Here is a 238,812-nt window from a genome sequence, read left to right as displayed (position 1 = left end):
TGCAGCCTCAGACTCCAGTGAGATCCAACTCATGCACACACATGGTCACGCTGCAAGAATTACACCCTCAAACTCCAACACAGCCACACTCAGCATCAAGCACACTAATACTCTGATGCAGTCTGACTCAGGCACATGCAAAAATCCAGACAAACACACATCAGACAAGCAATACTAAGCTTATAATGGAGAATTAAAAAGTAGCTTTATTATAGACAGTGGAACTAGTCCTGCTTTCACCTAAACCTTATGGAATTTGTTGTTCACAAACTTCACTGTTGGTAAATGCAGACCTTGAATCCTGATGACTGAGTTTGTGAATCCAGAAACACATTCCAAAGTCTGTCAGTTGCAGACTCCTACCTGCCACTTCCCTTGTGCCTGTTGCTGATGCCATTGTTGTCCTGGGAGCTTGATAGAGAATGCCATGCATTGCAAACATCTCCTTACTTGCCTTGGTATTCTTCCACTACATACATATTTCTTCCCTTACAACAGTGCAGCTTTTTCCCCTGAACTCTACAATATCTCTGCCCTCTCCCTGAAGATACAGGGCCAGAGAAAGCTTCTCTCCTGCATTTGCACAGGGCTTGCTACCCAAACCACAACGCAACTCTATTAAGGTGTAGTTTACCTACCAGATCTAGCTCTTGCCCCCATACACAGAACTGCACCGCACGCATAGCAGCTCCCCTGCTTCATGGCTTAGTGTGATATTTCCCTCAGAATACAGCCTAAACATATTTCATTTCCCCCTATTAGCTCATTGCAATCAATGTTCAGGTTCAACAGTAATTGAGTCCTATTAGCAGTCTATGCTTCTGTAATTACCTTTGAGTAAGTTTAACACCAATACCTCAGCACAGCCAAATCTACTGGCTGACTACTTATTAACACCTAAACCCGTGACTTTCATGGAACCTATCCACATCTACATTTACCTACACCTTGTCCAGGCTCCCTCCTACACCATGACAGCATTTACCTGATTATTTACAACAATTACTACAAGTACCTGTACACTCCAAATGAGAAATGTTCATGACACAACTACTTCTACCTCCCCCACCCCCGCTACCAGCTCTGTTTCCACATCAACACTGAAATTATCTGCTACCCTTGTAAATTCTTGTAACATATCACTATAAGACATCACCTCATCAAAATATATCACACCTTACTTCTTTCTTTTTTTCGTGCAACCAAACCAGAAGCATCCTAGCCTTCACATATTCCAAACACACCGCTCTCTCAACAACCACACAAAACACCCACCGCTCTCGGCTCCTGCCTGCCTCTGCCCACCTACTGCCAGATGCCATGCCCCTCCATGCAGGCTTCGCTCCTCGGGAGCACCGCTCGCGGGGGGCTCCTAAATGTCCCTGCCTGACAAAACCCCGCCCAGAGCCCTACCTCCGCCCCAAACTTTGGCGACAACTGTCGCCTCACAGAGGGGCCGGGACCGGGGGGAAAAAAAACCCAGCCGGGGGAAAAAAAAAAATCCCCCAGCTGGGGCTTTTTTATTCTTTCATCTGGCTCTCCACGCCTTTGGTAAGCAAGGCTCAACTCCACGTATGACCTGCAAGGCAACAACAAAACCAAAACACAAGCACCACACACACCGCTCTCTCAACAACCACACAAAACACCCACCGCTCTCGGCTCCTGCCTGCCTCTGCCCACCTACTGCCAGATGCCATGCCCCTCTCATGCAGGCTTCGCTCCTCGGGAGCACCGCTCGTGGGGGGCTCCTAAATGTCCCTGCCTGACAAAACCCCGCCCAGAGCCCTACCTCCGCCCAAACTTTGGCGACAACTGTCGCCTCGCGGAGGGGCCGGGACTGGGGGAAAAAAAAAACCCAGCCGGGGGGGAAAAAAAGAAAAAAAAATCCCCCAGCTGGAGCTTTTTTATTCTTTCATTTGGCTCTGCACACCTTTGGTAAGGCAAGACTCAACTCTACATATGACCTCAACATCAAAAGTATTAGGGAAAAGGGGACATCACATCACAACAGTGTCAAATAAGCAACAACCAACTAACAAATTCCAATATGGTGCAAGTACATTCACAGACAGGTTCCGCTGACAAGCAAGACAAAGACAGAGCAATGCGACACAAGACATAACACTGTACATGACACTACGCTGCTAAACACGGTCCAATGAAGAGTGGCCGATGAAAGATTTGATGACACTGGGACGTACGCTGGCAGAAGACATCAGATGTCAGTCAAGACAACAGCAGAGCAATACAATGCTAGGTGTAACATGATATGGGGCAGTACAAGGCAATACATGGTCTAATAAACAACAACCAATTAAAATAGCCATGATACGGTGCAGTCCTATGACAGAGTGCCTAAAATAGCAATCGATACAATGACAAGGCAATACAATGTGAGACGTAACACAATACAGGGCAGTACGAGGCGATAGGCAGCAAAATAAATTAGAGCCAATTAAAATGCCCACAAAACAGTGCAGGACAATGACACAATATTTATAGTTACAGTCAAGACCGTGACACTGAGATACAAAGCAAGGCCTACCAGTATACAAGGTAGTAAAAGCCATCACCGGGGCAAATAAAGAACAACTGTTTACGAATTTAACAGTACATTACAGTACAATCCCAGACGCTCTGAAAAGACAGTCAGGAAAATAACAGGGCAATACGATGCGAGACGTAACAGTATACAGGGCAGTAAAAGCCAACATGCAACCACATAAAGAATGGCATGCTAACAAATACACAACACTGTAGCACTAAGAGACGAGGTCAAAAAGGATGATCAAGACCGTGACACGGTGATACGATGCAAGACGTCACATTGTACGGGGCGGTACAGCACAATACACGGTCAAAAAAACAGCCACCAAATAAAATATTAACAATACAGTGCAGTCCTATGACACATTGTCTAAAATAACAATCGAGACAGTGACAAGGTGATACGATGCAAGATGTAACGGTATACCGGGCAGCACAAGGCAATACGCAGCCAAAGACCAGACAATTGAAATGCACAATACAGTGCAGTGCTATGACACAATCTCTAAAATTACAATTGAGACAGTGACAGGACAATACAATGCAAGGCATTACAGTACACTGGGTCGTGCAAAGCAATATGCAGACAAATAAATAACATGGGACTCAAAAATTGACAATACGCTCCAGTACAATCCCAGGAACTCGGAAATGACGGTCAAGAAAATGACAGGGCGATACAACAGAAGACATTACAGCCTACAGGGCAGTACAAGCCAATGCGTGGTCAAATAAAGAATAGCCAATTTGAAAACTGACGAGACGGTGCAGTACAATCCCAGGCAGTCTGAAATAAGCCAAGACAATGACAAAGAATTACAATGCAAGACGTGACAGTATAAGGGGCACTGCAAGGCAATACGTGGTCAAATAAAAAACAACCCGCTAAAAAATTCGCAATACATTGCAGTCCTATGACAAAACATCAAAAGTGACCGTCAAAACAATGACAGAGCAAGGAAAGGCAATTCATAAAAATACAGGGAAGTACAAGACAGGACACGTTCAAATAAATAACAGTCAATTACAATACCCACAATACAATTGAGTCCTATGACACAACATCTAAAATGACAATCAATACAATGACAGGACAATACAATGCAAGACATTGCATTATACAGGGCAACAGAAGGCAATAAACAGTGAAATAAATAACAGCCGATTCAAAATTTAACTGGATAGGGCAATACAGTTGCAGACGGTCTGAAATGACAGTCGACACAATGACAGGGCCATATGATACAAGACATGACATGACACAGGGCAGTACAAGGCAATACGCAGCTTAATGAAAAGCACCCCATTAAAATACCCACAATGCGACACAGTCCTATGACACAATGTCTAAAATGACAATCAATACAATGATGGGGCACTGCAATACAAGACATTGTGCTATACACAGTGGTACAAGGCAATACGCAGTCAAAAAACCAAGCACATACAATATTAACAATATGGTGTGGTCCTATGACAGATTGTCTAAAAAGACAGTCAAGATAATCACAGAGCAACACGATGCTATACGTACCACAATACAGGGCAGCACGAGGCAATATGCAGCCAAATGAAGAACAGCCGATACCCACAATAGAATGCAGCGCTATGACACAATGTCTAAAATGTCAGTCAAGTCAATGACAAAATGATAGAATGCAAGATATCACGGTATACAGGGTGCTACAAGGCAATACGCAGTCAAATAACTAACAGTCAATGTACTGCACTGTATTATGAATTTTGTTAATCGTAGCCGGTCTGAATTGACAGTCCACGCGATGACAGGGCGACACAATGCAAGACGTAAGGCTATACAGGGGCAGTACACAGCAATACATGGTCGTTTTAAAAAAAAAAAAAAACAGCCAATGAAAAAATTCACAATACGGTGCGGTCCTATGACACAATGTCTAAGACGACAGTAAAAACAATACCATAGCTATACAGTGCAAGACATAATGGTATAGCAGACAGGACAAGACAATATGCAGTCAAATCAAGAGTGGCCGGTTAAAATAACCGCAGTACAGTGCAACACTATGACACAATCTCTAAAATGACAATCGAGATGCTGATGGGGCAATACAAGGCAAGACGTAACAGTATACAGGGCAGTACAGGGTAATACCAAGTCACATAAAAAACAGCCGATGAAGAAATAAACTATACAGTGCGATATAATCCCAGACAGTCTAAAGTGACAGTCGATGAGCAGGCAATACAAAGCTAGACATAATAGCAGGCATAACACCGCAACACAGTCAAATAAATAACAGCCTGTTAAAATACCCACAATACATTCCAGTCCTAGGACACGATGTCTAAAATGACAGTTAAGACAATGACAGAGCAACGCGATGCAAGACGTAACATTATACAGGGCAGTTCAATGCCGATACGCAATCAAATAAGGACTGACCAAACACAAAACTGACATTATAGTGCAGTGCTATGACAGAATGTCACAGAAGACAATCAAAACTGCGACACGCTTATACAAAGGAATACGTAACACAATACTGAACGGTACAAGGAAATACACAATGCAATACAGCAGTAATTAAAAAAACCCCACAATACAGTGCATTACAATCAAATACAGTCTCAGGTGGCAGGAAAGGCAGTTACAGAGGAATAACACTCGAGACAGAACACCATCCAGGCCAGTCCATGGGCACATAAAGAAGCTCACGATATGGTGCCTGTCAATGCTAGAATGTATCAGATGGCTCTCGAGACAGTCACAGGGAAATACAATGCAACATATCAGAAAATAAAGGGCAGGACAAAGCAATAACAAGTTAAATATAGAGCAACGGATCAAATCCACCCACAATGCAGTGCTGTAAAATCCCAGAGAGTCTCAAATGACAGTCCAGACAATGACAGGGTAATAAAATGCAAGACATGACAGTATATAGGGAGGTACAACGCAATACAGAATAAAGTAAGGAATGACCAATCGAAACCCCACAATAAAGAACAGTACGATTCCAAATGGTCTTGGGTGGCAATCGAGACACTTACAGGGTGGCAGAATTGAAGACGCAACATTACACAGTGCCATACGATGCTGTATGCAATCAAATAAATACCAACCGATTAAAAACCCCACAACGCCATGGTGGGACAACACAAAAATAAATGAGACGTCAGTCCAGATTATGACAGTGCAATACAATGTGAGACATAACGCAATACAGGGCGGTACAGTACAATACACAGTCAAAAATAAACAACCCATTAAATAACCCGTAATGCAGTGCAGGACAATGCCATTATATGCAGGACAGCAGCCAGGAGGATGACAGAGCAGTACAAGACAAAATGTAACACAATACAGGGCACTGCAATGACAAAATATATCAGATAGCAGTCAGAACGACGACAGGGCGATGCAATGCAAGACAACACAGCACAAGGCGGTAACGAGGCAATGCACGCTCAAGAAGAGCAACCAATAAAACCCCCCAAATACATATGAGGACAATCCCAGAGTGTCTAAAATGCCAGTGAAGAGAATGACACGGCAATACAGGCCACTGCCATGCAGGGGAGCGGAAAAGGGCTGTTGGGCTGGCCGTTATTGATAGAGTAAGCTAATTAACTTATAGCCACATTAGCATTGGAAGAAAATATGTAGGTCCCCACTGGAGACAGACTGTGGCCTGTATTGCGAGCCATCCCCCAAAGTAGAAGTACCACTCATAACAGCTTCCACTGATGGTTATAGCTCAAACAGAAACCCGGGGAAGAAAGAGAAGGGGGAGGTGGGGGAAAAAGAGAAGTAAAAAGCAAAAGGGAGAAAAAAAGAGAAACAGGGTGGCGGGGGGAGGGGGGGGATGGGGGGAAGACGAAAAAAAAGGGGGCGGCAGGGGGGAAGACAAAAAAAAGGGGGCGGCAGGGGGGAAGACAAAAAAAAGGGGGCTGGGCAGGAAGAAAAAGAAAAAAGGGGAGCAGGGGGACAAAAAGAAGAAAAAGGGGAGCAGGGGAGGGAAAAAAGCAAAAAAAGGGGGCTGGCGGGGAAAGAGAAGAAGAAAAAGAGGGGTTCGGGAGGATGAGGAAAAGAAGAAAACCAGGAGCAAAGGGGGGAAAGAAGGAAAAAAGGGGGCAGCTGTGGGGAAGAGAAGAAAAAAGGGGGGGCAGAGAGGCAGAAGAGAAGGAAAAAAAGAGGGGAAGAGGAGGAGGATTAAAAAAAGGGGGCAGAGAGGCGGAAGAGAAGGAAAAAAAGGGGAAAAGGAGGAGGATTAAAAAAAGGGGGCAAAGAGGGGGGAAGACAATAGAAAGGGGGGGCAGAAGGAGGGAAGAGGAAAAAGGCAACTGGGCAGGAAAGAGAACAAGAAAAAGGGGGCGGCGGGGGGAAGACAAGGAAAAAACAGAGGGGCAGAGAAGGGAAGACAAAAAGGGGGGCAGAAGGGGCGAAGAGGAAAAAAGTGGACTGGGTGGGAAGAAAAGAATCAAAAGGGGGCAGCGGGAGGGGAAGACAAGGAAAAATATAGGGGGCTGGGCAGGAAGACAAAAAAAAATATAGGGGGCTGGGCAGGAAGACAAGAAAAACTAAGGAGCAGGGGGGAAAGAAGGAAAAACGGGGGTGGCGGGGAAAGAGGAAAAAGGAGGGGGCGGGTGGCGGGGGAAGAGGAAAAAGGAGGGGGCAGAAGGGCAGAGGAGGAAAATAAAAGGGAGGCAGAGGGGCAGAAGAGGAAAATAAAAGGGAGGCAGAGGGGGTAAGAGAAGTAAAAAGGGGGTGGCAGTGGAAAGAGAAGAAAAAAAAGGGGCAGCTGTAGGGAAGAGAAGAGAAAGAAGGGGGGCAGAGGGGTGGAGAGGATAAAAAAAGTGGGCGGCAGTAGTAAGACAAAAAAAGGGGGCTGGGGAGGAAGAGGAGGAAAAAAAAGATGGGCAGCGGGGGTAAGACAAAAAAGGGGGCGTCTGTGAGAAGAGAATAAAAAGAGGGGGTGGCTGTAGGAAGGAAAAAAGAAGGGGAGGCTGTGGGAAGGGAAGAGAAAAAAAGGGGGGCGGCTGGGAAGGAAGAGGAAAATAAAAGGGGGGCAGCAGAGGGAAGACAAGAAAAAAAATGGGGGCAGAAGGGCGGAAGAGGTAAATAAAGGGGGGCAGCAGAGGGAAGACAAGAAAAAAAAACGGGGGCAGAAGGGCGGAAGAGGTAAAAAAGGGACAGAGAAGCAGAAGAGAAAAATAAAAGGGGGACAGAGGGGGTAATAAGAAAAACGGGGGTCGGCAGTGGGGAAGACAATAAAGGGAGCCGCTGGGAAGAAAGAGGAAAAAAAAAGGGAGGCAGAAGGGCAGAAGAGGAAAAAAAAAGGGACAGAGGGGATAAGAAGAAAAAAGGTGGGTGTCAGTGGGAAGAGAAGAAAAAAGGGGAGCAGAGGAGCAGAAGAGGGAAAAAAAGGAGGTGGCTGTGGGGAAGGGAGGAGAAAAAAGGGGGTGAAAGGGGCAGAAGAGTAGAAAAAAGTGGGCGGCTGTGGGGAAGGGAGGAGAAAAAAGGGGGTGAAAGGGGCAGAAGAGTAGAAAAAAGTGGGCGGCTGTGGGGAAGGGAGGAGAAAAAAGGGGGTGAAAGGGGCAGAAGAGTAGAAAAAAGTGGGCGGCTGTGGGGAAGGGAGGAGAAAAAAGGGGGTGAAAGGGGCAGAAGAGTAGAAAAAAGTGGGCGGCTGTGGGGAAGGGAGGAGAAAAAAGGGGGTGAAAGGGGCAGAAGAGTAGAAAAAAGTGGGCGGCTGTGGGGAAGGGAAGAGAAAAAAGGGGGCAGCTGGGAAGGAAGAAGAAACAAAAAGGGGGGCGACAGTGGGAAGAAAAGAAAAAGGCTAGCAGGGGAGCAAAAAGGAGGCAAAAAGGGGGGCGGCGGGGGAAGAGGCAAAAAGGGGGGCGGCGGGGGAAGAGGCAAAAAGGGGGGCGGCGGGGGAAGAGGCAAAAAGGGGGGCGGCGGGGGAAGAGGCAAAAAGGGGGGCGGCGGGGGAAGAGAAGGGAAAAAAAGGGGGCTGGACGGGAATAAAAGAAAAAAGAGGGGACTGGACGGGAATAAAAGAAAAAAGAGGGGACTGGACGGGAATAAAAGAAAAAAGGGGAGCAGGGGGGTGAAAAGAAGGAAAAAAGGGGGGCGGCAGGGGAAGTAGAAGAAAAAGGGGGGTGGCATTGGGGAAGGGAAGAGAAAAAAGGGGGACAGAAGGGCGGAAGAGGAAAAGTAGGGTAGAGGAGATAAGAGGAAAAAAAAGGTGCGCGGTTGTAGGAAGAGAAAAAAAAAGGGGCACGGCCGTGAGGAAGAGAAGGGAAGAAAGGGGGTGGCTGGGAAGAAAGAAAAAAAACAAAGAGGGACAGAAGGGCAGAAGAGGAAAATAAAGTGGGGTAGAGGCAGTAAGAGAAAAAAGGGGGGGCAGCAGTGGGAAGACAAGAAAAGTATCTATTTACAAGTATCTAAAGGGTGGGTTTAAGGAGGACGGAGCCAGGCTCTTTTCAATGGTTCCCAGCGACAGGACAAGGGGCAATGGGCACAAGCTAGAACATAGGAAGTTCCGTTCAAATACATGGAAAAACTTCTTTACGGTGAAGGTGACAGAGCACTGGAACAGGCTGCCCAGGGAGGTTGTGGAGTCCCCTTCTCTGGAGATTTTCAAGACCCGCCTGGATGCAGCCCTGAGGGATGTGCTTTAGGCAATCGTGCTCTAGCAGGGGAGTTGGACTAGATGATCTCTAGAGGTCCCTTCCAACCCTGAAGATTCCGTGAAAAAAGGGGGCTGGGAAGGAAGAGGAAAAAAATAGGGGCGGCCATTCAGAAAAGAGGAAAAAAAAATAGGGGCGGCTGTGAGGAAGAGAAAAAAAAAAGGGGCTGGACTGGAAGAAAAAAAAAAAGGGGGAGCAGGGTGGCAGTTGTGGGAAAGGGAAGAGGAAAAAAAGGGGGGCAGCCGCGAGGGAAGAGGAAAAAAAGGGGGGCGGCCGTTCAGAAGAGAGGAAAAAAAGGGGGGCGGCCGTTCAGAAGAGAGGAAAAAAAGGAGGCTGGACGGGTAGAAAAGGTAAAAGAGCGGGGTTGGCAGGGAAGAGAAAAAGGGGGGAGAAGAGGGGCGGGAGAGGAAAAAAAGGGGGGAGAAGAGGGGCGGGAGAGGAAAAAAAGGGGCTGGGGAGGAAGAGGAAGAAAAAAAACAGCAGGCAGCTGTGGGAAGAGTAGAAAAAAAGACAGGCGGTTCTGGGGAAGGGAAGAGAAAAAAAAAAGAGAGCAGCTGGGAAGGAAGAAGAAACCAAAGGGGGACAGAAGGGCGGAAGAGGAAAAAAAAAAGGGGGGGTAGAGGGGGTAAGAGAAGAAAAAAGGGGCTGGGAAGGAAGAGGAAAAAAATAGGGGCGGCCGTTCAGAAGAGGAAAAAAATAGGGGCGGCTGTTCAGAAGAGAGGAAAAAAATAGGGGCGGCTGTTCAGAAGAGAGGAAAAAATAGGGGTGCCTGTGAGGAAGAGAGGAAAAAAATAGGGGTGCCTGTGAGGAAGAGAGGAAAAAAAGGGGCTGGATGGGAAAAAAAAAAAGGGGGAGCAGGGGGACATCTGTGGGGAAGGGAAGAGAAAAAGAAGGGGGGCAGCCATTCGGAAGAGAAGAAGAAAAGGGGGGGCGGCGGGGCAGAGCGGAAAAAAGGGGGGAAAAGAAGTAGAGGAGAAAAAAAGGGGGCGACTGTGGGGAAGGGAAGAAAAAGGGCTGCAGGGGGGCGGACGTAGGAAACAAGGGGGGGAAGGGGCGGACGTAGGAAACAAGGGGGGGAAGGGGCGGACGTAGGAAACAAGGGGGCAGCAGTGGGAAGAGAAGAAAAATGGGGGTGGGGAGGAATAGGAGGAAGAAAACGACGGGTGGCTGTGGGAAGAGTAGAAAAAAAGGGGGGCACAGGGGCGAAAGAGGAAAAAAGGGGGGGTGGCAGTCGGTAAGAGAAGAAAAAGGGGGCTTGGAAGGAAGAGGAAAAAAATAGGGGCGGCCATTTGGAAGAGAAGAAAAGAGGGGGCAGCGGGGGAAGAAAAGAAAAGAGGGGAGCAGGGGGGCAAAAAGAAGGAAAAAAGGGGGGCAGCGGTGGAAGAGAAAAAAAAGGAGGACAGAGGGCAGAAAAAATAAAAAGGGGGGAAAAGGGGTGGAAGAGGAAAAAAGGGGGCGGCTGTGGGGTGAGAAGAAACAAAAGGGGGCGGCTGTAGGGCAAAAGAGGAAAAACGGGGGGAAAAGGGGCGGAAGAGAAGAAAAATGGAGGTTAAGGAGGAAGAGGAGGAAAAAATATGACGGGCGGCTGTGGGGAAGAGAAGAGAAAAAAGGGGGCAGCTGGGAAGGAAGAAGAAACAAAAGGGGGACAGAAGGGCAGAAGAGGAAAATAACGTGGGGTAGAGGGGGTAAGAGAAAAAAGGGGGGGCAGCAATGAGAAGAGAAGAAAAAAGGGGCTGGGAGGAAGAGGAAAAAAATAGGGGCAGCCGTTTGGAAGAGTAGAAAAAAGGGGGTGGCTGTGAGGAAGAGAAGAAGAAAAGGGGGCAGCGGGGGAAGAAAAAAAAGGGGAGCAGGGGGGCAAAAAGAAGGAAAAAAGGAGGGCGTGGGGGAAGAGAAAAAAATGGGGGCAGTGGGAAGAGAAGAAAGAGGGGGGAAAGGGGCAGAAGAGAGGAAAAAAGACGGGCAGCTGTGCGGAAGGGAAGAGAAAAGACGGGCAGCTGGGAAGGAGGAAGAAACAAAAGGGGGACAGAAGGGTGGAAGAGGAAAAAAAGGAGGGTAGAGAGGGTAAGAGAAGAAAAAAGAGGGCTGGGGAGGAATAGGAGGAAAAAAAACAATCGGTGGCTGCGAGGAAGAGAAGAAAAGGGGGCGGCGGGGGAAGAAAAGAAAAAAGGGGAACAGGGGTCAAAAAGACGGAAAAAAGGGGGGCGGCGAGGGAAGAGAAAAAATAGGAGCGGTGGGAAGAGAAGGAAAAAGGGGGGAAAGGGGCAGAAGAGGAGAAAAAGGGGGCGCCTGTGGGGAGAAAAGGAAAAAAAGGGGGCAGAAGGCCGCAAGAGAAGAAAAAAGAGGGCTGGGGAAGAAGAGGAGAAAAAAAAACAACAGGCGGGTGTAGGAAGAGTAGAAAAAGGGGGCGCCTGTGCGGAGAGAAGAAAAAAAAGGGGGCGCCTGTGCGGAGAGAAGAAAAAAAAGGGGGCGCCTGTGCGGAGAGAAGAAAAAAAAGGGGGCGCCTGTGCGGAGAGAAGAAAAAAAAGGGGGCGCCTGTGCGGAGAGAAGAAAAAAAAGGGGGCGCCTGTGCGGAGAGAAGAAAAAAAAGGGGGCGCCTGTGCGGAGAGAAGAAAAAAAAGGGGGCGCCTGTGCGGAGAGAAGAAAAAAAAGGGGGCAGAGGGCCAGAAGGGGAGAAAAAAATAGGGGCGGCCGTTCAGAAGAGAGGAAAAAAATAGGGGCGGCCGTTCAGAAGAGAGGAAAAAAATAGGGGCGGCCGTTCAGAAGAGAGGAAAAAAATAGGGGCGGCCGTTCAGAAGAGAGGAAAAAAATAGGGGCGGCCGTTCAGAAGAGAGGAAAAAAATAGGGGCGGCCGTTCAGAAGAGAGGAAAAAAATAGGGGCGGCCGTTCAGAAGAGAGGAAAAAAATAGGGGCGGCCGTTCAGAAGAGAGGAAAAAAATAGGGGCGGCCGTTCAGAAGAGAGGAAAAAAATAGGGGCTGGACTGGAAGAAAAGAAAAAAAATAAAGGGGAGCAGGGGGGTGGCCGTGGGGAAGGGAAAAGAAAAAAAAGGGGGGTGGACAGGTAGAAAAGGTAAAAGAGCAGGTGGCTGTGGGGCAGGGAAAAAAAAAAGGGTGGCTGTGGGGCAGGGAAAAAAAAAAGGGTGGCTGTGGGGCAGGGAAAAAAAAAAGGGTGGCTGTGGGGCAGGGAAAAAAAAAAGGGTGGCTGTGGGGCAGGGAAAAAAAAAAGGGTGGCTGTGGGGCAGAAGAGGAAAAAAAGCAGGTGGCATTCGGAGAGAAGAAAGAGGGGGGTAAGAGGCGGAGAGGGAAAAGAGGGGGCTGGGAAGGGGCGGGAGAGGGAAAAGAGGGGACTGGGAAGGAAAAGGAAGAAAAAAACAAGGGGCGGCTGTGGGAAGAGTAGAAAAAAGGGGGTAGAGGGGCGAAAGAGGAAAAGAAAGGGGGTAGAGGAAGTAAGAGGAAAAGAAAGGGGGTAGAGGAAGTAAAAGAAAGGGGGTAGAGGAAGTAAGAGGAAAAGAAAGGGGGTAGAGGAAGTAAGAGGAAAAGAAAGGGGGTAGAGGAAGTAAGAGAAAAAAGGGGGGGCAGCAATGAGAGGAGAAGGAAAAGGGGGCTGGGAAGGAAGAGGAAAAATAGGGGCAGCTGTTCGGAAGATGAGAAAAAAGGGGTCAGCTGTGAGGAAGAGAAAAAAAGGGGGCGGCGGGGGAAGAAAAGAAAAAAGGGACCAAGGGGTCAAAAAGAAGGAAAAAAGGGGGGCAGCAGGGGAAGAGAAAAAAATGGGGGCGGTGGGAAGAGAAGAAAAAAGGGGGCAGAAGGGCAGAAGAGGAAAAATAAGGGGGGAACGGGGGTGGCTGTGGGGAGAGAAGAAAAAAAGGGGGCAGAGGAGCGGAAGGGGAAAAAAGGGTGGAAAAGGGGTGGAAGAAAAGAAAAAAGGGGCGGGCTGTGGGAAGGACAGAGAAAAAAGGGGCAGGCTGTGGGAAGGAAGAGGAAACAAATGGGGGACAGAGGGGCAGAAGAGGAAGAAGAGGGGGGAAAGGGGCGGAAGACAAGAAAAAAGGGGGGAAAAGGGGCAGAAGAGGAGGAAAAAACAACAGGCGGCTGTGGGAAGAGTAGAAAAAAGGGGCTGGTTGAAGGGAGAGAAGAAAAAAAGGGTGCAGAAGGGCGGAAGAAGAAAAAAAAAGGGGGGGAAAAGGGGCGGAAGAGGAAAAAAGGGGGCGCCTGTGGGGAGAGAAGAAAAAAAGGGAGGCAGAGGGCCGGAAGGGGAAAAACGGGGGGAAAAAGGGGGCAGAAGAGGAAAAAAAAAGACAGGCGGCTGTGGGGAGAGAACAGAAAAAGGTGGGGGGAAAGGGGCGGAAGAGAAGGAAAAAAACAACAGGCAGCTGTGGGAAGAGTAGAAAAAAGGGGCGGCCTGTGGGAAGGAAAAGGAAACAAAAGGGGGACAGGGGCGGACGAGGAAAATAAAGTGGAGTAGAGGGGGTAATGGGGAAAAAAGGGGGAGAGAGGGGAAAAAAGGGGGAGAAGAGAGGGGGAAGAGGGAAAAAAAGGGCGGAAAAAAGGGGGAGAAGAGAGGGGGAAGAGGGAAAAAAAGGGCGGAAAAAAGGGGAGAAGGGGCGGAGGAGGGGAAAAAGGGCGGGGAGAAGGGGCGGAGGAGGGGAAAGAGGGCGGGGAGAAGGGGCAGAGGAGGGGAAAAAGGGCGGGGAGAAGGGGCGGAGGAGGGGAAAAAGGGCGGGGAGAAGGGGCGGAGGAGGGGAAAAAGGGCGGGGAGAAGGGGCGGAGGAGGGGAAAAAGGGCGGGGAGAAGGGGCGGAGGAGGGGAAAAAGGGGGGGGAGAAGGGGCGGAGGAGGGGAAAAAGGGGGGGGAGAAGGGGCGGAGGAGGGGAAAAAGGGGGGGAGAAGGGGCGGAGGAGGGGAAAAAGGGGGGGGAGAAGGGGCGGAGGAGGGGAAAAAGGGGGGGGAGAAGGGGCGGAGGAGGGGAAAAAGGGGGGGGAGAAGGGGCGGAGGAGGGGAAAAAGGGGGGGGAGAAGGGGCAGAGGAGGGGAAAAAGGGGCAGCAGTGGGAAGAGAAGAAAAAAGGGGGGTGGGGAGGAATAGGAGGAAGAAAACGATGGGCGGCAGTGGGAAGAGTAGAAAAAGGGGGAGAGGGGCGAAAGAGGAAAAAAAGGGGGGCAGCATTGGGAGGAGAAAAAAAAGGAGGGGGCGGCGGGGTAGAAGGGGAAAAAAGCAGGTGGCATTGGGGAGAGAAGAAAGACGGGGAAGGGCGGGAGAGGGGAAAAAAGCGGGGGGAAAGGGGCGGGAGAGGGAAAAAAGCGGGGGGAAAGGGGCGGGAGAGGGAAAAAAGTGGGCTGGGGAGGAAGAGGAAGAAAAAAAACTATGGGCGGCTGCGAGAAAGAGTAGACAAAAAGGGGCGGGAGAGAGAAAAAAGCGGGGGGAAAGGGGCGGGAAAGAGAAAAAAGGGGGCTGGGGAGGAAGAGGAAGAAAAAAATGATGGGCGGCTGCGAGAAAGAGTAGACAAAAAGGGGGCGGCTGCGAGAAAGAGTAGACAAAAAGGGGGCGGCTGCGAGAAAGAGTAGACAAAAAGGGGGCGGCTGCGAGAAAGAGTAGACAAAAAGGGGGCGGCTGCGAGAAAGAGTAGACAAAAAAGGGGGGTAGAGGGGGTAAGAGAAGAAAAAAGGGGGGCGGCAGTGGGAAGAGAAGAAAAAGGGGGCTGGGAAGGAAGAGGAAAAAATAGGGGCGTCTGTTTAGAAGAGAAGAAGAAAAAGGGGGCTGGACGGGTAGAAAAAAAGAAAGGGGGAGCAGGGGAGTGAAAAGAAGGCAAAAAGGGGGGCGGCGGGGGAAGAGTAAAAAAAACGGGGGGTGGTAAGAGAAGAAAAGAGGGGGCAGAGGGACTGCAGAGGAGAAAAGGGGGGAAGGGGCGGAAGAGGAAAAAAGGGGGGGCAGGGGTGGAAGAGGAAAAAAGGGGGGGCAGTGGGAAGAGAAAACAAAAGGGGGCTGGGGAAGAATAGGAGGAAATAAACGACGGGTGGCTGTGGGAAGAGTAGAAAAAGGGGGCAGCTGTGAGGAAAATAAGAAAAGAGGGTGGCGGGGGAAGAAAAAAAAGGGGAGCAGGGGGCAAAAAGAAGAAAAAAAGGGGGGTGGCGGGGGAAGGAAAAAAAGGGGGCAGAAGGGCAGAAGAGGAAAAAAAAACGGGCAGAAGGGCGGAAGAGAAAAAAAAACAACAGGCGTCTGTGGGAAGAGTGGAAAAGAGGGGCAGAAGAGAAAAAAAACAACAGGCGTCTGTGGGAAGAGTGGAAAAGAGGGGCAGAAGGGTGGAAGAGGAAAAAAAGGGGGCGGCTGTGGGGAGAGAAGAAAAAAAAGGGGGCGGCTGTGGGGAGAGAAGAAAAAAAAGGGGGCGGCTGTGGGGAGAGAAGAAAAAAAAGGGGGCGGCTGTGGGGAGAGAAGAAAAAAAAGGGGGCGGCTGTGGGGAGAGAAGAAAAAAAAGGGGGCGGCTGTGGGGAGAGAAGAAAAAAAAGGGGGCGGCTGTGGGGAGAGAAGAAAAAAAAGGGGGCGGCTGTGGGGAGAGAAGAAAAAAAAGGGGGCGGCTGTGGGGAGAGAAGAAAAAAAAGGGGGCGGCTGTGGGGAGAGAAGAAAAAAAAGGGGAGCAGAGGGGCAGAAGGGGAAAAAAGGGGGGAGAAGAGGGGCGGGAGAGGGAAAAAGGAAGGGAAAAAGGGGTCAGCAGTGGGAAGAGAAAAAACAAGGGGGTGGCCGGGGAAGGGAAAAAAAAGGGGGGAAAAGGGGCAGAAGAGGAAAAAAAAAGGGGGCGGCTGTGGGGAAGGGAAGAAAAACGGGGGGGAAAAAGGGGCGGAAGAGGAAAAAATGGGGGGGAAAAAGGGGCGGAAGAGGAAAAAACGGGGGGAGCTCTGGGGAGAGAAGAAAAAAAGGGGCAGAGGGGCGGAAGAGGAAAAATAAGGGGGCAGAGGGGCGGAAGAGGAAAAATAAGGGGAGGGGAAAAAGGGGCGGAAGAGGAAAAATAAGGGGAGGGGAAAAAGGGGCGGAAGAGGAAAAATAAGGGGGGGAAAGGGGCGGAAGAGAAGAAAAAAACGGGAGGGAAAAGGGGCAGAAGAGAAGAAAAAAACGGGGGGGAAAAGGGGCGGAAGAGAAGAAAAAAACGGGGGGGAAAAGGGGCGGAAGAGGAAAAAAGGGGGTGACCGTGGGGAGAGAGAAAAAAAAGGGGGCAGCTGTAGGAAAAGGAAGAAAAAGAGGGGCATGGGGCCAGAAAGGGAAAAAACGGGGCAGGGGGGCGGAAGAGGAAAAAAGGGGGCAGAGGGCCAGAAAAGGTAAAAAAGGGGGCGGCTGTGGGGAAAGGAGAAAAAAAAGGGGGCGGCTATGGGGAAAGGAAGAAAAATGGGGGTGGTGGGAAGAGAAGAAAGAAGGGAGCAGAGAAGCAGAAGAGGAAAAAATGGGGGGAAAAGGAGCGGAAGAGAAAAAAAGAGGGAAAAAGGGGGGGAAAGGGGTGGAAAAGGAAAAAAGGGGATAGCAGTGGGAAGAGAAGAAAAAAGGGCTGAGGACGAAGAGGAAGAAAAAAAAACAATGGGCAGCTGTGAGAAGAGTAGAAGAAACAAATGGGGGACAGAGGGGCGGAAGAGGAAAAAAGGGGGGGAAGGGGCGGAAGAGGAAAAAAGGGGGCGGCTGTGAGGAGAGAAGAAAAAAGGGGGAAAAAGGGGCGGAAGACAAAAAAGGGAGGGGAAAAGGGGCAGAATAGGAAAAGAAGAGGCAGCAGTGGGAAGAGTAGAAAAAAAGGGGGGGCGGCAGGGGCGAAAGAGAAAAAAGGGGGGGCGGCAGGGGCGAAAGAGAAAAAAGGGGGGGCGGCAGGGGCGAAAGAGAAAAAAGGGGGGGCGGCAGGGGCGAAAGAGAAAAAAGGGGAAAAAAAGGGAGGGTAAAGGGGTGGAAGAGGAAAAAAGGGGGCGGCTGTTGGGAAGGGAAGAAGAAAAAGGGGGGCAGCTATGGGGAAAGGAAAAATAGGGGCAGGGGGGTGGAAGAGGTAAAAAAGGGGGCGGCCTCGGGGAGAGAAGTACAAAGTGGGGGCAAAGGGGCGGAAGAGGTAAAAAAGGGGGCGGCCTCGGGGAGAGAAGTACAAAGTGGGGGCAAAGGGGCAAAAGAGGAAAAAAGGGGCGGGTGTGGGAAAAGGAAGACAAAGAGGGCCACGGGGGCGGAAAGGGAAAAAAGGGGGCAGATGAGCAGAAGACGAAAAAAAAAAAGGGGGCAGATGAGCAGAAGACGAAAAAAAAAAAGGGGGCAGATGAGCAGAAGACGAAAAAAAAAAGGGGGCAGATGAGCAGAAGACGAAGAAAAAAAAGAGGGGGGAAAAGGGGCGGAAGACGAAAAAAAGAGGGGGGAAAAGGGGCAGAAGACGAAAAAAAGAGGGGGGAAAAGGGGCAGAAGACGAAAAAAAGAGGGGGTTGGGGAGGAAGAGGAGGGAAAAATATGGGCAGCTGCGGGAAGAGTAGAAAAAAGACAGATGGCTGTGGGGAAGGGAACAGAGAAAGAGTGGGTTGGGGAGGAAGAGGAGGAAAAAAAGACGGGCGGCTGTGGGCAGGGAAGAGAAAAAAGATGGGCGGCTGTGGGCAAGGGAAGAGGGGAGAAAAGGGGGACAGAAGGGCGGAAGAGGAAAAGAGGCGGGGAAAGGGGGGGAAGAGGAAAAGAGGCGGGGAAAGGGGGGGAAGAGGAAAAAGGGGAGGGCTATGGGGAAGGGAAGAAAAAGGGGGGCAGGGGGCAGAAGACGGAAAGAAGGGGGCAGCAGTGGGAAGAGAAGGAAAAAGGGGGGGGAAGGGGCAGAAGACGGAAAGAAGGGGGCAGCAGTGGGAAGAGAAGGAAAAAGGGGGGGGAAGGGGCAGAAGACGGAAAGAAGGGGGCAGCAGTGGGAAGAGAAGGAAAAAGGGGGGGGAAGGGGCAGAAGACGGAAAGAAGGGGGCTGGGGAGGAAGAGGAGGAAAAAGGGGGGGGAAGGGGCAGAAGACGGAAAGAAGGGGGCTGGGGAGGAAGAGGAGGAAAAAGGGGGGGGAAGGGGCAGAAGACGGAAAGAAGGGGGCTGGGGAGGAAGAGGAGGAAAAAGGGGGGGGAAGGGGCAGAAGACGGAAAGAAGGGGGCTGGGGAGGAAGAGGAGGAAAAAAACGACGGGCAGCTGTGGGAAGGCAGAAGAGGAAAATAAAGTGGGGTAGAGGGGGGAAGAGAGGAAAAAAGGGGGGAAAAGGGGCGGCAGTGGGGAGAGAAGGGGAAAAGGGGCGGCAGTGGGGAGAGAAGGGGAAAAGGGGCGGCAGTGGGGAGAGAAGGGGAAAAGGGGCGGCAGTGGGGAGAGAAGGGGAAAAGGGGCGGCAGTGGGGAGAGAAGGGGAAAAGGGGCGGCTGTGGGGAGAGAAGGGGAAAAGGGGCGGCTGTGGGGAGAGAAGGGGAAAAGGGGCGGCTGTGGGGAGAGAAGGGGAAAAGGGGCGGCTGTGGGGAGAGAAGGGGAAAAGGGGCGGCTGTGGGGAGAGAAGGGGAAAAGGGGCGGCTGTGGGGAGAGAAGGGGAAAAGGGGCGGCTGTGGGGAGAGAAGGGGAAAAGGGGGGGCAGAAGGGCGGAAGAGGAGAAAAGGGGACAGCAGTGGGAAGAGAAGAAAAAAGGGGGCTGGGGAGGAAAAGGAGGAAAAAACAATGGGCAGCTGTGGTAACAGTAGAAAAGGGGGGGCTGTGCGAAGGAAGAAGAAACAAAAGGGGGGGCTGTGCGAAGGAAGAAGAAACAAAAGGGGGGGCTGTGCGAAGGAAGAAGAAACAAAAGGGGGGGCTGTGCGAAGGAAGAAGAAACAAAAGGGGGACAGAGGGGTGGAAAAGGAACATGAAGTGGGGTAGAGGGGCTAAGAGAAGAAAAAGGGGGCTTGGAAAGAAGAGGAAAAAAATAGGGGCAGCCCTTTGGAAGAGAAGGAAAAAAGGGGGTGGCTGTGGGGAAGGGAAGAGGAGGACAAAAAAGACGGGCAGCTGTGGGGAAGGGAAGAGAAAAAAAGGGGGCAGCTGGGAAGGAAGAAGAAACAAAGGGGAGACAGAAGGGTGGAAGAGGAAAAAAAAATAGGGTGAAGGGGGTAAGAGGAAAAAAAGGGGGGCGGCTGTGGGAAAAGAAGAAAAGGGGGCTGGGAAGGAAGAGGAAGAAAGGGGCGGCCGTTCAGAAGAGAAGAAAAAAGGTGGTGGCAGGGAAGAAAAGAAAAAAAATGGGAGCAGGGGGGCGAAAAGAAGGAAAAAAGGGGGGCGGTGGGGCAAGAGAAAAAAGTGGGGGGCGAAAAGAAGGAAAAAAGGGGGCGGCCTTGGGGAGAGACAAAAAAAGACAGGCGGCTGTGGGGAAGGGAAGACAAAAAAGGGGGTTGGGGAGGAAGAGGAGGAAAAAAAGACGGGCGGCTGTGGGGAAGGGAAGAGGAAACAAAAGGGGGACAGAAGGGCGGAAGAGGAAAAAAACTGGGGTAAAGGGAGTAAGAGAAAGAGGGGGGCAGAGGAGCAAAAGAAGAAAAAAGGGGGGCAGAGGAGCAAAAGAAGAAAAGAGGGGGTGGCTGTGGGGAGAGAAAAAAGGGGTCGGCTGTAGGGCAAGGAAGAAAAAGGGGGGGAAGGGGCGGAAGAGGGGAAAAAAGGGGCAGCTGTGGGGAGAGAAGGAAAAAAGGGGGGAACGGGGCGGAAGAGGAGGAAAAAGAGACAGGCAGCTGTGGGGAAGGGAAGACAAAAAGGGGGTGGCCGTGGGGAGAGAAGAAAAAAAAGGGGTGCAGGGGGGCGGAAAGGAAGAAAAAGGGGGCGGCCTTGGGGAGAAAAGAAAAAGGGGGGGGAAACGGGTGGAAGAGGGAATAAAGGGGGCAGCAGTGGGAAGAGAAGGAAAAAGGCGGCTGGGGAGGAAGAGGAGGAAAAAAACGACGAGCAGCTGTGGGAAGAGTAGAAAAAAAGGGGTCGGCTGGGGGGAGAGAAGAAAAAAGGCGCCTGTGGGGAGGAAGGGGAGGCAAAAAAGACGGGCGGCTGTGGGGAGGAAGGGGAAGAGAAAAAAGACGGGCGGCTGTAGGGAAGGGAAGAGGAAAAAAGGGGGCAGCTGGGAAGGAAGAAGAAACAAAAGGGGGACAGAAGGGTGGAAGAGAAAAAAAATGGGGTAAAGGGGGTAAGAGGAAAAAAAAGGGGGGCAGCTGTGGGAAAAGAAGAAAAAGGGGGCTGGGAAGGAAGAGGAAAAAAGGGGCAGCCGTTCGGAAGAGAAGAAAAAAGGGGGTGGCGGGGGAAGAAAAGCAGAAAAAGGGGGCTGGACAGGTAGAAAAGTAAAAACATGGGAGCAGGGGGGCGAAAAGAAGGAAAAAAGGGGGGCGGTGGGGCAAGAGAAAAAAGAAGGGGGCGGAAGTGGAAAAAATGGGAGGAAGGGAGGGAAGACAAAAAAGACAGGCGGCTGTGGGGAAGGGAGGGAAGACAAAAAAGGCGGGCTGGGGAGGGGAAGAGGAGGAAAAAAAGATGGGCGGCTGTAGGGAGGGGAAGAGGAGGAAAAAAAGGCAGGCGGAAGTGGGGAAGGGAAGAGGAAAAAAGGGGGCAGCTGGGAAGGAAGAAGAAACAAAGGGGGGACAGAAGGGGGTAAGAGAAAAAAAATGGGGTAAAGGGGGTAAGAGGAAAAAAAAGGGGGGCAGCTGTGGGAAAAGAAGAAAAAGGGGGCTGGGAAGGAAGAGGAAAAAAGGGGCAGCCGTTCGGAAGAGAAGAAAAAAGTGGGTGGTGGGGGAAGAAAAGAAGAAAAAGGAGGCTGGACGGGTAGAAAAGAAATGAAATGGGAGCAGGGGGGCGGTGGGAAGAGAAGAAAAAAGGGGGGCAGAGGAGGAAAAAAGGGGGCGGCTGTGAGGAGAGAAGAAAAAAAAGGGGGCAGAGGGGCGGAAGAGGAAAAAAGCGGGCGGCTGTGAGGAGAGAAGAAAAAAAAGGGGGGCAGAGGGGCGGAAGAGGAAAAAAGCGGGCGGCTGTGAGGAGAGAAGAAAAAAAAGGGGGGCAGAGGGGCGGAAGAGGAAAAAAGCGGGCGGCTGTGAGGAGAGAAGAAAAAAAAGGGGGGCAGAGGGGCGGAAGAGGAAAAAAGTGGGTGGCTGTGAGAAGAAAAAAAAGGGGGGCAGGGCGGCGGAAAGGGAAAAAAAGGGGCAGGGGGCGGAAGAGGAAAAAAGGGGGTGGCCTTGGGGAGAGAAGAAAAAAGGCGGGGAAAGGGGCAGAAGAGAGGGGGTGGCCTTGGGGAGAGAAGAAAAAAGGCGGGGAAAGGGGCAGAAGAGAGGGGGCGGCTGTGGGGAAAGGAAAATAAATTGGGGTAAAGGGGCGGAAGAGGAAAATAAATTGGGGAAAAGGGCTAAGAAAAAAAAAGGGGGGCAGCAGTGGGAAGAGAAGAAAAGAGGGGGCTGGGAAGGAAGAGGAAAAAAATAGGGGCAGCCATTCCGAAGACAAGAAAAAAGGGGGCAGCTGTGAGGAAGAGAAGAAGGGGGCTGGATGGGAAGAAAAAAAAAAAAGGGGAGCAGGGTGGCAAAAAGAAGGAAAAAAAAGGGGGGCGGCTTTGGGGAAGGGAAGAGAAAAAAGGGAGGCAGAAGGGCAGAAGAGGAAAAAAGTGGGGTCCAGGGGGTAAGAGAAAAAAAAGGGGTGCGGCCATGAGGAAGAGAAGAAAAAAGGGGGTGGCTGGGAAGGAAGAAGAAAAAGAAAGAGGGCCAGAGGGGGTAAGAGAAGAAAAAAGGGGCTGGACAGGAAGAAAAGAAAAAAAAAGGGGAGCAGGGGGGTGGCTGTGGGGAAGGGAAGAAGAAAAAAAAAAAAAACAGACAGCTGGCTGTGGGGAAGGGAAGGAAAAAAAAACCAGACGGCCGGCTGGGAAGGAAGAAGAAACAAAAGGGGGACAGAAGGGCGGAAAAGGGAAAAAAAAGGGAGGTAGAGGGGGTAAGAGAAGAAAAAGGGGGCTGGGAAGGAAGAGTGGGAAAAAATAGGAGTGGCCGTTCAGAAGAGAAGAAGAAAAGAGGGCAGCTGCGGAGGGAGAGGAGGAAAAAAAAAAAAGGAAAAAGGGGGCGGCTGCGGAGGGAGAGGAGGAAAAAAAAAAAAGGAAAAAGGGGGCGGCTGCGGAGGGAGAGGAGGAAAAAAAAAAAAGGAAAAAGGGGGCGGCTGCGGAGGGAGAGGAGGAAAAAAAAAAGGAAAAAGGGGGCGGCTGCGGAGGGAGAGGAGGAAAAAAAAAAAGGAAAAAGGGGGCGGCTGCGGAGGGAGAGGAGGAAAAAAAAGGAAAAAGGGGGCGGCTGCGGAGGGAGAGGAGGAAAAAAAAGGAAAAAGGGGGCGGCTGCGGGGAAGGGAAGACAAAAAGGGGGGGCAGAGAGGGAGGAGAGGAAAAAAAGGGGGCAGCGGGAGGGAGGGAGGAGAGGAAAAAAGGGGGCGGCGGGAGGGAGGGAGGAGAGGAAAAAAAAGGGGGCGGCGGGAGGGAGGGAGGAGAGGAAAAAAAAGGGGGCGGCGGGAGGGAGGGAGGAGAGAAAAAAAAAGGGGGCGGCGGGAGGGAGGGAGGAGAGAAAAAAAAAGGGGGCGGCGGGAGGGAGGGAGGAGAGAAAAAAAAAGGGGGCGGCGGGAGGGAGGGAGGAGAGAAAAAAAAGGGGGCGGCGGGAGGGAGGGAGGAGAGAAAAAAAAAGGGGGCGGCGGGAGGGAGGGAGGAGAGAAAAAAAAGGGGGCGGCGGGAGGGAGGGAGGAGAGAAAAAAAAGGGGGCGGCGGGAGGGAGGGAGGAGAGAAAAAAAAAGGGGGCGGCGGGAGGGAGGGAGGAGAGAAAAAAAAGGGGGCGGCGGGAGGGAGGGAGGAGAGAAAAAAAAGGGGGCGGCTGGGAAGGAAGAAGAAAAAAAAAGGGGGCGGCTGGGAAGGAAGAAGAAAAAAAAAGGGGGCGGCTGGGAAGGAAGAAGAAAAAAAAAGGGGGCGGCTGGGAAGGAAGAAGAAAAAAAAGGGGGCGGCTGGGAAGGAAGAAGAAAAAAAAAGGGGGCGGCTGGGAAGGAAGAAGAAAAAAAAAGGGGGCGGCTGGGAAGGAAGAAGAAAAAAAAAGGGGGCGGCTGGGAAGGAAGAAGAAAAAAAAAGGGGGCGGCTGGGAAGGAAGAAGAAAAAAAAAGGGGGCGGCTGGGAAGGAAGAAGAAAAAAAAAGGGGGCGGCTGGGAAGGAAGAAGAAAAAAAAAGGGGGCGGCTGGGAAGGAAGAAGAAAAAAAAAGGGAGGGATCACACCACCACAGCGCTCCAATTTAGAAAAAAATTAAGAAACTCACAATTCAGTACAATACAATCCCAGACACTCTGAAGTAAATCAGGACAACAACAGGGCAATACAGTGCAAGAAATAACATTATACAGAGAGGTGCACGGCACTAGACACTCAAATAAAGAACAGCCAATGGAAAAATTGAAAATACATTGCCATCAAATGTTAGAAAACATCAGATGTCATTCAAGACAATGACAGAGCAACACAACGGAAGGCATAACACAATACTGGGCAGTACAAGGCAATATGCAGCTAAACAAATAACAACTGATGTAAAAATTCACAACAGAGTGCAGTCTTATGACAATCTCCAAAGCGACCGTTACGACAATGACAGGGCGATACAATGCCACATGTTACGGTATACAGGGCAGTACAACCCAATACGCAGACAAGTAAGCAACAGCCAATTACAAGACCCACAATACAGCACACTACAATGCCAGACAGTCTCAGATGTCGGTCAAGACAATGACAGGGCAATACAGTGCAAGACATAACATTATGCGGGTCAGTACAAGGCAATACACAGTCAAATAAAGACCAGTAAATTACAATACCCAAGACACACTGCGGTACAATGGCAAATCCCACGTGTCAGTCAAGACAATGTCAATGCAAAACGGAACACCACGCAGGGCAGTCCAAGGCAATACCCAGTCAAATAAAGAACAGCCAGTCAGAAAACCCACACTACGCTGCTGTACAATCTCAAAAAGTCTCAGATGGCAGTCAAGACAATTACAGGGCAATACAGTGCAAGATGTGACACAATACAGTCCGGTGCAAGGCAATACGTAGCCAAATAAAGAACAGACAGTTAAAAAATTCACAATGCAGTGCACTACTATGACACAATGGATCAGATGGCAATCGAGATGATGACGGGGCAATACAAGGCAAGACGCGACACCATACGGGGACAGACAAGGCAATATGCAGTTGTGGCGGGCAGAACCATTACCTTCACTCCTGAGAGAGAAGTCAAGAAACATTTAGAAACACACACGCAGGGATTCTCCAAAGGTAGCAGTGCACGTGACAGCGCTTCAGCAGATTGCACGGCCACGTATCCCGGGTTATTTACTGCCTAGGGGCCAGGGTCAGACGAGCTGTCAGGGAGACCCTCCCCTTGAGTCACGAGGCTCGGAAAGGACCCCCTTGCTTTCTAAACTCCTTCTCCGAGAGGAGCCTATGTGCGGCTGGATCCAACTCCTAGCCCCGGACTTGGGCAACAGTTTACCTCTAAAGGATTGTATCTGCGCCATTGACCCTTGATACCACTGAGCTAAGACTACAAGGTTTAGCGTGCTATTAGTCACTTACCAAGACTCTGTTGCAGCAAGGCACCTCTCAACCTCGAGGACTAGAACCTTAAGTGAGCTTTGCCGCTCAAGGGGAGATGCTGGTGAACAGGCTGCAGTTGTGTGGGAAAGTGCAAAATGCTCTTTGGCTGTCCACGATTCATAGAGGCAGCTAATTGATTTTTAGCCATAACAGCCCGGGAAAAAATATCTAGGTCCCCACTCCAGACTGCGTCTTGACTCTGTTGCCAGCCATCCCCTAAAGTATGGGTCGCTCATAAGAACTCCCACTGATGGTTAGGGCTTGAGCCGCAGCCCAGGGGAAAACAAGGCCGGGGGGGTGGGTGGGGCAGGAAACAGGAGATGACAACACAGCAGTCAAATATAGGACAGCCCATTACAGGACTGCACTGCATTGTGTATTTTTAACACAGTATCTTAAACAACAGTCAAGGCAATGACAGAGCAATGCAGCACAGGACATAACAGTATATGGAGCGGCACAAGGTAATTCACAGTCAAATAAACAGCCCATTACAGGACTACACTGTATGGTGATTTTTTTAACGCAATCTCTAAAATGACAATCAAGACAGTGACAGCGCAATACAATGCAAGACATTACAATCTACAGGGCAATACAATCCATAGTGCAGTCAAACAACAGCCAGTTACGGTACCCAGAATACGGTGCACTAAAAAGCCAGACAGTCTCAGATGTCGATCGAGACAACGACAGAGCAAGACAAAGCAATACATTACATTATACACGACAGTACACGGCAATTTAAAGTCAAATTAATAACAGGCAGTTAAAAAAATTCACAATATGGTGCGCTACGACACAATGGATCAAATGGCAATCAAAACAGTGATGGGGCAATACAACACAAAACATGACACAACAGACAGACGGACGAGGAAATACGCAGTTCTGGCTGGCAGAGCGACTAACTTCACTCCTAAGAGAGAAGAAGTGTAACATATAGTAACATAAACACAGTGATTCAACAAAGGTACTAGTGCACATGACTGCATTTTACCAGATTCCATGGCCACGTACCCCGGGTTATTTACTGCCTAGGGGCCAGGGTCAGACGAGCTGTCAGGGAGACCCTCCCCTTGAGTCACGAGGCTCGGAAAGGACCCCCTTGCTTTCTAAACTCCTTCTCCGAGAGGAGTCTAGGTGTGGCTGGATCCCATCCTTGCCTTGGACTTGGTCAATGGTTTACCTCTAAAGGATTAGATCTGCACCATCAACCCATTATACCACTCAGTTAAGATTGCTAAGTTTGGCATGTTGTTAGTCACTTACCAAGAATCTGTTGCGGCAAGGCATCTCTCAGCCTTAAGGAACAGAACCTTACATGAGCATCCCCGCTCAATGGGAGGTGCTGGCGAACGGACCGCTGCCTTGCAAGAGAGCTCCAAGGGCTCTTGTCCTGTCCACTATTTGTAGAGGCAGCTAATTGACTTGTAGTCATATCAGCCTGGGAAAAAAATATCTAGGTCCCCACTCCAGACAGCACATTGACTCTGTCGCCTGTGGGGAAGGGAGAAAGGGGGGAGGGGTGGAGGGAACCACACCACTACAACGGTCAAACAAAGAACAACCAATTCAATAATTCACAACACAGTGCAGTACAATCCCAGACAGTCTAAAACAACAGTCGAAACAATGACAGACCAATACAATGCAAGACATAACACAACACGGGGCAGCACGAGGCAATACGCAGCCAAATTAGGAACAACCCATCAACACACCCACGATACAGCGCAGTCCTACGACAGAAAGTTTCAAGTGACCGTCAAAAAAACGATGGGGCAATGCAACGCATAACACAGTACAGGACAGTACGATGGAACACACAACCAAAGACCTAATTCACAAACTCACAATACAGTGCAGTCCAATCCCAGACAAGCTAAAATAACAAGCAAGACAACATCGTCAGGGCAATACAATACAAGACAAAGTTATCCAGGGCAGTACAGCACCATACACCATCAAATAAAGAACTGACAATGAAAGAATTCACGGCACTTTAACACAGTGCCATACAATGGCAGACTATCTATCAGATGTCAGTCGAGACAATGACAGAGCAATACAACGCAAGGCGTAACACAATATAAGGCACTACAAGACACTGCACGGTCAAAGAAACGACAACCTATTAAAGAAGTCACAATACAGTGCAGTCCTAGGACAGAACATATAAGATGACTGTTGAAACAATGACAGGGCAATACAATGCAAGACGAAACACAATATGGGGCAGTACAAGGAAAAAACACAGGCATGTAAACAACCACCCCTTAAAAAAAACCCCACAGTACAGTGCAGTACCATGCCAGAATATATCACTCAGGACTATTATATGGCAATACAATGCCAAACGTAACACAACATGGGGCAGTACAATGCAAAACAGAATGAAAGAACAACCTGGCAAAACCCCAACACACAGGGCAGTACCATCCCACAGGGCGTCAGGTGGCGGTCGAGACAGTTACAGGACAACAGAGTCCGAGACGTAACATTACACAGCGCAGTACAGTGATATAGTCCGTCAAATAAATAACCCACGAAGGGACCCACAATACTGTGCCTTCCAATGCCAACAGAGGTCAGACAGCAGGCAAGATACCGACAGAGCAATACAACGCACAACGTAAGACAACAGAGGACGGTCTAATGCTCAGACGCATCAGATGGCAGTCAAAACAATGACGCGGCAATAAAATTCGAGACCCAACACAAAGGCGGTAGCACGGCAATACACGGTGGTCAAAGAAAGAGCACCCGGTAAAACCCCCACGATACAGATGGCTACTATCCCAGAGCGTCCACAATGACAGTGAAGAGAACGACGGGGCAACGCAATGGAAGATGCAGCATGATACAGGGCGCTACAAGGCAATACGCAGCCAAATCAAGAACAAACTTTTTAAAAAAATGGAATATGGAGCAGTACATACCAGAACCAATGAGATAGTCAGGGCGATAACAGGGCAATACAATGCAAGACAAAACACAACACGAGGCAGGACGAGGCAAGAGGTAGTCAAATAATGAACCGCCGATCGAAGACCCACAGACCGGCAGTCCCGGTCGCAGATGGCAGTTGATAAAACTGAGCAATAGAATCCAAGACTTAACATTATAGGGGGCAGTATAATGAAATAGGCAGTCACAGAGAACAAGCAATTATGAAACTGACAGTACAGTTCATTACCATGACAGAATATTTCAGATATCAATCAAGACGGTTCCAGACCAATACAATACAAGACCTAACAATATACCGGGCGCTACAATCTGATACACAGTGAAATAAAAGCAATTGATTATAGGACTGCACGGTACTGAGAATTTTTTTTAACACAATCTCTAAACTGACAATAAATACAGTGACAGGGCTATACAATGCGAGACGTAGCATCACACCGGACAGTACAATCCAATACACGGTCATATAAACAACAACCAATTATAGGACTGCACCACATTATGAATCTTTTAACACAGTCTGTAAAATGACAATCCAGACTACAACATGTCAATAGAATGCAAGACATAACAGTATAGTGGGCAAAACCAGGCAATATGCAGTAAAAGACCAGCAAATTATAGCACGGCACTGTATTGTGAATTTTTTAACGCAACATCTAAAATCACAAACGAAACAATGACAGGGCAATACAACGCAACACATAACACTGTACACGTCAGTACAACCCAATACCCGCTCAAATAAACAGCAAACAGTTCTAGGACTGCACGGGATTGGGAATTGTTTAATGAACACACAGTTCAATAAGCAACAACCAATTTGTGGACTGTAAAAGTTTTCAACACAAAGTCGAAAGTCACAAACCCGACAATGACAGGACAATACAATGCGAGATGTAACAGCGTACATGGCAGTACAATGCAATACACTGTCAAATAAAAAACAGCTGATGAAGGAAGTGACAATATGGTGGCATACAATGGCAGAATAGATCAGATGACAGTCAAGACAACAACAGAGCCATACAATGGAAGACGTACCACCACACGGGGCACTACGAGGCAATATACAGCCACATAAGAACCCATGAAAGACAGCACAATACAGTCCAGTCCTAGGACAGATTCTCTAACGTGACCGTCAAGACGACAGGGCAATACAATGCAAGACGTAACACAGGCAATATGCAGTTGTGGCGGGTGCAGTGATAAAATTCACTCCTAAGAGAGAGGTAGAGAAACATTTACAAACATAACAGTGATTCAACAAAGGTAGCAGCGCATGTGATGGCACTTTACCAGATTACATCGCCACATACCCCAGATTATTTACTGCCTAGGGGCCAGGGTCAGATGAGCTGTCAGGGAGACCCTCCCCATTGAGTCACGAGGCTCAGAAAGGACCCCCTCACTTTCTAAACTCCTTCTCCGAGATGAGTCTAGGTGCAGCTGGATCCCATCCTTGCCCCGGACTTGGGCAACAATTTACCTCTTAAAGGATCATATCTGCGTCAAACCCTTTATATCGCTCAGCTAAGATTGCAAAGTCTGGCATGCTAGTCACTTACCCAGAATCTGTTGCGGCAAGGCACCTCTCAGCCTCAAAGAGCGGAACCTTAAGTGAGTGTCCCCGGGAAATGATGGCGAACAGGCCACTTGTAGTGCCACTCATAGCGACTCCCAGTGGTCGTTTTAGCTTAGGCAGCAGCCTGGGCGAAAAAGGGTGATGACATCGCAACAGCGGTCAAATACAGAACAACCGGTTAAAAATTGCACGATACAGTGCCAGACAGTCTAAAATAACTGGCAAGACAATGACAGGGCGATACAATGCAAGATCGAACCTTACACAGGGCGGTACAAGGCAACATACAATCAAATGCAGAACAGACAATGAAAGAATTGACGGTACAGTGCTATACAATGGTAGAATATATCACATGTCAGTCAGCACAATGACAGAGCAATACAAGGCAAGACGTAACGTGATACGGGGCCCTACCAGGCAATACAGTCAAAGAAACAACAACCCATGAAAGAATTCACAATACGGTGCGGTCCTAGGACAGAACGTGTAAAGTGACCGTCGAGACAATGACAGGGCGATACGATGCAAGATGCAGCACCACACCAGGTGGTAACAAGGCACCATGCAGCCAAATGAAGAACAACCGATTAAAAAACCCAGCATACATTCAACTGTAATACCAGAAAAGATCAGAAGGCAGTCAAGACAATGACAGCACTATAATACGAGAAGTAACACAATACAGGGCAGTACAAGGCATTACACAGTCAAATAAAGAAGAACCGTTTAAAAAACACACAATACAGTGTGGTGCGATGCCACAGTAGATCAGAATGCAGTCGAGACTAAAATGGGGCAATATAATGCGAGATGCTACACAACACAGAGCGGTACGAGGCGTTAGAAAGCCAAATGAAGGAGAACCGATTAAAACCCCCGCAATACAGTGTGGTACGAGGCCCAAACAGATCAGAAGGCAGTCAAGGCTATGACGGGACAATATAATGCAAGACGTAACACAATAGAGGGCGGTACAAGGCATCACACAGTCAAAGAACAACTGATTAAAAAAAACACGCAATGCCGTGTGGTACAATGCCAGAATAGATCACATAGCAGTCAAGAGCGTGATGGGGCAACATGATGCAAAATCGATACTGAGCCAGGCGGAGCAATACTATTTCAAATATACAAGAATACAATACAGAACCGAATTCTTAAGCGTACGATGCAAGATCATCTCAAATAGTAGTTGAGGAAGTTACTGAGCGACGGAACGCAAAAACAACACGCTGCCTGGCAATGCAATATATGGTCAGATACAGAACAATCCGTTCCGGAAACAACGTATCGAACAGTACAACTCCACAGTCTCAGATGGCAGTCAAGACATACACAGAGCAATACCATGCGAGACGTAACACAATACAAGGCAATACAATAAATTACATAGGGTAACTTAAGAACAACGAATGAAAAAACCCACAATACAGTGCTTACAACATCATGCGGCCTCAGATGGCGGTCCAGATGATTAGAGGGCAATGCAACGCAAGACGAAACATGATACGGGGCGGTACCCTGCAAAATCATCCCAGACAGCCATCGGGGAAATTACAGAGCGATATAATGCAAAAACAATGCCCTGCCCGACAATGCGATATACGGTCACATAGAAAACAATCCGTTACAGAAACAACATATGGAACAACACCGTCCAAGACGGTTTCAGATGGCAGTTAAGGAAACTGCAGAGTGATGCGATGGAAAACCTAAATAGCGCCAAGCAATGCAATACAATTTCAAATACACAACCTTCAAATACAAAACAAAATACTTAAGGATACAATGCCAGAGTGTCTCACGTGACAGTCAAAACAGTGACAGACCGAAACGATTCAAGAGGTACCGCGATACAGGGCAGAACAAGAGAATACGCGGTCAAATGAAGAACAAACGATTAATAAATCCACAATACCATGCGGTACGATGACAGAATATATCGGATGGCTGTCAAGACAACAACAAAGCGATACACTGCAAAACCAAGACACGGCCAGGCGAGGCAACAAAATTTCAAATATGCAACGATGTGATTCAAAACAAAATATGGAAGGGTACCGTGCCTGATCATCTCAGACGGCAATCAAGACAATGACGGATCAATACGACGCAAAACTGAGATACAGGCAAGCAAAGTGATACAATTTAAAGTACAGACTGATGCAACGCCAAACAAAATACAGAACTATATGACGCAACACAGTCCGATGTGGCAGTCAAGACAATTACGGGGTGCTACAATGTCAAACCGATACAGAGACGGGCAATGCAATACTATTTCAAATACAGAATACAATGCAAAACAAAAAATACATAAGCATACAATGTGAGACAGTCTCAGACAGCAGTCAAGACAGTTACAGAGCAACGCAACTCAAAAACAACACAGAGCCTGGCAGTGCAATACAGTCAGATGCAGAACAATCCATCAAAGTAACAATGTAGTGAACGGTACAACATGACAGACTCAGATTGCACTCAAGACAATGACCGAGCAATGCAGTGCAAGATGTAACAGAACACAGGCGTTACTGTGCTACACCGCCCGAGACTGCAGACGAGAACACTACAGAGTGATCCAATTCCAGACAAAGCACAATACAAGGCAGTACCACGCAAGATAGTGTCACATACGGTCAGGACAATTACCGCGCCACTTGCGTGCCCAAAGGGCACCGCTCCTAGACAGCCTGGAGCGCTGTGCTCACTTTTAAATGCCTCGCTGCTATTTCCCACCCTGTCCCCTCCCCCGCCCCAGGAAGCTCCACTGCCGGTACCTCAACTTCCCTTTCTGAGGGCCGGGACTCTGGAGCCCTGCTCAACAAGAAAAAAAAATTACCATGTATCAAATCGATTCATCCCGGAGTCGCTGAGTTTCCTCTTCACCATCCGCAAAAACAAACAAGGGAACTCCAATTTCCACAAAACGGTGCCATGGGGCACCATCGCATCCGTCAACTCTAACTTGTACTGCAATATCCCCCACATCAGATACACCGTACCTTTCCGCTCACCTGCTCCGCACAGATTCCAGATTCAGACTTTGCAGCGCTCTCCGGTTCTGGCACATAAGACACCTAGACACACAATATTATTGTTGAGCTTACGGGAAACCACCACCCCCACTCGCTACCTCTCTATTACCCAGCACACCTCCAACGCTCGTCCGGCTCCAGAGGCGCGCAGCACCTGCAAAACCAAAGACAAACACTCCACTGAGCTGCAACGTAGTACTTTGCTATTAGACACCAACAGGTCCACGAGCGCCTCACTTGCTGGGACTACTCAGTGGGCGTGCAGCATCGCCCCTCTGACCCTGCGTGTCACGCCAACCAAAGAAACGCGTGCTGAGATACCGCCCAAAACCCTAACACGTGCGGACCCATTCCCATCTCCCGCTCCCTCGCCTCGCCCGCCCGTCCTCCCCTGAGGCATGCAACCTGAAGGCTCGCAAAGCGCCTGTAAAACCCAACCGACACGGGTTGCTTCAAACTTGAAAGTTGCTCCCTCTGAGGAAGATGTGATACTTCAGCCCACCCGCCGCTGCTGACCTTGACTGACTCATCCCCGTCCCCACATCCCATGTCATTCATTGCTTCAAAACTTCAAATCGGAAAGAACCAATACATACAGTACTCAAAGCCCCATCTTCTCTCTAACACCACGTGCTGACCCACCTTCTTACGTTGCTCCCCTCTCCTACGCTGCCCTGCCAAGCTTGTCCTGTTGCATCTGCAAGAATGACATTAGAGAAGTCACGTTGAGGCAGAGCAATAGAGTCATAACAACAGAAACTCCTGCACCTTTTTACAAATACCATTTAAGGTCCAAACACAACCGTACACAAAGAAAATAACAAAAAATAAACCGCACCAAAACCAGCTATACCCTCTTCCACAGGACCTCTTCTTCACTACTGCTGTATTGCCTTTCCAACATGCCTGTGCTCTTTGCAAACAAAACAGAAGAGGTATCTACACAGCCTCCCGAGGGCTACCCTGAGATGACTCTAACACCTTTGCCCCGATCTACATAGATTCATGTACTAGAGACTCTCCACACGACTCCGCCCACCCTGGACACTACGCACCCGGGCAGGGCAGCCCCGAGCCAAACACTCACAGTTGCAGACAGACGCTACACAGAACGCTACGAACGACGTGCCTCAAAGACGAGAGAAAACTCTCAGCAAGAACGATGACACGGGGACCAAAGTCACCATCATGCAAGAAAATCTGTGGGATTGTGATGATGTCGACGTGAAGACGCTCTACGGAACCCCCTGAAACAAGCTGTAGAACGTGATGGTACGTAATAAAAATGGACTGTTGAGCCCACTAAGATGGGCGTGCAGGAAGCCTGCCTTCAAGACCTAAGAACGTAACGACGCAGGGAAGAAATCCCAGTCGTGGAAGTGGGCCGTCTGAAAACTTCTGAGACAAGACCGATGCACGCTTTAAGATGCTGACACAAGAAGAGCGGCAGCCGAATGGTGCTACGCCCACAGGCCCGAGCGTTCGAGACCCTAAGGATGATGCCTGGGGCCCCACATCGTGCTCCTGGAGCTCAAAGATGACCTCGACACCCAAGAAAGGGCTAAGATACACAACACAGACCACATGAATGACATGACAACACGCACAGGCTGGAACTGCCCTGCCTGGGACGCGCTAGCGTCACACTGAACAGTAAGCAACATTCTTTGCCTTCCCAATTATGACTGTGCCCCAGGACAGCCCTCGCCACTACGCTAACATCGAAGACCCCATTTTGCAATAGTCCACCTCAGCCTCTCTCTGTCGCCTGACTGTCAACTTAGCTTTTGGAGGGCCAGGCATCTGGATCCTTCTTCGATGCGGTCCACAAAAACCAGCCACCCGATACATTTCCACAGTCACCAGGTCCCTCCTCTTCCCTCTGCAAAAGGAAAAGAAAAAATAATCCCGGAGGCAGCCACAGCACCAGCAATAAGCATCCTGAGAGGAGATGCCAACCTCTTCCACGACACCGTCAGCCTCACAAACACCGTGGCATTCTGCTTGCCCGCTCCACGCCTATTCTGGAGTCGGAGACTGCGGTGATAGTTATTCACAGCACCTTAAGAGACCAAGAAACACATTACCACTTCGCTTCTGCCAAACCGCCACACCATCAACTCCTATCTTCTGTCTTCCCACGGACTCCGGGCTCTGCTGCCCACCCAGAGAGTCAGCAAAGCCCTGACCCGACCTACACCGGGGGCCTGCTGCAAGCCACAAAGGCTCCAGGGACACGGCGGTACCCTGCGCAATGTGGGGGCAATTGAACAGGTGCCTCACAGCCTGAAAGAGGTTATACCTTATGGCCCTGCTGCTTTCCTGTAAAATGTGAAAACTCCATCTACGGCTGCAGACAAGATGCTCACCTGGTCCCTGCGTAGTCATCTCATCTGCCCAATTTAGAAAAATTCTATTGGTGTCTTACCCAGGATACGGCAAAGCTGGTGGAAAAAAAAAAACCTCCCCAAGAAAGGTCCATCTTCAATACACTCAGGGATTCCACGAAAATACGCCGTGCCTAGAAAAGAGAAAACTATACCCTTAAACCATCTCGCTGCCCCTGAAACACTCGCTACAATGTGACTGTCCTGAAAAACCACAAGGAAGAGAAGCAGCACACGAGGCCGCTCTCTACTCTACATGCTGCCAGACCTCACCTGGTCCTCAAGGTCTTACCACCTCCAGCTTCCTACCTGCTATTCTCTAAGTAGGATAACATCTCCGCCCCAGGAGCTGAGCCAGCTCTAAAGCTGCAATCGACTGAAGGACCGGCGGAGCTGCGACCCTGGAGACGCCCAGCAGCAGAATAAGCTGCCCCAGCAGAGGCTGTGGGTTATGTACCCCGGGCCCTGCCCACCGCCCTTCCCACCAGCACCTGGGAAAGGGGCCCGGCTGACCTCCAGAAGCCATAGAGCCTGCCAGAGAAGCGGCCTTTTCTCACAGGCCTGAAAAGTACAGCATGCAAAACACCAAAACGGAGAAAGCAACCCTTAGAGGAAATGACAACACGTCCTCTTTTATTACAGCTACATCAATTGCATCAGCAAGAGGGCCCGGTAAGTACGTAAACTTAAACAAACTTTTGCAGGGCGTAGACAGAAAGAGAAAGACATCATCCTAAACTCCATAGGCAAGTAGATCATTAGGCCCGATAACCACGTTTTTAAAAAAAAAACACCATGTCTTCCAATCCCTTGTAAAAGAAAACCCACAACGTTAGCGCGGCCACACGTCACTTCTATCGAGACCCCGTGTATTACCCAACTTCTGCCAGAACTACGTTCTGGCTAGGACCGACGGACAGAGTGCAAGCAGAGGCTCATGCGCCGCCTGTAATACAGCAGCTGAGAAAGAGCCGATGCTCTAGGCTGCCGCTCTCCTCAGCCGAGTCCGCTCCAGCACCCTAACCGTCGTTGCTGTCGCAGTTTATGCTGGGCATTAAACCAAGTGACAGATGCTCTCTGTTAACTTCTCTCCTAAGGAAGGAAAGAACGTGAGGGAGACTTAGGAACTGAAAGAGAAACTGAACTCTTTCATCATGAACCATAAACAGAAAACTAATACCCAGGAAAGACAACAATAACAGGAAAAAAATAAAATAGATAAAATATACATACAAGCCAGTATCAGGCTCCCAGGATGACCATCGATTCACCGGCAGGCACGGGCAAAGTCCGAGACTGGACACGGCAATGGATTGGAACCGGATTCTGGATCTGGTTGCATAAATGCATGGATCAGGATCAAACCCTGTTGGACAGAGGAGTCCTCGGACACCAGCCGCTGAAGCAAAGGTACCGACCCCTTCGATCCCTCTGCTTTTATGCTGAGCGTGATGACGATGGGATGCGATACCCCATCAGTCAGGTTCGGGTCACCGGTCCCGTCTACTCTTCACGATGGGTGCGACCCCTCTATGCTTTTCCACTTCCGACCCTCCAACAGGGCATACATAAAAGTGAGCTGAGCTACACTGTTACAGCAATAAGTATAAGCAAGAGCCTCTCCGCATGGCATCCCTTCGCATTAAGTGTAAATACGAGGTCTAGGCACTCTGAAGGCAGATACTACCTGAAAAATACATCATTATCTTCAGACAGTTCAGTTGGTTGGAAGAGACTTACCTGAAAAGTAAAATGACTGAGAAAAACACTGGTTCTATCGTACCTCAGACCTGCACATAGCTACGTAACCTCATATGCACATTAAAAAAGAAGTGGCCAAATGTATTTATGGAGCCACCGGTCACATCTTCGCTTTATTACCTCGTGCTGAGCCACCTTTGTACCGCACTCCTGTCAGTTCCCCTGCATCACCATGTCCATCTCATCTCTCTGCATCAGAAAAAACACACCAATATCAAACATTACCCTAATGCGGCGCAGTACCTTAATTCCAAAGGTCTTGTTTCTACTTAGGAACCCTGTTCACCTAAGTCCAACTAAATTCACCTAAGTCCAACTGCCATTCAAAAAAAAAAAAAAAAGTAAGCCCAGAAAATTAAACCCCACAGAAAGCAGCCTTACCATCTTTGAGATACTGTCTCCTTCACTAACCGTGAACACCCTCTCTAAATTAGCTCTGCTTATGCCAGCGCCCGCTAATGAAACACCTGTCCACACAGCCTCCAGAGACCTAATCGATTAGAGACGACTACGCAACCTTTGCCTGGGTCTAGGCAGATCCTCATATTCACTACAGACTCTCATAGTGATTCTGACTACCCTGGACACTACGCACCCGGGCAGGGCAGCCCCAAGCCAAACACACACAGTCATAGACCAGCACTATGAAGAAACACCATGAAAGACACACCTCAAAAGATGAGAGAAAACTCTCAGCAAGAAGAATGACGCCGGGACCACAGTCACCATCGGGGAAGAAGACCTGCCGGACTGCGGTGGCGATGATGTGAAGAGGCTCTTCAGAACCCCCAAAATAAGATGTAGGGCTTCACGGTCCCTGATGAGAAGGGATTGTTGAGCCCAACAAGATGTATGCGCAGGAAGCCTGGCTTCAAGACCTAAGAACATAACGATGCAGGGAAGAAATCCCAGTCACGGAAGTGGGTCGTCCAGAAACTTCCGAGACAGAAGACCGATGCATTCTTTAAGATGCTAACACAAGAAGAGCAACAGCCGAATAGTGCTATGCCCACAGATCCGAGCATTCGAGACCCTAAGGACGATGCTCGAGTCCTCACACCACGGTCGTTGAGCTTAAAGATGACTTCGAGACCCAAGAAAGGGCTAAGATGCAGAACACAGACCACACAAACGACACGACAACACACACAGGCTGGAACTGCCCTGCCCGGGACGCGCTAGCGTCACACTGAACAGCAAGCCACATCCTGTACCTTCCCAAATATGACTGTGCCCCGGGACAGCCCTCCTCACTACGCTAACGTCAAAGACCCCATTTTGCAATTGTCCACCTCAGCCCCTCTCCGGCGCCTGACTCTCTACTTAACTTTTGGATGCCCGGGCAGCATCCAAATCCTTCCTCGATGCAGTCCACAAAAACCAGCCATCCGATACATTCCTGCGGTCACCAGCTTCCTCCTCTCCCTCTCTAAAAGGAAAAAAAAAAAAATCCCACAAAAGCAGCCACAACACAAGCAGTAAGCATCCTGAGAGAAGACACCTCCTCCACAAGACCGTCAGCCTCCTGAATGCCGTACTCTGCATGCTGTGGGGGAAGGCGACAAGCGGTCCCACACCCTGAAAGACATTATACCTTACATCCCTCTTCCTTTCCTGAGAAATCCAAAAACTCCATCTACAGCTGCAGACAAGATGCTCACCCAGTCCCTGCAAAGCGATCTCATCATCTGCCTGATTGAGACAAGTGCTATCGTTATCTTACCTGGGATGCAGCAAAACCCATGGAAAAAAGAAACCAAATAAAATTCCATCTTCAATACAGTCAGGGCTTCCAGGAAAACACGCCGCATCTGGAATAAAGAAAACTGTACCGTTAAACCATCCCGCCACCTCTGAACGCTCACTACAACGTGACTGACCTGAAAAACCACAAGGAAGAGAAGCCGCATACGAGACCGCTCTCTACTCTACATGCTGCCAGACCTCACCTGGTCCTCAAGGTCTTACCACCTCCAGCTTCTTACCTGCAATTCTCTAAGTGGGATAACATCTCCGCCCCAGGAGCTGAGCCAGCTCCAAAGCTGCAATCGACTGAAGGACCGGCGGAGCTGCGACCCTGGAGACGCCTGGCAGCGGAATGAGCTGCCCCAGCAGAGGCCCTGGTTCCTGCACCCCGGGCCCAGCCCACCCCCCTTCCCACCCTCGCCGCGGAAAGGGGCCGGCCGACCAGCAGAAGGCATAAAGTCTGCCAGAGGAGCGGCTGCGCCTTTTCTCACATGCTTGAAGATTACAGCGTGCAAAACGACAAAACAGAGAAAGCAACCCTTACGGGAAATGACAATACATGCTCTTTTACTACAGCTACGTCACTTATGTCAGCAACGGGACCCAGTAGAGAAGTAAACTTAAACTTTTGCAGGGCGTAGACAGAAAGAGATACATGTCACGCTAACCTACAGAGGAAAGTAGATCATTAAGCGCAATAACAATATTTTTATCAAGACTCAACATGCTTTAGCTTCCTTGTAAAAGAAACCCCACAATGGGTCATACAGCACTTCTAGCGAGACCACTCATATTACCCGACTGCTGCCACAACTGTGTTCTGGCTAGGACCGACGGACAGAGTGCAAGCAGAGGCTCGTGCGCCGCCTGTAATACAGCGGCTGAGAAAGAGCCGATGCTCTAGGCTGCCGCTCTCCTCGGCCGAATCCGCTCCTGCGCCCTAACCGTCATTGCTGTTGCAGTTTAGGCCGGGCATTAAAACAAGCAACAGATGCTCCCTTTTAACTTTTTTCCGCACGGGAGAAAAGAATGAGAGGGATTTATCAATTGAAAAATAAAGTGTACTGTAATGGAATGTTAACAGAAAAATAATACCAACAAAAGACAACAGTAACAAGAAAACAAGGAAATATGTATAATATATACACAACACAGTATCAAGCTCCCAGGATGACCATCGCTTCACTGGCAGGCATGGGGAAAGTCCGATACTGGAGTCAGGAACGGATGGAAACTGGAGGCCAGATTGGTTGCACAAATGCATGAATCGCGATGCAAGGATGACAAAGAGACAGAGGAGTCCTCAGACGCTGGATGTTGAAGGAAAGGTACCGACCCCTTTGATCCCTCTAGCTTTTATACTGAGTGCGATGAGGATGGGATGGAATACCCCATCAGTTGGATTCGGGTCACCGGTCCTGACCGCTCTTCACTGCGGGTGCGACCCCTCTACGCTCTTCCGCTTCCGACCCTCCAACATGGCACACACAGTTACCTGACACAAGTTGTTACAGCAATAAGTATAAGCAAGAGCCTCTCCGCATGGCATCCCTTGGCATTAAATGTAAATATATGCTCTTAGCACCCTGGAAGCTGATACTACCTGAAAAAGACGTCATTATCTTCAGAGAGTTCGGTTAGTTAGAAGAGGCTTACCCGAACAGTAAAATTACTGAAAGGATAATTGGCTCTATTGTACCTCAGACCAGCACATTCGCACATGGCTACGCAACCTCACATTCACATGAAAAAAAAAAAAGTACCCAGTTGTATTCATAGAGGTGCCAGTCACATCTTCCCTCTAATACCACATGCCGAGCCACCTCCGTACAGCGCTCCTCTCGGCTCCCCTGCGTCACCCCGCACGTATCATCTCTCCACATCTACAAAGAGAGGAAAAATAAGTCAAACATTACGCTGATGCAGATCGATAGCTTAATTCCAAAGGTCTTGTTTCTACTTCAGAACACTGTTCAATTAGATCCAACTACAGCCTGCCACCAAAACAAAAGAAGTAGTAAGCCCACAAACATTACACCCCACACAAAGCAGCCTGAACATCTTTGAGATATTATCGCCTTTGCTAACCATGAACAGCCTCTCTGACTGAGCTCTGCTTATGCCAACACCCACTAATGAAAAACCCACGCACCCAACCTACTGAGAGCACGTCGATTCTAGATGACTACCCAACCTTTGCCTCAGTCTTGACAGATCCACATATTAACTATAGACTCTCATCACTATTCTGCCTGCCCTGGACTCTGCACACCCAGGCAGGGGGCCTCCGAGCCAGACACACACACACAATCACAGACCAAGACTACACAGAACGCTAAAAACAACGCGCCTCAAGGATGAGAGAAAACTCTCAGCAAGAAGGATGACACCCGGACGGAAGTCACCGTCAGGCAAGAAGACCTGGAGACGGTGGTGGTGCTGTGAAGAGGCTCTATGGAAGCCCCTGAAACAAAGCGTAGAACTTCATCACCGGTGATAAGGAGGGACTGTCAAGACTGATAAGATATACGCGCAGGAAGACTGGCTTCAAGACCTAAGAACGTAATGACATACGGAAGAAGTCCCAGTCATGGAAGTGGGCCGTCTGGAAGCTTCCGAGACGCAAGAACGATGCATGCTTTAAGATTCTAACGCAAGAAGAGCGGCAGCCGAATGGTGCTGTGCCCATGGGTGCGGGTGTTCGAGACCCAAGGGAGGGCACCTGAGGCACCATGCCGTGCTCCTGGAGCTTAAAGATGACCTTGAGACCCGAGAAAGGTCTAAGACACAGAACACAGACGACACGAAAGACACGACAACATGCACAGGCTGGAACCACCCTGCCCGGGAATGCCAAACAGTAAGCCACGTCCCTTACATGCCTAAAGGAGACTGCGCTCCCGGACAAACCTCTCCCCTATGCCAACTTCAAAAACACATTTTTTCAATTCTCAACCTCGTCCCCTCTCGGGTGCCAGTCTCTCAACTTAGCTTGTGGAGGGCCAGGGGTCCAAATCCATCCTCGAGGCAGTCCACAGAAAACAGACATCCAATACGTTCCTGTGGTCACCAGGTTCCTCCTGTGCCTCTGCAAAAGAAAAAGAAAAACCATAATCCTCAAAGCAGCCACAGTACCAGCAATAAGCACCCTGAGAGGAGATGCTAACCTCCTCCACAACACCCTCAGCCTCATGAATGCCAAGGCATTCTGCTTGCCTGCTCATTGTCGACTCTGGAGCCAGTGCTACACAGTGATTCACGGCACCTAAGAGACCAAGAAGCACAACATTAGCACTGCGCTTCTGCCAAAACACCAGTCCCGTACCCCAGCTCGATGATATCCAGCTCGCCTCAAATGCTAGAGACTAGAACAGACCAGGCTCCGTTGACACCCAAACCCAACTGCAGAACCTGTCCAAGAAAAAAATCGTGAAAGCACCTCCCTTTTCCTAGCCCTCCCCCAGTGCCAAAACTTGAGAAAGCCTCTCTCTTATCCCTGAGCTGTCAGGGGAGGAGCCCCACTTATTCCCCACAGCTCCCGCACTCTATTTGCTGGCCCGAACCCCCGGCATCAGACGCTCCTCAGGAGCCGCTCTTCCCAGCCCCTCCCTTAATTCTGCCATTATCTCCTATCTTCTGTCTTCCCACGGACTCCGGGCTCTGCTACAGACCCACAGAGTCAGCGAAGCCCTGACCCAACCTACACCAGGAGCCTGCCGCAAACCACAAAGGCTCCAGGGACACTGCGGAACACTGCGCACCGTGGGGGAAGGCAATGAGCTGCCCCACACCCTGAAAGACGTTATACCTTACGTCCCTGCTGCTTTCTTGAGACGAGATGCTCACCCAGTCCCTGCAAAGTAATCTCATGATCTGCCCAATTGAGACAAATGTTACTGCCATCTTACCTGGGATACAGCAAAACCAGTGAAAAAAAAACACACCAAGGAAGTTCTATCTTCAATACAGACAGGGATTCCAGAAAAATGGCCGTGCCTAAAGAGAGAAAACCATACCTTTAAACCATCTCACCACCCCGAAATGCTCATTACAACATGACTCACCTGAAAAACCACGAGGATGAAAAGTAGCATACAAGGCCACTCTCTACTGTATGTGCTGCCAAACCTCACCTGGTCCTCAAGGTCTTACCACCTCCACCTTCTTACCTGTGATTCTCTAAACGGGATAACATCTCCACCCAAGGAGCTGAGCGGCCTCCAAAGCTGCGGTCGACTGAAGGACTGGCGGAGCTCCGACCCTGGAGACGCCTGGCGGCAGAATGAGCTGCCCCAGCAGAGGCTGTGGGTTATATACCCTGGGCCCTGCCCACCATCCCCTGGGAAAGGGGCCAGGCTGACCTCCACAAGGCATAGAGTCTGCCAGAGGAGCGGCTGCTCCTTTTCTCACAGGCCTGAAAATTACAGTGTGCAAAACACCAAATCAGAGAAAGCGACCCTTAGAGGAAATGACAATACGTGCTCTTTTATTACAACTACATCGCTTGTGTAAGCAACAGGGCCTGGTAGGTAAGTAAACTTAAACTTTTGCAGGGCGTAGACAGAAAGAGAAAGACATCATCCTAACCTAAATAGGCAAGATGATCATTCAGCACAGTAACAATATGTTTATCAAGACTCAATGTGCTTTAGTTTCCTCTTTAAAGAAACCCCACGAATCATACAGCATTTCTAGCAAGACGATGCATATAACCCGACTTGTGCCAGAACTACGTTCTGGATCGGATCGACAGACCAAGCAGAGGCTTGTACTCTGCCTGTAATGCAGCGGCTGAGAAAGAACCAAGGCTCGGGGCCGCCGTTCTCCTTGGCCGAGTCTGCTCCGGGGCCCTGTCTGTCAGTCATTGCTGTTGTGCCTTAGGCCGTGCAGTAAAACAAGTGACACGTGCTCCCGTTTAACTTCTCTCCTGAGGCAGAAAAGAGCAAGAGAGAGACTTAGGGACTGAAAGATAAACTGAGCTATAATGAAATCTTAACAGCAAAATAATACCAAGAAAAGGCACAGTAACAAGAAAACATTAAATATATACAGGACATACACAACCCGATACGGAGCTCCCAGGATGACCGCTGCTTCACCCGCTGGCACAGGGAAAGTCCGGGACCAGACTCTGTGACAGACAGGAACCAGATTCCAGATCTGGTTGCATAAATGCATGGATCGGGGTCAAAGCACAATGAACAGACAGGAGTCCTCGAAGGCCAGACGACAGGTACCGACCCCTTCGATGCCTCCGCTTTTATACTGATCGTGATGAGGATGGGATGCGATACCCCATCAGTCAGATTCGGGTCACCGGTCCTGTCTTCTCTTCACTGTGGGTGCGACCACTCTATGCTTTTCTGCTTCCGACCCTCCGACAGGGCATATATAAAAGTTAGCTGCGCTGTGCTGTTATAGGAATAAGTATAAGCAAGAGCCTCTCTGCACAGCATGCCTTCGCATTCAGTGCAAATACCAGGTCTTGGCACTCTAAAGGTGGATACTACCTGAAAAATACGTCATTATTTTCAGACAGTTCAGTTAGTTGGAAGAGACTTACCTGAAAAGCAAAGTGACTGAAAACAACACTGGTTCTGTTGAACCTCAGTCCAGCACTTCTGCATATGGCTACGTAACGTCACATTCACATGAATGAGAGAAGTGGCCAAATGTATTCATGGAGCCGCTGGTCACATCTTCCCTTTAATACCTCGGGCCAAGCCACCTTTGTCCTGCGCTCCTGTCAGCACCCCTGCATATCCCTGGCCATCCCATCTCTCTGCACCTGAAAAAAAAGCAACACACCAACATCAAACATTACCATGATGCGGAGCGGTAGCTTAATTCTAAAGGTCTTCTTTCTAATTAGGAACCCTGTTCACATAAGTCCAACTACAGCCTGTCATCCAAAAAAGAGAAGCCAGCAAACATTACATTCCACAGAAAGCAGCCTTACCATCTTTGAGATACTGTCCCCTTCACTAGCCATGAACGCCCTCTCCAACTTGGCTCCGCTTATGCCAGCGCCCATGAATGAAACAACCATCCACGCAGCCTCTCGAGAGCTAATCAACTCAAGATGACTGAGCAACGTTTGCCTGGTTCTAGACAGATCCTCATATTCACTACAGACTCTCATCACGATTCCACCTAACCTGGACACTATGCACCCAGGCAGGGCAGCCCCGAGCCAAACACACACATACTGACGCTACACAGAACACTACGTTGAAACGTCTCAAGGATGAGAGACAACTCTCAGGAAGAAGGATGACACCAGGACCAAAGTCTTCGTCGGGCAAGATGACCTCCAGGACTGTGGTGGTGACGATGTGAAGAGGCTCTACGGAACCCCCTGAAACAAAGTGTAGAACTCCACAGTTCCTGATAAGAAGGTATTGTCGAGCCCAACAAGATGTATGCGCAGGAAGCATCGCTTCAAGACCTAAGAACGTAACGATGCAGGGAAGAAGTCCCAGTCGCGGAAGTGGGCTGTCCGGAAACTTCCGAGACACAAGACCGATGCACGCCTAAAGCTTCTAACGCAAGAGGAGCAGCAGCCGAATGGTGCTATGCCCACGGATCCGAGCATTCGAGACCTTAAGGATGATGCCCGAGTCCTCACGCCATGCTCGTTCAGCTTAAAGATGACCTCGAGTCCCGAGAAAGGGCCAAGATACACAACACAGACCACACAAATGACACGACAACACACACAGGCTGGAACTGCCCTGCCCAGGATGCGCTAGCATCACATCCTTTACCTTCCCAAATATGACTGTGCCCCGGGACAGCCCTCAACACTACGCTATCGTCAAAGACCCCATTTTCCAATTGTCCACCTCGGCCCCTCTCCAGCGCCTGACTATCTACTTAGCTTTTGGATGCCCGGGTGGCATCCAAGTCCATCCTTGATGCAGTCCATCCAGCAGACTTACCTGAGAAGTAAAATTACTGAAAGGAAAACTGGTTCTGTTGTACCTCAGACCAGCACATTCGCACATGGCTACGCAACCTCACATTCACGTGAAAAAAAAAAGTACCCAGTTGTATTCATAGAGGCACCAGTCACATCTTCCCTCTAATACCACATGCCAAGCCACCACCGTACAGCACTCCTCTCGGCTCTACCGCGTCACCCTGCACATCTTGTCTCTCCGCATCTAAAAAAAGAAAAGAAAATATCAAACATTACCTTGATGCAGAGCAATAGCTTAATTCCACAGGTCTTGTTTCTACTTCGGAACACTGTTCAATTAGATCCAACTACAGCCTGCCACCAAAACAAAAAAAATTAAGCCCACAAACATTACACCCCACACAAAGCAGCCTAAACACCTTTGAGGTAGTATCTCCTTCGCTAACTGTGAACAGCCTCTCTGACTTGGCTCTGCTTATGCCAACACCCACTAATGAAATACCCACGCACCCAACCTACTGAGAGCAAATCAATTCCAGATGACTACCCAACCTTTGCCTCAGTCTTGACAGATCCACATATTAACTATCGACTCTCATCACTGTTCTGCCTGCCCTGGACTCTACACACCCAGGCAGGGGGGCTCCAAGCCAGACACACACACAGACCAAGACTACGCAGAACACTAAAAACAACGCGCCTCAAGGATGAGAGAAAACTCTCAGCAAGAAGGATGACACCCGGACGGAAGTCCCCATCGGGCAAGAAAACCTGCAGACCGTGGTGGTGCTGTGAAGAGGCTCTATGGAAGGCCCTGAAACAAAGTTTACAACGTCATCATCTGTGATAAGGAGGGACTGTCAAGACTGCTAAGATGTACGTGCAGGAAGCCTGGCTTCAAGACCCAAGAACGTAATGACATAGCGAAGAAGCCCCAGTCGCAGAAGTGGGCTGTCCAGAAGCTTCTGAGATGCAAGACCGAAGCATGCTTTAAGATTCTAACGCAAGAAGACCAGCAGCCAATTGGTGCTATGCGCAGGGGTGCGAGCATTCGAGACCCTAGGGAGGGTGCCCGAGGCACCACACGGTGCTCCTGGAGCTTAAAGATGACCTCGAGACCTGAGAAAGGTCTAAGACACAGAACATGGACCACACGAACGACATGACAACAGACACAGGCTTGAAATGCCCTGCCTGAGATGCGCTAGTGTCACACTGAACAGTAAGCCACATCCTTTACCTGCCTAAAAGGATACTGTGCCCCGGGACAGTCCTCGCCACTACGCTAACTTCAGAGACCCCTTTTTACAACTATCAACTTCATCCTCTTGGCCCCTCATGGGCGCCAGTCTCTCAACTTAGCTTTTGGATAGCCAGGGGTCGGAAACCATCCTTGACGCAATCCACAAAAAATAGCCATCCGATGTCTTCCTGCAGTCACCAGCTTCCTCCTCTTCCTCTGCAAAAGGAAAAAAAAAATCTCAAAAACAACCACAGCATCAGCAATAAGCATCCTGAGAGGAGATGCCAACCTCTTCCACAACACCTGCATCCTCCCAAACACCGTGGCGTTACGCTCGCCCGCTCCACACTGATTCTGGAGGCCAAAGCTGCAGTGACAATTATTTATGGCAGCTAGGATACCAAGAAACACAGTGTTACCAATGCGCTTATGTGAAATCACCAGTTCTGTGCTCATCCTCGCTACTATCGGGCTCACCTCAAATGCAAGAGGCTAGAACAGACCAGACCCCATCAACACCCAAACCAAACTACAAAACCTGTCTAAGACAGAATCGTGAACCCACCTCCCTTTCCCAGCCATCCCCCAGCGCCAAAACTTTAGAAACCCCTTCTCTTCTCCTGAGCCATCAAAGAAAGAACCCCACTTCTTCCTGACAGCTCCCACCCTCTGTTGGCCCCTGCATCAGTCACTCCTTGGGTGCTGCTCTTCCAAGCCCTGCCCTGTGTTCAGCAGTCACCTCCTATCTTGTGTATTGCTACAGACTCCAGGCTCTGCTACAAATCCATGAAGACAGTGAAGCACTGATATGATCTACCAGGGGCCTGCCGCAAGCCACAACAGCTTTAGGGCCACTGTGATACTCTACATACCGCTGGGGAAGACAACGAGCTGTCCCATACCCTGAAAGGCAACATGCCTTACATCCCTGCTGCTTTCTCAAAGCGCTAAAGTCTAATGTATATACACATACAAAACATTCACCTTAACTCCTACTCTATAATATCGTAACTGGCCCAATTAAGGCTAATAAAAACAATTACTAAAAGTGTCATACAAAACTAGGAAAAAAACAGAATTCTATCTTCAACAAAGTGAGGAATTACAGTAAGACACACAGCACCCGGAATAACAAAAGAAAAGAGACATACTATTAAACCACCTAGCCACGCTAAACACTCACTGCAAAACCACTGTTCTGAAAAAAAAAAAAAAACACACACAAGAAAAGTAACATACAAGTCCATTTTCTACTATATATGGCATTAAGCCTTACATTAGTTGAAAAGTCTTACCTCTAATTTCTTACCTATACTAGTCTTAATATTAAAAAACAGCTACCCAAACAGCTGAAAAAGCTCCAAAGCTGCACTTTACTTAACAAACCACAGTGCTCTCACCCTGCAAAAGCCCAGCAGCACAATGAGCTGCCAAGCCGAGGCTGTGGCTCATATACCCCAGGCCCCGCCCACTGCCCTTCCCACAATCCTCTGGGTAAAGGGCGCGGCCAACCCCCCAAAAGCATAAAAGTGCCCAGAGGAGCAGCATGTTTTGTTATTTGCCTTAAGTTTACAGTGTGTGAGGTGGCAAAGAAGGAGAGTGACTTTTACTAGAAGAAGAGATACCTGCTGTTTTACTACAACTCTATGTATTGCATCAACAATATGACCAGGTAGGTAATTAGATTGGGTTTTTTGTCGAACATAGAAAAAAAACACCACAATTTACATACTGCAGTATCATTTAAAAAAAAAAAATCCCAATATACTGCTATGGGCTTAGTCTTTGTTTCTAGTAAGACTATGTGTGTTACTGAGCTTCTGCCAGAACTGTATTCTGGATGGGACCGAATAACAAAACAGAATCAGATTCCATGAGAAAACATTCTCAACAATATCTTCCTCTGCAAAATAAGTTATTTACTCTAAATTAGCAGCAATTTTGAGTCATATTGATGATCTCTTTTTGACTTATTTACTCAATAGTGCTACTTCAGTCACAAAAGACAGAAAGCAACAGAAAAGCATGGAAATATAAGTAATGTACCTGAAACTGCATAAAGTACACTAATTAACATCTAAGTAGCTAGAATAAAACTAAGTTGTAAAAGGCAACAAAAACAATCATGGCAGCTATATTGATAAAAGTAGATAAAGGCTAAGAAAAGATCTGAGCCTACAATAGACATCGTTAGGGTACCAGATACAAAATAGAAACATAATATAATGCAGAAACCAAACAGACTGCTCTAGAGCACAGAGATGATTTTGGAAAAGGCTCTGGCAGAATGAGAGGCCTTGTTAGAGAGATTAGAGAGGTCCTGAAGCGGCCAGAGTAACCAAAGATGTCTTGGGATACGACGAGCTCAAAAGGGAATCAAGCAAAATATGGTTGTCCTCAGGGGACAGACTGCAAGTGCACCAAAAAGATGAGAGGACCAAAAGGCTGATGGGGTTAATGGTTGCGGACTCTGGAAAGGTTCTGAGGGGGAAAGAGGGGTTCAAAGTGCCCTCCGGGACTAAAACAGGGCTCTGGGACGTAGGGGATGTCTCATGAGAGCTCGGCGATGGGAGTGGGAGAGTATCAGTAAGCCTCAGAGATAACAAGGCAGAACTCTGAAGGGGATTTTGACAAAGTACAGATGATGTTAGGGGGCCGGGACAGAATGAAGGCATCCTAAACAGCAAAGAGGAAGTTAAGGGCACTCTGAAGAGCACGAAAAAAAAACAAAATCAAAAGGGAGCTGAAGTTCTGACAGTGCTGTGGGGTATGAGAAAGGACTCGGAGGACACAGCTTTAGAAAGCAGGGGCATTATGAGGGGGCAGGGTAGGAAAAGAAGGCTCAGAGACGCAGTGAGGGCTTAGGAGTCTTGGGAGGGGGTCTGGGCAAACTACATGAATGAATGAGAGAGGAACTGAACGGAGATGCCCTCGATGGCAGAGAGAAACATGACGGGGCGCCATGTAGCAAAGAAAGACGAGAGGCTCTGATGGAACAAAAGACATAGGGAGGTAAAATGCTAGGAGAGGCTGTGGAGTTTGAGGAAGGTCTTGGGAAGCTTCGTGAGGGTGGAGAGGCGTCGAGTGGGGTGGGTAGACAAAAGAAGGCTGGGGAGGACAAGGAGGAACTCGGATGATCATCTGAGGGGAGTATGGATGTTCCCATGTGGCTAGGGACTGAACACAGGAATCCTAGGTAGCATAGAGAAACAAATGAGAGCTCTACAACTCAAAGATGGACCCACCTAAAATGCTACGAGATGGATGTGGAGGGCCAGGAAACTCCTGGGGGGCATCGTGACCAGGAGAAGAAAAGTCCCAATGGAGCCGGAGAGACATAAAAATGACAGGGAATGTGATGATTAAATCTGGAGGGGATCTAGACTGAGTAAATGTTGCCTTGGAGGCCAGGGAACTAATAGCTACACGGCTATAAGGAGGAGAGGACAGAAGAACAGGGTTGGGTGTCAAAGAACAGCCCAGAAGACCCTCCTGCCTACCAGTGACATTCAGACTGGAACCCCTTGCTTCCTAAACTCCTCCTCAGGGAGGAGTCTAGGTGTGGCTGGATCCAGTCTTAGCCTCCGACTGTAAAGAACGGTTCTGCAACAAGTTCTGTCACAGACTTGGTTTAATATGGCTCGAGCCGAGGGACCCCCTTGATACTTTTCCTGTGCTTTGTGAAGCCTCACAGTCTGTGACATAAGCTATTCGTGCCTGTCTTCATGTGAGAAGTGCATGTCTCTTCTCCGATTGAATTGTTCAGCCCTTACATGTCCTCTTCGATGACTGGAGTTTTGATGCAAGTGCTTTTACCCTCTTACTTGGTTTTCTGATCTCTTCGTCCCATCTCGCACCTGTATCTCATCCTTCTGCTGACTCAGGATAGAAAGGTCCCTTTCTTAGTTTCCAAGAATTAGAGTTCCCTTTCCTTTGATCATAACGGTCACTTAAATTTGTAATGTTAAGCATACGCTCTTCATTAATATTACTTATACAATTTCATTGTGTTAAGTTCCAATATATCAAATTCAAACACAACCACTATCCACCCTTCTTGGACTAAGGAGGAGTTCAGCCAAAGTTTGCTATGCTGCTAGGTTACATATTGCAGCCCAAGGCTCCACAGGTCTAAGCAAAACTTCGGTGTGTGACACTGTGTCACATATATGGACTTGGGAAGTCTTCTGAGGGAAGGAGAGGGGTGTGCGAAGTCCATGACAAAGCTGAATATGTGCTCATGGTAACCTCGGAGGCATCGATAGCTGTTGTGACATGATGAGAAGGGTCCTGAATGGGCCATAGGGACCGAAGAAGGTACGGGGACACGAGGAGGAAAGTGGAGGGAGGGCAGTGGAACGGAGTGCAGATGTTCTCAGGAGGCTGGGGACTAAACAGAAGCATCCTAGATGGCACCGAGGGTGATAACATGGCTCTGAGGCACAAACACAGCTGAGGATGGGTTTCTGAGAGAAAGAGCTCAGACATAAAATTTTATAAGTCACAGGAATTAAGAAAATTAAAAAAAAAAACTAGAGAATAGAAATGGTGAACTCGAAACACTTAGAAAGAAAATAAAAAAGACAGAAGGCACTAAGGAAAGACAAGAAACAATTAAAAATAAAGACAGCAAAGGAGATAAGCGTAAACAGAAAATCTTAAAAGCGTCCATGATTAAAGGAGCAAGGAAACAAATTACAGAATAACAATGGCAAACTAAATAGGAGACGTAGAAAAAAATTAAAAAGCAACAGCATTAAAGACAGACAATAAATAATTTTAAAATGACAGCAAAGAGAACAAAGGTATACATAGCAAGAACACTGAAAAAGCGGTAACCAGTAGAGTAAATAACGAGAAATATTCCAAAATAGGGACAGCAAACAAGGACAGATGTAGAAAGACCATTTTAAATGCAACAGCAGAAAGGAAAGATAAGCAATGATTCAATGAAAAGATAAGCCATAAAGACAACAAACAAGACAAAAAAACCACAAAAAATAAGAAGTGATGGGGATTGGGGAAACAAAACAAAATAATTAGGAAACACGGACGGCAAACTGCAATGGAGATGTAGAAAGAAAATTCTAAAAAGCCTCTGCATTAAAGAAATAAGAAAACAGTTAAAAATATACCCAGTGCACCAGATAAAAATGGGAAAAAAAAAAGCTTTTAAAAGCAAGGCTGATTGCAAAAAGAAAGGAAAAAAATTAAAAACATAGCAAGAACGAAATAAATAAAAAAGTGTAAACGCAAAGGAGTACAAGACCGATACAGAACAGGCAAAAATTGCTACTGGCAGCTTCATAGAAGTAGACAGAGAATTTTTAAAGCAAGGGGGTAAGAGAAAGACAGGAAAAATTAAAAGGTGAAAATGGCAAACTGGATAAAAGTTGATAGAAAGAAAACTTAGAAGACAAACAGATTAAGAAAACAGGGAGCAAAAAAAAATAGAGTCAAACTGAATAAAGACAAAGAAACAAAATTGGAAAAGTAACGAAGTAGAGGACAAGCAAGAAGAATTAAAAAACACAGACAGGGATCTGGGTAAACGGAGACACAGAAAAAGATTTGGAAAGCAACGGGGTACTGGCCATACAGGTAGGTAGCAAATTAAATAGCAGGAGGTGGAGTCGGACTGACAGCCACAGAGAAAGGACACTGGAAGAGGGATGAGGGGTGGAGCAGAGGGAGTCACTAGAAATAGAGACAGGTTGCTGGGTAGAGGGAGACCTACAAATGCAATTTTCACAAGCAATAGCGAAGAAGGCAGTGTGGGAAGAATGAAATAATAGCGAATGGGGAGCTGGAAATGCAGAGGCACAGAAAGGAAATGGAGAAGGGGACGGAGTACAGAGTGGCATTGGCAGAAGAGCAAAAACTTTTGGGGAGCCAGAGTCTAGGACAGGCAAGGACACAGGCAGAGATCACAAGAAACATGGCAGGGAAGGGCCTGGACACACATGAGAGGGCATGTGACTCACCACAGCTCCTGGCACAGGTGGGAGACCTTCATGGCCCAGAGGCTTCTCTCTCTGCTGCTTGCTCCTCGTTGGTGGTGGCAGCCTGACCCTTGCCTCCCTGGGAGCAGGCGGTGGGTGCCTCGATGCTCTTCTCCCATGAGGCATCCCAGAGGCACAGTGGCTCACACGTGCAGACAACAGAGGCAGCGAGCTCCTGGTGCTCTGTGCTGGTGGTGCGCTCTGTCAGGGATGGCTGGGAGGGATCCTTCCTTGCTGTGGGAACCGTCTGTGCCTTGCTGGAGGCACATGCCTGTGGAACCCCCTTTGTGTCTCTCTTCAGCCAGCTCCAGCAGGCAGCTGTACCCAGGCAGGCCCCTCAGCACAGCAGAGCCAGCTGGGACCTCAGCCTCACTGGCTGAACCGGAGCCTGGCCCAGCCCAGCCCATCCTCACCTCATGGGTCTCACCTGGGCTGCCTCAGCCCCAGCTGGAGCCCAGTGGGAAGAGGGGCCATTGCCAAAGCCCCACAGCACATCATCCCCTCCCCTGAGCCTGTCCCCAGCAATGAGCTCTGCACCCTGGGGGCAGCAAGTGCCTCCAGGGGCACAGAGGAGGTAGGAAGTGTTTATTCCTTAACATGCCCAAGAAAGCCCGGCAGTGAGTTGGCTACAAGGTTCAGCGCCCAAAGGCAGCAGGACAGAGGGACAAAAGGGAAGAAAAAAGTGAAAAAAACACAAGAGATAGAGAAATAAATGAGACAGACGGGGACCAGGGGAGAGAGGTGGAAGTAACCAGCAGGATAAGACGAGACAACACACAGGAGCAGGGGAAAAGAAACATGATCAAGAAATACAAAATAGAAACAGGGACCCAGGCAGAAGTACACATTGAAAGAAAATTTTGAGAAGCGACAGGGTACAAGCAACATAAGCAAAAAAATGTCAGGCAGATGCAGGAAAAAAATGAAAAAAGTGACAGTGTGCTGAAAAGAGAGGGAAGAATTGGGAATTATAGGCAGGGAGATGGCTAGGAGGAGATATAGACACAAAGTTTTGAAAGGCATAGGATATGAGAATCATACCGAAGCCTTAAAAGATAGGTACGCAGAACTGCATAGGAAGAGATTGAGGAAGAGAATTATGGAAAGTGACAGGGTACACGAACATGGGAAAGAAATTAAAATTAATTTGGGGAGACAGAGAGAAGGAAAAGTAGCAAGAAAATTTTAAAACAAACTGGGTTCAACAAACCTAAGCAAGAATTTAAGAAAGGGATGGAAACAGAGAAATAAAGTTTCAAAAGAGATTGGGTAAAAGAAACATAGTCAAGCATTAAAAGACAAGGACACAAAGCTTAATAGAAGTAATCTGTGGTGGATTGACCTTGGCTGGTCCCTGGGTACCCACCCATCCTCTCTATCATTGCCCTTCCTCAACGAGACAAGGGGAGAAGTTAAAATGAAAAAGCGTGTAGGTTGAGACAAGGACAAAGAGATCGTTCATAGTCACAAGAACAACAGACTCAACTTGGGGAAATTCACTTATTGTCAATCAAATAACAAGAAATAACTAATTTAAAAAAACACCTTCCCACCACCCCTCTCTTTTTCTGGGATCGTCTTCTCTACATCGTACCCCCAGACAATGCAGGTGTCAGGGAGTCAGGATTGTGGTCAGTTCATCTCACACTGTCTCTGCTGCTCCTTCCTCCTCACACTCTTTTTCCTCTCCAACAGCAGGGCTGCCACGTGTTGCAGGGACTCTCTGCTCCACTCCTGGCCAGTGTTGCTGATGGGCTCGGCTTTGACCAGCAGCAGGTCCCTCTCCGAGATGGCTGTGCCCAACATGGGGGGAGCTTCTGGTGTCTTCTCACAGAACCCACCCCTGCAGCCCCTGCCCCCCGCAACTCAGCCAACAAAACCTTGTCACTTAAACCCAATACAACAGCAATCTACTACAGGGCAGAGAAGGGGGGGGGGTGAAAAAACAGGGAAAGGGAGCCACAGGGGAAAGAGAACAGCTATGGGCTACAGATCAGACAGGAGGAAGCAACAGCGAGTGAGACAGAGAGAGAACCATGAAGGCAAAAATGGGCTATGGGACAGATCTTTTAATACAATAACATCCTTTATATAATATAGTAGATAAGGTTTTTATTTTGAACTCCTTTTTATATACATACTCATATTTTTCAATATGTATAAAAATGAGAAATTGCTCTTTATTTCAATGCCTCATATATACAGGTTTTATTATTTTTTTAAACACACATTCCCCACATGAATTTTCAGGCATTTTTTGGGCTGTGAACTGCCTCTTTTAGGGGGAACCTCATCTGACACACACACACCCTCAAAAAGGTCTTGTTTTACCTTAGAAATACCATCTGGAGTACAATTACAGCCTGACATTAAGAAAAAAGAAAAAAAACACACAACATACAAACATTACACCCCACACAAATCAGCCTTAACATCTTCGTGATGCAGTCTGCTTCACTACTGCTGAACAGCCCCTCCCACATAGCTCTGCTCATCCCAAAACAACCCCATTAAAGAGCTGCCCACACAACCTGCTGATGGCTACTTGATGGGAGTTGACTGTACCACCTTTGCCTCAACAGTCTAGGTAGATCAACAAACTAACCATGGACTCTGATTGATGTTCCACCTACCCCAGAGTTTACATGACCAGGCAGAGCAGCTCCGAGCCAAACACACACAAGCACAGACCGACATTACACAAAACCCTACAAACAATGCACCTCACAGATGAGGGAAAACTCTCAGCAAGAAGGATGACACCAACATAAGCGACTGTTGGGCAAGAAGACCTGCAAGACCACAATGGTGACACAAAAAGGCTCTAGGGAAACCCCAAGAAATGAGTACAATGTAATGGTCCGGGACAACAAGTGACTCAAACTGAGATGTACGTGCAGGAAGCCTGGCTTCAAGACCTAAGAACTTAAGGATGCAGGGAAGAAGTCCCAGTCACTGAAAATGGATGGCTAGAGAACAGAGCTGCTCACACAGCCAGGAACAATGCTGCAGTTGAGGACCACCCAGAAACTTCCGAGATGCAAGACTGATCCACTGTTTAAGCTTATAATGCAAGAAAAGCAGGGCCTGACTGGGGCAGTGCCGATGAGTACTGGCATTCAAGACTCTTGGGATGGTGCCTGAAGTACAGGCTGTGCTCCTCAAGTGTAAAGAGAACATCGAGACCCAAGGAAGGTTTAGGACACAGAAGACAGACCACACAAACAACACAACAGATGCAGGCTGGAACCGCCCTGCCCGGCTCATGCTAGCATTGTGCTGAAGACTAACCCCCTCCCTTTACCTGCCCAAAGGGGACGGCTCCAGGACAGCCCTCTGCCCTTCTCTAACTTTAAGATGCCTCCCTGCAAATCACAAACTTCTCCCCTCCCAGCCCTGGCCACTCAACTTAGCTTTCAGAGAGCTGGAGGTCTTAAATCCAATGTCAAAAAAAAAAAAAAAAACCACACACAAAAAAACCAGCACATCAACTATCTGGGACATTCCTGTAGTCACCAGGTTCCTCCTCATCATCTACAATTAAAGAAAACCAAACAGTGACAGCAAGAAGTTTCAGAGAGGCCACCGCCAACCTGTTCCACAATTTCCCCTTCCTCAAAAGCACAATGGGATTCCATTCACCTGCTCCTTCCAGAGTCAAATGCTGTGGCCATCATCACTTGAGATACCAAGAAACAAAATTACTGTTGCACATGTGAGAAATCACCAGCCACGAGCTCCTCCTCACTGCTGCCTCAGCTCACCTCTAATGCTCATCCACTTCCAACGGTGGCTCACAGGGCACCTGCAAAACCAGAAGATAAATAATTAACCAGGTTGCCATATAATACTTCACTATTAAGACACCCATGTGGCCCACAACCGCCTCCCCTTCTCAGCACGCTCATCAGCATGCGGCTTAGTCCCTCTAAGCCTGCGTCCTGCACCTGAAAAAAAAAAAAAAGCCAAGCAAAAGACATATGCTGACATACTGCCCGACACCACAGCCTGCCTAAAGCCATTCCTGTCTCCTACTCCTTTACCCTGGCCTCTCGCCCACCTGCCCTCCATGGTTTTGGGCTGCCGCTTTGAGGCTTACAGACTACCTGTAAAACAGACACAAAGGACACTAAAAACTTCACCCACAATATAACATCTGAGAAGAATTGCTGCTTCAGCCCACTATTCATTGACCACCTTGCCCGAGAATCACATCCAGTGCCAATATCCTGCTTTACTCATCACTTCATATCTTCAAAATGAAAAAAAACCCACACCCCACCACCAAGCCATAATATAATGGCATAACCACCAGTCACATCTTCCCTCCAGCACCGTGAACTGATCCACCTTCTTACAGGGTCCCGCTTGCCTTCTCCATGACTCTTTGGTGCACATCTTGTCCCTCTGCATCTGAAAAAATTAGTAAACAAGTCACCCAGATGCTGATCAGAAGCTGAACAATTCCAGGGGTCTTGTTTCCATTTAGGAATATCATCTAGGCTCCAACTACAGCCTGCCATTAAAAAAAATTGGACCCAACGTTAGTCCCCACACATACAAGCCTTAACACCTTCAATCTGCTTCACTACTGCCAAACAGGCCCTCCCAGGAGGCTCCAGTCATCCCCATAAAACACTATGGAAATGATTGTCCCTGCCAATGGCTGCTTGATCCCAGATGACTGTACAACCTTTGGCTAAACAGTCTTGGCAGATCAACATATTACCCATAGACTCTTATTGCTGTTCCACCTACCCCTGACTCTACACCCCCAGGCAGGGCAGCTCCGCGCCAAACACACCCACGTGCAGCCCCACACCACACAGCACTATAGACAACAACGTGACTCCAAGATGAGAGAAAACTCTCCACAAGAAGAATGACTTTCAGACAAGAGACACTGTTGGGCAACACGACCGATGGCCACAGCACGGACGTGAGGAGGCTCTGTGGCAAAGTCATAAAAATCATAAAAGAGTCCAATGTAACAGCCTATTCCAAGAAGTTCCTGTCAAAATGGAGATGACACATGTGCAGGAAGCCTGTCTTCAAGACCTGAGAATGTAAGGATGCAGGGAAGAAATCCCAGTTCATAAAAGCAGATGGCTAGAGCTGCTATAGCTCAGAGAACAGAGCTGCTCATGCAGCCACGAACGATGCTGCAGAAGAGGACCATCCAGAAACTTCTGAGAGGCAAGTCCGATCTGCACTTTAAAACTGTTATGCAAGAAGTGCCCATTGGGCGCTCTGCCAATTAGCACAGGCATTCGAGACTCTACAGGGGCTGCCCAAGGCACATGCTGTACCCCTTGAGTGCAAAGAGAAACAAGGACATTAAAACCTAAGGAAAGTCCAAGACACAGAAGACAGAGCACACAAACAACACAACAACAGACACAAGCCAGAACTGCCCTGCCCAGCACACACTAGCTTTGTGCTGAAGAGTAACCCACTCCCTTTACCTACTCAGAGGAGACTCCTCCTGGATAGCCCTCTGCTCTACCCTGACTTGAAAACTCCTCCCTGAAACTGTCAGCCTTGCCCCCCCTCCAGCACCCATGCCTCTACTTAGCTTTCAGACAGCCAGGAGTCTGAATTCATCCTTGACAAAAAACCCACAACAAACAGCTAACTGATGTGTTGCTGCAGTCACCAGGTTCCTCTTCATCTGTAAAAGAAAAAGAAACCATGGCTCCAGCAGTGACCAGCCTGATAGTAGAGGCCAACCTCTTCTACAGCACCTTCATCCTCAGAGGTGCCATGGCAATCCACTCACCTGTTTCACGCTGATTCCAGAGTCAGAGGCTGCAGCAACAATTATTTATGACACCTAAGATACCAACAAAAACAAAATTACCATTGCATTTCTGTGAAATCACCAGTCCTATGCTCCTCCTCAATACTATCCAGCTCACCTCAAATGCAAGAGACTAGAACAGAACAAACCCTGTTGACACCCAAATCCAAATGGAAAACCGATATGACAAAGACTGATGAACCTGCCTCCATTTCCTAGCCAACCCCCAGTGCCAAAATTTTAGAAAGCCCTTCTCTTCTCAACTGTCAGGGAAGGACCCCCACTTCTTCTTGACAGCTCCCATTCTATATTTGCAACCCTGAAACCCCTGTGTCAGCCACTCCTCAGGAGCTGCTCTTCTGAGCCATGCCCTGTCTTCAGCAGGCACCTCCTATCTTCTGTCTTCCCACAGACTCTGAGCTCTGCTATAGACCCACAAAATAAGTAATGCCCCGACACAATCTACGAGGGGCCTGCTTCAAGCTGCAAAAACTCTAGGGACACCACAGCACTCTTTGGGCAATGGGGAAAGGTGATGAGCCATACCATACCCTGAATGACACTATGCCTTGCATCCCTGCTGCTTTCTTGAGAAGTGCTAAAGTACAATATGCAGATACATACAAAATGCTCACCCTAACCCCTACAACATAATCTCATCATCAACCCAATTAAGAGAAACAAGATCAGCAACTCACACAGCATACTGTGAAACTGGTGGAAAAAAACATAGGCCCATCTTCAATAAAGTCAGGAATTCTAGGAAAATGCAGTACTCCTAGAATAAAGAAAAGCACACTATTAAACCATCTGGGCATCCCCTAAACACTCATCACAAAGTTACTGACCTGAAAAAAAGGAAACAAAAAAGCTGCATACCAGTCAACTTTCTACTATACAGGTAGCAGGATGTGTACTGGTCCTGAAGGTCTTAGCTCAGCCTTCTTAGCTCTGCCTCCCTAAATACCAAAACATGCCTGCCCCAAAGCTGCAGCCAAGTGAAGGACCAGCAGAGCACTGAGGCCAGAGGAGCCCAGCAGCAGAACAAGCTCCTGAGCCGAGCCTGTGGCTCATATGACCCGGGACTCGCCCACTGCCATCGGGCCCCGCCCACCGCCCTTCCCACAATCCCCTGGAGAAAGGGGCGGGGACAACGCCCCAGAAGACAAAAAGGTGGCCACAGGAGCAGCAGCTCCTTTTCTTATGCCTTAAGTTCCCAGCAGGCAAAGCAAGTCATTTTTATTTCCATTGGGCACTTGCCTCTGGTGATTCTCTTACCACTTTTGTTTGAGTTCTGTCTACTTGTTGCTGTAGAGAAGAGAGTTTTGCAGGCATCACTTTATTTTTGCGCTCTTCAGATATTTTCGTGGTTAATTGTTAATCGTGTTTTATGGTTTTAGAAGAGTGCTGGAAACAGGTGATTTCCAGAAGACTGATGAGCACTTCCTGGATCTTGGAGGACCAAAGTGCCATAGAGAGGCGCGTCGGCTGACTGCGCGGCGCCCGGGAGGACCAAAGTGCCATAGAGAGGCGCGTCGGCTGACTGCGCGGCGCCCGGGAGGACCAAAGTGCCATAGAGAGGCGCGTCGGCTGACTGCGCGGCGCCCCGGAGGACCAAAGTGCCATAGAGAGGCGCGTCGGCTGACTGCGCGGCGCCCCGGAGGACCAAAGTGCCATAGAGAGGCGCGTCGGCTGACTGCGCGGCGCCCCGGAGGACCAAAGTGCCATAGAGAGGCGCGTCGGCTGACTGCGCGGCGCCCGGGAGGACCAAAGTGCCATAGAGAGGCGCGTCGGCTGACTGCGCGGCGCCCCGGAGGACCAAAGTGCCATAGAGAGGCGCGTCGGCTGACTGCGCGGCGCCCGGGAGGACCAAAGTGCCATAGAGAGGCGCGTCGGCTGACTGCGCGGCGCCCCGGAGGACCAAAGTGCCATAGAGAGGCGCGTCGGCTGACTGCGCGGCGCCCCGGAGGACCAAAGTGCCATAGAGAGGCGCGTCGGCTGACTGCGCGGCGCCCCGGAGGACCAAAGTGCCATAGAGAGGCGCGTCGGCTGACTGCGCGGCACCCGGGAGGACCAAAGTGCCATAGAGAGGCGCGTCGGCTGACTGCGCGGCGCCCCGGAGGACCAAAGTGCCATAGAGAGGCGCGTCGGCTGACTGCGCGGCGCCCCGGAGGACCAAAGTGCCATAGAGAGGCGCGTCGGCTGACTGCGCGGCGCCCCGGAGGACCAAAGTGCCATAGAGAGGCGCGTCGGCTGACTGCGCGGCGCCCGGGAGGACCAAAGTGCCATAGAGAGGCGCGTCGGCTGACTGCGCGGCGCCCCGGAGGACCAAAGTGCCATAGAGAGGCGCGTCGGCTGACTGCGCGGCGCCCGGGAGGACCAAAGTGCCATAGAGAGGCGCGTCGGCTGACTGCGCGGCGCCCGGGAGGACCAAAGTGCCATAGAGAGGCGCGTCGGCTGACTGCGCGGCGCCCCGGAGGACCAAAGTGCCATAGAGAGGCGCGTCGGCTGACTGCGCGGCGCCCGGGAGGACCAAAGTGCCATAGAGAGGCGCGTCGGCTGACTGCGCGGCGCCCGGGAGGACCAAAGTGCCATAGAGAGGCGCGTCGGCTGACTGCGCGGCGCCCCGGAGGACCAAAGTGCCATAGAGAGGCGCGTCGGCGGACTGAGGGGCCATGGAAATGGACAACAGGAAAACTGCCGGGCACTGACGGCGGCGCGGTAACGCGTAAGAGCCGATACTGGAGCGCCGACGGCCGCTCTCGACGCCGGGCGGGCTGCACCGATCCCGCTCGAGGCGGCGGGCAGCTCGACGGAGTCCCGGCAGTCCTGGGTCGCCCTCCGGCCGCCGCGCTCTCGAGACCGGCCTCCGCGAAGCCGCGCATGCGCACGAGCTGCGGAATCAACGCACAGCGCCGCCGGGGGCTGGGCCACAGCGCACGGAGGAGCGCACACCTGCAGGACCAGCCTTCAGCCGCCGGGCGGCAGCACCCCCTTAATTATTTACACATTATCTATTTAGGGAATTTACATTTCCTGTTTGCACTCATATACAAAATCTACTTAGACTTATACATTAACATTTATGATACAGAATATCTATTTAGACTGTCTGCTTACACATCTATTTTGACACTAATATCTCTTTATAAATACATTTTTTTAAATGTTTGTATATTCTAGGATCTTTTGTATAACACAGAAGCACAGAATCATAGAATTCTTAGACATAGAGGTTTTTATTTTGAACTTATTTTACATGCATATTATTTCTCAATATATATATTTCTTATATATAAATGAGAGATTGTTCTCTATTTCAATGCCTCACGACCATAGTTACAGATTTTCACATTTTTTAATGCATCCCAAGATTTTCAGACGTTTTGGGGCTGTGAACGACCTCTTCTGGGACACCCTCACGTAACCCCACATCCCCCACTCACCTGCTCCTCCGCTGCATTATCGCTGCCCCAATGACGTCGAGGTATCCCCAAATGACATCCTCACAACCCTGAGACACACAGACATCCTTCTATTCACCCCAAAAAAATGCCCAAAACACCCAGACCCAGGGCTGGCCCCTTCCCCTCAGGGGGGCTCCGCCACCAGCTGCAAACCTGGGCTGGGGCATCTCTCGAGCAGCACGAGACGCCTACGACGAGGCACCTGGAAAACAAAAATCCCCAATTATAGCTCAGCATTTTAAAAAATAGCCCGGAAGGGAGTAGAGGAATTCCGTCAGAGGGACAGGACAGGAGCTGAGATACAGGAGGATTCTGGGGAAACAGCTCAGCTCCAAACACAGCACAGCCTGCAAAAGCCAGCGCCAGCTCAACTCTTAAAGTCAGGATTAAGTCTAATTGCTACCATTTTGAACATGTTCTTAGCCTAACAGTAAACCTTCTCACTGGTGTTGGGAAATGCCTTGTCCCTTCCCTTTCGGTGAAAAGGTGAGTGTTAGGTTTATATACACCAAATAAAAATACTTACGCTATAAAAGTATTTGACTTTGCTCTGGCACTAATTTCACTTGCACAGCTGCGAATTGATACCATAACACTCTCCCTCTCCAAAATACATAGTTATAATTGGACTACAAGGTTTTTTGTGTGCTACACAAGGAGGAGGGACATCTGGCCAGTGGCACTGCCCGAGAGAGATGCTACTGGGCTGCTGGGGAAACGCACCACTGAAAGCCAGACAGAAATATAGCACTTCAGAGCACGCCGTCTAAATATGGGGGTGGGGGGTGGGGGCTGGAGGGAGGGAAGCCTGTTACATTCAGTTGCCTCTTTTTAAAGCTTTAGAGCAAATACCTTCCTCCATCGCCAGGGCACCTTGTGGCACTTCATCTCCCTTCCCCTCTCTTGTCCCATCAAAGCCCCCATCGGTCTCTCCTCCGCAGCTCCTTTATCCTCCTCTCCACATCCAGGGGGTCCCCGCTCTCAGCATTTGGCAGAGCACAAAAACAGCACAAGCTGGGGCTGCAGGAATAAACCCAGCCAGGCTTAAAGCTGAGAGACTTTATTCCCTGTCATCGCCCCTCCCCAGCTCTAATTGAAATGCTTCCCCCAAGGGGGAGGTTGCAGCCCCTAGTGAGGGCAAGTGTCCTTGCTGCTTTACCTTCTCTTTCCTACACGAGCATGGGATGTAAAACCAGACTTAAGCACCCGCTCGGGGCTCTCAGCACAGTTAAATCCATCCTGTCAGTGCTGCAGGAGCACGAGTCGCCGTCTCTGCAGCAGTGAGGCCTCAGGACCACCAGCACCAGCCCCCCCTGTGCCCCCACGCCCACCCGAGCTGACCAGCAGCACAAGCCAAAGCAGCTCTCCCCAGCCTGGCATCAGTTAAGATTCAATTTATTCTCTATTAATCCTCACCTGCTGCTGGAGATCACCTGCACCTTGGTGCGAAACCGGGACAGTTCCTACAAGCTCTTCAGGTGCCCCGAGGTGGAGCTGCATTCTTCCTCCCTGCCTGGAATGGAGAAGGGGGGGGGCCAGGACCCCCCCCAGGAATTCTTCATTCTTCCTCCCTAACTGGGATGGGGAGGGGGGCACAGCAAGAAGTGTGTCCCCCCCCAAAAAAAACAGTCCCCAGGCACAAGGGACCCCCCCAGTGCTAAGGGGGTCCCCACTCCCCCCCTTCTTCCTACCCACACACAGGGGCCTCACTCATAAGGGGGACCCCCAGACCCCCACCCAGGGGGCCCCTGAAGCCTAAAGGCCCCCCCCCCTTACACCCCCACCCAGGGGAGCCCTGAAACCTAAAGGGGCTCCCCCAGACCCCCACCCAGGGGGGCCCTGAAGCCCAAAGGGCGCCCCCCCCCTTACACCCCCACCCAGGGGAGCATCCCACCCAAGGGTCCCTCCCACCCCCACACACACACAGCCACAGCTCGATGTTGGTGACCACCCTCCCACCCAAAAAAAAAAAAAAATCTCAAATACTTTCTCCAGCTTTCTCCAGCCCCCACTCAAGGGAAAAAGGCCAAAACAACCCCAAACACTCACCACACCAGTCACCCCTAGCTGCTCCTCCAGTCACCTGGAAAACAAAACAACAGTTCAACACCCCACAAGGATAGGGACCCCCCCAGATCACTAGGGCACCCAGGCCTGCCCACCCACCATGGCAAGGGGGGCAACATAGCCACACACGGGGCAGACTGGGAGGCATCTGGGGGGGCAAGGTGGGCCTGGAGGCACCCACAAGCCAGGGACCCTCCCCGCACCCAGCCAAGGACAACAACCACCACCACACCCAAACACTCCAAATAGAAACATTTTCCACAGGCTAACGCTCCATCATTCACTTTCTTAACAAGAAAAAAAAAACAGCATGGCGCCCCACACCAGTATCAAAGACACCAGCAAGAGTCAGACACAAACCCTGCCAGAGCAAGCAAAGGCCTCAGGGCTCTCGCATCGGGCCAACGACTTCCCAGGGGGGCAGCCGTCCCACAGAGAAAACGCCTCAGACTTCCTCAGTGCCAGGGAAACGGGGCCCTGCCTGGGACAAAATCATCCAGGGGCCAGGGCCCGGGTCTCCCTCCTCCTCCTCCCCGCACCTGCAGAGCTGGAAAACACCCACACCTTGAAACCCACCCCCCCCGCCCCAGAGCTGGCTGGAGAGGGAATAGTGGCACCACAAGGCCCCTTTCCCCAGGCACACCTTACTAGAAAATAACATTCCCCAGGGAATAATTAATCCTCTTTTTGTCGTTGTTGTCTACCCCCACCCCCCAGCAGGAAACACCTCCCCGACACAGAAGGCACCCACCCCCTTCATCATCCAGTGGATCCCCAACATCCCCCATCGCAGAACTGCACATCAAATTCCAGGACGGCCACCACAGCGCCAGCCCCACCACCAAGCCCCCACTTGAGCTCGCCTCACTGGCCACCATCCCCTTCCCCTGACCCCACCCCCACCCCGGGGGGTACCCCGGACTGCACCCGACGCACCTGCAGGGACAATGGTGCACCCGCTGCCACTGCTGCTCCGGCACAAACACTGGAAAATAAAAAGTGTGTCGTTCCCCCCCGCCCCCACTGGATGCCTGGAGTCTCCCTGCACCCAGCACGGCAGGGGGGGAACACCCTGGGGACCCCCCCCACCCTAGGCACTGGGGACTGTTGCGTTAAGGGGCAAAATGGTTTTGGCAGAAAATAAACCCCATTGCGTTCTAACACTCCTCACCCAGGTGGGAGGCCAGGTGCGGCTGGGTTTAAATTCTGAGGGATGCCCAATTCACCACGATCAGCCCAGTCGCGTTTAATACATTCAACTGTTACGATCTGGATACACTAATAGTGGACTGCACCTTCAGTCTAGTCGTGCTCATGAACTAGCACGGCCACTCTCTTTGGCCGTGTTCCACGAGAAACCGAAACAACCAGCTACTTAAACAGTGCGATTTATTTAAGCAACAGATATATAGGTTCTTACGGTTGCTGGTGATAAATACCCTGTCTGCAAAGCACGTGCAAATAAAACAAAACACGCGACAAGGTTATAAACAATACGGTCTGGCTACGAATATAGGGAAAAGACTCTCTAGAGAGATTTCTAAGTTTCCCGAGGAAGCACACGGTATAGTCCAAGTCTTACCCAAAGGCGTCCCTATGAGGGGGAAGAAAGGCTCAGCCCGTTGACCGGTCCCAGAAGTCAAAGGCAGTCTGTGATGGAGTCCTCCTTGACTTGTTCACGATGGTGTCTTCCCTGATATCCCCCCTTTCTTGGGCTATTTTTATACTATTTTTTACCTTCAAGGTGGAGTTTGAGTGACTCTAGTCATAAATACCTTTATTATGACTGATGTAAAATTCTCTCACTTCACATTTAAAGGTAGAGTTTACAAAAAATTCAGGGTGCAGACTCCAGGAGGAGTGGTCGCACCTTGGAGGTGGGTAGCCTTTGGGATGGAGGTGTGTTTTGGTATTATAACAACATCATAATGAGCAAAGTTCGCACAAAGGACAGCATTTCATCAAAATTCGACAGACTTTTGGCTCAGGGTACTAAGTATGCAGCTTGTCAGTTCCACAGGACCATCACGTTCCCATATCTGCTGGATTTTCACAGGGAGAGACCATGGGCTCTCCATTCCACTTTGCCCCCCATGTTGCTTTGCAAGCAACATTGTACAGGGAATCACAGATTCTTCGCATCCCAGCTGTGGCTGTATTCTACCCTAGAAGCTTTTTGATTTTATACCTTTCCTTAATGTGTGACAATGCTGTATTTTTGATCATTTTAGTAATTACTCCACAGGGGCTCACACCAAGGGTATTCCCCACAGCCCTGGGTTCAAAGGGGGGGGGCTTCATCCAGCCAGGGTTGGGGGGGTCCAGGGGGGACCCAGGGAGCAGCACCCAGCCCCCCCCGGGAGGGGAGGGGGTGGGAAAGGCCAACCCCCCACCCCAAAAGGGGCTCCGTGGGTCCCGACCCACCTCTCCCCACGCTCCAGGGCTCAGCTCCGTCTGAGAATTTACCTCCATGCATAATTAGAAGCACCATCATTAAAGTTAGCATTTAAAATTGCAGGCAGGAACGAGACACACAAAGTATTACTATAGGGCTACAATGCACTTTATAGACCACATAAGAAAACCTGTGCTTAAACCAAATCCCAGATCTGTCTGAAGAACAGTTTTACTGCTTCTCTCCAAAAGACCAAATTAAATCTAATCCACCTACTAACACAAGTGCATATAATAGAACTAGATGTAGTTCTTATCTAGTAGACAGGCAGTCTCTGCCTGAGAAACATTTATCTAAGTGGCTTTATCTACAATGTCTGACCAATCCCACCGAAAAGACCACACTTCCGGCAAACTACAAGCTGCAGAGTTAAAGGCCCAATCAAACAAATCAAGTATGAATGATGCAGAAAAGCTAGAATTGAAGAATATGGAATTGAAGGTACTTATAAACACAACACTGAACACAAGACAGAGGGTCAGGCTACATGACCAAAGTAATCCCTATCTATGACATGTACTCATTAAAAGTTTAAAGTAGCAGCTATATTAATTTCCCTTTACACCCTTCCCCTTCTCCCTAGGGGAGTTTTAAGAGGGGTTCTGAATTGCAATGCAGTATCAAATGGTTTTACATATCAGACCATGTATATTTTGGTAAAATGCAGTAAGTACAGCAACTGGAACCACGCAGAAGAATCTAACAGGCCTGCAGAGCATAAAATCTAGATGTTCCTTGTTATCCTCCTCTACACAAATTTTATTTTCACAAAATATGCTATTTTGGAGCAGATGCAGTTTCTAATTTTTATAATAAGTTTCTAATTTTTATAATATTGTCCAATTAAGGGCATATCAAATCCAGACCAAACTGGATTTTCTCTCCTGACAAAAAGGGTGCTTTGTCACCCTTTCTTTGGAAGACACAGAGAAGGCAGAGTTACCGAATGCCTTCTTTTCTTCGGTCTTCACTGATAAAGCCGTCCCTCACGCATCCCATACCCTGGAGGCAAGGGGGAAGGTCTGGAGAGAGGAAGATTTTCCCTTAGTTGAGGAGGACCGGGTCAGAGACCACTTGGCCAAGCTGGACATTCATAAATCCATGGGCCCTGACGGGATGCACCCGCGAGTGCTGAGAGAGCTGGCAGATGTTATCGCTAGACCGCTCTCCATTGTCTTTGCAAGGTCACGGGGAACAGGAGAGGTGCCTGAGGACTGGAGGAAGGCTGACATCACTCCAATCTTCAAAAAAGGCAAGAAGGAGGACCCAGGGAACTACAGGCCGGTTAGTCTCACCTCTGTCCCTGGGAAGGTAATGGAGCGACTCATTCTGGATGTCGTCTCCAAACACGTAGAGGAACAGGAAGTTATTGGAAGTGGTCAGCATGGATTTACCAAGGGCAAATCATGCCTGACCAATCTGATAGCTTTCTATGATGTTATAACGGGTTGGCTGGATGAGGGGAGAGCCGTAGATGTCATCTACCTTGACCTTAGCAAGGCTTTTGACACTGTCTCCCATAACATCCTCATTAGGAAGCTGAGGAAGTATGGGCTAGACGAGGTGACAGTGAGGTGGATCGAGAGCTGGCTGAGTGACAGAACCCAGAGGGTTGTGATCAGCGGCACAGAGTCCAGTTGGAGGCCTGTAACCAGTGGTGTCCCTCAGGGGTCAATACTTGGACCAATTTTGTTCAATATATTCATTAATGACCTAGATGAGGGGACAGAGTGTATCCTCAGCAAGTTTGCTGATGATACCAAGCTGGGAGGGGTGGCCGACACTCCAGAGGGCCGTGCTGCCATCCAGCGTGACCTGGACAGGCTGGAGAGCTGGGCAGAGAAGAACCTAATGAGGTTCAACAAAAGCAAGTGTAGGGTCCTGCACCTGGGAAGGAAGAATGCCAAACACCAGTATATGTTAGGGGCGGACATGCTGGGAAGCAGCTCTGAGGAGAAGGACCTGGGGGTCCTGGTAGACAGCAAATTATCCATGAGCCAGCAGTGTGCCCTTGTCGCCAAGAAGGCCAATGGCATCCTGGGCTGCATAGGGAAGACTGTGGCCAGCAGGTCGAGGGAGGTCATTCTCCCCCTCTACTCTGCACTGGTGAGGCCACAACTGGAGTACTGTGTCCAGTTTTGGGCTCCCCAGTTCAAGAGGGACAGGGAACTACTGGAGCGAGTCCAGCGAAGGGCAACCAAGATGATTATGGGACTGGAGCACCTCCCTTATGAGGAAAGGCTGAGAGAGCTGGGACTCTTTAGCCTGGAGAAGAGAAGGTTGAGGGGGGACCTGATTAATGTTTACAAGTATCTAAAGGGTGGGTTTAAGGAGGACGGAGCCAGGCTCTTTTCAATGGTTCCCAGCGACAGGACAAGGGGCAATGGGCACAAGCTAGAACATAGGAAGTTCCATTCAAATACACGGAAAAACTTCTTTACGGCGAGGGTGACAGAGCACTGGAACAGGCTGCCCAGGGAGGTTGTGGAGTCCCCTTCTCTGGAGATTTTCAAGACCCGCCTGGATGCAGCCCTGAGGGATGTGCTTTAGGCAATCCTGCTCTAGCAGGGGAGTTGGACTAGATGATCTCTAGAGGTCCCTTCCAGCTCTGAAGATTCCGTGATTCTGTGATTCCGTTCCTCTGGTCTTGCTGCTCCAATTCTACCACACTACTGCCACCAACACTGTGAAGACCTGCTCAGCTAAAATACTTTTTCTTTCTCTCTGGAACTGCAGTTACATAAAAGGAAGTTGTACTCTCTGCCATGGAGTATAGGTCCTGTTTAATCACACTGTCACACCTATTTACTCCCCCAGAAGCATTTGAGCATGTAACACGTACAGCGGGAGACGGAGTTACACAATTCCCAGATGACTGTACCCAGCCAGTTCTATATTGCAATGTTGAACGTTTACTCACAAACCCATAAGGTGTCTGGACAAAGACTACAGATGAAATGATATTACTTTATCTGTAATCAAATAATTAAAAAAACAACAAAATATTTTCTAGTATGTGTTAAGTAACTGAAGGAACTCCTCAGTAAGAACATGAAAGTTCTGGAGTAGTTCCTGAGGTAGAGATAGAAATACTAAATATATTGTTTAATGTCGGAACAAGAGTCCGCAATACCTACACTGATTAAAACTGCAAAGCAGCAGAATGAGAAGTTGGCATTCTCTGGTACCCTAGGTCTCACAGAAAATGTATTGCTCAATTTAAATTTTACTAAGGACCAATAGCTCAAAAAGAACTGAGCAGAATTAACTGGTACTTTCCCTTCAGGGAAATAAAACAAACTGAGACCTCCGGCTCATACACAAATACATACAACTTATGTATACAACTCAGTCTTAAATTCCTGCATCACAGAATGAAAAGATTTTCTAGGTCTAAATGCAGAAGTTGCAGGCAGACAGAAAAGGTTTGATTAAAATAACTCAGGCCAGAGAATCAAGACTTGTTGAATTACCAGAAGTTAACTTTCCTAGGCTGATTTCTGGTACATGTCCTGAAATTCGCTATCCTCAATGTGGAAAAAACCACACCCAAACCAAAACAACCTGCAAAGAAACAAAGGCAGACATTGACCCACATTCATGTTTTTTGCTCTGTGAAGGACAACAGAGTTACAATGAATGTAAAGAGAGCCCATTATATTAAGAAGTAAAATCCACAGCAATAATGAAACACTGAACGTGAGCTTTAGCTCAGAGATGACACAGGCATTGCATAGAGCTTCTGCTTGGGTAATGAGCTGCAACAGTTTATACCAGCTGAGGATCTATTCCAAACGCTTAAAGGAAGCAGTTTCTGTCACTAAAAACAGTTAGTAGGATTGTGTACTTTGCAGCTTTTTTCAGTAGGTTACAGTTTCTTCTGCCAAGCTAGGAAGCTATGCTAGGAAGCAGCTGGTGCTCTCAGGACTAACAACTCCACCACAATTTTATCCTCTAATACTCAAGCCTCCGATGACTACGTTTGCAATACAGAACCACAGCGAGTAACTATCAAAAGTTCCTTCTCCGTGCCTACAGAGACTTATCCACTAGCTTCACAAAATGACCTTTGTTACAATGGGATTTACACTGGTGTCCTTGGAAGCAGCAGATGGTCAGGATAAGCTGCTGCCATCAGCATTTTTCCTTTAGTCTGTGAAACTATTCACGTAGTTCCCTCAACACTGGAGACGTTTTCTCTGCTTAAAAGCGAATGCATGGTAGTTAAAAGGTGGGACAAAACAACAAGTCAAGCAGCAGTGTCTTTAAAAGACATTAAAAGGGGCTGGATTTTGTGGTTATATAAGAGCAAGAAACCCCTGTCTCAATCTGATGTATGAATTAAATGCTGTACCTTATCAACAGGAAATATGAACACATTTCCTTCAATTATTTCCTCTTGCAAATCATTCCCTGTAGGCCTCAAAGGAAACAACAGATGCACCCAAAGCAAGTTTTCATTTCTTTGCTGTCCTGTTCAAGGAAAATCCAAACTCTGTTTTGTGTTTGGCTTTGTTTTCTTTTTTTTTTTTTTTAAACAGCTCACTATTTAGACAAAATTTCTTGCTGAGAGAATTTGAAGTACTTTACGCACAGGCTGGTATCATTATCTCTACCTGTAAAACAGGGAAATGAGAAAAAAAGCAAGGGCAGCTTCAGAGTTGCACACAGGTCTCCTCCTGAGTCACCATATTATGCCACGCTACTAAACCTCCCCCCACAACATAAACCCAGCAAGATATTAACCTGCAGTAGAGCCTTCTGTCCTTTGAATGGTATCTTATACTGTTGATACAGAATGGGGAAATCTTGTTAGAGATGTATGCGCATTTAACTGAGAAATCTTTGACACTTGTAATAAATTTTCCAACTGATTTATCTACTGCTAATGTGTTGCTTGTGTACACATGATCTTGGTCCTGTAATGGGACTCTTTTCCCTCCAATAATTTGAGCAGGCTGAAGGGTTGACACTCTTGGCTTAAATTGTTGGCTCACGTGTTACCTTACGTTGCTTTTAATTGCAATGTATTCTTGTCTAGAATGACACACTTGTGTCAACACAAAACAGGCTCAGTGCAAGATTCCTAATGGAATTTGAAACACTCTGTAGTACAGAAACACTGGAATCCGTGAGCTTGGTTTCAAATTCTTCCAGGGAGATGCTTTCTGAGAAGTCTGCACCTGGTTTTCTAATCCCACTGATGTTTGAGAGCATTCAGATCAAGCTTTACATTAAGCCCCTTTCCTAACAAGCAGGGCCAAGACAAATGAAGTTACATTTGCCAACATATCCCTAGAGAGTGCAATTCATCTCTGCTGTAAAACCCTGATGCCATTTTTTCCAAAGGTGGTGGGGGCGGTGTCAGTTTTAACCTTAAAGGGGAACTAAAAACAAATCTTTTAAGTTTACAATCATTTAAAATACAATCAGCTTGGCAAGACAGGCATTCAAGACAATTTCTCCTCAAATATCAAGACAGTCAAGATAGACAAGGCTGACTGCAATTAAAGGTGCAGGCTGCAAAAACAAACTTGATTTACAGAGGGCACAGAAAATGGCTTGAAGACTACGGTACTGGTGGAATTTTGTAACCATACAGGAAGAAAGTAATCCTAATTGATGTTATAAAGACATTTTGGTTATCCTTTTAAAAAAAATCTGGAAAAGGCGGGTTTGCTTCCACAGAATTCTGTTAGTTTCATCTTTATTAAATACAGTGGGACAACTCCCACAGGCATAGTAAAAAAATATATTAAGCCCAAAGTCAAGTGACGTTCTTTTCTCAGCCATGGGAGAAATTTTTCAGTGCACTAAGTATAACTTTGGAGTGAAATTAAAAAAATGAGAAACTAATCAGGGCCATGAATCAGTCTCACTGGGGAACACAGATCTAAGTTGCTATCAACGTTAGAAATCCAGCCCGGGGATCTGACACTCGCTGATGAAACCTAGTGCCAGATGAAAATACGCTGAGCAGGGTAGACAATTTGTTGCTGCCCTCTGCAGGGTAGCGTTGAGCGTTGCCATCTACAGCTGAAGCCTGGGAAGCAATAAATGGGCTTACAAAATAGCCTGGGCTTTTTCAGAAGAACTTTTAAAATTTCCTGGTGTATTGTTATTTCAAAAGTAATCTGTACTCACTTTATATTGATTAATATCGCATTTATAAATGCAAATCAACAATTTTACTCCAGTTGATGAGCCAGTTATAGTTACGCTCAGAGTTTCATTCCTGTTTTCTCAGAGAAAGAAGTCACTATATATCCGAACCTGGTAAGCTGGGCATAGTCAATTCTCACTGCTATTCCAGAGAGTCAAGTGTATGTTCTAACTAATGCAGGACTCAAAGAGCGGCACTCTCTCTCATATACACAGCACTCCACAGAACAAAAAAACATCCCCAATGCCTTAGAGAGCACAACTAGTGCTTTCTTGCCATGCAGGGAAAGAACAAGTCTTTTAGACTGTGCTTTCTGATGTATGTATGTCAGGGGAGGTTTAGATTGGATATTAGGAAACATTTTTTCACTGAAAGGGTTACTAAACATTGGAATAGGCTGCCCAGGGAGGTGGTGGATTCACCATCCCTGGAGGTGTTTAAAAAAAGGGTAGATGGGGCACTTAGGGACATGGTTTAGAAGTGGCTTTTGTCAGGGTAGGTTAAAGGTTGGACTCGATGATCTTAAAGGTCCCTTCCAACCTCAGCAATTCTATGATTCTATGTATGTGTTCTGGAGGCAGGCCAAAGTAAGTTTTGGTGGAAACACTAACTCCTAGATCACTCCATCATTCAGGAATAAAAGAACAGACCTCTTTCTTGCAACCGCACTACAAGGCTTCCACTCCTTACTTTGATGGCTTGCTAGGTACTAAGAGGTAACCAGGAACTGCAAGGTACCAGAAGAAAAGACTCTTCCAAGCTCTCGTCCTCCTCTGCTCTCAAGGAAAAGATTAAGCAAATATCACTGTGTCATTCACCTCCTCCTTCCAAACTGATGCATAAATTATTTCAGTCTCCTACATTGGATGATTTATTAAAAAAAATATTTAAAAAAAGTCTTCCAGTAGTAACTGTTAACTCCTCGTCTGAGAATAAACAAACATCGGTCCTGTGCTCCAGCATCCATCAGTGTTAAAACACAAAGCCATCAAAATCTCTTGAGAGATAAGAGATTATGAAACATGAGCATTAGCAGAAGATTGTTACTCAAGTGATCAGCCATTCAATCCACTTATACGCTTCATTTGAGAACATTTCCTCTAACTCCAAAGCAAAGGCAAGAAGGATATGGTTCTAGTTCCAGCTATTCTCTTAGAGGCTTTATGGAGCTATTTTGTGTTCTCATCTCCTCATTTGCCACAACATAAATAACAAAAACCCAAATGTATCAGCGGTATCAGGAACCTTAATTCCCATGTTTGCAGGACACAGAGATTATACACTGCAAGACACTGTGTAAGCACAGATATTTTCTTCATGATCACACATCTGATATCACATGAGAACGTTACAAAGACAACCGTGAGACTGTAGGATAATATGCCCGAACACATGAAAGTCTGATGTGGAGGAACCTCTGCCGGGAGGCAGTCTTAAGCATTCAGCATTGCTACTGGATGCAGCAGGCCCTACTGTATGTCCACGTGTGTATTTGCAAAATGTATATCACGTATTTGTAACCCCTTTATACTGAAATACATAAAATAAAAACAAAACAACTCAGTCTGTATTTGTCATGGCTGATTTTGTTAAACACCAGAATTAGATATGGAATCACAAACTGCAACATAGAAATACAACAGAGAAGCTGGAAGGAAGAACAGTTTTTGAAGCTATGTGAACCAATTTGAAGCATCAAATTAAAAGGAAAGAAAACCACAAGTTACATAGACACACATGGATCAGCATGTCAAAACTGGCAAAGCTTGGCAAACAAGCTGAAGTTTAGAAATTAAATACTTCCTCTCAAGCAATTCGTTAGCAACAACATAGATCTATATAATAGAAACAAAAAGTCCAGAAATGTATTGACTCCTTACAGCTAGCACCCGCATTCTTGTTTCCAGAGGTTCAGCATGGTCAATTTATAAACAGCTCAGAAGCAGTCTAAGCAAAACTTCGGAGATGGTGTAGCATTTCTGGCCTTACACAGAACTCTGCAAGCAAGCCAAAGGACTTGACATGACTCAATCGGTGAAGGACATAATCCAACTCAGAAGCCAAACTTAGTTCTGACCAGGGTCAACCTCACTCATCAGCATCATCAAACTGGCCAGTCTCAGTCATTCTAACTGGTGACGTAAAAGCAAAGCAAGCTGCATGGTGACAGCTTGGGTTGTAAAACGAATCCTCTCGCCATGAGTATGAGGCCAAAAGATTATTCTCCTGAAAGCTTCCACAGTGGAGATCGCCAGCATCTAAAGAAGATCAAAGAAAAGATTTAAATCATGAGAGATGCTTAGAAAACTAGTGGTATAGTATAGCAGATTGTTTTGCAGGTCTACCACATCTTCCAGTTAGGTATTTCAATTTGATCTGCCAGCACTCATGAATTAGACCTACAAACAAAGGAAAAAGAAAGCTGAGTTTGGCAACATCTTCATTTTAAGGAAGGTTCTTGCCACAGAGACAAAACAGTTTACCAAAAAGCTCAATGATGTACCTGGATTCAGAATATCCAACACCAGCTCTTACAATACATGTAGTTCTACATTTTCTCCAGGCATAAAAGGCTCATGAAACCATTACTTTTATTTCTCCTCCCCCTTCCTGCTCTCTCCATAACCACATCCCAATAAGGGGCCCTCCAAACCCTTTAAGAACTGGGTCACTGGACAGAATGGAAGGGTGGGTCTGGTAAAAGCGAGCTCTGAACAACATTTACACAAGGCTAGAATTAAGCCTAATAAGTCTGTTATTTAACCAACCTAGCACAAAAATAGGGCAAAGTCCTTTAACAGAAGCAAAAGATTCGTAGCCAGCAGGCACTGAAAAGACTGAGCAAATGAAAAGCCCAGAGTATGGGGCAGCAGAAAACCCAACACAATATCAGCCTTCCAGTAGCACTGACAAACAGACCATTAAAGCAAGCATTTTTAAAAAGTTTTAAAAAAAGCCATAAAATGATGACCAAGCACATTTTTTATTTGTAGCAGTTAACAACTCGGACTCGGTATCCTTCACAAGCACCTGAACCCCATAATCACAGCTTCCTTAATTTGTGAGGATTTGAAGAGTGTAAGCTACAGGTAGGGATGAGTTAGTTAAATAAAGCAAAAGAACTTGTGACAGTTCCAGTAAAAAAAACATATAAAAAAAATCAAAACATTCCATAAACTTGAGCATATGAGAGATTAAAAGGGAAGGAAGGATGGAAGAGATAGAAACATCCAAAAAGGAAATGGTCTTTTTCTCAGATTACCCAGTGTGAAAAACCACTACTGTGTTTCCATTTTAAAATCAGAATGACTTTATAGGAAGGCTGCAAAAACTTTCCCACTTCCTTCTGTTATCAAACAACGGAACTTGAATACAACAGCCATTTATGGAATTAAAATTAACAGATAATTTATATTTTCTAAGGAAAGAAAGATGTGTTTGTATTAATTACAGAAGATATGCATTAATGACAAGAAAATGGAAATGGTACTACTCTGCTTCAGCAAAGACACAGCAGGTCACCACTGCTGGCTAACCTCCATCTACTTGTTCTATCCCAATGTACAGTTTGACAAATGAAGATTGAGACTCTCAGTTCAACATGAGTCACCACAAAACAGTTTACAAACTGGAGGGTTAATACAATTCTAAAAACGTGGATGAATCTGCTTCTATCCATCGCCACCTTTGTCCGTGGGACTGATCACATGCACAACCATTTACGACGATCAAGCTTAAAAAAACTCAAAGACCCCAAAAAATCCTACAACAACAACAAAAAAAAACCCAACAAAACAAAAGCAACAACAAGCCAGTACTCAGAGACTGAGTGCTTGTACTGCTCCCCTCCAAAGAACTCCACGCTCTAGAGGGACATTACAGTCTCAATTAATTTTCTTGGGGGAAAGGAAGAACTCCTTTTACACAAAAAAGTTACATTCCTGCACTCCATGTGCCTTCCTCTTCTGCTTCAGAATAACAAAGATATATTACTGAGACCTAGCTTCTCCAGAGAAACTCGATACACACATACAATTCTTCTCTTTACCGTTCCACTCCCTAAGAATTCAATTGCTCAAGCAAGAGTTTCATGTGAACTTTGTAACACTGCCTTTAAATCCCATATTTGACAACGGAATTATGCATTTTGACCATGAGGTCAACAAGAACAAAAAAACTGCTTCCCAAAATAGAATGTGGAGTTATTCAAACACATTCTCCTGCAAAGCACCTACCTCCAATCACATACTAACCAAAACTCAAATGAAGCACAAGTAAATTTGTACTTACCATAAGGATTACATTCAGAGTTCTCCAATTCTTTATCCCAGTCCTCCTCTGCTTCGTACAGCGAAGCAGTCTGCAGCTCTGGAAAAGTTACAGCCTCAGACATACTGGAGACTTCACCATCTAAGTCTTCCAGGTCAGAATGTGTATGAACACAGTCGACAGGAGAGCCACTGACATCATTTTCATTGTGAGAGGTATCAGAGAATTCACTTTCTTCAGACTCACTATCAAGAACATTTGGTATATTCTTCAGCAAACGTTCTAAAAACAATAGAAAAAGCCAACAGAGATACTTAGGAATTAAACAGGAACAATTAAATTCTTAGCGTGCAATAATTCAGCCAGGTATATGAATGCACTTTGTGACTACTATCTAATTATAACATATGTGGTTCCTTACATATTAGTATCACTACAGTGCTGCTTCAGATGCTTGGGAACACAGAACATAGGCTTGCATCACACCACTAGCCCAAGTCAGGATTTTCCACAGACTCTTGTTGTAAAATAAACTCTTTAAACTAGGGCATAGGACCAGCAGTCTTGTTTCACCACATTCACCTGTTGGTATTTTAAAAAACAGGTACGTTGAAAAACCACAGCTCTAGTTTACAAAATAAATAAATAAATAGTGTGGTAGTAATGATTAATTACTCTTGCATGTAGGCACACATAAATATCTACATGGAAATAATTCAGTGCAGTAACTCAAGAAACACTTCCCATGCATCACCAAAGAATTTTAAGTATATTTCCTCAAGCAGAGTGTAAGTTTCACTACTATCTGCTTTGGTTTTGCCCTAATAGTTTAGGCTTACCTTTTCTGGGCTTCCAGATCATCGTTTCTCTCTTATCAGAAAGCTGTTCCTCCTCAAAGCCTACAGACTCAATGGCAGCAGCCATTACCTACAAGACAGTTTTAAAGAATCCAGTAGCGCCTTTCATTGATTCTTCCAATGAGGCTCCTACAACTTCTACTGCATTTGGGTGTTTCTGAGCCCTTGAGCCTGACCTGTTTGTTTGTTTGTTCCCTTGATGAATCAGAGGTTTTAAACCAGACAGGCTTTCACTTCAGAAAGCAAATCTGATGAGGGATGGCTCATCCTGCTGCCGCCATCAGTCACCTCTGGCGGCAGCCAACACAGAACAGCCAGTCTCCTCCGCCACAGACCTAATCCTCCTCATGCCATTTTGGGAACAGGTCCCAAAACTGACCTAAAATGCACCTGTTTGGGAACAGCAGCAGACTGTGAAAGTTGCAGAGCGTGGAAGGAGTACAAGCACCAATAACTATGAACCAACCACCTCGGGGGGGAGGCAAGGGGACAGAAGAGGGCCAGGCCCTCCAGCAGCCCTGAGGAGCTGGGGAAAGACGGCAGATGCACAGCTGAAGGCAACACCTCAACTGGCTTCATGACCCCCAGAGAGTGAGGAACGGAAGGGCGAGTTATCCCCACCACTTACGCCACAACAAAGATGAATTCGCTGAAGGAACAGCCCCTGCCCAGGGCGGTGGGAGCGGGCAGCCAGGCTCCCAGGAGCTCGCAGAGCCGAGCCCGGCAGGCCCAAGGCCGCGGGAGGAGGCCTGAGGGGGTCGCGGCTGGCGGACAAGGGCACAGCGCCACGTACTTCGGCCGACCCCGCACTGGCGGGCCCTGCCGCCCGCCCCCCGCCCCGCAGGAGCCCACCACACCTGCCGAGGCGGCGGTGCCACCAGCCGCGCCACGCCGGCCGGCGCTGAGGGAGCGTCCGGGCGCGCAGCTGCGGGGCCAGGCGCGAGAAGACGTTCGTCCGTCCGTCGCCGCCCGTCTTTCCGCTTTGCCGGAGCCGAGCGTCCCCTCAGCGCCCGGCCCGGCCGGCGCCGGCAGCGGCGCCTGCGCCCGAGGCAGCCGCGGGCACCGTCAGGCGGACGGTCTCCTGGGAAGGGCGGCTGCTGCCGAACCCGCTGACCGTAATGGCTGTGCCCCGGCAGCCCCTGCCCGAGGAGCCACCAGCCGCGGGGCGAGCGGCGGCTTCTCCCGCCTCGGCCTCGGGCGGACAGCGCTGCGACCTCCACCCGCCTCGCCGCCCGCAGGGACTGGCGCCATTGGCACTTGTCGAATGCAGAACTTCTGTCATGGCTACTGGAAGTTGTCTCCAGAGAGAGGAAAACGTTCTGACATAAGGGCAGAAACAAGCTATCGTGGTTTAGCCCCATCAGAATCAGGACACAAGCAATTAAAACAACTTGGAGAAAAAACGTGGAGAAATACAAACATAAGAGCTGCAAGAAAACACCTTTACGCTCATAAAGTTGTAAATAAAACATCAATGCCGCCCCAGGCTCTCTGGCTTTTTAGTCTTGCCAAAAGGTACCAATGTCCGTTAGGCCTCGTGCTAGAAGCAGGCCCAGAGAAGGTGTCGAGGGGTGGGGAGCAGTGGGAATGAGCAGACCTGGCAGCTGCTCTATCGACCAAACCTGCTCTTGGGAAACGTGTATCACTCTCAGGGGCTGCAGGTGGTGAGGTGAGGGGCAAAGCTCTGTAAGGAACCAGAACATGTAATGAAAAAGAGCCCAACTTTCTGAAATGGTGGGGTTATAAACTTTGCTGGACTTAAAAAAAAGATCCCCAAAACCCGTACTTGACGCTTTTTGTTGTGTAACTGAAGAAGCAAGACAAGGGATTCCAAGGAGTGAGTAACACAATGAAGGGCAGACAGGATATGAGGAACGGTTACTGGGGTGAAGGGCGATGCCAGACACAAGACAGCAGAGAACTAGTGGGGAGACAGAAGATGGCCTGGCTAAAAGCAGGACATAGTTCAGATGCCACAGAAGGAGCAAGTTTAGCAGGCTGTTGCTCCAAACCTTGTTTTCAGCTAGTCAAAAGTTACTGGAATTCATTGCTTGAGAGGAGCTGCAGTTTTTCTCCTTGTGTCAAAAATCTTAATGACAATACAGAGAAATATTTCTTTAAGTCATCATTCACTCACTGGAAAATTAGATAAAGGAACTATTGCTGCATGGTCTTGTACTTCCCCTATGCATGCTTGATTGGTCCGAGGAGAGCGTTTATGCTGATTTAATGGGTTTGCAATGGAAAAACGTGGCTCTGCAAACAGCCAAGAAAAGCACTGTCTCAAATAAACATTACCCATTTTTCAGGCATTGTGGACAGGAAGTTTAGGCGTAGATCAGAACTTTCTGCTGTCACATCAGGGGCATTTGTAACAGATCTCAGCTCCCCTCTACTTTTCATAGTCACTCTCAGAATTACAGCTTAGGACGCAAATGCTAATGCAACGTGGTTGCAGAGATTGGTTTTGAAAAGAGGATTACAGATGACTTCAAAGCTAGGAAACAACAAATACCATAATTTTACAAATTGTTTCTCCAGTGTTCCACTTTTCATTACTCAACTTAGTAAGATACGAAGATCGCCCACAGGCAGAGTTTCCATGGGGTTTTTTTTTGCATTTATGAGCTATAATATTAGCTTTCCAGAGCGTGAAAGCTGATGCATTACGACTATTCCATCTGAATGTTTAGGCAGGAGGATGAGTTTGCTCTCACCAGTCTCAATGAAGAACGCACTCAGAGACGCCTTTGCTTTCTCCTCTAACTGTGCACTTGCCCCTGGCAGAAGCAACAGCAGAAACAACTGCAATGGGGCAGATGGCTTTTTTTTTTCTTTACACCAATACATGAATGTATTGAAGGTACACTTTAATATGATCTGGGCACATATTTACCTTTGTACAAAGTACAAAAAAATCCACACTGTCATGTTGCAACTATTTATAGCTTTTTCATAAGTGTCCAGTTTGCAATAAAGTGTATTTGGAAACAAAATCTTCCACCAGATCTCCCTGCAACATCTTCATGGCTCGCCAGTGAATGCTCCCGCAGTTTTCTGGTTTGCCTTGGGGATGACTTAGCTCCTCTTTTATATAATCCAGCCAGAGATCTTTAAAAGAAAAATAGAAGTTCTGATTAGATTTTGATTGGATATTACTTAACAAACATACCAAACCTAACCTAGAAACTCTCTTTTTGCAAGCGTCCTTGATGTTAACGCAATGAGACTTACTTTGTGAAACTACAAACCCCTGCCCCTTGAGGACCAAAAGCCTGGGTTCCATTCCCAGCTAGAACAGGAATGTCTTAAAAAATAATGCAGCAGTAATCGAGCTGCTTACTTCCTTAAAAGGAATACTGCAAATATCTTGAATACATAAAAAAAATAACACATAGAGCTCCACAGTGTTCACAAATCCAAATTAAAAGTGATGGGCATCTCCTATACCAGCCAGTGTCAAAACCTTATTTGCTAGTAGTTCTGCTGAAGCCGTCCCACTGTGACCAGCCACCCTGAACTGAAAGTGAAGGGTCGCTGCAGTGTCATGCACTTAATGGCACAGAAGAAATAAGCTCCACTCTGCATGACAGCAATCATGAGGGCAGAACAAACAGCTACCTTTGAAATGGATGAAAATAAGAGAGGCAGCACTGAATGAATAAATAAATAAATAAAATCTCCTTACCAGAATCTGTTGAACCAAACTCCCTCAAGGCACGTTCATAGTATTCTCTCAGATGAAGCATTTTGCAGGATTCCTAACAAAGGAAGGTATTAAAAGGCTATTTATTTTGTACAGAAGTGAATCTGCAGCTTGATTAGGTTCTCACAAAGAAAAAGAGCCATGGTAATTACACGCGCACACGCACACTGCCGAAGATTAGTTACCATGGAACTTGGTTTTGTATTACATGCTATGAATCAACTGTAGAAGACAAATATGAACCGATCATAAACTAATGACGCTACTCATAAGCCCTCTGTTTCCTTTTTAAATCTGAAGTTAGAAGTGTATTTTACGAATACAAGGCACTAATTGGATATTCAACAACTTACTTGTTCCTTTTCTATTTGGATCATCTTCCTGAAGAAGTCAAGTGAAAATGGACGATTTTCACACAGGCTGAAGTAAAAACATAAGTAACTTTAGACTTAAAGCCTTTTAACACATGCTCTAGAACAATTGCATTTGAAGGTTTGTCACCTGGTAAAGACTCTTCTAACTTTCTTATAACCACTATTTCTGTAGGTCCAGTCAAGATACTTTTCTTTCATAGTCACAGATTCAGCATGAGTCGTGGCGTGTAAGGATCTCTGCAAGTTTAAAAAGGAAAACAAAGCAAAAACCAAACCCACCACATAAGCTACAAATAAAAGGCAACAAGGGAGAGCAAACCAAACAGTACCTTCTCCCTTATTAGGCATCTGACACAAAGCAGATCTCCTAAGTGAGACAAAGTTCTGAACAAAAGCATCCCACATGATGTCTGAAATTTTCAAAGTTCAAATTTTTCAAATTAAAATATTACTTGTAACCTAAAATACATGTCTCGTCCAATATTCCATACAGCTGGCAATTGTCATTTCCCTAACATCCTTCATGCAGAGGGTTTCACAATGCTCTACAAATAACTGAATTCAAGCTTCCACCTGAAATACGTGTTTTATGTTGTAAATGGGAAGGGGGAACAACCAACATACCAGGCAAAAAGGAAATGTTTTGCCCTAAGCTATTTAGGGAATTTACAGTCAGATTAAAGTCACAGTTTTGTTCTTGAGTTTTCTGTAACAAGGTTGAATGTTTTCACAGATTGTAAAATTCTCCTCTGCATGTTCAGATTGACATCTGAAAACAGAGCAACTTCTAGACCACAAAGTAAAAGAGGTGGCTATGTGCTTACAAATATGTAAACGTCTTAGAAGCGTGGGGATGGCATTTATGCTTATAAGCCTATGTCCAACTGATTTTTGGTAACATTGTTTTACTTGAAATGCTTTGATATCAACACATGAAGGACCTAGAGTATAAAGCATTTGTGACATGTTCCATCCGCACACGCTCTTCCTGTTTGTTTACACACTGTCATAAAAAGTAGATTTCTATTAGCTAAGTACCTGGTAGACAGCTTCTGTGTCTTCCTTGCTCTTCGTGCCTTCACTCCATTCCACCCAGAGGGTCCATATTGGCAAAGTGCCCTACAAGGTAAGCAGATAAATCACATGATTGGAATACAGTGACTCTGACTTACAGAAACAGACAGCGACACATCCACCAGGTTCTGTATTTATAGCTGCTGTAAAAAGTGTCCTTTAGACATAGCTCTTAGACAACTTTGGACTGCACACTGGAATTACTTGTTTCCTTCCTCGCTTAGAGGATAAATGCTACTTAGCTGCACAGCTGCATGACATGTTGCCAGGGATGAGACACAAGTTCTGCATCACCAAACACTGCAGTACAAAGGTAACTTCTGAGAACAACAAGGAGGAAATAAACAATCACCTCCTTGTTTCCTCTCCTCACTCCTTGTGTCCAGGGTTTGAAATGGAACAGCAAGACAGCACACAGCTAATTCAAGCCTTGAAATACCATACATGCAAACAATTCATCAGTCAGTGAAGAAAAGGAAATGCATTTTCGAGTAGGACACAAAGAATACCATATGACTGCTAGAAGTGTATGTAAAATGTCACCTGTGAGCATTCAGACTTTAAAACGGTGAATAGTAAGTGAATTTGCAATTCCCTAATGCTCCTGAATGCAATGTGCGTGTGAAATGTCAAGTTCTTATTTTTGACCTTAAAAATGGTTAGGGACTTTGAATGCCTTGTAAAGGAAAAAAAAACACTCAAATAAATAGCAGAGGTTTCCTGTCTAAGATTAATGCATACAAGTCCATAAAACTAGCACAGACCTTAGATTTCACGTGCTTAACGGCTTCTTCAAAACACTGGGTCACATCATCACTCTTTAGTTGAATCAGCACCTGCAGCCTCATCTGCCACGTTTCCACTGACAGGCTGAAGCGCTTCGTTGCAGCTTCTGCCACCTCTGTAGCCTTCTCAAAGAGGGTAGACTCCAGTAATAGTTGAAGCTAAAACCAAGCAGATACAGCTAATCACCACAAGAGATTTGTAATACCTGGTTAAAAAGCAAGGCCTTGAACACATTATTGCCCGCCTTTCAATGTACTCAAAATGGCAAAGATAGGCACGTAAGCAATGCAGGACAGTCTCACAATCTATTTTTCTATGTCAGCTCTTACCCACTGCTTATAGAGAGCTTCTGGCAGCAAACTGGACTCATGGGCTTTGTTGAACACACTCAGTGTCCTCTCCAGCCTCTAAAACCAACAAAGAAGAAAAAGAAAACAAGGATTATTCCTGCATATACCAGATCCCAGCATTACAAGAAGCCCAGTGGATTAGCGTATCAACATGTCACTGAAATTCAGTAAGAGTTACGTATCTAATGCTTTAGGTACCTGCATAAATTCCAAGATAAAGGGGAAATTTGAGCACCCGAATTACTCTTTTCTTTAAGGAGGAAAAGAAAAACATCGCAATGTTCTTTTACTGTATTAAAAGGGAATTAACCTGCACAGGATGATTAGTTAATTCACCAAGTCATAGCCAAGCACAGATGCATAATTAAGTTCCCATGTGTCAGCACCAAAGTTTGCTCAGACTTATTTGCAAGAGTTGTTTTAATTTGTCCTTTTCTTTGAACAAGAACAGGTTTGCAGGACTGTCAGCGAACATTAACGAGTTTGCACTCTTAACTTGCATCCAGAGGTGACTGTACTTTACTGATAAGGCTGGTTTATGCCCAAGTAATTGATGTTCAGGCAGGCCATACATCAACCTAACAGTAAAAGTGATCCCCTCAATGGAGGCTAAATGATTTTTAATCATAGCCGCAGATAAGTATTTCTGATAAAATGTCAAAAGATATTTGCTTCTTGTCTGATGGGTTACAGAAATCAGTAAAAACAGAGATGATTTGTTACTTGTTACTTATTTGTTAATAAGCTTTTACCTTTTGTTTTAATTCTTCACTGTTGGTTTTCCTGTTGTATCTCTCTAAGCAAAAAGTGATGTAGTATTTCCACATGTCCTCTGTAGAATCAAAGGCATAATATCACACTTTATAGAACCACAAAACTGCACAAATATTTGTCTTTAAGGAATATAGAGAATCCAAGCAATAAATGTTAATGCCAACTTTGTTTTAACAGGTTGTATTATAAAAGAGGCCCCACATTTATAACATTAACATTTAAAAATGGCTTCCTGGTGTAAGCTGCAGCCAGTAACTCTTTCTAAAGAGCATTCCACTCTTAGTTCAGCTGAGGCTTCAGCACACGCTGTCACAATTAATGTTCACTGCACCCTTTGCCTGTAGTTTTCAATGGGCCTGCAAAAGTAAAGACACTCACGGGCAGTTGACAAAATCTTTCTTTGTCTGTCTGACTTCAAAGGCTATAGAAACAGCAAGTTTGAGTCCGCTCCACAGACGGCCCCTTGATAGCCTCCCTTAAGAGTTAAGGACAATGCCAGATGCTGAAGGTGGATATCCACTCCACTGGCAACTCAAAAACATTGCTTACTCACAGCTAACCACCAATATACTTCAGTTCTACAGGTTTCCTTTATTTAGGAAGTTTTCTCTATTTACAACTCCCAAGCCTCTATTCATCTGTGGGCTTCTATTCTCCTCATTGGTTAAGTCACATTAATAAAAGCAAACAAGCAACAAAAAGCACTTTCAGTCAAGCAGCTCCTTTGAGAGTATAAATTCATTGGAAAATAACCCCAATAACACATAAAATAGATCCCAAAACAGCAGCATCTAAAAACTACTTGCCTTCTCTTAGGTATGGCAGCGCCTGACAACACCTACTTCAAAACTTTCACAGTCTACAGAATGCTAAAGTACTAGAAAAAGAAAATGATGTTTAAATGCAGGCAGAACTTTTCACCTGTTGGGACTGCTTTCACAGCCTCTTCAAAGACTGCAGAGCACCGCTCCTCTCTCTGGGTCATTTCAGATACTTTCGTCTGTTTTGTGGTGTGTTCTGTGGACTGCAGGGACCCCAGCTCCAGCTCATGACGGGCCATGTAGTCCCATGTAAGAGGATCATCAGCAAATGTGGTCTGTAAACTAAACACACCATGTCTGTAATACCACTCAACCACCACTCCTCTTTTGCAAGTCTGTTTAGAAGGGTTGTTATATTAGCATAGCAATGTAGTTAATTTCTAAGTAACAAAATGCCAGAGCAAAAACATTTCCAGAATTGCCAGAAAAAAAACCCAACCAAACAAAAACCCAACAAAACCACAACACAAAGCCACACCTCACCTTTCAAGAATTTCTTTTTGCAAATCTTGGGTAAAATCAAAGAGCTTTGCAATAGAAAGCACAGCCAGATGGAATTCAACACCTACATTTCAAGGGGAGGAAAAAAACCTATCAAGCAGAGTATTACATACATTGCACACTTTGCATATCTGTATCTTTGCAAGCTTTTGTCCAGACCCAGGTAACATTTAAGCGCATCGACAGACACCCTCTTCTTTTCTATAAATCTTAAGTGTTCCACCCATATGATAAGCCACGTTAGGATGTTGATTCCCTGGCTATATTCTTCACAACTTCAGTTACAAAAAAAGGCCGGAGAAGCAGGACATTCCAGAATCCAAAGTGATAAACTGGCCCTGTCCTGACATGCTTACACATCCTTCCAGCTTGGTTCCCCTTGCAAATTTAATAAGCACCTCCTCTGCTCTTTCACTTGACTCTGACATGGAAACACAGAAGGCTCCACACTTGGGACAGACCTCTCCAAAGCTGCACACAGTATACGTCAATGAATTACCGCCTTCGATGTTATAACTCTAACATCTGCAAGAATACCAAGTGACATGACTTGACATAATTAGTGCATTGCAAATCCCTATCAGCCATTACTCCCCTCCTTATTTTTAGGTGCTTACAAATCATTTGTATGCCTATTTATTCCAGTATTTCTCCAGGAATTTAAATTAAGCCATCTCTTTTTGTCATTTTCTCTAACGCTCTTTTTCCCCCTCTACTTTTCAACGCTATTATTATATTTGGTCCATTGTCTTCCAAAATATCCCCATCTATTACCATTTCTCAAAGAGATCTGCTGCTACTTTGCAGTTATTTTACCCAATTCTCTCCATAAAATCGGTGAATTTTACCAAGCCTGGTGAACTTAAAATCATCTAACCTGTTTTATTATTAGTCTGAATTGTTACTTATTTGTCACTAGTGCTATCTCATTAGTTGTAATCTAATGTTCAGTAAACAACAAAGAAAAAAGGTATGTAATTCTGAACTGTTCTCCCTTTATTTTAAGCAAACAAACAAGTTTTGAGACTGTAAGCCTAGCACCTGTGCCACTGCAGTCCAAAAGCTGTTGTACCAGAAGAGAGCTGTCAGCCTGCAGAACAGCTATGAAATCAGAACTATCAGCACTATTAAATTATAATTCGTCATTATCTAAGTTCTACTGAAGTGTGCGCACGAGAGCTAAGTCTATCTTTGTTACCTACTGCATTAGCTAAATAAAGGTGAGAATTTTCTTATTGAGTAAATTCAAGAAATGTTACATCACCTTTAATTTTCTGAGCAGCATCCCTGTAGACTATGCGAGCCATTTCCCCATTGAGAATCTCTTCAGAATAACTGAATTTCCCCTGGAATATCAAGCATAGCATCATTGTAAAAACAGCTTTCCTTTCTCAGCTACCATTTTTGCAAACATGGAAAAAACCATCACAAGATATTAACAGGGTTTTTTTATCTCTTATCCAATTTGCGTACATCAGCTAGAAAGAAATAAGAAATGGTAAGTTTAACTACTCCTTTCCATAAATTACTATTAACTTTCAAACTTAGGGATATAACAAAAGACTTTACAAATGTAAACAAAAATTTATGTTTTAAGTATTTGAGCTGAGCATCAGCCAACACTTCAAAAGCTTAACGCAGGCACAGGACACGAACAAAAACTTTTTTCTCTAAGCTTTTCTCAAACAAACCACTAATACAGATCCCTTGAAACTATGCATTCAAATGTGTGATACGCAAGCAAACAACATCTCTTAAGTAATTTTAGCTGATGTACCAAGTCCATCTTTGCTCGTTCAAATTCCTTCTTTTCCTTCCTCTGTTTTTCAGCATTCATCAGCTCCATTCTGAAATACTGCAAGAGAGAATTGAGGATGTGGGGATAAATCATAAAACATCGAAGTCCACAAACGTAGTAACACAAGCTCTATCTGAGGAGCTACAAATCAGGACTTTGCCAATATCCCACATACGTCTACATGAGAGACTTGGTTTTTAGAGGTTTGTGCATATAGCTATCTGCCCTACATATTTACTCCAGAAGTTTTCACATGTAGAAATTACCACTTTTTAGTAATTCTTTAAACCTTAACTTGCCCTCAAAGAAAACCATGCTCCCTAGCAAAGGTTAGGGATGACAGATCTCATGCAAACTACGTCCTAGCAGAGCTTACAGTACTTTAGAAGGGAATTATGACACATTTATGTACAAACAGTATAAAACTCTCACATACATAAATACAGTATTTGCTAAACAACTGAAAAATGCTGTGAGTATAAAATATCTTTTTCTTTTTTAAAACCTTTTTGACAACATTTCCCCACTGATTGAGAAACAAGTTTTTTCCAGTTTTCTCCGAACGATATGAGAAATATGCTGGCCTGATTTGCTCTGATTGATCAATTAACTGGTCGTAGAAGAAAACCAGGAACTCACTTCTTGATAAAGTTTTGGGCACTCTGGATGGAAGCGCAAAGCACGAAGGAACAAGTGCCTCGCATTTTCTGCCGAAAGTCGTGTCTCCATTTCCCATTTTGCTGCCATAATCCACAGTGCTGCAATAGATGATATAAATGAATTTATTTTAAGGCAAAGCAAGTGGCTGTTGATGACAAGCCACTTTGAAGCTACTCTCCAGGATGCACAAGTTGTTTTTGTTCCATGTACCCATTCCAACACAATCCATGAGCTCAGTAATGGAATAAGACTGATTATTTCCCATGTAAAACCGAGTTAAAGGACAGATCTAAGCAGCTAAGCAGATCCAGGAAGTTTCATCTGGTATAGCTACAGATCCAATAACCTACAATGGTGTCTTCAAAAGACAAAAAGCAGCCATGAGTATTCAACATCTACCTCTGAAACATCTACCTAGTCCCCAGTCTACCTGGAAAATGGTCATTCAGACCATGGGGACTCCTGCTTCACATCACCTTTTGATTGCTCAGCACAATCCCTGACAGAGCCCTTCTCTCCGAAGTAGCCACAAGGCAAAGAAAAGAGTAAGAACTTTTACCCCAATAGCTTGAACTGAGATCTATAAGAACTTAAACCAACGCTATACAATCTATACTGAGTCATTTATGCAGCATTCGCCATTGTTTTATTTACCTGGTTTATTGGGATGAATGGCCAACATGGAAGAAAACACCCTACTAAGCTGATGTTTTGCATTCTGTAAAAGAAAAAAAGTTTTGTTTTACCCATTCTAGTACCAAATTGAACAACCAGCACCAAAGTTTCATTATGAAGGGTTACAAGTTGCAATGCAATTGTACTGGAAAAGACACTTCTCTGCTATTTTATCTTCAGTAGAAAGTTTCTCATATTTGTTCAATATTGTCCAACTTTCAGATGTTACCAGCCTAGATTAGCATAGTTAACTCAAACCCTTCTGCAGTATGCAGCTAACGCAAATCTGGCCTAAGTCACAAACCCATAGTCTCACTGACCATTCTGAGGTAAAAACTGCATTTTCCTTTTGCCACTTGCACTACTAAGACAAGATCACCTTCTTCAGTACAGCAGCGACGACAACAACTGAATGTTAATAATAATGTGAAGCCTTGCACAGGTAAGTTTACAAAGTACAGAGTTGCCAGAATTACACTTTTCGGCATAGTCGCTATAAGAAATGTTTGGAACAAAATCTCAGTTCACAGACAGGTGATCCATTCATTCCAGAGAAGGTATAACCAATATTATGATTCTCACAAACCAAATGGTACTTCATATAATCAGTGCAATCAGTCTCACCTTTGCCATGTGCAAGCACCAAATTTTATACTAATTCATTCTAAGGCAAATTCTGCACTTACCCACATCAGTGAAAATCTCAGGAAGTTCCACCAATGCTATAAAAATTATTTCAGTAATACAGCATGTGGCAGGGAAGTTTGTGCCCCTGTCTTGTAATTCAAGTACCAGGTGCCTGATTAAACACCAATCCAGTATCTCAACTCAGGAAAGATTAACATTTTGAAAACTCACCCACTGCTTGCAAAATGCAACATGTGAAAGCCAAAGCTGGACATCTTCCTATTGGAAATGCAAGGGAGAATCAACCTTACAACAAGGCAAGCACAAAAATCACTTGCACATTGACAAGCAAACAGTACACCCTCAGTACAATAACTTCGCACGCCGAGAGAAGGGCTTTTGAATCTCAGATTCCACCCCCCCTTAAATTCTTGTGAGACACACGAAAAAAAACAACGCTCCCATCTCAAGACACACCCTTCACAGACTCTCCAATCAAATCTGTGTTACACTGAACTCAGAGAGCTCGCTCTAACAGTTCCTCAGGCACCTCATTTAGGTTTTACCATTAAATTTATCAAGACGCTCTTTTCCTAAAGCATCTGAAAGTTCTTTTCATTCGGTTTCTAGTCCTTGCAAGCCTAAAGACCAAACTCACATGGCAATACTTGTTTCAAGACTGTTGAGGACTAATGACTCAGAAAGGACAGAATATTGTTTGTATACAAAAAACATCTATCTGACATGAACGATCTATTTCTAGGCTACTGCTAAATGCAAGAACAAACATTCACTTAGTTTTTCTATTACATTCTTCCACATGATTGCCAATATTTCGTAGCAGTGATATCTAGATAAATTTTACATAGCAAGAGGGCAATTTTCAACTTATCAGTACAAATAAACAAACTTACTTTCCATTTTCCTATAGCACGGTTGAACAGGCTATGGATTCTATGCAGGATAGAGATCTCAATTTCATCCTTCTTAAACGAATATCCAGTGCGCTAGGAGAAAAACAAAAACTATTAACTTTACCGTAACAAAAAATTTGGCATAAAGTATTCTGCACTCTAAATAATTGACAAACTTACTGCTCTTCTTTTCTTGATCAGTTCCAGCAAATTAATTTCATACTGAAATGTGGAAAAAAAAATTTAAAAGCAAATGAGGAGACATATAACAGTAAAGAAAAAAAAATACTGATCAAGTGGGTTTTTTTAGCTAATCAGGTGGATAATAAAAATTACATCCAGAAAAACATAAGCAGCAATTGTTTGTCCAGATGACTACATTTCTAAGGCTGACTGAAAGCAAGCTTGAGTAGTATTGCACATGATGTTTCAGACTTGAACTGTCAGCACTCTACATATTCCTAGAATTGTAATGCACAAGCCAAACTCCTAACACCACAGAAAACTAACTACACTTAACTAAACGAAAAACTACAGCAAAAAGACACCACAAGAAAGAAGACTCTCTCATCCCAAACTCGGGCACCAATTCCCGGCCGTGCTTTGTGTCCTGGTGTGCCGATAAACCACTCAGGAGTGGACACCACGGGGCACGTGAGGAGAGGCCTTAAGAAGATGCCGGTTTCCTACATGGGTCACTACAGAACCCCGTCACTTCTCACCGAACTGTCGCTACAACGTGAGGCAGCACGCTCTGCTAATCAGTACGGCCTACCTGAATATAATTAATAAAATCCTCCTTCCGAAGCGCTCTCCGCTGTATTTTGTACTCCAAAGCCGAAGCTCTCCTCAGGACGGCCCTACGGGAAGGCGAAATCAGCGAGCGGAGCCACCCCGGTCGCGCCGCCCGCCCCTGGCCAGGCACCCGGTCCCCCAGCCGCCGCCGCCGCCGCCGCCACCTCCCGCCTCACTTGATCTCCTTCCGCGTGAACAGCCCGACCCGCTCCAGCTGCTCCAGCTCCGGGACGCGGTCCTCCAGCCGCTGCTCGATGCGCTCCGCCATGGCGGCGGCGGCGCCGAGCTCTCACGCGTGCGCCCGGCCCTGCCCACCACCCCTTCCGGCCGCGCCGCAACGCTCCGCCCGCCGCCTTCCGGAGCGGGGCCGCGCCGCTCTGCCGCCCCCTGGCAGCCCCGCCGGCGAAAGGCAAAATGCCGGCCAGGGGAGGCCGGCGGCGAAGCCACCAAGTGCGAGCTCCAACGGGAAACCGGCTCCAAACGTAACGGGTTTTGGGAGTCCTGTGGTAAGGGCGCCTGGAGGAGAGATGGGCTCTAACAGCTCAGGAGCCGCCGGACCGCCGGGTGCTCTCCCAGGGTGTCTTCCCCAGCCAGAGCCATGAACGAGGCGAGGGGACGTCAGCCCAGAACATCACAAGGACATCGTCTTCTGGTGGGATTCCTCATGGGATAAACGGCTCAGCCCCTCTCACACGGCACCTTTCTTCTGAGAAAATTAACAATAAAAACAGGTGATGGTAAATTTCTGTTTCTTACACGAGGGAAGTGTAAAAAAAATGGCGGTGTAGGAGAATTTTTTTGAGAGTGGCTTTAAATACGTGTTACCCACAGCAGTATCTTCTAGTTATGCTTTGAGCTGCCACTGCCATCACCGAGCTGGAACCACACCTTCCGACTTGTGGTGATCATTACTCCCTCCTAGAGGACGAAGCAGGAGCCGTTTCTCTGGAAAAGCAGAGGATTTAGAGGCAGGAGACTAAGGGGAAGAGGGCTTCTGGCACAGCATTCTTCACATACAATAGTGCAAAAAAGGTGTGGGTGATCTTCCACTTTTATGATAGTAGAATGGCTTAAAAAGTGTTGCCGAGTAGAGTGAGAACCTGAGCAGTTAACTTCTGCTAAAAGCGCACATAAGACAAAACGCTTTACAAGAACTATCAAGAACAGTGGTCATTTTTTTCACCTGCTATGACTTGGATTCGTGGTGGTTTTTTTCCAATATCGGGCACCAATTAAAGAAAAAAACCTAATTCTCAGTGGGAGAGGTTTAGCAACTTTTCACTCTGACAGGAAATGGTGACACCATTTTCCAAGACATCATCAAATGGGAAAGCTGCCAGGAAACGAAGAGGCACCATCCAGTCACAAAACCAAGAACTCCAGAGTGCTGAGTTCCGAGCTCAGTGGCTGTGGCAGCTCTGCATCTCAGCCGTCTAGCACAAAGGGACACTTCCCTACCTCGTGAGGAGAAGAGCAGCTCCTGCTGTAGGGTGTCCACCCCGCATGCTCCCATGTCCTACGCCTACCTGCCACTAGCTGTGGTGGTGCACATCACAGTGCTATCAATTCACCTTTACATACTCACAATATACACAATACAACTGGCAAAATCCAGCAGCTGCCTCAGCACAGTTGAGCCATCCCTGCTGTGGAAGGAGGAACTTCCCACAGCACAGATGGCTGGTGGGGGATCAGCCACCCCACATGCGAGGAAAGCCTTCAATCTCTCGGGAACCAGAGTTCCACGAGTTCACCTCCCATGGAGTTCAGCTTTCAATAACGCAGCAAAACAGGTAATCCTTCTCACAGCGGTGGTGTAAGAATATTATTCATGATCATCAGTAACACATTAATTATATTGGGTTTGACTTCTTTTGAGATGCACCCGTTCAAACCGATTCTCATATAAGTCCACAGACTTTACTAAAATAGTACTCAAGGAGGACTACACTGGGCATGAAAAGTAACGTTAGCATACTGAATCACTAAACAAGAATGTGACTGGAATGACTAGATTTGATTATTTAACTTCATTTATTTTGATATTTCTGCATCCGATTGCATGATTTTATACTATAAAAGCATTCTGTATGGAGAGCTTATCTGTCGTGGTGCACTTGGATCACACCATGTAAATAAGAATACCACACGCAGTGCAGGAGTTCAAAGCTTAACAGGTAGATGTCAGTCATTACCTGGAAACCTCTGGGAAATTTTATCTTCTTGCTCTCTTCATTCTTTATTTGAGGTAAAACAGAAACAATTTTCTGATTTGTAATTTTACTTTTTAGCTGGGCCTCTTCTAACTGACTAAAGCCCGAAATTAACAGCATATTCTTTAGAAACTGCTCACTCTCAGAGTGGTAAAACCTGATTACACCAAGGAACTGTATGCACAGGGGCTCTTGCTTAGACTTATTGCTATAACAACCAAGGTCAGCTAACTTCGCTGCTTGCCCTGTTAGAGGGTCGGAAGCGTGGAAGCATAGAGGGGTCCCACCTGCAGGGAGGAGCAGACGCGACAGGGGACCCCAAACTGACCAACAGGGTATTCCATCCCATCTGCACCACGCTCAGTATAAAAGCTGAGGGATCAAAGGGGCAAGGGGGCTCTGGCTCGCTCTTTCTTCAATGGCCGACGTCTGAGGAGGACCCTGTCTGTTCGTCTGCCTTTGATCCCGATCCGAGCACTCCGGACTCTAGTTCCGGAATTCAGCTCCTGTCCATCGCTGACTCCAGTCTGGGACTTTCCCTGTGTCTGCTGGTGACGCGATCGTCATCCTGGGAGCTGGATACGGTTTTGTATATATTGTATACTTTTTTCTTTAATTTTTATTATTCTATTATTATTTACTATTTTCTTATTTATTATTATTTTCATTAAAGTAGTTTAGTTCTTTTTCTAAACTCGTAAATCTCCTTATCTCTTCCTCTCCTCTCTGAGGAGAGTGGGGGGGAGGGCCATCTGTTGTTCTGATGGGCCCATCCGGCCAAAACCACGACAGAGAGACACAAACATAAACAACAGGGTCTTCTCCTGAAACTTTATGGTTGATCATTCTGTCAGTCTGAAAATATTGTTTTGTGATCAACCTACAGTGTTCTGCCACCTGCAGTTGGTTAGGAACTCTGAAACTCAAACCCCACCACCAAACATCCATGACTGCTTTACCGTAGATGATAGAGAAGTGTGTGCATCCTAAGGGGCAACAGCGACCTCCACCTTGAATTGTGCCTCCAGAATTCAGTCATAGGCATGTATCTACCAACAGGTCTTGTACACATGTGAGAGTTATTCACATACTGTCCACATACTGATAACAATGTGAGTCCAACAATGCCTCTCAGGGCATTAAATCCCTTGTTAGCACTTGTCAAAGCACCACAATATCATGTGATAGAAGCACACAGGCACAGCAGAAACCACTCCGCAGGACCCATCACTGTGGGACTCAAAGGAAGAAAGAATGGTTTGCACCAAAACAATAGACTCCCCAAGTTTCTAGTTTAGGGGCCTGGTATTCCCCACTCAAAACACATGCACAGACTGAGTAACAATAAGATTTAAAATACTGAACTTGTTGATGACCTCGCAGGATTATTTACAAACAAAATAGATCACAAACCCATTGAAAGCATTTTCTGTTCCCTCAGATATCCCTCCTTTCCTGTAAATGGAAAAAGTAAAAAAAATAAAAATGCCTTTCCTTTTCTTCTCCCAGCAAAACAATCCTTAGAACAATTAACATAACGGACTGTCAGAAGTGTTCAAACCAAAGTGACAAATGCAGTGAGTGGCAGGCAAGCCCAGCCCGACCCACCAGAACACTGCATGCTGGATTTGTCATGCAAATCAAAATGGAACCTGACATGCTCTTTGTTCATTTTCCTTTCAAAAAGTCTACTTTAAATGCCTCCCATGTGCCTTGTTTTGGAAGCTGACATTCCAAATGCATCAGTGCAAATTAAGGGAGGGATCCATTACCAATAAAGATGTTGCGATACAGAGAATTTCAACAAATCTCATTGGGAAGACTGGAGGGACAACTGCTGCAGCTTGCACTTGTAGGGTCCCTCAATTTGCTGCTGCTGCTGCTTCTTTTATGAAGTCTCTTTAGAAAAACTCCATCAGTTGGTCCTTGCAGGAAAAGTTCCGGCAAGCTGTCACAGCTTAGTATTTTTAAATTATAGTCTGCAAGCAATGAATATATTGTGAATTAGGAATAATAGCAGTGGTTGTGCTTTAAGTCTTGTCTATATTAAAATGCATGATTGTTAATGTGCATAAGGCAAATATTTAATTTATAAATTGATTTAGATATATCTTATTTATTTCTGCTATTTTACTACCTGAGTGCATAAACAATTACAGCTTTTTAGAAGGTGCCACCATATGTACAGTATTTCACAGTTAACTTATATTATATTAAGATGCCTCTTCAACAACGAGCGCGATGTTCTGACCTCATGAAAATAATTGGGAAACTTCCACTCGCGTCAGCTGAGCCAGTGGTTCGTCCTTAGGGACACATTTTTAAGAAAGCCCTCAAAGCATTTACTGAGAATGTGAGGCTTTAGTTTAAAAATGTATGAACGCATCTTTTAATAAAGCAGCTTGGAATTTACTCTCAAAAATAAACTAACTCAAACTTTGGACTATATTAACTTACCTAGTTTTGTAATTAAAACAACTTACACGATGATTTGGTTTCTCCTCTGCCCAAACCAGCCGTCTATCTGCATAAACAGTGGTTTCATCACTGTAGTTCCACGCTGAGCCTCCAAAAGTTTATATTTGAGACTATGCAATCAGTCAGTTGGACTGCACCATGCCTACTTTCATGTACATGTACCTGTATTAACAGAAATGTTATTTTTCACATTCCAATAGACCAATGCTTGTCTTTGTCAATGCATTGCTTCACTCTTGGAGCTTGTTGGCTCTTACCCTGCAGCATGAGATCTGAACGCTTCCTAGAATTTCATTCACTCGCATATCTCTTCTTCAACTATTATTGGTTAAAAAAATAAGCATTTTAATTCAATGCCTTAACAGAACTATTATCCAACAACTTACTCTTACATATAGTCTCTTAAAAAAGGCAAGAACTTTACTTCTCTGCATTAGCTCTGAACTTGAATGTTTATGAATGAGATTTGTCCTCCTATGCATTTTGAGGCATTCTGTTTCTTCTCAGTTGCCCCAAGATCTGAACATCTACACGAAGAATTTTCAGTGAAGGGGAATGATGCCTTTGGAACTGTTTCCTTGCCAGTTCACATCTGGTACTCAGTACAAGATCCATCTGTTTATTCAGGGTCTCCAGGGGCTTGTACAGTAGTGGCTATAAGTACACCTTTTAATTCGATTTTGTCATTTGGCTGGTTAGTGAGTAGTTGACACTCTGTCGAAATGCAGCAGGGCAGTTATAACTAGTCAGTCATCATATTCTAGCTGCCAATTCATAATCCATTGAAATGCCAGTCACATTTCAACAGTTTAAAACTGTTATCAGTCATCTCCTACATACTCCCAAATTGTCAACACCATGAAATGTATTGCTTAATTGCCTTTAATTTGATATTAGTTCTTGCATGTACGTTTGTACTTAGGATTGTTGCCAGAGCTCTGTAGAGCAGAGTCGTGCTAATCTTAATTTACCTCACTAACCTGTCTAGGTCTGAAGAGTAGGTGAAATTGTGTCATGGCCTTGTATGACCCAGCTTTATCAGAAGTAGTAAGTCAGGTAAAAATAGAACTTCTCAGAGCAAAGCCTCGTATCTTTTAAACACAAAGATATCAGTACTAGCGTCAACTGAACTGGCATGCTGAAGAGCATAAATTATGCCACATACAGACTTATTTCTCCTTCCAAAAAGTGGGATTAGGATTGGTTGCAATTTGCTTCCTGCTGTTTCTCACCTCCTGTGGAGATGTGTTTAGCATGGCAAAAGTACTGTGACCACAGTCATGGCAACAATGAGTAAAACTACTTCTGGAGTATGGATAATTCAGATTATAATGTGCAGAATAATATATCGCAAGCAGCATTCCAAAACCAAGATAAACTCTTGTAAAAGCCTTCTGAAGCAACCTCTAGCATATATAACCACAGATAACATGTTAACTTTCATATGAAACACTTAGATAAGCTCTTCCGTGTGTGAATTTTGTATACCTGTGCTAACTGGAAAACATTGGGAAAACAGTTTCTGCCCTGATCTTATCATTTCAGTAATTGCTGATGATAAAATTCAAAATTCTCATCTTATTAACCTGTACTTGGTTTAGACAAAAAGGAAAGAATTTATCCCTGTTAAAACTTATCCCTTACTTAAAGCTGAAATGAATTTGTAACTAATTGAGGTTTCATTTTACTATCTATTGACATATTCTTTGATCCTCCTATATTCTTCTTTTCGATTGACTGAAGCTTTCATTCTTGCACTGGCAACAGACCTTTTGGTGAGAAACTTCTATTTACATCTGTAACTGACTTAATTCTCACATCTTCCCAGCAGTTTCTCTTTGATCTCTGCATTTCTGAGTTTAATCATTAAGTTTACATCACAAGTTTTTCAGTTGCCGTATCTTTCACAGTTTCCGGCACTCAATTAAGAGAACACAATTCCTGAAAGTTCACTTAGAACTATTTTTTGATAGTTTTGCAGTAAATACTACACATGCTGTATCTCTGAAATTATAATATGAACAAGCATGATTCCTATTCCATTTCCATGTATTAAGCATTTAATCGTTGAGATTTAGCATGGCTTTTTTCTGTGTATTTTGTTTGGAATCATACATTAAACATATTGTAGTGTGGACGGGCATTTTTATTTATCATATAGATCTTCTGTAAAATCAGATTTTCTGTAAAAAAGGCAAACAACTCTGGATTAAAATATTAAAAGCATACCATATTCTTTTCTGAAGCTCAAGTTTAAGAATGGGGCTCATGAAAAAGATCGACAGCTTCTCTGAGGACAAAAGGGACAAGAACTTTTATACAGCTCACCTCAAGCACTTTCAATTTTTCAAACAATTACAAATTTGATGAAGACATTAAGAATGAAGGGCACAGACCAACGAGTAAGCCAGATAAGGTCTGTTCTGAGTGCTGTGTAAGCTCAACTGAGCAACGACGGTACTTCTGCACAGAGACTCCACAAGTCCTTTTCTTACCTATGGAGGCTTCAGCGATACATGGAATTTATTCAGTTTTTAACAAAGGTGAGTAACACTAAGTTGTTTTTTTTCAGCAGGCACTTTCTTTTGATTTTGATCCAATCTTACATGAATAAAGATCTTGGTCTTTAAAACTAAGTGGATGTTATCCTGAACTTACTGGTTTTACATTATACATTATTTTTCTTTATTTCATTGTATGAGACGTAATTTTCTGTAATGAATGCTTTTACTGTTAGTACATTTCTGGACTTACAATTAAATCATCTTAAGAGATCTCCTACCTTTCTAGAGCAAATTAATATATTGGGCCTAGGCTTTTCATAATGCCTTTGAAGCAATTATGGTATTTTTAGTCCACTATCTAAATACTAGAGACAAACACTATTGCTAAAAAGCCACCAAGCAAAAATAAATCATTAACTGAAAATCAGGAAATAAATTTCACTGTAGGAGAGTCATGAAAAATATATTAAAACATCCAAGAGTCTAAGAAACAACTCCTGAGCGCACACTTCTACTAAGCAGTAATGACTAATAATTATCACTTTTTGTTCACCATGTGAATGCAGAAGATAGGTGCAAAACATACTGTGCATTCACTTTTCACTCTTTACAATAACTCAAGACATGTAAGCAACTTGCTTGCTGAAAGCTGTGCATTATGGGTGCATTAAGATTCCCTGAGGGCCAAGTTCCTTGAGTACTGTGCTCCTGGAATACATTTGAACAGCTCTGTACAAAAGCAGTCCCCGGACAAACACATGAATGAGAATCGCAAGTGGCTGCTCTGTCAATCTTCCACACATACTGCATTCATAGCTATAGATCAGAATACTTGGATTGCTACGTCAGATCTTAGCTCTTCCCTTTGCCGTGCTTCAGTACAGTTGTTCCCTTACAGTAAATTTTATTTTCTCTTTTCTTAGTTCCCTGGTTATAAAAACAGGGCAGCGCTAGACATTAACATGCAGAAAAGCAAACAGAAACCGAGAGCTACCACCCCAACGGCAATATGATCCTGCCATCCTAAATATACCATGTACTCCGCCTACCCGCTCTCACGCTGTTATCTAGAAAGCTGTAGCTACTCCCTTTCTCCAGTTGCAATATTATGTAGCCTCTGTTTACAAGAGAATGGGAAAACAAAAAGTGGGAGTTGACTTTTGCTTTCCAAGTAGGTAGGGAAGAATAGCTTATCTAATCATTTCCATTGCCTGTTACTGCTGATCAACAGTGAATCAGAATGAAAATAAAAAATATGAACTGAAAGATCAATTAATAACTATTGCAGATAAAATTAACTCATCATCTGGTGAAGTTTATTCATGTAAGTGAAAAAGGGATGCCACTGAAATGGATCTGTATTTGGAGTACAGTGATACAGCTGTGGGACCCGTACCTTCCCATCTCTGTATGAAGTATTTTTGTTTGTCTCGGTCCTGCAGCATTTGTGCATTCTCACTTCTCTCATGGAAAACCTGGGTTTGGTGGGCTGGCCAGAGTGGGAAGGGGAACCTGGAAGCATGAAAAGAGAAAGAAGTTTGGATGTAACCACAGAAGTGGAGTGTATAAGGTCTCTTCCATGCTGGACGCCCTTGAATCCCACTGAATGTGCTCATTAGCTCGAGGCCAAAATAAAGAAATGCAGAACATTCGCTGTGGATTTGTTATTCTCAGCAACACCCTGAAAAGCAAACTTCAGTTCCTTACCAATGTGATATAATAGCATTCCGTAATAAATACTGACACCGGCTTTCATGATGGCCTGAATCTGTAAGCAAGTTTTAAAAAAGATTGACCAAAAGTTTATATTCAGCTATTAAGCACTGCTCTTTTGTTCCAAAGTTATATTTAAAATTAAGTTCTCAGAAGATAAGCTAAATCTGTAGCATTAGTCAGTTACTAACAATCTATGCAGACAGGCCCACATTTAAAGATGTGAGGAAAACAGTATAATTATACCGACAGAACTTTCATTTAGACTGAGCCCCAAGTATACAGGTATTTATTTCTCCTTAAAAAAAGGATTTACTTTGTCAACATTCCCATGCTGAGATACAGTAATTTGGAGGACTGGAAGCTGGAAAGTTAAGTAGGTGGCCATAGGAGTACTACAGGCAACCAAGAAAAGCATGTAACTATGAAACAAAGAAAAAATTCATAAAGCAGTATAATATATGCATGCACGTTTTCATACATATCTGAAGAGGTAAAAATCGCTGCAGTTTAGCCTTTCAAGATGACAGAAATTCTGGGTACGCACAGGCTGCAAAAAACCTTAGGAAAAAGAGATTTAGAAGTAGCAGATGCTTTCAACCTGCAAGAAACAAATCTGATCTTTGGATATCAAATGCAAATCCCACTTTGATATCCACTTTGGATATCAAATGCAAATCAAACAGTACGTGAAAACAAGAATGGACGGGCCATCTCAAGACATAAAATCTAACATATCATAGAAGCACCCCTGCCAACTACTTCTGCTTTCACTATCAGACATTTGTTCCAACAGCAACCCTGGTTCACAAATGATTGTTTCTTCCATCTATCATATTAAACCTATTAAACCACCCTCTTTGGCATTATGTTAGGATATTTTCTGTATTTATAGCAAAAAAAATACACTACCTGTCATCATCTTTTACTTTTTTAAATTTTATGAGTTCATAACAATTTCAGTAAGGTACACTATATTTCACTACCTGTCTTTTTTAGGCTATTTTATTAGAAAATACATTTCCACTGGCTTTGGAGATACCCTGTCATTTGCTAAATATGGCCAACTTCTTTCTGTTACCTGGTGTATATAAATGATTTTTTTAAATTATTTCTTTATTTTATTTTTTAATTTTCTATTTATTATTTATTTAAACGCATCTGTAAAATCTAGAGGGGTCTATATTACCAGGCGAGTCAAGGACACAACAGTCTCATGACACAGGTCATTTCTTCTGAAGAAACCATAATGAGTTCCATCTTTCTAAAACGGAATATTTATTTTCATGCTTCTAACTGTGCTAAGTAAATAAAAGTTACTTGCTATGTCATGCCCTGCACTTTCTCTAGCTATCCATACTATGAAGCCAGAAATATGACATTTCAGAGTTGTTGAGGTTGTGTCAGTTGAACGTATCTCAACAGTACTCTAAGCTCTTCAAGTACATATGAACAGCCCAGGGCAGCAGATCTTAATAACATAAAAAATGAAGAGGAAAATAGGGTCAAGCTATCGAAGCTCTACTATTTGGTAGTCAGTCCTATGCTCCCAGAGGGCTCATATGCACGTATTTTGTGTTAGGCTGTCCTGTCCCACTCAAGGCTAGGGTCTCAGCTCCTCTGTTCACAAGCAGATCCAACTCCAATGTCAGAGAATAATTGCCTAATTATCTTTCTTACTCCGTCTTGGAAAGTTGCCCTCTGGCTCCTCCTCCTGGTTTTGAGATTTAGAAGGATGAGCCACCAGAAGCAGCAGAGGCTTGTAAACAGTTGGGAGGAAATGTGAATAGATTTTAGGTAATAAACAACTTCCAAGAACAAAACTGCAGCTACACAACATTTAGGAACCTTTCTCACACATACTGCACTAATTGTTACCTTTTGTCACTTAGCACATGGTATCACTGACCTCAAGATCAATCTCTGATCACCTAAAGATGCTCTTCATTTGGTGTACTGTTGCTATCTTAGTCTCTGACCTCAGAAGAGGGGCAAATACCCAATGCATCGGAAGGCTCATCTCACCAGGAAGCCCCTGGTATTAAGAGAGAAGTAGCTACATGTGAGGTCCTCAAGCATGATGTAAGGTCCTCAGGCATGATGTAAGGTCATCAAACATTGCTGCTGCCAGTAAGTAATTAAAGATATATTCAGCAACAACAAATAAGTGGCTGTAGAGAAACTGAGTAGGAAATAGAAGATCAAGAAACTGGAATACTAAGCAAAGACAATTATGATAAGTAGGATAAAATGTGCGAGAGAGTATTTTAGAAATATCACTTTTTGTTTGAAGGGAAGAAGAATAGAAAATGGTGACAAAGACAAATTTCTAAAAATGTATAAAAATTAAGGTTGAAACAAATTACAGAAAAAACTGCATGGAAAACATCAATGTCTGATAAAAATGGAAGGAAGGAAGGAAGGAAAGAAGAGTAATTAAAAAAGCATCAGGGAAGAAAAGATTAAAAGATAAAAGGTAAATGGTGCAGCAGAAAAGAGGAGAGGTAATTGAAAAATAAATGAACATTTCAGATATTAAATAACTATTAAGGAACTGTGGAAAAAGACAGAACCAAAATCAAACGGTGAGGAGGGAACAGTAGCCAATAAAGACGTATTTATCCAAACGTGTGTAGGGTGTACATACACACATTTTCTTAAAACATAGTAAGATTAATAACAGACAATTAAGACATCACATTAGAATCCCCCTGTTGATTGATAATGTAAGGCACATTTACAGCACAGATGAGTTTCATATAAGGTTTTCCTCTTAATGTTTATCATTAATTTCCATAACACTAGGAATTAGAAGATAAACCGAGACAGTATAGTGCCAGCATCACAGATGTATCTGGTATCAAAATTCAAGGCTGTATTTCACACATAGACCATTTTTACCCTACCTTGTACAATTACTCTTGAAAAGTTTCGCTAAAGAAAGCAAATAGAATGGGGTGGCTGTCATAGCCTTTTATGTATTGTGCTTGCCGCACCGCTGATAAGGGCTTGATTAAATAAAGCCAGTGCAGAATTTTCCCACTGCACAGCTGGACTGCATTGCGCTGCACCACATGCGTGAGGCGGGCAGGGAGCTTGCCCCGAAGGCCGGATCCTGACCGTGTGCCGGGCCGTACGCGGCCCATCAGCACGCTGGAGGCAGCCACAGTGGCACTTTTATTTCCCCCAGGACTCCGTGGGTCCTCATTAAGCAAAGAAAGGCAGGAATAAAACCAGAGCGCAACGTTTTACCTCACACCTCAAGTCTCCCTGCACCTATGGGTGATTTCTGGTGCCATCCGCTGAGGAAACCTCATGGTTAATTAAGATTAAAGCTATGTGATACCAGCAGGATCTCGTGTCCGACCCAGCATAACCATTTTTATCACAAAAATGGTACCGATTTATACCCAAGATTCTACTTCGACTCATCTGGCTTTTTAAACGATCGAGCCTCAGCTCCTGCGGGCAGCGGAGCGGCCCCTCAGCGGCCGTGTTCCCTCAGGCGAGAGAGGGGCACCAGCTACCTCTGTGCGGCCGCGGAGGCAGCGGAACTTGCCGCCGGGAAGGGGCCGGGAAATCCCGGGGCTCCGGGCCCGGCGGCGGGGGGAGGCCGGGGCCGGGGAGCGGCGGGCGGAGGCGGCGCGCTGTCCCGGCATGCCCCGCGCTGGAGAGCGAGCGGCCCTTTCCCGCGAATTCAGTTCAAAGGCGGGGGAGGGGAGAAGCGCCAAGCGGCGGAGCGCACCGACCAACCAAACTCTTCCAGAACCATCCGTGCGTCACGCGGGGGCGGGTCCCACCCCGTCCAATGCGACGCCGCGGCGCCATCTTTGGAGCCAATGGGCGAGTGGAGGAGGCGGGCGCGTCGTGGTCGTCGGGTTCGGCTGGTCCTAGCGCTGAGGAGAGCGGAGCGGAGGAGACTTAGAGGAGTTGGAGCTCGGCGCTTCCCCTCCCCCGCCTCACCCCACCCGCCCCGGCCGCCCCCTCCCTCTCCGCTCGGTCTCCGTCCTGCCGGGGCCCTCTCGGGGGCCAGGCCCATGGCTCCTCAGAAGCACGGTGGAGGTGCGGGGCCCAGCTCGGGCTCCGCTGGCGGCGCCGCCGGAGGAGGAGGTGGCGGAGGCGGCGGCGGCGGGGGGTTCGGGGGCTCCGCCGCGGCGGCGGCGGCGGCTCCTGGTGGCAAATCCGGTGGTGCCGCGGGCGGTGGCGGCGGCGGCGGCGGAGGAAGCGGTTACTCGGGCGGTTCCTCGGCCTCCTCGGCGGCGGCGGCAGCGGCGGCGGCGCTGCCCCCCGTGAAGAAGCCGAAGATGGAGCAGATCCAGGCCGACCACGAGCTCTTTCTTCAGGCCTTCGAGAGTGAGTACCGGGCCGGGGGAGGAAGTGGGGGCCCGAGCCGGCGGGACCGGCCGGGGCCGCCGCAGAAAGGGCGGGAGGAGGAGGAGGGGAGGGCTGTGGAGAGTAGGGGCTTCCGGGGGTAAACACGGTCGGGGGAGGGAGGGAGCTGGGACCGGAGAGGGGGGAGAAGGGGCGCGGGGCCGGGGGAGGCGGGGGCCCGGCGGGGCTGGGGCGGAAGCGCGGGGCTGGGGGCCGGTGTGCGGGCAGGGTGGCGAGCGCCAGCCGGTGCCCGTGGGCGTGTGTCTGCGCCCGGCCGGCGAACTTGGTTCCTCGGTAACAGCGCCCGTCAGGCTTTCGGGGCGGCCGGTTCCCTGCCCTCCTCCAGCAGCCCTCAGAGACATCGGGGAGTTAGGGACGGGCAGGCTTTTCCTCTCCGGCGGCTGCCTTCCGAGCCCCTTTCAGGGGCGGGATGTGATCAAGACTTCACTGTACTTGGTTTTTCTTTGTCTGGCAATATTTGTCCCTTAGTTGAGATTTCGTATTGGAAACTGACCTCTGCGACCCACACATCACCCTGTGGCAGTTCCAGGCAGGAGAAGAATCCCCTTGGATGCCCTAGAAAGTAGTTTATGGAATTCTGATTCAAAAGCACGGGGCAGCAGTAAACTTAGGTTCTACAAAAAAGATTTCTGTGCAGTTGCTAGGATTTGAAGGGTATTTTTAATGCCCTACTACATACATGATCTGATTCTGGGATTGGTGCTGTCACTGCACGCACTCGCTATGGATGGTGACAGTGTTTGAGAAAGCATTGGACTTTTGGGTGATGTCTAAAATCCTTAATAACGCGGGGTCCTTTGAACCTTAGCCCTGTTCATAAAGCTATGTGTTCAATACATGCTGTACAGCAGACAGGTCAAGTGGCAAACCAGTTTTAAAAGGTTTGCTCAGTGTCAGTGTTCAGCCCAAGATGGGGGAAGAAAATTCTCTTGCCCATGCCTCAGTCTGTCAGACAAGGGGAGCGTTAGAGCTGTGCAGGTAGTGATCAGGAGTAAGTTACCGTATAAATGTATCATAAACTCTGTAGTGTGAATATTATGGGAAAAGTGCAATAAGTAAATATTGGATTAAAAAAGTCCTATCACACGTAGTGTTGAATCACATTCTTCCTGAATGTTTTTGTCCCTTTTCAAGGTCATATGCTAGAAAAAGATAAAAAAATATTTTAAGCTTTTGCTGAGTAACACGGACTTGTGAAACGTATGCCTGTCTGCAGGTTGAAAAGTGTGTTTCAGAATTTTTCTACTTGGGGAAAACTAAAGTTGAAGCAGCAGTGCACTGTCTTTAAATTAAATTACAACCTTGGGAAGGATTTTAATGTTTTCATACCTTTCTAAATTATGTCACTTTTTTTGGAGATTAAAAAACACAGTCTGTTTCTTTAAAAGTTGTGACTACTCTGTATTTTCACTTTCTAGCAAAATGCACGTTTCTTAATTTCTTTCTTTTTCTGTCTTTTATCTTGATTTGAAAAATACGGGTTTTATTATGATAATTTGCATTAAGCAGAATTTTACTGTTTTTCATCAGTCTTCTAAAAGGAAATATTAGGATCACTTTAATGTTTCCTTCTCTGGTAACAATACGTCTCACTAGTAGTAGGCTCTTTGAGGTCTTACATTCTTAAGTGTAGAAATAAGGCTGAATCATATCTTTAAAAAAAGGATAAAGGATATAAAATGCTGCCCTCTTTCACATCTAATCACAGAATTCCTTAAATTACGATAAGGTTTCCAGCTATTTGTAATAAACGTTTTGCAGTCATATGAAAACAAAGTTTTATGTTTCTTAAACAGTAATAGTTGTCTGTTTTCTTTATGTGGGAAATGGAGGCAGTGTTAGCAGCCTTAGCATGGGCATCAGGGCATTCTCCACTCTCTGTCTTTTTTTTTTTTTCCACTTTATGTATGTTATCAAGTCATTTCCAAGTTTCTTGATGACATTACCTACAGAGGCTGGCTTTTATTTCAGTTTAAAAAGGGTGTATTTCAGTTTATATTGGAATTCTTGTTTGATATAACCCGATCTATACAAAACCCTTTTTTGTCCTCATTTATCTGAATTAGTTAAAACTACACTAAAGGTCCTCTTTTCTGTAGGCAAGTCTTGATCTTTGGAACTGGGTTAGTATAACTGTTTCAAGTGATGCTACCCTCTCATGTCAGTATTGCACACGGCTGTATTGTCCTCCCTCTGTTTGCACTTTGAAACAGTAGTTGCTTTACCAGAATAAACGTTTTTCTGATCCTTTGAATGTAAAAGGTTTAGGAAATGAATTTCCAAGTTTAGAATGATGCCTGATGCGTCAGAGTCAACTGACAGGCCCTCTTCTTGTTTTGGTACCTTGTGCAAGTGACCTTGGTACTTTCCAGAAGGGAAAATCAGCTATCAAACTGTCTGACTATGTAAATTTAGTATACTATTTTTGGTATCATATCAGATATGATCATTAACTTAATGAAGAAAAATTACCTATTTGATAATAGGTTGTAGTATGTTGAGATATTTTTTTTCTATCCTTTTATGATAGAAAGCCTGTAAGAAACGTAGTTAGTGGAAAGCAGAGCAGTCATAGTTGAATTGTGACTGCTGATTTATGGTAGCTTAAACAAGAAGTTGCTTTGTGTTATACAGTGGTTGGAGTAACCTTTGACTTGTTGATTTGAAATTATCTGGACATTGTGATGTTTCACTTAAACGATGACTTCTGTGATAATTGTCTAAAAAAAACCCCCAACATCCTAAATTAGATACTCTTTTATCATTATAAGGCTGTCTGTCTGGAGCTATAAGGTATGTTGGATAACACGTGTTTCTTTTTCTTAGAACCAACACAGATATACAGATTTCTACGTACCCGGAATCTAATAGCAGTGAGTAACTGGTCTTTATCACTGTTTTACTTTGGATTTGTAGGAAATTTTAATTAAAGCATAACCTTGTTGTTTGTTTTCTTTTTTTCCTGCAGCCAATATTTTTGCACAGAACTCTCACTTACATGTCCCACAGAAACTCCCGAACAAATATGAAAAGGTAAAATTGTTTTTTGAAAAGTAATCCTAAAATGTTAACCAAGTAGCAGAAGTCCAAAAAAATAGTGGAGGATGACCTTCTTTTTTCGTGTGATGTGTAAAACATCACCTTTTCTTCTTGAAGAACTTAAAAAAAGCATACATCACTTTGTGGTTGATTTCTGAGACCTAAGAACTCTGCAGCGTTGTGTGTGTGACTTTATGCTTGTGACTTCTGTTGATACTGGGAGTACTCCAATGTGGATAACTATCTGCAGAATCCTAACTAATTCTCTGATGTTTGTTTTCTGTTTTGGGGGAGAACTTCTTAAAATACGAAGAAAACTGTAAGATGTGAGCTCTTGTAATCAATGGTGCTTGTTCATAATCATATGAAACATTTTAGTTAAACTGTAACCTAACTGCTTATTTAAAGAAACAAACAAACACAAAAACATGTGTTTTGTTAATTATTCTTAGAAGGATCTAGTAATTATTTCTGTAATTAATCAAAAAGCTGAAAAATTAAGGAGGTCAGTTTATAGCATTTTGCAAAAAGTCCAGGAGACACTTTAAAAAGGTTCCTTTGAACTGGCTACATCTGAGAAATGGGCTTCAGTTTTGACTTTGCAAAATAGTCATTCCCATCATGTGAGCTGCTACAGCTGCATGTCAGTAGACTTCAACATACATAAATGCTGCAGAGTGAAAAGTGCAGTGTACATTATTTAGCAGCAGAATTGCAGAGTCCTTTCAGTGAGGGGGAAGTAGTTGAAAGTCATTTGTTACACTTTGGATTTTTGTGTAGCCTGGACACTTATTTTAAAATATTTTAACACTAAAGTTCTTACTGCTTTGAAACAGTTGCTGTGGGACTGAAATACTTAATCATGAATGCTTAAGGAATAGCAATAAAATCTGATTATGCAGACAGTTCTAATTTAAGCTATATTTGTATCTAAGGAAGGTAATATTTGAATGATCTGTTGAGCAATAAAATTTGCATGTTTTTATTTAAAGAAGCTATATTTGGCATTCTCAGATCTCTTGGATATTCTTTAATGTTCTTGCCATTAGCTTTAATGCTGCAATATAACTTTTTCTTAAAACTGAATCCATAACCTACAACTTCAGGTATTTAAGACAGGTAATGATCAGATTCTTTTTTTTTTAAACTTCAAGTTGCTGCTTACTTTTTCTTAGAAAAGTTACAGAAGTTAATTGTTTGCTATTTTAAAATAGGGTAGAGGCAAATATTAAGAAATAATGGTCAGAGTGCTTTGTGGGTTTTTTGGTTTGTTTGTTTGGTTTTTTTTTAACTAGAATTGTGCAACATGCAAGTTCTTGCTTATAACTTATATTAACTTATAGTTGATTGAAATGTGTATCTTCTTTTACCTGAATGTGTTTCTTTGCATGTCTGCTGTAGTTGCTCGGAAATGAGAAATGGTACTTTGCACGTACATTGTGTTGACCGCTGTGATCAATCTAAGTGATGCTTAGATTCTCTTTGAAACATACTGATACTTACGAGCTCCGCTTTGTTTTAGAACTCTGATTTTTAGGTAGGTAGTGTTCTAGCAACAGATTAATAGCCTTTTCACTCACTAGTTTTCTGACAATACTGACTTATTGAAGTCATTCTGGTTATTAGTTCTAGGAAGATAAAGCAAAACAAACAATTTGTTTTCTTTATAAAAAAGACAATAATGCAACAGAAGTGACCTAGCATAATCGAGGGGGGAAAAAAACCAAAATAATTGCGAAGTGGTGCGTTATTCTCCCCTGAGTCCCCCTCTCCCACTTTTCCATGTTCTGTCAGTACCATGGTTCTTCTCTTTCAGCCTAGTTAAACCTTCAAAAGGTGTAGTTTTAAGGGTAGTTGTTTGCTGATCTGTGCTGGTAAACACTTTGAAATGTGCACAAGACCTTAATTGCTATTCTTCATTCAATATAAATAGTTAAGGTATATGATCTTGTTATTCTGGTGGAAAGGGGGCTTTAGAAGAGGAAAAATATTCAAACTAGAGTAGAAGATCTTCCTGAGCCTTATGTTAGGAAAACTGTACATACCTAGCTTCAGTATAGTAAAAATGTTAGTAGAGTTCCCTTTGCAAAGAAGTGTCTTTTGGAACAGCATCATTGTTAGCCTGCTTATGTGGACCATGACTGTACATGTATATTTATTTATTTATTCCCATAGGACTTCTTAATTCTGCCTTTTTTAAATTGCTCATCATTGTTTTGATTGCCATTTCAGTTAACAGTATCATATGTAAAATATAAAGAAGATATCTCCAAACTATATAGAACTTATCACAATAATAATTATGGCTCCACATCTTTTATCTCTAGCTCTACGATAGTCTGAGAAAAATGCCAGACAAATTTATCACTTGGAGGTAGGGAAGTAAAACTGTATTTTTACCAAGGAATTATCAATTGATGTTGGTCCGTATGTTTAATACTGAGAAAGTCTTTATAAAGACCAGAATGCTTAGAGTACAGAGAAACGTTGATAGGGAATATGTTAATGGGCGTTTGTCAACTTGGGCTAAAAAAAGTGTTGAAAGTTGCTGCTTCTCATTGGAGAGATAATATGCTTGGGTCAGGTGATACTTGGTGGAGAACTGAAATGAGCTTTCTGCCTGTGGGTCTGTCTTCAGGTGTCGCTATGTTATTAGACAAAACTATGGTGTTGCAAAAAAGTTACTAACTTAGTAGAAGTTGCTTCCTGTATAGTATTTGGATAAAAGAATTTTTTTATTTATTGGCAAAGTAATGACATGCTATGATGTGACTTTTAGTACTTTGTTAATTATGAGTGTGCTTGACTGGAGTAAGAGTGGGTGGAGAAAGGAATGCGCAAGATGCGCATACTTGTAGCACAAGTAAATGCTGTCTTAAATCCTGGGTGTTAGGGATGGTTATTGCAGAAACTTAATTTTGTCTGTTATGTATGGGAACATGGTAACATAAGATAGTAATTCAGTTTGAAGGAATTTCTGAATTTTTAAAACGTTCTTATAAGTTAATGTCAAAGGCAACAATTTTGATTTAATAGATTTTTTGAACGATTTTTAGGAGGACTTTTTTCTTGTTTTAACTAACCTGTGTTTGAGATTAGGAAAGATTGTGTCACTTATCTTTCTGGATCAGTAACGCTCACAAATGTTAAATGCAAGCTGTGTCAGATAATAGTGTATTTTATGAAAGATAGTTAAACGTTCTCCCATTCATGAAACACGTTTGTCTCTTAGGTGGTTTCTGGCTTGTATTCCAATCATGACATAGCTTTGCTCTAGAGCTCTTCTAAGCAATTCTTTAGCCTGAAGAAAACCCTCTAAAGAGAAGTGTACGGCTTGCTGTCCTTCAGAGCAGTGCCTGATTTTCATGAGCTTGGGCAAAGTACACACAGACTTTTTTACCTAAGAATCTGAAACTTTCAACAAATTTCTCTGTTTTTAACATCTCTTGCTTTAAAGCTGAGCATTGCAATGTTCATTTTAATAATCCCACATTTTAGTGTAGGTGAGTCAGTTCTTGAATCTGTCATCTGTGTGAACCTTAGGCTGAGTAGAGCTTTGAATCAGTGGTTGTTTATTACACAAACCATAATTATTTTTGTCCTTGTTATCTGACGGCAGCCCTGTACTTGTGTAGTGTTTCTTGCCCAACGTTGCTATTTAGCCACCATGTGGTTTGTAACTAAATCGTTGGGATGCATTATATGCTGAATGTAGACAACGTGTGACATCAGTGTTTCTTCAGTCAGGATATTTCTGTAGATGATGCTTCCCACTTCCCCAGAGCATGTTGTCATTGTTTCCGCAAGAAATCCAGTATTTGACAACAGCTTGTGTTGTTCTTATTTCATTTTTCTAAGGTATAAATGTAAAGGAAGGGTGTCCTCACAGCTCTTGCATTGTCACCCTAGCCTAGTGCAATTTTATTGGCATTTAGGTCCAAGCATTAATTTTCCTTTAAAGAAAAACTGAAAAACTATTCTGGAAAGTACTGAACAACGTCAGTTCATGAGTGAACTTTATTTAGCAATGAACGTTAAATTGTATGTATGGTAGAACAGGCTGAACATATGAGCATGAACAGGCTGATGTCAGAATTACGGAGAGAAATGATTTGAAGTGATTATTCTCCATGACATTGTTGTCATTGGTTGTCATCGTCCTCCTCATTTCCTGTGAGTGTGCTCTAGAAGCAGGGGCAGAATTCATTGTTCTTTGTATGTGTCCGCTCAATGTAACTTTGCGGAGAAAGAAAGGGGGTTTTATAATTAGGTTTTTAACTGTTTGTCAGATAAGGTTTTAAGTGTTTTTCATTATTATGACCAAGATTAAAATAGTAATGGCTGCAGAGCTGACGCAGAAGTTCCTAGTAGGTATATGTGTCATTAAAGTGCGCAGATTTTCTTTGACCAGAGCTGAAATGTGGTTAGATATGTTCATTGCAACATTTGAATATGGTGCCGTTAAATGGCACTTATTAGGACCAGTAGGATTACTTCTGAAAGGGCTGGTTTTAATGCTTTGTATAATTTTGATACTGCTTGAGAAGCTGTATTGTGCTTTTGTCCCTACAACTCAGGTGTGCTACTAGGCCTAAAAAGGTATCGGAAGGGTGCTTCCTGAATAGAAGGCAAAAACTGTATATAGACAGTTTTAGCTTTAAAAACAAGTTAAAGTTTAGACTGAATAAATTTTCTTGTTATGTACTATGGGAATAGTGGCTATGTGAAACTGTTCTTTCTGCTTTTTCTTCACAGGAAAACATTCAAAGTAGATGACATGTTATCAAAAGTAGAGAAAATGAAGGGAGAACAAGAATCTCACAGGTACTGTCCTACGATATATTTGTCTACAAATAAGCACATGCATGTGCTAAATCCAAAGTCTTTTTGATTGATAAAATGGAAGTGATAAAGAGTAATTGTTAGAAACAAGGTACTTACCGTTTGAAACGTTGCTTCCAAAATTTTGAAGTGTGTGTATATGTGCTGGTCACTTAAAAACTTGGAGAAGAGCAGTGTCAGAATAAACTTTCAATATTTGTCGTGCTGTTTCTTGAACTGTGTATAGAAGCCTCAACTAGGTATTTGCCTTAACTTTTTCTTTTTAACTGTCACTTGTGTCAGTAACTAATCTGTGTGTACTGGAATAAAAAAAAAAAGACAGATTTGGGAAAATACCATGAGGTTAGACTGTTTGGGGTTTTTATGGTTGAATACTTGCTGTTCTTAATCTTATGTTCATAGTTATGTAAAAAAAAAAAAAAAAAAAAAAAACCAAAAAAAAAACAAAACCAAAAAAACCCCAAACTCAAACCACCAAAACAAAAGACCCTGAAACTTTCAAGAGTATTTAAAAGACCTTACTGATCTCAAGCTGTAATTGAGTAACTAGTTATAAAAAGTTTTCATTACAGGCTGCAAAACTTAGATTTCCACTTGTAATTTTTTCGTGAGAAATATTGCTTAGTTGGAGATTTTTCTTGTGGTTCATGTTGAACCTTTGTATAGTTCTGTCTGAATAACAGCGCTCCCTCTTTAACAAATAGATAATTTCAAGCCTTAGTTCCATATGAACTTGTCACTTGGAGGGGGCGGGGACTTACTCTGTGAATTCTAATGGTGAAATAGTAATTATCTTTATACTGCTGGACCTGTTGGTTTCAACGTGTTAATTTTGTTTCTGCAAGAGTTTACTTTAAATTATTTAGCACACTTAAATGTTGGCTAAAACTCCTATTTTATTAGGTCTTACTGTGCTTCAGAGAAGAATACTGAATGCTTGCTGAACTTGCCATATTGTATTTGTCAAAAGTCAGAGTTCAGCAGAAATGTGAAACTTGGAACTGGTGCGTTTCAGTTCATTTTCATCCTAGCCTGTCTGCAATCATGGCAGAAAGAAGGCAAAGCAAATAAGCCTGGTCTGTTGTTTCTTGACAAGTTTCCTAGTGCTGGAATAAAATGGTATAAAAAAAACTATTCACTGAGAAGTGATAGAGCATACAATGTGTTTGTGATATTTGAGTGTGATAGATGATGACCGTAACTTTAAGTTATATTCTTTATGTATGAATTACACACCTAAGCTTTTTGTGAAAGTATACATGATGGAAATCATAGAATCATAGAATGTGTTGGGTTGGAAGGGACCTTTAAAGGTCATCTAGTCCACCCTCCTGCAGTAATTAACCAATCTCTTGTAAGACTTCCAGAATAATTTTGTTTTAATCTATACGATTCAGTCAGGGATCTGTTTTAGTCCTGCAGGTTGGTTTTGTGATCTTTTTTTGGTAGAAAGGCTGTAGGTAATTTGGCAAAACTTTTCTATTTACTGTGCGGATTGATCATGAAATGCAAAGCATTCTGGAAATTTTAAAACAAAACCAAATATTTTAAAGACTAACCTAAATTGCTGGAATGTGCGAAGACCTGTTGAGATGACTTTTTTGTGGTGTTAGTTTGCTTGGTTTTTAACCAGCAGTTCTTTTTCCATAGTATTTACAAATAACTAGCCTGCTTCAGAGGCAACCGTGCTAGATAGAATTTAGTCTGAAACAAATTTATAAATTTTGTTTTCTAAGAGGTTTTATAGAGTTACGGTCTATTTTTCTTAATTATCTTTTGCTCCATATATTGTGGATACTTGCTAGGTAAATATTCTCTTTTTAAGGATAAGGATCACGTTGAAACAAAATAGTCAAAATACTGATTTGTGTGCATTTTTTGTGCTTTCAAAGCTATTGAAAAATGTACTGTAGTCTAGAATTGGTCTGTAAAAGTAACATGGATGCATGATTCAACTTGGTATAGATCAGTCTTTTGAAAGCTCAGGCTCTCAGGAACATTTGTGTTTAAAAATAGGTGTTGAATGTCAGGTTGTACCTTCCTGAGAAGTCAGTGAAGGTGCTCAAAACTGGATGTGGTGTTCTAGTGTAATAGATGATGTTTTGCTCAATACTGTGGACTTCAGAAATACTAAATGGTTTTGAGATCCATTTTAATGTAGGCTTATGAATACTTGCTTTAAGCTGAGATGTATTCTGAATATAACAATTGGAAGTAACATAGTTCTACAGTCAGCAGAATAGTCTCTGAGCTGCAGTGCTGTGAAACAAAAAAGATGCAATTGTTACTTGGATTGCATATGTTATGGATGATATGGACTTGATGTGACTGATAATCTTGATTTCTAAGGCTGTAGCTTCCCCATTGTAAATTGACTCAACATCCCTGCAGGCGTTTAAAAGATGGGTAGACTTGGTGCTCAGGGATATGGTTTAGTGGTGGACTAAGTGCATGGTTCAAGGTTCTAGTTGTTCTAGTCTGGTCTAGAAGTTCTAGAAAACTTCCACCAAAACTCATCTCTGTTGCTGATAAATGTCTAGGAAACGTGTTGCTTGCTTGTGAAAGACAGATCTCACGTCTTCAGATAACACCCCTCTCCTGCAGTGTTTAAAGCTCTACTTAAAGTCATAGAATACATAGAGAGAATCAGTATGTGAAGACTGGTGCACAACTTTGCATCAATTGCAACTGCTGTACCCAGGTGGTTTGCAGGTTAGAAAGATGGACCTGTTCATTGTAGTTCTGCCTCTTGTGTTGGCCTGTCCTGAACATCGGGGAATGGAGGGGAGCGGCCGCTGGGAGGAGAAAATACTTACTTGTTGTAACATCTCCTTTCTTTTCTTCTGTTTAGCTTGTCTGCTCATTTGCAACTTACGTTTACTGGGTTCTTCCATAAAAATGGTATGTTTGCTAATTTATTCATTACATTGTTAATTTCTATAGCACTTTTTAAAGTAGTATAGATCTGAGGAGAATATTTGAATATTTTTAATTTCTGATGGGTTCTTCCATAAAATGTTATGTTAGCTAATTTATTAATTGTACTGTTAATTTGTATATAACCTTTGAAATTAGTATAGATCTGTGAGAATATTTTGGATCTCTTGCTGTTTGGAGGCAATTTTTAACTTATTTAGTCCCATTAGTTACAGTACTTTCAATAGCACTTAAAATATGTTGTAGCGTAATTGTAATGTTAAGCAAATAAGCCTTCCTGGGCTTTAGTCAAAACAGTGATATTGAGAAATACTTCAAGTCGTCATCCACTCAAATTGAAATAGACCTTGAGGAGTCCTGAAGAAACTGATTTTATGGAAATGTGTCTTTGGGATATTTGAAGTAGCTTTACAAAAAGCCTCAGCCTTCAAATAGTTAGAAGATTCAGTGTTTTTTAATTTAAAATAGAAGTGTGAGAATAAATTTTATCAAGTAGAATCCAAAAATGAGGCAAAGGCCATGTCAGCGATTACAAGAGCAATGGAAATCATGTTTTAGTGACTTGCAGTCATTCTATGGTATCTTTTATGCACACAAGGCTTTACTTCTCAAAATTGGAATATTGGACTTCCCAAACCAGAATGAAGGGTTCTATTCCTTTAAAGAAAGCAGAAGTGACATGCTTCGTGCCATATAGGCATGGGTAAATTCACTGTCTTTTTACTTCCCTGAAAAAAACCTAGCTGTTTATCTACTAAAATGAAGTGGTGTTTCTAATTTTTCAGTTAAAAATATTCTGAATGGCATCTTAGTCTTTGGATGTAAAAGGTAATGCAGTTCATGTAAGAGGTTTTGTACTTTTTTCTGGAAGTTGTTATGTTCCCTCAAAGTATCTTGTGCTTAACCAGATCTATTTGGTAAGGTGTTTGAAAGTTAAAGTTGCAAATGTCTAGATTTCAGAAGCACTTCTTTATTAAACTGTAATATTACTCTGAGAAAGTTCTTAAAATCTGTAGATTAGGAACATTCTGCTTCTGGAACTTCAAAATAGTGCTGGTCTCAATGGGTAGTATTCATCTTGTTTCTCCTCTCGGTAACTTCATGTTATATGTTGCGTTCAGTATTAAAGCTGGGAAACCGCAAGAGCGAAGGCCTTTTGGGGCAGCCAGTGATAAGAATAGAGAAGTATAGAATGAAAGTGGAGGAAAGGGTATACTGATGTGTCTTAAATTCAAATATGGAATTTAAAATGCCTAGTGGATAGGATAGTTGTTCCATAGATTTTGCTGACAGACCTTCCTTTTCTTACTGCTTTTCTATTACAGTGTGGTCTTATGCAGACAAGTAGATTTTTCAAGATGTTAATATATTTGATTACTTTCTGTGTGTTTTTGAACGTTTGGGTTATGCAGCTCTACTGTTAACTATAAAAACCTTTCACTTCAAGAGGGAACTACATATAGTGAGAGACTGGCGGTCATTTGTACCATGGAAAAGGATATCACTAACATAAGTAATTTTCCTGTAGAAAATATTTAAGTTAATGACACTGGCACAATTAATATGGTTATTTGTCTGGATAGAAATTGTGTTAGAAACTCTTGAAACTGAGTGTGGTGGAGTTTTGGTTGGGTTCCCCCCTGCCCCAAGTTTCTGTATTTGCTAAGCAGATTTCTATTATGTCCCGTGTTTAAAATTTTAAAAAAAACCCATATTTGTTTACTAAAACTGCAAGTGTCTCTAGATGAGTGTCCAGCACTCCCTGTCATCTGAAACGTGTTAAGCTTATCAAATGTAGATATAGTGTCAGGAGGAAAGCAAGTGAAGAGACATGGGTTATGTCATCTTTACTATGCTAAAGTTTGCTTTTTATATCTGATGGGCATAACAAAGTATTTCATTGAATGTCAGATTCTTTGTGACATGGACCAATGTGAAGCCGTTGTCCTTTTCTAACTTAAGCCCATAATGATATTTGTAAAATTTTTAAAGGAGCATAAATAAGTTCATTCAGTTTTTGCTGATAATTGTTTTTCAGAATTTCTTCCGTGAACTGTTTTTTAACTAGATATATAATCAAAATTATCTTGCTATTCTTTTTCTATATGAGGGCATGTTTCTAGATTTAATATAAATTCAAATGATTAAAGGTTCTCCTACCATATGGTGAAATTTATTTTGTAAGGCAGTTTTCGATTGGCGTTGCTGATCATACTGCTGGTAGTAGTAGCCGTCTTGAAGATTCCAGGCTCTAGAAGACTGATCGTGCAGAGGCTGTCAAGCCAGGTCTTCTTTTCTAAAGGCGACTTTTTTCACGTTCTTTAAAGAGTCCTTTAACAGCTATTCTGCATGTACGTAACCTTGCATAATCTTTAAGGTTTCTTTGTTTTCTTTTGTTTTCCTATCTGAATCTGCATCTGGATCTTAAGTTTCAGTGCAAACCAAATTCTACGTTTGCAAGCTGTAAAGAAAAAAAATTATAGGAAATAATTGGACTCATCTGTAATTAGGGTATTCTGATGTTCCTTAGGTCTATCTATATCCTTTTTCTCTGCTGTAAAGAGGTTTTGGCAATGCCAAAGGTAGCAAGCTTACTCTTTGAAACATTGGAGATTGACTACGCTTTTTAATCTGCTAATATTAGAATAGTTAGGTAGTATATGTGCTCAAGTGGGAATTTGCAGTAAGTTTGGGGAGAATTGAAACTTACAATTTGACTAGAGGTCTTTGTGCCTGGAGGTACCTATGTTTAAAAAGTAATTACGTGTGGATTTACACTGTTGAATAGATCTTCATTTTTTCAGAACTTTGAATATTTTTCTGTTTAGATAAGCCATCACAAAACTCAGAGAATGAACAAAATTCTGTAACCCTGGAAGTACTGCTTGTGAAAGTTTGCCACAAGAAACGAAAGGTAAAAATGATTTGACAAAGTATTAATATATAGTAAAGCAAAATGTCTACCTGATTCTGGAACATCTATTTATCATTGCCATGTTACAGGGTAATGTTGAAATGATGAAATGATGCTTCTTTTAAGATTAATTTAGTCTTTAAATTTAAGAACTAATCTGTTCAAGCTGTTTTCTGTTAACTGGGTAAGGGATTATTCAGAAGCAAGTATGTATAGATATATGGATTTCGCTTTGCTTTGCGAGAAATAACTGGAAGTTTTAAAAAAACATTCTGCTTTGTTCATTGAATTTAGCTTGCTTGTAAGTTATTGTGAAATTCACTCATTGTGAATTTTGGCCATCTCTGTTTTTACTTCAATTTTTTTGTATCGCATCATTAAACTATTAATTCTGTTGTGATGTTCAGAGGCTTAAGTAAACCAGGCGATCACAAAGTCATAAAATAGTCTCTGCCTTTTAGAGTTTAGAAATAAAAAGGAACAAGTTGTAATTGTTTTGAATTCTCCAGTCATCTGCCAAGTCTTGTCTCTTTCCTTGCTTTTTCTGTGTCTGTGTTTTTTACATTGATCATCTCTATTATTGCAGATTTTAGCTACTATGAATCATAAACAATTACAATTTTCATCTTTTTTTTTTTTTTTCCCCAAAGTGTCTTTGAATTTGCTTGCTGGTTTAGCTATGTTTGTTTCACAGCAGTTAGCAAATTATTTTCACAGCTCTGGGAATATGGGAAGCTTAGTAATACATGCAGTAATTTTTAACCAAAAAGGGAAAGATTTGCAGTCAGAACTTTGTATATATTCCCTAAGAATGTTAAGCTATTTTGACATGTTCGTAAGAGTTAATATTGTTTCTAGTCAATTTTTTACTTGCTGTAGCATGGATAAATATGGTAAAAGCAGGAGGTGCTGATGGTTATTGGAAATGTTTTGCTGCAAGTTTCATGCTTAGGCCGTCTTGCCTTGTTTTTCCACTACTACACAGTGCTCAGTGATCTGTTTGAGAGATAATGAATGTAATTAATCCTAGGTAAGTGGTTCTTTATCTCCCAGATAGCACAAAGTGCACCTTGTAATATTGGAGTCACAGAATCACAGAATGGTAGGGGTTGGAAGGGACCTCTGGAGATCATCAAGTCCAACCCCCTACCAGAGCAGGTTCACTTAGAGCAGGTTGCGCAGGAATGCGTCCAGGCGGGTTTTGAATGTCTCCAGAGACTCCGCCACCTCTCTGGGCAGCCTGTGCCAGTGCTCTGCCACCCTCAGGGTAAAGAAGTTCCTCCTCATGTTTAGATGGAACTTCCTATGTTCAAGTTTGTGCCCGTTACCTCTTGTCCTGTCACTGGGCACCACTGAAAAAAGACTGGCCCCATCCTCCTGACACCCACCCTTTCAGTATTTATAAGCATTGATAAGATCCCCGCTCAGTCGTCTTTTTTTCCAGATTGAAGAGACCAAAGTCCGTCAGCCTTCCTTTATAACAGAGATGTTCTAGTCCCCTGATCATCTTTGCAGCCCTTTGCTGCACCCTCTTCAGCAGTTCCCTGTCCTTCTGGAACCAGGGAGCCCAGAGCTGGACACAGTACTCCAGATGTGGCCTCATCAATGCAGAGTAGAGGGGGAGGATGACCTCCCTCGACCTGCTGGCCACCCTCTTCTTGATGCACCCCAGGATGCCACTGGCCTTCTTGGCCGCAAGGGCACATTGCTGGCTCATGGTCATCCTGTTGTCCACCAGGACTCCCAGGTCTCTTTCTGCTCTCCAGTAGGTCAGCTCCCAACCTGTACCAGTGCATGGGGTTATTCCTCCCCAGGTGCAGCACCCTACACTTGCCCTTGTTGAATTTCTCTCTGCCCAGCTCTCCAGCCTGTCCCGGTCTTCCTGTATGGTGACACAGCCTTCTGCTGTGTCAGCCACCCCCCCGCAGCTTTGTGTCATCAGCAAACTTGCTGAGGGTACACTCTCAGGAGAAGGTAGGAAGCCCTTCAAATATATATGTAACCAAACCATGTAATTCCTTTAGGTAAACAGAATTAAATTAGTATTAATGACTGTTCTACAGTTTTCTGGATGCTTCATGTTAGTGTTAATTTAATCACTTGGAGAAAGATGGATGCTGCCAGGAATGGTTATAAAATGCCAGTTTTATTTACAGTTTCAAATATCTGTTTTACATTTAAAACCTGGGATCGTTATTCCAGATTGTTTTTATTTGTGTCTATTAGAAGGCTTATTTTCAAAAAGATGGCAGGACAAGTACAATTCATAAATGATACAAGTTTTAACACTTAATGTCTTTAGTTTGTTTTCTAAAAACCTAAACCTAGGCTTTCTTGTTTTCCTGCAGGATGTCAGTTGTCCGATAAGACAGGTTCCTACAGGTAAAAAGCAGGTGCCTTTAAACCCAGACCTCAGCCAAATAAAACCGGGCAACTTCCCATCGCTTGCAGTTTCCAGCAATGAGTTTGAACCAAGCAACAGCCATATGGTGAAGTCTTACTCATTGTTATTCAGAGTAACTCGCCCAGGAAGAAGAGAGTTTAATGGACTGATCAATGGCGAAACCAATGAAAACATTGGTAACTTCAGTCTTTAAATATGCTTTTACAAAATTTATCTTGTAGGCTCGTATACAGTTGTCTTGATCTGCAGCGTAGGTCGTACTCTGAGAAGGGCCAGTAATAGATGAGTGACTGAACTGGCTTTCATTTGTTTTCAGCCTTTTTCGAGATAGGGCTAAAATACAGTTGGTAGCTAGAAACTGTACTTCTATTTCTGTGTAAGTTTAACATCATTTTTTACTAATGTGTGATGGTAAAGGTGAGGCAACGCTGTTGGGGGGTGAGTAATGTAGGAGAGCCCTGTGGTCGCTGTGACTATCATTAAACCTCCTGCAACGCTGGTCACTGCTGACTCAGCTGTAGGTGCTATCACGGTCTCTCACCAAAACTAAGTGACTAGCCAATAAAGAAAATACCTTAATAACAGAATTTTAAAAGCTATTTTCTTAATCTTATCAAGACGTGTTGTGTTACATCACAGATGTTGCAGCTTTGAAGAGTGCATGTAGAGTGAAAAACTTTTTCTCACTATTTTATAGCTACGAGAGGAGGAAGCTCAAATCCCAAATTCTTTATGCTGACAGAGTAATACGACTAAACTATAAATATATGTGAACATATCTAAAGTATGATTACTGTTAAGCTAAGTACTCTTTCCTTTGCCATCAAGCTGTTCATTAAATACTGTGTTCTTTTCTATTGTATGACACATCTGACATAATCAACAGCCAGTTGTATTTTACAATTGCATAAAGCCGTTTGGTCTTCTTAGTTTGTGCTTCTATAATAACTGAATGCTGTATTTCTTACGTACAGATGTCAATGAGGAACTTCCAGCTAGAAGAAAAAGAAACTCTTCAAATCGTGAAGATGGGGAAAAGACATTTGTAGCACAAATGACTGTATTTGATAAAAACAGGTAATACTGTCCAAAATAAATATTATTTCTGTTAATTGTTAGGAATTTGTTTAATATTAAGCTTAAGTATATTCTTTATTTTCAGTGTTGGCTGTCTTTGGCTACATTTTTAGTTGGTAGTTCAATAAGAGCTTAGGCTGCTTGTCTTCTTTTTTTTTTTTTTTTTAAAAATCTACAGGTTTCATAATGCACATCTTATACTGAGTCCTGTTCTGTGACAACTGTAAATTATTCCCTTTATGAACTTGAGTATTGTCCTGTTAATATGCATCAGTTTCTGTTCCTTGTCAGTTTTCTGACAGATGTAATTTCTGTGGTTCTGTTAAAGATCACTGACAGCTTAATTGAAAAGTAAATCAAACAAACAAAAAGTCTCTGAAATATGCTTAGTGCATACATTCTATTTGGTGGCATAATTTTCTCCATGCCCAGACTCTTGCTGATGCGGTCACAGATCCTATTCTGCTGCTGCCTGAAGACGACAGTAGTTCTCCATTACTACAGTGAAATCAAACAAGTAGTTAAAATTGTAATAGGCTTACTCTGTCATGTAGTTTAAGTGTGGTGAAATATTTTAACATTTGTTATCTTGACACTACTTAATGCATTTTAAAGAAGGTGGAGTGGGGTGAACTTACATGTAGCTATAGCTTTGAGCAATCCAGATAGTTCAGAAGATAAGTAGCATTCCAGTTACTGGTAAGTGGACATTGCAGTTGTTTATCCTGCAGATGATGTCCTGCAGATATTGTCCTTGCAGTGTTGCAAGTTTAAAGGGCGGGGAACATAGCCAGTCTGGATGAATAAGGAACTTCTGATGTGACTTAGGAATAAAAGGAGGGTTTACCACCTTTGGAAGAAGGGACAGGCAACTCAGGAGGAGTACACAGATCTCGTTTATACAGAGAGAAAATTAGGAAGGCAAAAGCCCATCTGGAGCTCAACTTGGCCACTAACGTAAAGGACAACAAAAAAGTTTTTATAAATACATCAACAAAAAGAAAGCCAAGGAGAATCTCCATCCCTTACTGGACGTGGGGGGGAAGTTGCAACCAAGGACAAGGAGAAGGCTGAGATCCTTAATGCCTTCTTTGCCTCCGTCTTCAATAGTCAGACCAGCTATCCCCAGGGTGTTCAGCCTCCTGAGCTGGAAGATAAGGATGGAGAGTGGAACAACCCACCCGTAATCCAGGAGGAAGTAGTCAATGATCTGTTTCTGCACCTAGACGCACATAAGTCTATGGGGCCGGATGGGATTCACCCAAGAGTACTCAGGGGGCTGGCGGGAGAGCTCAGCAAGCCTCTCTCCATCATTTTTGATAATCTTGGTCAACAGGGGAGGTACCAGATGACTGGATGGTGGCCAATGTGACGCCCATCTACGAGAGGGGTCGGAAGGAGAATCCGGGGAACTACAGGCCTGTCAGCCTGACCTTGGTACCAGGAAAGATCATGGAGAGGATCATCTTGAGTGAGCTCTCATGGCAAGGGCAGGGCAGCCAAGGGATCAGGGCCAGCCAGCATGAGTTTAGGAAAGGGAGGTCCTGCTTAACCAACCTGATCTCTTTCTATGACCATGTGACCTGCCTTCTGGATGCGGGGAAGGCTGTGGATGTTGTCTGTCTGGACTTTGTTAAGGCCTTTGACACTGTCCCCTGCAGCGTTCTCCTGGAGAAGCTGGCGAATCATGGCATAGACAAGTGTACTCTTCACTGGGTAAAAATTTGGCTGGATGGCCGTGCCCAGAGAGTTGTGATTAATGGGGTGAAATCCTCTTGGCAGCCAGTCACCAGTGGTGTCCCTCAGGACTCAGTTTTGGGGCCAGTTCTGTTTAATATCTTTATTGATGATCTGGATGAGGGGATTGAGTGCACCCTCAGTAAGTTTGCAGATGACACCAAACTAGGTGGGAGTGTTGATCTGCTGGAGGGTAGGAAGGCTCTACAGAGGGACCTGGACAGGCTGGATTGATGGGCCAAGGCCAACTGTATGAGGTTTAATAAGGCCAAGTGCCGGGTCCTGCATTTCGGTCACAACAATCCCAAGCAACGCTACAGGCTTGGGGAAGAGTGGCTGGAAAGCTGCCCGGCAGAAAAGGACCCGGGGGTGCTGGTGGATGGCCAGCTTAACATGAGCCAGCAGTGTGACCAGGTGGCCGAGAAGGCCAGCAGCATTCTGGCTTGTATCAGGAATAGTGTGGCCAGCAGGAGCAGGGAAGGGATCGTGCCTCTGTACTCAGCACTGGTGAGGCCTCACCTCGAGTACTGTGTTCAGTTCTGGGCCCCTCTGTACAAGAGGGACATTGAGGTGCTGGAGCGTGTCCAGAGGAGAGCCACCAGGCTGGTGAGGGGTCTGGAGACCAGGTCATATGAGGAGAGGCTGAGGGAGCTGGGCATGTTTAGCTTGGAGAAGAGGAGGCTGAGGGGAGACCTCACTGTCCTCTACAACTACCTGAAAGGGGGTTGGAGAGAGGTGGGGGTTGGCCTCTTCTCCCAGGTGAATAATGACAGGACCAGAGGAAATGGTCTGAAGCTGCGGCAGGGGAGGTTTAGGTTAGATATTAGGAAGAATTACCTTACTGAAAGAGTGGTCAGGCACTGGAACAGCCTGCCCAGGGAGGTGGTTGAGTCACCATCCCTAGAGGTATTTAAGAGATGTCTAGATGTGGCACTTCAGGGCATGCTCTAGTGACAGAGATTGTAGGGGTTTTTTTTGTGTGTGTATGGTTGGACTCGATGACCTCAAAGGTCCTTCCCAACCATGAAGATTCTATGATGATAATACCAGCAACAGCCAAAATTCTGTATATGAAAATAAGAGTTCTATCCATGGCAAATGTGGACCCCAGGTGAAGGTCTCTAGATAACTTCTTCATTAGTAAAAATATAAATGCAGCTTCAAGAAAAAGCTGCGTAAAACATAGCTCCAAGTCATTCTGACAAAATGGTTGTTTATCCAAATGCGATTTTAGAAGTCTTATATTTTGAGTAGGGTTTTTTAAGAAATGTCTTTAATCTGTATCTTCTTAGCAGTCTTGACAATATTTTGTTCTTTTCTGTTATTTAATCCTCTGGAGAACTTTAATATGCTAAACGTGATATGAACTATTTGGGGGTTTCGTAGTGATGATACATAAGCTAGGACACTTTCAGCCTTGCTGCTGTATAAGTGACGCTGTCTGATTTGCAGTAAATCACATAAAAATTGTTTGGGTTTTTCTTTTTTAAATCTTTAAATTATACTTATGTGGAAAGCCATGTTCAAAATATAAGTTATTACCTTGATTGATTATTTGTGGATTTTTGTAAAGTATAAGCTATTCATTTTTGTTAACCTCTTGAAGTTAGAGTCTTCTGTTTGATGGAGAAATTGAGAAATAAGTTATTTTACCCAGACTCCGGCCCTGGACAAGGATTATGCATATCATGCAGATCTAGGAAAAGTATTGCCTTAAGGCCATTGTCTTCTCTATCTATATATGTGGGTTTTTTTTACCTTTTGAAGCTGTTACTCTTTTAAATAGAGTACATGATGGAGTTAGTGGTTAGCAACATGCTGTCAAGAAATAGAACAAAAGGTCTCTGATAGCTTATTTGGTGTATCTATAACTATTCTGCTGGGATACTTCTGCTGTAATATAGTTTACATGTAACAGAAAAAGATAGGCTGTAGTTTACGTGTTCCAATATCTGAGTGTAGAATATTGAAGGGTCTAGAAACAGGAACAGCCTTTTTCTGCAAGACATAATTCCCAAGTTCAAACTGTGTGACCGTTTGCCTACATTCACATGGAATTTACCTGCTTGGCAACAACTCGTTTATTTTGAATGATGCTTCTGTAGTTTATGATCTATTGTCAGAAATTCAGTGCCATTGCTTCGGAACGTAATGTCTCAAAAGGAAAAATACAAAATCTTGGGTAAGTGAGCTGGTATTGTAAATTGATTTGCACTGATATCTTTAAAACATGGGCATGTATCCATGGGACATTTTCCTGAGGCTATACCTTTGGTTCAAGGCTTTTTCTTTTTTGCTTCTCCTGTGCTGTTCAGCAAGTGGCAACAAAATAAAACTATTTCAGTAGAAATCAGAATTTCTCAAGCCTCCCTGAACAGACTGCTATATAGGAGGAAACAGGGTGAGATAAGGAGGAAAGTGAAAATGTGGCATGTTGGTTAACGTGTCCAAATTACCCATTCTAGTCTATGTAAAGCATTTTTGTTTGCTTTTTGAGAATGTCATACTTTAAATTTACTATGTTGCAGTCCTCTTAAGGTTACATCTGACATGGCTGTCATATGAAGACAGGATTCTTTAGTTTTGAAGGCCTTATTAAAGGTCATGTTGGTTTTCCAGAACAGAATAATTACTAATAAAGAAGGAATAAATAAGAGATGACTTGGAGGTGATGTCATTCAGTTCGGGGGTTTTTTTCTTCACAGGAAGATTTCTATCATGGTATTCATTTTGTATTAACAGTAGCTTTCCTCCATCTCTTGGAATTACTTGGATGGAGGCTTTTACATTAATGTTTGGCATTAGGCAGCATTTTCGTTATGGATGATGTTTGCTTGAGTTTCACACTTGGTTGCCAAATAAATCTGCCTGAAAATCTGCCTTTAGTTTCATGGAAACTTAGTTACTGTGAAATATATTCTACATTTTAATAGGCAAACAATAAAAATGAGCTGCTTTACTCATAATACGTACTTTGTCTTGACAGGCGCTTGCAACTTCTGGATGGAGAATACGAAGTGGCCATGCAGGAAATGGAAGAGTGTCCCATTAGCAAGAAAAGAGCAACATGGGAAACAATACTTGATGGGAAGGTATGGATTGTTTTAGTGGCTGAAAGACCTGTCTTCACTTAAAATGCTCTGCATAAAGGTGGAACACATTTCGAAGTGCAGTCAGTTGGCTGTTCCTCTGAAAATTGATTAAATTGAACAGGAAATGGTACTTCTCTTTCAGGATGTATGGACATTAATTTAGCTGTTGGTTTAGGAAAGCTTTGGCTGCACTAAATCGTTAATACAGGCAGATGCTATCTACTGTAGGTACGGCCGCTGTCTCTTTCCATGACTTCTAAATTTCTGTCTTAGAAAATCAGGCAAATTAAATGTTTTTTATTGTAATAAATTCAAGTTGGACAAATCAGAAGGAACAAACTGCAGAAGTAGAATGTTTTGGGGAAAGGAAGAGGAACCCCAAGCTTTCGTAGGTGTGATCTTACATACCTTAAGAGAATGCTGGTGAATTTAGTGATGAAAGGAAGAGGGTGCGTCAGGGTAGGAGAAAGTGTTGTGCAGAGAGAAACTGTTGGCTGAGGCGAATCAACACTGGGTGATACAGTGAATGCACTTACAGAGTCAGGGGCTCCTCCATCAGTATCAGTCCTAAGTGACTAAGGAGAACAATATGAAAATTCTAGATGGTTGCAAAGTAGTTGTGTATCAACATGATTATATAATTATGAAAAAAGCTGAGATGATCCAAAGTATATAGTAAAAATACAGTTATAAGCTCTGTTACCCTGTTCAGCCTCTACCTGGAACACTGCTTCTGATTCTGTTAACCTGTGTTCAAGAAATTAAAATTGAAAAAGCTAGAAACTTCTTTTAGGAAGATTATAGGACATCCTCCATGTGTAAATGTACTTAAAAAGATAGATAGATAGATAGATAGATAGATAGATAGATAGATAAAAAATTGCTGTAACTTTGTTAAACTGAGACAGAGATATGGTTGATTTCTGTTGTTGGGAGAATATGAGAGAGGTTTTCCACGCTGGAGGTGCTACCCCAAAGAGAAGAAAAAATAGGCACGGCCAGGATGTTTATTGTCCAGATCTGATAAGCACATTGTCATTGGTTTTCCATTTTGCAGTAGCATTTCTGTAAAACAACAATGCTTAAATTTAATAAAGAGCTTTTAAGATGGAATTCTGTAATGTTATGATAAATTTAGGGTATGATACTTGATTGTAAGAGTTTGGACTTGACTCAGGTCTCTTCTATTACTTTATTACTATTAACTTGAGTGGAATATGAGAACGTATCCACAGGAGAATATTACAATAGCCTTTCTACAGCAGACAATGTGATGGGTTTTAAAGCTTGTGTATTAATATATAATACTGGACTGCAGAATTAGGAGTAGATATGAATAGAAAAAGAAGTACAGTGGCAGCAGGCTCCTGGGTAAGTGCTGTTCTCTTTCTAGTCAGGGACCATGCTGTTTACTGTTTAATGTTTCACAAAGATCAATTTGTGTGCCACAGTGTGTGCGTGAAGTGGTTGCTCAGTAAGGTGCCAGAAACTGCATAGTAATCTCTTCCAGCTTTTTTTTTTTAGTATATTTAAATGCATATGCTTATGTTGAAAATACAAGGACTTTGGGTGATTAAAAAAATTACATCTATCCCTATTCTGGGAATATTTTCTCATAATTGTTTTTCTATATGGGAAAACACTAATTCTGCTGTTATATTTTTTTATTTCCCCCAGAGATTGCCTCCATTTGAAACATTTTCTCAGGGACCTACACTTCAGTTTACTCTTCGTTGGACAGGAGACACAAATGATAAGTCCACAGCTCCTATAGCTAAGCCTCTTGCAACACGGAATTCTGAAAGCCTCCCTCAAGAAAACAAGCCCAATTCTGTTAAACCTACTCAGACTATAGGTAAGCAAACTTTGGCTTCGCTGCTGAATAATCATCTGCTTAGCACATATGTACCTCAGGGTTCCTGACTCGCTGGTGCAACTGCTTCAGGTAATCTTAAACATGAAAAAGCAAAAATGAATGGGCTTTGTTGTATCCCACATCTTGTACAGTTTTTAAGGTAATTTTAAAAACTAAAAATAATGGGGTCTTTGAGGTCATGACAACACTGAAGTGATTTATAGACCATGCTCATATGTCCTGATGCGAAATAAATTGGGGGGGAAATCTGTGAATAGGACTTTTAGGATTGTCTGATTTGCTCTACTCGTTTTAATTACTGTTCTGTTGGTATTTAGATTTATAGTTCCTTTTTTATGCTTTGTAGTGAAAATAGTTATAAAATTTGTCTATCAAATTATATCAGAGCTCTTAGAAAACATAGCTGCTGCTATGAAATGTTACAAACTGTCTAAAATATTGTATGTTACATTGCACATTGGTGTAAAGGTAACACGGGTTCTTTCAGAACGCTTATGAATGGACACTAATTTCCTTGATAAATAGTTCGATGTCTAGGCATGATCCCATGATGGAAGCACAATAAATAAATATTTTTATTACTTAGCTGCATTTTCTTCATATTCACACAAGTTAACAAAGATTTTGGTTTGGGACTAAAGGTTTTTCTCTGCTTTTATTCATTTTGGGCAGTCTGAGGGTGTCTGGATAGAACGCAGGCTTACAGTTAATACTGTCTAAAAAGAATTCTGTGTAGGTAAGAGAACACATAGCAAGTCTGCAAACTATTACTACAGCGTGAGGTAATTCTGTATTAGTTATATGTAAATTAATCTGTATGTATCATTGAACTAGTTTCTCCCCAGTCATTAATTAATGTTTAAAGCATTGTAATTTCAAACTAAATGCTTTTTAAGGTCAGAATTTTTCGGTGATCTGAAATGTAACTGGTTTGGTTTTCTTCTACAAGTTAGTTCCTATACATTCTTTCCAGAAGAGTTTACATATTGTCAGACTTCGTAATCAGCCTTTGAACTGTTTTATCATCACTTTTAAATATATAGCCCATTAAAAGCAGTAGTGGATAGACTACTTAATATTGCTTAACCTTGCTTTATGGAAACATTTTTAAATACTGTACAACTATTTTCATTTTACTACTTTGCTTGGTTTGTACTTAATATAGTAGTGATACTTCTGCGGAGGCTACAGTGTCATTGAAAATTTAATGTAATTACTATTATAATCTGATCTGCTACTTGGGAGATGACATAATGTCAAAAATATTAATGCAGTCTGCTAATACTCAATGCAAACCTAAAATTATAGGTTTTGTTACCTTATATATCCCCCATTATATATTTAAACACATTAGTTAAAGAGCTATTGAAATGTCTAGAAACTGCTTATTCTGCTGCTGCTTGTTTTGTGAAGCTACTGAATATAAAATTGTATTTAAGTTTACATAGGCGATTTTAAGCAATATTTTAGAAAAACTTTGTAAAATGTCCTTTGATATTTCTGTAGGTATATGTTAAAAAACAGGTATGTGTTCCAGATGAGTTTCTTTATGGAAAGTCTTTGGGTAATATTATTTCCCTTTGCATAAGGTTAGCTAATTAGTATCAGTACTGGGTTTTTCTTTGACAATTTCAATGAACTTACAAAGTTTGACCCTTAATAATTTTCAAGGAGTGTGTGATAACACACTTTTTTTAATTCATACGTGATGTAAAAACATTGACAGACACATACTTGCTGGGAGATGTTTTGCAAAAGATTGTAATATTAAATTAGGCTTTTAGATATAAAAAATAACCCCACGATTTTTTTCTCTCCTTCAAGAGTCGTTTAGATTTTCTTGCAAAACACTGGGATAGCTGCTAGGGTGGGTGTAACTGATTGTATGCTGCACTCCGGTTAACTGAACACTTCACAAAGTGACGTAGCTGTACGGCAGGTAGCAGGATATTTCATTATAATTATCTCAGGAAATTAAGCTTAATGTAGTTTTTATATTTTTAATACAAATTTGTGAGTAATTTAGTTCAGTCGCTTAACTGTAATTTTGTTCATATGTTTATAAAACCCTGTTTCTTCCTTGCTGTCTGAGAGCTTAGCTCAAAAAAGCTACTACTAAAATACTTGTTTGATGCTAGATAGAAAAGACACCTTTGAATGACCATTATCCTCCCCCTCAACCCCTTTTTTTAATACCAGTTTCCTGTCTCAGGTTCATATTTAATCTGAAACTCCCCTTTGATCCCTAAGTGGCAGTGGGGGCTGGCCTGGGGACTGTATTTCTTTTGTGTCCCTCAGAGTTGTTAGTAACGTTGGCTTGGGATACTGTGTTGGCAGGTAAGGCTCAAGGACAGCTGGAAAACTTCAGTTTTTCGGAAGGCAACAGGCTGCTTCTGTTGTTCAGACACCTGTGAACGTACCTAGACTCGCACCCGGCACCCAGTTCACTTCAGAGTGATCAGTGTTTCCAAGCTTGTAACTGGATTGGGACTCTGGGATTAAGGAAGTTTCTAGGTCCCTGTTATAGAAGTAATTGGCGTGTAGTGGTTCTGTCTCCAGACTTAAGCTCTGGGGAGTGTAGCCAGGCACGGTTTGTAAAGAGTTGCTGTGCTTGGAGTTTTGGGGTTCGTCTGTGGTAGCGCATTGGAGAATTTCTGCAAAATTTGGTTTTGTGTTGGATATAGAAGTATGTTTTGGAGCTGCAGTAGTGATAGCAAGGGAATAATTATTATGGAAAAAAATGCTGCTTTTCCAAATTCGTGTTTTGTGCCGTTGTGTGTTTTGTGCCGTTGTGTGTTTTGTGCCGTTGTGTGTTTTGTGCCGTTGTGTGTTTTGTGCCGTTGTGTGTTTTGTGCCGTTGTGTGTTTTGTGCCGTTGTGTGTTTTGTGCCGTTGTGTGTTTTGTGCCGTTGTGTGTTTTGTGCCGTTGTGTGTTTTGTGCCGTTGTGTGTTTTGTGCCGTTGTGTGTTTTGTGCCGTTGTGTGTTTTGTGCCGTTGTAGATGTTGAGAAACTTGATGGGTCAACAATAGCTCATCTCTGGTGAGACTAAGAGCAGCAATTCTTTTCAGTAGTTTTACACCTTTACAAAATGTCTTTTTAAAAAAAAAAAAAAAAAGTTAGAGCAAATAGAATTTCACCCCTACCTGTGCAGAAGCCACTGTTTAAAATGATCCCTAACATCCTCATCCAAGCTACAGACATCTTTGTCTTTGGAAAGAGTACAGTAATATTTAAATAAAACCAATTCCTGTTCTCTCAAGTGAATATTTCACCTGAGCTGGGGATTTGTAGTCACTTTGGTTTCTTAAATCGGGATGAATGGCTGACACTTAATGTACACAAACATGAAGTAATTTCCAATAGAAGGAAGGCAACAGAAGCGGAGAAGTACTTGAACTTACGCTGTAAAAGTTGTTCTGCTTTCTCTTTACTTCCTCATACCAGGCTTCCTTGCACTTTAGAGTTTCTTGGAGACCTATATTGTAATTTGTTAGGCAGGTTTTGTGCTCAGACTTGCAAAAGAAATGACGGTATGTTGACTAACTCTAGGAGGTGTGTACTAGTTTACTACATAATAAATATAGAGGTGTAGGGAGGTGGCAGGGCTGCATTGCTGATGTACTGATAGAACCCCCTTTTCTTGCATCAGACAAGCTAAGTGTTACAGTAAACTGGTAAAGTTACAGCAAGAGCCACCTTCCAAAACAGTACAGCAGACTCTTAATACAGCAATATATCATAGCGCAATGTGCAGCATCATAGGGTCTTTGTGATGGTTATGCTTTTTTTGATCTCCAGATACCAAGAAAGGAGGAGAGTGAAAACAGTAGGAAACTCCTACCAGTTAGAGGTTCTGATAGTAAAAGAAAAAGATTGTTTTGCCATCTTTTTCACGATTCAAAAGCAAGTAGGTGTCATTATTTGGATTGTCCTGAGGGTAGATTTAAAACCTGCTTCGGTATGTGGGGTTTCCTGTTAATCATATGGAATCAAATAATCTGACTGAGATTAAAATATATGGAAGAGACTCAGAGGCAACTGAGCAGTGCCATCACACACACAAACAGTGAGTGTTTGAGGGATAAGGGTGAAAGTTTCAGTTAAATATTTTGTGTGTTACTTGCATTTCACACTGTTGTCTGGTGTGTGACTTGGGAAACTTCTGAAATTGAATGTAAGCAATGTGTTTGCAATGCAGCCAGCTGAAAGCAATGTTTCTTTTTTATTTCCAGACACACCTGCTTTTAGCTATATCTAAAGAATTCTCTGTTTTCTTAAATGGAGTAAGAAAAATGTTGCTTTTTACCTGACTGTTTTTAAGTTCTCTGAGTGGTTCTCGAAAACTGGAGATACGTCTGGTATTTAAAAATGGTGGATTTGCCTGCAGATTTGTGAAGGAGGCTGAGCGTCGAAACTTCCTTGTTGCTGATGGGAGCTACTTATGGCAAAGTACACTAGAGCAGCCTGTTTCCTTCAGCAGCAGTGTGCCCTTCTCAGTACTTCCATACTTGCCTAAGAAACAATGTCTTTTTTTCCTCTTCACCAAAGAAATGTATATCTATACGTGGTTTTTTTTTTTTTTCAGCTGTGAAAGAATCCTTGCCGACAGACCTTCAAACAAGAAAAGAGAGGGATGTTTTAAATGAACCTCGACAAAAGCTGCGAATATTTTACCAGGTATTAAAAAATAAGTGTTAGAGGGGGAAAAAGAGACTGTAAATATTGTATTGAATTAAAATGTTCACTTTTGAGTTGGGTGGAAATTTCCATTTGCCTTTTTAGAGGATGCCTTAAAGGGTCTCAGATTCACATATTGGAGCCATTCCACATATTTCTTTTTACAGGAAGTATTTTAGAAAACTGATCTTCCTGGGGGCATGTCTGATGTTCCAAAATACAAAGGACATCTCTCGTTAGACATCTGGAGGGGGACAGGTGGTCTCCTGATGGGGAAAAAGTTCTTGAAATACCAGTGTTTCAGAAGGCTGAGCTGCTGTAGTGTTCCCAAGAACTTAATGTTACTGTAGAGGTTTCCTGAAATGATGGTCAGTTTTGGTTTGGGACATTAATGAATGAAATGCATTTGATGCTAACGCTACCAGTTGCTTTGTTTGCATCAGTTCCTGTATAACAACAACACGAGACAGCAAACCGAAGCCCGAGATGACTTGCATTGCCCATGGTGCACACTCAACTGTCGGAAACTGTATAGTTTACTCAAACATCTTAAACTGTGCCACAGCAGATTTATCTTTAATTATGTTGTAAGTAATCTTTTTGTATTTTAGCACTATGAAACACAGTCCAGTCTGTGACAGATATTACACATGCAGTGACTCCATTGCTAGTTGTAGGACTGTATCTACAGGTTACGTGCAGCTTACTGTGAGTGTTCTGTGAATGTTTGTGTGTTACATGAGGAAAAAAATGTGTGGGTCTCATTTAGGTTTTTTTTTTGTAAGACACATTTTAAATAATGCTAATTGCTGGAGGATGAATTCTGACTATTGCTGCTGCTTTTGTATTAATATATTATTTTTATGTGATGTAGAAAGCAATAATCTACACTTTGTAGAAGTCTCTTGAAGATTTAGGAAACTTAGAAATGTTCTAATTTCTAAGGGTTTTTGTTAATAATTTTTTGCTGATATTTTCCTTAATTTTATAATTAGTTCTATTCTGAGTGGTTTTATGTAAAACAGTAAAATGTTACAGAGCAAGGAAGCTTTAGTATAATCTGTTTCTAGAGGTTAAAAATTATTTGGGTGTTGTAGAAGTAAACTAGAGCTAGGTCAGGTTATTGATAGGGTGATATTTAAGGTATTCAGGATTGAAAAGGTTACTTGTTTAGACCTCCTGCTGTATTGTCATTACTGTTTGCTAACTATGTTTGCTATTACCTGTTTCAGTATCATCCAAAAGGTGCTAGGATAGACGTGTCTATCAATGAGTGCTACGATGGCTCCTATGCAGGAAATCCCCAGGACATCCATCGCCAACCTGGATTTGCCTTCAGTCGCAATGGGCCGGTCAAAAGAACTCCTATCACACACATCCTCGTTTGCAGGTAGGGAGATGGAAATCAAGGTCTATCTGTATTTGCGTAATACAGCATAGAGACTGGATTTGTGAAACCTAGGGGTTTGTAAATCTGTAGGTGCACATAAACAGTGTTAAATTTCACTGTCATTAAAGTACACTGGTTTATGACTAAACAAAGTGTTATTGGAGGGTGATAACTTCATCTGTGATTTTTCTACATCTTTTCAGTTGAAGCATCTGTTCGTAATGATGTAACTTCTAAATGCCTTATCCTAAAACTTTTTTTCCCCAAAAGGTGGAGCGTGGGTTGGAGCAGAGTGTTGGGGTTTTGATGGGGTTTATTTGGTTTATTTCACTGCTGACTATTTCCTCCTCCCTGACCCCGCCCCCCCCCGCCCCCCCCCCCCCCCCCCCCCCCCGCTTTTTGCACGCTAGAGCTTAAAAGAATAACTTGTATTAATTATAGTATTTGCATATTTTGATGGTTGAAAACAGTAACTTTTTTTTTCTCCCTTCTGCTAGGCCAAAACGTACGAAAGCCAGCATGTCAGAATTTCTTGAATCTGAAGATGGAGAAGTAGAACAGCAGCGAACATACAGCAGCGGGCACAATCGGCTGTATTTCCACAGTGACACGTGTTTACCTCTCCGTCCACAAGAAATGGAAGTAGACAGTGAGGATGAAAAGGACCCTGAATGGCTACGGGAGAAAACCATTACTGTAATTATTCCATGTATACAAAATTATTTTAAATGGGTTGTGGTTTTTAAAAGGCAGTCTGCAGTTGTTGTAGGGAACAAACAGGACATATATTGTGAAAATGATGCATTTACTTTTAGAGGAAGTAGAAAATTTTGTGATGGTGAGATGCTACTGACAGAAATTCGCGGAATCAATGTTTGTATTTTCAAGTATGTCTTTAGTTGCAAAGCTAGCTCAGTCCACGTGCGTCCTAACAAGTTTCCATTGTTTGTGGCTGGTTTTCTCTTTCAAAGAGGAGATGCTGGTGTTACAGGAGTACACAGTGGTGTGTGTGTATATAATGTGGAAGTAATTTATCATCGCAAGTCTCCACATGATACAACTTTTTTCTGACCTTGTTGACTGCAGTGCCTGAATCTTCAGCAGTAGTTATTTCTGTGATGTGTGGGTGGCATAGGTTGAACTTCGGATGTGCTGTCACTACTTGTCAGCAGACGTGCAGTTCTGATGTTTCTTCTCCTGTCCTTTCTCCCAATCCTTTATCTCTCCAGCAAATTGAAGAATTTTCTGATGTTAACGAAGGAGAGAAAGAAGTGATGAAATTGTGGAATCTTCATGTTATGAAGCACGGGTATGTTACTATAAACTTAGGTTTGATACAAATCAATTATGGTATAGATTTGGTTGTCATTGCAATTCACTAAGCACGTCAAATTCAGTTAGCTCAGTTAAAGGATAATTTGGTAACAAGCTTTTGACTGTTTAAGTTTTTAAAAAATGTTTTTGTGCTTAGTAGCCTAAGGCTTTGAAAATAAAAAGCATTGCTGATGTTGACATTCTGTAATAGGTGGTCTACGCAGTTATTTAGGTTGATAAACCATGTTGTAGGGGTATCTTTTTGTTTTTGAAAATGTTCTACTTGCATAATGATGGCTTTCTAATTTGACAGGTTTATTGCTGACAATCAAATGAATCATGCCTGTATGCTGTTTGTTGAAAATTACGGACAAAAAATAATTAAGAAGAACTTGTGTCGAAACTTTATGCTACATCTGGTCAGCATGCATGACTTTAACCTCATCAGCATAATGTCAATAGACAAAGCTGTTGCCAGGCTCCGAGAGATGCAGCAGAAGTTAGAAAAAGGAGAATCGGCCTCCCCAACGGATGAGGAATCTTCTGAGGAACAAAGCGGGACAACAAATGGATATAGTGAAAATAATACGAGAATTTCAGAAATGGATAGCATCTCAGGTGTCACAAAACAGAGCAAGAAACAAAAGCTCTGAAGTCAAAAGTCAAACGCCATTCAACGGACAAGCATTGAAGTGACATTCTAGGGTGCATGAGCTCTATAAAGAATTACACACAAAAATACAGAGTTTCCAAACAGGCACTGCTGGATGGAAATAAATGATTTCAACAAGGATATTGTTTTAACAGGGTTTCTATTCAGTTAATTATGCAAGTACTACATGTATATTGGTTTTGGTGATGTAATGACAATATTCTAAGAGTTTGAGCATGAAGAGCAATATGAAAATCTTTTTGTAACTTTAGTAATTAGTGTCTTAAGAACTTTATGGAATTTACATAATTTAAGTATATGTAAAACCGTTTTTATATTAAGGTTTTTGCATCTGTATCTGGCTGTTTTTCCTACCATGAAGTTGTGAAACATTGGGGAAAGGGGATTGGGATACAGTTTCTGCTTTTCTTATTTAGAAATTCTCCAGTTAGCTTTTGTGAAAATAACGTCTCACTATTTAAAGTTTAACCTTGATCCTTGTATTTGAAATCATTTATCAATTGATCATAAATTACAAATTAATTTTTTTACACTAAAAGTATCAAAGTCAGTAAACTTAGCACTTCCTTTGTCTTGTGCCTGTTTGGAAAGATCTTGGCTTTTCACGTTACAGACACAGTGAAGTACCACCTTGGCTTTTTGAGGATACCAGCAGTTTGGGTTTTCGTGGATAATTCTGATGTATTGATCACCCAGTGTACCATTTTAAACTTGAACATTAGCTCCTTTATATTTTTATTACACATTTACACAGCTACACAAACTATTCGATGCCAACCCTTTTTATTGGGGTTCCGCATCGTTAGCGTGCCATGCTAAAGCCGAGAGTCGATCATCAGTATGTAGGCATTGCGTCGATTAACTTCTGAAGTTGATGCCTGCTGTTCTGCCTGAGCACAGACTGCAAGTCCAGGCCATAGGTTTAGCTTTGGCTTTCGAGATGCCACTCTTGAGGGAAAAATGCACTGTAAAATTGGACCAGAAAATGTGTTGCACTTCTTATGCAAGTATTCTGTGATGTATTGTATTCAATACAGATACTAAGATGCTGACTAAACTATATTTGAGCAGTTTTGCACTGCTGTTAACACATTTTATGCATACGTTTACAGATTTTTTCCAATGGAAAGTGGTTTCACTACTGGTACAGTATCAGCACCGAAGGGTTTATTCCAGCAAGCACTGTGGTTGAGTGACATCACCTCAATTTTTTATTATCCTTAAAATATTGCATTTTTCATATTCTTTATTTATAAAGGAACAATGCTGCTGTAAATACAGGTATTTTTAATTTTTTATTTCATTCCATCACCATGAGATGCAGTTCCCTATTTGTTTAAGGGGTATATAAGCTTTCTAATGGTGTCTTCAGAAATTTATAAAATGTAAATACTGATTTTGATGGTCCTTAAGATGTGTTTAACTGTGAGACTATTTAACTAATGGTGTGGATGTGATTTGTCATCCAGTATTAAGTTCTTAGTCACTGATTTTGTGTACAAAATAGGAAAGAGGGAAACTGCAGCTTTCATTACAACCTTCTTGAATTTGCCAGCTCTCTGAGTTTTAGCAAACTCTAATTATGCCTCTGGATAGTACATCAAGCATTTCTCTCTGGCTTTAATTTGCTAAAGCTGTGCACATATGTAAAAAAATAGATTATTTTAGGGGAGATGTAGTTCTAGAATTATTGCTTATGTCATTTCTTAAGCAGTTATGCTCTTAATGCTTAAAAGAAGGCTAGCATTGTTTGCACAAAAAGTTGGTGATTCCCCCCAAAAATAGTAATGAAATTACTTCTGTCCAGTAAACTTTGTATGTCATGTCAATTTATAATAAAAGCTGAAAAAAGCCCTTTGTTTTCTATTTATAAAGATGCCTTTTCTATATGTACCTTTGATAGCTTTTGAAGATATCATGTAAGCTGGTTAAAAAGAATCTGAATGGTACAGTAGATGTAAAAACAAAACCGAACCCCAAACAAAAACAAAAAGCAAAACAAGTTCAGTTGTTTAAATGAACCGTTGTTTTTACATTAAATGTTTTATTTGAAATCCGCTTTTGTACATAAAGTTCAGTAATATAAAATCTGCCATGATGGTTGTCTGGTCATTTTGTGTGCATGCAGAAAGGCCACAAGCAGTACCTTGTATGAACTCTTCTCTTCTGCATGCCTTTTAAAATTTGGATACGTGCTCTTCCTCTGCCAGATTGTTACAAAGGCAGCTGAGTTTCTCTCCAGTCTCTTTGTTATATTTAAGGTTTCTCCATAAATTACCAGGTTTTTAGCTGGCTTACAACACCTTTGATTCTCCATGCTTGGGGGCAGAACTGAGTACCTGAGCTATATCTGTAAGTTGTGTATGACTCTTTAGAACTGTAATTTATATAACTGAAAATGAAACATACCACTTGTGATGTGTCAGTTATAAACATAAGACTTGTGAGTTTGTTTACATGCAAGTGGTTAATGTTTCAAACAGATTTTACGAAGTACTTAGTTTATTTGGAGCAAAGACTAAATTGGTATCAGTTAAAAATAATGCCTCTCTGGGACTGTAGAGGATGGATACTGCAGGTTCTACAGAACGAGTAAGGAACTGCTTGGCTGAATAGTGACTATTGAATAGCAGACACTGAAAACCTTTTTCCATGTTAAAAATAATTCGGATACTGAAATACAGGCTATGACAGCTAAATTCTGTAAACTTGACCTCAGGCTGCAGTTGTTCAGTGTGCTTTTGTCTCTAAAATTCGCGAAGTTCTTCTAATGTAGCCTTTACTATGGTCATGGCAGATTTTTATGATGTTTTGTATTTGGTGAACCCCAAGTTGGAACCTAACATGACTTGAATATTTAATTCAGTGCATTAAATACTATATTCAAAATTGTTAGATGCATTTAAGTTGTTAACCTTAATTGTACGTTGCTTTGACTGTGTCATGGATGTAGTCCTTGAGCTTTTGGGTGGGGTAAAGATTCGCTGCCTGCAATGAAGCAGTTGCAAATAATTTGAATTGTTCTGATAACTTCTCTAATCACCAACACACACACACACACACACACGCTCCCACCAACCCAATTTGATTTTACCTTGGAGAATGCAAGAGCCACTCTGTCAGGACAGTTTTGACAATACTGTTCCAAGTTAAGCATTTCTTAATTCACAGAACAGTTTGGTGCCATCATCAACCAGTGCTCGAATGACGGTCTTCCTGTTGGACCAGATCCTGGTTATAAACCTGATACTTCATGGGCTCACACCTGAGAGACAAGAGCTTTGCATCAAGTAGGTAAGTGCCTTCCGTGCCTCTCCTGTCTGCTGTTACCTTGCTTGATTTGAGCCTGAAGATGGGCTCCTCAGGGGCAACACTCGGCTTCTTATCAGGAAGAAGGGTCTTTATGAGCAAAAGCCACCCCATCAGCAACCTTATTTACTGGTTTCACAAATTATTTTCCCTTTAAAAGAGATCAAGGAAATAGAACAGGCTGCAGGTAAAGCAGAACTAAGGGAGTAAAGTAAAACTCTCTCAGTTCACAGAGACTTCATTTTAAGGGGATTAAATACCTCTGCTGCTTGCTCAGTAGTTTTTGGCCACTACTACTACGTGTAAGAGTTGCACCCCTTCAGGCAACTGTAAGGAGCTGGGAACAGTAAAACTGAGACAAATTAATTGTGATGGAAAACTGAGGAAAGTACTTTCCAGATGCTGTAACTAATTTTCAGAAAGAAGGAAAATTACTATTTTTGCAAGAGACACCAGTTAAGATCTGAACTTCACGAGGAAGTAAGTGAACAAGTGAGAAACCTGAAAAAAAATTTGGGACTTCTGAGGGACAGAAGATGAAAATAATAATAATTTAAAAAAGAGGCAGATGCTCTTAAGGATGGCTGCAGTGCTACACAATACATTTTTATGTTCTTGTTAAAGAATGCCATGGTGCCCAGCTTTATGCCCCAAAAAATAATTTACTAGACCATACGCAGTTAAGGGATAAAACTTTATTTAAAAAGAAAATTCAAATTTCACTTGACACATAAGTCTTAGTTGAGGTAAGTGAATGTACTAGTTGAAGAAAACTTTCAGGGTTGGATTTCATAAGCAGGTACCACTTGTTCTTGCAAGGCTCCGATACCCAGAGGTGAAAAATTGTGTCAAGTTTTCTGCCTACCTGAACTTGGCTGTGGAAGAACAGAATTTCAACCTTTTTAATTCAAGCCTTTTCTGATTCTTTGCATACTTTGTTACTTAATTACTCAGGGCAAGAGACCAGAGACTCTTCACCCCTCCCAGGTTTAAAAGGTGCAGCTCTAGAGGTGTCTGAACAGTACCTAATTTGCGATCTGGACAGCTAGGCTTATGCTAAGTTAAAAAAACCCAAAACCAACACAATAAAAGACCAAAACACCAGCCCAACATTGGCGAGCTGCCCTTGTTCAATATACAGCTAAAGCCCAAAGTCAGAAAAAACCAATTTCTTCTATGGCCAGGCTCTGTTCTCAAGGGGAGCAGCAGGGGCCCTCGCAGCCCTTCAGAGTCATCCCAAGCTGCTCGCTGTGAGCATTCGGAACAAACTGACAGGGCATCACCATCTCTGGAAGTACCTGAATAAAGGCTTAAGCTTAATTTCTAATACGTAAGTAAATATCCTGCAGAATCAATAGTCTGAGAAGTCCCTCCAAGAGCAGATGAGAAGGTACCTGACCCGTCGGTACCTCACCAAGTGTAGATATTCACAAGTTTCGTTTCCATTTGGTAAAAGTACTAAGTTACAAGTAGTACCGTGTAGTTACCTCACAAGTAGTTACCTCACACCTGAAGTGTGAAAGTAAAATTACCAGCACTAGGCAATGGAGCAGGATTTCAGTCTGCTGCTGCTGGAGCAGCAGCCGGGCACGCTCCCATCAGGGCTGGCACTGCTCTGTCAGCAGACAGGAAAAGAACATTTAAAGATTATTGAAAATACTCTTCACAGGATAATTCAAAGGAACACTGAAAGTACAAGATAAGCTAGTATTCTCTTACTCCCTAACAGTGAAATAGTTTAGCTTGAAAAACTGAGAATACTGCAGGCTTTTTGTTGCTAACACTGGATAATCTCACCTGCAGGTGTCCCGTCTTCCTCACTTCCCCTCTTAACCTCCTTCTACCATGTGCAAGTTCTTTGTGTCCCTCTGAATCTACTCACAATTTTTTTTCTTGTAAATGGTATAAATATCAACTGTCATTCTCTTCTGAAATTCCTGTCCCCCTATTACAGATGCTTGGGGAAAAAATGCATGCTAATCTTTTTGTTCTGACAACGTGAGTATGGGCAATATTAACCTAATGTAAATTAAGCTTTTGAGGCCAGCATAGAGGGCTAATGTAGCATGTTGACACTGAAGAAAAAAGGGAAGAATGATTGTCAAGGTTTTATAAAAATATTGATATTCTAACGTGCTAAAATATATTTAATTTTAATTGAACTTGAGGTAAGAAGGTCCCTTTTAAGGCCCTCATTGAGCATTACTTTAAAATACTCTTTAAATCCAGTAGTATTGCAATCTTTTGACCGGGAATAGGCTCTTTCATAAGGTCATTCTAAGTCTTAGTTGTTCCTTAGGGGAAATAGTGGAAACTTTTTACGTAACTTCCGAATTCATTCATCAATTGATTTATAGGAATCAATTGATTCATAATGCTATCTTATCCCATCCTACCGCACGGAGGAGAGGGCTAAATTACCATCATTGCTCCATTTTGACTGCCACAGGTTACATCTGCTGGTGGCGTCTGGCCATGCCGCTGTCTCCCAAGGTGGGTCCCCAGCAGCGCTCCCCGCCTGCATCGGTGCCCTCGACCACAAACCTGCGCCACTGCAGGTGAACGCAACACGTTCCCGGGCCCATCTCTGGGACTTTCAGGAATCCCACACAGCGGAACAGCCCTTCCCTTGCCTCTGCCGCAGAACAGAAAGAAGGTTGTCTCTGGGCCTTACAAGGGCTCTGTGAGGAGTCACGGCTGCCATCTGCACGTCATGCCGAAGTACGAAATGCTACGACTTGGTCTGACACAGGCTAAACTGTAACCAGGGAGGACATTCAGAGCAGATATGGGTAACTGTCCTACTCTGGGTATTGCTCTAGTCTGAGACAAGCATGGATGTGAAGCCGGTGTAAGCATCACCATGCAGCTACTCTGGGAAATATATTCCAAGTGACAACACAGAAAACACTTAAAGAAATATCTGGAAATAAGGCACTTCATTGAGACATTAACAGACTGGCTACATCCTAAAACAGACATTCTGGCTCAGACATCCTTGCTCCGGAGGAATGAACAGTACCGTGCATGGAAGAAATGGCTGTTGCATGCGGAACCACTCTCCATTCATACTATTAAGGCAGCATTGTGTACAAGGAAGTGTTGCAGGACGTCACTGCTCTAAATACTTTGCTCATTTTTGAGTGGTATAAATGAAACTTTGGTCCGTTACCACCCCTCCAGCCCCCTAAATGTTTTCAGGCTTATTTCACAGAACAGCAGCATTAAGCAAAGTTAATTCTACACAACACGCGTACCCTGAGACTAGAGTACAATGAAATACTGACAAAAATCAAGTCTGGAGGAAAAAGGGAAAGGTCCTACGGACTGCTTAAATTAATCTGCCTACGCAAATGCCTGTTTCTAACTTTTTCCAGAGTAACAGATCCAATGTTTCACAATTATTTTTTGAAATGAATCCAGTAGGAAGTACAATATAGTGGAGTTCAAGTAGCATAAAGACAAGTTTTTGTTAACAGACTGTTGATGTCAAACAGCTGGAAACCCACGTTTAACATTACACTTTGTAGCAAGAACAAAAGTCCCTTCACTCACTGCTAAAACACCAAAACTTTCCAGCCTGGGTATGAAAATGAACATCCAAAATACAAAGAGCCACAGCACTGATCAAGTACCCAGTCAAAGACGACTTCCCTGTTGTTAGAGCTAATGGTGACTCGAAGCTTGAAGTTTCCTCCCTCGTTGCTGCAAGGGCCCAACTGCACAACTTCCATGTCAAACGTCACAGTCGAGCCAGAAGTTACAGCAGGCAGTTGGTTTGTCATCTCTTTTCCATTTACAAATACTGCCCCTGAAACAGTCAAGAAAACAAACATTATTTCTCACTTTCTGTACACGCTAACATGGAATCACGGAATCTTCAGAGCTGGAAGGGACCTCTAGAGATCATCTAGTCCAACTCCCTTGCTAGAGCACGATTGCCTAAAGCACATCCCTCAGGGCTGCATCCAGGCGGGTCTTGAAAATCTCCAGAGAAGGGGACTCCACAACCTCCCTGGGCAGCCTGTTCCAGTGCTCTGTCACCCTCGCCGTAAAGAAGTTTTTCCGTGTATTTGAACGGAACTTCCTATGTTCTAGCTTGTGCCCGTTGCCCCTTGTCCTGTCGCTGGGAACCATTGAAAAGAGCCTGGCTCCGTCCTCCTTAAACCCACCCTTTAGATACTTGTAAACATTAATCAGGTCCCCCCTCAACCTTCTCTTCTCCAGGCTAAAGAGTCCCAGCTCTTTCAGCCTTTCCTCATAAGGGAGGTGCTCCAGTCCCATAATCATCTTGGTTGCCCTTCGCTGGACTCGCTCCAGTAGTTCCCTGTCCCAATACTACATCTATTTTTTTTGCAGGCAAATAGAAGTGGAAAGCAATGCTGCCACGGTCCTTTCTGTCACATCAATCAGGTTGCAGTAACTGCAAGCAGCAAAAGGTGACCTGCGATCTCACCAAAGATTTTAACTACACAATCGGTGTGTATGTAAAAGGTAGATGAAGTTGCTCATACGTGATCCAGGGATATAAAGAACCAGGGGCTATAGTGTTGGTGGGGGGGAAGTCACATTGTTCAATTCTGTGATTCAGACTCACCGTTTGTGCTAATGCACACAGCTTTATCCCGCTGCAAAGAATCATAGCCGTTCTGCTGCTCCACACACACTCCGAGGCTGTCTCGCCTGTCTGGCTGTCCCACGGTTTCAATCCTGCCAAGCAAAAAGTTAAGTCAAACCCTGAGGCTTTAAATCAAACCATACAATGAAATCCAGGCAGCAACACCCTGCCATTCCAGACCTCTCTGCTGTGCTCCGGGGCTTTCAACAAATCATCCAACCTCTTGGGGAGATCGCTGCAGAATGACCAGAAGTCCAACCAGCTTTTCCAACAGCTCCACTGACCAATGCGCTAACTATTAATCTGTACAAAACATCAATCTGCTTCCAGCGAACTTTCATTGTTATTTAATAGAATTCTCCACTGCCACGGCTTAGAGTCTTTTGAAGTGATTTCCAGTTCTCTGAAACAACCAATATGTGCAAAACTACAATCTACAATCATCTATACCAGATTACTGGTCAACATCATGTATTACGGCAAGACGGCTGTAGTGTCAGCAAGTATTTCATAAGCATAACTAAACCAGGGTTTTTTTGAGCCCCACTATATTCTGCCATAAAGGGGTGGGGGGGAAGGGTTATGTGTTTTGGTGGTGGTGGGTTGCTGGGTGTGGAGGAGCGTGTGGGTTTGTTTTGTTTTTTCACTAAATCAGCTTGGTGCAAATGGCCACTAAAAACAACATCTAGAAGGGCATTTACAATCTGGCTTCTGCTCAGCTGCGTTCAGGATTTTGGTCCTGGGAAAGAACCTCTGAAGAAAAAGCAAATAAGTTGTGCAAATGCCCTGGGATGCAGTTCCCTTTGGGCCCAGCAGCTGAGCGAGGCTGTACAGTTTGTATGCTGAGGGGCTCCTCTGTATTTATAATCCTTCCTCTCGTACTGCTATCTCTCAAAGCCTCAGGAAACTGAGATGGTCTTTTCTAGAAAGTAAACCAGTGGTTATTTTCATTACAGCTTGAGAGAAAGAGCAGCATGGATACATGGCTGTTGCCAAAAACCAGAAAAACTTCAGCGGAAGCTTTTAAGAACTGGAAATTAAACTGGGCAGTAGACTGGTGCACAATGGGTTAACTCTTTCTAGACAAACAGGGAAGATAAAATTGGAACCATGTTTTACTTTTGCACTCCATTAGGTTTCTCAGTCCCCTGGGAACATCACTAAGATAGCAAAAGCTTTGTACTGTAAAGCAAAACAACAACAAAAAATTTAATATTTAAATATCTAAGAAGCTTTTAACTTGTAAGTGATCCACCATGTTTTCCCAAAACAACTTTAAATGAGATTTCAAGTTCATTTTGGTACTCTACTTTAGATTTTAAACTCTGTCTGTGTTACCAGTGAAGCTTTATAAACAAGTATTTATCTGTAAACTTGGGAGGTAAAGCCTTTGTGCTTCGGTAACATTAATTCATTCCATGCCTAGTTAAGGGAGCCCTTCTTGAGTTTTGCATTGGAAATAAGTGTACAGTCACAAAAATTACCAAAAATGCATAATTAAAAACCCATTAAAAAGTAGGAATTCTATCACGTCACACTTGCTGGCTCATTTATACAGGTCAAGGTCACCTGGACCAACAGCAGCAGGAAGAAAAAGCCCACCACACAAGTACCAGGGCAGGGACTACCCAGAGGGAGGAGTGATGGAGCCTTCACACCGGAGTTAGACTGGGACCAGCTGAACGTTTGAGGTCCAGCGCTCCCAGCGGCATCCATGCTAAATCCAGGCCGAGGCCGCGTTTTTCATGGCGCACCCCTGTATCCATCACAGCCAGCACCAGGGCTGCCCTCCTGCACCGCTGCCCTTAGGTGGGGGAGCGGGCTGGGCTGCACCCTGGCACACACGAGGGAAGAGCCAAACCCTCCTCGCACCGTAACGAGGAAGCACAACCCGAGTGCCCAAGACAACAGCCAACCTGTGACTCTGCAGTGGCCTTCCTCCTCTCTGCTGCATGGGGAAGAAGGCCAGGATCTGGTATAGATCACCATTCCTTTCCTTCCTGGGGTTTCATTTTTCAGCAATTAATAACCAGCCCAAGTACAGCACAGAGCATCACTGCACAATCTCCTAAGCTTCGCTTTACTAGGCTGATTTTTCCTATCACATTAACAAAGTTTTCTCCAGCTCCTATCATCCCTGGGACTTAAAATTTTAAAAAGGGCACAGAATACATGGTAGGAAGAATGCTCAGTGGGACACTGTTTGAATCCCTTCTCGCCACTTCCAATGCAGCAGAGGCAAAAACCTGCCCCTGCAGCCTACAGACACCGAACCAGTTCAACCACTGCCAGTTTCCATCTGTCTCAGAGCAGAGAGAATCAGATCTGTGGGCGATCACATGCGCTTCCTCTGTATGAGCTGTCAGGAGCATTGTGGTGGGCTCCTGACGGAGTCAGGATGAGCTTCACAGGGCGTCTGCTGGATGATCCCAACCCACCAGCCTGGCTGGACTGCCTGTGGCCTCCCACGGCAAGCAAAAGCTTTAGAGACAGCCGCAGAGCAGGGTGTGCAGGGAAACCTTCCCTTTCCCAATGGGCGGCTCCCTGAAGGCTGCAAAGAAACAGGAGGAGTCCTGACTTAAAGCAGCGATGTTCTCCTACAACTTGTCCAAACGCCTCACCTTAGAGGTAACTAAAGCAGTCCATCGTTAAAAAGCAAATATAAAGCATTGTATTTACCCCAGCTTCACTTTTCACTGATGAGGTAGGTATTCCTGTGTCCTGAACACAAAAGAATACGAAGCTGCTTCACAAACATCTGTAATGTGAACCTTGCTTATTTGTCTTGCTCTGCAAAGCCACTTATCCCCTTGTGAATATACTTTTGTTTCAACAGATGGAGAAAGCCAGGAGCCAAGTGCTACGTCTCCCTGCTCAGAAAAATCTCACACACTTTCAAACAGGAAGCAACTCTTGGACCTTGGAAGAGGAACAAAATGATTTTTGAGGTTGTCTTCAATCTTAAGATTTGTGCCATTATAGTTCTTGTGGACACATGCTTGTTAGTGCTCTGCCATCCTGAAACAATCTCCTCTTGGAGAGGAGTCCACATTACCAAGATGTCGAGCAAAAGCTTTTCATGTGTTACCAATAAAAAAAGATAAAAGGCATTGGTCTGAAAGAGAACCAAGGGAAACCTCAAAGTTCTGCCTTTAATTTCACGGGCATTTCTGAGCCAAGAGACGTTAAATCTAGCAACAGATTTCAAATGAAAGCTTGAGATCTTTTTATCTCATCTCAGACAGGGCAACTGAATACATCCTCAGACTACAACCATCTGAAGTTAAGATAATTCATTATCAGGAAGGGAGAAATGAAACACCATGGAATGAGTTACAAAAATGACATGAAAAACTCCCTTAAATTGCCTCTGGGGATTGCCTACTGTTCAGCAAGTAGTTTTATTTAACCAAGGAAAGATGGAATAAAGCTTCAGAGCCTCTGAGGTCTGTAATTACAACTGACATATCCATAAGGAAGCTCCTTATACTCCGTTAAACAGCATCATCGCAGGGACATGACTACAGGCAGCAAAGCTGCCAAGGTTTTTAATCACATTCTGTGTCAAATGAAAAGCTTGAATTTCACAAGATCCCTTCTCCACTTGAGCGTTTCTAATGCCTGTTTCAAGTAGTAGCCTGATCACCACTAATTATCTCAGCTGTTCAAGACATCAGTGCCAGACTGCCATTCTTACCTGTCCCAGCAGCACATACAGTGTTTTTGTGTACAAAGTAATCAAAGCGTGTGGGTAGTCTGGGAGGGAAAGCACCCCCTGGCCCAAGGTTGAAAAAAATAGGTAGCGAGCCTCCGCTGGCGTCTGACCAGCCATTAACAGCTGCTACAAAACTCCAGGAAGTTCCAATTTCCACAGGTTTGCTCAGCACAGGCTATATTTCACCACCCCCTAGGAGTTCGCTCTTGTCTCTGTTTCAGATGGCTGCAGGTCCTACAAAAACATCAGGTGTTTTCCTAAAGAGCCAGCAAGTAGAAGTAAAGAGAAGGAAGTTCAGACTTCACACAGACATGCTACCTTGACTGGGGCTGAGCTGATGTAAAACTCAGACACGCATCCTGACCCAGGTTTACATGCCAATAAGGGACTAGAGAAAGAAGCTTGGTTTGCAGGAGAGGGATCAGAGAACAGCTGCCCAGAAAGTACTTGCCTGAATGTTAATGTTTGCCCACAGAAATATGTAGGAGCTTTGGAGTAGAGCACACCGCATGACTGAGAATCATTTCGAAGTGCTATGTTTCTTCGACTGCTCAAGCTGTAACCCTCCAAACCCGTTGTCCATTCTTCAAAGAAAGAAAAAATAAAAAAGCAGCATGAACCTCAACTTCACCAGCTCTCTGTGCAAAGTAAAGTCAGTCACAACGTCCACTCACTTTCCCTTATATGAAGCTTAAGCTCTGTAAAGAACAGGGGCTGGCTTTGCCGCCTTCTGCTGGAGAGATTTCTTTTTCATATCGTTTGCAATTACAAAAAATACTTCCCAGCTCGCAGGGTTCACCAGAATTTCACTCTTTGCTATGATCCCTGCAAAGTCATTTTGTAGGCAAAGCAAAACCTTCATGACCCACTGCCCTTAAAAATTTGCAAGTGCAGCAAAAATTTCGTTTTTTCTTTCTCCAGTATAAGAGCTTGTTACGTGACTGTAGGTGATTAAACAATGCTTAGGTAGGGGTGAGGGAAAAAATGCCTCACTTCTGAGTCACGGATGCTTTCAAGGCTAAGCAGTGAGTACCTGCGGGAAAGGATCACTAACTACCACTCACACCATGAAGCAAAGAATAAATTCTAGGCTGAAAGGCTAGTTCATCACACATTACACACATACAGCACAGCTAAGGACGCCCCATCATCATACAAAAAGCAGCTCCGTAAGTCATTCAGCCATAGACCTTCAGGAGTGCACTGAGGACACAGGCTGAAGATGAACAGCAACACAACAGTACCATGGGGAACGAGCGTGGTACAGCCAAACTGAGGAACACTCCATGGACTCCATTCTTGCCGTCCATCTCCTCGGGCACAGACTCTGAACTGGTAATCAACGTTAGGATCAATGTGCAGCACAATGAACTCTGTCTCAGAGCCGACATACACATCTTCAAAGTGACTAGCAGTACTCTTACGATATTGTAGTCTGTAATCCTGTGGTATGAAGTCATCATCCACCTAGAGAAACAGTCACTGCATTAATAAAGGACCCCCTCTTTTTTTCCCTTCACCTCTGAAGCAGCACATACTAGGGTAGTACTGCAGGCTGCCATCAAAGGCGATTCAGAGTCTCAAGGTAAAGAGCAGAAAGCATACCTTATAGAAAATAATATCAGTGTCTGAAGCAACCAATACAAAAGTAGTGTAAGAATGGCTCGATCACAGTTTAAAAGTATCTATAGAAGAAGAAATATTTAACAGAAGGCTCTTCAATCTAGCAGAGGTATAACAAGATTCTTCAGCCAAAAGCTAAAAACAGATCTGCAGAAGAAATTCAGTGCCAATTTTTAACAGCAAGGGAAAGTCACTATTACCCATCATAAACTGCTCCAGGGAATGATTTCCAATTCTTTGACCTCTCTAAGTCAAAAGAGTTCCCCTCCTACACCCCCCAAAAACTTCACTATCCCTCAAGCATGACCAAATTCAGGGAACTCCTCTATAGCCCAGAAAATCAGGCCACAGGTGACAATAGCGCCTATAGTTTTATAATCTGAATCCACACCCAGAAGGTCAGGACGGCTGATCAATGGCTGGCTGTTGCTAGAACAACAAAAGTTTGTTTAAATCTGGCAAGGAGCGTAGAACTGTCTAACAACAACTAAACCACATCAGAGCACAGCGGTGGTTTACTCAAAAACAGGTTTTGTGTATTGAAGAGAAAGGCTGCTTGACTAGCTAATGCCAATACCAGAATATTTTCTCGTTCTATCCACTGCATCTCCCTAAGAACACAGACATGTTTAGCAGCGTAACAGAACAGGTTCAGCCTCAGCCTGCATCCGCTAAACATCTTCAAAGGGAACAGCAGCATCACCCCAGCAATGAAGTTCAGTCTCACTGAGAGCGTTCGGCTGTCATTGCCACACAAACAAACCACAAATGGCTACGTGCAAATCATCTCTGTCAGAAACACACACCCCAGGATTTCTTGGTCTTGTTTGACCAACAGCATTGCAGATGGACTTCTCTCTGCTATTCATTTGTTTAGTGGGAAGGGTATGTGAAGGAGGTGTTTCCTGCTGGCGCAGGACCTGGCCCGTGCTGAAGCAGGGGTAGCAGTGTTTCCAGCTGAGCCCCCGACGCTCCCACACCCCAGGAAGGAGACTGCGAGGCAAAGGTGCATTAGCGTGTCGGCCCTTTCTACCTGCAGATGGGAGCAGCAGAGTCCCACAGCAAGAGTCTAACACACAAGTGCCACTGCCAGGCAGACACAAACCCCAGCGCCAACCACAACATCACTAGATGAAGCCATTGCCGTAAAAATCTCTTCTAACGATACACTGGAGTGGACTATTCCTTTGGTGGCTGTCGAGAATCCAGAATGGAAGTGGCTTTTTCAGTTTCTTTCAAGAAAACTGAAGTCTGAATGATTTTCACCCAGGATGTTTTACCCACCTTACACCATCGGACTAAAATACCTCCAGGCTTTTCAACGAACTCCTCTAGCTGTACAGGTGGGCGAGATGCCACAGTTCCATGGCTGAATATTTGATTTTTCAATATAGTAAGAAGGCAGTCATCCAACTGGGCAGATAAACAAGGCACGTCAACCAAGGAGGGCACTTCTGGTAAGCTGAGAAAGGAAAGTTTGCTGTAATGAAAAGGGCCAGCTTCTACAGATCCATATTTTGTCCACACACTTGAATGTGTGCAGATTTGCAAAGAGAGAACAGATGCAGAAATTGGCATGTGCATTTCAAACTTAAAAGACTCAGAAAACATTGTATTTCAGCCCTAACCAGACTGTTTCTCAGTAAATACTCTCAAATACAGGCTGTTCCACAAGGAGTGGTTCCATCATTCACAAATAAACAGCCTATAACTCTACCGAACATATGGAGGTTGAAAATGACTCCATTCTGCGACTGCCAGCACCAGTGAAAGTCTGTGAAACAAACAGGACAGCAACACCTCAAATGAATCTTTTAAGGCAACAGAGCGGAAGGCTTTTGTTTCAAAGAGAAAAGATGTCCTATAAAGAAAAGCACACGTGCCACTGCCTCAGATCTCCTCAGCGTGTCAGTGTCTTACCTATCCAGCTGAATGTGTAAAGCTTTTTTTGTAAAGCTGCACAGTTTCTCGTTCCGTTGTCCCACTTCTCCACGGACTGCACTCTCTCCTGGAATCAAACGGTAAAAATATTCCTCATGAGAAAACGTCCAAGAAAGGCATTCCTTGCTTGAAAGAAGAACCAGTTCTGACACGAACAACCAATTAAATACGAAGCATTCTCAGCACTTTTACTAGACTCTTACATAGAAAATACAATTATAGTTAACAATATAAAGCTTATCTGGCAGCTTTTGAAACTCTCAAAGCTTCCTGTAGGCACACCCATAACAGATGTAATAATCTGCCTCAGGTCTCAGACAGTAGCAGAACTGGGGTCAGATGCCAGAAGTCAGGATCATTAATCCCTTCCTCCACCTGCTTTAAAGGAAGAAAAAAGCAACGCACCTTCACTGAGCAGAAAATTAAAAAGCAGGAGCTTAAAAGCAAACAGTAATTTCAACCATTGTTCTGTTTGCTACAATCTAAATGGTAACTATTGTCATAATGAAGGAAATAATCCATGCATTAAAGCATGGAGATAAATAGAAATCTTTTCATAAGCTTTCCATATAAAGTAGCGTCCCACACTTCAGCTTACACAGATGTATGCTCCATTCTCTTATCTGATGACTTGATGGTAATTTACAACATAAGCAAGCTCAGTCTTTCTCCAAATGGAGGATTACAAACGTTAGAAATCTCTAAAGAAAAGCACACGTCACAATTGGCAGCAGGAGATTTAATAACCATGGAAGCTTAACTCCTTTCTGACTCAGAGGCAACGTCTGCTCATTTTGACGACATGACTTGGCAATGCTCATACTGCTGCAGAGGGAATGGTGACTCAGGGGAGAGGATGCACACAGCTAGTCAGGTTCTCATGGGATCTGATAGAAACTCGTATAAAACACCGGCAACCTTTGCCACCATCCTGTGATCCAGTAACTTGAGAGGTAAAATCAAAACAGGGTGACTACCAACCACTACCAGAGGTTGTGGCGCTAGAAAAAAATCCCAACAAATTAATTCTTAAATATTGCCATTCTTCCTGTGAGCAGGAGCCATAGAGCTCCCAAGCCAGCATGGTTCCTTAAGCGCAAAGCTCAGGCCTGAGTGGAAGCTGGTACGTCTCCTGCCCGTGGGAGGCTGCTCAAGCACTTTAGTTCACAAAACTGAGATCACGTTGAAAGAAAGTTAAAGTTGAGACATGAGAACAATGCAAGGAAACTGCCAACATACTCATGGCTCAGACACGCTCCCCGTAGGTTCTCCAGTGTGGGGAAAACAGTCAAGAGTGACATTCCTTTCTGGCTAGATGTTTAGCATCAGTAGGGTGCAAACTGGCCCTTACAGTAATATTCCACATTTCTATTTTTGTCTGCCCCACCCTCAAAGTTTATGGAGCAATTTTTCCAATACAGTGGCCATTCCATCAATATTGAGCATAATCACACTTAACAGGAACGATAATTTGTTTACTTCAGCGGCTATCCCATTAAGACGCAAATAACTTTCTTCAACCAACGGAGAGATTTTATTATTATGGTACCCAACATGGTACTCAACATTTGGTTTGAGAGAAGTCCAAAACAAGCCAAACATGCTGATTGTAACAGGAACGTTTCAGTCTTCCAGAGAAGACATGCTGGTAGGTAGAGCTAAGTCTTAAGATCAGGTCCTGCCTTACCGTCCCGGAGCAGATCATCGGCTGTACTGACTCCGTGCTCTATTAGCTTCTGGCATTCATCCAAGGGTTTGATGCTCTCTTGCTCTATGGCATCCACTTCCTGTAGCAGTGACATCAGTCGCTCATCCAACAGCTTCTTCAGGGTCCCTTTCAAATCATTAAAATGTTGCTCAAGCACATCTCTGGTCAATGTTGCACTTTCTCTGATCTAAATTCAGGTAACAGGAAAGAAGGAGTCAGGATAAAGGCAAAGGCCACGCGCATCTTTTATTTTTCTGAACCACCTCATCTGCATCTGCTGGAGAAAAGCTGTCTGTAAAGTCACCTTTAAATAAAAGGACCATTGGCAGGTAACAAACTAGTGGTTTTAGCACACATACAGCAGGGAAGGAGGCAAAGAAACTAGCCTGGACAAGGGGAAGAGCATTTTAACTAGGCAAATCTAGATAACCTCTGAGGCTGGAGCTAAATACAAACTGGGTTACATGTACTTCAATCATGGAATTTTTCTTGTCAGAAAAGACCAAATGCTCTGTAGGTCTTCTCCCTGCCACCCCTCAAAACTGCTGCAATCCTGTTCAAACACAACTCTGTCATCCTATACAGTAATCCTCACTGGAAAGAAGAAGGTATCGGACTTTTAGAAGACTATCTAGAAGCACTTTTGCCAGGCCCTACCACTTCACTGAATTTTTTAAATCCTTGTAAAGCTGCTTTCTTTTATTATTTTTTTTTTCAAATAGCCACCTTTGATTTGTCTGTGCTGCAGGGTTACAGGGCGAACAGCAACTCTGTTTTGATTCTGGAAGAACTAGACCACAGAAGGTTCTACAAGTGCTTATTAAAATGCTTGCAAACTTGCTGAATCTGACTTTTAGGGAAGAAACCACATTTGAACATCCCTGAGCTAAAGATGCAGAAGTCAGAACTAAACATCTCCCTATGGACAACTTTTCTAAGTCACACAAACAAGGAAACGCTGCAACATGCACATGGGGCCTTACACGTAATTTCTAGATCTTTATAAGTACAGACAACCAACACAGGAAGTTCTCTGGTTAGGTAAAATAAATTTCCTCTTTAAGTAATATTCATGAACCTCTGCAGCTGCTGCACAGCTCGGTTTCCCTTCTCTTGTTATTTCATCGCTTGAGAAAAAAAAAGGAAGTATTTAGCTTTGTGAAGGGGTGGGGCGGAGGAAGACAGAACAGTCACTTCTCGAAGCCCATTACCTCCATTACACGCAGATACAAACCCAACAATTCGGCCTCAGAACTGCAGGTGCTACCAGCTACGCAGAAGAGGAAATGCAAGTCCCTGAACATACGGAGCTGCGTGAAGCTTGTCGAAAATCGTGTCCCACTGGTCCAAAAAAAAAAAAAGACGCAACGCAAGCGATCTAAAGCGCTTTTCCTACCACATCGGCCCACCAGTCTCCAAATAATAAAGCTTCCGCAATCTGGACCCCAGTCTAAGACACTCAGCACTTCTGGACACAGGGAATCCTTGGATGTGTGTGGTGTGCCTGATTCTCTGTGGACAAAATAGCATATGGTACTAAAGATGGAAAGAGAGAAAACAGAAACAAGCACACAAGCAAAGAAATTCCCCCAGAGGGGAAAAGGAAAGGTAGGTAAGCTAACGAAACACTCAGAAAGACAAACCAGCTCCCCCTCCATGCATTTTGAGATACGAGGCAACACTCTGAGATGACAAGGTTTGGATTAAAGACAGTCATGAACAATTCATTTTCATAAGTAGCTTGCGGTTCTGAAGATGACTAATTTAATGCCCAGTGATCGCCTACATTTGCTCAGTAGCAGGACACTAACCTAGCAGATTTATAGCAGGTTTCTATGCTAATGGAATCTGCTTCAGAGACTCGATCAGGTCACCATGGAAACAGTTTCTGAGTTTGGTGTTTACTTTATTTACGCCTTGCAGAGCTGAATCAAAGATAGTAAGGCATTGGTTCTAGGCTGCAAAAGCTAAAATGCTTAGAAGATGTCTTAGCAGAGAAGCCAATCCTTCGTTGGCTCTCCACAATCACCCTGCCCGCATTTGCATACGTTATCATGCATCTTCAGCACAGAGTGGGTGGGTTATTAGTCCCAATGAAAACTCTCCTCTGGCTTCAGCGCACAGCTGCAGAAAAACCAGCTAACCTGGAACGCTGGCAACACTTCTACGTGACCCACAGAGTACGTGACCCACAGAGGTTGGTGCATGGGCACAGCAGAGTTCAGGACAGCAACCAAAGAGCAACTTGCGTAGGCAGGAATCTTTTAGATGCGATGGCATGGAGACAGGCACAATGCTTCCTATAAAATAAGACTTAGCATCCCAACTGCTTTAGAAAATGTAGTTCCTTTAGACATAGAATCATGCTAGAATCATAGAATACCGGGTTGGAAGTGACCTCAAGGAACTTCTAGTCCAACCTTTCTTAGCAAAAGCACAGTCTGGACAAGGCGGCCTAGCACCCTGTCCAGACAAGTCTTTATTCTTGCCTACGAAACCTTCCTATCATCCCAGAAAAAACAGGTTCAGTTCAGTAACAGACTTCAACTCACACCCCTTCCTTCCTTCCTGATACTTCTATATCCATCCATTCCCAAATCCTCCATCTGCAGCACTTACAGAGGCAGCACACAGACGTCCCTGAAGATGCAGACAACCACAAGGGTCACCACCACCATCACCCAACTCCAGGTCTAGCAGGATTCCTTCTCCACCCTCCTCTTTCCCTTCACAGAATCGCAGAATGGTTTGGGTTGGAAGGGACCTTTAAAGATCATCTAGTCCAACCCCCCTGCGGTGAGCAGGGACATCTTCAACTAGATGTTGCTCAGAACCTCATCCAACCTGACCTGTAATGTTTCCAGAGATGGGGCATCTCTCGCTTCTCTGGGCAACTGTGTCTCATCACCCTCAGCATGAAAAATTTCTTCCTTATATCTAGCCTAAATCTTCCCTCTTTTAGGTTAAGGCCGTTGCCCCTTATCCTTACGTGTCCCACCCGAGACAGGGCGCTACCCGGGTTAGGAGGGTACAAAGAAGCTGTGACACAGAAGGACAGGGCTGCGGACCGAGCACCGCCGCTGCCCCGGGGGAGGCTCGCTGAGGGCCGCCTCCCGCGCCCGGAGCCCCGTGCGGCCGCCTCCCGCCCGCTGGCCCCCTCCGGGGCACCTCCGGAGCGCCCGGTCCGCTCCCCACCTGCTCCCGCGCCTGCTGCAGCCCCCGCAGCCGCTGCTCCAGCTCCCGCCGGTAGCTCCGCGCCGCCTCGATGCTCTCCTGAGCCTCCTGCAAGAGGAGCCGCGCCTCGGCCTCGGCCTCCATGGGCAGCCGCGGCGGCGGGCGGGCCTCGCCCCCGGAAGGGCCGCACGTCCGGGCTCGGCGCCCGGCGGGGAGGGGCGGGAAGGGCGGCGGGGACTGGCCCCGCGCCCGCGCCCACGGCCCCGCCCCGTGACGTCACGCGTCCCACCCCTCTCTGCGCCGCGGCGCGAAAACCCGACCGGCAGCGGCGAAGCGGGGGCGGCGGGGAGTGGCTCCTCCCGGCACGTGACCTGGCCCGCGGGGGGTGGCCCGCATCACGTGAGGGCGGAACGCGGCCGGCCGTTGGCAGGGCCGGTGGGTCACGTGGGGCACGGCGGCACCGCCCCCTTCCGCGCGGAGGTCCGAATCTCGTCCCGCGCGCGCCTTTCTGCCCCTCGCGCCTGTCAGGCGGCGGCCATCGGGCGGGCGGCCGGGCCGCTCCATGGCCACAGCGCCCGCCTCCCCCCGCGGCTGAGGGCTCCGCTCCCTGCCAGCGCCCGGGGCATGGTGGGCAGGGTCGCCGTGGCCGCGGCGGCCGCCTCCCTCCCCGGGAAAGACGGCGAGGCTCAGGTGGGGAGGCGGCGGCGGCGGCGGCGGCGGCGGCGGGCCGGGGCCGCGCTGTGAGGGCGGGCGGAGGGAGGCGGTTTGTCGGGCGGTGTAATGGGGGAGGCCTCAAATGCTGCCCCGGCACTGTGAGGTCCCGGCCCGGCCGGGGCTGGCGCTAGGGAGCCCCCGGCCGGGCTGTCATCGAATGGGAGCACCTCGGCGGAGTCCCCGGTGGGTTCGGGAAGGAGCGTGTTCAGTTTCAGTTGGTGTGACTTCAGAAGAGCTCGGTTTTTAATAAACTAGGAGAGTTATAAAGCTCTTGGTGAGCAGTCTTTCTTGGAATTTTACAGATAAATTCTCTTTTATGGTTTGACTTATGAGATACGAATTCCCCTGTATTCATTTTCTTGAAGTATTTTAAAAGGTATAGTTTTTTCTTAAGATATGCGAGATATTTCCTTTATGGTAGGATCACACATCTTTAAGTGATGTTGCAACTCACTGCTCTACAAATGCTCTGGCGACGGTCTCAATGTAACTAATAGGTAGATCATCTGAACTGAAGTAGACTTTCTAAACTTCAGTATTATGAAATCTCTGCAGAGCTGTTCTGAGGACCTTGTTGTCACTTTACGTTTTGGTGGTCTCACCAGAAAAAATTATTAAACCTGCAGAATCTTTATCTCAAACTTTAAATGGCTTTTGGAAACATGGAGGTGAAGTTGATGTGCACACAGTCTTAGCACATTGACATGAGTTTTTTTATCCTCTGAAAAAGTCCTAGTGTCACTAGTACATACTGCAGATACTGTAGTGCTTTATATTGCCATGCTAAGTCATCTTAAGTTTTTAGAAACTAATATTAATGTTGAACTTTTTTATAGCCATGCAAGAAACGGCGAGAGGAAGATACTTCTGTAAAAACAATCACAAGGTATTTTTCACCATTAGCAAAACCAGTGGATAAAGTGTTGTCACCACCAAAACCCAACAATATATTGGATTATTTTAAGAAGACATCCATACCTGAGAAAGCTACGTTACCAGTTGTAGCTGGAGAAAATAAAACACCGTTGGATGTTGATGACAAAGACTGTAAGTCACCTTTTAAACCATCTTTAAAGCGGAAGAGGAAAGGGAAGAGAGTTAATCTAAATAATAAGCTGAGAGAGATGAAAGAATCTGAGAATGAACATGAAATAGAAATTAGAAGTGATGACAGCAGAGAAACAGGACTGAAACAGGACAATAATGATTTTATTGCTACTTGTACTTTAGTTGACCAAAAATGTGCAAGAGATTTGGGAGAAGATAAAGTGCAAAGAGACAACTTCTCAAATGCTGTCATCTATGGGAAAAATGTGAAGAAAGTTGTTTCTGAAATAAATGGTACAAAAAATAGGATAAGAAAATCAAGGAAAAGGAAACACAAAGTAAATACAGATTTGTCTGAAAGTTGTTCATCTGAAAACCAGGTAAATGAAAAGTGCAAAAAGGAAACTGAAGATAAGGAAAAGGTGGTATCTCCTATGGTAGCAGCGGGCGGTGCTACTATTAGCGATTCCAGTTCTGAAGTTCATAAGGATGATAAGACATCACAGGTAAATAATAGTATAATAACCGTGTCCTTTGAGGACTTTTTGAAGAGTCAGGGAGAAAATAATGTAGATTATGTTGAAGAAGACACAAAGCCAACAGTGGACAATTCTGCTACAGCAAACGAAATGAACAAAAGCGATAGTGACCCAGAAAAGTGTGAGGAATCTCAACAGCTGCCACTTAGAACAGTAACTGTCCTCGCACAAGTTCATTCCATTCCCCCCAGATTAGCTCCTTTACATAAGGAGCGAAAAGGCTCTAGGAAAATAGCTTCAATTTTTTTGAAGCAGAAAGGATGTGTAGGGGAAAAGGAGAGCAGCCCACCCCTCTTGGACAATGAACAAACTGAACAGGTTACTCAGAAAAGAAAATCTAATGTAGTTATTGAGGAAGAAGAACTGGAGTTAGCTGTACTAGAGACTGCAGGGTCAGATTCTTTGAAGCCAAAATGTACTCTGGAAGAAAGGAATCAGTTTATGAAGGCATTTAGACAACCAACATCTGATGTGATAAAAAGTGGAGTTAAAAAGGCACCTGGAAAACAAAAGCAAGCCATTGGAAAGTCTTCAAAAGAAAAAGAAGGACCCGAAGATGACATTACTTCAAATAAAGGATTAGAAAGTGGAGTATCAGTAGATTATGTGGACAAATATACACATTCTAGTCTTGAAAACAATAAAACTAAGACCAAAAGACCTAAAAAGTTTCAGAAAAAAGGAAGCAGACAAAGGAAGGCTTCAGAAACTAAGGAAACAAATGTCTCAAATACTAGCAATTTTAATGAACATCCAGGAGCTAATGCTCTTTCTAAGGAAAACACCTTAGATGTAAGAATTTCGTCAAGTCCAAAAGTGAATGATTTAAGGAGGAGTTTAAGGCAGAGGAAAATCAAAACATCCAAAAATATTACACCTAAAAAAAGCAGGATTAGAAATACCTTTTCTGAAGATGAATTAAGTGGCTCTCCTTTCCAGACTTCTACACCAAAAGCAAGCAAACGATCCTTGCAGAAAAGTAATGTGTATAAAGCCGAGGTGATTACCGTGCCCTTGGATGGAAACAGCCCAATAAGGTAAACATTTTAGAGTGTATTCTACCTTTCTGAACCTTGTTTTACTGCAAGTATTTTAAGAGTACGACATGATTATAAATTAGTTGGAATGCATACCAAAGCTGCATGAATACTGATTGTGTTGGGTCATAATACAGAAGAACGAAAGTTGACTCTATAAATGTGCTTGCACTAGAGATAATAAAAAAACCCAAACCAAACACACATCACCACCACCAACTGGGGGATTGCTTCTGTTTGCAGCACTGTATTTTTAAAGGCTTTTGAAAATGAGATTGAGAGTAACATTTTCCTTTATTTAAAAAGTAGTAATTTTGTAATACTTTTTTCCCTAATTAGAATGAGGTTTACACGTATCAATGCAACTACAAAATCAAATAAAGCTGAAGCAATGAAAAATGAAGAGTTTAACTCCAAAAATATGAAGGTAATTTATAGAATAGTTTGTGTTTCAGTATTTTGTCATTTACTATATGCATATGGTTGTGTTAATAATCAGTATTGTGTGTAATAGTGTAACATAATAAATATGACACTTCTCAGATACCCTACAAAAAGATATTACTGTGATTTATGATAGAATTTGAGATAGCTTCTTGTACAGTTGTACCTTAGATTTTGAAGTATGTTTTATTAGTGTAAATCTACTTTTCATAACATAACAGAAAACACAATAAAATGGTATGCTCATGCTCTGCAGGTTCTCAGGATGGGACATGGTGTTTGGGTTTAGCAGAACAGCTTATGCTAAAGAACGTCACTGCCCACATTTCATTTGTTCTGGGCACAAATTGGAGGATCCCCTTGTAGGGCTCTCACTCCCTTTTGAAAAGTATTTATATCACCTTGGTTTACTCCTTCTTTCCATTCTTTCATTTTTTCTGATGCAAACAAAGTTTTATAAAAATCATATGGTTTTATGAATGTGAAAAATTATATTAATATGTGAATGTATTGCTATTAATTGCTAGGTACTTTTGTACTTTGTTAACAGATAAGCTCTACTTCTAAAAACATGTCCAAAGCGAAACAGCTGATTGAGAAAGCAAAGGCTATACGGCATAATAGATCAAAGGTTAATGAAGACTTACCAACTCCTGTGCGGCGCTCGTCTCGACAGAGAGCTCTTGCTGAAAAGAAAAAAATACAAGAAAATGAAGTAAGCCTGTATACTTTTGGGGGAGGAATTATTTTGATGGTTTTGTAATTAATTTAAGCAACATAAATGTTTCTACCTTGCAAACATTTCTTTAAAAGGATCAAATAAGGTAGATATCTATGCAATGGTATGGTAATGTCAAATAGCACAGTAACTGCCACGCATAGACTGGAAGGCTCATCCTCGTGCAGATCTAGAACACGCAGCAAGATGGTCACACTGTAGAAGTGACTGTTTTTCTTTCCTAATGGCTAGTAAGACATCTGTTTCAAATGTGTACGTTTTAGACATTTAAATTTAGATGAGAGTAATTCTGGCCTTTTTTTAGATATTGGAGATGTTATTCTATATACTATTTCTGTGTAGACAACAGTAATAAAAATATTGTATAATCTTCAAATTATATTTGCTAACTTCTAAGCACTCTAGCATTTTCTTCAGTTTTCTCAGTACTGATCTAAATTGTATTGGTAATAAATGAGGAAAAGTTGTATTCCTTTCTTATTTTATTTGCTTTCCCTCTAGGACTTGGTAGTCATTTTAGATTCAAGCCTGAGTAATGCCACTACTACAGTGCAGAATGTGAAGCAAAAGAAACTTCGGAGCTTAAATGATGTTTTGGGGAAAAAGCCTAGAAACCTGAAGGTTGTGAAGAAGAGGTCAAATGGTAATTGGGTTTTACTGAATGCATTTATTTCTTAATCCAGTTATTGACTATTATAACATTATTTTATAAAGCTGCTTTTGCAGTACATTAATCTTTTCTTCTAATTTTTTATATAATATTACAATATATACCTTTTTATAATATGAGTTAATACTGCAGAGGTTGTTTACGCATGCTGCTTTGATTTTACTTCATTCAGAGAAAACTATTTTTCAAAAACTGCCAATAGTGTACCATGTTTTGTTGTGTTCTAATATAAGGATTTTTTTTAATGTTACAGAAAATAATGTCTATGGTGATGAAGTAACTAGAAATAAAGGTATAATGAATTTTGTAATAATAGTCAGCTTTCCCTTAAGAAAACGAGATTCCCAATGTTATTAAATGGAACATATAGATAGTGATCAGAGAAGCAACGTTAGAATCCTACATCAGTGCTAATCCAATCATGATATTTTTTTTTCTTTCTAAAGGAAAACCTTCCTTCCTAAGCAGAAATGCTCGAAACTCTGCAGGTGAACCAATTGTGATCTTTGATGAAAGCAGGTCAGTTTTCAAGGTTGTGGTTGCTCAAGAATCAAAATATATTTCAAGGTTAATTTAACATTCTCTTACTTTACAAATTTAAATACACTTACTGAAATATGATTTAAATGTTCATAGTTTTTTTACACTGATCAATATGTTAATCTGCTTGCAAAATTTTGGGGATTTTTGGAGAGCTGCTCCTCAACCATTGTTGAGCCATTTTAGATGGTTAAAAATATAGTTGATGACGGATTAAAAAGAAATCCTAAATTGCATATAAAAATACAAAACCAAAGAGGATTATTTTTTAAATTAAATTCTCTAACCCCAAAATTGAAGTTAAATGTAAACTTCTTACATTTAAATTAATTTTAGCAGTTCTCCCAGACTAATTCTAACTTGTGTGTAGAAGTGAACGTGATTAAATTCTGTTGTAAGCCTTACATAGCTGGTAGTTCTAATGATTTTTTTTTTTTTTTTCATTGAAGCCAAGATGCATCTGAAAATTCTCAAGATGATGATCAGTTCAGAGCAAAACGTGAATTCTTGATGAGTGGATTGCCAGAGTCACTGAAAAGACAGATTGCAAAGAAAGCAGCAGCAATGGAAGCATACTCTCTTGCAAGTTCATGTTTTAAGACCGTTGTCCATGTACAGCAGAAGGATGACTGTAAGCTTTGTTCAACCATTGTGCAAATATATATAATAATTTCTAGTACATCTGTGCAGAAGAAGAAAAAAATTTCAACAACAGAACTTACTATTATGACTGGAATAACTGGTAGTTCCCTCTTGTTTTGTGTTGCAGTAAGAAAAAAAAACTTACAAGCTTCCAGTGAGATAGTTTTGAAGACGCAATTTACAAGTTAAATTATGCTAAAGTAATGTATACATTTATGTGTGACGATGCAAAATTCTTAATATCTAGTCAAAAAAGTTAGTCTTTCAAGTTCCAATTTGGAGAATAAAGATCATGTTGGACTGATGGGGGCAGAAACCATTTCCTTCTGACAAAGGCAAAATATTTCTCAAAAGAGAAAAAACAGCCCATTTCTTTCCTCTGAGGGAGTGTGCTACAGTGTGTTATGCAGGGCCACAACAGAAAAGCAGAAGGTAGAATAGCACTTTAACAGAGTTTATATTGCAAACCAATAAACAAACAAACTCCTTGATGAGCATTTGTCCAACAGAGACTTGGCGAGGGCACAGGTTATTTGGAGCAAACATTGCCAAGAAGAACTTACTGGAAAAACGTTGTATCCAAAAAGGTCCAAATTTGTTCTGCTTGTGGGAGGTGGAATTACTAAAGGTAAAACGTTGATGCAGTGTAGGTTAAATAAGCTTGGCTTTGACATGATAAAGCTGTAGTTAAAAAAGCATTTACTCTTATTTGCTGTAGGATGTTTTTGTTTGTGAGTATCTCTGTTTTGTTAACAAAGGTCTCCTCTTGTTGCGTTTTTGGTGGGGGTTCTTTTGTAGGTTATCCAATGTGGAAACTGAAATCACCATCGTGTCCTCTATTAACTAAGCTAAGGAAACTGAATACTGAAGTCATTAACGTCACAAAAATCACTCTCTCGCTTGGTGAATTTTCTACTGTGAATTCAAAACTAACTGGAAACTGTTCTGCGCCTGTGGTTAGTACTTTAAAATAGAGGCTTGTGTTACAAGGAAAATGAAAAGAGCATTGAAATTGTTTTGTTACTTATTAGGACTTCTGTTGTTTTAAAAAAATCTTGGAGTTTGAATCTGTGTCAGTCCTGGATTATTTTTTTTCTTGTGTGTGATTTACTCATTCTGCATCATTATATTAGACAGTTCTCAAGGCTTTCTGTTAATTTCTGTGTTTAACAAGATAGCTACCCGTTTAAATGATGCAAAACTGTCGTTATTCTCTGTAATATTTTTGAGTAATAATTTTTTTGTGTGTGTATGTATGTATTACAGTTTTCTGGCCACCGACCAGTTTTTCCTGAAACATTCAGGGAAGATTTACTAGATGAGATCATGTCTTCTAATTCTGAATTTCCAGTGAGAAAATATTTCTACAAGCTTCTGAAAAAGCAAACTGAACGTTTGGTTTTTGAAAACAGTATACAAGGTTAGTAATCTACGTAGGGAAAAATAAACTCACACTCTGTCTGGCATAAAAACGCAACTTGGAATTTCTAGGAGTGTTTCAGTGAAGGAATACTGTTGTTGGAACTAAATTGTTCCTTGCATTTTAGGTAATTTTGACCAAATTCTTCAAATATGGCTTAAACAAACATATAGTTGTAATGGACATAGCTTGACATTTTAGAAGGATGTAATTTTTTTTTTTTTCTTAGAAAGCAGAGATGGCACTGCAAATTCTGAGGTAAATCAGAAACATTCTGACAACTGGAAGGAAACTAAGAGGAAAAGGAAAGAAACAGAAGACCACAAATCAAAAAGAAGAAAACAAATTGAAGGTACAGAGACTGAAATAAAATCCAGAGTTTCCAGGAACCTATCTGGAGAAACACAAGCAGAGACAGGACATGCAAAGCATTTGGGAAAAAACAAGACCCAGAAACCAGATGTTATGACAGAAGACACTGAATATTTATCAGAGCCAAATGCACTTTCAGGTAACTGCATTTCCTGTATGATTTTAATTCTCTTTGCATTGGGGGAATGTATGTATGATGTATGTCAGCTTTGCCCTGTGATGCAAAAATCATATCTAGTCTTAATGTTCTACTAGACTTGATGAACTCTTTTGCATGAAGAACCATTCAAAAATGGATAATTTTTTTTTTTCTGTAGGTGTTGAAAAGGAAGACATGCTCTGGACAGAAAAATACCAGCCTCAAGATTCCAGTGAACTTGTAGGGAACAAGAAAGAAATTGAAAGGCTACACAGGTCAGAAGTGGGAGTATGGATCCACTCTTAAAATAACTCAAAACATCAAGATTATGCTCAAAGAAGCAAAGTCAGTTATTTTACACTGTGCTTGAATAACACTTCCAGAGTGTATGTTTGCAGCCTTTGCTTTGGTTTACTTCCAGAAAGTTGCAAAAACCAATTGTCAGTTGGTGTAAATGATCTTTTGGTCATAGTTTCTTTTACAGTAGTACCTCAGTAGCTTGTATGGTACAAAACAAAAACACACCTGAAATGCTACATTAGGCTGTGGGATAGGATGAAATACTTACTTAACTAATACCCTTAAAATTTTAGTAAAAATTATTTTTGTCAGGTTATTTAAGCTTGCACACTATGAATGAGGGGTAGCAACTTATTAGTACTTGGCTATACTTCCCTACAAGCATTCCTGATCCTGATGTTACCTGAAATAAAAGCCCTCGAAATCAAAAGTAGTTTAGAGAGGAGATATTGCTTTATTCGACATCAGAGGCTAGGGGGAAAAAAACCCACAATCTGGCACACCTTTCCGGGGATATTCACCCATTATTTATACACAAAATATTCTCATTATTCTGCCTACCTAATACATAACTCCACCTAGGCTTACATATTCAGTAGGATGACCTAATAGTCTTTTTGCCCATGTGTATCAAATTCTGCTGCATCAGCAAAACACTTCTGCACAAGCGTGAGTGTCTTGGTCGTTTGGGTAAGGAGACCCTTCCTCACATTATCCTTTTAAGGTATTGAGTCATCTCAGGACAGTAAAAGTTTGCTGTAAGTTTGCCAACTTCTTGAAGATAATAAGGATGGTCTTTGAAGTAGCCATAACTCTGTCCTAATTGGTATAGGAGTACATACTTGACGTATAGAAGAACCTTGGAGTGATTAACTACTTCTTGTTATTCCATCCTTGGTGATTAACTACTTCTGGTTGTCTCCTCATTATCGCTATCTGTAACATCAACTCAGTGAATAACTATTTCTACACAGTAAGAAGGTCAGTAATTAGCTATTTTCTCACACAGTAAGAAGGTTAGTAAGAAACAATTATTTTAGAAACAAAGCAGACGCCTGCCTTCGGTAACACTGATGCACTGCCTCTGCTTTTGACAGTAATTTAGCACTCAAGTCCATCTAATATATTGTTCTTTCAGTTAAATTTTCTGTATAAGTTAAGCAGAATTTAAAGCTCCATCTGACAAAGAATGGTAAACTATGAATGACAAAGCATTTTCCATAGTTTGGGAAGTAGTTCACCAAGTGACTTGTTTTTATACTGATCAACTAATAGAACGGAGAATGAAGAAGGAATCCTTTTTTACAAGAGAATCAAACAAATCCTGAACAATTTAATTATTTTTTTTAATCTGAAAGGACTTGATAAGTTTCTGAGAGGGATAACACATGGCTTATGTCCCCTAGTATTATGTTCTGTTTCATCTGAATTTGGTTCGCTTTATTCAGCCGTAACTTTTATTTTTTGTTCCATTCTTTCCTTTTATAGTTGGTTAAAAGAATGGAAAAAAAGAGCTGATTGGGAAGAAAAAAGAAATCAGAAAGGGGAAAAGGAGGACAAAGAGCATGAAGGTGCTGATAGAATTAAAAATAATATACATAGCTTCTCTTTGTTAAACTTGGCATAAAAATGACATGAATCCTCTCTTTTAAATAATTCTACAGATTCTTTGGACAGCTTTGACTTTAAAGATAATAAATCTGATATGGAGGAAGAGACTAGCCTTTGCAATACAGTTCTGATAACGGGCCCACCAGGAGTGGGGAAAACTGCTGCAGTATATGCCTGTGCTCAGGAGCTGGGGTTTAAGGTTTGTGGAGTCCTCTCCTCAGTGCCATTTTTCTTATTTGTAACTCGTGATATGAAAGCATTTGTAATACAAGATGTCTACAACTTTTTTAATGAAAATTAAATACCATTGCAGATATTTGAAGTCAATGCCTCTTGCCAGCGCAGTGGTAGACAGATACTGTCTCAACTAAAAGAAGCTACTCAGTCTCATCAAGTGGACAAAAAAGGCATTAATGCACATAAGCCTTGCTTTTTTAACAGTTGTAGCAGTGCCAAGTCACCAAGTAAGTTTCACGGTTATATCTGGGGTTTTTGTTTGGTTGGGGGTCTTTTTAGGTTGGTGCTTTGTCTGGTGTTTTGTTTTGTGGTTGTTTTGGTTTTTTAAAGAACTGAGTTACCAAAGCAATTTTTAGACATCAGTTGTTTAAAAAAAGATAACAAATCTCAGTTTATCTGGCCATATTAATAAGAAATGCTCTGTTGGTTAACACAACTATGTACCAAATTAATGATTTTATCAAAATGACAGACTCTTGATTATCTTAAGTTATTTCTGTAGTGGTGGAGTAAGTGCTATGGTACTTGAATAGAAAGTTGAACAGAAAGCATTCCCTGTAACAGGAGAAAAGTAAAATAAGTAGAAATCAGCACAGTAAACCTGTCCTGTACTAGACAGAAAACTGGGATTTGATCTAACTTTGCCTGATAAATGTCAGTTTGACCTTACGTTTCCAACTTAAGTTTAATATAAAGCATATCTTGCAGAAAAAATGTATTCTCCAAAGAAAGTTGTTTCACCAAGAAAACCTCCACTGTCACCAAAAGGAGCAGGATTAAAACGAAACTTACCCCCTAAAACACTTGCAAACTATTTCAAAATTTCTTCCAAACATAAAGGTAATGATGGAGCAGTAGCGTCTCAAGAAAAAAATAAAGGTAGGTTATTGCTATTTAATAATTTGTTACCTTCGGAGATGGAAATGCTACTCTGTACTACGGTATATGTGGAGCTGCGTGAAGAAAAGAGTAGAGCACACTTACTACACTCTAAGTGCTGCCAAGGGTTACTTTGTGCATCTCAGATACCCTTAACTACATAGGAAGTAGTCATTACTCTGTATTACAGGAGAGTTAACAAGGGTACAGACTACTTGAAGTTCAGTAAGCTTTCCTTAGTTGTTTGGTTTTGTTGTGGGTTTGTTTGGGGTTTCTTCAGAGCATTTAGACAAGAGAAGATAAATTAAAAACTATCTCTAGAAAAATACACCTTTATATTACCTCAGTGCCTGTTTCAGGTTGGTGTGGAATGGTCATTGTGTTAAGTGGGGTGTATATACATATGTATCGAAATTACTGCCACGGAATTAAGAGGTGCTGTAAAGCAAATAAATGTTTGAGGAATGCATGAGCAAAGTGCTGGGCTGAATGGGGGTAATCGAGTCTAGTCCTTTTCACGCAATCATATTGCATTGTCTTGAAGGACTTGCATCGTCTCTGTGCCCTGGAAATACAGATTACAAACAGGTTAGGTGCAGAATTAATTTTACAAATAGTCATCCCTTCACCAAACACAGCTGAATTCACAGCAAATTTCTTGCAATTTTTTTAAATGAGACATCAGAAAAGGATGTGGGTCAGATTTCTAAGTTTTTGTGTCAGTGTAGATTTTCTTAAGCTGTTTGTGCATGGGGTGTTTTTGAAACCAGTGTCTAGAATGCATATTTAACGGTTTCAGTCCTCCTTTACTTCCTGCTCAATTCTGCGCCCATCTGCAGGAAATACTCAGAATTCAGGTGAAGAAAAGAAAGACGCTCAGATTAAGTCGATAAACAAAGAAGTAGAAGGAGGAGAACACAACAGAAAAAGTGCAACATCTCTCATTCTTTTTGAAGAGGTAAAATTAATGTGACGTACATTGATGTGTCCTTTCATTATGTTTAAGGAGTTTAACTTTTTTTTCCCTTCCTCCTTGAGACTTCTAGGTAGATTCAAGTGTAAGGATTATCACCTACTTAAAAATTAATTCAATGTTTAATGATTTTATCCTTGTGAGTATTTTTTTTAATCACAGATTGTTATTTTTCAAAGTTATTTCAAAAGATAAATAAACTATCGTCTATCAGCAGTTGTTCACTGTTGGAACAGTTTGCAGGATTCTGCTAATTTAATTCCTTTGATTATGCCAAAAGTCTTGGTTTATAATTTTACCCTACTTGTATACACTGAGGCACTTTAAAAGTCACCATTAACACCCCAGTAATTACAGTATCTAAGCCCACATTAAATTCTTTTTTTTAACCTCTTGCCCAAAAATGTCTTTGAGTCTTAAACTAAGAATACAAAATTGCAGCCAATAATGTAATTTTAAGTAAATAAGAGGTATAGCAGTGTTGCCAAATGTGGGTTGATCCTACAGATCACTGGTGCAATTCTATTAAAAAGAAAAAAAAAACAACCCAAACTTCAAAAGCCACCTGGACATGGTCCTGGGCAGCCTGCTCTAGGTGACCCAGCTTGAGCAGGGGGGCTGGACATGTTGGCCTCCAGTGGTCCCTTCCAGCCTCAACCAGCCTGTGGTTTTATAAGCTGCAGCACAGAAGACTATGACCGAAGTGTTGTGTGACCTTTACCTGAAGCGTTTATACTGTCACTGCCCGCTTATGGTGAAGAAATCTGTATTTGTGTTGTCTTACTCAGTTGTTAACAGTGTGACTCCATTCACAGCCTGTAGCTATTGTTAAGCTATTGATATTTTGCACTTCATTTGTTTTCTATAGGTAGATATAATATTTGATGAAGATGCAGGATTTCTAAATGCAATAAAGACATTCATGGCAACTGCAAAGAGACCTGTAATTCTTACTACCAATGGTGAGTAGTATTTTAGGCTTTAAAGATGGTTGAAATGGTGATGGCTGAATACAGCTCATAAAGGTAAAATTAAATGAGTTGAGGCTATAAAGCGAGCATTTTAGTATTTGAATAAAGATACCGGCTGCTCTAACGGATAAAGAAAACAATTAGTTTAGAACATAATGTTGTGACAGTTCACTGATATCTCTTTATATAGATCCAACATTCAGCTTAATGTTTGATGGCTATTTTGAAGAGATCAACTTCAGAACCCCTTCCTTGGTAAGTCTGTGTTTGGAAATGCAGATAAATACTAAGCAAGTTACTGTCAGTTAAGTTTGAAATTTAAATGTTGGTGTAGGTTTATATTTATCTGATGTAATATATCTGTTTCATCAGAAAACTTTTGGGGGGGTTTATGCAAGGATGTATAGGATGTATTTATCTTTACATGTAGAACTTTTTTTACTAGCGTGGAAGGTTTATTTTCTTAACTGTTTAGTATTTCAGAGAATTACAGTAAGAACATCACTTCATTGCTTAATTTAGTTTTTAGAATGTAGTAAATAATTTCATAGTGATATATCTAATAGTTCTGATCTGAGGGCTGACTATGCCAGTATTGGTTCACTTATTAAAAAATATAGGAACTATTCTAGAAATATTATGAGTCATTCCTTTAATGTAAACACTAGTATTCTGTATAGCAAATTGTTTTGTTTGCAGCTGTGTATTATACAGAAAATCTAAATAAATGAAAATCAGAAGGCTGAGAAGGGGAATTTTTTTAATGTGAAATTGAAAGTCTTCTGGACTACCAGACAATTGCAGGGTTAAAAGAAAGAAAGCAAAACATTTCAAGTGAATGTAGCTCACTAAAACCTCTTCACTGGCGATGAGAAGCAAAGCGTACATGGTTTCAGGAACACAAGCAGAATGTGTTTGTTTGGTTTTAATGAGTTGAATTTCTAAGTTTAACTTAATTCTTTGACGTGGACTGTTCAGATTTGGTAAAGTATTCTGCTTTTTTATAGAGGCTTTAATGTAACTGTAATCTAATTTAATAAACTAATTTTCTGTATTAAAAGGAACGATGTATTGCAAGCATAAATAGAATAATTTGCTTCTGTGTGACTTATTGCAGTCTGATTGGTAAGAGTTGTTTTCAGTGGTCTTTGTCTAACTTTTGTTTAGATAAATGCTGCCAGCTATCTTCAGGTGCTGTGTCTGGCTGAGAATCTACGGACAGATGTAAAAGACTTAGCTGCTCTGTTAACCACAAATAACTGTGATATCAGACGAAGTGTTCTCTACTTACAATTTTGGGTTAGAAGTGGAGGTGGATGCTTGAAAGACAGATGTTTGGCACATCACGGTAGGTTGATTTAATTTAATTTAAAGAATAATTCTTCATCTTAACATGAATTTGATTAAATCAAACCATTCTTAGACATGTATGATAGATGGTAACTTTCTGTAAGACTCCTAGGGTTTGGGTTGGGGTTTTTTTTTTTGGCTACTTCAAAGCTTTGTATATATGCATAAGAAACTAAAAGTTTGATTATTTTTTTTTTTTATTGCATTTGGTTATTATCCATCATTATGGTAATTAATTCTCCCTTTCCTCTTCTTAGTAGCAAAATTGGGCAAAGCAGGGAGCCAGTGGTAGTTTCCCTTCAACCCAGAGATTGCAGTTCTTTATCCATTTCGTTGAGTTGTAGGTAATTCACCTAGAAGAAGCAGAACTGAAAAAATGAGAAGAATGGGACAGCTAGCAAGCAGGCAGCAAGGGCACGAACCTGGTCCCAAAGGACACAGGAAGAGTATTCTCAGCAGGAGCGGGTGTGTGAGACGGCGTGTGAGCGAGCGACAGAGAGAGACTAGTAGGGCATAAAAGGAAGAATGGGCTTTTCAAATGGTTACTGGCAAAGAAGGGAGAGCGGGCAGATTGGTAACACTTTAAGAAATGAAATGGGGATGAGGATGACTAATTTCAGTTATGACATTAATTCAGAACTGTGGCAAGAGGCAACAGTTACAGTACCCTTTATAAAAAGAATTGAGGCAAAGAGGGGAAAAATCAATTTTGTGATGCAATTTGTTTCTTTTCAAGTAAAGCATGTGTTATCTTTGTGCAGGAGGAGATGAGATAAATGAAGCAGATCATGTAATTTGTTCTGAAAAGACTACTGATTCCAAGATTGATTTTTCTCAAGCGGATGCACATCTTCAGGAGTTTCCAAAATGTGATACAGGCTGTGTGGAGACATTGCTTGGCCTTAAGAATATCCTGTTGCCTTCAGAAGATTTGTTTACATTTCTTAAGGTACTTTTGTAGTTGACTAGCTAATACTTTGAATGATTGTCAGGTAATTGAGTGTAGGATCACTATGAATAGCATCTTCTTAGAAGCTAATCTCTTTGAAAAGATTTGTTGTAGAAATTAGGGGATTCTGTCGTTATGAAGCAAAATCTGAACTGGGGCAGTCTCCTGCAAGCAAAACAGCCCCTCACCTTGTACACACAAAGCCAGGAATATGAGATTTTCTGTAATAACACTTTTACTTCAAAAAAAAAAAAATCCTTTAATGTATTGATAAATTTTTCACAATTACTATTTTACAGCACAAAATCACAACCATGGAGAAATGGAATAAATTGGTGCAGCTCCTCACAGAATTCCAGATGAAGAAAGTGGATTTTATATATAGTAATCTTGAACTTATTCTTCCCTTACCAGTGCAAGTTCTTTCAAACCAATCTGAAGCCTCTAACTCAATACTTGAAAGGACTACCATAGTTTCTTCGAAAAACAGATCTACTAACAACTATCGCTCTGGAAAAAAGTCTAAAAAGATAAAGAACCAGAAAAGGCTTGATGTATTGGATGATAGTGACTTATTTGATACTGGACTGAACTATTCAGCTGAATTCATAACTTTGCCATCGGATAGTCCTACATCGTGTGCTGAAGTGCATAAAGAGGAATCAAAATTGTTGATGAACAAAGAAGAAAAAGAAATGAAAATTAAAACCTCAGCAAACGAGAAAAGTTATGCTCTTGTTTTTCAGTGTCTGAATTCACTGACTGAATTTGTGGAGAACATGTCTTTCTTGGATTGCTGTGTAAACGCGAACACCAAGGAACCACTGGAGTTTTCTAAAGAGGAAGGATTTAACTGGATGAATGGCAAAATCAAAAATGGCCTTTGTGATGAATTCAGTATAGAAAATACTGATTGGTGGAGTTCCCAGAGCTGTAGTGAAATAAAGGCAGCTATTGAAGCACTCAGTTTTAACAAATGTTTTGTTAGTATTTCACAAAACTTGGAATCCTCTTTGAGTACCAGTAAAACACCTGAAAGTGATCAGCTGGAGGGACTGACTTTGCACATTTCAAACACAAGAAATTGTGTATCCTTCAGTCAGTCGGCTGATTCAAGGTAAGACTTTGCTAATATGTCTGGAATATAATGTATTTGTCAAGAAAAGCATTTCAGAGGGTGTAGGACTGTTTCAGATACTATATACACACATTCATACCAACATGAATGTTGTCAGTATGTCTCAAAACACTGGAATACGTTGTTCACTTTGCTTGCATAAGCTTAAGTTAGCTTCCTGGCAATGTGCAAAAAGTGACTTTTCTTGTTTGAATAGGGTCACTATAATGTTGTTCAGGAATGGTAGCCTTTATTAGTCTATTTACTTTAAAAACGAACAGACAAATGCCACTACCACACCCAAAAGAATAACAAAAGCCTAAAGGAATGGCTTTTTCAAGACAGATGGACTGAAATAGATTCTGCAAGTACTAGACGTGAAATTTTTCATCCAGTGCCTGGTCATATTGACCCTGTATTAAATGCATAGGTGTTGCTCAATGAAGACCTAACAAAATTCAGAGCAAAGTTATTGCATTTTTTGGCAGTAACTTATGGTAACAAAGAATAACAAAACCAATAACCTTTAATATATTATAAAAGATCAAAGAATACATTGCTGCTAGCAAGTGTGGATATGAAAGACTGTTTTTAACTTAAGCAAGCTGTCGTACCTGATACGGGCATAATAGGTGAATAAAACCTATTCAAGTGTCTGAATAGGAAAATAGGTTAGACTCTCATTTATGTAAGTCACTACCCACAGGAGCAAAGTCAAAATGGATCTATCTATCTAACCTGTGACAAAGTTTGGCCAATATATATGAGTTACACAATGGATCTGATACTGACATTCTGGTGAATACCAATCACACAACACTTTTTATTTTTGAAGACCACAGATGCTTTAGGTTATACTGTCTGGCAGATGTACTAAACTTCACATACATAATTAGATTGTGAAGACCTCGCCAGATTAGACTCCATAGTTAAGCTAAGAGTATTGGCCAAACAAACTACTGTCCCTCATGCTTTTGTCTGAGTGCAGCTTTGTGATGCTGTGTAAGCAACACACAATCAGAAGTTGCAGGAGTCCAGTCCATTGGAATGTGGTTTTGGACATCAGTATGTTTAACAGAGTTTTAAACATGTGGATTTGATCTTAAAGCAACAAAAAAGGGACTGCACATTCTTGAACAAGAAACAATAAAGCTTCATTCTCCATTTTAGTATTCACAAAAAAGCACAGAAGAGGCTGGCGGTCATCAGAACTGTATTTTCCAGAAGTCCTTCAAACCTGGGTAATAAGCAAGCTAGCATACTTGAATACCTCCCCACTCTTCGCAGTATCTGTAGGTCTCAGAAGCTTAAAGAGCAAGGGAAGACTAAAAGAAGGTAAGTTTGGGTTTTCCTAAATCTTGCTACACTTCAATATACTAGGTAGTTAAGAATTTTAATAAAATATTTTGTCAAATAATTCTGGACGAGAAGGGTGAACATTTGCTTCTCTAAACAATAAAAGTGTTGCCTCGTATTTGGAAATAACTTTGTCTCCTTATGTCACTTTTACTTTTCTTTTTACAGGTTCTTGCATTATCTTGAAGGGATTCATCTCGAAATACCCATACAAATGATAAACAGTATGTCTTTGGACTTCCCTTAAAACTGCTAACACCAGAAATACTTTGTGCCTAATGGTGGTATTCTCACCTTATTTTGATTTTTATATTTTTTTACCACATTATTTTATTGTATATTCAGAGCCATTTGTATATTAAATTTCTATAAGTATTTAAGATAATGTATATATCTATTGTCATGATATTTTGCTCTCCACAACTGAAATGTGGGTTGGTTTGGTGCTTGTCCAGGAAGTGCATTTATAGTACTAAATGCACAAACTAATCAATGGGGATGACTACATACTGTCTTTCTCTGTAGTTTGTGTATCACATAGCAAGAAGTCCTTCTGTAATGAGCAACTGTCACAACTTAAACAGCAAAGTTGCTTTTTTTTGAGGAGACTGTTTTATTAAAATGAGATTGTTTCTTTCTGAATGTGAAGTGTTAAATAACGGGGGGTGGGAGGGGGCACAGAGAGGATGTAACAAGTCTTCTAAAATGGAAATGACTAAAAACCAGCTCTTCCCAATAACGACTGGGTGGCAAAGTCTTTACAAAGCACTATGCCTCGATGTACATATATTTGTTTACATTGGTTTAATTTCATTATTTACAGCTGTCAGATCTGCATGTTAATCTCCTAAAAAGGTAGAGAAATGATTACCATAGTTCAAGATAGACTCAGAGATTAGGCAAGATTCTGTAAATAACAATTATTCCAGTGTTACTTTGGTTTTAGTAATATTTAACTATTTCTAGTCTTGTATATTGTGTTCTATTTTTGTACTTCACTTTGTATTTGACAAGACTTCAGCCTGATTATTTGTGATTGAATCTGGTTTTATACGACAATAAATTTGTGAGATTTTGCTACAATTCTGAATACTTCTGTTGTATGAAAAGTAAGACTCTTAAAACTTAATGGTTTTCAGTCCATAAAGATTACGTTTAAGGGTGTTTTAACTGGAAATATTTCAACCATGTACTCTTCCACCTTTATATTGCAGTTGGACTGTTTCTCTTCCTCAGACTGACTCAGATTGGTGCCATGCAGTGGTATTCCACTTACCTCAGTGTTTCTGTAATAATAAGGAAGGGCATTTTTTTAGTACGTTATATTCTCATTTTGTATTGTTCACATTTTAAATATGTTCAGGAATGAGAAATATTTATGAAAACAGTAAATTATTTTAAGCTCTGCATTGTAGATAGTAATCTTTTATACTTTACTCTTTCAGAAGCCCAGAATTATCAAATAAGAATTAAATAAAGTGGTGGCTGTTAAAATCTAAATGGGTTGTATTGTTGTGTCAATGGTCTAAGCAACTCCCGTACATTTTTGTAAGAACAAATAAATTTTTAAAATTTTAAAATTTTTAAATAAGAAAGTAAAAGGATGTCTGTGCACTGCTTTATAAAAGCAATCTCAATCTAACTCGATTACAGGGAAACAGGCCCTATAAAGTATTATTATTTTAGGGAATTCATGGGTAATTAAAAAGACATAAAGTAGGTACCAATGGGAGTCAACTTCCATCCTTTTAAAGTCAAATCTCTGGTTCTAATAATTGCCTTAAGAATTTTTTTATACAATCTCCAGGCTATGTTGTCCAAACAGTAAGGTGGAATTCAAGTATTTCACTTCTTGATAAGACAACTTGTGTGCAATTAGGACATAAAAATAGTTTGAATGCAAGATAATCTACTTAAGATTTATTTGAACTCTGATGAGCTCGAGTATGACCATCTTTTGTATGCTACAAGAAAGCACATGTTTCTATGAGGGATGGGCTCATCTTGAGGAAAAGAGATCTGGGGCTGGTTGTGATTAACTCAGCTTAAAAGGAAGTGCTCCACAAGATCCATGCCAGTACTGCGGAAGTCTCCTACCTTTGATTCAAAATGCGTTCCTGCAATAGTTTGGGCACTGTTTAGCAGAAAACGCCTTTTCTTCTAAAACATGAACATCAGCTTCTGGCAGCTTGGAAAGGAAAAAGGCAAAACCCGTGCCTGAATTCAGTGAAACCAGAAGTAAAAAAGCCCTGGAGTTTCACAATGACTCTACACCCTGTTTAAGCAGTAGTTATTGCTAAGTGTACAATAATTTAAATACAAAAAAACCCCAACAAACATGTTATTCTTGTTGAAATCTCAGTCAAGTTTCAAACTTTTCTTTCTTTCTACTGTCATTCCAGTATTACTTTCTAGAATGCAAATGAAGTTGACATTGTTCTTCAGTCTCATGAGTAATATAGAAAAAAGCAGTTAAGCCTTCGTGTGTTCTTGCAAGCAGGCACTGTGTTAATACTAATGCCGAGTGGAAGTAGGAGGATGGAAGGATCCCTTTACAAGCAGGACTGTCCTCAGTCTTTGTAAAAGCCCTGAAACAGGGTAAGATGTATCTTGAGGACTGGGAAGGACGTGTCCCTTGCAAATCGCAGGGAGACCCTGAAGCTCAGCCATCCGAGTATGAAAAATGTAAGAAAAATCATGGGGCTACTCACCAATGCCGGGTTTCTCTTTTGGTGGTGGGCTTATAGGTTGTCTTGAACATAAATAACCATTTTGCAAATGGTCATACAGATTCTCTTTTATATTTTACAGGATTTGTAAGAACACCACAAAAATTAAGCTAGCAAAAGAGCTTCAGTGTGTGGCTTGTAAGAAAATTATCTCTGGGGAAAATTAAATCCATGTTTACAGTCTAGTATACAACAGTTCTCAAAGGGTAAGTGCTGAAAAGAGAGCTTTTACGTAGCTGGTTGAACAACTCAACTTTTCAGATATTCTGCTGTGGTTTATTTTATGATGTCCCAATATTTAAAAATAAATAAAAGGTATAATGCTATTTAGTGCCTGAAAAGCTGGAAAAAATGTGTTAGTACTTTCAGCTGATAATACATCTCTAGTACAGTATTTCATCATCTGCAAAATAAGTAACTACACTGTTTTGGCAAGATTATACGTAAACTTTACTAAAGAAGAATGGCCATGTTATAGTGCACTACAGTAATGCAAGTTAACTATGCAAATTAAGTTTAGCTTGAAACTACTAAAATGCAAAATATTTGAATATCTCTTAATCTATTTCTGATTTAATTAACCTTCTTGAAAATCTTTCCCTCAACTGAATTTTTTCTCTTGCCTTTTTCTTTCCTTAGATAAACTGAATATTAAGTCACAGACTTTTTGACCTTGGCTTTATCTTGAAAGAGGGACATTTTCAATTAGGCTTTCGACATCCTATATGCTCCGTTTTCCCTAGGTTGAGTGGTGCTTACGCGATTTCCCCTTGCAGGGCTGTGGTGGCACACGGCTCCTCAGAGGCTGCGCTGAGCCCTCGCAGGGTGGAGGAGCTCCCCTGCCCTCCGGGGTACCTGTGCCATGAGCCATCTCTGGTGAACGGATGCCGTTCTGTTACACAGCAGGCTTTTTAAAATTAGTTTTTTCGAGACAAACCTGAGGTGGAGTTGAGACAAACCTGTGGGTGAGCCCTCCTCCTGGAAGCAAGACCCTTAGTAATGAATTTCATAGAATCCTAGAATGGTTTGGGTTGGAAGGGACCTTAAAGAGCATCTACTTGCCTGGGCAGGGACACCTCCCACCAGCCCAGGTTGCTCCAAGACCCGGCCAACCTGGCCTTGAACCCCTCCAGGGATGGGGCAGCCACAGCTTCTCTGAGCAACCTGGGCCAGGGGCTCACGGCTCTCACAGTGAAGAATTTCTTCCCCATACCTAATCTAACTCTTCCCTCTTTCGGTTTAAAACCGTTACCCCTCGTCCTATCGCTGCACTGCCTGATCAAGAGTCCCCTTCCCACCTTTTCCACAGCAGATGCTTGCAGCTCCTCAGGAGAGGCCTCTCCTACCTCGACTCGGTGCCCAAGACGAAGGCTGGCCTCGTTGTGACGGGCGGGGACGCCGTGCTGCGCGGCCCTCCCCGACTCGCCTCACGCCGTACCGGGGGCCGGGGCGGGCTTTCCCTCCCCCGGGCCGGCGCCGCCCGCCGCGGGCCTTGGCGCGGGGCCGCCCCGCCGGGGGAGCCACCACCAGGAGGCGGCTGAGGGGCGGCCCGGCAGCGCCCGCCCCGGGGGCGCGGGAAGGGACGGGGCGACCGGCTGCGCCGGGGCTGCGCTCCAGTTCCTCATTTCCCTCCTGGGGCCGAGCCTCCCTCAGAGCTCCGCGCCCGGCACCGGTGATGGACCGCGACCGCAACAAGTCACTGCTGCTGGAGCTGCAGAGGGCCACCGACACCGGCAACGGCCGCTGCGCCGACTGCGGGGAGCCAGGTAAGGGGGCTCCGACCGGCAGCACCCTCAGCCCCGCTCCCCTCGCCCCCCGGCCCGGGCCCGCCGGGCGTGTTTCTGACAGGAGGGTGCGGGTGAGCGAGGGACCGGCCGGGCCCCTGGGGCTGTGCCGCCTTCTGTCCATCCCGTGTCAGCCTCCCGGGCTCTTCCCCTCGGTTCTTGAGAGCGGGGCCCGTCGTCGTCTTTCACTTCACGTACCGCAGAGGCGGGAGCAGGTGGTTTCCCCGCCGTCCCGCTCTCGGAGGCGGCCGTTGAGGGGCTGCTGGGCTCCGGGCTGTCCCGACGGGGCTGCCCTCCGCCGGGCAGGGCCGAGGGCGGCGGCGGAGCCCCGCGGGGCGAGGGGAGGCCGGCGTGAGAGAGGAAGTGGCCTCGGCGCCACAGCGGCTTCCCCGGAGTTATTTGTAGACAGTGCGGTGCACAAGGCCGGGGGACAGGGCGCGTGGGGTGGCTTTCTAGCTCTGAGGGGATGTGATGAGTGTCACAAAGATCAGCAGAGGGCTGGAGCAGCTCTGCCTTGGGGACAGGCTGAGAGAGCTGGGGTTGTTCAGCCTGAAGAAGAGAAGGCTCCATGGAGACCAGATAGCCCCTTCCAGTACCTGACGGGGACCTACAGAAAATATGGGGAGGGACTTTTTACAAGAGCATGTAGTGATAGGATGAGGGGTAATGGCTTCAAACTGGAAGAAGCTAGATTTAGATGAGATCTGAGGAAGAAATTCTTTCCTGTGAGAGTGGTGAGCCCTGGCCCAGATTGCCCAGAGAAGCTGTGGCTGCCCCATCCCTGGAGGTGTTCAAGGCCAGCTTGGAGTAACCTGGTCTGCTGGGAGGTGTCCCTGCCCAGGGCAGGGGAGTGGAACTAGATGCTCTTTAAGGTCCCTTCCAACCTAAACCGTTCCACGATAGTGTCTCTGCACTGGGGTTGGCGCAGAGAAAGGCACCAAAGAGCCTGCTGGAAAGCCCACATCAGGCTGGCACCCTGCATTCATTTGAGGTGGCAGTCACCCTCACCGAACCAAGCAGTCAACCGGTAGCCTATAGCAGCTGGAAGAAGATGACAAGTAGCTTCTGTTTGCTGTGATAAGGGAGAAGTGGAGGGCAACATGGTGAAAGTGGTGCTCTAAGGAAATGGTCATGCTAGTGCACTCAGAACGCCTCTAAGCATCGACCTTTCAAGGCTTCTTCAGCGGATGCAGCAGCAGGCAAGAGCAGGAGCTTTCGTGGGCAGCGGACTCGAGCCCTCACTCTGGGTGGTTGTACTCCATTGTCCTCTTAGTAGTGCACACTGTCTGCAACTTCCTTAGATTGTTAATTCAGCAACAGCGGTTTTCAATGCAGAACTAATAATTAGCTGAGCTTTTACATTGCCACTCAGCTGCCTGTACGGTCACATTAATTTTTAAACAAGTAGTCGGTGAAAGAGCCTACAAAGGCAAGGGATGCATTCTTCGTTGGGGAAAGCAGGTGCTGTTCCTCTGAATACAGCAAAGCGACAGCCATAAACAATGGGGAGGGATTTGATGTATTATGTGTGAAGCTTGGCTGTACATCAGATGTGCTTTTTTTGCCCTTGCCAGTGGCTGTGCCTTTTCCCATGTATCACTTCATTCTTTGTGTTTGTATCTAGATCCAGAGTGGGCTTCTTACAAACTTGGAATATTCATTTGTTTAAATTGCTCTGGAATCCACCGCAATCTTCCTCAAATCAGCAGGGTCAAATCTCTTCGGCTTGACTTCTGGGAGAATGATCTTATAGAGGTACAGGGGAAAAAGCAGTAATTCTCTTACTTTTCTCCGCATTTCATCATAACTTACTCTGCCTCATAATTCCTATGTCATCCACCATGGACAGAGGAACAAAGCCACACAGAACCAAGTTAACTCCATGGGTAACTTTAGGGGTTTTTTTTGTGACCTACTTAATCAAATTACACTGATAAGTGACCGCGTTTCTAACAGCCTGCAGTGTATTTTTTTATAGCACACAGTAACTCCTCACTGTGGTTTAGAAGCCCACAGATATTTCCAGATAGTATGTTCTATTCTGTAATCAACATACCCTTCTTAAATATTGGTTCAGCATCTCATTTTCGATTCGATTGTGCTAATAATATAATCACAGTTAATGTCTAGGATGAGATTAAGGTATAGGGAGATCATAAATAGTTTTTCTCCTCATCTTCCTTTGTTATTTTAATCAACAACACAATCCTGTGTTCCTTCCCATCTGGTTCAGAACTGTAAATACTAAAAGGCTCAACCACCTAAAAAGTGCAAACTATAGTGCCGAGGGGAATTTATAAACGTATGTAGAGATGCACTGAGAGTATGCTGAGACTGAGCAGAAAGTGCAGTGCTCCTTTTGATACAAGTTTCATTTTATGTTCATGACATGGTATTGATTTTGTAGTTGCACACCTAACTGTAATTTCTTTTATATTTCAGTTTATGAAGAAGCACGGGAATCTATGTGCCAAAGCTAAATATGAGGCAAAAGTCCCTCCCTACTATTACATCCCCCGTTCCTGTGATTGCTTGTAAGTTGATGGTGTATTCACTGCTGCAGACCTTTACAGCTATTGAACTACTGCTTTCCTCTACAGGTCTCCGGTTGGTTGGTGAAAATAGAGTAGAGGCAGATCAGCTTTATCCATGTTTTCCTCTTTCAGGGTTTTAAGAGAGCAATGGATTAGAGCTAAATATGAGCGTGAGGAATTTGTTGCCACCCGAATCTGCCAAGATCCTTGTTCTGCAGGTAAAAGTTAGGGTTGTCAGGGAAAAGGTGTTAGCCTTAAGGCCAACAGCACAGTATTCTGTTGGCAACTTTGAAGATGTTTAAGGTTGGCTTGTCATATTTGAACTGTTGGATGTGCAGGCCTTGCTTTGAGTCTAAGTTTGAGAAGAAACTCCTAAGAAAAGGCACTCAGACAAGCGCAAGGGTGTATTCAGATCTTACAGTTCTCTAGTTCTCCACTGATTTTTTCATATGAGATAAAAATTCTCAGATGGAGAAGAGACTTGAAACTCACCATTTAGATAAACAGTCCTGCAATTGTGCTGCCCTTCTGCGATGCTTATCTTGGTCCGATCTGCAGGTACCCGTGAAGGATTCCTCTGGAAGCGTGGGCGGGAAAGCAGACAGTTCCAGAAGAGGCGGTTTCTCCTGTCTGCAAGGGAAGGGGTGATGAAGTACTACACCAAAGAAGTGAGTTCCTCAGCCAGAGTTGACCGTAGGTAGCTGGTCAACATCCATCCTCAGACCCTGCTCTTCACTGGCAAAATCCAGCATAAATAGCTTTGTCTCTAGTTTTGCAGCCAGGCCAGTCTGTGTTTGGAGCAGCCCAAATGTTTCCCCATTAACATACGTGATATCTTAGGCAATTGCTCTTTTGGATTTAGCCCTTATCCTCATCCCTTATCTTAACCCTGCAGCCTCTTTTTGCATAGTGAACAAAGGAAATGGATACTGGCAGTAGACTAGGAAGATGAAGAAGAGATCTGTTAGCAGCAGCTGTTACCTCTTATGTTACCAACATATTCTCTCATCAGCTGCTGCAGCATCATTGTCAACATGTCTCACTTCTGTTGGAGAGTGTGGCTAATTGTTCTCCGACTATGAGGCTGGAGATAGAACCCAACCCTTTCAAGTCAGACACATCCCTCTCAAAGAGTGACCCAGTATTTGTCAAGTAAAGGGAGTCACTCTTTGTAAGTGATTTTATGTAGCACGTAATTAAGGCTTTATATTTTAGGTGTATCTGATATTCACATATTTTAGGATGCCTGCTTTCTCTTCAGTACGGATCTAGTTCTCATACAGCTAATCTGTCCTCCATTACCTTCCCTGAGAGCCCTTTAATACGGTGATGCTTTTCATTTCACAGTCCAGAGGTCCAAAAGCCATTATCAGCATTGAGAATCTGAATGCGATGTTCCAGACAGAGAAAATCCAACATGCTCATGGGCTGCAGATCACATACCACACAGATGGTCAAACAAGGAACCTTTTTGTCTATCATCAAAGTGGAAAGGTGAATAGCACTGAGATTTTGGAATAAGCAAGGTGCTTAGACGTTGGATCTATATTTTGGAACAGACACCCTGTTTCCGCAGGATCTGGTTTTATTTGAAGTCAATATGACTTGTAGAATACAGGAAGTTTCAGAATTTGACACTAATTAAACTATGACATCTTGCTCCTGTGATCTATTGGGGTATATACTCAACTTCACACCCTGAATTTTTGATCTTTAAGGTCCCTTCTAACCCAAACCATTCTATGATTCTATGAATAGTTTTAAGCCTTCAGTGGGGCACATACGTAAATATCTGTAAAGTAACCGGGTAATGATTTTATACAATTCTGTGGTTATATTCTTTGAAGCCTTCTTGACATGCATAGAAAATATTGTTGTTCTGCATTATTTCCAAGCAAACAATGATAATTTTAAGAAGTAAGTCTACGGGTTTTGTTAAATTTGTTTCTTCCCTTGCCATAGTTCTCAAGTCTTTCTAGGTACAAAGGTTTTTAAACAATCCGTAACTGAATCCACTGAAAAAGCCTGTGTATGCAGACTTGGGTGACTGTCCATGCTCAGAATGTCTGGGACCTCCCAGGAGAGGGGCATTTTTAAATTATTTTGAAGGCTTAATGTTTTTCATGTGTCTGGGACAGGTCACTGACTCTCTCTGTCCCATGGGGAGAAAGCACATCTTTGCAAAGAGGTCACAAGAAAGGAGAAGGGCATTTTGGAGAGGCAGCACTCTTACTCCTTCTTGTTATTCTTGTCTTTATGTTTGTATTTGCTGTTTTTCCTAGGAGATTGTTGATTGGTTCAATGCCATTCGGGCAGCACGTTACCATTATCTCAGAACAACCTTCCCAACTGTCCCTGAGCCTGAGGTGAGAACTGAACCAGGGCTTGAAGCAGTAATCTGTGCAAACATAGCATGGGAAAACATTTTCGCACTTCTTCTGCCAGAGCCAGGTGCTCAAACAGCAGCATGTGGGTCTTGGGAATGGACAGAAGAGGTAGAAGGAAAGGCCACACTGGAAAACATGCAAAAAGGTAGTCAACATTTAAGGCCAAAAGTCTCCATATGGTCCTTTTAAACTGTAATCTTTCAAAAATCTTACGTTCCTTCTTATTTCAGACTTCCCCTTACTGAGCAGCCAAAAAAAAAACCCAGACCCTAAAAGCCAAAATTGGTGGTGATTAGCTTTGACAGAAACAGAACAGGAAGGCAAGCTTAAATGAAACACCTTTTTTTTTTTTGTGTATGTGTGTTTGTGTTCTCCTAGCTCATACCCAGGATCACAAGAAATTATGTCAAAGAAGGATATATGGAGAAAACAGGACCAAAAGTAAGTGCATACTTGCCAGTACACAAACAGGCTTATTCCAGATGGAGAATATTTGCTAATTCTGTTTACTTCTAAACAATTTGTTGAGTGACTATATGCTTCCTGGGTTGATAAAAGACACTATATTCCAGCCTGTTGTGTTCTCTGGGGTCATGTTTTATTTTGTGTGGAAAATAAGACCTGGGAAGAAGAATTCTCCTTGAAGAGTAAGCAAGATGGATTAGCTGGCAGTGGACGTGCAAAGTCCTGTTACGCAACACTAAATGGATTGCTGTATCTGCTAACTGCAGCTCCTGCTAGAACATCACATCACATGCTGGCTCCCCTACTTCCCTGTTTCTCTTAAAGTCAGTAGCACATAAGTTGCATCTGTTTATAGCAGCAAAGTATGATTGAGCAAATTCTCTGCAGTGAAGCCTATGGTTTGGTTTGTTTTTTGGGAAAGTATTTGGGTCGCAACTCCTTGGAACAGGAGAAGGAGATTTCAGGCTCTGCTGAAGGAGGAGATAAAGATCTGAGGTCTTGTTTGAACATTCCCACTTCTTTGTCTTGCTCTCCTCCGAGTGAACCACGAGGCAAAGTCCCATTAAAAAGTTAATTGGTGAAATGCTGATATTGAGTATGCTGGGGGTTTGGCCATGCTAGTGCTCCAAAACATCTTCCTACAGGTACTTGCGCACAATACTCGCAGCTTCAAGCATGGAAGATTATGTGTTTTTTCTCCCGAGGCCTAAATTCTGGTCAAACTGAAGTGAGCCCTAGAAGAGGACCCTTTAGTTCAGCACAGAGGAATGAATAGCTCAGGGAATGGTCAGATGAGTGTAGTTGATGGAATTAGCACTTTTTAAAAAAACTACCATTTGTCCCTACCCACAATGCTAGGGACAACCCTCCAAACCAAAATGCTGAAATTCTTTGCACACTCTCCATTATCGCTACTGGCCCAGGGATCATTCTCTGCAATGCTTTCAATTAATCCGTTTGATGCAACTTTCTTAATCCTGGTAATTTCATCACTGGTAGAACCAAACTTCCTTGCCTTCCCCAAAGGATTGTCACTGAATACAAATCTCTAGCGTGAACCCAAGGAGAGGGGAGCTGAGGGCCACACACAGCAGTGACTCGCCCCTTACCAGTTATGGGGATGAATGAAACTGAACTCAAGCTCTGAGTCGTTTAAGCAGTCCAGGGATCTGCCTTGAACAGGCCAAACTCCCCTTTGGGACTTTGATCTTTAAAAAACTTCTACCATCTCCTTGCAGCAGAAGGAGGCCTTTAAGGAGCGCTGGTTCTGCCTGGATTCTCAAGAAAGGAACCTGATGTACTTTAAAAATCCACTGGTAAGAGGAGTGTTCTTCACTATTCCACAAGCCCCTTCATGAAGTTGGGTGGGGAGGAAGGGTCTCTTCTTATCTGGCTCTTCCAGTGGCTGCACAAGAGTAAAGCAGGCTCAGTCTCAAGAGCTCATCTCCCTTGTCAGTGGATCTCCTTGAAGCTGAGCTGGTTGGGAACTCTGGCCCTTACACTGGCTGTGGGGAAGATCTAAGTCTTTTAAAAGTAGCTGCTGCTGCCTGTAGTGTTTATAGCCCACTCTCTCCCAGCCCAGTTGCCATTGTGCCTGTAACCTTAGGCAAGATGAGCAATATGCCAATAACGGAGGGTTGGGGGCCCCAAGATCCTGCTTCCTAGTACTGCTCTAGCCATGAGAATATCCTTCCTTGCTCCTTCTGAACACCCACCAGTCCCTACCTCCTCCTCCTCAGAACGCCCGTGAGTGTAAACAAAAAAAAAGCCCCAATGTTTCCTGTTGCCTGTCACCAAATCGGCGTCCCCTTCGCACGTCCCCAGTTCCTCCTCCATGTCAAAGGATAGAACAGTGTCTGATGGAGCTGTGCTGTCCACTGGCTAATGGCTGTCTTCTGCATCCTTCTTTCTAGGACGCATTTGCACAGGGCCAGGTTTTTATTGGAAGGACGGATGAGGGATATGAAGTACGAGCTGGCTTGCCCCAGGGAGTCCGGGTGAAGAAGAGGAAACCAGCGATCACTGTGGCCACGCCAATGAGAGAGTTTGTGTTTATATGTGAGAACGACAGGGAGCAGCGGGAGTGGATAGACGCCTTAAATGGAGTCATTGCCCAGCCTTTGACTGGTTAAGACTAGTGCTGAGTTCTGGTGAACTGCACTTCTTGGGCTCTGTTCAGCACTGCTCTGTGGCCTCTTTCTGTTGGCAAGGATGGTGCTCGAGGCTCTGCAGTGACTCTAGTGCAAAGGGCTTCCTTCAACAGCCACGGGCACAGGAAGGGGGGCAACAGAGAAATGAGTAAGAGAGAGCGCAGATATTCACAAATTGTCTGTGCTCCTGTAGAACTCTGCTTGAAGTGCCTCTCTCTCCTGCCCTTCTCTGCTTTTGAGCAGAGGAGGCCTTGCCAGCCTGACATAGGGATGAATCATCCAGTGTTGTCTTATGGGAAAAAAACAAGGTCAGTGGAGAAAGTCTGACCCCAGAAGGGCTGGCATGCATTGCCTTGAGGACTCCTGCAGGTGCTCTGAGATCAGGTCCTCCTTTTCTTGCCTTGGTCTGATGTCGGAAGGACAACCCAGCCAGTGGCATGTATCCTGCCAGTGAATGGGGTCATCTGTTACATGAGTACATAGGGACAGCGACCAAGAGGCAAAGGTATCATCACCTGTCAGGAAGATACAGGGTATTCTGTTGGAGAGATCTAAGATACCCGTTCATGCTGGAGTCGCTGGATGTCCTTCTCAGGGAGGAGCAGAGTCAGGCAGCTACACTCCACCTGGCTGCAGCTCCTGTCCAGAAGGGGACATGGTGGTTTTCAACAGAGTGGGCTTGATGTCTATTACAGTGTTACATTTCTGGCACAGTAAAAAATAAAAGTCAAGTGTGAATTGTGGAGAATACTGTAAAGGAATCACTCTAATGACAAACACTCTAGCTCCTTGCTTTCAGCAGCCCCTGCTTCCTGACTTTTATCAGTGGCAAATCTAACATGTGAAGATCAAATTTTTCCAAAGCAACCCCACGTGGTGCCCCAGCAAACACATCATGAGTTCAGGATAAACAGACAGTTATCTGTCTCCCCTCCTAAAAAACAGATGAAGCTTAATGAGCTTGATTAGTCTGAGCATTGAAAGGCAGAAAGTAGTTTTTAAGTGTTCTCTTTGGTGACTTGCTTGAAGACACTCAATGAACGAGGACCAGCGCTGGCAGTAGAGGGTGTGCCTCCTGATCAGGTCCCACTCGCATCCCTTCTGGGCAGGAACTGGTGCAGATTTTCATTGGGCTGATCCAGTGCAATGAGCGTTTTCTTGCCTCAAGAACAAATCTGAGATTTTGTTCTACCAAGCAGCTAGACATTCAGATCTTTAATTCTTCTTTTCAGATAGCATTAGTTTGCAAATCAAGAGGAAGTCTTGCAAACTAAGTTTCTGCTGAGGCTTCCACCTTTTGCTGGCAGTTGCCAGCCAGTCGGAGATCGCTGGAATAGTTCTCCTCTTCTGCAGAAATGAGGAAGTGCCAATATTTGCAGGGATTAGTGAGATTAACTCTTCCCCACCCCAAAGAGCATGGAAGAATTGTTTGAGTTGGATCATCATTCTACCTGTCTTGGCCAGCTCATCACCATCCATCTCTGAGCGACCTGTAGCAGTTTTCTTGATGACCTGGTCCCATGAACTTTGCTGTGCTCCCACCCTCTCTCCCCATGTGACCTTATTCATTCTAGCTCTGTGCTAGTTCAGCAAATCTTTGTAACAACTTAATTCTGCAGCCCTTGAAATCGATAGCCAAGCACCTTCTGACTTGTGTGGGGCACAACATCAGCCTTCGTTTGTTTTGTTGGCATATGTTAATTGTTATTTTGAGATGAGCAGAGTAACCCAGGATGACCTCAGAGGAGATCGGTCCGTCCTGTAGCCTGATCTTTGTCGGGACAGAGCTCTGCTCACCGCACTGAGCTGTGTCCGTGCTCTCCGGGACGGGTCAGTGGACCAGCCATGTCAGCAGCTCTGCCATGACTCGTTACAAACCCGGGAAATCCCCTCTGAAAATGAAATCGGGCAGAGAGCAGCAACTTTTTTGGCGAGTCAGTCAAAGTCAAGGCCAGGCCACGGCGAGCTCTGTGTCCCGGCTCTTTTTCCCAGTCGCCCCAAGTTCCCGGCCCAAGTCGCCAGCGGAGGCAGAGCCGGGCCGACGCCGGGCTCTCTGGCGGGCCGGCAGCCGCCCGGGGAGGGGGGGGGGCCCCGAGGCCTCCGGCAGAGCCAGGGCCGAGCGCAGCCGCCCGGCCCCCGGCGCTCCTTCGGCTCCGGCGGGAGGAGGCGCCCGGGGGAAACGAAACCGGGCGGAGTCGGGGCGCGCCATGGCGGCCGCTGTCGGGCTGGAGCGGCTGCTGGGCGCCGTGGAGCTGAGGTGCACTTGCTGCCTGCAGTTCTTCAGGGACCCGGTGCGGCTCTCGGGCTGCACCCACAGCTTCTGCCGGCCCTGCATCCTCCAGTACCGCGCGGGCAAGCAGCGCGCGGCCTGCCCGCTCTGCCGGGAGGGCTTCGAGCTGAAGGACCTGCGGCCCAACCGGGAGCTGGCCGCTTTGGTGAGCCTCATCCCGCAGGAGGTAAAGGACGAAGAGCTGGAAACCGGGGATGAACTGAAACCCTCCGGAGCCGTTCCCTGCAGCGACCGGAGCTCGGCAGGGCCGCGGCCTGGGCAGAAGGTACGGCCGGAGTCACCCCGTGGCACCCCCGGGACAGCCCGGGGCTCCTTCCCGCAGAACCCTTGGGACAGCCCGGGGCTCCTTCCCGCAGAACCCCCCGGGGCAGCCCGGGGCTCCTTCCGGTGGCACCCCTGGGACAAGTCTTGCCACAATTCTAAATACTTCGCCAGGGTCATGAATGTGGGACATGGCTGGGACTGAGTGAACTTTATCTTTCTTTTTGCCCCCTTTGCATTTCACACACTGATACTGGCATTGTCATAACAATCTCGAGGATGTTGAGCAGATCAGTTCAGGCAAAGCTGTGTTTGGGCTTCATCGGTGGTGTCTGATACATTGAGAACTGCGTAGCTGAATTAGAAGAACGGATAGCTGTACCATTCAGCTGATTATGATGGTAATAACCAAGTGTTCTTTGTGCTGGGTGTTATTTATTGCACCAGCATTGCATTGGAAACTCCTGAAAGGACACATAACATTATTATACAGTGCTGCAGCTCCACCCAGCTGAATGGACAAAATGGGACTGCTTCCTTACCTAGATCTTGCTTGAAATAACTCCCAAACTTGGAGGAGAGGAGAAAAATCTCTTGACCCTCATTATTTTAGCACATACGTATCTAAAAAGTCTTCTTCAGCCTCTGCAGTCGAGCAAAGGGCTGAAGCTCACAATTATATTTGGACATGTAATTGATGACTGTTGCACGTTGACTTCCTTGTGACTATTCCCACTCAGAATTAATTCTGAGGGGTCTTCCATACCCCTCCTCAACCAGCCCACTGCTTAATGAATGTCAGTGATGTAGGGATTTTTACTAGCCTGCTGCTCAACCTAGTCATGCTTTCTTTGAGTGTTCTATAGATAAATGGTCCAATGTGTCTCTTGAAAGGAGGAGGAGATATGGGACATCTCCAAGTAAGAGACCACCCAGCTCTTGAGGAAAGATCTGAGTAAAGCAAAGGTTCACGTTGTACATTCACCGCCTGCAGTTGGCTTCTGTTCCCACTGCCACCTGGGGACGTGACTGACTCCAGCAGAGCCTTCCAGCCCAGAGCAGGGATCTGCCTTTTTGTTTCCTTCTGTTGCTGTCACAACTCTGTTTTTATTGATGAGAAGGAACTATGGCAGCAGCTGTACTAACTCCTGTCTTGGCTGGCACAAAGGCCACCGGAGTTGTGCATTGTTGCCTTTTTCTGCCCACCCCAGGAGTAGCCTGAATGTTTGTAGAGCTCTTGGGTGCAAAATGCAGGTCATCATGAGGGAATACTGATCTTCCTAAGAATTTTGGGGCAGGAGTTAGCAAGGCTCATTGACAGGGCTTTAAACTAGATATGAGTGGAGAAGGGGAGATAACTGGGCCCGTCAGGAATAAACCCAAGGGAGGCATGCCAGGGCTTGAAGGATGGTTGACTAGCGAGGACTCTCACTCTGCCATTTCATTTGAGAGAAGGGACAGACATTTAGAAATCATGGAAGCACCTGAGAGGGGTCTGGTGGGAAATGGGGCCCACACTCACAAAAAGGTGCTGGAGTCATTAGCACATCTGAAGTGCATCTATACCAATGCACGCAGTATGCGCAACAAACAGGGGGAGCTTGAAGCCATGATGCACCAGGGAAACTATGACATAGTGGCTATCACAGAAACGTGGTGGGATGCCTCACATGACTGGAGTGCCACAATCGATGGCTACAAGCTCTTCAGGAGGGACAGACAGGAAAGGAGAGGCGGAGGAGTGGCCCTGTATGGTAGAGAATGCTATGAGAGCTCAGAAATCGAGTATACTGATGATGGGGTGGAGAGTGTTTGGATTAGGTTAAGGGCTGATAAAGCTGATATCGCTGTGGGAGTCTGCTATAGACCCCCCAACCAAAGCAGTGAGGTGGATGAAGCTTTCTATAAGCAGCTGGGGGAAATCTCATGGTCACTTGCCATTGTTCTTGTGGGGGACTTTAACCTCCCGGATATCTGCTGGGAATACAACACAGCTGAGAGGGAACAATCCAGAAGGCTCATGGAATGTGTGGAAGATAACTTCCTCACACAGCTGGTAAGTGAGCCGACCAGGGAAGGTGCCCTCCTGGACCTGCTTCTTGTGAACAGGGAAGAACTTGTAGGGGAAGTAAAGGTTGGTGGCCGTCTAGGGCACAGTGATCATGAGATGATCGAATTTCTGATTCTTGGGGAAACAAGGAGAGGGGTTAGTAAAACTGCCACCTTAGACTTCCGGAGGCCAAACTTTGAACTGTTCAGAAGACTGCTGGACAAAATCCCTTGGGAGGCTGCCCTGAAGGATACAGGAGCCCAGGAAGGCTGGACATACTTCAGGAGAGAAGTCTTAAAGGCACAGGAGGAGGCTGTCCCTGTGTGCCGAAAAACAAGTAGGCAGGGAAGGAGACCGGCCTGGCTAAATAGGGACCTTTGGCTGGACCTCAAGAACAAAAGGAGAGTCTATGACCTCTGGAAGAGGGGGCAGGTCTCTCATGAAGACTATAAGGATATAGTGAAGCTATGCAGGGAGAAAATTAGGAGAGCCAAAGCGCAGCTAGAGCTCAACCTAGCTACAGCTGTTAAGGATAACAAAAAATGTTTCTATAAATTCATTAACAATGAAAGGAGGATTAGGAAAAAATCTCCCTCCCTTATTGGATGCAGAGGGACATAGTCACAAAGGCTGAGGAAAACGCTGAGGTGCTCAGTGCCTTCTTTGCCTCAGTCTTTAGCAGTGGAACGAGCTGTTCCCTGGGCACCCAGCCTCGTGAGCTAGGAGACAGGGAGGGGAAGCTGAACGAGGTCATCGCAATTAAAGAGGAAGTGGTCAGTGACCTGCTACGCCCCTTGGATGCGCACAAGTCTATGGGACCGGATGGGTTACATCCAAGAGTGCTGAAAGAGTCGGCAGACGGGCTCGCCAAGCCACTTTCCATGATCTACCTGAAGTCATGACTAACGGCGGAGGTCCCAATGGACTGGAGGGTAGCAAATGTAGCAGCCATCTACAAAAAAGGCAGAAAGGAGGATCCAGGAAACTATAGACCTGTCAGTCTGACCTCGGTCGCAGGGAAGGTCATGGAGCAGATCATCTTGAGTGCCATTACAAGTCATCTAATGGACAAGCAGGGGATCAGGCCTAGTCAGCATGGGTTTAGGAAAGGCAGTTCCCGCCTGACGGACCTGATCTCCTTCTATGACAAGATGACCGATTATTGGATGAGGGAAAGGCTGTGGACATTGTCTACCTAGACTTTCGAAAAGCATTTGACACTGTCCCCCATAGAATTCTCATGGAAAAACTGGCGGCTCATGGCCTGGATGAGCATACGATCTGCTGGATCAAGCACTGGCTGGATGGGCAGTCCCAAAGAGTGGTGGTCAATGGAGTTAAATCTATCTGGTGGCTGGTCACAAGTGGTGTCCCTCAAGGCTCAGTGTTGGGACCATTTCTGTTTAACGTCTTTATTGATGACCTTGATAAGGACATGGAGTGTATCATCAGCAAGTTTGCAGATGACGTGAAGCTAAGTGGGAGTGTTGATCTGCATGAGGATAGGGAGGATCTACAGAGAGACTTGGATAGATTGGACTGATGGGCCAATGCTAACGGTATGAGCTTCAACAAAGCCAAGTGTCGGGTCCTGCACTTGGGCCACAACAACCCCATGCATCGCTACAGGCTTGGGGAAGTGTGGCTGGAGAGCTGCCTGGCAGAAAAGGACCTGGGGGTTCTAATTGACAAGCGGCTGAACATGAGCCAGCAGTGTGCCCAGGTGGCCAAGAGGGCCAGTGGCATCCTGGCTTGTATTAGAAATAGTGTGACCAGCAGAAGTAGGGAGGTGATTGTCCCCCTGTACTCAGCACTGGTGAGGCCACCCCTGGAGTATTGTGTCCGGTTCTGGGCACCTCAATATGAGAGAGATCTCGAGGTGCTGGAGCGAGTGCAGAGGAGGGCAACGAAGCTGGTGAAGGGCCTGGAGAATAAATCTGATGAGGAGCGATTGAAGGAGCTGGGACTGTTTAGTTTGAGGAAGAGGAGGCTGAGGGGAGACCTCATCACTCTCTACAACTACTTGAAAGGACATTGTAGAGAGGTTGGTGCTGGTCTCTTCTCACAGGTAATTAGCGATAGAACAACAGGGAATGGGTTCAAGCTGCAGCAGGGTAGTAGGTTTAGGCTGGACACTAGGAAGAAATTCTTCACAGAAAGAGTGGTCAGACACTGGAATAGGCTGCCCAGGGAGGTGGTGGAGTCACCATCCCTGGATGTGTTTAAGACTCGTTTAGATGTGGTGTTGGGGGATATGGTGTAAGGGAGAACTTTGTAGAGTGGAGTTGATGGTTGGACTCGATGATCCCAAGGGTCTTTTCCAACCTAAATGATTCTATGATTCTAAGTTGTCAAGGAGAGACTGCTGGCCATAAAATAGTCAAAATCCTTAATATGTCCAAAATCTCATTGCAGGTAATGCAGGAGAGTGTCAAATATATTTTATTCCTTTGATTCGAGGTAGCTGTTTCTGGTCTGCAGGGGTCAGGCAAAGAGCACGTTAGATGGGGCAGTAGGTTCTCATATTCCACACACCTTTTCAACCAACACAGTGAACTCCGTGTTCTCTGCCTTTCAGGAATACACATCTCAGATCAGAAGCCAGATTACTAAAGATTTCTGTTGCATGAAGGAGTATGTTGAAAGACAGGAGAGAAACACACTGATGTTCATTGAACAAGAGCAAAAAGCAGCTCAAGAGAAAACTGAAGAGACTATTCACCAGCTCCGTGGTGAAGCGAACATGCTCACAGACATCAAAGCCCAAACGGTAAGCTATGAAATGAAGCGGCAGAATATGAGTAGAAACTCTTAGGCTCGATGTCTTGGAGAGCTGAAAATGTACAGGGCACTTTTGGGTCCCCACTGCACTCTTCTCTCTAGAGACGATGCTCCAATCCACAGCCATTGCTGTTACCAGGGGAAGCCTGGAGGGAGAAATTCAGAGGGAACAAGTCTTAGCAAAGGCACAGGCTGGGGATGCAAGTCAGAACTGGGTTTGTTCCAAGGTGGTTGGTGAGCTGAAGTGGGGACTGCATTGCTTAAATCCAGTCCTGAGTCAAATCTAAGGTTAAGATAAGATCCTTTATTATCTTTTTATTTTCCAGTATATGTATATACAGATACGTCTGCAAGTTAAAGAACTCACAAAGTTATTAATTATTTTCAAACAACTTCCTTGGGGACAATATGTCAAGGGGTCTCCAATTCTGCAGAGCCTGTTTTGATGTTGAAAACAGCAATGCCAATGATGCAAATTAGCTAGCAGAAATTTGGAGTGGGGCTCCCTGGGTGTGACGGTGCCAGGCGGCAGAAGTGCGCTTCCAGGGCAGGGCACGGGGGCCTGCGTTGGAATTCCCCTGGTGTGACTACGTTCATCTGTCTGATCCAGAGTCCCGTCACAGGCAGTCAAGAGAAACAGGCACTTTTAGAGCACGTCAGTCACCTGGCCTACTTGAGACGCCTACCTGCAAGTGAGATTAATGGCACCTTCAGAACGCCTGCTTCTTTCCACAGACTCTAAAGGCAGACTGAGAGAAAAGTGCAGATGTAGATGTCCACAATTTCTAAATTGAGGCAGATGAGGCTTATCCCTTTGTGGGTATTTTATGCTAGATCTCATACTAATACACTTTAAAACTTCAGTTTTGGGTTCTAAAACAAGAAAAAAGTTTAAAAAGATAAAGTTTGTGTATACATATGGATACATTAACCTGAAGGCTCACAGAAAACTGTCCTCCAAAGGAAGCTCTCAATAGAAAGAATAACATTTTAGAGATCACTGCTGTTTTTCCACTCTGGCTTTATAATGTAATCTATCATGCTAGATGTTTATATCTGCTATTGTTTATATCTTCCCCTTGATTCTCTTACGTCATTATTAGAGTAATTTACCTGAGAGACAGAGGTACAAAGGCTCACCTTCAGCAATGACTAAAATGACACTTGATGAGAAGCTTAACGTTGCCAAAACTGCTGTAGAAGATCTTAAGAGAAAGTTGGAAATTTTACTTCTGGAGTACGCTCAGCAGTTCCCACCAGGTGAGTTTTCCTTGTTTTGAAATCTTTTTCTCAGAGAGAGTGGATCCATCAGGGCCCTGTGTGTGTCCCCCAACTCCCTCCCTTGCATGGGGGGGGGTGGGCTGCTGTGCTTTGGCACTGCTTTGACCCCACAGTAAAGATTTGTATGGAAAAGCCATTCTTAGAAAAGGATGGGTCTGCAGCTTTGGAAAACAACCCAAAAATTTCAGAGAAAATAGGTGTGATTATTATAAAGCCCCTTGCAGTTTTGGAGACAATACGGTTACTTTATACTCCTTGCATGGGAGCCCAAAAGAAAAGAACTGACTGACAAGCAGATCACTAATGGAGAATGAAATATAACCCATTAAATTTTTTTTTTCTAAATAGAGAGTAACGTAACAGCAAAGTCTTTGCTAAGAGCAGACATAAAATTCCCTCCCACCAAAAGCTGTGTTGAAGCAAAGCTTTAGACCTGGTGTGGCCCTTGCTATGGAGTTCTCCTCCTCCCAGCACTGTCCCTCCCCTTTAGAAAGACCTCTGAGAGTTTTTGAGAGAAACTTCAGACTGACCTAAAACCCCACTGCTGCTGAGGGGCAATTCTCCCTTTCCGACCCTTTCCAGTACTACCTGCACCGCTTCTTAAAAACCCCAGATACTTCACCATATTTTTCCTTCAGGTTTTTTCTTGTCTCGATCGTTTCAGCAATTGAGTTTACAGCTTTGCTCTGCCATCGTTTTTACTAGCAAAACTGAGGATTCAGTGGGCAGAGGTGTGGGGCAGGAACTTTTAAGGACGGCCTTCAAGATGAAGCCAACATACTGCGCAACTACACCAGAAAGTGCCTGCAAGTGAGTCTTGCAAATATGCACTACAGTGTCATAGAAAGTTAGAAACAGCCCTTAAAGCTGTAGGGCTGAATGTCAGGCATTTGGTCAGCAATTAGAATAAAAAATTACTTTGTGCTTATGCAATGCACGTGCAAGAAACAGAAGAAACACATGATACTCAGGAAAAAAAAACAAGAACACCAGATAAAAATGGATAAAATGTTTGCCTACACATCTGTTGATAATTTATACAACCAGTAAAGCAACTCTTTGTTTTGTACTTTAACCACTAGCTAGGTTTATTTTGTGTGTGTTTTCCTTTAGAAGCATAACTACTTCCTATTTACACTTTGAAGAAGTGCCTTAAGGCTTTAATTTTTTCACCTTTAGTGCAACCTCCAGACTTGCCTCAGGAGACAAGTGTCTGCTCATTACCTCCGGCATCTGCAGCTAAAAATCCAGAAGCCATGATTTCAAGCCAGCTTTCCCAGTGTAAGTATGCAAGCCAGCGGGACTCTTCAGTCACAATATTCAAGGGACTACGAGACACGGGATTTGCTGAAGAAAACTCTACTTACAAACATCAGCAGGAGATCTGGCTGTTTACCCGAAGTGGAGAAACACAGTGAAGTCACCATGAATTCATCAGTTATTGCAGCATAATGCGATACTATACCTGACTGCACATGCGAGAGAAAAAGGATCAGAAACCTGTTGGGTGGAGGGATAGGAGCCACGCTGTGGCTTGAGCTGGCTGCAGCGTCTGCCTTGGTGTACGGGCAGTTACTGCACCTCACTGACCTTTGCTGTGTGAAGCCGTAATGACTCCATGTATTGTCTGAATTCTGTATCATTTTTACAGAACTATTTTTACAGTCAACACAGAGCACTACAGCTGTAGCTGAAAACATAAAACAAATGTTTTTGCTGATCAAATGTGCAAGAACATGTCCCAGTGAACAGATGACTATGTCAGTTCTATTGAGGGAAGCGTCCCATTTATTATTGGCAAATTTTTTAGTAAGATTGTGGTTAGGAATAAGATCCGTCCTGTAAGGCAGCAAGTACCTTCCCCTTCGCACCGGAGTGCGTGAGTCTGTCATGGCTGTTTCCTCAGTTGTGCCTGTTAAATGTTTCCGTGTGCTCAGGATGCAGTCATTGGTGCTTGGTTGAGGATTTCTGCTGATGTGCAGGATTGAACTTTGGTGAAAGCTTATTGTGTGACTGTTGGTTTTATTTCTGTTTTGAGTAGGGATGCACATCCACTGTTATTTAGGATGCATGTAAATACTGAGGGATCTGTCTTCACGTTGCCTGCAGGTGAGAATGTTTTCCTTTCTCTCTTCTAGGGGCAGCTGATGTGACTTTTGATGTCAGAAGAGTATATGAGCGCTTAGCGATCGCAGCCCAGAACAGGACAGTAACGGTTTCCAGCTCCCCGACTGATTACAAGCCATCGCCCAACAGATTCTGCATCAGCCAAGTGACGTGTTCCCAGAGCTTCTCTGCGGGGTGCCACTACTGGGAAGTAATCACCAACGCCAGCGATGGGTGGGCTGTTGGAGTTGCTCATGAAATTATTGGAAAAAGGGACAAATTAGGAAGAACGGAGCATTCCTGGTGTGTAGAATGGCTAGGTTCCAAAAAGCAGCTGTCAGCATGGCATAGAGATCAAGAAACATTATTATGCAAGGATAAACCCTTGAAGGTTGGAGTTTTGCTGGAGCTACAAAAGAAGACCGTGTCCTTTTATTCCATCACTGACAAAGAAATGCTTTTGCATACCTTTGAAATCAATACCTCACATCCTCTTTACCCTGCTTTCTGGCTATATAGTCTAGAAAGAAATGGATCTTTAACTCTAAGTCACACAAACAGGAGGTAAGGTCTTTTCAGAAAAGTGACAATTTTGGCTGTGACTGCAGAGCTTCTGTACGAGCTTCAGTGTCTCGCACAGGAATTTACCCAGGAGTGTGTAGCAACCCAGGCCTTCCTGGGAATCAGCAGCTGATACTTGGCTCTGCTTTTCTTCCCGCTCTGCTCTGATGTAGCTGAACACTGAACTGCTGTCCCCGAACACCCTGGAAGCACTCTGGACTAGACACGCGTCTGTAAGATGCCAGCGGTGCGTGTGTCAGCTTCTACAAGAGTGGGGGTGGCTCTCTCAACGTTGCCCACAGTTAATGCACAGCTGGTGGCTGCTGCCTCTTGTTAGGGCTGAGGCGTCCCTTCCTGGTGCATCTGGAGCAAGAACAGGGCCAGCACGATGAGCTGCCTGGGCACCTCTAGGTTTGCACGTACAAACTGTGCTGCAGTGCTCAGGAGCAGCAATTGGTTGCGCTTTGATCATAAATCACTGTGCCATGTAAAAGGGAGTGTGTTGTGTCGCTCCTGGTGTTCCTGTGCGTCGGAGGCGCTCACTTGGCAGGCGCAGCACTGCAGCCAGCGCCGTTCCATTACAGCGCTTGAAATCTGCATCGTGGCTCCCAATGGCAGAAAGCTGCGTCACCATCCCGGGGAAGCCCAGAGCAGAACTCCCGCGCAGAGGCGACAGGAGCCCACAAGCCCACTGCCTGCTGTATTTCCCACTGGGCTCTGAGGGGGGAGAGCGGAACTGGGGGCTGTGATTTATCAAGGGGATGCCCCCTCTGTCCCCGTGACTGCTGTTCATGGCCCAGAAAAAAGGGAAAAAAAGCCCCAACAAAAAATAAGGTCAAAGACTTTTTATTAATTAAATAAAAAATCACTTTCTGGAGAGCAGCTGTCCCTGCCCAGCTGCCCGGCTCCTGGGTCTGTCCCGCGGGGGCCTTGGTGTGTGAGGGAGGTGGCAGTCGGACGAGTCGCTCTTGCTCTCCGCTGCCTTGTGCAGCCCGGGCTGGTGCTGTGCTGGCCCTGTCAGGCAGCAGGGGTGGCAGGAGAGAGCAGCGTGAGCTGGGGTGGGGGCAGTGGGGGGGACACGGGTGGGGAAAACCCAGCACCTCGTGGGTGCCCTGCCCTCCCCGCTGCCCCTTCACACCCATGGGATCCTCTCCCCAAGCCAGCCCCGGCCGTACCCTCTTTGTCTGTGAGCACGGGACTGCCCAGCTGCTCCCTGGACATGCAGCCGTCCTTTGCCAACAGGTCCACCACGTTGCACTGGGAATGAGAGAGCGGGCTGGCTGAGCCACAGGGCCGAACTCGGCATCCCTTGGCAACCCTCCCACGGCCAGCTCTCCCTGGGGAAAGTGAGGCACAGATGCCCCCCCCGCCCCCGCAGAGGCTCAGCCTCAGTCACCCCCGCCATATCGCTACCTTTGTCATCCCTACCTTGTTGGGGAGCAGGAGCGGCCGGAGGCGCCGGGGGAGCTGGAGGTCCTGGCGGCGCTGCAGCGGGGTGGTGACAGTGTGGCGGCCCCCGCAGCTCCGCGGCACGGTGGGGTACTTGACCTCGTGGGGCGGCTGCCTGTGGGACAGGGTATGCGGATGCTCAGTGGCTGGCACCATGGTACCCCGTGCTTCAGCCTGCTATGCCAGGGAGGGGGCCAGGGGCTGCTCCCCAGTGGGGTCTGTCCCTCCCGGCTCCCCTCCGCCTGCTGCAGGAGACCCCCCAGCCGTCCTGCTGGATCTGTTCTTTCCTCACAGCCCCCGGGAGCTGGCCGTGGCAGTGTCAGGTCCCTGCACCCCACGCCAAGGACACCAGGAGGCAGGAGCTGGGCTGTCCCGGCTGCAGCACTTGACTTCGGCAACTTGTTTCAGAGAAGGAACTTGACCTCCCTAAGCCCGAGGTCAGGCTGAGACCAGACAACTCATCCCATGTGGCTTCAGCGCCCTTGAGACAGAGACTTGGGCCAGATGGGCAGCGAGGGGGGCTGTAAAACCCCACAGAGGTGGGGTAAGCACAGCTGACCCTCTGCAGCACATCTCTGCTCCCCTGCCCTGCCCAGGTCCGCCCGGACCCCTCCGCCCCCACCTGGGGAAGAGCTCTCCCTCGCCAGGGCCAGGCCACCCTGCACCCCAGTGGGACAGGGATGGGTCCCCGTGTCCCCTGCCTGTGGTCGTGCTGCTGTTCCTGCTCTGGCTTGAGAATGGTACCGGGGTGCTGGGGGAGGCGGGGGGACAGCGGCAGCAGGGATGGGATGGTCACGATGTGCCTGGGGAGGGCAGGAGCCATAGATGGGTGACAGGGCAGTGCCCTGAAGCCCATGGGCTTGTAGCCCACGGCACCCCCCTGCTCCCCGGGGAGGGCTCTGCGTCCCCCTGCTCCCAGGCAGGGCTGCGAGGGGGCTGGGCAGGGTCAGACCCCCAGGCAGACCCCCGAACCCCTGTGCCTGGCACAGCGGGCACTGCCAGCACCCATCGCCCCCCCCTCCCGCCCACAGTGCCGGGTGCTACTCACGGGCCAGGCACCGACATGTGGAGGGGCCGGTCGCAGGAGAGGTAGTGGAAATGGGTCAGCAGCGGGCTGGAGTGGGGAGAAAAGGGCTGGGTGAGCTCCTGGGGGGCACACAGGCAGGCAGCTCGCAGGCAGCAGCGAGGTGTCCCTGAAGCCGCCGCTGTCCCCATTGTACTCACTTCTTAATCCCAGCTGCATCATCAGCCTCTGCCTGTGAGCCCTTCTGGAGCTGCTTCAGGTTGCTCTCCCAGTGCCATCCAGCTGCTTCTGCAGAGCCCCCAGCCCCTGGCGGTCCAGCTGTGGACAGGTGCCCACCCTCAGCCAGCTGCCCCGGGATGGGACATCAGTCCGCGGCTGGGACAGCTGGGAGAGGGATCCTTGGAGGGATGCCAAGCCCTGAAGACGCAAGTTTTGCATGGCAGAGATGAGACACCCCTCACCTTGGAGGCCACCTCTTCACTATGCTGTTGCTGGACCTTCTCCTGGCCCATCTGCCAGCTCAGCATCTCCTCGAGCATCTCAGTCAGCCGCTCCATCCTTGTGTCAAACTCGCTGCGGTTGACTTTGCCAGCCAGGCTGGTTTTGTCTGCTTTCTAGCAAGAGGGAAAGGCAGGAGAGTGGTGAGGAAAGGACGAAGGTAGCCTAGGCAGGGCCAGCTTGTGTTGGGAGGAGAGGGAGAAGTGGCTACGTGGCCCTGCTCGCCCCGTCACCCCCATGGGGCTGGTGCCAGCAGCCAAAGCGACCCGTGGGGAGACAGAGGGACCTGGCAATGGACCTGCAGCCAGTCTGGAAATCTTCCCTCCCCCCGGCAGGTTCTGCCACCAAGCACCCAAGGGACAAGGGGTGATTGTCACCCTGCCTGGGACCCCCTTGGCTGGTGCTGGGGACCCTCGAGGCCATACCACATCGTGTCCCAGCATCAGGTCATTCTTGTCCGCTTTCCCCTTCACCAGCTTCTCCAGGGACTGGAACAGAGCCTTCCAACACAGAAAGCACCCCATGATGCCACGGCACCATCGGAGCTGCCTCCCGGCCAGCTCAGCACCCCCCATCTCCCACCCCTCTTAAAAACCTCCGGGAAAGGGACAAATCCCTTGTGGTGCCCAGGCTCTGCCTGGAGGATGCTCTGACCCCGTGGGGCTTTCAGCCACCTACCTCGGTATCTTGCTGCTGCCGCTGACTGTCACGCAGGAGGTTCCCCATGACGGAGCTGAGCTTTTCGTAGCTCCCTTGCACCTGCACACCTCCCTCTCTTCCTGCTGCAGGGAGGAAGATGACAAGGCGGTGCTGTGCAAGGGGGGACTGGCTGCCCCGTGGGGATAGACCCAGGTTACTTGGCCGGTGGCCAAAGGCTCTCAGTGCCAGCAGGACATTTGCACCAAGGCGTTCATTTCCTTCCGTGCTGCTGACTTGTACAAGCCAGTCTGGGGAGCAGTGAGGGGCTCCCCCATGTTACAGCAAAGCACAACCAGACAGGGGAGTCCCGGCAGCCCCCTCCCAAGCCCCCCATGCTGGCATCTCCCTACCTGGCTCTGCCTCGGCAGCTGCCTCACCACCTTGCCCACCGCCTGCCGGGACATTAGGGAGTCCACCACCTCCTGGAGCTTCTCGTAGCGCTGCAGGAGCTGCCCCACCTGCGCTCCGGTGTCCCCACAGCAGGCAGGGCGTGCTGCCTGCGCCTCTGCCTGCTCCTGTCCTGCATTCTCCATCACCTTGAGCTTGTCCTGCTGCAGGAAGGGGAGAAGGAATCGGCTCTGAGGTGGAATGGATGCAGCCAACAAGCCAAGGCAGCCAGCCAGGGGATGTGGCCAGGAACCCTGCCAGGACTCCCCCACCCAGCTGGCGGGCAGTGGGAGCACTCCCCCTAGACCTCACCTGAGCTTGCATCTGCTCGGCCACCTCTGTCACCAGCTGCTTCAGCGTGGCCTTGGTCATGTCCTGGTGTTCTCCCAGCTCCTTCAGCTCACGCTTTATCTTCTGTAATTCCAGCTCCTTCAGCTCCAACACCTCTTGCTTTAACTCCTGCAGTCCCAGGTCCTTCAGCTCCAGCACCTCTTGCTTTAACTCCTGCAGTCCCAGGTCCTTCAGCTCCAACACCTCTCGCTTTATCTCCTGCAGCATGGACCTGACCAGCAAGATGGGCGCACAGGCAGGCTTAGCCTCATCGGGGCCACTCAGGGGGGAGTCCCTCGCCCCCCAAACTGGGATGGTCCCAGCCACTGGGCTCCCTTGCAGCCCCATGGGGTAGCAAACCCTCTCCCGTCCTTTTACCCCAATTGCAGGGCAATCTGGTCGCTGCCATCTGCTCTCCAGTCCGCTCCAGCCACCCACAACTTTCCAAGGGCATCCTCCAGCTGCCTGATCTGGGAACAGCAGTGGTGGCAGAGTCAGGGCATGACACCCCGTGCTCTCCCTTTGTTGGGGGGCCCTTTGCCTGCCCCCTCCCTCTCCAAATCCCCCCTGGCATCCCTGCAGCCCCCTCAGGCACTGCCCCCGGCTCACCTTCTCCTTCACTTCCTGCAGCTCGCTGGCGAGGCTTTGCTGGGAGGACACCTGACCCCGGAAGGCAATGCCGTTGTCATCTAGAGGGACATGGTCCAAGGGGACATGCTGTCAGTGAGGGGGTCTTGGCCTTGGGGCCAGGCTCTGAGCACGATGAGCACCCAGCCCAGGGTGTTCCCATGCTAAACATCCCCCACCAGCCCCCTCAGGGTTCCTACCTCCCTCTGGGAAGAGCAGGTGCGTCTGCTCATGCTCGGCGTGGTCTGACTTGGTGGCTTCCAGGTGGACCACCTGCTCCTTCGGGTGGCCAAGCTGCCCAGACTGGCGGAGAGCCTCCACCGTCTTCATGCCATGGCCAGAGGCACCGCTGGAGGCTGAGGACCCCCAGGGCATTGCTGGCTCTTGCAAACGGGACATGCCGGAGGATCCTAGCTGCGCCCCTGGGCTGGCAGTCCAGGTGCCAGGGGACCCTGGCTGTTCCTCTTTGGTGGTGGTCTTAATGCCAGGGAATGCTGGCTGCATCCCTGGAGTGGTGATTTGTGCGCTGGGGGACCCTGGCTGCATCCCTGGGGTGGTGCTCTGAGCGCCAGGGGACCCTGGCTGCATCCTGGGGGTTGTGGCGCTGGCTTCATAAATGCTCTTCCCATCTGAAGGAGCACCTGCCGCCTTCTCAGGGCTCACTGGTGCTCTGTGTGTCCCTGCTTGCATCTCCTCGGAGCCAGGCTGCGTCCCTGCAGCCCCGTTGCTTGTGCTGGGCACAGGTTGCGCCCATGGTTCCTCCATCCCCGGCATGAAGCTTGCCCCGTGCTGGGTGTCCACATCCGCCTGGGGGGACTCGGTGGGGGAAGAAAGGCTCCCACTGCCCTCCTGGGAAGAGGAGGCAAAGGGGAGCAGGTTTACAGGCAGCCATGCAGCGGCAAGGACAGACCCCAGGCCCCCCCGCCATGTCCCACTGCCTGTCTCCAAGGCACCGCCTCACGGGGCCAAACTCAAGGACACCACGAGAGCCCCAAGGCAAAGGCTGCCCCCCCCACACAGAGCCCCGGGGCCCACGGCCACAGCCTCCCGGAACCTCCCCAGCTCCCTTAGTGCTTTGCTGGCCTCTGGGCCGGCAGCGTCTGAGCAGTCGAGCCTGGGGAGCGGCAAACCCTCCCTGACTCCCTGGGCCACAGCAGCGAGGCCTTTTGCTCTCCAGCAAGGGCATTCGGTGCTCCAGGCCTGCTGCCCAGACCCGCTTCCCAGCCCAATGGGCTGCGCTGGTGTTTCAGGAGCAGCAGCCCCCGGCGGGATTTGGAAACCATCTCACAGTGCCAAATGCTGGGATCTGCCCCCTCCTCCTCCCCCTTCTGCTTCGCTGCCCACCAGGCGAGCCACCCCCCAGCACCTCCCAGCCCACCATGCTGCACACCTCCGCCGGGACTGGGCTGAGGCTCCGCATTTCCTTCAGGCTTTTCTGGGGAAGGAAAGGATCAAGGGGCAGCCCGGCCATGTAGCTGGGAGGGACGGCACCCTCGGGGACAGGACCCCCCAGCATCACTGCCCAGCACCCACCACCCATGGACCATGCCCCAGCACAGGAGGGATGGTCCCCCCAGGGGAGCTGGGGACACAGCTACCTCCTGTCTCAGTGCAGGATCAAGGACCACCCGCGGCCATACTTCACCATGACACTTCTTGTGATGGAGGCCTGGCAGCTGGCTGGCGGCGTCCTGGAGTTTCCCCTGGAGCAGGGAGAGGACAGGGACACCAGTCTGGCTGTGGGAGCGGATTTAAAAGGAGCATCCCCACATTGCCTTGGGCACAAGAGAGAGGGACACTGGGAACGGCTGTGCCTGGGGGCTGTGGCTGTGTTGCCCAGGGCAGAGCTTTATCTCCCTCCTTCCCAGCTCCCACGTGTCTTTTTTTATGGCTCTTTGGTTCCAAAGTGCCTGAGCATCCCTTTGGTTGATGCCCACAGTTCCTCCTAGACCCAGCCTGACCTGCAGGCAGCGGTGCCTGTTTCTACCCTCCCTGGGGCCGTGCTGGCAGGCAGAGGGTGGGGAGCTCTGGGTGGGGGTGGCTGAGCTGCTCTGCTCCCCTCCTTGGGACATCCTTCCCACTCTGCCCTCCTGGTGCCCTTCCTGCTGGGGGACAGGGAGGGCTGATGGCCACAGGGCAGGAGCTGGGGTGGTGATGGGGAGAGGGGCAGGGAGGGGGCAAGGGCCCAGCTCCCCCTCGGGGCACTGGTGGCAGCTCACCAAGCCGAGTGCCTCCTGCATCGCCCGGAGCTCCTCTTCCAGGTGGGACTGCGCCTCCTTCATTGCACCGATCTCCTCAAGGAGCTCCTCGGAGAGAGCTGTGGCCTGGCAGAAAGGGGTGGTGGGGGTGAGCCCCAGGAGAGGGTCCCTGGGGACCAGGACCATTGCTGCCGCTGTGGCCTGCCCAGAGCCGGGGGACAGTGCCAGGCTGGCAGGGCAGCGCGGGCAGCACGTCCCATCCATCACATCTTCAAGAGCTGAGATGGGGCAGCAGCTCCCCAGAGACCCCCACCCCTGCCCCAGGGGGGCCCATTGCACGGCCCAGCTCAGCAGGGACGCCCCCAGCCCTGCCGCCCCTGCCAGGCTCCCAGTGAGATCACTGCAGCCCATCCAAAGGGCAAAGAGCTGCTGCAGCCCCCTTGAGCACAGCCTGGCCAGGGCAGCAGCACCCACTGCTAACAAAGTGGCCACCATCATCTCCAGCTGCCGGGGAACCCTCCCTGCCGCCATCTCCCGTGGTGTCCCAGCCCTGGCAGGACCTGGCCTGGCAGTGCTGACAGTGGCTCTTTCCTGCACCCTGAGCTTATTTCTCCCCACAGGGGATGCTCTGGCAATGCATGGTCACCAGTGGCTCAGCACCATGCAGGGTGAGGCCCCTCTCCGGTCTCCACCAGTGCTGGCTTTAGCCCGTCGGCAAGCCCAGGGGATTTGCGGTGGGAGATGAGGCCCATGAGGTGCTGATGGAGCCTCTCAGCTGCCCCAGGAGTGGATATGGTACTGGCTGGAGGTCAGGAGCAAGGAAAAGATGGGTTGAAAGGGTGGTGGGGCCGGACCTCCAGGGTGCCGAGCCTCCACACAAGGGAGCCAAGGGCACCAGGGACTCACTGGGTATCGGCCCCACCACGACCAGCTGACAGCAACGTGGGGAAGACCCAGAGCAACCGGAGCAGCATTTCAGCCCCAGCTTTTCCTCCCCAAAACTTCACCCCTTTCCTTCACTGAAGCCCCATGTGCCACCCTCAGCTCAAGCTTACACCAGACCTTGGTCTAAGGGCAGCACAACGGTGGCGTGGACCCCAGAGGATGGGGTGTCTTGCAGGGGAGCACCCCGGGGATCAGCAAGAGCCTCTACCTTGCAGATGCCGCTCTCGTTCGCTTTGATCTTGTCCTTCATCCACCCTACATCGGTGGCCACAGAGGCCAGCTGGGGGCTGCTCGTGCTCTCCTGGAGCAAGTCCTTCCCAGGCAGCCACTCCCCCAGTTCCTGGGGCTGCTGCCCCCTGTCCTGGGCCCTGTCGCCCTCCTTCTCCAGCACAGGGGGTGCCTCTGCAGGCTGGTCCCCCTCCCAGAGCAGGGTCAGGCTGTCCCCCTGCTTCTGGGCAGGCAGGTCCCGCAGGCCCAGGTGCCCGAGCATGGCGAGCAGCAGGCTGCGCAACGCCATGAAGTTGACTGCCCCGAGCTCGGGCGTCCCAATGGCCTCGTCCAGCAGCTGGTACAGGCTGAGCTGGGCCATCGCTGCTGCCCTGCCCAAAGCCATGGAGGCACCTGAGGGGGATGGGAACCTTTCTGCCTGAGGGGGCACCCGGGATGGGTGGAAGGGATGGGCAGTTGAAGCCTTTGTCTTCCTCTTCCTCCTCTTCTTCCTCCTCCTCCTTTGCTGGCTCCTCGAAGCAGAGTGGTCGCACCAGTGGGACGGGTGACAAGGGACAATGCAGCGTCCCCTGTTGCTAGGCGATGCCCCACCCCCCGGAGCCACCTACCAACAGGGACGCTGCATTGTCCATTGTCACCCGTCCCACCTCGGAGTGGACTCCCTAACGGCGAAGGTGGAAGCAGACAAGAACAACCTGATGCTGGGACTCGATGTGGTGGGACCAACCCCATGGGGGTGATGGGGCGAGCAGGGCCACGTAGCCACTTCTCCCTCTCCTCCCAACACGATAATGTTTCTTGATCTCTATGCCATGCTGACAGCTGCTTTTTGGAACCTAGCCATTCTACACACCAGGAATGCTCCGTTCTTCCTAATTTGTCCCTTTTTCCAATAATTTCATGAGCAACTCCAACAGCCCACCCATCGCTGGCGTTGGTGATTACTTCCCAGTAGTGGCACCCCGCAGAGAAGCTCTGGGAACACGTCACTTGGCTGATGCAGAATCTGTTGGGCGATGGCTTGTAATCAGTCGGGGAGCTGGAAACCGTTACTGTCCTGTTCTGGGCTGCGATCGCTAAGCGCTCATATACTCTTCTGACATCAAAAGTCACATCAGCTGCCCCTAGAAGAGAGAAAGGAAAACATTCTCACCTGCAGGCAACGTGAAGACAGATCCCTCAGTATTTACATGCATCCTAAATAACAGTGGATGTGCATCCCTACTCAAAACAGAAATAAAACCAACAGTCACACAATAAGCTTTCACCAAAGTTCAATCCTGCACATCAGCAGAAATCCTCAACCAAGCACCAATGACTGCATCCTGAGCACACGGAAACATTTAACAGGCACAACTGAGGAAACAGCCATGACAGACTCACGCACTCCGGTGCGAAGGGGAAGGTACTTGCTGCCTTACAGGACGGATCTTATTCCTAACCACAATCTTACTAAAAAATTTGCCAATAATAAATGGGACGCTTCCCTCAATAGAACTGACATAGTCATCTGTTCACTGGGACATGTTCTTGCACATTTGATCAGCAAAAACATTTGTTTTATGTTTTCAGCTACAGCTGTAGTGCTCTGTGTTGACTGTAAAAATAGTTCTGTAAAAATGATACAGAATTCAGACAATACATGGAGTCATTACGGCTTCACACAGCAAAGGTCAGCGAGGTGCAGTAACTGCCCGTACACCAAGGCAGACGCTGCAGCCAGCTCAAGCCACAGCGTGGCTCCTATCCCTCCACCCAACAGGTTTCTGATCCTTTTTCTCTCGCATGTGCAGTCAGGTATAGTATCGCATTATGCTGCAATAACTGATGAATTCATGGTGACTTCACTGTGTTTCTCCACTTCGGGTAAACAGCCAGATCTCCTGCTGATGTTTGTAAGTAGAGTTTTCTTCAGCAAATCCCGTGTCTCGTAGTCCCTTGAATATTGTGACTGAAGAGTCCCGCTGGCTTGCATACTTACACTGGGAAAGCTGGCTTGAAATCATGGCTTCTGGATTTTTAGCTGCAGATGCCGGAGGTAATGAGCAGACACTTGTCTCCTGAGGCAAGTCTGGAGGTTGCACTAAAGGTGAAAAAATTAAAGCCTTAAGGCACTTCTTCAAAGTGTAAATAGGAAGTCATAGCTATTAGCGTCAAATTCTGCAACTTTCTATGTTCTGCAAGTCATAAAACCAGATCCTGCAAACCGGGTATCTGTTACAAAATATAGATCCAACATCTAGCACCTCGCTTATTGCAAAATCTCTGGTATTCACCTTTCCACTTTTGTAATAGACACGGGGGGGCGGGAGGGTGGGGAGGAATTGGGGGGCTCTGGACCAGGGCCTTGGGAGTGGAGACTCCCCTAGAAATGCACTGCAGCCATTTTCTACGTTTTATTCTTATTTCTAGGGGGGGGACACACACCCTGCTGGGGAGGGCATCAGCCCATGAGAGCTTCTAGCCAGTCTTTTCTCCCCCCTTTTTGTTTTTTTTTTTAATATGTAACTATCATATATAAATGTATCTAACGTATATAAACCCGGAGAGAAGGAAGGACCAGCTGCAGGCACTGCCGGGCGACGGAGCTCCCCCCAGCATCCCTGCAGCCGGGCAGGGGAGGGACCGGGGGAGAAATGACGAAAAACAAACGGATGGCGGCGGCGGCGGTCGGCACCCCGGATCAGGGCCGCGGGGGCACGGACCTGCTGCAGTGCCCCTTGGCTCTGGGTTTCTTCCCGCACAGCCCGCCACGGCCACCCCTCACCCCGCTCTCTCCCTCCGCGCCCCGGCGGCAGGACTCGCCTCAGGGCGGCGCGCGGCCCGCACCGTCCCGCGCAGGCGCGCGCCGCCGCCGCCGCTTCCGCGCTTGTCCCTCGCGAGCCGCCGTAGGAGGAAGCAGAGCGCGCGGGGGGGCTGCGGCGTGAGGGGCCCGTAGGCCGCGGCGGCTCCGCTTCCCCCTCCGAGCCCAATGTGAGCCGCCCCGCGGCGGGGCCTGCGAGCGCGGCCATGAAGAAGGACGTGAGGATCCTGCTGGTGGGAGAACGTGAGTGCCGGAAGGGCCGGGCCGGCTGCGGGACAGGGCGGGGACCTAGGCTGCGGGGCAGGGCGAGGGGCCCTGGGGTGAGGGAGAGCCGCTGCCGCCGTGCTACTGGCTGTCACATCGCCCTCCTCCCTGCCCGGGCTCCGTCGCCTCGGGGCAGGGAGGCCGGCCCAGAGCGGCCGGGCGAGGAGCGGAGCTCCGGCCCTGCATGGCTGGCGGCAGTCGGGGCCGGGTGCTCCGTGGCCGCTCCGTGCGCGGTGACAGCGGCGAGCGGGAGGCGCTGGTGGGTGCTCGGCCGGGAGCTGGGAGCTCCCTGCTTCTCGCCGTCCCTTGGCGGGATGCTGAGTATGGAAGTGCGTTTGCGGAGTTGGTGTTCTGCTTGGACCTCCCAAGCATGACCGGCATGAAATTCTTGCCCTGTGTTGCCCTGTTTAAACTTTTTTTTTTTTTTGAAGCCTAATTTATATCTTTTCTTACTGGATTTGGAAATCAGTGGCCAGATGTGTTCTGAGTGGTTGTCAGTCAGGTATTATGGACTTGTGGCTAGGACAGGGCCAGGGAGCCAGGTCCCTGCTTCTGCCACTAACTTGCTGTATGACCTTGAATAAACAGCACATACTTATGTGCATGCCAAAGTTACAGTGAGTCTGTGGTTTTTTTATATGTTCCTAAAATCATGTCCTTAAAATACCCAAGTAAGTGACTAGGCTTTCAAAGATACAGCTTCTTACTGATGTAAATAGCAGCAGGGAGGTTCTGTTTTGTTAGTTTGTAAAGTGCACTGAAGTTCCTCACAGGAAAAGAATACAGAGTAATTACCAAGTGTTATTAGTAAAATTACCTAATTATACCAAGAATGTAATGTAGTACTACTGACGAAGCTTTCTGAGACTTGAATGCCTCATACGTATTTATAGTACAGTTTATGCATTATTTTATAGTGTGGCTTGGCTCTGTCTATACTGCCTGGAAAGATGTCTGTGACTTCTTTATCGAGGAATCTTCAGGGTGATGGTACTGTGCAGAAAGAGTTAACTCATTAAGCTTGTATTTGTCTAGTTTTACAAGACTGTGTCTTGTAAATACAACATATTTGTGCATTTAAATACACAGGTGAATTCCTCTTCAGAATGTATGCCTAATTTACCTTACTTTCTTTAGCAATGGTGGGTTCTCAATGGGCTCTGTTACAGTGGTTTAAGTACAGGTGTAACAGGTGCTTTGATTTGGCAGTTAGGTTCACAGTGTGTCCAACTGAAAATTTCAAAGATACAGGTCTCTTAAATATAGCAACGTATGGTACATGGCACACGTCGGAGGCTGTGAGCATCTTTATATTACATTTTTGATGGAATTGTAACAAATAGAAGGGAGAAATTTGTTTTACAAATCAATAAAACTTGTCAGTTATACAGTACTGTTTTGTATACATGTGTTTTATATATGTCAGTCTGAAACCACAAGTTATTCTAGACCATGTTAATACTTGTTAGATGATAACAGCAGACTGTCAGGTTCAGACTCTGAAATACCACGTAAAGGCCTTTTGTTGTAAGCCTCTTCTAAAACACAGCCTTTTTCATCCCCAGTGGTCTACATTTTAGATTTAAGGTTGTTTTAGTCCTAGTATTCACAGTGCAAACATAGATTTTTAATAGCCGATAACTTTCAGAATATATTCGGTGTGTTATTTTATGCAGCATGACCTAAAATACTTACATAGGAGAAAAAGACAAGTTAATTATCACAAAGTGCTGTGCTGTTTTCTTCATGCTAGTCACCCGATATTGTTTAGGCTGTTGTTTCTAAGACTATAAAAAGAATTGGAAAGGCAAATGGTTGACCTAGATTCAAGCAAAATAAACCAAATCTCTATACTTGAACCTATGTATTTTCATAAAAACCACTCTAGAACACTAGGAGGTGTATCAGAAGCTTTTCACTACTAAGCATTTTTACTAACCAGCAGTTCATAATATTCTATTTTCAGTCATAGAAAATTAATGAAATGAATTTCTATACCTGCAAAGCCAACGTGTTTTGCCACTGTTTCAAATTAAAGCTGACTTGGGTCAGATGCAAAACACATAGCACCATTTTCAGTAATTATCTAATATTTTTTCTTGACTATTAGGAAAGTATCTTTTTTCCTATGGATATAGGAGAGCTTTTAAAGTTCTTCCGATTCTGTCAGGATAAAACTTAAAATGTAGTTTATGCAGGACGACACCTAGCAGTGTAAATTATGGTTTTAGCTCATATGAGTATCTTTGATGAAAACACAACTATATTGTTGTTCCAAAACCTGCATCTTACTGCTCTCCAGCTAATGCCACTGGGGAAAACTTACAACTGTTCTCCCTAAGGAAAACAAAAGTCTTCCTCCCTAGGGTAACTTTTTCTTTGCTTTTCATAATTGTGTAATAACAACTCTTTAACTTACCATGATGAAGAGAAGCTTTTATTTCTGGATGTTAGAAGGCCCTTTGTTACTATGCCAAAAATAGACTTGGATAAACTGAATGTACTTTGACTAGATCATCAGTTCAGTAATACCAGTTGTACAGTTTCATCTCTTCTTCCTCCCGTATACAGAATTATATACAACTAAATAGACAAATGTAAATGAAGTAGTATCAGCAAAACAATTTCTGTCAATTGTTGACATATTGTTTTCAGTAGGAATAGTGCTGCAGGCTCTGACTGCGAGCCCTGTCGTGGTTGGTAAAACATGCGTGGTAGTGAAGATACTATACGTCCAGGGTGAAAGAGTTTTTTGCTTGAATTGAGGCCTGTCAGAAATGTACAATCCCAGGTAATATTTGAATCTGAACGTTTTGTTTTTTAAGAAACGTCTCGAAAACAAATAACGCAGGAATAGGCTTTCAAGGCTTTCAAAGGAACGGGAAGTTGACAGATGAAGATTTTTAGAGAGAAGGGAACCCTGAGAAAAGTTACCAACTCTTAATTTTAAGTGGTCACATTAAAGATTCTCAAAACCAAGCAATCCAACTGTGATATCAGAAGTATGAACTTTGCAGGTAAATGGAGCCATTTATTTGATTGAATAGAGTTGAATATTGAAAGGAGATGATCACCTTTTTGGATTAAGAAAACTGTTACTTTAGAAGGGTTGGTGATTTGCTTGAATTTTTTTTTTTTCATTTTTTTGTGAGGGTTAGCTTGTCTAAATCAAGGAGATTTTGCTCTTGCACTTTCAAAGTAGTCAGACTAGTTTGTGGGGATTTGTCTATTGATGATAGAGCCATGTCTTCTTGTCCAGCCCTTATCCTTGGTAGTTTAGGTCTGAAGCGCAATCATCATGTGAAGAACACTATAAAAATAGTTAATCCCTAAATTTCTTTCTCTATGCCACGTTTGTTTCTATTTATTAAGTTGTATTAATGCATTTCTAGATTGTTTTGAATTTTTGTTTGTTTGCTTAAATTTTCTATACTAATGTTAAAACCTGCTAATGAAGGTTAACACCTGTTTTTGTGTAGGAGCAGGATTTGAGTCCCTTATGGATTAAATGCAGAAGTGTAAAATGGATCCTAAGATTTTACAATAAAAGAATTAGGAGAGAATTGCTGTCATCCATATTTAGTATGTTCAAACAACAGATAAAAAGCCTTTAAGTCAGTTGGAAAATGTTTTGAAAATACTTCCCATTTTAAGATGGGATACAACTATCGGGTGTAACAAAACCAAATTATCTAATCTCTGTTTTTAATGCTTTTGCAGCCAGAGTTGGGAAGACATCACTAATTATGTCTCTTGTCAGTGAAGAATTTCCAGAAGAGGTAGAGCATCCTTATTTGTTTTCTATGTTTTGTTTCTATCCTGTTGTATATTTTTTTTGAAAGAGTAAGTTAATAGGCTCTACTTTAAAATGTTTCCTATTTACAAAAAAAATAAAGCCTAAAAGTACAATGATGGCTTCTGGAAGAGTGATGCAGGTTAATTTAAATATATCTCTGTGTGAAGATGAGGAATGTAAATTTTGTCTAAGTTCCTTTCTTGTTTTTCACATAGTTAATTAAACTAATTTTTGAAGAATGTTAGGGTTTTTTTAAGCAGTTGAAGCTGGTCATAGCTGGCAGCATATTTCAACATTAGAGATTCGTATATGGGAAGGTGTTGAAAGAAGACAACAGTCAGGTTTTTTGGAGTGTTTTATTTAAAGAGCAAGTAGATTGAAGAATGAATGAGAATGAGGAATTAAAAAGTCACATTGTATAACTTAACCATTTTTTGCATTAAGCAAGACGTTATTTCTATTTTTGAAGAACGTTTTCCTGATTCTTTTGAAGTAAAAATTTCCAAAAACTCTTACTGCTTTCTTCCAGGATAAAAATGAAGCTACTTCTATGTTTTATTCCTTTAAAAAAGCAGCACATAGTTCTCCTTATGCCATAAAAAGAACCGCAGCTGCTGCAAATAGTTAAGCTTTTTACATATAAACATGAGTGTTTATTTCTTCTGATCACAAGTCTTAAAATAGACATCACGTGCTGCTCTTTGAATCTACACTGCACTGTGTTTAATGCAAATCAGTAGGTTACTGCAGTTCATGAGTCAAGATTAGATTGTTAACATAATTGAATTTAGTTCCCATGCTTGCAGGGAAAAAGGAGCTCCCGTTTCTGTTTGTTCTTAAACTGCTCAGGGACCCATTCCTTTGACAGGTTTTTTGTTGATGTATTTAATGAATTGTAGGCCTCTGTTCACTTCTCAGCTTCTTCCTGCTGTATAATTAGAATATGATCTAAATTCATGTTGAGAGAAAAAGCATAATTTATACGTAACACAAAATCTGCCTGAAATTACAGAAATAACTTTTAAAAAAATACTGCATCCTATATAAAGTGCTGAAAGAGACATGGACAATCCTGCAGGTCAGTCATGCAGTTCAGAGCTATTGGGTATATGCAAGACGTTTTGGACTTTGAAATAGTGTTTAATATAGTGGGTGTTATCAGTAATCATTCTTGATGAAGATATAAGTAGAGCCCAAAGCTTTACAAAGAGCCGTTCTTCTGATAATTAGCTTTTCTTTTTTCCTTTTTTTATTGAAAGAGAACAAAAGCATCATGAAAGTTCAGTGTCAGCAGGTAAAAGGCAATAAATAGCTGTGCAGGAAGTTTTCATTAAAATTAGGTTTCAATTGATTCTTCCTGAATATGGATTAGTGTTCTCTGGAAAAAATGGCCAGCAATCAGAGCTATCTTACAGTATTTTGCAGAACTCACTTTTTATTAGTATCATGTTTTGCTTTGCAGGCTTTTCTGAACTTAATGTTTAGCACTGTGTCAGAAGCAAGGAAGTTGTCAGGTTATGATTATGTAAAAATTGAGATTTGTATTTTGTTTGTCATGCTTGTTTGATGTATCTTGAATATTTTATTTTTTGTTTAACAACTCATGCGCTGTTTGCAGGGGTAGTTCTTGTACTGATTTCAGCGGGAGTAGGATCAGGATATCTTGTGCAAAAATTAATAAAACTTTTAAACATAGATTAAACAGTATTTAGTTTGTCAATAACGGCATGCTAACTCTGATGTTACTCTGCTGATGAAGAATGTGGAGCCATTTGAATTTGATAACCCCCCAAATTTTAGAACTTTTATTTATATGAAATTTTTGTTTAAAGTAAATTGCAATTCAGGTTTTGTTTATGGTTTTCACTATTATTCAGTGAATCCTTTAACAACATTGCTTTCCTGCAAAGCATGTGGGAAGTTCCTTATTCAGTAAGTAGATCAATAAAGATGAGAAAGTAGCAGTGACTTTCAGTACATTGCAAAAAAAAATAATCCCAAAAGTACTTGAACTACTAAAAAGCTGTGCTATTTAAAGCTGACTAATTGACACGTGTATTACAGTATATGACTTTTTTTGACCATCTGGATTTTCTGGATTATCTTTAAAGGCTTTTTCTTGCTGTTTCTTTACAACCCAAGGTTCCACCACGAGCTGAAGAAATCACTATTCCAGCTGACGTCACCCCTGAAAGAGTGCCAACCCACATAGTAGATTATTCAGGTAAGGACTACACAATACCATTACTGTTTGACTGATTTGGTATGGAATTGTTTGTCTAACTCAATGGCCAACAGTCATACTGGTACGGGACCACAGCTACCTGTAGGAAAAGACTAGATTAAAGTAGAAAATCATGGGATAAAACTAAATCAGATGGTGATGGCTGGTCCTACTAATTCAAAGCCTAACATGAACTGCTGTTGGTTCCTCCCTGAAAGACATTCATAGCGATGTTCCAGTGAAGTTACTATTCTTTGTGTGATGGACATATTTACAGGTTCAGACAAAGGTGGGTACTTTCATAGAATTAAAATTATTTTTTTTTTCAGTGAAGAATTCATTAAGGTGCAGGAGACTTTACATACCTTATATTCTATCTCTTTCTAAATTTCTAAGTTTGGACACCTTATCCTTTTATGTCAGTTTCATATTTTGTTTTTTTTTTTTTTGGTATATTTTAATCTCCTTGACCTTACTGAATAGATAAATAGGCTCAGTATCAGGGTTCATATGCTATCATAAATATATGCAACTGACACACAGCTAGAAAAATCCTTCCACCACTTATAGTGGCAGCCAAGAATTAGGCCATGTTAGCAGATTCCTTCCTGTCTTCTCTCTCCAACCCCTGCTGAGGAAATATCTTTGGTGTGTTTATCTATTTGGAACAAAGACATAATGCGTATTTTTTTTTCCTTGGACTTGAGCTTAAATTTATGTGGAGTGAGTTTTTCTTTCTATTAGATTAAGTGTTTCATAGATTCAGTTAACAGAAGCTTGGTCTCACTAAAAAAAATAAATCATTGACATGGGAATAAAATTAACATGAGGTATTCTGTTGTAAAAGTTTAGAACTAGTAGAACTATGTTCCTACTTATAATCCCAGGAAGGGGCAAAAATGTTTAGTATTAATGAATGTCTTATTCTATTGAATGCAGAAGCAGAGCAAAGTGATGAGCAGCTTTACCATGAAATATCACAGGTAAGTGTAATTTAGTGTTTATTAGAAAATAGTTTCTGCTTTTGGAGAAATTGGGTCGAGGAGGATTGAGTGAGGGATCAATTAGGTCAATTAGATATTCACGAGTACATGGTCCCCAATGGGATGCACCCGAGAGTGCTGAGGGAGCTGGCGGAAGTCATTGCTGGGCTGCTCTCCATCATCTTTGAAAGGTCCTGGAGAACAGGCGAGGTGCCTGAGGACTGCAGGAAAGCCAATGTCATTCCAGTCTTCAAAAAGGGCAAGAAGGAGGAGCCGGGGAGCTACAGGCTGGTCAGCCTCACCTCCATCCCTGGAAAGATGATGGAACAGCTCGTTCTGGGTATCATCTCAAGGCAAGTGGAGGAAAAGAAAGCTATCAGGAGTACTCAGCATGGACTCACCAAGGGGAAATCATGTCTGACTAATCTGATAGCCTTCTACGATGGCATGACTGGATGGATAGATGAGGGGAGGGCAGTAGATGTGGTCTACCTTGACTTAAGCAAGGTGTTCAACACAGTCTCCCACAGCATATAGGGAATCTTAGGAAGAGTGGGCTAGATGAATGGACGGTAAGGTGGATAGATAACTGGTTGAAAGACAGAGCTCAGAGGGTTGTGATCAGGGGCACAGAGTCTAGTTGGAAGTCAGTGACGAGTGGTGTTCCCCAGGGGTCAGTACTGGGTCCAGTCCTCTTCAATATATTCATCAATGACCTGGATGAGGGGATAGAGTGCACCCTCAGCAAGTTTGCTGATGACACAAAGCTGCGGGGGGGTGGCGACTGACACACCGGAAGGCTGTGCTGTCATACAGAGAGACCTGGACAGGTTGGAGATTTGGGCAAAGAGGAACCTTATGAAATTCAACAAGGGAAAGTGTAGGGTGCTGCACCTGGGGAGGAATAACCCCATGCACCGGTACAGGTTGGGAGCTGACCTACTGGAGAGCAGAAAGAGACCTGGGAGTCCTGGTGGACAACAGGATGACCATGAGCCAGCAATGTGCCCTTGTGGCCAAGAAGGCCAGTGGCATCCTGGGGTGCATCAAGAAGAGTGTGGCCAGCAGGTGGAGGGAGGTCATCCTCCCCCTCTACTCTGCCTTGGTGAGGCCGCATCTGGAGTACTGTGCCTAGTTCTGGGCTCCCTGGTTCCAGAAGGACAGGGAACTGCTGGAGAGGGTACAGCAAAGGGCTACAAAGATGATTAGGGGACTGGAACACCTCGCTTATGAAGAAAGGCTGAGGGATTTGGGTCTCTTCAGTCTGAAAAAAAGACAGCTGAAGGGGGACCTTATCAACATTTATAAATACTGAAAGGGTGGGTGACAGGAGGATGGGGCCAGGCTCTTTTCAGTGGTGTCCAGTGACAGGAGAAGAGGTAACAGGCACAAACTTGAGCATCGGAAGTTCCACCTAAACATGAGGAGGAACTTCTTTCCTCTGAGGGTGGCAGAGCCCTGGCACAGGCTGCCCAGAGAGGTGGGGGAGTCTCCATCAAAACCCGCCTGGACGCGTTCCTGTGCAGCCTGCTCTAAGGTGACCCTGCTCTGGCAGGGGGGTTGGACTAGATGATCTCCAGAGGTCCCTTCCAACCCTATGGTTCTATGATTCTAGGAAATCTTTCCTTTTAAATTCTCTACATTAGATGGACTTCAGTTTGAATTGAAGTAAAAAAACCTCTTGTTTTTTCTTGCTTGGCATTTCATTTTGGTTTGTTTTGTGCCTTCTGCTATAGTAGACATCGCTCTATTTAAAAAAAGTAGGTACTGCCACTGTGTTGGTGAATTGAGCTTAAGTTTTGGCCTTCCAAGTGAAAGGACAGAACCTAAATATCTTTTAATCAGTAGGCCAAGGGATTGACGGTTTTTGTAAAGAAATAATCCTACCCTGAAAAGATGCATTTCGCTTCTTTCTGACGTATTGTACTATTGCATTTACAAATAGCACAGGACTCTTGGTAATTTTATAATTCCTTCTGTTTCCTATTTTCAGGTTTTTCTAAGCACCTTTGCACATTTTCTGTACAGTCTGTCATGGTGTTGTGTTCCATTTCTGGCATTTAGTTTGGTACTTGAGTGGAGGCTGCAAATAATCGTTCCTCAGTTTAGATTTCTTGGTACCATAGGTCTCTCTGCAGACAGCAGCCGTGCATGTTTTGCAGGCGTAAGACTGCATGACAGGCTTTTTTGGTACTTCTCAATGTATAAATTATTTGGTTTAAGCCGTTGTTCAGGCTACAAATAGCTTAAACAAGTCAGGGACACAGTTTTTGACTAATGGTGGAACTGTTCTTACTCTGATGTTGTTAGGTATGGTTCTTAATTGTCTCTATTGCTCTAGACTCTAAACAGTGGAATTCCATGCTTTTCCTTTCTTTTCATTTTAGGCAAATGTGATTTGTATAGTATATGCTGTTAACAACAAGAATTCTATTGATAAGGTATGGTAACACATTTTATCCAGTTACTGCCTGAGATGTAACTTGCTCACTCTTAATTGTTGTCAAGCTGAAAACTGTATTAGACATGTAAAATGCAATGAGGGTGTTTGAGATCAAGCTGTTAAGAGAACACATAGATTTATTATTGCTTCTGGTCCATTTCAGTCATCTGAGAAAGTTGCTCATTAATCAGCTCTGGTTTTTGTTTCTTCCTTTGTGGGTAAATATGTGTCGCCTTGGGAAAGAAGCAGTAGCAGTTGTAGTCAAACTTGTGCACGCTTCAGCCATATTAAATTTGAAAATCTATTTTTCATGTTTGTTTTTAATCCCACTTTAGGTAACAAGTCGATGGATTCCTCTCATCAATGAAAGGACAGACAAAGATAGCAGGTGCATAAGTAAAGATGAGAAGTGTGAATTAGGCTGCACATCGATGGGTGTCAATGGACAGTGTTGAGGAAGTTAATTGTTTAAGAAAATCAAATTCTAAACTTAAAGTTTATATAAGAAGTCCAAGCAACAAGAGATTTAAAGTATGTAGGTCTGTTACATATGCCAGCAATGCTATTTATTTTGAATTTCACGGGCAGCTTTTACCAGGTGTGTTTATATTTGTCATGGTATGACTGGTTTTGGCTACATGGTCTGTATAGCTTTTATAGTGATGTTGATTTTGTATAATAACAATATGATTAGTTACTTTTGTGTTTAACTGTGTTTTTTGCAGAATCAACAAGAAGTACATTTCTGTCTAAGTGTATATCAAAACAGTTTACTTAAAACTGATATCATTTAGTTTTGCCTATTGGCTGCCAGTGATATTTGCTTACATCATCAAAATAATACAATCGCTTCTGGTGGGAGGTAGAATGCTAAATTAAAGTAGATCTTTTTACCCCTCTGTCTTTTAAAGCTCTTAACCTTTTTTTGTTTCCAGGCTGCCTCTTATATTAGTTGGAAACAAGTCTGATCTAGTGGAATATAGCAGTATGGAAACTATCCTTCCCATTATGAATCAATATACAGAGATAGAAACCTGTGTAGAGGTATGCAAAACTTTCTGAAATTAGAATGAGTAACAAAAAATACATTCTTGCCACGCACGTATGGCAACTTTTTAATAGAAAAGGTGATTTATTTATTTTCTAAACAAAATGTTTGAAGTCATAAGTCATTATCATGGTGAGTTTATATGTAACTTTTCTTTAGAGAAGAATACACTATTAGGGAGTCAAATGTGACTGCCAAATTCCTCTAATATTTAGAACCTCCTCACATCCTTGCCTTTAGCAAGTGTTTTAAATGTAATACTAAGCCAGACAGATGCCTGCAAAGTATTAGAAATTTAATTAATACTTGTGGATATGCCCCTCTTTTTCTCTTTTTTCTTTTTTTCTCCAAAATACAACTTTTTGATTTATCTGTTCTTGGTATGACAGCAAATAGTAGTGAGACCTCCTTTATTAATTACTGAACAGGTACAGGGGCTAGATGTCTTTTTTCCAAAACAGCACTGTACCCACAAGAGGGGGCTAGATCTTTAAAAGTTTGGTGCTTGCTTAAATTTCAAAGAAATCACCAAAGAGTCAAGAAATTAGCTAATCAATAAAAGGATTTCTCTTTCAGTGTTCAGCAAAAAACTTGAAGAATATATCTGAGCTATTTTATTATGCACAGAAAGCTGTTCTACATCCTACTGGTCCTCTTTATTGCCCAGAGGAGAAAGAGGTATTTATACGTAGATTCTAAAACCAAATAATATGGGGATGGGAAGTTAATCGCATTCCTGTTCTTTCCTTTTCAGTGGATTTTGCATTTCTTAGTGTGTTCTGTTACCACCAACCTATCCCAAAATGTCAAGCATTATATTCCAGAACCATGGTGATTGTTTTGTGTTGTATCAATTCGATCTGTCTTTCCTCTTCATTCAAAACAATGAAGACAGTTTTTTGTTGCCCATGTGAACTGCTAAGTAAAATGAGAAGCTTTGGTAATGGCTTTAAGCCAAGCGTAATGTGAACGAAATCCTGTGTTCAATTCAGTTCTCCTTTAGGTATACATTTCACAGTAACTCCATTTATTTCAGGGAAGATACTCCAAACTTGATTTAAGGGAAACAAATTTTCTGAGCATCTTGTGAGACTTTGGCAAAAGCGATAAGAAACAAGTGATGTGGCTGGTTTTTAAGTATCATGGGGAGTTAGCTGAACATATTATGAAGGAGTATGTTTTGGTTTTTTTGAAAGACCAATAATTTCATGGGCAAATACAAATAAAATCTCTAAACGTAACCCCTGTGTAGTATTGGGCAGTAGGAAAGTTGCTTCAATCATAACTACTTTGTTAAGTAGAGAACCAGAGAATAACCCTGTTTTGATTTCTTCCATCAGAATCATCTTTATGAGTTAGTAATGTTGTAATAAAATTGTTGTGCTGAAATCTTTTTGGTTTTCCAAAACCAATCTCTATGCAATCTGTGTGACCTCTATGAAGAGAAGAGTCCATCATCACTGTAGTTGTTGGGAGAGAATTACCACTGTCTGTTTTCCTTCGCTCGGAAGGTATCCTAGCAATTCTTTTGCCATAGAGATAGTCCATATGATCAATGCTTTGCCTGGTAGATGAATGAGCCCTGTGAAGATTTTCAGTATTTAATGTCTGAAGCCTTCTGAAGCCATAGTTGAGATGGTGAATAGAGATAGTGTGTGCTTGTTTAGAAAGAGCTGGCTGTAGTTCTAGAGCTGTTTGTTATTGCAAGGCACTAGGATTGCAAGGCCTCTTTTTTTTTCCCCTCACCAAAAAATGTTTAGGGGGAAAAAAAAAATCATTCACTTGTTTGTTTGGGGTTTTTTTTTAAAGCTTTTGTAGCAGTAAGGGTTTAGAGAACTGCTTTTTTTTTCTAATAATTAAGTAATGCCACCTTCAGCTTGTGAAGAACTCGAGGCTCTTCTAATAATTGAATAGAAAGACTTATAATGTGGAATAATTGCTTTAAAGTTATGGATATAGATTTGCTAGATCAGGATTTTGTTTCCTCTTGCTTTCTGTGTATGTGTGTATGAATGTCTCTGTTCTAAAAATGTAAAATGAAGGCTAGTATTTGTTTTAATGTGATTAACCTATCCGATGTCGTTCGGTGTAATCTTTTTATATTCAAGCCTAGAAAGATACTGAACTTTCTTTTACTCCTTAGATGAAACCTGCCTGTATTAAAGCACTCACTCGCATTTTTAGAATTTCTGATCAGGATAATGATGGTACTCTCAATGATGCAGAGCTCAACTTCTTTCAGGTAATTCTTTTGCTTATCTTTTCACCATGCTTAATAGTTGAACTGTATAATTCTGGAAAAACAAGTGATTCTTTTTGAAGGAACAGTAGTAAGGTGAATTGCAAGGGAATCAGGTCTGAATATTAAGTCTCAAGTACAGCATAAAAGTGGATCTGTAAAAACAATATTAATTTTAGTTCTAACCATTGTTCAAGCTTTAGTTCAGGAGCAAAACAAAAAAAAAATCTATTTAAATGTACAAGCCCCAACACTTGTATTTAAAAATAAAATAAAGTTTGTACACCTTTATTTCCACTAAGCAGTTGGATTGTCCTTTACTAGCTTATCAGAACACTTAAGGCTGTGTTTCAAACAGGACATGCTGTTTGTCCAGCTTAGTGCCAGCGGTCCTAACGTGCTTTTTCTGGTTTTTTGTTAGAGAATTTGTTTTAATACACCGTTGGCACCTCAGGCTTTGGAAGATGTAAAGAATGTAGTCAGGAAAAACCTAAGTGATGGAGTTGCAGATAATGGGTTAACATTAAAAGGTAAGCCTTATTTAACTCTTGAAAGATGTGTCTTTATACAGTTGATAATCATTCTTACATAAAAAAAAGCTAGTCTTTTGGAGTATGATCTCTATCTTGATTCTTTTAGACTACAAGCGCTGGGTGTAGTGGCAGTATCACATCAAAGGATGATTAAACAGGGTGAATAAAATAAGGTCTTTCTTCTTGTTATAGAGCTTGGAATCCAAATAAGTATACTGGTTCAAAAGAGATTGTCTCCTAGATTAATCTGTTATCTTGTCTCTAGGCTCACTGGCTGCAACAGTTGTTAGCAAGGTGTGGTGTCTGTCAACATTTTAACAGCTATGTTGTACAGATTTGCTCAGAGCATATGGCAAAAGTGAAAGGAGAAAAAAAAAAAAATTTTCTTCCTAAGCATCAATGTAACTGCTTCGCTTTTGGAGCTTACATACATAATAGGGCTTGTGAGAAATTGTAAAGAGTGGGAATCTTAAGGCATAGCCTTACTAAACAGTGAAATCTCAGTGTTCGTTAAGCCCTGGAAACTGCTGAACAAAAATCCAACCCAGTTATTTTGGTACAGGAAAACTAAATTCAGTCTTCCATGAGACTACTTTCCAGGCTTCTTGCTAAGACTTACTATTTTAAGTTGTTGATTTTGTTGTCTTTATTTTCAGACAGCTAAGCTCTATTAAAATGCTAGTACTGAAAGAAGCAAACAACAGCAAACCAAATGGGTTGTTTTAAGGAAACAGTTCTGTGAAGGACACTTTTACAAATAACGTGATTTCTGAACCTTCAGTCTGTGTAGATAGTGGTGTAATGTCACCCAGGATGTTTAAAATCTGAATGTATATTTCAAGCTTTTTTGTTTTTAGTCTGATACAGAGTCTATTAAAAATACTTGTAGCAGATAAAGCACTTCAGGGCCTTAAGATTTCATCATTTGATTTTTAGGTTTTCTTTTTCTACACACACTTTTCATTCAGCGAGGAAGGCATGAAACAACTTGGACTGTTTTGCGTCGCTTTGGATATGACGATGACTTAGAGCTTACACCAGAGTACTTGTTTCCTCCGTATGTATTGCTTATTTTAGCTTTCTTTATCTTACATGCATTTAATTTATGCTGCCTCCTGCCTTGGCAGGAGGAAAGGGTTATTGTAGTGTGTTTATTTAACACATTGTTATGTCAGATATCTCTCTTACTTATGACCTACCAGCCAAAATCTTCATGTGACTGAAAATTACAAAGCAAGAACTCCTGTCTGTTGTACCAAACCATGTACTGCCTTCTCCCTTTATAGTAAAGATGGCAAAAAAACCTCTTAATACAGAACTGGAACATAAATCTGAGCAGTTGCTTATCGTATGTGGCAACAAATTAGAAAAGCAGTTGAGATCTTTTGAAAATCCCTAAATAAAATGTTAGAAGAGTAACCAACTCTGTGGCTTCTTTTCAAAAACATAACTACATAATTTTCAGTTAAAAAAACACCACAAAACAAACCCATAAATAACCAAACAAAAACCTGATTACTATATTTCTATATATCATGTAATATAAAGACACTCACTCATAATTATAGCGTTCCTAATAAAAAGTATGTGCTTTGATCTCTTTAAAGATAAATTATTAATGCTAAATGCAAAGGCCAAATACCAAACATTTTCATTCAAAAAGTCTGTATTTTGAGTTTTAGTAGTCTGTGTTTCATGAACACACTTAACACTTACTGTATTTGTTTTTGTTTTCAATGAACAGGCTAAAAATTCCTCCAGACTGCACAACAGAATTAAATCATCATGCATACTTGTTTCTTCAAAGTATTTTTGATAAACATGATTTGGTAAGCTTTTAATTAGAGTGTGTGTGTGTCCTTATATTTAAGAGCCTTAGTTCACTAGCAATTTTGCTAGCAAAAAATATGGTTTTGTCATTATGTCATTTCATTCAGAAACTGTCTCTGGCTTAAACTATGTAGTCAAAACTAGCCTGCTATTTATATTTCTGTCTACAAGGAGAGTTGGCAGTTATAGTTGTACTACGATTTTTTTTTTTAACTAGCTCATATATTTAGTCTTATTTAAAAACAAGAAAAAAAAGCTGCTCAATTTCTTGTAGGCAGTTTCTTGAATCTTGCAAGTGTACAGCAAGAAAACATCGGTTTAGAGTAGATATTAAGTGGTTTATGTCTGATATTGTTTGCTTGTTTTCAGGATAGAGATTGTGCTTTGTCTCCCGATGAATTGAAAGATTTGTTCAAAGTCTTCCCTTACATGCCATGGGGGCCTGATGTTAACAACACTGTTTGTACAAATGAAAGGGGGTGGATTACATACCAAGGGTTTCTCTCTCAGTGGACGTAAGTGTGATATGTTACATTCTAGTAGCTGAGAACTTTGGGTATGATAATGTGTTTGTAGATTCCTCTTAAAAATCTAGTAGAAAGAGTGGAAGTTCAATAGATGAAAATTGACCCAAGCAGTCAAGTTTTTATAGCCATCCAGTGGCCTAATCTTCAGACAGTTGTTATAACCTCTTCAGGATTTGGACAGTATTTAGTGCTAACTATGAAGAAGTGTCTCTTCAAAATGTGGAAATCTCCTTGAAATTGTTAAAATATTTATTTCAACATAGAAATATTGTTCTACTCTTTAGAGGCAGTATGAATAGCAATAATTAGGTTTTTTTCCCTATTGAAAATATGGAAAATGAGGAAAACGTTATTTGCTGAGGAAAAAAAATATGGTGTAGTTGATAGGCCTCAACAAGTACTGCCTTCGTAGTGTTTTGCTGACTATTAACACTGGTCAAGTTGCCACCATTTACCTTCAGAGTGCTTTTGTCCTTCAGTACTACATAGTTCCAGGAATACTTTTATCATGTCAATCTGGAGATAGAAGGAAAAAATTGTTTTAGTACTGTAAAGAATTGGTATCGCAGATGCTAACAACTTAGAAATTTCTTTTTGTCCCCTCTGCTAGACTAACCACATACTTAGATGTACAGCGTTGCTTGGAGTACCTGGGTTATTTAGGCTACTCAATACTTGCAGAACAAGAATCTCAAGCATCAGCAATTACAGGTAATTAAAAAAAAAATGGTACAACTTAGGAATTTAAATTTAGAAATCTGCTCAAGAGTAAATTGTTTAAACAAATGGTCTGTCTGTCTTCGTTTATATTATTTTTTTACTTTCCACTCAAGCCAATAATATTTAATATTTAATTTTTATTTTAATATTATTTATTATTTTTATTAATATATATTAATAATTTATTTTAATAATATTTATTTAATATTTACTTTATTTATTGTTTTGTATGCATTTTAATGTAAGGGGATGACTATTTCGTGGTTTTGCATACACACATGCATGTACATCTTGTGAAAAATATTTGTGTTTTTTCACAAGTAACAAGAGATAAAAAGATAGACCTCCAGAAAAAACAGACTCAGAGAAATGTTTTCCGATGCAATGTGGTTGGAATGAAAGGCTGTGGGAAAAGTGGAGTTCTTCAGGCTCTTCTTGGAAGAAATCTATTAGTAAGAAACTTTTTGCTTATATTCAGCTATACCTGCTTTGAGTTAAGATTAAACAGCAAAATCGATTGATCTTAGAGCTTTCCTAATGATTACTGAGTTTGGAGAGTTCTATGAGGGAACAGAATTATTGGGGAGGTTTGGGGTTTTTTTTAGTTCGGTGGGTTTTTTTAGCAAATAGACAAATGGCTATTGCGTGCAATAATTACTTGTACGTCGTGGATTATAGCTATGCATTTACCTGCAAAATAAACTACAGATTACCGTAACTTTCTTTCATTAATAAATGTGGTAAAACAGCTGTTCAAATCTAACTTAAAGGGACAAGTTTCTGTGGTCTAACATGAAATTCTGCATTTTCAGAGGCAGAGGCAAATACGTGCAGAACACAAATCATACTATGCCATTAATACAGTCTATGTATATGGACAGGAAAAATACTTGCTGGTAAGTTTGTCCCATTATTGTTTGCATGTGACTGGTTACTCTTAAAATTCAGTGAATTATTCAGAGCCTTCTGCAGACAAGTTTATGTTTTAATTGTCTCTTCATAAACATGGATTTTCCCCCCCACGCTTCTCTTCTGGCTCAAGTAACTTCTGGTTTTACACGTTGCTAATACTTTAAACTGAACGTGCCCAGGACCTGTTATTTTTGAAAACTTGACCTAAGTTGTACAAAACGCAACCATTACTTTTATGTTGCAGGGCGTAAAATTATAACATATGATAATTTATCAGCAAGCAATCTACCTATTCTGTAAAGAAGAATCTGTCACATAAGGTGATTAGGATGGCTGAAGTTAATCTTCAGTGGGTGAAATACTTTCTCTAAAGCTGGTTCCATTGTAGTTTTCCTTTATGATAATATGATATCTTTCTTTGTTTTCCAAGATCTAGTCCTCTGCTCTGTGGTTTTCCTCTGTAGGATGAATGCCAGTTCCTATGGGAGTCTAAGACTTTGTGTTAAAGTAAATGTAACTTTTATGCTGAGGTTGTGATTGCCTGCAGATGTGATGTTAACAGCTCACATATGTTGGCTGCATGGTAAATTCCTACTATTTCTTTTCCGTTAATTCTGCCTATTGTCAGTCCATTAGTTCTAAGGCTACATAAAAATGAGCCATAAAAATTATGAGAATAAAAAGGTTCTAAAATTCCTTTAACTGCGTAGTGACAAAGCTTTTCTCCCTCTCCAACCATCTTTTTTCCAGCTACATGATGTCAGTGACTCTGATTTTTTAACTGACGCTGAGACCATATGCGATGCTGTCTGCCTGGTATACGATGTCAGTAACCCCAAGTCCTTTGAGTATTGTGCCAGGATTTTTAAGGTTTGTATAGTTTGTATATACGAACCTTTACATTTATATATCTTTTCCACTGACAAAATATCTAGTGTCAGTTACTGGCCCGATACACAAGTTCTACTGTTTAAAAGACATTTCACTTACGACTTCTGGTTATTCATACAAAGCTAACGTTTACTTGTCTATATAAGATATCCTGCTTCTAGAAAGGCCCGACTTCGGTGTAGTGAATATATCTTAATGCTGCTGCAAACAATTCAACTCAGGCTGTTCCAGGTTGAATGTATCTTATACTGTTTCTTTCACTTTTTTCTTTACATTTGCAGCAGCACTTCATGGATAGCAGAATACCATGCTTAGTGGTAGCTGCAAAGTCCGACTTGCACGAAGTTAGACAGGAATATAGTATTTCTCCTGCTGAATTCTGCAAAAAACACAAAATGCCTCCACCTCAAGCCTTTACTTGCAATACTGTTGATGTGCCGAGTAAGGATGTCTTTGTTAAACTGACAACTATGGCAATGTATCCGTAAGTACTTGAACCATTGTATTTTTCATATTGCATGGGTCACGCACAGTACCACTGCATGTCATTGTTAGCCATGAGGATGGAACGGCCTCACTGAGATTTAGCAACAGAGAGACCTGAGTGACTTGGGGAGAATATTCAGATTATTTCGAACTGAGGAAGTTGGTATGTATCCAGCACGTGTTGGATGTCAGCTATTGTTGCTAAGGTATTTTGTAAAGAATACACATGCAGCTCCTGTTGCAAATTCCAATGAATATATAGGGTTGTGTCCTGTCTTTACTGTGGATGCATAACACAGTATGTCAATATTAATATCTTGTGAATAAGTTGTACTGTAATCCTTATTAATAACTCAACTTGATAGTTGATTACACGTAATCACACTCTTTAGTGAACAACGGTTCCCCCAATGCACTGCTTGAAGCTTTCTTTTATTTTCGGGGTGTTTATTACTATGCTTCAGTTCATTAATCTAATAGTTCTTATATTTTTTTAATAAAATTTCTGTATAAACACCTTCTGGGCTTCAGATAGAAGATACTTAAGTTCATGTTCTTCACTACACATCTCACTGTTGCTAAGCTCACTTTGCCTCTCTTTTTTTGGTGGGTGGAGCTTTTAATATGGTGTTGAACTACATAAATATTACAGCAGATGGAGTCTAGTATGACAGCTGACATTTGCTTTAAACAGAACTAATGTCACTTTCACCCAAAATAATAGGATTTAAAAAAAAAAAAAATTTGAAACTGAATTCATTGAGTTAGATTTGTAAAGCTTTTGTTTTGTTTTTGTTCTCTTGTATTTATTTTGTAGCACTGGAATACTGGGAAAGCACTAAAGTGTAGCACTGACCAAATGTCTTGTCATATCAATATTCCTGCTTCTCCCTTAGTTTTCAAGCATGTGTGTTCGTTAGGGTGGGAAAAGTAGAGGTAACTGTCACTTTGTAAAGTGTGCATTCAAAGTGGTAGAAAACGTGGCTTACTTTTCTTTGAAAAAGGGGTGTTATCTATTGCTGTGCAGACATACTCGGAAGCCTTTAGATGCTTTCCGTACAAAAAATAAATTCAGAAAACATTTTCATTCATGTTTGTGCTTTGCTATTAAGAACTGTGTGTGGTGGTAATGCCAAAATGTCCAAGATGTAGAACATCTAACCTTGAAATTCTGCACAGCTGTAGTTGTACCCTTGCTTCCCAGTGTATTTTTTTTTCTCCTCTCCTTACTCATTCAAATGTACCTTTTATTCCTAAATCTCTCTTGGTTGTGGCACAGTCCTAATGTGCACCTGATTTTATGAGCAAGATTTCAACTCCTGTCCTTCTGTGTGTTTTCGCAGCCATGCCCGGTTACGCTGTATGTGCGCCTGCAACAGGTGTACATTTTGCATCTGTCAGAACTTCCTCAACTCAGACTTGCTGCAATCTGTAAAGAACAAACTCTTCACTGCAGTTCTTAACAGGTCCTTAACTTTATTTACTAGGTACCAGGTGTGCTTTTAAAATAAAGTTTTTTTTGAAAAAGCAATTGGTAACCTTATATACTGCAGATTTTTCACTCCATATCCACTAAATAGGCAGATACTTACTTTAACAATTGCCATAGAATTGTCAAACTTTGTTTAACTTGAAGGTACTTTTGGTCTCTCTAGCATAGTCCAGTGATTTCTTTGAAACATTACCAATTTGGTAGTTGACTCAGGCACTTAGTGATTGCAAAAATACTGTGGAGGAATTAGGACTGTGTTTTTAGGGAACTGGTAATGGACATTAAGTAGTGTCCATAAATCTGTGTAATGTGTCTCACTTGAGACATTATAGTTTTATTTAGTATTGATTAAAGGTAGTGCCTCTTAGATACCAGTTACACAAATATTTTCATAAAGGCACAGCTTGACTTACAGAAGCATCATATAACATATTACATATTTGTAACTGCTAGTTTGATATTTGGGAATTCATAGAATTTCTGTGTGCGTGTGTGTGTGTGTTATGCTTGGTTTACACAAAGAGTGGGCATTTTGTGTAAAATATCTAGAGCTTTTAACATCCAGTTCCTCTCTGAAGAGAAGGCAACACGTAAGAATTGGTAGACGGTAAAACATTTGCATTTGCAATTGGTAAAGAGAGAGAACTTGTTTTCAGCATTGAAAACCGTGCTATAGCTTGTCTTGTATGTACTGCAGGCAATTTTTGACACACCTGATTTACTAACACCTCAGCACTTCTCATCTCACCCCAGCAAATGGGAGTTCAAACCGAACAATTTTTATAGTGCAGTGGTTTCATCGTTTATAGTCTTCTTGGAGGCTTATATGATAAATGTGATTCTCGGAGGCAACTATGATAAATGTGTTTATTTGAAGGCCATGGTTACAATATCCTGACGTGTTCCTGGTCCGTGTGTGTTACTACTTTTTACTCTTTCCAGATGTAGCTGCTCCAAATAAGAGTGGCTGTCCCCTTTAAACGCTAGTTACATGCATATAGGAAGCCAACTGATATACCCACCTACAGTATTGAGCATCTTTGTGAAATACCGCTTTAGTCCAAGATAAAAGTGTTAACCACAGGGTGAGAGTTCAGAGAAGGGCGAAAAACTCATTCGCTTAGGAAAAAAAAACCTGTGAATATGAGACTGTTCATGCTGCATCTCTTCTATAGCAGTCATCCCTTAGACAAAAATCCCTTGAAACAGCAATCTCTTTGCATATTGTCGCTCTAAAACTTCATTCAGAAGTCACTACTAGAGAATCCCAGCTCTTCATTACTGAGGCTGAAATCACCTCTGTAGCACATCCTCCTTTTTTGTAATGGTGATGGGTTGCTATGGTTTTTTTGAGTCCTGCATTAGACATTGCACTTCATTCCTCTGAAATACTGTCAGGGACTGGAGGTATTGAAATGTTTTTCTGAGAGGTCTCGGAATGCTGTCATTCCACACCTTGTCACTAGATAGCATGGAATAAAGATAGGAAACTACTGCTGACTAAAAAAGTCCATAACTCAAGGAAAGGAGAATTCCATATAGACTTTTCCACTGACCCTACAGAAAGGAAAAATTATTTGCTAGAATCTTTGTCTGTAGTAATTCAGTTAGTCAGTAGTGTTTTGTTGCAAGTTTCCAGCATGCTCACTTCATCTCACCAGCTCTCTTCCTAGATAGCTCTTCAAGAGTGTTATAACTGTAGACTTAAGAGGGTAGAGATGGTTTTCGTGTTTAAAAAATGTTAGCTCCTTAGATGTGTTTTTAATGTAATGATTTGTGATTAGATCAGAGAAAGCATTTGAATCAAGAAAGATTTTCTGAAGTAGTTAGTTTATATAACTTTTCTGTTTTGCCTTTACAGGTGCTTACCATTAGGTCAGGTAGTTGGCCAAAAGTTAGATAACTGATGGGTAAAGGAGGTTTCTCAAGAGTACTTATTCTCCTGATCCCTTCCTGTTCTGAAGCTTTAGCCAGTAGGTGAACTGAAATTTTTCAGATTGGATTGTTCCTGTATTATTTGTTGATGAGAAATGCTTAAACGCTGCTTCCAAGGCAAAATATAATATCACATTTGAATATTCCCACCTTAGTAATTAAAGGAAGAACATTGCCTCTATGCAACTGAAAAACCTATTTGTGCCCACCTTCAGTTTCTCTTCTACCGAAAAACTTCAGAGACTCTCCTCGGGGTTTGTAGGCTATCGGAAAGGCAAGTTCAACAAACGGGGAAGTTCAGTTTGGACATGTTTATTGTGCAGGAACAGGATTGTTGGTTTGAACTACCCAGGATCACGCTTTATTGGCTCTTTGAGGAAGAAGGCACTGCATTCAAAGCACTGCACATGCATGTATGAAACTTGTTGCTATTCTGTAGCATTTTTATATTTTTATTTTGTTTTTCCTTTAGATGTTCATTTGTATTTGTCTGGCTGGCACTTAATTTCTTTTTACTACATTGTTTTACCTGTTTTTAAAAGCAAGATTTCTGCTTATGTCATTCTAACCCGTTCTTTAATGATGAGCCTGGATTTTTGGCTTTTTTTTTGATTACAGAGCATCAATTTAAGAGTGCTTTTCTACTTTCTTGCTTTTAAATCATTCATTTGTTGCCTTTTGCTTGTATAGTAGTTGTGTTTTTTCTGTCAGCTAAATTCATTTCAAAGTAAAATAATTCTGATGCATGAGAATTGTGGTGTTCAGTGAAGGGAGGCTTCTCAGAGCATGTTTTTCTTCCATCTAAAGTTTTTAAATATTGTGGAATAGAATTGAATTCTACTTGCATATAAAACATGGTTGTTTCAGGAATTATTTGTAAGATTATTTTTTTTTCTATGAAAACCTTCCTTCTGTGAGATTGAAGTTAAGACCGTAGTTTCATTTTCCTCTAACAATGGGAAAGCTTTAAGAGTATAACCCAGGATTTATTTTTCACTATGTGCAGAGTACGCAGGTTATTTGTCAAAACTAGAGTATATTGCGATTAAATCTAATTGCAGAAATCTACCCCTATGCTTAGGTGTCCCCAAAATTAGGACAGTATTTTACTTACCTATTTTCCTCTTTCTCTAAACTGTTTAATGCCCCATACTGAGCAGAAGTTTTCAAAGCTGCATCCTCTGATTTCTTTCCAAATAGAATATATCGAATTGGCATTTTATGAGGTGTTTTTTTAGTTTTTGTAGATAATAAGATGCACTTGGAGCTTTTCATGTTTTAGATAACTAATGCATGGGGGGAAATTCTAACTGCTGGAGTTGTTTTGCATCCTAGGAAAACATGTGCCTGAAGGGAAGCTGCAGCAGCTTGCACATGTTATGCGATGTTTTTGGAATTCAGTCGCTTATATTTTATTGTTAGAACCTATTGCCTGCCAGAGCAGGCTGCTGCTGCTTGCTGCCTGCCATTAGCTTGCTTATAATTTTGGTGTGAGTAGCCGTGTGACAAGCCTGTTGGCCTCACCAGTGCGCTTTTAAAGTGCTTTTATAGTTAGTACAGGAATGGTTTTGAACTTTTATAGTTAAGGCTAAACCTTCACAGGCTTGGGTTTCTTCTGCTGCTGACAGGGGAAAAGAGTCAGTATTGGCCCATAACTCAGCAATTTTGTGTGTGTAACCATGACAGGGCATGCTCAGTTAACCTCTTAACAAGTGCATGTTGCAAACTTCTTGTGAGTTGTTAAAGCCTCTTAAAAGAAAGACTGTACAGATTTCAAAGACCTTATTCAACAGGTGACAAGTTACTTGACTTACTTTTAAGGGTAGGTTGAATAAAAATCTGTCTTTTCTTCCAAAATGTGCATTAAAATCTGAAGTTAATGCCAAAGGCAAAACCGCTAGACTTTCTTATATATGTGAAACTAATTGTATGATTAAATATACACACCATTTTATATGGGAAGTTTGAAAGCTAGCTATTATTACTAACAAGCAAGAGCTTCAAATACAGCTTCATTTATGGAGTCCTAACTGCTACTCCATGTGTGTATGTGTGCACATCCATACATATGTTTTACCCTTGGAGACAATAATTTTTCTATTTCAGAGTTACTCTCTTACTAGCAGGGCAACAATAATTTTACCACGGGTGAAAATTAGTTTCATAAACAGAACTACACTGAAGTAAAATTTTAACATTATTTATTGAAGAGGTAGAATTTTTCAGTATGTATTGAGAAATGTTTTTCTTCGTTATGCCACTTTCATGTCAAAGAACCTGTGCTGGAAACAAACATTGATCCTTTTTTATTATTTCAGACAGATTTTTTTTTTTCCTTTAGTGGTATCTAAACATTATTAGGGATCGCAGTTGCAAAAGTGGAATTTATGACAGCATAAGCAATGTTTAAGGAAGAAAAATTGGAATTTTTCTCAAAGGTATAAAGGCATTAGACAGCCATAGTGTTCTGAACTTCAGTAAGTATTTTTAGACTTCGGATTTTTGGGCTGAGATGTTCGGAGGGCCCTAATCGTTTCTTATTCAAGTCAGTAGATTTCCTTGAGGCTGTAAGACTTGCCTTGATTTAGTTCCTTTATTTAAATGAGAGAGTCTGTTACAATTAGGCTTAGAAAAGGGATCAGAATCAATTTACTCTCCCTTTAAACATGAAAAGAAGATTTTATCATGACTGAGAACATATTAATTGTTTTTAAAAGGATGAAGTCTGCTCAGGAATTTTCTTGCATACCATTCAATATGGACTTGTGAAAAAGTCAAAACAAGGCAAGTTATAGATAGGAATCAGAATATCTAGATGTGAGAGATAGTGCTTTATGAGGCAATGCAAAAGCATTCATTTGCAATTTAAACAGTGATTTGCACTTTTAAAGGGATGCTTTTTGAATTATACAAATAGTTGGGCATTTGAGTTAACCAAATTAAACTTGAGAGTTGTTAGTTATACAAATACTCACCCAGCAGAGCTTGTCACGTAATCTATTAAAATCGTGTTACATACACGTGATTTATTTTACATACACAGGTTTTATAATGTACATATCTGAAGACAAGGGATTTACAGTCTTTGACTAAATAAACTACCACATGTAGTGATAAAATAGAGTCTTTAATTGAATTATTAACAGTAATGACATCGTGTCAGTGTTAGGGCTGATGTGTTGGAGTCATTCCAGTGTGTTTAGCAGAGGTACTTTAGCTCATGCGTATGATGCAGGAGTATTGCAGGGTCCTGTGGACTCATGAAAACTGAGGTTTTGGGGATGGAATGGGAAGAGATTCAGTTTCTTAAGCAGCTTTTTTGTCCTTAAAGCAATGGCATTTAGCCACACAAAATCATCTATCTTACCTAACTGAAGTACAAACTTCATTTATTTCTGGTTTTCCCCAAGCACTAAGTCTTTAACAACTGCACAAGAACGACGGGCTAGATGGCTAAAAATGATAAAATTCTCTGGGCTTTGTCATTTGAGCGTATTTGAGACATTTGCTGTTGTTGAGCCATGCTATGAACTGCAAACTGTGCATGTGTGTAAAAAGGTTAAGACCCTACATAGATGAGTTGGGGGCCATGCTGTTAGCAGACGAGGAGAGCAGTATTATGCAGCAGGTGCACGCCGTCAACTTTGTAGAAGATTCCATCTTCATGGAGTCATCTCTTGGTCCACGTTTACTTGAAGACAGGTAACAGCAGCCAAACTAAGGTGGCCTTGCCATTGCCTTTTCCCTTTCTTCCCCTCAGCAAACCACTTGATGTCTAGTTTGCAGAGAGTTTGTCAAAACTAGCTGTGGAAGAACTAATGCTTGCAGGAATTCATGAACTTTATCTGTTCCATAACCCAGCAAGATATTCTTAAATAAGATTAGGATTTTTTAGAGACCAGCTGTGTTTCGCTGTTTGTGCACCAACGAGCATGTTCTTCAGCATGTGGTTTTACAGTACACTGATTATCTATATGGCTTATATTACTCCTGCAAATGTCTACTAAGGAATATCCTAAACTGGTTTCGTGTATTTTGATAGCAAGTAACAATTCCTGCATTATTAAACAGCTGTATGCTATAGCTCTGCAGTTCGCACTATATGAACTCTCTTGTGCACCGTCTGTGCTCAGGATCTCTGTGTGCTCCTTGTACTTAGTACTTTGCAGCTTTCACCGAGTAACTCATGATGACTAATACAGGCTAAAATATGTAGGCTAGTGAAGTTCTGTTGTAAGTTCTATATTAAACAAAAGCAAACAAACAAACAGAAAACCTTTACTATTGTCTAGGAACTTCTTGTGCTTTGAATTATGGCATTTATGATAACTTGTTTTAAAGGGTAGCTCCTGCTTTCTGGTAAGCTGTCATACTTGAGACTACTTTGGAGGATGGCTAGCCGTGTTTAACTGAGCATGCTCACAAACTTCATGCAATATTTGGGAGAGTTGGGTCATTGGCTGTATCTACGGTTATGCAAGATGTGGCTTTTTGTGTCATACAGTCACTTCATACTGTTGTTACATCATGTCTTCTTCTGTTGATGCCATCGTCACTGCTTGTTTCACTAGCACTTTTTCTTAGCTTTCAGCTTGGTATTGGATGACTGTTTCTATTGCTGTTATTGTGATTGTACTGGGAAGAAAGGGATTTACAAACAGTCCTTCTTTTGATTCTAGCTTTTGGAAAAATATTACTTGCTACTTGTCAGTAAACTTTTTTTGGGGGAGAAGTATAAGTAGATATTCAACAGGGCTGGAAAGTTTTTCATGGAAAACCAGAAATATACAAACTCAGCACTTTAAAAAAAGTATTTTGCTGGACAGTTGTCCTCACTTTGGGTTATTAATTATTTGCTAGCTATTTTTGTTTTTCCTTTTCTGAATGCTTGCTGGTACTCTCAAAGAAGACACACTGCCCTCCCCACGTTCATGACTAATGAGCTGCTCCTGCCTTTCTCATCAGCTGTGTGAGCTCTCTGACTTCAGTGAGATCTACTAATGTGATCAGGGTTGCAGGTCAAATCCTAAGCTTTTAAGAAAAGTAAAATGACTGTTTAAGTACTCGTAAGGCTGAATTGTAAGCTGCCTGTGACAAGTGTAGTGATGAATTTCCAAAAGCTGAGTAGTTTAGCACAAGTTGTCTGATATTCCTGTCATGGAATTAACCTGGTTTTGTGTGTGTGTGTGTTAAATTTTAGGCATGTGACACAAGCGGACCTCAAGAGCTCTACGTTTTGGCTCCGAGCAAGTTTTGGTGCTACTGTCTTTGCAGTTTTGGGTTTTGCTATGTACAAAGCATTATTAAAGCAACGGTGATCTAAGAAGCAGCACATCTGGCCCTACCAAATAAAAAAAAAACAAACAAACAAAAAACTTTTGTGTACATTCTGAATGCTTTAAATTCTGCTAGAAATATTTATATATGCAGAGTTACTTTATTAATATTTGTAATTCATGCATAAGATTATTTTAAATTATAGCTCTAACTACAGTATTGCATAATGTGTGGAAAAAAAGAATAGCATCTTAACAGCCAGCTACAATGGCTTAACTTGTGAGGCCAAAAGGGAATTTGTTGTAAATAACCTGTACATATTAAAGCAGTAAGATTGCTTCCCAAAAAGCTATTCAAAATACTGTTTGAAGATGTTTCACCATGGTGACATACTAGTGTATAGTTGAAATTCATTTTCAATAGAGTGGGTTCAACTCAAGGATCATACTTGTTCAAGGATTGCTTATTTATTTCACATTCATCTGAACTGACTTAATCTTTTTTGACTGTAAGCTATACCAGGCAGAATTCATGATTTTCATTCTTACCTATTCTTTTTAACTGATGAACAAGTTTCCCCACTAACTATATTTCAAGAAAAAGTCACTGTCGCTGTCCTGGCCTATGATTTTGTATGTTACATGACCAGTGACATATTTAGCAGTCTGATTTTTCTTTTAAAAGGAAAAACATAAACTTCAGAAACTGACAGATCAACTTCATATGCTGTGTGTAATTCGTGTTTTTCATTTTCCACTCTGTTGTGTTTTATAACCCTTATGAATCAGATGAGCAAATTTGTATATTATAAATGTTTATAATTCCAAAAGTGTTGCTGTTTAATTTCTTACATCTGTCAATCATACCTGTTGAAAGCTGTGTATAAGATAAAACTAAAATAGTACACAGTGCCTATTCTACTGTAGTATATTAGTTGCATGGATCACAGTGCATTCTGTAACTGGCTAGAATTATCTATAGACACAGCTTTTTTAATGATCAAGTAAATCAAACATTAATTCCTCATGACAAACCTATTTTTCCATTGCTGGCCTTTTCAGGTATTTCAATAAAATTACTGTGTACTGTGCTTGTCTTTTTCTTGTGGTTGTTTTTTTTTTTTTTTCTTCCCTTTCCCTGCCCTGAAAGGTGGTCTTTATACAACCTTGTCTTCATCCCAGAGAATACTGACACTGCCGTCAGTTGTTGGAGTTTAAATGTACAGCTGTGTATTTTCTTTGATTTGTCTTAAGACTGTGCTGCCTCCATTAGAGATTTACTTCTGATGTTTATCAGAAGAAAAAATTCTAACTTAGTAGATCTTAATGCTGCTGCTGCTTATTTTGCCCCCCGCAATGCACTTCTGAAAGGGTATTTCAGGACTTAATTTCACACAAATTTATCTCCGACTGCCAATGTAGTGATGCAAAAGTGCCTTTTGGGAGATTGACGGCCCTGCAGCCCTGCCTGGTGTGTCTCCGAGGGCAGAGTTCTGGGCAGGGTCTGCTATTTTAAACCAGTCTGTGGCTGTTGGCTCCAAAACTTCTGAATATCTGATACCACGTGCTGGATTTACAGTTGTGATTCCCACTCACCTTCTGTGTGTACCCTCTCATAGAAGTCTCTGAAGTATATTAAGGACACAGCTCATCATCTGTGCAAAGTACGGGAGTGCTGTCACTGCTGTTCAACGAGCGCCTTGTGTGTTATCGTGCTGTTTGCGAACCTTTTTGTATGAAGCCCGTTGATGTATTTTTCTGTGGGGAGACTGGTGCGGAGGCTGCTGACCTCTGTGGGACAGTCGGCCTGGGATGAGCCACGCGTGCCTCGGCCGTGGCTCCGTGTGCTGGTCGAG

The 238,812-nt window shown here is 44.0% G+C and overlaps 9 protein-coding genes and 1 long non-coding RNA gene across 20 annotated transcripts; 5 read left to right on the top strand and 5 right to left on the bottom strand.

Moving 5' to 3' along the window:
- Positions 1 to 42,749: 42,749 nt before the first annotated feature.
- LOC141751250 (uncharacterized) lies at positions 42,750 to 45,877 on the bottom strand. Its single transcript, XR_012589918.1, has 3 exons — positions 45,483 to 45,877; positions 43,848 to 44,072; positions 42,750 to 43,211 (listed from the first exon to the last, which is right to left on the bottom strand). It is a non-coding gene; the product is annotated as an uncharacterized LOC141751250 (long non-coding RNA).
- A 28,096-nt stretch (positions 45,878 to 73,973) lies between these two features.
- On the bottom strand, positions 73,974 to 79,132 carry COPRS (coordinator of PRMT5 and differentiation stimulator). The gene is made up of 4 exons (XM_074607393.1): positions 78,387 to 79,132; positions 77,512 to 77,599; positions 76,694 to 76,954; positions 73,974 to 74,661 (listed from the first exon to the last, which is right to left on the bottom strand). The coding sequence occupies exons 1-4, from the start codon at positions 78,999 to 79,001 to the stop codon at positions 74,492 to 74,494; spliced, it is 1,134 nt and encodes a 377-aa protein (XP_074463494.1). The 5' UTR covers positions 79,002 to 79,132; the 3' UTR covers positions 73,974 to 74,491.
- A 1,252-nt stretch (positions 79,133 to 80,384) lies between these two features.
- UTP6 (UTP6 small subunit processome component) lies at positions 80,385 to 91,723 on the bottom strand. 3 transcript variants are annotated; one of them, XR_012589861.1, is made up of 19 exons: positions 91,561 to 91,719; positions 91,365 to 91,449; positions 90,770 to 90,811; positions 90,590 to 90,682; positions 89,907 to 89,954; positions 89,028 to 89,091; positions 88,353 to 88,471; positions 87,693 to 87,770; positions 87,180 to 87,261; positions 85,898 to 85,979; positions 85,515 to 85,696; positions 84,572 to 84,651; positions 83,799 to 83,876; positions 83,448 to 83,627; positions 82,648 to 82,728; positions 81,737 to 82,019; positions 81,589 to 81,655; positions 81,218 to 81,290; positions 80,385 to 80,640 (listed from the first exon to the last, which is right to left on the bottom strand). XR_012589861.1 is itself a non-coding variant. In XM_074607391.1 (19 exons), exons 1-19 carry the CDS (start codon positions 91,650 to 91,652, stop codon positions 80,483 to 80,485), a joined length of 1,794 nt encoding a protein of 597 aa, XP_074463492.1. In that variant the 5' UTR covers positions 91,653 to 91,723; the 3' UTR covers positions 80,385 to 80,482. The 3 variants fall into 3 exon arrangements, 2 of the variants coding, with proteins under 2 accessions (XP_074463492.1, XP_074463493.1); XM_074607391.1 differs by having other exon boundaries at positions 81,737 to 81,846; positions 91,561 to 91,723; XM_074607392.1 differs by lacking the exon at positions 90,770 to 90,811 and having other exon boundaries at positions 81,737 to 81,846.
- Positions 91,724 to 104,116: 12,393 nt separating this feature from the next.
- On the top strand, positions 104,117 to 139,556 carry SUZ12 (SUZ12 polycomb repressive complex 2 subunit). The gene is given in 18 exon segments (XM_074607169.1): positions 104,117 to 104,193; positions 104,195 to 104,247; positions 104,250 to 104,645; positions 107,511 to 107,557; positions 107,653 to 107,717; positions 112,479 to 112,547; positions 115,417 to 115,466; positions 118,331 to 118,416; positions 120,765 to 120,996; positions 121,795 to 121,897; positions 126,621 to 126,726; positions 128,404 to 128,581; positions 133,188 to 133,279; positions 133,723 to 133,866; positions 134,512 to 134,669; positions 135,167 to 135,365; positions 135,899 to 135,978; positions 136,297 to 139,556. Coding segments are annotated over 18 exon segments (2,460 nt in total). The 5' UTR covers positions 104,117 to 104,131; the 3' UTR covers positions 136,637 to 139,556.
- Positions 139,557 to 140,640: 1,084 nt separating this feature from the next.
- Positions 140,641 to 157,003, bottom strand: CRLF3 (cytokine receptor like factor 3). The gene is made up of 8 exons (XM_074607170.1): positions 156,766 to 157,003; positions 153,550 to 153,757; positions 151,842 to 151,929; positions 151,206 to 151,383; positions 149,543 to 149,765; positions 148,750 to 148,882; positions 144,563 to 144,675; positions 140,641 to 143,776 (listed from the first exon to the last, which is right to left on the bottom strand). The coding sequence occupies exons 1-8, from the start codon at positions 156,886 to 156,888 to the stop codon at positions 143,523 to 143,525; spliced, it is 1,320 nt and encodes a 439-aa protein (XP_074463271.1). The 5' UTR covers positions 156,889 to 157,003; the 3' UTR covers positions 140,641 to 143,522.
- Positions 157,004 to 157,196: 193 nt separating this feature from the next.
- On the top strand, positions 157,197 to 176,287 carry ATAD5 (ATPase family AAA domain containing 5). The gene is made up of 23 exons (XM_074607914.1): positions 157,197 to 157,434; positions 158,295 to 160,081; positions 160,421 to 160,508; positions 161,076 to 161,240; positions 161,766 to 161,907; positions 162,381 to 162,453; positions 162,924 to 163,105; positions 163,915 to 164,072; positions 164,383 to 164,536; positions 164,766 to 165,047; positions 165,226 to 165,322; positions 166,836 to 166,918; positions 167,012 to 167,157; positions 167,272 to 167,422; positions 167,904 to 168,074; positions 168,914 to 169,032; positions 169,916 to 170,009; positions 170,209 to 170,273; positions 171,186 to 171,366; positions 172,130 to 172,317; positions 172,617 to 173,434; positions 174,605 to 174,769; positions 174,959 to 176,287. The coding sequence occupies exons 1-23, from the start codon at positions 157,369 to 157,371 to the stop codon at positions 175,035 to 175,037; spliced, it is 5,454 nt and encodes a 1,817-aa protein (XP_074464015.1). The 5' UTR covers positions 157,197 to 157,368; the 3' UTR covers positions 175,038 to 176,287.
- Positions 176,288 to 179,036: 2,749 nt separating this feature from the next.
- Positions 179,037 to 187,585, top strand: ADAP2 (ArfGAP with dual PH domains 2). 2 transcript variants are annotated; one of them, XM_074607885.1, is made up of 10 exons: positions 179,037 to 179,285; positions 180,928 to 181,058; positions 181,746 to 181,837; positions 181,970 to 182,055; positions 182,396 to 182,505; positions 183,185 to 183,331; positions 184,120 to 184,203; positions 184,603 to 184,665; positions 185,928 to 186,005; positions 186,603 to 187,585. In XM_074607885.1, the coding sequence occupies exons 1-10, from the start codon at positions 179,195 to 179,197 to the stop codon at positions 186,819 to 186,821; spliced, it is 1,101 nt and encodes a 366-aa protein (XP_074463986.1). In that variant the 5' UTR covers positions 179,037 to 179,194; the 3' UTR covers positions 186,822 to 187,585. The 2 variants fall into 2 exon arrangements, with proteins under 2 accessions (XP_074463986.1, XP_074463985.1); XM_074607884.1 differs by lacking the exon at positions 180,928 to 181,058 and having other exon boundaries at positions 179,196 to 179,285.
- A 1,344-nt stretch (positions 187,586 to 188,929) lies between these two features.
- Positions 188,930 to 199,069, top strand: RNF135 (ring finger protein 135). Its single transcript, XM_074607485.1, has 5 exons — positions 188,930 to 189,394; positions 194,019 to 194,210; positions 195,325 to 195,481; positions 196,682 to 196,783; positions 197,641 to 199,069. The coding sequence occupies exons 1-5, from the start codon at positions 189,047 to 189,049 to the stop codon at positions 198,174 to 198,176; spliced, it is 1,335 nt and encodes a 444-aa protein (XP_074463586.1). The 5' UTR covers positions 188,930 to 189,046; the 3' UTR covers positions 198,177 to 199,069.
- LOC141751110 (uncharacterized) lies at positions 199,070 to 207,503 on the bottom strand. The gene is made up of 17 exons (XM_074607408.1): positions 207,500 to 207,503; positions 205,403 to 205,507; positions 204,782 to 204,886; positions 204,574 to 204,618; positions 203,384 to 204,032; positions 203,166 to 203,245; positions 202,935 to 203,026; positions 202,539 to 202,788; positions 202,190 to 202,390; positions 201,819 to 201,922; positions 201,566 to 201,640; positions 201,104 to 201,256; positions 200,843 to 200,960; positions 200,667 to 200,732; positions 199,598 to 199,733; positions 199,345 to 199,426; positions 199,070 to 199,183 (listed from the first exon to the last, which is right to left on the bottom strand). The coding sequence occupies exons 2-11, from the start codon at positions 205,463 to 205,465 to the stop codon at positions 201,610 to 201,612; spliced, it is 1,620 nt and encodes a 539-aa protein (XP_074463509.1). The 5' UTR covers positions 205,466 to 205,507; positions 207,500 to 207,503; the 3' UTR covers positions 199,070 to 199,183; positions 199,345 to 199,426; positions 199,598 to 199,733; positions 200,667 to 200,732; positions 200,843 to 200,960; positions 201,104 to 201,256; positions 201,566 to 201,609.
- Positions 207,504 to 209,195: 1,692 nt separating this feature from the next.
- On the top strand, positions 209,196 to 238,047 carry RHOT1 (ras homolog family member T1). 8 transcript variants are annotated; one of them, XM_074608054.1, is made up of 21 exons: positions 209,429 to 209,600; positions 213,342 to 213,400; positions 215,560 to 215,641; positions 216,581 to 216,624; positions 219,012 to 219,065; positions 219,403 to 219,455; positions 220,003 to 220,111; positions 220,692 to 220,793; positions 222,259 to 222,357; positions 222,776 to 222,884; positions 223,824 to 223,944; positions 224,632 to 224,716; positions 225,087 to 225,232; positions 225,855 to 225,955; positions 226,286 to 226,416; positions 226,777 to 226,860; positions 227,627 to 227,746; positions 228,049 to 228,251; positions 229,597 to 229,719; positions 235,239 to 235,382; positions 236,881 to 238,047. In XM_074608054.1, exons 1-21 carry the CDS (start codon positions 209,564 to 209,566, stop codon positions 236,996 to 236,998), a joined length of 2,124 nt encoding a protein of 707 aa, XP_074464155.1. In that variant the 5' UTR covers positions 209,429 to 209,563; the 3' UTR covers positions 236,999 to 238,047. The 8 variants fall into 8 exon arrangements, with proteins under 8 accessions (XP_074464156.1, XP_074464158.1, XP_074464155.1 ...); XM_074608059.1 differs by having other exon boundaries at positions 219,403 to 219,598; XM_074608055.1 differs by lacking the exon at positions 235,239 to 235,382 and having other exon boundaries at positions 209,196 to 209,600.
- The last annotated feature ends 765 nt before the right edge of the window (positions 238,048 to 238,812 follow it).

The sequence above is a fragment of the Larus michahellis genome, chromosome 14 (genome assembly GCF_964199755.1).
Source record: "Larus michahellis chromosome 14, bLarMic1.1, whole genome shotgun sequence".
Classification (NCBI taxonomy): domain Eukaryota; kingdom Metazoa; phylum Chordata; class Aves; order Charadriiformes; family Laridae; genus Larus; species Larus michahellis.
The sequence above is the reverse complement of the archived record's forward strand: the minus strand, read 5'-3'. Positions and strand labels throughout refer to the sequence as shown.

Bases quoted from the DNA above. Each gene is read 5' to 3' on its own strand.
- COPRS (XM_074607393.1), bottom strand. From the start codon at position 79,001: ATGTTTTATTTACAACTTTATGAGCGTAAAGGTGTTTTCTTGCAGCTC. The intron at 77,600-78,386 runs GTGTGGTGGGCT...ACTGTCTTGTAG, and splicing joins TGGCACCGCCGCCTCGGCAG to GTAATGGCTGCTGCCATTGA. The intron at 76,955-77,511 runs GTAAGCCTAAAC...TATTGTTTTTAG, and splicing joins GATCTGGAAGCCCAGAAAAG to AACGTTTGCTGAAGAATATA.
- UTP6 (XM_074607391.1), bottom strand. From the start codon at position 91,652: ATGGCGGAGCGCATCGAGCAGCGGCTGGAGGACCGCGTCCCGGAGCTG. The intron at 81,291-81,588 runs GTAAGTTGTTGA...TTCCTTTGTTAG, and splicing joins TCCAAATAGAAAAGGAACAA to GAATCCTGCAAAATGCTTCA. The intron at 80,641-81,217 runs GTAAGGAGATTT...TTTCTTTTAAAG, and splicing joins GTTTGGTTCAACAGATTCTG to ATCTCTGGCTGGATTATATA.
- CRLF3 (XM_074607170.1), bottom strand. From the start codon at position 156,888: ATGGAGGCCGAGGCCGAGGCGCGGCTCCTCTTGCAGGAGGCTCAGGAG. The intron at 149,766-151,205 runs GTGGGTAAAACA...CTGTTTCTCTAG, and splicing joins TTTTAGTCCGATGGTGTAAG to GTGGATGATGACTTCATACC. The intron at 143,777-144,562 runs GTGAGTCTGAAT...TGACTGTTTCAG, and splicing joins TGTGTGCATTAGCACAAACG to GGGCAGTATTTGTAAATGGA.
- ATAD5 (XM_074607914.1), top strand. From the start codon at position 157,369: ATGGTGGGCAGGGTCGCCGTGGCCGCGGCGGCCGCCTCCCTCCCCGGG. The intron at 162,454-162,923 runs GTCAGTTTTCAA...TTTTCATTGAAG, and splicing joins GTGATCTTTGATGAAAGCAG to CCAAGATGCATCTGAAAATT. The intron at 166,919-167,011 runs GTGCTGATAGAA...ATAATTCTACAG, and splicing joins GGAGGACAAAGAGCATGAAG to ATTCTTTGGACAGCTTTGAC.
- ADAP2 (XM_074607885.1), top strand. From the start codon at position 179,195: ATGGACCGCGACCGCAACAAGTCACTGCTGCTGGAGCTGCAGAGGGCC. The intron at 182,056-182,395 runs GTAAAAGTTAGG...TCCGATCTGCAG, and splicing joins CCAAGATCCTTGTTCTGCAG to GTACCCGTGAAGGATTCCTC. The intron at 183,332-184,119 runs GTGAATAGCACT...TGTTTTTCCTAG, and splicing joins TCTATCATCAAAGTGGAAAG to GAGATTGTTGATTGGTTCAA.
- RNF135 (XM_074607485.1), top strand. From the start codon at position 189,047: ATGGCGGCCGCTGTCGGGCTGGAGCGGCTGCTGGGCGCCGTGGAGCTG. The intron at 189,395-194,018 runs GTACGGCCGGAG...TCTGCCTTTCAG, and splicing joins GGCCGCGGCCTGGGCAGAAG to GAATACACATCTCAGATCAG. The intron at 196,784-197,640 runs GTAAGTATGCAA...TCTCTCTTCTAG, and splicing joins TTCAAGCCAGCTTTCCCAGT to GGGCAGCTGATGTGACTTTT.
- LOC141751110 (XM_074607408.1), bottom strand. From the start codon at position 205,465: ATGAAGGAGGCGCAGTCCCACCTGGAAGAGGAGCTCCGGGCGATGCAG. The intron at 202,789-202,934 runs GTAAAAGGACGG...CTTGCTGGTCAG, and splicing joins CAGATTGCCCTGCAATTGGG to GTCCATGCTGCAGGAGATAA. The intron at 202,391-202,538 runs GTGAGGTCTAGG...CCCTTCCTGCAG, and splicing joins CCGAGCAGATGCAAGCTCAG to CAGGACAAGCTCAAGGTGAT.
- RHOT1 (XM_074608053.1), top strand. From the start codon at position 209,564: ATGAAGAAGGACGTGAGGATCCTGCTGGTGGGAGAAC. The intron at 220,794-222,258 runs GTATTTATACGT...TTTACTCCTTAG, and splicing joins ATTGCCCAGAGGAGAAAGAG to ATGAAACCTGCCTGTATTAA. The intron at 222,885-223,823 runs GTAAGCCTTATT...TTTGATTTTTAG, and splicing joins TAATGGGTTAACATTAAAAG to GTTTTCTTTTTCTACACACA.